Source organism: Desmodus rotundus, chromosome 2 (assembly GCF_022682495.2).
Source record: "Desmodus rotundus isolate HL8 chromosome 2, HLdesRot8A.1, whole genome shotgun sequence".
NCBI classification, from domain to species: domain Eukaryota; kingdom Metazoa; phylum Chordata; class Mammalia; order Chiroptera; family Phyllostomidae; genus Desmodus; species Desmodus rotundus.
This window is the reverse complement of record NC_071388.1, coordinates 176202759-176491116: the sequence shown is the minus strand read 5'-3', so window position 1 is coordinate 176491116 and position 288358 is coordinate 176202759. Positions and strand designations below refer to the sequence as shown.

Sequence of the window (288358 nt, the reverse complement as noted above, 5' to 3'; positions counted from 1 at the left end):
AAATGGGAGTTTCAGAAAGATAAATTAAGCATAGAAATTGATCCACAATAGATTGCTTCTTGAAAAGAATAGATTGCAGATAGGAATTTTTTGATCTTCCCATTACTTTTTTCGACCCTCTTGTTTTAGGACATTCAATTCTTTTCTTTTGGCTTTAAGCAATGCAAATAGAATAATTTGTTTCTAGAGGGGCTGGCCAAGCATAGTTTCCTGTCATCTGACAATAAATGTGAAAATTTAACAAATCTAACTTGAGCTAATTAGGGTACTTTCCCAGTGTGTGTGTGTGTGTGTGTGTGTGTATACATGTATATATATGTGCACATATGGCAGATGTGAGTCCTTGTACAGTCTATAAGATGGGGACCCATGGGGATGGAACACAGAGCATGATGCCTTGAGAGGCCCGTGTTTGTGTTTTAGATATCACAGAAATTAATAATAAAGAAAAAAAAAAGTAAAGAAAGAAAGCATTAGTAATGAAGAAAAGTAGTTGCTTGGTGGTAGGGGTCAGGTCCTAAATACAGTTGAAAAAGAATATTTTTTCATGATCAGTCTGGGAAACATTTTCTGTATCTTACATGATCCAGAATTTGAGCTCCTGTTTAACTAAGCATGGGAGGGGAATCTAAAGCACTAAATACAAGTTAGTATAGTTAGTGTTGACTTGGTAAGAGGAATTTGGGAATAAGATAAAATTTGGAAACGAAGTAAATTTATTATATGAAATAAAATTGCTTACCATTACTATTACAGTGAAATCTTACTATTTTAGTCATTGTGATTGAATGCTAAATATTTACATATCTATTTGAATAGCTTTTCTGATGTAATACCACTCAAATTAAAAAAAAATTGTTGTTTTGGATTGTCAGAGTTTTTGCTGTTGACTTGAAATTGTTTTATTAAGGAAATTTTCAAACATATACTAAAGTAGATAAAAATAACACAGTGAACCTCATGTATTCACCAGCTAACTTCAGTAATGATGGCTCATTTCGTTCTGTGTTTAACTCTACCAGCTTCTGCTGTTCCCAACTGCACAATTTTGAAGCAATTCTCAGCACACCTATTCTTTACCTCTAAGTGGTTGCTGAAATGCCCTAAGCAATGACGTGACCATAGCAATGAGCAACCTCCCGCCCACTCAATGAATCTAGAACACCTGGGGGTAATTGATTCTAGGGCTGGGACAGAGCTTAAAAATTCATTTTTCATAAGTTAAGAGCTAAAATGAAACAGAAACAAAATAATAAGAGAGGGTCATGCCTAAAGAGCCCAGGAGGACCTGCCCCCACCAAATTTAGGCTATTAACATAAGGAAACCAATCATTCATACTTCATTAAATAAAATAGACTTCATATGGCCAAATTGGTAAAGCAAACATACATACAAAGTAAAAGAGCTTCCTCACAGTAGGGTGCCCACTCATTGATATAAAAATAATTATGAGGACAGAAAAATCAGATCTTTTCTGTTATTGTAGTAATAATTAATTCAGGTAAGAATCTTCAATGGATACCAAAACTAATAAGAAACAGATTATTTACAAACATTCAAAACGTATCCATACAAATTATTTATAATTACAATGAAGAAAAAGAAGTAATCTCAGAGTGATGAAACCTATCAGACACCATCTTGATCAGGCAATCACACTACCACCAATATCAGTCAACATTATGTGCCTCCTATTATGGTGATATGAGAATGATATAGTATTATTTATATTGTATTTCTACCAAAAATGAACAACCTGAATGAAATCATGAGGAAACATCAGAAATACCCAAGTGGGTGGAAATTTTATAAGCAAAGTGGTTAAGCAATTTCTAAGCATCACATGGTGGCAGTCATTACTTTGGCTTAACACACTTCCCAAGATTCAGCTGTTAAGAAATTGAGTCCAAATGGATTTCCATAGTTTATTACTTACAGAAATAGTTTATTGGTGCTAGTAATCTAAGACCAATTCCCAAGGACCAGATTTTGCCTGCTCATATAGTGGAAATATGTTTCAAAAGAGACATCCAGAAATTAAAAGACCCTAATCTTATACAAGGGCTGCAGGCATGTTTGTCTCCGTACTAAACAAATGCCAGACACTTGCATTATATGTTACAGATAGACTCAAATAATTTTGACTAATCACTAACTGATAACCTTGAAACACACTTGACTTGTCTTTAGGTTGATATGTTGCACTTCTTTGTTTTAAAATATAATTATTTGTCAAATATTAAAGAAAAACAATCTCTGTGAAGATAAATTCCTAGGAGATGAACCAAATTCTAAAAAAAATGAGTGATTTATTCAAATTCAAAGATCTTTTTCTTTAAAAAATTGATTTTAGTGAGACAGAAAAGAAGAGAGAGGGGGAGAGAGAAAGACATTGCTTTGTTGTCCCACTTGTTTATGCATTCATTGGTTGATTCTTATAATGCCCTGACAGGGGATTGAATCCGCAGCCCTGGTGTATGGGGATGATGCTCCAACCAGCTGAGCCACCCAGCAAGGGCAAAGTTATCTTCCTTAAAAATAAATGCATTTTCATTATATAGTTCACTTTCCTCAGCACCTTTGGGCATGCAGGAATTAACATTTGCGGTAGTGACTTTTTGTTGTAGTTAATATAAGTGATTTATATGTTTCACTCCACAAGAGGAATGGTTTTGTTCAAATTTGCAATAAAAAATTATTCATTTGAAGAAGAATTATAGTGAAATAAAAAAATCTTGGAAGAAGCATGCGTTTTCCTGAGACTCACAAATAGTCTTTATGTCATTATCCATTTATTAAATTGGCCTATAAGTACATTCTCAAAGTTCAGATGAATGATCTGCTTGCAGTATTAATCCCCCCTGAATATGTTTAGACCAAAGCTTTATGACCTCTATTTATTATGGCAGACAGTGCTACCAGAAAATATCCGCTTTTAAAATCTTATTACTGTCAAATTCTTTATCTAGACCAGTGACTTGACATTCTTGCATGAGTGAGCATTAAAGCTTTTGCCTTTTTAACCTCATGATCTGGGAGCATAAATCATTTATAACAGATTCAATTCTCTGTGTCTTTTCAGTGTTATTGGAGTCTTATCTTCTATTCAGGCCTGTTTTCAGTTTAATGTATTCTAAGCTTACATCTTCCTTCCTTCCTTCCTTCCTTCCTTCCTTCCTTCCTTCCTTCCTTCCTTCCTTCCTTCCTTCCTTCCTTCCTTCCTTCCTCCCTCCTTCCCTTCTTCTTTCTCTCTCTTTTAAACAGAGTAATGGTTTTAATGTCTGGTGAAATACATTATATGCAATATTTGTATTTCTTTGGTATATATTTTATTTTAAAAGGATACTGAGTTAGTGTCCATGCTTCTTTTGTTTGTGTTACCACAGGAAAAATAAATGAAAGATTTTACTTTTAGTGCCATACAAATTCCCTTTCAACCTTGTATAAGGTTGTATAAATAGGCAACCTTACACAAAAGAAAATATAAAACACGATGAGCCATAACATTTTTCAAACTGAATGGTTAGTTCTTAAGTAGAAAACTTTGACACACTCAATTAGACTTTCATGTAAAAAATAGGTTTTGTCAAAGAAAATGACTATATATGGATGATTTAAATACAATGACTAGAAAGCATACATACTGAGAGACTATATTTTATGTCTTTGTTTAATATCAAAATGTAATAAAAGTATAAATTAAATAAATAAATATATACTATTAATAAAGAGTGTATTAACAAAGAGAATTAATATACACTATTAATATGTATTAAAGAGAATACACTATTAGACATCAATATAATATATTTCTATATTCTATATGATTACACTCCATCCTGCTTTAATATAACCTGGCAAAAATGAACTTATTTTCTGATAACTTAACATGTGACCCACATTGTTCAGAATAGCAACTATCTTGTGTTTTCAAACGAGACTTCCTTTGCCCTTGCCATTTCTTCCTCCTACACTCCACGGGGAGACAGAGACGTGTTGGTTCTTTATCTTACATTTCCATCCTGTCCCCTATTATCCTGTTGTTTCTTGTCCACAGATGCATTTTTACAGTGTTTCTCCCGCAAGCAGGCTCAACAGCTGCACATTGATTTCACGAAGATAAGAAATTTAGACAGTGATTTTTATAAAGTTATTACAGAATATATCTGCTCCAGTTTTACTTTCAGGTGGGGTGAGGTCTGTAGAGAAGAGTGGTAAAGCAATTGAAATGCTTTCTTTTCAAACATTTCTCAAAGGGTCTGTATAAAATCCTTCTCATAATCCGACATGAACAAAATTATTCAAAGAAATGTAATGTTTTATATAATCAACATTTCTCTTGATAGATTCTTCCGGGGTAAGAAGCATTATTCATTTCATCAATATTGTAGATATTTGATCTCATAAACAATTTTGAAAAATATTATTTGAATAAGAAAATAAGCTCTAAGTGTTCATTTGAAATTATTGTGATGTCGTGCGCATAAGATAAATAGCACTTAATACTGTCCAAAAGCAGAAATTACAATTAGTCCAGTACAATTAGTACAATTGTAATTAGTACAATTATTTACAAGAGTCTTTCACTATGAGTTGATGAATTCAAAATTTATTTTTCTGGGCCAAATATTTATATCAAAGTCTGGACGAATATTCTTATGTCTATAGGATAGATACAGTTGGTTTTTGTCATTACCTAAATTTACCACAATTCCATGAATAGATTCATTCATTCGTCGTCCGATATTATTTTGACACTTTGATAAGTGGCGAGGTGACGGTCCCCTGCGCGCTCTCGCTGCTGAAAGTCTCGTGGGCCACACCTCTCTGGGAGGCAGAAGGACATGTAAGGGACAGGCACCGCGGGTGTGGTTTCAGAAGGCAGACTTCTGACTTAAAGTCGGAGTCGTCATCAAGTGATAATTATTTCTGCTCTCCTATCAGCTTTGCATTTTAATTTCCTTCTGTGATTATTTTTAGTGTGTATTCCTAATATTATCAATTGTATATGCTCAACCCCACCCCCCACACTGGCCTTGAAGAAAATTGTTATATTTATTAACCATTTCAAATGCAAGATTTTGGTTTTGTTTCTATTTTGTTATTTCCAGCTATTAACTATTTACTATTGTATAGCTTCTGTAGTTGAAAGTCTAATGATTTTTATATTATTTCTATTTTTACATTGTTTACATTTTTAGTAAATGATTTCAAGACTGTATATTGATTTCTATTTCCCAGGTGCTTACTGCTCTTAACATTTATTTTGCTGTTTTTTAAAAAAAATTTCCCTTGTTCTATGATGTTAATATTTATCAGTGATTTAAATGAGATATATTTACTATACTGTTATTCCTCTAGCTACCTTGTCAGACTTCTTTCTTCTTTACGTAAAACATTTGATAATGTTTTTAAACTGTGCATTTTTCAGTTGAAAGAAAATCTTTTTGCAACTTAATGCCGGTGCATTCTCTCGCTCATACACACACATTCACATGCATATACCTACTATCCTAAGCTTACTTTTGTTTTGGAGATTTTTCCCACTCAGCATGTATAAATAAGTCTATTTTTAGGAACCATTGTTTTCTATTGTAGTAAATGCCATAGCAAGTATCTTTCCTCTACTAATTATTTTGACATTTTTGTTACTACAAAAAACAGAGATGAACAACATCATCTATGTATTTACAAATACAAATGGAACTATACACATTGAGCAAATTAGTAGCAGTAAAATTGCCAAATTATCCTATGAAATGTTTCATCAAGTTCTATAGTAATAGCCTTGGCTGTTGTGGTTTAGTGGATTGAGCACCAGCTTGAGAACCACAGGGTCACCAGTTCAATTCTGAGTCAGGGCACAAGCCTAGGTTGTGGGCCAGGTGCCCAGTAGGGGGCATGTGAGAGGCAACCATACATTGATATTTCTCTCATTCTCTTTCCCCCTCCCTTCCCCTCTCTATAAAATCAAAATAAATAGAATCTTAAAAGGATGCCTATCTCCAATCTCACAAGCACTGGAACAGGCAATACAAATAGAACTTTATTATTGTTTGGATTTTGAAATTCATTCATTAAAAGCAGAGTTGATTATATAAATATTTCATGGCTTTTCTATTTTTTCTGGGAACTATTTATAAAATTAATCCTTTGAAGTGACTTTTTCAGAAAAGTTTTGGGAAAATATGCACACTGATTTTTCTTCCCTGTTTTTATTTTTTCAAATATAATACATGTGATAGCTAAGAGAAATCTCTATACCGCTTTTCCATCACATTTTTGTTTATCATGCTTTAAGTTTGTAGTTTGATTTATCTTTAGACTTTTAAAAGACAGAAACATGAAGAAGTGTTTAACCAAGAAAAAGAAAGCCAGAGGTAACAATAATTTTAAATTGTATGTAATCATTGAACAACAATAAAATAATTTAAAAATTGAAAAAAAATTGTATGTAATCATGAAGTAAGATATGATTTTACTGTATTTTACTAATATTAATTACAAACCCATTTGTTTAAAAGATGATATAATTTTAGTAGGCAATTTCCATGCCTTAACTATTAAGCAATTTTGTTTATGATTTTTCTCCCTTGGCTTTTGGATAAACTATTTTTCTGTGACATACCATGTCATACATATCTCATAGGTACCGCAAATATACATATCATGGTATATATGATATGACATGCTTTTGAGTTTATAAAAAAGCTGGTATAGACACAATAGTCAGCAAAATTTTTCAATAAATATGATTCATATGAATAGCTAGAACATTGGAAAAATAGAGGTTTTGACATTTTTCAAGTAGTTATATATTTTTTTAGTCTGAATTATCTGTCCTGATCACTTGAAAGAAGTTTACAGTGATTTTTTAATCATTCAGAAACTTCTGAGCCTAAGAATATAAAACAGAAATACTCCTCAAATAAATTCATTTTTAATTGTTTTTTTTTTTACTTAAAGTAATTTAATTGACTTATGGAATGATTTGAGAATCTGTGAATAAATAGAAATCATTTTTACTGATATATTTTCCAATAAAGGATAAAAGTCTATCACTGTATTAATGAAAAAAATCACAGTTACAGTAGCTCAGTACAGGATTTAAGCTTAAAAAGATCCCTTGTTCTTCTTCAAAGAAAGCCAAGATAGAAAAAATCAAAACAAATATTCTAGAATGCACTCTCACTGATTTTGCTTTGATGGTAAGAAAGTGTATTATTCAGCATCTTTAAAGTGATGAAAAAATATGTTAACTTCCATTTCTATATCTAAGGACAATATTTATTTCTCAAGAATAAAGTGAAGTGTTCATAAGTACCCAACTAGTTGCTCATCAGTGAATGAATAATTAGATGAAATATGGTCAAATAAAACATACAATGGTTAAATAAGATGCACAACAGTTAAAATGTTATATATAATATACTATGTGTAACAATAGTTTAAAATGTTTCATACACATGCATATGCACACGATGGAATGTTATTTAGCCACAAAAACAAAAAAAAATGTGCCATATAATGATAATATGGGTAGTTTGAGTGCATTATGCTAAATGAAATGTCAGAAAAAGAAAGACAAATACTATATGACCTCACTTATATGTGGAGTCTAACAAAAAAGAAATTCATAGAAACAAAAACAAATTCGGTGTCGCTAGAGTTGGGGGGATTAGGAGGTAGGGTAATTGGGTGAAGGTCATCAAAAGGTGCCAACTTCCAGTTGTAAGTCTGGGATGCAAGGCACTAGTCAATGTAGCAACTAGAGTTAACAATACTGTATTGTGTATTTGAAAATTGCTAAGGAAATACATCTCAGAACTTCTTATCGTAAGAAAAACTATATAACTGTGCGTGGATGGTTGTTAACTAAGCATATTGTGGTAGTCATTTTACAATATGTACATATGTGAAATCATTAGATTGTACACTTTAAACATACAATGTTGTATGTCAATTATATCTCAACACAGTAGGAAAAAACTATAACACAGTAGAAAAAGACTATGTCAGTGTGGTTTTGGTGTATGTATAGATACATAGATAAATAGAATGGAATAGAGAATTCAAAAACAGATCCACACTTAGGTGGTCAATTGATTGTTTTTAAAGGTAAGTAAGTTAAATTAATAAAAGATTAGTCTCTTCAACTGGGTGTTAGAGTAACTGGATATCTTTATAGAAAGAAAAAATGGACCTCATCTCTACCAATCATAATCAAATACAAAAATTATATATGCTATATATAATTTATGTATAATTATTTGTATATAAATATGAAAATTAACTAAAGTTGATATAGGTTTAAACCAAATATATAAAACTTTCAGAAAAGCTTTTGTAACATTAGGTTGAACAAAGACTATTTTTATGCAGACAAAATGCATAACCTATGAAAGAAATTTGATGAAATAAAGTTTTTGAAATTAAACTCTTACTCTTTGAAAGACAAAGTTATGAAACAGAAAGAAAATTACCGTATTTTAAAAATCAGGAAATTCCAAAAGTACTAAAGGACATGAGTTTTAGAGAAACGAAAGAATGTTTACTGCAAACGTGTCTCACTGAGAACTTGTATCACTGGCGATGGAGGTCAGGCGTCTGTGCACACGACAAGCTGGACGTGTCAGTACCTTTTAGAAGTAGTCCTTAACCATGGCCTAGTGTGCGGTTAATTGAGAAACGTATCCGCTTTGTACTTCTTGGTTACAACAACTAGGACATATTTTCTCTACTTTTCTCAGAAATTCTCCTGTGTGCTCTAGCTCCGGTTGCCGGCAGCGATAACTGAACTGGAAATAAACCCTCTAGTGACTTCCTCCTTTCTTTGGTGTCACTTGCCCAAACCACAGGCTGTCTTTCCAGAGATAACCATTCAGCTTGTTTGCATATAAATCCTAAGTGACCTTTTTTCACACATGATCTAAGCCGTTGGGTTGGAGGTTAATGGGTAGCCATTTCTGAACTTCTTCCTTTGGGGAAATTGAAATGAAGAGCACTGAATTGGGACTGCCTTTGATAAGCTCTATCATCATAGGCCTCGCACCTTTCATCTACTTCTCCCATTAAATTCTATGAAAAGAATCTATTAGCGAGGAGCTAAGGTTTACAATAGCATTATTTTATTAGCTCTGACATGCAATCAAGGGCATGGTGTAGGAAGGAGAGAGGATTAGTCAGTGGGGGAATGGTGGGAAGAGGAAGAGCAGGTTATCCAAACTTTTATTCTTACTACTAAGATATATTCTTTGCAAAAGAAATACTATATTACACAGTAGTTACTATCCAAGGCAACTGTAATATTTAATAAAGGGAATTTCTTGTAAAAAAACAAAAAATTATTTTGGACCATAACCAGTAATGGCCTCCAAATGGACGGTCACATATTACGTTAACATACACAATCATAGTACAGCGTCTGTGCTTTCAGAGGTGCTGTAAGCCCAGTTGTTGCACATGCTTTTAGCATCTCCCTTATGTCACATTAGGCAGCCTTTTTTAAAAAAGATCTTCCTGGTGCTACGCAATGCATCTCCTTCACTTTAAGTTTCTAGGAGATATGCTTCAGGCGTTTACCTTGACTTCTTTCAAATAATGTTTCAGTATATGTTTATTTTAGGTCAAACTTCTTTGAGTTTAGTATTCCCACTCAGTATCTAATTATAACTGAAAGTCCCCTCAGACCTACCAATACTTCTTATTTATTCACTATAAAATTAATGTAATATCTAGTGTATCCAATCATGTAGTTCTGTTCCTTTGTAAATCAAACATGCAAACACAATGAATAAATAAGCAGTCAGGTAGTAGATTCATGGCAATAAAAGGGGTGTAGAACATTTGTTCAGCTTGACAGGCACAAACATTTCTCTACTGATGATTTATATAAATGTCCAAGGTGTATGCACTTCACTGAGGAAAAATTTTGCCAAAACCATAAAGTGCAAGGGAAAGTGTGTGTTATTAGAAGGTCTGATGTTACATATAAGTTATAACATGAATATTTCAGAGTGACTTTGATAGTCCTACAACTGCAGTTTCTCAAAAAGAGAACCGAGGATAGTCTCTGTTATTATTTAAATACAAGTCCAGTCCAAGGTTGCGATATATTATTTTTATAATTTTCTAGTTTTAGAGATTTAAGTTGAAATATTTCTAAGCCTATCAAATTTCTAAAACCACAGTATAAAGCTTACAGAAATCCATGATATAGGGAAAAAACATATATAATCAGGTACATTGATCACATTCAGGGAAGAGGAAGATTATATTTTCAATACAAAGACTTCTGAAAGGAAATACCCTTCAATAATTGAAGTACTCTTCAATAAAAGTACTAAAAGCACTGAAGAAAAAAATATCGTTTATCAAATGAATGCTTTAATTTGTATTGCTAATAGGATGTCTGGTTTCTATAAAACTAGGAATAAAAAGATTCTTTTAAACATGAAAACAAAGAAAAGTGCACTTTGGTGTGTATTATCTGTGGTTCTGTGGAAAGCACAGCCTGAGCTGAGGGCCTGCAAATCTGAGAGTAGGACACAGAATTGAGGGCAAGGAGGAGAGTGAAACAAGAAAGGAGAGAAGGACAACACTGGGAAGTTGTGTTAAGTTGGTTCCACTGAAACCCCTTCTCCCCACTGTCCCTTCCCCGCTCCCCTCTGGGTATTGTTAGATTGTTCTTAACTTCAGTGTCTCTGGTTATATTTTGTTTGTTTTTTTCTTCTGTTGATTATGTTCCAGTTAAAGGTGAGACCATACGGTATTTCAGGAACTACTATAAAGGACACATGGACAAAACCAAGGGGAGTGTGGAAACAGGGAAGGAAGTTGGGTTTGGTGGGGGTGGGGTAGAGGGGTGGGGAGAAAATGCAGACAACTGTAATTGAACAACAATAAAATAATTAAAAAAAATGTTGGTTCCACTGAGAGCAGCTGATTTTCTTTAAGTCATTATGAGGAATCTTTGAGTACCTCTCAAAAGCCTTTGCCCTTTAAGGCAAAAGATGGAGCCTTTTATCCATTGGCTTCAGTCCCTCCAAAATCAACTGTGGCCCCAAGGACCTCAAATCTCCCATACTTCTGGGTTGTGTACACCTCTGCGATGTGCATACTTCCTCTCTTCTAGGGTAATCTACGTTTGTCTGTGGCTGTAGTGGTTTAGAATAGTGGGAATTAAATATGACGTTTCCTTCACACTTCCTTTCCTCCTTTTTTCTTGGCCTTCTTCTGTGGTCATGAGACAGGGAGAAAGTGTAAGAAAAAAAACAAACAAACCAGTGTGTCTATCCATTTAATTGAATCAAGTTGCAAAATCCTCCTTGGCTGATTCATGCCTATGGGCTAAATATGGGCATAAAAAAAGGCTTATTCCTGTACAATCACCTAGATACTGGTTTTCCCTTGTGATATCTGGCAAACACTTCAGCTGACCCACACCTATCAGTATGCACACAACAGCTCTGTACAATCCACACACCCATACTAATGTTGTTTGAACAAGCTGGATGTCCCCAAGCTGAACAAGCTGGATCTTCAGTTAGTTCTTCAACACTAGAACCCATTATTATCTGTCACTCTCGGATCTGGAGAAGGGCTGGGGTCAGAAGATGGCAATTCTATTCTTTTTCTGCATGGAAGTTCTCAGTCTTGGCAATCTCTTACCAAGATTGAAAGGGTTATAGAAATGCATGTTGCATTATGCTACCCAAATCACCCTCAGGAATGAGGGGCTTATTCCCATAGCTGCTGTATTTCTTGCTGCAGAAAGGCCTCTTGTTTTCAGCTTTGTTAGGAATCCTCTGGTGAATCCCTTGCTCAATGTTGGGTCTCCTCCAGGAGCAGCCTACATTCAGTAACTCTGCAATATAGAGGTCTGGTCCTTCCGCTCAACTCAGGTAAACACTGAAGATTCATCCAATGCTAGAGCTCTACAGAATCTGACCTCAGGAAAATAGCAAAGGACCCTGCACTCTTGATAGAGAAGGGGAGGGAGTGGGGGTAATATTCTTTCTGGGGTGGAGGTCGAGTAGGGGCTAGTGAACTTACTGCCAGTTCTGTATATCGTAAGAAGTCTTACAAAGCAGAGATTGTTTCTCATCTCTAGCATCTTTCTGAACACAGAACTGGGGAGTAATTTTCTCCTTTTGTCATCAGCTTATGGTTATTTCCTGCTACTCGTTAACAGGTAAACTTCTCTCGACATCTGGTTACATTTGGCATTGGCTCTCTTATGCAAGTTTAAGTTTTATCTGGTTTTCTTCTTCAGGACAGCAAAAAATATTCACAAATTATAATTAAGACTACAGTAGCTAATGTTTTATATGTATATACAACACATAATATATTTAAATGTGTTTATGTATTTACTAATATTTATTATCAACACGATTGAATGTTTTAACTTTCCCTAAGCTTAACACTAAATCAATTTGTCGCATTTTCTTTAGTGAACAAACAAAATACACTATTGCTTAAGAGATCATTCAGATTTTCATTATAATACATTACTGCTCTTTGGCTTGTATGTTTAATATTACACTGCTTTGTCTTCATTTACCCTTCAATTACTGAGGTGAAAATTCTGACCTAGACATACTAATTACTTGGCTTATTAGCTTCACATTATATCGGTAATGGGGTGATAGCGAGCATAATTACTAGGACTTGAAAAATTATGCTTTGCTTTTCTATCATGAACTCTGAGATATTCTCAATTTTTTACAACTCTTTTAAGGTTGCTAAATAGAATTTTCATGTTTAACTTTTAAGACAAAAAGCTTTAAGAATATTTTTTCAAGTGAACTTTTAATATTAAAATAAAATCTATACAGAATAATAACAGTAAGGCAACTGGAATTTTAATATCTTTCATTTCTTCCACTCTAAATGATTATTTTGTGTGGATTAGATTTTCTTATTTGACAATTTTTGTATTAAGCTGACTAATTTTTTAAGTTGTTATAAACCCAACTTATTTTAGAAAATAATTCCTAATTCTTGTACCTTAAAAGCCACATATAAAACAATCAGAAAGTGATCCACTAGGAACGTGCTACCAATTGATTTGTAGAATTGACTCACATATGGCTAGTCTCATGTTCAGCGGCAAACCACGTGTGCCCTTCCTGAATCTGCGTGCTTGCTTACTTGAAGGGGATGGGATACGGGGTAAAAGTAAACATCTATGCCCTTCTAGAAACACCAGTACGTTCCTCCATTTTTCGGAGATAATGGAATCATAAATAATAGATAGAAATTTACTGAAAATAAATAATTAACTATTTATACTATGTAAGACTGTTATAATGTTTATTAGCTTCTTAAAGAAAAGTTGAGAAAAAGTCAAGGATTTTATTTTTCTAATTAATTGTTATGTTCAAATCTCCCTAGGGATAGTTATAATTTTTGTTTATTAGAACAGGGTTTCATGCATTTTTGCAGTCATTCTTAGCTTCATCGAGGTTAAGTAGAGTAATTTTAACTATGTGAAAAGTTGACTCTGGATTTGTTCATTTTAGAAGTCATACATTCACAAATTTGATGTCAGAGCTTTGTGAACAAAAGGATAGTTATTTAAAAAAATAATGGACTATATTATTATTTGAACAGTATATTCCACTTTATGACTTTTTGTAGAGGAACAAAATAATGAAATTCCTAAATTCCTTCAGATCCAAAGGCAAAGAAAGACATTCTGTAGGTCTATGTCGTGAATAATGTGTCTCTGGGTTATGTTTATTCAGATAAAATCAAAGAGTAACTAAAGCATTTGAGGGGGATGCTTCAGTGTTAAATAGAGAAGTATTCATTCGCTAGAGAAAGTGAGACATTTCCTTCCCAGAGAGGTTTATATCTTAAAAGACAAAGCAGAGTGCTATGAAGGAAAAATTGAAATTTCAAGGGCATGGTAGATGAAAGTAGAACAGAAATGGATACGCACCCAGTGTTATATTCTTAAAGATGGTGACAGAAGAAGGTGGAATGTTTGGTTGTTGCTAGATCAGGACTAGTGTCTGGTCCTAAGCTGTGAAACGAAACAAAATATCAGAGAGCAGGTAGGTGCCTTGACTGCAATAGAGTGAACTAGATCAAATTCTCTTAAGGTTGAACAAAAAACTTCTTTCTCAAGGAGCAATTAGGTAACAATCCCCAATTAGGTCAGTAGAACTAACTGGGTAACAATCGTGTGATCATCAACCAACAGATACCAATTTCAGCCTAAGGACCAGACACGGTTGCTCAGGGAGATGCTCTGAGTGAGAAGAGCAGAGTTTGCAGACCGGTCCTAAAATCTGGGGGAAGTTTACTGTTTGAGGCACAGGTTTAAATGTTTCACTTTCATTCCTCTGATACAATGACCCTATGAGATGGGTACTACTATCATGCTATTTTTTTAAATCCTCACCTGAAGATATGTTTTTATTGATTTTAGAGAGAGAAAAAGGAGAGAGAGAGAAAGAGAGAGAGAGAGACATCATTCTGTTGTTTTCTATACACCGTATCCTGATCAGGGATTGAACCCACAACATTTTGGTGTTTGGGATGATGCTCCAACTAACTGAGCCACCCAGCCAGGGTTACTATTGTATTGTTTTATAGAGAAATTTAGCAAGTTTCCCAAGTTCACATTGGTAACAAACTTTCAGACTTGCGCATCAGAGTAAGCCAGTCTGACTCTAGAGCACACAGATTCCTACTTCATTATTCTTGAGAAGGACCTTAAGCAGAAGTTTGCTGAATGCTAATGTTTTTAAATTGAAAGGACATGTAATGACTTGATATATGTTGAAGACATAGCATTAAAATCAATTTGTGCAAATTCAAAAGGCAAGTATTATGGGCTCAAAATAGTCTTCTGATAATCAAATTACAAGGATCTGAGATTAAATTATTCTGTTTATGTATTATATAAATAACATTTTTGTGTTAACTTTTCTACATTTTTCTACATTTTACACATGCCAATTTTTTTTGTGAGAATTGTGGATGAAGCTGTAAGATTGCATTATGTAGCAAGATTCAGCAGGAGTGTAAGCCTGTTCATTAAAGCAGTTCTAGGAATTTTAGAAATTAAACAAAAAGGTGGTTATACTGGAATTTTATTATAAAAACTAAGTCTCATGCCCTACATTCTTATTGAAAGGGGCATCTCATGTCTATACAAAGGTGGGATGCCAGAATTTAAGGCTCATCCAGGACTTTCTCCAAACAATGACTTTATATCTGCACAACTACCCAAAATTAAATGGGCCTCCAAAAACCATATAGAGATTATTTTAACTTAACATTTATAAAGGCATTATAGTAATTAAAGCTAGCATGTTTATCCATTTTTATGTTATTTTTGCCTTGAATTTACTGTATAAATGCGCACTGCATTTGTCATAGAAGTGACCTGAACTTAATGCCAAATAACCATCTTTCCCCTCCTTATACTATGTATTCTAACCTATCATTGCCTGTCAAAGTAGTTGTCAGGAACTATATAAATATTCAAATACATAGAATTATGAATATTTATGTGCTAAAGTTGCATTTATTTTTACATGCCTTATAAATAAATAGGCAAAGACTTACCTGCAAAAGGGAACAATTTAGTAATATTAGATGGTCTATGAATAAATTCATCTATGTGTGTGTGATATGGATTCCAAATTAATTCAAAACATAATACTGAATATTTTTATCATGAAAAACTACCTAATTATATTTTAAAATCTAAATTAAAAAAATTTATTGTTATTCAATTACAGTTGTCTGCATTTTCTCCCCATCCCTCCACCCCACCCCAGACAAACCCACCTCCCTCCCCCACCTCCACCCTCCCCCTTGATTTTGTTCATGTGTCCTTTATAGTAGTTCCTGTAAACCCTTTCCCTGACTATCCCCTCCCCACTCCCCTCTGGCTATTGTTAGATTGTTCTTAACTTCAATGTCTCTGGTTATATTTTGTTTGTTTTTTTCTTCTGTTGATTATGTTCCAGTTAAAGGTGAGATCATATGGTATTTGACACTCACCGCCTGGCTTATTTCACTTAGCATAATGCTCTCCAGTTCCATCCATGCTGTAGCAAAGGGTATAAGCTCTTTCTTTCTCTCTGCTGTGTAGAATTCCATTGTGTAAGTGTACCATAGTTTTTTGACTGGTGCAGCCACTGTGGAAAACAGTATGGAATTTCCTCAGAAAACTAAAAATGGAACTCCTTTGACCCAGCAATTCCACTGCTTGGATTATACTCTAAGATCCCTGAAACACCAATCCAAAAGAACCTATGCACCCCAATGTTCATAGCAGCACAATTTACAATAGCCAAGTACTGGAAGCAACCTAAGTGCCCATGAGCAAATCAGTGGATTAAAATTTAAATCTAACAGTGAATTTGATTAAATGAACAGAAAATGGACATTTTAAAATTTATCTTCATGATTTAAGAGAGTACTGCTTGCATTTTTGAAATTAATATAAAAAATTAAATGTTTTGTGTTTTTGTTTTCTTTTATACATATAGTTAAACAGTACTTGGACATATAACCAAATAAATGGAGGTAAGAAGGTAAGGGAATAGCACTTATGTGCAAAGACGTGTGAATCATCATTCCTGTGCTCTCTATTCTAGATAAATTGTCAGATGACACATTCTCTTGTCATGTCATTTGAGTAGAAGATGTTGATGATGATGGCCAATTCTCTAATGCCATTTCTGTGGGGGTGACAAAGATTGGTAAAAAACTAACGTATTTTTAGTAGGAAATTTTAACTTCATTTCTATTAGGATCTTGGCACTCCTTTGGCACAATATATAAAAAATTTTGGCCAAGTGTTGGAAGCAAGCTAAGTGCCCATCAAAAAATGACTGGATCAAAAAATATGGTACACTTACATAATGGAATACTACACAGCAGAAAGAAAGAAGGAGCTCCTACCCTTTGTGACAGCATGGATGGAAATGGAGATTATTATGCTAAGTGAAATAAGCCAGGCTGTGAAAGACAAACACCATATGATCTCACCTATAAGTGGAACCTAATCAACAAAGCAAACAAGCAAGCAAAATAGAACCAGAGACATTGAAATAAAGAACAATCTGACAGTAACCAGAGGGGAGGTGGAAGGGGATAATGGGGGAAAAAGGGAAAGGGCCATCAAGGAACATGTATAAAGGACACATGGACAATGCCAAAGGAGGGTAAGATTGAAGGTGGGAGGTAGGGGTGGCTGGGGTAGGGGGAATGGTGGGGAGGGAAATGGAGACAACCATACTTGAACAACAACAAAAAAAGAAGAGAAAAAAATTGAGTCACTAATTTAAAAGAAAACAAAAATCAATTTGATTTCAGTAACCTAGGATCATCTATTTTCCTTAATAGGTTTGAGTATGAGATGGGAACCAGTCAAGATAACTCAAGTGTTACTCAAAGTTATCATGAAAACTCATGTAGGACATAAATTACTGTGCTCTATACTTTACAATTCAACCTTAATCTGCTTTCAGTCTCATCTGAATGCAAACCACCCACATTATATGACATGGATGGGGCTTGGGGGAAGGACTAATAGGGGATGACAGGACAAACCTTGACATATCTAGACATGGAAATATACATCATTTTTCCAGGGCAGTGCCTTCCTATAACTTCCTTGATATTCTTTGGGTCTTACAGCAGCAATCTATAAACTCTATCAGATTTTATTAGACAGCTCAGCAAGTGTTTTCTCCCTCTGTGCTAATCATTAATCAATTTTCAAATTATATACAAAACTATATAAATATTAGTTGATTTTTTACATAGATAAGTATTTGCGGTTTTGAACATTAGACAAAGATATTTAGGAAGGACATTCCAACAGTACAGAAACAATGTCCAATGTCCAATCTCTGATGTTTTAAGAGAATATCCCCTAACTTTTGTGAAAATAACATGAGCACTAGAGTTTGTAAGCACAATTTTCATCACCAATGGGACTCCTAAAGTTAAAAATATTAATTTTTTGGAATTTTAATTTTTATTGTTTTCAGAAAATAATCTACAAACTTCAATAGATTTTCAAAGGGCATATGAACCACAAAAATTAAGAAACACTAATTAAGATGATGTTCACAACTACATGAACATATGTGGAAAACTAATTTGAAGGCTATTGGTAAAAATTCTACTCTCCAGCCAGCACATTTCCGTTGTCTAGTTTACTGCACATAGTTTAGAATTTGATCAACAGCAATTTATTTCAAATTAATTAAGATGATATGACTTTTACTACAGCATGTAGAATGCCTGCTCAAAACATTTTACTTTGATGATTATACAACCATTCATAGTGGAAAGTAAGAAAACTACCTGTATTTTTATGCTTGCCTAACATTTAGTCCAGAAAACCATTTTGTAAAAGCTGATGAGGTGTCCCGGTAATGATTGTGATGCATTGTATTGCCCAGCTAGTGCCAACATTGCTTCTGAAGGAAACTGCAATTCCTGGTACGAAATAACTAACTTAAATTGAACTTCTTGAAGAGTCAGTCTGCTCGTTGGAAACTGTTTGTTTCCTGTGACTTAAATGGTGTCCTTACAGACAATAAACCACAGGATGTGGACGGTCTTCCCAAAGTGATTGAGAGGGTCACGGAAACCATGTATGAGATAAACGCATCAACTTAAGAAAATGCTTTTCCTTGAGAAATCTGCAACATTTCAAAGTACACATTTTACTTTAGAGCTTAGAGTTACAAAAGTTGCACAAAATGCCTATAATGTATTAATAATGGATTATGCTACACAATATATTTTGAGTGAACAAAATACATTTTTTCAGACATGGAAACTTTTGGATTTATGAGGGTGATCTGTATCAAATATAAGCTAGTATAGTAATGATTCAATTGTATTCTTGGGATTCTTATAACATATGCTAAAATGTCTTATGAAAAAATAATATTCCCAGGTAAACAAGTTGATAAAACTATGATAAACAAAATTAATTAGATAAGCTTTTTGGTCTTTAAAATAATTGTATATATTTTATATACTATATATGTGTTATATGTTATGCATTATATACACAGTTATTATTATAGACAGTGTTGTTTACATATGCAGAATTTCTAACAATGCAGAAACAATTTCTGTTTTCTGATAGTTTAAGAGAATAGCTCCTAATTTGGATGAAAACCACAATAATAATTGAGGACTGGAGCACAATTTCCAGCATCTACCAGCCTCCTAAATTATAAGAGACCATTCTGTATGGTGTGGGCCCAGGTCCCATTCGGAAAGGCCAGTGGAAAGCGAGGTCCACACACAGGACCCACGTCCATGGATAGGTTGTCCCGTGGGGAATCAGGCCTGCATTGTACCTAGGCTGCTTTGAGACTTGCTTTTTACTAAAACTCTCTCACCCTGAATTGAGGCAGCAAACGGTTTACTGCATATCTTTAACATAACATCCTAAAATCTATGCTAAACATTCCAAGGACAAGAGCAACCAGTTCAACCACTTTTCCCTTTACATTTGCAAATATCCTTCCTTTTCCCTTTAAATTAGCAACATCCTCTCCTTTGTTTTCTGTAAAAGGTAACCACCTAAAGGGAACCTGTGCATAGTAAATGAGGACCATCCTCAATGTAATGTGCACAGAAAAGCAATAAAAGCCTGTCAAGGCAAGGGTCTGGACGTTCTCCTTTCGAGAGAGTGGCCGTGCTGTCCCTTTTCCTCCACAGAACTCGGTAGTCTGTGTGAATTTGTCCACTGATGCCACAACATACAGATCCTGAGGGCCAGGATACGCATCACTCTAAGTGTATTTTTAAAATAAATTTCCTTATTTATTTTTTTGGGGGGAAACGATTAAGAGATTTCATCTTTGTAACTAAGTTATCTTTTCTCACAGTGCTTATTATCACTTACTACAACCAGGTGACCTTTAGACCTTATTTGTGAACTCTTACTTGCACCCAAAAGATGTTTTAGACACTTTTTAAAAAAGATTTTATTTATTTTTAGAGAGAAGGGAAAGGAGGGAGAAAGAGAAACATCAATTGGTTGGCTGTGGCAAGGTCCGAAATGAGGACCTGGCCCACAACTCAGGCACATCCCCTGACTAGGAATTGAACTGATGATCTTTTGGTCTGCAGGCCAGTGCTCAATCCACTGAGCCACACCAACCAGGGCTACATTTTGTTGTTGCAGGAAGTGATTACTTAGAAGCATGGGGATGGACATTACACACTTGATCTAACCCAGTATCTTCTCATCATTTACCTGCTGAGAGATAAAGTTATAAAATAATTAGCGAGACTGCAACAGTTTAATTTAGGGAAAGTATAATTTTGAAATTATAATTGATTTATAAACCAATCATTAAAATGACAATCAGTAATAAAATGAGTGGGCAAGAAGGAATATCTTTTGATATTGAGATTATCACTGTCCAATATTATGAACTGTGACAAGGCTGTACAATAATATTATTTTAGAGACCAAGAAACAAAGAGATATCTGAATAGTCATTAAACCTAGCAGGGAATTAAGGAAACCTGCCCAAGGAAAAAGATAATGAGAAATAAATATGAACTGTGTATAAATAGTGTTGTTAATTATCATTTTAATAAGTAGAGCATGATAGCTTATATTTAAATGTATGGTGACATCTTTCTTGAGAGTCTATTAGTCATTATTTTGGACCGAAGTCAAATTAATATTACCTATTGAACAAGTGATGTGGTAGTCAGAAAAGTGTGCATATCATTAGCTTAAGTAGATTTTAAATAATTAACTACTTGTGCATATTAATAAACGATACTTCTCACCTTCAGAAGTGGAGAAGAACTACATATAAGAATGATGACAGGTGTTTTGTTAAGAGTCTTAAGGGTATCCTGGAAATTCAACCTGAGATTACTTTCATCAAAATAACCTATTTAGTTAAATAGTTTATCATCTAGAAAATTAGATCTGAGACTTCCCTGTTAATCCTAGCATCACTAAGACCATGTACTAAGATACTATTCAATTTTTTTTTTTGATAAGTTGGTCTGCCACTTCAGACCTGGTATATAATTCAGACTGAGTACAGCAGTCAACAATAATAGAAGTCACTGAAATTTAAATAGTGACTTGAGAATTTGAGATGTTAGCTTACATTTGTACACCTGGCATCCTCGAACAATAGTCAAGCAATGAAAATACATAAGGAATTGAAAACAGTAATCAAAAGAGAATAAGACTGATAAAAATGACTTATGACTCAAGTTAATGAAAAAAATTAGACTTATTTTTTAAAGTAGTAAAATCCATTCTTGAAGTTATACTATTCATCGTAAAACTGAATAAAACAATTTCAGAGTCAAATGTATTTGTTAAGCTTCAATAAGTCTGAAATTTGATAAAATAAAAAGTTTTCTGGCAAAAACAAAACAGACTATAATAGAGCAAGCATTAATGCCACTGTATTTACACTTGATAAGTTGCCAGGGATATACCTCAATCTTCTTTAAATTTTAGTTTTTATAGCATATTAAATATTGAAATGTTTGTTAAGAGTTGGAGGGATTGAGCAAAACAAAAGGGAAAAAAGAGAGAAAGAACTCATGGACATGGACAACAGTGTGGTGATTGTGGGGGACAGGGTAGTGTGTGGAGGTGGAAGAGGGTGTGGGGGGATAAATGGTGATGGAAAAAAGTAAAATAAAAAAGTAAAATGAAAGTACATATAAGTATGAAATACTTGAAAATTACTTAAGGCTAGATTACATTTTTTTATTTTTGAAAGGTATAGTATAGATAACATTATCTTTTTTTAAATATTGCTTAAACTCTACTACTTTTTGGTTTTTTAAACATCCAGGTGGTGCATCTCATGTCAGATGATGTCATTCGAGGAAATGCTTTCCTAAGTTAATCATTATAACAACTGGACTTAAGGTAAATGCTGCTTACAAAAGATAACCATTGCTATATTGAAAGTGGCTGTGTAAATTTATAAATACCACAGACTAGTTGTGAGGACACCATGAAATGTAGTCATTGAAGAAATTGAAACTAAGAGAAATTGGGTTGCCCTTTGAATTTACTCATAAAATAACTTGTGATAATATTATTCAAAGTCTTCTTAAAAGAGAGAGAGTAGTTGAAACGGAAGAAAACTTGATGTAAATATACAAATAATGTGTTGACTACAAGTGTGCATTCATAAGGAATAACCAAAAGATGATAATTCATAGAGGGCATTTTGGTAGCGCTTCTTTGATTTATAAGTTGTAAGTAACAAAGTTATTTCAAAAGCATGGAGGAGACGGTTTGGTTTAAAGGCCTTAGCTGTGAGGGCAAACTGACTTCTCTTCTCTCTGCAATGACTTCATGCTCCATTCTAACAAATACAACTCCCACTCTTCGTCCTTTCTGCTTACTTTGACACAGAAACTGTTTTATTTTCCTTATAATTTCAATTTCAAAAAGTAATGACATTATTTTACTCCTATTCAAAATCCCGAAAGGGAAAACTGTTTGACTACTTTATTGTTTTGAACCACGACACACACCGCTGTCAGACGTGGCTGGCCAGTGCAGGGATGTTATTTGGAGTCAGGTGCTCACTTTTAGACCAAAATTTCTGAGGCCCCTGGTGGGTGCAGAAACATAACCATTTGACAACGGGTGATGTGGACAAGGCAGATCCTTAAGAGCTATAAAGGCGTCATAGACAGAGATAACATTTTCAGTTCAGTTTTCATCCATGCCCTGTGCAACGGAGAGCGCAGTCTGAGATCTTGTCTCTCTGATCCAAAAGGCAAGAATGGTTCATGGATTTGGAAGTCTGACTCGGTCTTCCTTAGTGTCATGTCATTGAGGCTATAAAACTTAAAACTGATTCTTTTCATTCACACTTCATGCTACTTCTTCAAAATTCTGATTTTAATGTGTGTTCCCATTTAGCTTATCTACGGGGAGAAAATATATTGAAAAGGGAATATGCTGGTCTGGTTTACTGGGCATATGTATCAATTTATATATATATATTTATTTATTATATATAATAAAACTCTTTTATATAATGTTTATTGTTTTGAATCAATGTTCTTAGTACTCTGTCAACTTCAAGAATCTCATAAATTCAGTCTCTGAGCCAGCAAACTGAGCGCCAGGTACTGCAATGAGACAAAGTCACAAAGATAAATGCCAAGGGAAGAGATCTTTTGACAGCCAGGTAGCAAGCTGACCTTCCCTCCTGAGTGACTTTCTTTCAAATGTCTATCAATCACACTTTCCCCGATTTGTTTTTATCGATGTTGATTATACAGACTACACATACATTTCCCAATGCACACAAATTCACACTCATAAATAAATAGAAAAACATTCACTTTGAGGTTTTGTTCTTTATTGCATAAATTAAATTTCAGAAAAAAATATTTATTTTTATAGAAGTTTTATAAAAATATTTATTTTAAAACAAAAAAAGAATAAGTTCAGCTTCTAGGTCATTTATCATTTGCTATGAAGCACACAATCAAACTGACTCATGTCTCTTGCTGTACGATGTTTTGCTATCACTTGGGTGATTCTTCTGAATATTGCACTAATTACTTCTGAAAAATATAATATTTGTTGTAATATTATTGGCAACTTTTTGACCAAGAAAAGCTGGTGTATCTGCTTTTTTTGTGCAATGATATTAAAAATGATATTATCTAATTTGTAATTAGAGTTCTGTCAATGTTATACACCCGGCTGAATTTCTACTGTTAATAGTAGTTAAATCATGTGGAATTGTAAATGTCCAAATTTTATGATGGCAATCTTAAAGTGGCAATTGCATATGATTCAATCTAATAATTCCAAAATGTTATATTTGGTAGGAGAGCATTGTTGGGTCTTCTCACTGGATTGCACTGTGTTTCTTTATGGAAAAATACATTTTAATTAATTGCTTCTCCCAGTTTCTCTGAGGACTGCTTTACATTTCCAACCCTACAGCACCGTGGTTAAGAATATTAAATCTGTAATGAGAACCAGTGCCAAGTCCTACTTATACAACCCAATATCGGTGTGACAAGCTCTCTAAGCCTCAGTTTCCTTACCACAGAATCAGGAGAGTAACTGTGTGAAGGTATAGGACAGTGATGAGGGCCAAATGTGATCACTTTGTAATCACCTACCTTGTATTGAGTAATACTAATTTTACCTAACTGTTCTTTTCTGCTTATTTCTCTTTTTGCGGTGTTGAGAACATTTATGTTCTACTCTCAACAAATTTCAATTATAAATACGTTTCCAACTGCAGCCACTATGTTATGCATTTGATCCTCAGACCTCACTCATCTTAGAGTTGAAAGTTTGTGCCATTCTACCAACGTCTTCTCCCCATTTCCCCCTCCTTTCGGCTCCGGGCAATTACTTTCCTACTCTCTGCTTCTATGAGTTTGACTTTTTTAAAGATTCTATATATAAGTGAGATTATATGGTATTTGTTTTTCCCTGTCTGGCTTATTTTGCTAAACATAATGCCTTCAAGGTGTATTTATTCTGTTTTAAATGAATTTCATTATTTCTCATGGCTGGATAATATTTCATCGTATGTGTGAACATATATATATATATACGTATATATATATATACACACACACATATATCACATCTTTGTTATTATGTTATGTATTATATATAACTCTATAGAATGTAGAAAAGAAAAACGTCTTTATTATTATATTATTGTACATCTTATTTGTTGATGAACACTTAGTTTGTTTCCATATCTTAGGTTTTGTGAGTAACGCTGCAATGAACATGAACGCAGATGTTATTTTGGTATCCTGTGTTCATTTCCTTTGGGTATAAACTCAGAAGTGGGATTGCCGTAACACACGGTACTACTGCTTTTAACTTTGAAAAGCCCCTCCGTAGTGTTAGCTATTATTATTAGTACTAGTTATTTCTAAACCTCACATACCACTTCTTGTCTTTTAAAAAAGACAATAATATAAAAGCATAAGAAATCCGGCTAGGCAGACAAGTTCAAGATAATTTTCAATCTGTAACTTGAGGATTGTTTAATTTTTACCTGACAGATACACTATTCAGATACTTCTGTAGGAAGGTGATAATAAAACAAGTATTGTAATAATCTAAGCAACCTGCTCAATCTAATGTAACACATATTATTGAGACCTTGCTGTGTGTAAATTACTGTTCTAGGTTGTGGAGGTATGAAAAAGAGTGTTATAGGGGTGTCCTAAATGAAGTTGAATGAGTTTGCCTAGGGAGTGTTCAAACTGTAATGAGTACTCAGTTTCTACTATAACCTAAAATCTGTATGAATATGTGATTGAGACCAACGCTGGGAAGGGATTTGGGGATCATTCTCAACAGTCAGTCTAACTGAATGTTCAGTTGACAGTTCTCAGCTGACCGCTCACTGCTGAAGTGACCGAAAGCAAGAATTGGCCAACTGAGCCCAGTCAATCTGTGATACCTGAGATAATGCCGTATTGTTGCTTTAAGGCACTAAGAGTTATTTATTATGAAAAAATAGGTAAGTGGAGCACTAAACAATCATTTTTTTGTTTCTTTGCAGCAGAAAATAAGTGCAAATCAATCATCGTAACTGCAGTATATTAAAAAAGTAGTAATCAAACTTTATATTTGTGTTGAACATAACTGTAATTCCAGCCAATTTTTATTGAAATAAAACCCAATTTTTCAGGAATAAAGTTTTTGTTAAAAGACTAACTTTGGCAGACAATCATGAATTTAACTTTGTCAAGTTCTGTTTTGTTTTCCTATTCATTTCAATTCACTTGCGTGGGGGCAGATTAAAAAAATCTCATTTGGAGGGTTTCTACCTAAGCTGCTGTCTCTCGTGTGTTGCTACAGCCTGGATACTTGCTGTATTAAATGTAGCTTTAAGAATTTTATGAGTATAATTGGAGTTCATGGTCACCCTGAAGGAATTTTTTAGTAACTAGGGCATTTTTTAAACCAAGAAATTGTATTATGTTCTCTAAGGTAACAATGGTCTCTTTCTAGAGCTCCCTTTCTTTTTTTCTCTTTCTCTGTCTGTGTTTGTACACCAGCACCCACACAAACACACTCGTTTTGTGGCATTATCTTACTTGACACATATATTCTTTAAAACATAAAAGAGAGAAAACTTTTGAAACGATTAGACTGATTGCTAATAGAGAATATTTGTCTTTATTATAACTACATATAGGCTCATATTAGTTGACGAAAGCTGACAATTATTTTGTGATATGCATGCAGTATGTTTGAAAAGTCAATAGTGAAATTTGAAATAGTTTTACAAAGAAAAGATAGTTTTGTATGTCTCAAGTTAAACACCTAACACAGTGGAATGAACTTGGGATGGATTTATTCCTTCCATGAACTTTTGGGAATAAATTTTATTCCAAATGGTTCTGTTTCTCTTTCTTAGCTTTTACATTTTATCTTGCATTACTATGGAATGTTAGCCAGTTTTCACATTTTATTATGAAAATTAAATAAGGCACCTATTTTTTTTCATTTCTTCTCACTAAATATATCAGGACTTTCAGGTCAACCCTAAAGGCAACTGTTTGACTGGTGTTCTGAGTAAGGGTAACCTAGTGTCTCTTTTAGTAAAATAAGAAAATACAAATATAAATCCTTTCGAAAAAATACTATATTTTTTTTCTCTCTCTCCTTCCCCGTCCTTCTCCCTTTTTGTCCCCCTCTCTATCTCCCTTTGTAGTAAATAGAGTGCAAGTCTTTCCAGGTAATTTATTTATTTTAATCGTTTATTTATATTATACTTTTCCTACTACCATTTATCCCCTTCATGCCCTCTTCCACCTCCACCCATCCCACCCCCACAATCACCACACTGTTGTCCGTGTCCCTGAGTCCTTTTTCTTTTTGCTTGATCCCTCCCCACCAATCCTGCCCCTGAGACCTGTCAGCTTGCTATTCATGAGTCTGTCTCTATTTTGCCAAATAATTTTTTATACAAAGTAACTATCATGACCAGGTTTCTTAGTATATTAATAAAGTTCTATTTTCTTGAATTAACAATGCCAGATGATTATGGCAAGATCTTTTTCCACAGTGTACTTTAATTTTCTCAGGCTAGAATGAGGAAGAGAAAATCAATTTCTCATAGGATACCGATGTTCTTATCCTCATGTTATTGTCCGCCTACTAGCATCAAGAAAGGTTTAGAACTTATTACAGTGAGAAGAATGAGCATAAAAGTGAAAAGAGCAGAAGATCTTAAATTCAGAATACTGAGATTAAATACCTCATTTTATTTTTCCTTGTGCTATCTCTTTGGGACCATGGACTAAACTAGAACTTCCTACTATTCACACCATCTCTGTGTAGAAATTGACATGTACACAGACAGAAACATAGTGATATATAAAAATAATACACGAAAATTTCTTGGCCAAAAAACTAAATTTTTTTGCAATTTCCCACTGAGCTCAAGAATGAAAAAAACCCATAATCTTGTTTCCTCTAGGGTATATATTGACCAAATCAATAATGAGTTTGGTTTGGGTATTTCAAATTCAGTCCCTACCCAGTTCACGATTTATTCTTCAGCTTCTCTCTCCTTCCTTCTCACCAAGGGCAGTGACAAATGTTGACTCTGTTGTGTGGTATGATCAAGTTTATAGTTTGTCTCTGTGCATGGGTCAGGTAGGGATGCAGGACTTCTTCCCCTAATTTTTACCTTCAGCAAATATTCTGCGTATATTATTGAGCAGATATTGAACCTATGGTCAGTCTATCTTAGCACTTGCCTGGGTAAATTAAGTCCCATAGATGGGCAAATTTAGCTGCCTCACGTTGAGCTCTGCCACAACTCAAGGCTGTCCTCAGAACCCTGAAGCACCGAGTGCTTGTACAGACGTTGCAGGTAACAAACCTGCCGACAGTCAAGGCCAGTCTGCATTCGGGAGCTATTTCCTACCTCCGAGACAGCTTTCCACACCCCAGTTAGCTAAGAAGACAAAGCAAAAATGTCGTTTTAATTTTCTCTTTTCCACTTCTTTAAATTTGTTCTCTTATTTTTCTTGTCTACTTTGGTATCTAGTCTCTCACTGGGAAATTGGGGGGTAGGTATGAAGAAAGATGGTTTGGCTCTGCCTGGGGTTTGCACATATCCTCAAATGCATTTGCAAATGTTGTGAATCTTGTAATTTATTTTCTTGCTTTTCTTGCTCAGTTTTCATCCTCATCAGTTTATATGTGCAGTGTTGTGGGGGTAAGGTGGAGGGAGCCCAGAGAACTTGGAATCAAAAATCTGTGTCCTTTCCATTCCGTATTTCAAGTTAGTGCTCAAAGTAAACATTTTTTACCTCGCTGTGGAGAGTAGGACCAGTAAAATGGCCGTGGGTCAGTCAAGAGAGCATAAAGTACATTACAACAACATGGAGTCATCCGTGTCAACCAAGACAGCTGCCAGTCAGCCATGACACTGGCTCAAGAGCAAAACCACTTAAATCATGCTAGACACATCTGGCAAGGAGACACACCAAAGATATCTGCACATGTGACCAGAACAGCCATGTCTGCAGAGCGGGATCCCCCATGGATAGGCTCCTGGGGAAAGTCCGTACTTGCCATCAGGGATGCCAAGACACATATCAAGAGACCCAGAAGGGTGGAGAGCACCACTCTCAAGGGTGTAACTGAGGCAGGCTCCAGACAGCTGAGCTGCACACACCTGAGTGCTGCTCTATGCCATGCTGATCTCCCTTGGCATTGCCTATTAGAGGCTCTGCCCTGCTGGACTGAGGACTTCATCTGCCTGGCTGCCCACCTGGCTCCGGAGATCTTTCCTTGCAAGACGCTGACAACTCCCATGCCCACCGTGCTGTCTCCTGGACCTGCAGACTGAGATTCTGGGACTCAGGTTCATTATTTCCCATTGATTGCTGTGTGTGTGTTACATTTCTCTTAGATTGGTAGAGTGTGAGTGGGGTATTAATGTATGTTGGTGTTCTACTTTGAGTGAACCTGCATTCAATAAAAGCTGAGTGAATGGCATAGTTACCCTGTGTGACTCTTGTCTATTCTCTGGTGCTGGGCTGGTCAGTAAGCAGCTAGCTGAGCAGGTGGCTTGGCTGACTTATAGGAAAGACTATATTGAGAACATGTGCTTGCGACCCTCATCTATTTACAAAAATATTCTACTAAGGCAATAAATATGCTCTGGTGGCACTCCTGAAAGCAAAATAAGCCGTAGATATTTCAATTCTAGACCACCTATAATTACTAGAGCAAGGTGCACTGTGTTCAGTGTTCTTTCAGATGACTATTTATTGTACTATTTTTAAAAAATAGTTTCCATAGCAACCTTGTCTGCAGATAGTTTCAGAATAGCCTTTTACTGCTTCAGATCATGAATATATTTTATCCACTTAAAAAAGGGAATAGAACTAGTTTTATTATTAATTTATATTCAATATCAAGAAGAACTGTTCCTCCCTAAGCTACTTTTCACACACACAAAATATCATTAAGAATAAAGCTCTCAGTTTGTAAGAGAAAGAGAGAGAGAGATTCTTACAATTTCTCCCAAAAGATGGTAGCTGTTCTCTAATAAGGAATTTGAATTTGTCTACGTCCTAATAGAAACACACAGTATCTGATTGAAGTGTATGTCGAAAAAGATTGTGATGCCTCAAGTAAGTATTCCCAGAATATGTGGACACATCTGGGAGATTCACACTGTATATACTTTCCTTTTGTTTAATGAGCATTTATTAAGTATCTCCTTGTAACAGGCAATGTGTGGGTTTTGAATGTAGAAAGGTGAATGTGACTCTGTTACTGCTCTCTAATAACAAAAAAATTGGGGAGTCAAGTAGGCAGTTTGTAGCAAGGTACGATGACGTGGTAAATGCTGACAAGACAGAATCATGGTGGGAACATAGAGGAGAAATATCAGCCAGTCTGAGTGAGTAGGGAAGGCTTTGTGGGAAGGACAGTACTGTAGCTGACTATTTAAAAATGGTTAAGAATAGTTCATTAATAAGAAAGAGTGTGGGCAGGATGTTTAAATTGAGGGAATAGTATGAGACAAGCTGTGACATAAAGGGGAAGCAAAATGCTGAATGGTGTACTATTACTATAATATGAAGTGTCAATTAATTAGCAAATAGGGGCAGAAGTAAGGTTTTGAAACGGTAGAGGCAAATACCTATTAAAGTACAATAATTGAATACATATAAATACCTTTATTGGTTTTTTGAATTGCTGCTTGTACCAAAAATGTGCTTATATAATTTAAGGAAATGCTGAAGGAGATTCTTCTAGATTGAACTCTTTTTTAAAGACTTTTTTTTATATCAAAACAAAAATATTGATTGTAAGAGTTTGATCCATTAGCTGCAACATCATAAGGAATAGAAACACTACTCTAGCCCCTGGGGCACTCATACAGTTCCAAGGGGAACTCCCGACGTCCTTTCCCTCCAGTAATGTAAGCCACATTCTGCCAACACATGGAATATTGGGGGGCCCTTCAGTTTGCAGCTTCTCCTGCCTCTGCCAGAAGCAAGAGGTAGCAAGAAAAAGAAGCTATGATGTTTTTGCTGAAAAAGCTATGTTATGCGTGTGTTCTTTGACATTATCTCAACAAAAAGGCAAAAATAAAGTGGTACAAAATACGAAGTAAATAAATAAGACTTTTCTGTCCAGCTGTAATCAGGACTGTGAGCTAAAAGACACCTGCCCACCCTCACTAAGACCTCAGCTCCAGCAGAGGGAAGCATGGATTCTTCACCAGGGCGCACTCTTGTGTGACTCAAGTCTCCACCAATTTTCTACATTTGAACTATAGTGTAAAACTTTTTATTTAACAAATAATTATTTGGATCCTATTGGTTTGATTTGGGACTATTCCTTGCCACTTTTAAGGTTCACTAGCTTTGTTTGTGAATGGAGGAATTGAAATGGATAATTTATAAATGACAAGAAAGTGGACTACCTGAAGTTCTTGTCATTCTCAGTAATTTAAATGTTTTCCTAATGCATTCCAATTCTCGAGGCCATTCTCGTTGTGTGCCCCAATTTATTGTTTCTTACAAAAACATTCTGGCCTTTTTGTGGCCTCCATGACAACCCTGTTTTTTCCTACTTTAAGACATCAAGACCCATCAGTGATTTCTCCTTTCCTTTGACTTTTTAATTAGTTCATTGAATCTGTGAAGCGTCTCCCTAGAGCTCAGAAATTTCTGCTTCTCCAATTGAACCTTTCTTTGTCAATTGCTTTGTATATTGCCTTTAGCAGAGCGTCGGTCAGACTTGGGTGCACTGAAAATCTAGTAACGCTCATTATAAAAACAACACATGTTTTCACTAAATTTCACTCCCAGTAACTACACGCGCACTATGTTATTAGGAAACAGAATAGCAAACAAGATAGCAGAAAAATACTGTAAATCAATAACTCAAAATTATCTCTTTGGAAAGTCACTGTGTCACATAATGTCTCTGGCTATTCTAAAAATCAGGAGTTTATACTCATATTGCATGTGTTGACAAAAGTCTAAGATATTTTGTGTGTTGTATATAATAAGTAATCCTTAAAATATTGTTGGTGGTATTAAGTAGATTCTAAGTTTTTCTTTCTTTTTTTTGTTTTATTTTTTAAGTGAATGAGGAAACTGCAATTTGCAGAGATGAAGTAACTTGCCCTATCTTGTACATCCAATACATAGTCAAGCTAAGATTCAAATAAAAATAATTCAGACTCTAAAGCTTAAACTTACACTTTTTTTGCTAGTTTCAGAGCTGAGTTACCACAGTGAGGAAAATTCGCATAAAAATTGGTGGGTTTCTTTTTCTCTTTATGAGATTTTACTTTAATTAATGCCCACATTCTCATTACAAAAATTCAGTCAGACAAACAGCATTTTTTCACACAAGACTCATGCCTTAGGCTCTGACATGATCTGAGGCCACGTGATTCTCCTTCAGGGTCTGGTTCAAGAGCCATTCCCATGATGACATGCTTTGACATACATTAAATTTATTCCATTTTAATGTTATTCCCTGGTAGCTGTTAACATTGCCACTGGTTCTATTTTAATTAATTGTGTTTGGAAATATTCTCAGGGACTCTCTAGCAAAGTGTGCTTCTTCAGAACAAAGTCACATTATTTTCTAGGTCATCAGTGATAAGAATTCAGAAGATATGTGTTCTGGTCCTTGGACGGTAAGTAATTAGCTGTGTGATCTTGACCTAGGGGAAAAAAGAAACTTAACCTCTCTGAAACCTTCTGGCTTCATTTGTAATATAGTGACTAAACATAAAAATGTCTAATTTCCTTTCCAACCCTAGCATTGTGTAAATCTATGATTTTTTCCTTAAACTCAGCCTCCTCTTAATGTCACATAATTCTACGCTCTTGTTCAGTCTTCTGAGCATTTTCCCCTAGAAAGCTCTGTCTTTTTACATCCACATGAGAAAATCCTAGCCTGCTGCTCGTGGCAGTCACGCCATCCCCCTTTTCTCGAAATCTTTCCCCTTTAAAAAGATGAAACACTGCCAGCAGTATGGATACTGGCTCTTCCTCACTCAGCAAAGTGGACTGCACTACAGTGGTTAAATAACTAAGGTTAGACAGATGACCTTTTCTTGACAAAAAGATTTGCTGTTGGGGTTCAGAGGAAAAGTTAGTTAGTGTAAGCCTTTTAGGTGTTCGGAATACTGTTCCTCCCTCTTTTGTTTACTCTTGAAGACAAGCCGCACTTGATTTCCTGCTATTTCCTAAACACGCCAAGTTAACTGTCACATCAGAGCCTTTGCACCTGTCAGTACCTCTCGCAAGGGCATTACCTTCAAATACATATGCAGCTTACTCATTCCTCAGAGAGACATACATCCCTGGGCCATGCTATTTAAGCTATCATTTCTCTCTCCATAAAATCCCATCTTGTTTCCATGTTATTTTTCTTCAAAGAATTTATAAGCACGTTTTTAGTGTATCTGTTCTTCTTCTTTATAACTTAAGTTTCACGAAAGTACCATCTCTTGTGCTTTGCCTGCATTTAGCCTTCATCTTAGCAAACAATAGCTCTACTAAAACCTCCTCAGTACTCATCCGATCTCTGCCAGCATCCCTACAGATGTTGTCTGATATTTCAGTCCTTTCTGGCATAGGATGCCTTTGAATACTTTTAGTCAATTAGTGGAAAAAATTATTAGAATTGCTCAAATACTGAATCCAGGATTTTTGGCAAGTCCATCTATATGGAAAAAAGCAACACTGATTAAAAACTATATCCTTCCCTTCTAGATTAAGCTCCTTCATCATCTCCTGACACATATTTCCTCATATTTGTGCTGACCTAAATTAATAACGCCATTCAATCCTAGTGTGTAACCCTTTGTTTTCAAATTTGAAAGCAGCATCTTGCCTTTGAAATTGCTCACCTCCCAACTGTGGTTTTCCACAAAATGACAAGGGTTTGAATCTGCAAGCAAAACAAAGTGGAGAGAACAAATACCTGTCTACCAAGTACAGGAATTTACAGATTTATAAAATTTGACATCTTATACAGAAGCCGAACGTTTAATTGTTAGATCATCCACATTGGTGGGTGATGAAAGGTAGATCTTTTCCTTTCTCTCCACTCTGAAGGATGGTGCCTGAGGCAGAAGTTTGGGAGGATTGTGTGCTAAATGCCAAATATCTCAGAAGCCAGGGGTGCTGGTACTAACCGAACATCCATTTGACAGATAGAAATAAGTTATCATGCCATAGTAGAATATAGATACATTTTCTGTCCTTAAGAGATATAAGTGCATGGGGGCCCAGGAGGGGGAAGGTAACAAACAGGGTGCACCATAACTGATAGCTATTCTTTCCTTCCTTGCCCCTTCCTTCCTTGGTACTAGCATAAAGATAAATGATGAGAGCAAGAAGAGAAGACACAGGAGAATATTTTAGGAAGACAGAAATAATGAGGAGCAGAGATAAATTATAAGATTTGGGAACTGGAAGAGTAGATGAGCTGCAAAAATATTTAGGAGGTAAAAATTATTAATAGGTCATTAATAGCTGTTTACAATTTTGGCAAACTGTTCTCCATGCATTGGCAGAACACGGGGCACTGATGTTATCTCAGGAACATGCATGGTTACTATTTAAAAATTATGCAAAGCCTTAAAACTGAATGATGGATTTAAAACTTTCTAAAAATGTTCCATCAAAAAAGTATGTAGAGTTATGAAGTTATATTCACCTCTTAGTATGTTTGTAACTTGAGATCAAAACCTCTAAATTATTAAACTAAATTTCTTAAAAGTTCTTCTCTGAGTTTCATTTAAAGTTATAAATTTGAGCTATATATCTTCTGTATTTCTATTTATTTCTATTTTCCTTTTGAGTTAGCATCCAAAGATGCATGTTCATTGGTAAAAATTCTTTAAATGTCTAAATATATCAAAAGTTCAAAGTAACAGAATTGTCTATCTTGTTGGTGAACTCTAAAATATTTTTGAAGTTCCTCCTTTCAATTTTACAATGTCATAATAAACTTTTAAAGTAGTTGCTATTCTAGCATTTAAGGTTAAAATAAATACCCCAAATTAAAAGGTCCCTTATAAATAGACACAAATCAATTTCTCAGTTAGCATATATTTAAACATTTTTCCTGATTATAAGATAATATACACTCATTATGTAAAATTTGGGTGATAGACACATAACTAAAAAATCAAAACATGCATAGGCCTATGTGAAACTTTCTGTTTTAGCTTAGCTTCTTTTAGGCAGAAGATTCCTGTATAACATGATGCTATTGGTACTGCAGCAGGTTAAGCGTGGATTAAAGCAGAGCAAACACAAGGGCAGAAATGATGGAGAGCCTCCGAGAGCCAACTGGTGCAGAGGCGTACGACGCAGACCAAGTATTTAGGGATACCTCTTGGGGATGGTACTTCCACAGAAATATGAAGTGAAATAAAAATGTCAAGTCCTGTCAGCCTCGAATATGATTTATTAAAATCTTGGATGCCAGTCTCAATAAACTGAGTTCCTTTTAATCCACATGCTGGGAGATACTAGGGAAAATTAGCTTCCATACAAAATATTAATTAATTTGTCTAAGAATGGAATAAACTGGGAAGGGAAAAGATGCCAGAACACCTTAGTGTAAGTGGGCATCTTCTGATGAAGTTAAATTTGATTTACTCAGAGATCACCCAGAAATATAACCGTTGATTTCTGCCAAATCTCATTGTCCCCTGAAATTAAAAAAAATAATAATAACGATAACAGTAACCACAAAAATATAATAATAATTGAACTTATATTCTCCCTACCCTGAAACTTCAGTGTCTGGGGAGTTGCTTCCTGCTACCATAGGAACAGACAAGAATTACCCTTCATGTCTTCTGAGAGTGAGTGACCTCAGTTACAGTTAAATATTTTTCTTCTTTAGAACACCCTTTATTAGGAAGACAGACATTATCTGTTTTGTCAAAAACATACATATACCTTTTTCTTTAATACTTTACTGTTCCAAACTCAGTTATTTTTATACTGACTTTTATTAACAGCTTTTCAAACATGCTTAGGTAAAGAATAGTTCTAAATATTGGGCTAGCATGAAAGATGTCACTTTAATTTCTCACACTTGTTCAAATCATGCTCAGATAGGGAAATACAGTATTGATTCTTCTCTACTTAATTAGCTTATTTATGTTTTCAAGTGTACTTTTCTTATAAGTCAATTTATAAATACTTGAGTGTGGCCTAGCCTATTTGAGTATGACTATGGTTAAAAATGATATCTTTTTGATTAATTAAATTGCAATATATATAATTGCCAAAAACATCTAGATATTATAATGTGACTATTATCGAAATGGTATAATCAACTTTGGAGGTTACATTTTGTTTACTAACATATAGGAGCAATAAATCTCTTGGTTGAATATTTTACCTTTTGGTAAATAAATATAAACTAACAAAAGTATACAGCATTTAACAGTAAATTTAAAAATCTTGAAATTATTATAATATTTAGATAAGATAAAAAAGATGTTCATTTAAAAAATATAGAATGAAGGAATGAAGATTCTTTGATTACAAAGAAAATATAAGTGCAATTTCTTTCACATATCTTTTAAGTTGATGAAGCATCATAAGCTTCATAAAAATCATTGCTAAACAGCTCTTTTTTGTTTCACTTTCCAAATGGCACAGAAAATCCAGTGGCTTGTGTATAAAAGATTAGAAAGGTATTTTTCCCCTTCGAATATCTGTGAATGGATGGTACTGTGATTTATCTTCTAAATAATTTCACATAAATGAACAAAAGCATAGAACTTGGGGCCAACTGCCATTATTATGTGTCTTGTTTATAATGAAATCAGGTGACATTGAGCTCCTTAGGCTATTTTAGCTCCATTTGCTAGATAGGAGAGTAACAGTAAATGATAGAGAAGAACCTAATAAGAAAAAGAAGTTAATGCTTCCTGCTGTAATTCATCACCTAGATTGTCCATGTTTTTAATAAAGTCAGTATTTTATACCATTCCCACTAGTTTTGTTTTTATGTGGTTTGGAAATATTTATGATTTCCATCTCCATCCATCAGCCAATATCTTGGCTAAGTGAAAGGTGATTACAATCTCATGATTAGGTTTATTCATTCAGAAGTCTTGACAAAGATTTCAAAGAAAAAAATTAGTTCAGAAGAAATTATTTTTGTAGGAGTCACAGTACCAGAGTATCAGCAATGCAATTACTGTTTTAGTTTCCATCGTAGAAAAGTGTTCCTTTTATGATATATTCACAACAACCTTTAAATCTACACTGTATCATGTTGTCTGAAGTTATTTATAAACTCTAAGGCTTCCTTCTCTTTCTATTTATATATATGAATACTATGTTTCATTTAATGTTAAATAATATACAAGGGGGACCCCTCAAAATGGAATTATCTTCTGGAGGGCAGGCCCCTTGCAGTACAGGCTTCCTTCACTAGTTGAGTGTTCTAGGAACCCATCTTCATCAGTGGACCAGTTGGTGGAGTTGTGGTGGGAGGCTGCATTTGGCCTCAGTGAATTTTTTGAAAGACTCTTTCAACGTGTTTCCCATTTCTTGATGAGGGATTTACGAGTGCACCTGACCACACCAAGCACAGTGTTCAGCAGTTTTTGACCAAAACGACTGAACCCCCATGCCACACCATCCCTATTCACCGGATCACACTCCAGCAAGTTTCTTTTGTTTCCCTGGATGAAAAAAGTCCTCAAAGGAAACAACTTGCTGATGTAGAAGAGGTGAAACAAAAAATGGCAGAAACACTAAAAGGCATCAAATTCAATGAGTTCAAAACCATTTTGAGCAGTGGAAAAACGTCTTGATAGGTGTACTGCATCAAATGCAGAGATCTTTTAAGGTGACCCACGTTTAAACATGTAAGAATCAATACACAATTATAAATAAATTCCATTTTTGTGTCCCCTCATCTACACATATAATGAAGTATATATAGAGATATATATGAACAGAAATATATAAAGTGAAAAATATATATTGTAAAAATTATATTGAAAAGTTCCTAGAAATCATTAGGCTGAGGTGGTAATAATTAATATAGAACATTGGTTAGACATTCACCATTCACATTTACGATTTCATCAGAGTCTTCTGCACACTAAAAACTTAAAGACCAGGCGATGAAAACTCCTAGGAAAGACTCTTTTACGTCTGACAACAGAAGAGTATTTTACAGTGTTGCAGAGAAGTCTATTCAAACTGAAGTTAAAGTACTTGGAAGGGTGCTTGATTAGATTGATGCAGAGTGACCAAGTGGATTATTATTCTGCACTGTATAAGCACTTCAATTAATTTGAGTGTCTTCTTGAACTACTAGCAGCACAAATGCTGGGAGCTAGTTCTTTGGAAGAATTAAATTAAAAAAAAAGAAATAAGTAAAAAATAAATGAAGAGAAGATTTTTGATACTACAGATACAACTGAAAAATCTAATTGGATGGAGAGAAATTGAAACATAAAGGGATAACTGAGGAAAGAATTCACATCAAATTATGGGCAGGTTGTTTTTAACATTTAAATTTAAGATGCTTGACCTTATAAATTTCTTTGATGAACAGACATATGTACCTTTCTCTTGAAATTGGAATTTCCTTCATTATTATTTTATTTTTTTGAAATAAATAAATTTTAAAATGCCTAGCATAACAATAGTATGTCTTTCTAGTTCCATTTTTTTCTCAACCTAAAAGGAAAAACAAATTGATCTGAAAAAGGAAGAAAATCGATTTTTTCCTGAGTTCAGATTCTTATGAAAAAAAATAAATGAAAGTGTTTTTCAGTAGGATCCCTGGTTTGTAGTAAAAAACAATATCAAATAGCAAAGGAAAGGCTTTGAAACATGCAATGTTAACTTTCCCTATTTCTTTAGTAAACATTGACATTTCTACATGTAAGATCTCTGTTTGCTAAAACTGCACAAGCTAAAAACCAAATCATGATTTAAAAATGAAAATAAAATGACTTCAGCAATAATTGAATATCATGGAATCAAATCCAGGGAAGTACTACTGATTTTTTCAAGAGAATTTTAGGTAACTATCTCCAAATAACTTTATAATTTATGAATTGTTAATTATAATCAAATCACTCTAAAACTTATTAAACAAAGATTAATAATAAAATGGAATAACTGATAGCTAAATATATTATTTATAAATATTTTAAATAGCTTGTTCCTCAAGGGAATATTTGCAATTTTTATAGTCATATCTACTAGCATTGAAGAACTCATGAAATTCATCTTAATTTAAAAATATATTTTTATATATAATCTAAAGAAGATAGTACTTATGAGTTTTTGCATAACTTTTGGCTAATATTGAAAATCATATGTAATTAGTTGTGATTTGATATGCAAATTAATGTAATTATACATGCAAGTACATTTACAAATTTGATTTTTTCTTTTAACATATCCTTGCTTTCAAAAAATTATTCCTTGAGCAATATGATGATATATACTTTTTGTCCCTGAGTTTTTGAGTAAAATCTTAAGCTAGTCATTCTGAAAACTGTTTTTATGATTTTCGGCATTATTGCCAATATTTTTTCTATGGATGTAAGTTGCAAATAAGCATACATTGCTTCAAATACATATATGCTAAGGTATGTGTCGTGAATGGATGTGGCACTCACAGAAATTATTACCTGGGTAAGAAGCAGCAGGTTAAGTGGACGAAGTGAGCTGCTGGCGCAGGAGCTAAGTGGCTGCCTCGAAGGGCGTTTCGGCGCAGGGGCTCTCTCCATCCAACTGCTGCAAGGCTCGTCTGCAATAGGCCACGTGGGGACTTTAATCCTCTGCTCTCTGCCCCCACCCTTACTGGGAAATAATAGTTGTGAGTACACCACAGAATCTAAGAAGCGACGCCTTCGGAAATTCGCACTCCAGAATCTACCTGCAAAGATCTCTCAATGCCGAGGAACACTGCACGACGCAGAGGAAACCTGACTGGCAGAAAGTAGGCAAGTGGCGGCCAGACAGGGAAAATAGTTTAGGAAAGTGAATGGAAAAGGTACTCGAGAAACAAAAGAAGAAAATAAAGGAAAAGACAAAGAATTTCAAACAGGGGACACGTTGTGGAAGATATTTAACAGGATGGAGAGAGGATGATGGAGATAAAAAAACATATGGAGTATAATGAAAAATGTAAATTAGAGATAAGAAGAGATGGCTATATTGGAAATGTATGGAAATTATGCACTAGAAATAAGAATTGGTGTAAATTATTCATTTACTTTGTATTGTTTTTTTATTTTTACTTTTCAGTTTAGTTGGTGATTGAGGGGAAATATTTTCAGTGTTAACATGCCACTGTTTTTATCCTGATAAATTGGAAGATTTTTAAATTACTTTCTTAATTTAAGCATAAAAATTGCTTGAACGGCTGAACAGCATAGTGTAGACATATATGCTTCATATGCAATAGCTCAAACATTAATGTATATATTCACCACAATCATTGCATGAAGTAGGTATCATTGTTATTCATGCTTACAGACGAGGAAACTAAGGTCTTGCTTGACCGGCAAAATGAATTTGCCAAATATTACACAATTTGTAAATGTCTACACCAGGGTTTCTCCTGGCAATCTGGCTTCAGAAATAATTTTCTTAACACATATTCCATTGTAACCCCCAAATAACAAGCTGTCTTTAAAAATGCACACTTGTAATTTTCTAATAATTAAGGTACACCTATAATTTTCTTGTCACTGTTTCTACAAAAATATATTTTACACTGTAAATATTACATGGCTAAAATCAGAGAGATATGTAGTACTTTTTACTAAGAAGCATATGCAAAACCTTAAGATTAAAATGTTAAATATTAATATGACATGAATTGGAATAAGCAGATTTTAAATGGACAGTTCAGCTTACTTTCTTATGAAAGTCTGTTGCTAATGATAATTCCCACTGATGATTAACTATTTCTTTAAAAAATATTGTAAAGAACTCTAAATTAAATATCATCTATATCAACAGGTAGTAGATTTTATTTCTTTAAATTTAAACCAATTTTGACTATATTCTAAAGAGAAAATAAACATTTTTTCAAAAAAATTTGGTAGCAATTACCTGAAAAACACATTTTTTATTGTAGCAAGATTTTTCAAAAAATTGCTTGGCTTGTATGGTATATCTGAAATATTTTGTTTTCCTTTTGAAGGAGAAATTTGGAGATAGCACTATGTATCATTTATAAATCTTCATCTTTTTTTATTTTGTAGACTCATTATGATGAAATTGTAAACTTACAGAAAATTTTGCAAGAATGATACCAGAATCCCATTTAATCTTTATCTGGAGTCATGAGTTGTGTAAATTTTGCCCCACTTGCCCAACTGTTTTACATACACATGTGTGTATGCAACACACACATACAACATATAGTACAAATATACCTATGTATACAGTGTATAAATGCATATGTTGTACACTGGCATACAACTTTCCAAACTTTTTAAAAGAAAGGTGGAAATATATCCCCTTACCATTAAAATGTTTGGCATAGATTTCCTAAATAAAATGATATTATTTTACCTAGCTACAGTATAGTTATCAAAATGCGACACTTTAACAAGGATATATACTACTTTCAAATTCAAAGTTATATGCAGAATTTATCAAGTTTTCCAGCTCGGTATGGTATCCAAACCAAAATCAAACTCTTCACTGAGTTTTCATACCTTTTTTGTTTAATCAGAAACAATCTTTCAAGTTAAAAAAATTTTTTTGATAATAACTTCTTTGAAAAGAACAAGTCAGTTATATTGTAGAATAGTTTGGAGTTATTCTGCTGTTTATTCATGGTTAGAATTACATCATGTGTTTTTGCAAGACTATCACTGAAAGGACGCTGCGTCTTCAGTGAACCTTTGCAGGAGGTTCTCTTGACACAGGTTTGTCCAAGCATCGATGATGTTAGCTTGGGTCATTCACGTTGTTTAAGTGTCCCCCAGGTTTCAGCATTCTAAACTTTTTATTTCAATAATAAGTGTTTTGTCTGGAAATACTTTGAGACTGTGCATAGGTACTGTTCCTTATCAATCTTTTACTCCCAGCTTTAGTATTCATTCATTCATACATCCGTCCATCCATCCATCCATTCATCCATTCATTCTTCTATATTTATTAGGTGGAATTGTGTCTTAAGGGAGGGCTTTCTTTTCTGTCCTATTAATTCAGATGGATATAAAAATGGATTCTTTTACTCAATGAATTGTAGCCCATTCTTAGCATCATTTATTTTAATGCTCATGTATTAGATTTGGCCAGTGTATGCCCCCTTACTTGGCTTCTGTGTCCAATTCACAGGCCCCTCTGATCCTTTAAACATTCCCTAAATTCCTGGCACAACAAAATACACCTGACTTGCACTTCCCCTGACTCAGCCCTCTAATCATTCATGACCACTGATGACTTTTAGCTGTGAATGGCTTTTAGAAAAAAAAAAAAAAATCTAGGTACCTATAGTGAATATTCCAAGTCTTTATGAAAAGTAGACATTTGACAGTTCCTAAAAGTTTGGATTAATACTATGCTTATAATCAGCTTCCTAAAAATCTTCTACATCACAATTTCTGAAATGAAAAAAAGTAAAAATAATAAAATAAAGCTAACTTTGACCAGTAATTTCTTTTTTTTAATTACTTTATTTTTGTTCAATTACAGTTATCTGCATTTCCCCCCCACCACACCCCCCACCCCAGGCAAATTGACCAGTAATTTCTAAAAAAACTTAAAGTCTTTCAAAATTGATGTTGAAACAATAAAGTAGGGTTATCAAAGTAGCTATTGTAAATGTTAACACTATCAGGCTATAAAAGACCAATTATTATACAGAGGAAAGAAAAATCTTGAAACCAACAGTATCTTCATCTTTATAAACACAAATAGGTTTAATATTCTAAAAAACATTTATTTTCTTCTGGAATGAAATATAATAATTAATCATTAAGGAGAACTTGGGAAATTTGTTTTTAAAAACCTCCTTCCTATCAGATACTCACATCTAACATATAAAATTGTAGTTTACTGGCAAATAAAATGAATTTTTAAGTAATAACTGGATTGATATTTCAACACTACTATTTGCTAGCAATATGGTGTTAGGCTCATTATTTAATCTCTACAAACTATGATTTTATAATATACAAAAATGTTTTATTACTTAATCTCATAATTGTATTAATTAAGAAATTGTTTTTAATATATCATGGAGTATATTTACTCATAGTAATGTTTGATTAAAGACAGCTTAATCATGATACGTATGTATATATAATTATATCCTGGATTTTACTCATTGCCTTAGCAGTCATGGAAATATTTGAAACATGATTTTTAGTGGCTTTGTATTATTTCAGTGTATGTAAGTACTATAATTTACTTAATTTCTGTTATGGGAGATTAAGTTTTTTAATATTATAGTGATTCAATGTACATCCTAGTATATTCATTCTCTCTTTCCACAAATATCTAATGAGTGGCCACGTGTACTAAGCTCGGTGCTAAGTGTACAAAGTAGGTGAAAGGGACAGAGTAACTGCCTTCATGAGGTTTACAGTCTATTGGAGAAGATATACAATAAGCAAAGAAACAAAAATGTAATTACGAAAAGGTAGCACACTATTATGTCACTTCTCTGTAAAGAGTTTTTCAATGTCTCTGTACTGCATACAGCACAAAATATATTCTCTGTAACATAGCCTTCAGCTTAATTCTGACTCTATTTTCTTCATCATCACTATGTATTGAAACATCTAAATAGCCCCATGAAATCAATAACATATATTTGTAGAAAAAAATTAAATTAACTTTCCAAGTGACCCCACCTGATATTTCAAGTACCCACCTGACACCACACACAGCTATGACAATACTCCTGACCAAATTCCCTATGCTGGAGCACTGCCAGAATTTTGAAGGCAGGGGTGCGTGGCCCTTACTAGGTTATCTCCCTGAACTGAAATCTGGCAAACACAGAGAACTGTCTGCCTCAGAGTCTCGCAGAGCTAATCTTAGCCTCGAAGTCCTACACAAGATGCCATAGTCACACCGATGGCAGTGCCTCTTAGTTCCGAGAGGGGAAACTTAATAAAGTAGTATTTTTCTATTTTTTTACTAGTTTTAGAAACCAACATGATTTTTAAGTTATGAAATAGTACAAATTTGTTTTATAAATACAAATGAATTTTAATATATGAATATAACTTTCTGTAAATCAACATTATCAAATAAATCTATCATTATTGATAATGATATGCAAAATAAGGGATGTTGTTTATCCTTTGCCCAAGTAAAAGATAGCGAATTTTTATAAGACCTATAATTACTCAGAATGGATGAATAAAAATGCTGGCATACACTTGAAAACGTCAACACTGTTAACACTTAAATCTGTAAATTCTACAAAATTGCCAGTGCCTCAGCTCTGACATTAAAAAATCAGTTGATGAGATTTTTAAAAACCTGTTTTTTTGTACTGGTTATAATTACATATTTACTTATGAAGATTGTCAATTTCCCCGAGGAACCGTTCTAGTGCTACAGGTTAACAACAGGGTGAAGGTGGTGTTAGTGAATAGAGAAGAGAATAAAAAAACAAACAACATATATTTTCCCTCAAATGTTCTAGACAAAAAAAATAATAAGCAGAATTATTCTGAATCTGGACCACCAGTTACGGTGTTATACAGAAATTGTTTCTCTCTTTTAGAATAAGTGTCAAGGTTTTTCAAATGCAGGATGTATTCAGACCTAGGGAACTCCGAGGTACAATTAGTGTAAAGTCAATTAAAGGTCAAAAGAAGCTCTAACAGGGGTGTCCAACCTGCAGCCTGCCGGCCTCGGGCGGCCCAGGTTGACTGTGAATGTGACCCAACAGAAAATTGTAAATTTACTTAAAACATTATGAGATATTTTGGTGATTATGTGCCACAGTGTATTTAATGCATGGCCCAGGACAACTCTTCTTCTCCCAGTGTGGCACAGAGACGTCTAAAGGTTGGACACCCCTGGCAGAATTTCAGATTTTACTGTCTTTTGAAACCAAAGTGTTGTTCTTAGGAAACATGCTCCAGCATGTGTTGAACCATGTGTGAGTATGGCATAAAAAGCAGCCTGTGTCATACACAGGAAGGGTTTTGCTTTCTTACTGACCTTCTTTTGTACCACACATTCTTACCTCAATTCTGTGTGACACTTTTATGTTATGTGTAAACACCCACAGCATGTGACTTATTTTCAAAGTATGGCATTAGTGCTATCACTCTATATAAATTATTTAATTTTTATAGTTACATAACTATCTTCACAAAGACCATCATCGAAAGAATAGGGGTTCTAACATTTCTGTTTACAGTCCATGCTGTTTGCAGGGTTGACCAAAAAAAATCCCAAAATTATCTTCTAGAGGGTGGGCCCCTTGTAGTACAGGCTTCCCCGCTAGGTGAGTGTAAGTGGCAAAGAATTAAATTGATAAAATGATCTATGCTAAGCCACACTGGTCAAGGCATGTGCTTTTACTGAAGTATTTTATTTTTTATTGTTATTTTATTATGATTGTTCCAATTTCTCTCTTTTTGCCCTCCTCCACCCAGCCCACACCCCACTCCCTCAGTCAATCCTCACGCCATTGTACATGTTCATGGGTCATTCATGCATGTTCTTTGACTAATCCCTTTTCTTTCTCTCTTTCTCTTTCTTCCTTTCGTCCTTCCTTCCTTCCCTCCCTCCCTCCCCCCTCCCTCCCTCCCTCCCTCCCTCCTTCCTTCCTTCCTTCCTTCCTTCCTTCCTTCCTTCCTTCCTTCCTTCCTTCCTTCCTTCCTTCCTCCCTTTCTCTCTCTCTCTTTATTTCTTTTTTATTGTTGTTGAAGTAGAGTTGTCTTAATTTTTCCTCCACAACTCCCCCTGCCCCACCCATCTCCACCTCCCACCCTTGATCCTACACCCCTTTGGCTTTGTCCCTGTTCTTGGACATGTTCTTTGACAACCCTTCCTCTTTTTCCCCTGTTATTCCCTCCCCCATCCGCTCTGGTTACTGCCAGTTTGTTCTTTATTTCAATGTCTCTGGTTCTATTTTGCTTGCTTGTTTGTTTTGTTGATTAGGTTCCATTTATAGGTGAAATCATATGGTATCTTTCTTTCACCACCTGGCTTATTTCACATAGCATAATGCTCTCCAGTTCCATCCATGGTGCCATGAAGGGTAGGAGCTCCTGCTTTCTTTCTGCTGCATGGTATTCCATCATGTAAATGTAACATAGTTTTTTGATTGACTCATTTACCAATGGGCACTTAGGTTGCTTCCAATACTTGGCTATTATAAATAGTGCTGCTATGAACATTGGGGTGTATAGGTTCTTTTGAATTGGTGTTTCACGATCCTTAGGGTATAATCCCAGCAGTGGTATTGGTGGGTCAAAAGGCAGTTCCATTTTTAGTTATCTGAGGAAATTCCACACTGTTTTCCACAGTGGCTGCCCCAGTCTGCATTCCCACCAATAGTGCACTGGGGTTCCCTTTTCTCCACATCCTCTCCAGTACTTGTTTGTTGATTTGTTTATGATGGGCATTCTGACAGGTGTGAAGTGGTATCTTATTGTGGTTTTAATTTGCATCTCTTTGATGGCTAGTGACGCTGAGCATCTTTTCATATGTTTCTGGGCCCTCTGTGTGTCCTCCCTGGAGAAGTGTCTATTCATATCCTTTGTTCATTTTTTAATTGGGTTGTTTGTCATATTTTCCCATATGGTTGGTTCTCTTTTCATTTTAATGCTGTTTTCTTTGGTTGTGCAGAAGCTTTTTATTTTGATGAAATCCCATTTGTTTATTCTTTCTTTTATGTCCCTTGCTCTAGGGGACATATCAGTGAAAATACTGCTGTGTAGAATATCTGATATTTTCCTGCCTATGTTCTCCTCTAGGACTTTTTTTTTTCCTAACTGGTTGCTTGCTTGCTTATTTATTTATTTATTTATTTATTTATTTATTTATTTATATTTAATTATTGTTCAAGTACAGTTGTTTTTATTCTACCCCCTCCATTACCCCCACCCCAGCCATCCCCACTCCCCTAGAACTTTTATGGTGTCACAATTTATATTTAAATCTTTTATCCATCTTGAGTTTATTTTTGTGTATGGTGTAAGTTGGTGGTCTACTTTCATTTTTTTGCATGTATCTTTCCATATCACTCAACACCATTTGTTGAAGAGGCTATTTTTACTCCATTTTATGCTTCTGCCCCGTTTGTCAAATATTAATTGACAAGACATGGGCTTATTTCTGGTCTCTCTATTCTGTTCCATTGATTTATGTGTCTGTGTTTATGCCAGTATGAGACTGTTTTGATTACCATGGCCTTGTAATATAGTTTGAAAGTATTTTAAAATAAATTACATTTATTAAAAAATTATCTGAGACATAAATAATTCAATTGGCATCTGAACAAAAAAAGGTTACTTTCCAAAATAACCACTATGTCATTATTGCACCTAAGAAAATAATTAATTCTCTAATGATATAAAAATATGGTCCTAGTTGCATTTATTTACCCAGTTGTTCAACAAATATTTTTTAGGCTGATTACATTTATTCAGCATTGAACACAAACCATGCATTTCATTTGGTTGCTATATTGTTTAATTTGCTTCAATAAAATACAACACCCACACAAAAACACACACATCTCCACACACACCCTTCGTCCTGCATTGCATTGACCTTTTTTTCTTTTTCTTAATTTGTTTTCCCCTAAAAGGCCAGGGAGGAGAGGAATCAGATTGAGTGTGGCATGAAGTGGGTTTGGAGAAGTAGGCAGGAACTAGGTCACACAATACCTTATTGGTTGTCTCAAGCATTTTGTACTGAATTCTAAGGACAATGAATAATTTTTCAAGGTGTTTTAAATCTTAAAGAGACATGATAGAGTCTGTGTTTTACCGGATCTCTGGTCTATAAAGAAAAAACTTGATGGGGATAGTGAAGAGGGCAGCTGTGAAGATAATGCAGTAGTCCAAGTGAAATTGGATGGTGGTTTCAACTAAGATTCAAGGAACAATGTGAGAGGATGTTCAGAGCTGACTTGTTGAAGATCTCCTAGAAAGGCCCACCTTCTGAATTTGTTTTATTGTTCTCACATGAATTGTTCATTCAGAAACTGAATTACTCTAATGGGAAAATTAGGTCTAAGATTGGATACAGATTCAGGTTAAATATTCTTTTGCAAAACCTGTCAGAGGTGGAGCTATGAACTTCACATCGGAAGACATTAGGGGGTATGTAATATCTGGTTGAGTGATAGTAAGACTGATCACTGAGGTAAAATAGTGAAAGTTGCTATTATCCATTATGAACAAGTAATCCATGGAGTGATACTTTGATACAAAACAAATACATAGTATCCTAACAATCTTCCAACTCATGGCTCTAGCATCAGTGGTGATCATTGTCTGAATCAATATTTCATTAGGGATTTCATTCCTTTGCTGTGCAAAAACTTTTTAGTTTGATATAGTTCCATTTATTTACTTTTTCTTTTGTTTCCCTTGCCCGGAGACATATATGCAATAAAATATTGCTCCAAGCAATGTCTTAGATTTTGCTGCCTATGTTTTCTTCTATGATTTTTATGGTTTCACATCTAACATTTAAGTCTTTGGTCTATTTTGAATTTATTCTTGTGTATGGTGCAAGAAGGTGGCCTAATTTCATTTTTTCTGCACATACTTAATTTTCCAAACACTGTTTATTGAATAAACTGTCTTTAGCCCATTGTATTTGCTTGTTTCCTTGGTCAAATTTTAATTGACTACAAAGGTGTGGCTTATTTCTGGGCTCTCTCTTCTGTTCCACTGATCTCTGTGACTGTTTTTATGCCAGTACCATGCTGTGTTGATTACTATGGCCTTGTAGTATAGTTTGATAGTAGGTAGGGTGATTCCTCCAACTTTGTTTTTTTCTCAATATTGTTGTTGCTATGTGGGCCCTTTTGTGGTGCAATATGAATTTTTGAAATATTTGTTCTAGTTCTGTGAAATAAGTCATTGGAATCTTGATAGGAATTGCATTGAATCTATGGATTGCTTTGGGAATTATGGACATTTTAATGATGTGACTTTCCCTGTGTATGTCACTGATTTCTAGATATTAATTTTGTATCCTGCTACTTTACTTAATTCATTTATCAGTTCTAGTAGCTTCTTGGTGGAATCCTTGGGTTCTCTATATAAAGTATCATGTCATCTGCAAATAATGACAGTTTTACTTCACACAAAGACATGGAAGCTAAATAACCTGTTATTACACAATGTGTGGGTCAACAAGGAGATAAAGGAAGAAATTAAAAGATACCTTGAAACAAATTAAAAAGAGGATACAGTAATTCAAAATTTGTGGGACACTGGGAAAGCAATCCTAGGAAGGAAATTCATAGCATTACACACCTATCTGAAAACAAAAAAGAAAGAAAAAGCTCAAATAAGCAATGTAACTTCACACTTAAAGGATCTTAAAAAAGAACAACAAGTAAAGCCCAAAGTGAGAAGGACAGAAATAATAAAGATCAATGCAGAAATGAGGAAATAGAGTCTAAAAAATGATACAAAAGATCAAAGAATCCAAGAGTTGGTTCTTTGAAAAGATAAACAAGATTGACAAACATTTAACCAGACTCACCAAGAAAAAAAGACAAAGGGACCAAATAAATAAAATCAGAAATGAAAGAAGAGAAATAACAATTGACACCAAAGAAATACAAAGGATTGTAAGAAAATATTATGAACAACCATATGCCAACAAACTGGACAACCTGGATGAAATGGATCAACTGCTAGAAACATACAATCTTCCGAAACTAAATCAGGGAGAATTAGAGAATTTGAATATAGCAGCTTACCTCTGTGAAATTGAAGCAGTAATAAAAAAAACCTCCCAACAAACAAAAGCCCTGGACTAGATGGTTTCACAGATGAATTTTACCTAACATTCTGATAAGAACTAACGCCTCTCCTTCTCATAGTATTTCATACAATTCAAGAGGCAGAAAGACTCCCAAACCCATTTTCCAAGGCCAGCATTGCCTTAATTCCAAAATCAGATAAAGGCACTACAAAGAAAGAAAATCATAGGCCAGTCTCCCTGATGAAGATAGGCACAAAAATCCTCAGTAAAATACCGGCAAACTGAATATGGCAATGCATCAAACAGGTCACACACCACGATCAAGTGGGATTTATTCTGTGAATGCAAAGTTGGTAAATTTGCAAATCAATAAATATGATTCACCACCTAAACAAAGTGAAGGATAAAGACCACATGGTCATATCAATAGGTACAGAAAAAGCATTTGATAAAATCCAGTACCCATTTATGATAAAAACTTAGCAAAATAGGATTAGAAGGAACATACCTAAACATAATAAGCATAATAAAGGCCATCTATGAGAAACCCACTGCCAGCATCATACTCAAGTGACAAAAACTGTAAGCCTTCCCCTTAAGATTTAGAACAAGACAGGGATGTCCACTTAATTTTTTTACTGAATTTATTCAGATGATACTGGTTACCAAATCGTACAGGTTTCAGGTGCACAATGTCATAGCACATCATCTGTGCACTGTATTGTGTGTTCACAACCCCAAGTCAAGTCCCCTTCCATCATCATTCCTCCATCTTTTACACTCATCCTCTGCCCCCAACCTCCCCCCTGCCAGTGACCACTCTGTAGTTTGTGTTCATGAGCTTTTTCTTTGTTTTCTTTTCTGCTCAATCCCTATACCCCAATCCCTGACTCAGACCCCCTGACAACTTTCGGCCTGTTCTCTGTCTGTCTCTGTTTAGCTTGCTAGTTCCTTTTGTTCATTAGATTCCACGTATGATTGAAATCACATGGTACTTGTCATAATACTTAGCATAATGCCCTTCAGGAGGTCTTCCCATGCTGTCGAAAAGGGTCGGATTTCTTTCTTTCTTTTTTCTTTTTATGGCCGAGTAGTACTCCATTGTGTAAATGCACCACAGCTTTTTTATCCACTCGTCTCCTGACAGGCACTTAAGCCTGTTTCCAAATCTTGACTATTTTAGAAAATACTGCAATGAAGATAGGGGTGCATGTATTCTTTCAAATTAGTGTTTCGGGTTTATTCATACATATTCCCAGAAGTGAAATTGCTATTCTTCTTCTTTGTTAGCTTTTAGTTTTTATTCTTTGTGTGTAATTTATACAGTCTTTTATCTTTATTATTCTGGAAATTTCAGCAGCATTAGAAGTGCCTGCACCTTCAAAATGGGATTTTGAGACTCAGTTGTTAATATTTTTGAAGATTATATAGGTAACTTGTGAAGGAAGATCAGGTACTGGTAATCTGTGGCAGAAGGTGGCGTTATATTCAACAGTAACAAAGGCTGTGGCTTGCGATGCTGGTTTTGAAGACCCTTGAGAGTATACGCAAGTAAGTAGTCAGACTGAATACCTTGACGGCACAACTCAGCACACTTGGTATAAAATTGGAAAGCCTCTAAGCCAGCTTTTGACCGAATCTTTTCTTTTCTAGAACTGTAGGGAAGATATTTTAGAATCGAGGCCAGGGTCTGACTGCAAAGGTTGAGGAGCACTAAACAGGTCTGTACTACAGCTTAATTTCTTATACTGAGTTAAGGGAAGATGTGGAAGTGCTCAAGCATAGGTTGGGAATATTTGGGCTTATAGAAACTAAGGTAGGAATGTGAATCTATAAATCCTGCTGCAGCTGAATGGCACAGCTAGCTTCCCTGCCTGCTGAAGCTCTCAAACTTCTATATAAAAACCTTTCAGTGATTACCACTTGCCTTTCAAAAAGGTGATTTTATGCTCAAAATAAAATCACCACTCTCCCAGCCCCATTTCTCATTCCCCCTAGAGTCTGAGAGCATGAGGAGAGATTGATCTCGAAATAGCCACCGTAGTACTAGGCTACATGAATAGACTGTGACTTAGAAAGGGAAGCTGTGGAGATTATATAAATATTTGCATTAGCAGGAATCTGGGAGTATATAAGTTTGTGAGTAGTTGCAGCCTAAAGGGGAATGAAATATAAGGCTTAATTAGTCTGAGTTTACTAATGGATATCACACACCCAGCACTCAGGTTTCAACACGTTGCCTTGATCCTAATTCAGTGGTGTTTGTGTTGGTGAATTGAAGCCTTGACTCACAGCTGACGTATATTCAATGAGGATGCAACACTTGCATTTCCTTAAAAGTTGTTAAAGGAATCCAAGACCAGGGAGCTGGGGATGTTGGATATCTAATTAGCAATCGAGTTACGTACTTCCTAATCACATTCTTCACAAAGTCCATTAAAAATAAATTATGAGAAGCATCAGAATTATTGCAAAATTCTTAGGAGGGCAGAGACGATCAAGGGAGAGGTTGTGATAGAACTGTTTTTTCTCATTCAATAGGAGCAGTGGAGTTCCTATTTGTAGGCCCTAAGCAGAGCGAAAATGTTCAAACAGTGGGAAAAAAATACCTTTAGTAGTACTAAAATGTAAAACATTTAGTTTTGCTTTCACACTCTCTCTCAACTTGTCATAGGGTTTTTACTGGCTATTTAATGTCATTACAGGTTAAAAAGTAAATATAAATAATTAGCAAATGGATTTTAATGTTCAATTTTATATCGTGTGATAGAATTTTAAATGAAAATTTAAGAACATTGAACTCATAGAATCACAAAAAAAGGACAAGAAGTATGTTTTTGATAGCTTGTATATGAAAAAGTATGAAAAGGTGTGTTTTTCATAGCTTGTATATTAATATGTATTTTGTTCTGACCAGAAGAGTGGGAATGTTGCATAAAACTAACTTAACTGTTTTTATTTTATTTGGTATGGGCACATTCTAGCAACACTCTCTACCTTTGGCTTAATAATGAATAAAGAAGAACTGAAAGGTGAAGGAGTCATGGTAACTGTTTCTTTCACCCTCTATTTATCATTTCCAACATAAATAGATGGTGAATAGATGGAAGTGCAGTAACATGAGTAAGATGATAGGGTTCCGAGGTCTTTCGTGTTTCCTATAACTCCATTGCCTTCTTTCTGCACTTGAAGCGAACTCTGGTCCAATGGAGAGCGTGGCAACTTGTCAGTGCTGCCACTGCTCAGTAGTAGACACAGCACGCTGACCTTGTACTTCCATTGAATCTCATTGCACTCCCACGTAAAATGAATCCCAGAATTCTGCCCTCATGGGGCAATGGAAATATGATAGGCACACGAAACGAAAAGAAGCAGTGATAAACATGCATGTTATATACATCTCCTCTGCTCAGAGTGTCTCATCAGACACACAAAATACAACTTAAGTGTTAAGATTATTCAAATTTCAAGACAGCAAAAGCAAAACGTTAGGTGTGGGACCCTTCCTTACCATTTTATGCTCCCATGCCACTGACTCCTCAGAAAAAAGAAGTTATTCTACTGGCGTAGGTAGCTGATCCCAACTGTTGCTACACCTTAACTACAAGGAATTTTTACTTTTTCCAGCCTCACTGAGGTTTAACTGATGTATAACATTGTGTTAGTTTGGGGTGTATACAGTTTGATGGCACAATATAGTTATATTTACAAAATGATTAGCACAATAAGGTTAGTTAACCCCCCCCAACTCTCATAATTATCTCGTGTGTGTGCATATGTGTGTGTTGGTATGATGGAACACTTAAGATCTACTCTTGGGGGAACTTTCAAGAACATAACACAGTATTGTTAACTGTATTTACCACACTTTACATTAGATCCTAAGAAATTATTCATCTTATAACTGGAGTTTTGTGTTCTTTGACCAAGATCTCTCCATTTCTCCCAGCCTCCAGCTCCTGGAAACCAATGTTCTATTTTTTTCCTGTGAGTTTGTTTATTTTTAGATTTCACATGTAAATGACATTGAGGGTCCAGGGTAATTCACTAGAGAACCTCTGAGTGCTCCCTAACCTACTAGCCCTGGGTAGTGGAAGATCATAGCAATTCCATAAAGGTCAGGACCACCAAGAATCCAGATCTTATAGAATTGAAAGTTTGGATCACTTAACCAAGTCAACCTTTCTTCCAACTAAGGTGCTAGAAGGAGGTAAGGAAAAAATTGAAATGTGTGCTAGAAGAAAAATACTATGATAATTATCCGTATAATTAGCTTTAGCATCAGAAAACACACTTAGCTATGTTTTGTGTAGATTTCTGTTTGTTTTTAAACCCTACATACTTTTCCTTCACATATAAAGAGCAATACAGGTGGGTAACATTTTAGGTTTCAAGTGGAATGGTGTTTGGGTTCACAACAGCCCATGGAGACCAATCATTGTGCTGTACAAAAGAGAATAATAGACGCTGAGAATGAAAAAGGGTGGACTTTTCCGGATGTTCTCCTTGGCGTTTCCAGATCTACTTGCTGCCATTCTGCACACTGCTCTTTGACACAAAAGGCTATTCTGTAGGGACTCTATCAAGTAAGTCACTCTTTCTATGTCTCTTCATTGGACTTGGCTAATGTGATCACTGGAAGGAGAACAAGAAGATGAGTGCAGAGTGATCTGGCTTATTTGTTCCACTCTGCCAAAGGCCTTAGTGCCCTTTGGGTACAGCTTCCTATTAATAAAGATATTACCTCTTGGCGACTGTAACCATTTCCTCCCCTTGTCCACCCAGTTTGTAAGAGTAGTAGGTTTCACTGCTCTTCTTGGCCCTTGGCACCACCTTTGAAAACAGTCCCTTCATGAAATTATTATCAATTTTTGAATGTTTCATGTGCCAAAATCCCCACTGATTTTCAAAGCTATTGTATTCAAAGGTAAATTTGTTATATAGCACAATTTTATAAAACCATTATTTTTTATTTAAAGAGCAATAATGTCACAAAAATAAATAGCATGTACTAACCATTTTTTAAATATTTTATTTATTTATTTTTAGACAGAGGGTAAAGGAGGGAGAAAGAGAGGAAGAGAAACCAATGTGTGGTTGCTTCTCACGTGCCCCCTACTGGGGACCTGGTCTGCAACTCAGGCATGTGCCCTGACTGGGAATTGAACTGGCAACCCTTTGGTTCACAGGCCCTGGCTCAATCCACTGAGCTACACCAGCCCAGGCTATGTATACTAACCATTTAAACACACTTGGAATATATTTTAATTTTAAAAAAGTCTTAAAAAGAGTGATGCTTCTAGCAAAATTCCAAAGACAAAATTGGCACAAAACATTACTTTGTGTATTATAAAGAACACAAGAATAAGCTCTGTGTTTCACATGCTCACAACGGTAAAGCTACTTTTGCCCCACCCTGTAAAGTAACAAAGAAAAAAATCCCAAGGTCATATTTACAGAGAACAGACTGGGGGGGGTCAGGTGGGAGGTAGAGGGATGGGAGAAATGAATTGTTCTTTGTTTTTGTTTGTAGTTTAAATAAATAAAATATATATTTTAATAAAGTTAAAAAATTAAAATATCTATGAGTATTAAAAATGAAATAACAATATGATTATGCTCTAATGAACTTTATTTTACATTTAGAAATAAAACACATTTAGAATATTTCTTACTCTGAAGGAATAACGACAGCTTGTTTTATTTCTCATACATTTCTTTCTAACTTTAAATAATACATGTATATATAAGAAAGTGACTATTTACAAAGTAATAATATGTTAATCGTATAAACTACCCAGTTTTTTCAAAACATCTATCTTTAAAATATTATTTAAAGTTTGAATTCAAGTTTTTAAAAAGTATTTTGATCGTCAAAGCACAAGCTAACACCTCATTTCTTCCTCCCTTTGAAGAATAGCAAGAACAATTAGGCTGTTATCTTTTTATTGGTATAATTTGAGTTATGTATTGGTATAACTCCCCAATAGGCAGTACTAGGATTCCCACATGCCCCACCCCCGAGCGCAGTTTATCTGAAAGAGACACAGGTCACACGATTTGCCCCAATAGAATTATTAATAGCATAATTTCAATATGATCAGTTTCGATGATAATTTATATTTCTCAAGACAGTTCTACAAACAAGTTTTAGTTTCCTGTCTTTGTTCTTCATTTTTCATATTAAAAGATTTACTTTTTACTATTACCTTTTAGTTTATTAATGGTTTATTTTTTAAAACCATTTAGTATTTGGAGAAAAATCAAATAAAGTTCTTGCAACCCCCCCCAATGACTCACTGTTTTTCTCTGACTTTCACAGGAATTAGTTTAGCCCTTATAATTATTTGATCATGATTTCCTGAGGAATTAGTATGAAGCATTAATTAGATAAAGCTGAATGGTAAGCATACCCTGAAAGGTAAAATACAGGGGAAAGAAAAGGTCATTATTTTCTGGCAGGTTTAAAAAGAATGTATTCTAAAAGATCTAGTTTGTATTTATGTGATCTAAAGCTGTTTTTAGCCACAATATTTTAAAATAACAATAATTAATAAATAGAAGTAGATGAATTTTTAATAATGTAAACTAAAACTTGAAAGAAAATTATACCTGCAGGAGATGAAAAAATGACAAAGTAAAACCAAGCAAACCAACTAACACACTTTACCCATATTTTTCTTCCTACACATACTCTCAAGCAGGTTTTTAATGCCAGTTCAAGTCTGAAATGCATGCTTACATTCAATTAATCAATTTTCCCTTCAGGAAGATACCTGTTTAAATAATCTTTATATAAAGGTATATGCTATTTAACTGTATTCAACACAGTTATTATATTCTTTATTTAAATTTTGGTTTTTATCTTTAATTTACTCAATAAGTATTAACTGTGTACCTACTATATCACATCCTAATCTCTCAGAACATTGGAAAAGGAAGTGTTATAAATTTCATCAAATTAAAGTACAGATACACACTGACCAGACTAGTGAATTATATAAGCTGTTTAATATTTTGTAATCATAATATCAAAAATATGCTTCAATGTGTGCCAATGGTGTATGAATTCACTCTTATGTCAATGAGACGAATAAGGAAGAATGGTGAAAACCTTTGGCTTTCATCAGCTCTTTCCCTACAAGGGAGAGACCTTATCTAATGCGAAATTTACTGTTTACCAGTATCTGACTTACCTTTAGTAGTTTCTTAGCCCATACTGTAAATGTCCCTGTTTTTAGGGACTAGTGAAGAGTATAAAATTAGTAATGAGATTTCATAATTTAGCTGGCAAATTTGTCAATCCCAATCTACCATATTGATGACAATTTAAATCAGAACTACTTAACTTTTTAGGACATAACATTATGAATTAGATCCTAGGTAATTCATATTGTTTAGTTGCTAGGTAATGTTCTGAAACTTTCAGTAGTGTTAGGTTCAAATATAGCAAGTGAATCATGCTAATAATTCCTAGGCACTAATTACACATGAATATTTACATACATGGATACATTAATCATATGAATGCTATCATAGAAATGTGTATTAAGATAACATTTAAAATTTTGAGTTAGTAATTATTTAGTTTGATGGAACATTATTGAAGCCATGTGTAAAATATGATAAATTATATATCACAAGATAAAAGGAATAAATCAATACAATTTTTTAAAGTAGAATATTTTATTTAGTATAGCCCCAAATACCATAATTTCATAATAAAAAATGAAATACTGATATAATAAAAATCTATGTATGTATTGAAGAGACAGTTTGCCATCCCAAATATGCCTTTCAGGATATTTATTTTTAGCTGTTTGTTAAGGTGCAAAAGACTCAGGAAGTCTTTGACCTTTTCCTTAACTGCCTAAAGAATTTAGACAGAGAACATGCTTCAAGAAAGGAGATATCATCATAGATAACAACAGTTTAATATAAGTTACTGTGAGAGAAAAACCCAGCAAGGCCCATTTATTCGCAGTCCCCCCTCCCATTGTTCAAGATGGCCCAGCAAACATTAATTTACCAAATGTATGATTTTGCACCTCTATGTGCTTTGTCTTCCTGCCTGTTTAATTCTCAAAACACATGCCCTTCTCCCCTCTCCCACTCTTCTCCTTAGCTCCAGAATAGCATGTATACCTCAACTGCTCAATGTGTCTTTGGGTCTCTTATTTTTATGGCACTCCAAATGTATACTTGTAATACATTTTGAATATTTTCTCAGGTTAATTTGATTATTAGCCCAGACAGAAGAATTTAGAAAGGTGGAAAGAAAACTACTTTTTTAAGCCCCCACACTGTTTATCTCAAGTATGTTTAATATAGTTAAAATATAGCCAAAGGCAATTCAGTAGGTAAAAATTCAAAATATCCATGGAAGTTCAAAGCACATTTTTAAAAAAGGGTGGAGGGAAAAGCCTGAATTTGCAACAAATCCTAGCAATCATAACACTTTACCTATAAATACTTCAATATGTAGCTTATGCATCAGATAAGGACTTCAGTAAATAATGATAACTAGCAAGTCATTCATGTTTATCCAGATTAATAAAAGGAACAAAATAAAAACAGAGGCAGGGATACATGAAGCAGAGTGACAGCTTTCATGAGGGAGAGGGAAAGTGAGGACTGGATGAAAGAGGAGGAAGGGATGAGCCAAAGATCATACATGCGTAATCCACAGACACAGACCCCAGTGTGGTGATGGCCAAGGGAAGGGGGGCCAAGTCACTGGTGGAGGTGGGCAAAGGGAAAGAAAGGGGGACATCTGTAATAGTGTCAACAATTTCATTTTGGCCAAGATTAACCTTAAAAACAAAATAATTATTTTACATTAACTTGAAAACAGCAAACTAAGAGGAAGATAAGCTCAAAATTCTGTTACTGAAATGTAAGTTCCATATAGTAAGAGCTTTTAAATTTCATTATTTGATGTATTAACAGCATCTGCTTGGTTTTAATAGTTGCTCAGTAACTATTTCCTGAGTAAGCAAATGGCTTTACGTAATTGCATTTAAAGTGACCTGACAGTGAAGGCGATCAGGGAGTTTTATTTACTCACGAAGAAGGCATTTAACCATATGAACCACACCCAGGATTGCCTGGATGTTTGCTGAGCCCAAAGTTACTTAGTTTCAAAGAAATAAGTGGGAGATATAATGTTCATGTATTAAGATATGAGTATTTTTATTCAGAATTATTATAATAATTTGATAAATTTTAATTTGTCTTAGTACTTGGTGCTATTCTAAAATAATGTTACATTCAGATTAGTGGTTTTCTACTTTAAATGCAGGAAAAGCTTATAAAATTTTATTTGTATTCAACTTTAAACGGTATTTAATTCTCTGTAAGGTGTACTGCCAATTGGCTAGTCTTTGACATTGGGTAGGAAATCTTCAGGCTTAAACATGAATATCTAATATTAACCTTCTCTAACCATTAATTCTCAATTTCATGTTTCTGAAGTAGTTAAATGTCTTACAATTTCCTATGTGAAAAGGCTGCTTACATTTAAGAGGTATAGCTTTATTCTGCATATGGAAGAATGGCATGCTTTTTACTCTTTATATTGCACATGTTTTATTGTTAAAATGTTTATGTTTTGTTTTGTTTAAGCAAAAGACAACCTCTTACCCTTAGACAAATATACCAGTGAACTAAAAAACTAAGGAGAAAATATTTGGCAACTTAAGTATATATTTACTTAGGATTTATTTCTAGAAGTAAAAACTTTATATGTACACACATATGTTGTAAAACTTCTTTAGCAAAGACATTAATGACATAAATATGACAAACTATGCCTTCAATGTGTATATTTGGAGGTTCTCTGAAAGCTTTACTTTACAAATGCCCCACACATTTTCAAAGGCCAGTCACAGAGAAAGCATTTAGTAGTAGAGATTCCATTAAGTACAGCTCCATATATTAAAGTGAAATAGCCAGATATACATTAAAAAAAAACAAACTATTTTAAGTACTAAGAGAAAATAATTGTGGTTTTAGGGGATTACTAGGGGGTTTAATAATGATGATAGTTATTATTGTGCACTTATTTGCCAAGCACTTTATAAGCATTCCATTTGAGTTGTTTTTGTCAATCCTCAAAACGATTACATTAAATAGTAACTTTTATCCCCACTTTACAGGTTCAGTATCTAAGGATGAGTTAAATTAAATGATATTCTTATGATCCTAAACATGTACAGTGATAAAAGCATACTCTGCGTTTCCATAGAATTTTGGATTTCTGAACAGTGATTGTTGTATGTGTAAGAGACTATTCATCAAAATCACAATAAGATACCATCACACACCTGTCAGGATGCCTATTATCAAGAAAAACAAATGACGAGTGTTGGTGAGGATGTAGAATAACTGAAACCCTTGAATACTGTTGGTGGGAGTACAAAATGTTGTAGTCACTATGGAAAAGCAGTATAGGGCTGCCTCAAAAATTAAAACTAGAACTATAATATATTCCATTAATCCCAATATTATTCAAATCATGATCTCAGAGAGGTGTTACCACTCCTGTGTTCATTACAGCAATATTCACAATAGCCAAAGTGGACAGGCCACCTGAATATTCACCAACAGATGAAAGGATAAAGCAAATATGGTACATACAAAAAAAAGAAATACTATTTGATCTTATACAAGAAAAATATTTTTCAATATGTGAAAACATGGGTGAATCTTGAGGACATTCTGCTAAGTGAAACAAGGCAGTCAGGGAAAAAGAAACACTGCATCGTTTCACTTCTGTAAGATACCTGAAATAGTCACATTGACAGAATCAAACAGTGGAATGGTGGTCACAGGGAGCTGGAGAGAGGAGGAAATGTGAAGCTACCAATCAAAAGTATAAAGTTTAAGTCAGCAATATGAGCAAGTTCTACAGATCAGCTATAGCTACATACCATTGTGCCTACAGTCAACAGTAATATATTGTACCCTTAAAGTTTTATCAGAGTACATCTCACATTATGTGTTCACACCACAAAAAATATAAAATAAAGCATAGAATATTTAAAGATTGACTTTGTTTTTAATATTAAGATTTAAATTATTAAAGTTACAGCAAAAATATTTTAAGTCTTTAGGTTCAGCCTACATATTTTACCTCCTTGTTGATACATTTAGCAAGAATTAATAATTACTTTTTGTTGGCTTTGAGTGATGTCTGATCCCATTTACAAACTCAATTAAACATCTTCAAATATTTTAACTGCATTTTAAAATTTAATATATTTGACTCCCTTAATAAGTGCTTCAATTTTCTGACTGATCAAACAAAAGTTTTCTGAATAATAAATAATTCTTAATGTTTAACAAGCTATACATGTAAACAGGGCGGAATTAAAATTATCTTAAATGCTCTAATACTGTACAAACTTTGTAGGATTTCACCTGAAATTAAAAGTACAAGTCACTTATCACACTGAAGTTATAAGGCTGTCACTCCGACAGACAGTGTTCACTGCACAGAAGATACCGCTAATTGCTCTTGACATAAAACATTAATATCATGCCACCGATATTTTAAACTAAACTCTTTACTGAATTTTAAATATTCCTCAGATTAAAATAGTGTTAAAGAAAAGATTGCCATCTTCATTACATGAGATTACTAAATACTAGGTATTGTTTGCCTGTGTGAAACTTGGACCTGCAGCCATCGAAAGCAGCATTTCTCACTGCCAATCCAGAAAGCCAGTACACCTTCCCAAGTCATTTTGGGAGTGACTTTATGCATGAAGATAGCACAGACCAAGGATCAAGGATGTTGGCTGGGATGCCTACCAAATTTGTATAGGTGACATTGGTGGTTCACATAAATCCTATTTATAGAGTTCCTTGTTAATGATTCCATAACACAGAGGAGAGACTCATGTAGCCCAACTCCGGAGATTCTGAATATATATATCACCTTTTCTTTTTCTACTTCTAGACTCTCCCACTCCTACCAGATTTGATTATTACACTGGGATTTGAAATTCTCTAGCTAAGATATAGAATACTTGTTCTTTTTTTATGTTCAAAAACATTTGGACTAGATGTTATTCTGATATATGTGTATATATTTTTCCAGTGATATTTTAAACTTTATGTGCTTTCGCATTATTTCATGGTAATTAGGTGCAACTTTTGCAAATATTTAAAGCATAATATGTTTGAATTTTGTTAATCATGGATTTGTCAACTAGTTGCCCAGTTTGTAAAGGCAGTACTAATAATGCAAGCGGCAATCATTTCTATATATTATCCAAAATTTAAAATTCCCACTCAATTTCAGAATATCGTTTGATGCGAAATCATGGTTTCTTGTGCTTAAGGCTGTGCCTGTTTCTAGACAATATTTCCTACAGTTCACTGTGAGTTCATATGCATTGTCTTCTAAGTGTGTAACAATAACTTACACTTTAGAATTTTCTCTACATTGAACTGATTGGAAACGGTATATGTGTTCCTCCATTGGATTCCTGTACCATAATAATTCTCCAACTGCAAGAACTCTTTTAGACCTGGGTATAAAATATCTTGAGATAAATCATAGAAACTTATAATAGAAAAGAAGAGCCAGAGGACTAAAGAGGAAAGTTGAAGGAATAGACATTTTGAAAAATAATATCCTCGTATGTCATGCACTAAACTAGATACTTGATAAGTTTATCTCATTTAATTGTCATGGCAATGTTTCATGGAGGATACTATGATGTGGATGGTACAGATGAAAATACTGAGTTAGGTTTTTGCCGGAGCAAATGTGCTTCCCCGTGGAGTCAGGCCACCGCGGCGCCACTTTAGAGATGATCCGTAGAAAATAGAGGGCTCCGCTTCGTCCTAGAGCGGTAAAGGGCCTCACCAATCCATTCATTGTCAGCAGCACACTCTGCTTTCTCAGGCTCGGATTATGCGTTCGCTTTCTATCGCCCTGACCCTGTCACCCACTGAACAGATTTTTCCTCGGTATTAAACTTTTACAAGCATTTACATGTTAGAAGTTTCTGTTTTGATAAATCAATCAGCGTGTATTAAACCATTCCTTAAGCAAGCAATCTCACTAAATAAGAAAGCCTGTTATTGAAAAATAGTAGCTTCCCCGATAATCTGAAAAATAATTGCTACAATTGTCTTAACTTGGTGTAGACATAAACAAATACCAGCTATCTTTCATGAACATAGCAGGGAACTGTGGAGGGAAACCTCTATTAATAGGGTACTCCACATTAAATAAATTCTGCAATGAGAATATGGAATGAAGGTTTATCTTGGAAGATGTTCTTTTAGATGTGGTATCTTGATATTTAAATTGTTTTCTCTAAAACATGTGAAATAAAAATGATATCAATGAACATTTTTAAAGGCATCTATTTTTTATTAAAGACTGCCTAGTTAAGTATGCCCTAAAGTTGTACCTACCAGTAAATAAAATTAAATGCATTTAAAAGTAGTAACTTTTTATAAAATGAACATAATGATGGCCTGTGGTTTAGTCTAGTTAGTACTAAAAATTCTGAGTCATTTGAACTTCTAATAGTACATTTAATGAAATTGCGGTTGTTCATTTAATCTTCTTAAAAATCAGAAGTTCCTGACACTCAGAAGGGAGGGCCAACTGTGTGAGCTGGTTTGTGTAAAGATGACGTTATTAGATGCCATCCACTGGAAACAGCTGAAATGGACATGAGGGCACGTTCTCACAGTGTACAGGTACACTTTTAGTAGCGTAATTCAAAACACACCTCGCAGAAAGGATCTTCTCAAGTCTCTAAGATGTTCATTTGTCTTTCACTTTTTTGTTTGTTTTGTTTTAATATAAAAAGGATCTTCAACAACAATATTCCAGAGCACCTTTTTAGGATTAACATTTTTTTTTAAGAAAGGGAATTTGTTCCAAGCATTTTATTCGATGATGAAAAAAACACTGCCACTGTCTGCATTCTAAGTCTCCAGCGGGTGACAATGCAATTACTTATGTACATGTAGGACAGTGTGTGAGTTCGAGTATCTAAATTCTTTATATCCCTTATAAAGTTTTATTACTTATGAGTACTAAAATGTTACTGGGAAATCATTGAACATTGCTGAGCTGTCACTTGATTAACCTGAACTGAGTAATACTGTAAAAGAAGCATAAAATAGCAATAGTAAAATCTACAGTGCGAGATATTAAGTGTATTGAGTTGCATGAGTTTCTGACAGATAATAAACCAATGATAGATGGGATCTCCAAAATTGCATGTGTGTCGTGTGTTGAGCCCTTCGTCTAATATAAGGTCATTGGATTTTACAGGCTCATAAGCTTCCGGGACTTTGTCTGGCACATCAAAACAATTGCTTAACGTGGAATAAATTCTGCAGCTAGCCATCTGTTTACCCTCTTGACCTTTCAAATTTTATAAAAACCCAAGCCCATAATTACTCACTTCATAAACTGCCAGATTTTTGGAATATGCTGTATTTCAGGGTTACTTTATCTTTTTATGCAACCAAAGAGGTTTAATATATTGAACAATATTTGGCAGCAACATGCTTTTCCCATTGAAATGATTATGAAAGCAATCACTAGAGTTAGTAAGATTTAGGCTATTTCTACCCACTCTGTGGTTCGGTATGCTTATTTAAACATACATGTTCAAACAGTGGGAATTCTTCAACTAAAGAGCAATATAAACTACTATCAGTAACAACTCCAAAAATAGGTAATAAACCAGAAAAATTATTCTAAAAATAGATATTTTACTGATGACATATAATTTTATATTTGCACGCATAAGACATTTTATTTACATTTGTGGTTTAGTTCATGAACAATTTTCTTAGTCATGTGCTGGCGAATTTCTCTTTGAAAAGGCATAACAATATATTATGCACTTTAGAGAAAAGTTTATTAAACAACACTGGTTATGAGACTGTTAACTCTTAGGGCCAGAGGGTTAGATATCTGAAACAAAAGATCATGTAACCTGCTCCAGTTCCCACAGCTAGTTAGTAGCAGAGCTGGGGATGACCCCCGAGCTCCTAATCCCTCATTCAAAACTCCTACTATGAATATGACCCAGCTCAGCATTCTAGTCGATGGGGAGTGAGCAGACAAATGTTTAATTAACAGAAATTTAGATGCTAAAGGACCTTTAACCTTTAGTCATTTCACCAAGAATCATTAAGACACTCACGCCTATCATATTTTGATAGGTATGTGGGGGTTCTGGCGGCATCAGAAAACAGTGAGGCCTTGCCCATGCCAGACACAACTCCTGCCCAACGTCTTTCTCCCTTCTCTCTCATCCTTCGTCCAGAACAGTCGTGGCACCTCTCCCTGCACCTGGAGCAATGCAGTTCTCTCATAATCGGGTCCTCTCAGAAATTAACTTTTTCTTTTTGTAAGCTTATGAGAAATTTCTTCTGAATAAATATATATTTGGTTCTAAGGAAATGCCAGGGAAGTGATTAAATCTGAGGGATTTGAAATGAGACAGTGGGTTCAAATCCCAGTTTTACCAGTTATTAGCTATGTAATAAAAGAACTCCTCTATAATGGCTTGCCTTTACACTCTGTAAAACATTGATAATAATAGTTCATAACCTTATATTAAAAATCTCAAAACTTCCTATTTTCCTGCTGCCTTAACATCCCCACAGATAGCTTCTGAGCAACCTTCCCAGGTGACCAGGTGCACCAGTGTGCTAAGGCTGGTCCCTGTCACAACTTTACCTCTGTGCCCTCAGCTGACTGTGCCCTGGTGACATTCAATTCACCAAAAAAATCCCCCCAAATACTTTTTGCGTGTGTATTCTACCATTACCCCAACAAAGGCACTTGTTCGTGGTGTTGAAGCACACTCCCCTGGTGCTTCCCTTAGGTGACTCCCTCGTGATAGTGTTGACTCTGTCTTTCTAGGGTCTGCGGACGGAATAAACTGTTTTCCTACATTTCTCATGTGCCCCCTCTTGTGGCCACACCTGAATGACCATTTTATGAGTGAATACAGAGCAAACTTCATAAGGACTTTGTGAAATATTATATTATTTAATATGTACATATAAAGTATATAGTTATTAAATCTTTTCAAATCCATAAAGCTGATATTTCATTATTAGAGACATTTTAATTTATTTTTATTAAAGAATATTAGTGGGAACACTCTCTACAGACTAAAAAACAAATGATTTTTCTCAATTCAAAGAATGCCAGATAAAATAGATAAATATCATTTTTTGAATGCCTACTCTATGTTTTACAACATAATTTATGTAAATTATTTCATTTAATTTCACAACCTGTAAAGTGTTGTTTTGTGACATTTTGCAAGTACTACTGCCTTGTCACCAATGAATTACATATATCAACTACCAGGCCGACTTTTATGACATCTCTATATTATTAGTTCTGGTTTTGGAGATCAAAGGTAAATACTGAGGTTGGTAATCAAGGAGCATCTGCAAACTCTTCTAAGCTAATGCACGAAGGCCTGGCAAGAGATAACCAATCGATTTTTCAGCCGCTGCGTTATGATCGATCCATATCCTGCATTGGAAAGTCTGCAGTGAGGTTTACAGAGGCGCCGCCGTGCCTCAGCCCATCCCACGTGGAGAACTGCGTGCGGTGCTTCCTGTCTTTCTTCTCTTTCTTCCTCTTTCTTCCTCTTCTTTGCTCTCTCCCTGCCTGTTTTAATCAAAATTGCTTTTCCCAAGAAAAGCCTTCAACAAATTTTGGGAAATTGGGATCATAATTTTTTTTTCTACTTCTTGAGCAATTCTAATTCCATCAATCCCTGCACTTATTTTAAAAATTTAAAAGAAAATTCATTCAGCACTTAGTAAGTATAAAAAGTAAACAATCTCCAGGGAACTCCACATACTTAATCTATTATCATAAGATAGTTTCTCATAGAATTGTAAGATCTGACACCTGTTCTGAGTGCATAGGATATGTTTTTATCTTTTGAAGAAAAATGTCTTCTTTACAAATTTATGCATCAATTTAGTTGGTTCTTGCCTCTAAAAATTATATACATATTATAATCTGTATATAATTTCTATATTATATATATAATTTCAAAACACTTGCAAAGATTTTGAATGATTTTTTACAGTAGAGGGAAGCAATATTTAATTGAGGCAGTGGAGCAAAACTGAGAAAATCATTCAGATTTCAACACCTGAAGAACTGGGTTAAATTAGTGCTCATTACCACTTTCCGGCTAACAGTTCTCCCTCCCCCTGCCCACACACACAGACAACACACCTAGACACGAAGCCCAGTACTGCCTTCTGTTTTTGTTAAAATTATGATCCAAAGAATAAAGAACTGAATATTATTGGGAAATGCGTTTGGAGAAATACTATATGTTGTGTTACTATTTTCAGGTTTGAATTATTTTTTTCATTTGTTAAGGATCCCCACTAGTTTTCTTGTAATATACAAGAGGACTGACAGAAATACCAAACCATTTATTCCTGACAGGATTCGCAGTGACCAGGAGAGGCATCTGGGCCAGGCATGCCAGATATCAAGCTGGAACTTAGAGAACTCGCCATCTTTTGGGAAAATGGAGTTCTGGGCTGTGATACAGTATCTAGTTGTGTTCACAGAAACTCAGAAATCATCACTAAAAATAGTTTCACTTCATCTTCATGTAAATGAACATGTTCTTCCTCTGATTACTTTAATATTCCACCATTAAGCAAAGCCACAGAGAGAAGGCACTGCGGTGGCCTCTAACCAGGCATAAAATAATTCATTTTCCAATCAAGTTATACAAGACAGGAAAGTAGGAGGAGGTAAACACACATTCTTTTATTGTTTTGTGCTGTATCGGGTGAGGAAGAAAATAAAAGATAAATCCATTTGCAAATAAATAAGCCAGATTTATTCAAAACATCCTTCAAATGCAGAAATGAAGCCTGAATATCAGAAATACTGTTTTTCTTTAGCATGCCATCATACTAATAAGCATTACATTTTGTCACCACATGGTAAAACAGTAACATTATAAATAATTCCCTTTTATAAGACAAACCTGTCTAAATGTTTGAACTCAATATTACAATTTACTGGAATTCGCTACACTAAACTTTTGCTTTGACATTTTATACCTTCCTAATGGCTTTTAAAAAAGTGAATATTTGTTTCTGTCCCTCTTAATACTAAAGATATTTGAGGTATTCAATATCTGTTACTTTCAATCATTCATCTATCCTTTTATTAGAATGCCCATATTAATTATGTATGGGGAAGAGCAAGAACTTTTTAAAGCAACTTAAATGTGATTTTAAATTGCTTTTGGTCTTTCTGTTGTTTTGAACAACCTCATCCAGGGTCCTTAAATTCATAAACGTGACAGTATTGGCATTTCCGTCAAATTTAAAGTTTACATGAGAACATAACAAAAGGAAGAAAACAGAATATTATATGTGGAATAACACACCATGTGATTTCAATATATTATCTGACATAAACATGTCAGAAACTCAGTAATTAGAGTTTCCATGTTTAAATCAAGAAAGTCAATCACCAAAATTTAATTTGCTTTGCTGTCACTGTTTCAGGCATTGTTGCTCCTTGACTACAAAGGACCAAGGTATGCCTCCGGGGAGGGGGGGAGGGAGGGGTCTCTGAATACATTACTCCCACAGATTAGAGCTCTCTTCCTCCAGGCCACCCTAGGTGTGTGCTCTCCCTTCTTAGGTCTGAGGAAACGTTCTTTCTGATCATCCTATCAGAAAGAGCCTTCTTTATGTTCAATGTCACATTATCATTTTAACTATTTCTTCACAGAACTTGTCACTATGTTAAATTAAAATAAATGCCTGTTTTGTTGGTACTCTCGGTCTTTCACAAGTGGATAAGTTAGAATGATCTTTTTTTCTCAAGGCTCTCCAATGACTTGAATAGGATAGAGCATATTGAAGTGCAAAATTCATATTAATTATTTGTTGAATAAATGAACAAAGAGATAAATCTGTACTTTGACTGAATAAAGATAACAAATAAAGCCTTTAAGAATTAAAAAAAAAACAACAACTCTATACAGGTAGTGGAATTTCAGGAGATGCACAGACTCCTTTTGCATGTCCTACTCTTTCTAAAGATGCATGGAGGCTTCTTTCTCCCTGTTTGGGACTTTAAATTCCTGTTAGAGAAAAGCTGGTTAGCTGAATCACACACCTGAATTATACCACTGCAGCTAGGGTGGCAATCACACAACATAGGTTCCATTTCTAAGAGTACACGTTTGAATTTTGTTTCCACTTGGAGATGAGAGAAAGCTGTGAGACCAATAGACAACTAAAGACGAAACTCTCCTTTAATTATAATCATAAGAAATAAATTGTCCTTTAAAATTCCTCTGTTTACAGTAGTTCTTATGTTTCAGGGATGGAATATTTTATTTTCAACTACATATTAACTTAACAATTTTCTCGACCAGTGTATCTTTATTCTAGACCATTTGGAGATCAGTCATTTCTTGCTTAGTGAAAATTAAGTCGGATTCTCTTATTACATCAAAAATTTAAGGGAAGTGAATATTATTAAAAAAAGAATTGAATGTACATTTTGTTGTTTATAAAAAGTCAGAAAGAAACTTTAGATAATATGAGGTAATATAAGAAATTCAACATCAAATAATGTTTCATGAGGTAGAAGGGATACGTGAGGACTTTTTCTTGTTTTTAAATTTATTCAACCAAAATAGTTCACACATACCTGACGCCAATGTTTGAGATTATTAGTTTTTCCATATCTAATCCTGCCTGACTATGTACAGCTTAACATAGAGTGGAAGAAAATTACTTACTTTGAATTTTGCCGTAGCTCAACTTGTTAAGTTTTGTTGTATGGTTAAAACTCTATTTTTATTGTAAAATCACATATATTTAAAATGACTATTGAAATATTAATGAAAATTCCCAAAGGCAGCAGACAGTATTTTGTTACAACGGGTAATGGCGTGGGATGAAGTCGGACAGAAACGAGTGTGAATCTCTGCCCGATCTGTGCGAGATTGGGCGTGAAAAGGCCTAGCCCCATAACCAGGCATTACTTAATTCTCTGAGTTTTGAAGTATTTATGTATAAAATGAGATAATAATTAGTTTACAGTGACATTTGAAATTCATGTTTGATAATATATTGAAAATATCACAAAATTGTTGTACAATACTGTTTAAATAAATTACAAACAAAATAAATTATAGCACTTATATGTAACTTATATTAACTAAATATCTTGCAACTACTAAAAAGAATACAGTAAGAATGTAGTAAGTCTTTATGAACTGATAAATATGTATTATAAGTATATATAATATATATATTAGTCAGTACAAAATTATCTTTGAAAAGATACATGAGAGACTGATATTGCCTGTAATCTCTGGGAAGAACTGAGTGAATTTTCTAAGAGTGATAAAAGTAATTTTTTGTGTATCTTTGTGTACTCTTTTAATTACGAACCACAGAAATGTATCGCCAATACAAAGATGAATAAATGACATTCAAAGTTAAGTGCAATGTCCACTTCTCTATCTGTTCTGATTCTTTTAAGAGGACAAAGATAAAGGAAATTTAACATAATGTTTAAAAATTATTAGAAGCTAAGTTTTTTTATTTTTAAAAATAGTTAAGTATTGAATAAAGATAATTATTTTAGATTATAAAAATAGTTTTTGAAGTCTTCCATTTAGTCCTTTTTATTTTGGTTTAGGATTCTAATATTAAGATTGATTGTTACTAAAAATCATGCTCAATTGATAATTGTCTATTTTTTTACTTTTAATATGTTAGCATACCTAAAAAATAAAAGTGGTACAAAACCTTTTTGAACTATATAAAATGTATTTACCACATAAATATACATAATACTTGTGTTTAAGTTATTTTTATTTAATTTTATTATTAAAGATGTGTATTATTAGCACATATGTTCATTTAGGTTTTTTCTAACAATTCATGAAATTAGAAAAAAACAAGTATTAAGGATGTTCTGATTTATTCACCGACAAATACACCTGTTAAACATCTTACCCTGTAGTAGTGGCCATCCTTTTGAAAGGCAGAAGTGCCAAGTACTCGCGTTAGTTTTTGCATGTTAAATAACATGTTCGTACTTCATATGTCAAATAATTAAAAAATGATTATTCAGAGTGGTGATTCGTGGGAACTTATTTCAGGGTATTGTTAACTGAGGCATGGTGATTTTAGCTACAATAGAAGCAACCGAAGTGCCCATCAGCAAACGAGTGGATCCAAAAACTATGGTATATTTACACAATGGAATTCTACGCAGCAGAGAGAAAGAAGGAGCTTATACCCTTTGCAACAGCATGGATGAAACTGGAGAGCATTATGCTAAGTGAAATAAGCCAGGAAGTGAGGGACAAGTACCATATGATCTCACCTCTAACTGGAACATAAGCAATAGAAGAAAAAAGCAAACAAAATATAACCAGAGACATTGAAGTTAAGAACAATCTAACAATAGCCAGGGCGGGGGTGGGGGGGTGGGGGCGGGGATAGTGGGAAGAGGGTATTACAGGAACTACTATAAAGGACACATGGACAAAACCAAGGGGGAGGGTGGAGAGGGGGGAGGGAGGTGGGTTCACCTGGGGTGGGGTAGAGGGATGGGGAGAAAAGGCATACAACTGTAATTGCATAACAATAAAAAAAAATAAAATAAAAATTTAAAAAAAAAACAAAAAAAAAAAACAATAACAGCTCGCGCTTGTATAGTGCTTTACACTGTCGCACGCACCATCTCATTTGACTCGAGCCCTTTTGTAAGGGGTAGGGATCTGCAACAAAAGCACTAGTGATCCATTTCTCACCGTTGCTGAATATGGCAAAGGATGATTTTTTTAACATTAACAAAAATGTAATCCAGCAGGATACTGAGTTTAAAATACATCTTTTATATATTTTTTCCATTGAAAATCAAACCTGCCACAGACTTCATAAGGCCCCAAGGGTAGTACAGAAATGCTGTCTCTGCAGAGTGAAAAATCACGGTCTCTGTTTTGCTGGCACTTATGTCCAAGTACAGTTGTCTTATTACATTTTAAAACCAGGAAGATTTTGTTGTGACAGATGGACAAAAGCAGTAAATGCCAACTCTCGGTGTTGCATGAGTAGGAGGCCCAGAGAACAAAAATGTTCTGGAATTCATCTATTCTGCAATTAAAAATAGAGCCTTTGTGCACTCTTCAGTTAAGTTGTGTGACACTTACGATCACCAGTTACTCACACCGTTGCCCTTGTGGCAATTACAGATAACAGCAATAAAAAAGTTGCATTGATGTGAGGAGTCCAGGGATGAAACGACAAGCTTCCGAATATAAAGGGTATTGCAGAAGAGAAGCTGGAAGCAAACGGAAAGACAGCCTGAGAAAGGGACAAAAGCATTAACGGTCTAGTTGGAGACCCTGGACTTAACAGGCTTATTCAACCTTGACATTCATAATGTCTATATTACATTTGTCTTCTGTGGTTTTATAGGCACAGAATTAGAGCGAAATGGTATGTATATAGAATCCCTAAAATTATTTGGCATTCTAAAGCCACAAATGGGAATTTCCACATATTCTAGACTCTTATTCAAAAAATAGGCATACAATGCATTTTTTAAGACATAGGGAGAAATTTCAGGAATTTTTGAAATGGATAAATTAATGCATAAAAATGTTACACATTAAGTTGCGGTAATTGTAGGTGTTTGCATTTTTTTTTTACTAAATTGCAGAAACTATTTCGTTAAGGATAATAAATCAATCCTTTCGGAATCCTGGGTGTATTAGTGTTCTATTTCTGTGGCCGCAGTAACAAATAACTACACACTGAATGGCTAATTTAAAATAACAGAAATTTATTATCTGCAGGTTGAAGTTGCACACAGATCTCATTGGGCTAAAATTAAAGTATTGGCAGAGCAGCACTCTTTCCTGGGATCTCGAGGGAAGAATTCATTTCCTTGCTTTTTCCAGCTTCTAGAGATTGCCAGGATTAGTTGGTTTACAGCTCCTTCCTCTGTCTTCAAAGCCAGCAACTTTGTATGACTCTAATTGTTCCTGTAAAGTCACGTCTCTCCCAGATTTTCTTCTTCTGCCAACTTCTTAGAGTTTTAAGTGTCCTATGATTACACTGACTCTCCCTAGATAATCCAGGAAAATGTGTGTAATTTGAAGTTAGCTGATGAGCAAACTTAAGTCCATCTTCAACCTAATTCCTCTTTACTATGTACATGCTAAATGTTCACAGGTGCCATGAATTAATACATGAACATTTTTTAAGAGGTAGGGGCACTGTTGTACCTCTCACAATGTGTCCTCTAAGATCCAAAATTTCCATCCATCCCATATGAAAAATAAATTCACGTGTCCCCAAGTCTTCAGAAAGTCTCAACTCATTACAGAATCAACACAAAGTCCAGTATCTCATCTTAGTCTCACTAGCTAAAAAGTCCCAAATGTCATCATCTAAATCATCTCAATCATCTAAGTTAGATTTGGGTACCATGCATCCTGGAGCAAAATGCTTTCAACAGGCGGACCCAGGAAACAAGAAAACAAGCTATCTGTTCCTAAAATAAAATGGTGAGAAAGGAACAGGAGTAGTGGTAGGTGTATCCAAAAAGGGAGTAAATGGAAGAAAGAAGGATCGTCGGTTTCAAACACTGCTGAAATCAGGCTTGGAAAACTTCACTTGGGTTCAAGTGGTGCAGCTCTGCCCGCTGGGCCCATGGCTCCAGTCCTACTCGTCCTTCACTTGTCATGAGAGGCAGTCCCTTGCTTACAGCTGAGTACTTTTATCACACTTGCTGGCCTCAGATGAGAAAATTCCTAGGCACCTGTGCTAAGACCTCTTTAATGGAGATTTGGACCGTGGCACTTTCCACTCAATACGATTTCCCTCCTCACCCTTCCCTCTCTCTCCACTTCCTAGCCCTGGGTTCATAAATAGACCGAGGCCTTCTGTTATGGGCTCTTCAGTGAGGTGATTCGCTTTGTCCTGTGTTCACTTCACTCTCTCCTGTGCTGTTCCATGGGGGAAAATGGAGCATTAATGAACCACTGCCTCCTTTTCCTCTTGTTTTCACTGTCACAGTGAATAAATAAAGCTTTGTTGCTACTTTCAGTGCCGCTTGTCCTAGTTGACTACCTCAACTCCTAATCCCTCAACAGGTTGTACCACCACACCCTCAGCCTTCTCTCCTGAGAGTGAACATCTTAATCTTAACGTCCTTTGCTATCTGGGAAGGCTGACGTTTCCCCAAATCATCATATTTTGCTCCATTAATCCATCTGTTTCCTCTCTCTTTTTAAGATGAGCAGAAGGAGGAAACTAGGTTATACCATTAACACTTTGCTTGAAATAAATGTCTTTTAGATAAATGTCTAACAAGCATACCTTCTTCAAGCAACATCACTTTCCAATTTCCTTCTGAGTCTTAAAAGCACTGTTTTTTAAAAAAAATATTTTTATTTGTTTATTTTTAGAACAAAGAGAAGGGAAGGAGAAAAACAAAATGTGTTGTTGCCTCTTGCATGCCCCCTACTGGGGACCTGACTTGGCTTGCAACCCAGGTGTGTGCCCTGACTGGGAATTAAACCTGCGACCCTTTGATTTGCAGGCTGGTGTTCAATCCACTGAGCCACATCAGCCAGGGCAAAAGCAGTCTTTTTAATGTTTATACTTCTATAGCTATTCAGAATGGGTTAGCTTTTTCTACAGTAATATATTTTCACTACCATATTCTTCACTTTGTTTTGAGTCTTCCCTAGGTGAGTTGTTAGCATCTACAGTACACGGCCTGTTGAAGGCAATCTAGACATTTCCTATCAAGATCTTCCAAGTTTTTCCAGCTTCTTCCTACTGCTCAGTCAGTTCTACATTTTTAGGTACTTATCACAGTAACACCCCACCTCCAGGTTCCAAAATCTGTAATAGTTTTCCATAACTTTATAACAGATTATCATAAATGTAGTGGCTTAAAACAGCACATATTTATCACCTCACCATTCTGTAGGTCAGAAGTCTGATGTGGTTCTCACTGGACTAAATTGAAAGTGTCAGAAGGACTGCATTCTTTCTAAAGGCTTGGGGAGAGGGGGGAGGCATTTTCTTATCTTCTCCAACTTTCACAGCACACCTGCATCTATTAGAGCCCGGCCCCTCCCTCCAGCTTCAAAGCACACAATGTCACATTTCTCTGACCAGTCTTGCATAACCGTATCTCCTTCTGATTCTCTTCTTCTGCCTCCCACATACACTTTTAAGGACTTTTGTGATTACATTGGGCTCACCTAGACAACTATGCTTCATATACACCCCCCTTTTAACTATAGCAACATCTTAAATTAATTGTTGTGTCAATTTATGAGATCTAACAGCATTCAAGCTCAGGAACATAGATTGAAATTCACGACTTTAATACTTTCTTAAATTAAATGAGTCATGGAGTTTGTTCACCTGCATATTTTTTACTCAGTCCATGTGCTTCCTGGAATCATGTGACAGTATGACATCAAATGCTATTTTCTTTCTATTATTAAGTTCTATGGCCAAATACATTATACACATATAAATATTTTTTTAACACAAATGCATTTACATCCAGATGAAAGAAGAAGAAACCCATATTAGAAATAAGTTAAACTACAAAACTAGCATATAACTTTTGCTAATATTAACTTAATCCATAATTATATATTTAGAGATTTACCAGGAGCTATAGAGACAGAAATGTTACCAAATAAGCAAGAAAGCCAGCAAACTAGTTTTCCCCAATAGATTCTCTGATTAATATAGAGAGTATTTGTGGGTGCTGATGGCTTGTACTATCCACCTCTTTTCCTGGGTTAACATTTGAAATGATGTTTTCCCCAAAGGAAAGAAGTGCCAAACAGCATTAAACGTTCAAATTCAATCTTGGTAAATAGTGTCACCAAACATGGAGAGGATAAGATCCCTTTAAATTTTTTCCCAAGGCCAAATATGGTGTGAAATTCGAAACAGCAATATTATAATATATTTCAGTATAATACTATTTACTTTTAGGTTTATATTATTCACAGACATTGAAGCCTCTGTTGAAAAGCGGCATGAATACTAACATATCATCGTTGTTATTTCTTTAATATTAGTGGAAAGATCTAGACAGGATTGTGTGCAGAGGGATAAAATGTCTTCCAAGGCTTCTGAGTCACACTGCAGAGAGCAGCTCAGGCAGTTCAACACCATGTCTGTTAAAGGACCTTGAAGCCTTGCCTAACAGAGAAAAGAGGATAATTAATCATATAATCAAATTTTATAATAGCGCACACAAAAAACCTTTAAAAGTTATTAAAAGTAATTGGTTTCTTCAAAACTTCTCTTCAAGCATCACAGGACTAAAACATAAGAGAGAATGAACTTTGTTTGAACTCTGCAGACTAACATTTTTTACAACTGTTAATATGTTTCACTTAAATTAACAGGTCTCTATGAGTTCCCTCTTGTGGCTAATGTATCTATAAAATATAAAAAAACCTCACTTTCTTCATTTACCTATGATGGCTCTGCATTAGGGAGATAAGGCTTTGAAACTGCCAGCTGTATGAGAGATTTGTATTTCAAATTCTTTTCTGGAGTAGTTTCTTAAGTCTGATGGTGATTAAAATACATATTGTATGGAACTCTATAGAAAGAAATATATTTTTACAAATTATTTACAAACATATCAGAAGAATTATAAACCAAATTATAACTCAAATACTGTCATAGAAAGTAGTAAAACGTTTCCTATAGATGCATAGTATAGAACCACATGAAACAAAGTTTTGTCCCTGTGGGGAAATGCTGTAATAACTTTTTTTGTCTTCCATGATATTTTGGGGACTTAGTTTGTTCTCTGTGCTTCAGAGTCATGTCCTTGGGTGACCTCGCCCCACCAGTCTCTTAGCTCTGACATTTACCTGGCATGATGTCCTGTCTTAGTGTACAGCCATGTAGGTTCATGTTTAGGTTCAGAGAACATGAACAAAGTATAAATAATTAACACAGTGGTTAAGGTACAGGCTAGAGTCCACTCTTGGCTTATCATTATAAGTATGTGTGACCTCAAGTGGTTACTTTCCTCTATAAGGTTCTGATTCATTATTTGTAAAATGGGAATTATATTGTAAACTGTAATGTGTAGCTAACTAGGATTAAGGAGTTAACCTAGAAAGATACTTTGCAATATAGAGTAAGTGCTTATTATGTATTAACTATATTATTTTATTTAAATAGATTGGCTAGATAGTTGGGAGGATTATTTAATTGACCAACAAACATTTCTGTAATCTGACTAATTATCTTGCCCTGGGCCATAATTCTAGATTACTGCCACTTCTTTTTTGTATTAGAGATCATTATATTTTCTCCTTGCCATTTATCTGCCTTAACTCACAGATTCTTCTAAGGGAAATGGGACCAAAGTCCCATTCTTTGGCTTTGCTCATGTTGTAAAGTTGTGTCCTAAGAGTTTACTCTCTAGATAGTTATATCTAGTTATAGTATATATATATCTAGTTATAGTATATATAACTGGAATGACCAATGATTTGAAAGCAATTAAGCTACCATTTTTGTTGTTGTCATTGTTAAAAGGCAAGTTAGACTTATCAATCTCTCTTAATGTCTGTTTGTCTCTTTGTGTGTGTGTCTTTCTCTCTCTCACTCTCTCTCCCTCTGAAATCCAGTCTAAGAAGGAATAGGTAGTTCGCTTAATCCTGGGAACTAAAGCTGAAAGATATATCAGTGGAAAGAACCCATGAGGTACATTGAGAGACACAAATAGATAGTAATGGCATAAAAACAGAAGCTACGTACAAAAATAAATTAAGGTATAGAATATATGTAGGGTATAAAAACAATTATCCAACAATTTAAAAAGAGGAGACACTGAATAAAATGGTGTACTAGAGACCATTTACTATTGCCTTTCTACTGAGCTTTGTAAAGTTGCCCATCTTCTCCAGTCTTTATAAGACTTCCCTGTATTACTGTTCCAGCTCGTGATGCCAGGAGATTTTGACACTTTACTGCTGGATGTTTACCTGTACAGTTATGAAGATAACTTCCTTCTCTTGCTGAAATTAGTCGAAGGGACTTTCTATTCCTTAAAAACAAAAAGACCTAGCTAGAACACCATCATCCAAACTGCAGCCAGACCCACCTATTGGGAACTGCCCTGCATGGTTTCAGAAGCTGTAACCCCCCATGGCTAAGGCTGAGTGAGAGACCTTGGGACCATAAGCCACTAAGGAGACAAAGCTTATCTCCCTGGCAGGGGCGCTGCCTCTGCCCACTTTCCTTCACCTTGCTTGGCCCTTAGTGCATGACCAGTTAGCCAATGATGGGTAAGATTCCTCAAGGGAGGGACGTCCTAAGACAGGCACAGTCACAAAAAGGCCCTCAGGGAAGGACTTGGGGGGCTACAGAAAAAGGGGGTGATGGACCCTTGCTCCTCAGCTTTGACATAGCCTGAGTCTTCATTCTGTCTGCAAGAAGTCTCCTAATCTCTTGTCTGCCTTACTTTCGATACCTGATTTAAGCCTGAAACAACGCCGGAGGTGGGTGTGGCCCTGTGCTGGAAAGGGCAGATTCCCTGGGGAGATTAGGCCTAAGAAAGAATGCATAAAATCCTGTGAAACCTACTTTGCTAATACCCTCAATTTAAATGATAAAGGTCCATGCCTGAAAGGAGCTTGTTTCCCCAAAGTTTTATGGCCCTTTAGCTGTCTGACCCTGACTCTAAATAAGCCCTGATAGTTCTTTGAATGTTATCTATTGTTTGATCATTACTGCCTGACAATGATTGAGCTTTATGTATATGCCCTGTATTCCTTTGCAAATTAAACCCAATGCAGGCCCATTGAGGAAAAGGCTCCTCGCCTTTCTCTTTTGAGAGATTGGCCACCTTTCCTCCCCAAGCAGATCATGTCTTGGTAGACTTATTCTCATCCATGGCAGCCGGAGGGGGTGGTGCCCTGCTGGTGGAGCCCCCCACACCTACCGTTTTTTAATACTACCAATCTCATCATCATTCATGTTACCACAACACAGTTCACAAGCATTTATGATATGACATGAACTGAACATCAGACTGCACTTAACATTGTCACTCTATGCTATACCAACACCAAACTGCCTCAGGACCATTTCTTATCTGTTATGTTCTTATCCATCAGGTATCAAATTATGTGATATCATCTTTGGATAATTCTACTCATTTCATGACAAAACTGTGGGCTGTGTGCTTTGTTCCCCTTTTTATTAAATTTATTGGGGTGACACTGGCTAACGAAATGTACAGGTTTCAGGTGCACGATTCTGCAACACATCATCTGTACACTGTCTTATGTGTTCTCCACCCCAAGTCAAGGCTTCTTCCACCACCATTTACCCCCCATACCTTCCTCCACCTCCCCCTCCCCACCCGACAGTCACCACACTGTTGTCAGTATCCATGAAATTCTTTCTCTCTTTGCTTTTGCTCAGTATATTTATATACGTTCCTGTGCTTTCCTCTTAAAATTAGTTACTTTTTAATTTTAATCTGCTGTTTACTTGTCTGTATAAGGATTTGCAGAGCTGTATACAGGAAAATTCTACTAGGGATGTTCCTTAGACTCCAGCACAAGGTGTAATCAGAGCTGACATTGCACTTTCTTGGAGGGTATGTGAGCAGGCAGCCCTTGTCTCAGGATGGGGATTTGGGAAAGGAAGAGAGTAAATAAAGCAGAAGAAAAAGAAGCGTTAAAGACACCATGGGATTCAGGGGTCTGTGTGAAGATAACTGGGAAAAGGTTAGCAGCTGCTAAAACATTATATTTACATTTTTGGTAAATAATTGTGAAATTTTAATAATGACAAAATTTAGTTTCTTCTCTGTGTACTACTTTTCTAGAATGGTTACTAAATTGTTAGAAGATAAATCCTGATGAAATTGTTTGTACTTATCTACTTAATACAGTGTGGCTTCTGTGTATTACTTTTAGGAGCACTAGGAGAAAATCTTTCTCAGACACTAAGGATAACATGAAATAAGTAGTTTAAAACTGTTTTTATCTGCTTTAAAGGCTCCAGGAACTTAGTCTTATTTTGCTTCCATCTACCTTGGCTTCCGCATTTCCACCTCTTTATTTATTTATTTTTTTAATCTCTACTTTACCTCATTTTATTGTATTTACAAGCATTTATTCCTTCTTTTATTTGGCAAGGTACAGAACATTCGACAGCTTGAGCCTCCATCTTTTGAGAGATCTTTGCCACTTGTCTTACTTGCTTTACCATCCAAATCTCTTCCAAAGTGGCCTCATTGAAACTCTGGATTATGTTGCAATAAAATGTACCAGAAAGATTAAATACAATAAATGCAAAACTCTATTAAATTCAACATAAAGAACAATGATTTTTACTCTAGGACTCTGTGTTTAGCCACACTAAGTTTCAGTTTCAATTTTGCTGCTACAAAATGTTTATTTCTCAAAAGAAGGTAAAAGAGGGGTGGGGGGTGGGGAGTGGAGAGAATATACCAGTCTGGTTATTTATTTAGTAAAAGTTCAAATAATTAACAAATTACAACTGATTTTTCTAAACAGCACTTATTTAAAAAGCATGTACATTTTATTGAACCATTTTAATGAGTCCACTTAAGTACAATCTCACTCTTTGTTCATCTATTTTATGATCTAGGTCATGCCACACACCCTGGAACATATTTTCTGAATTAATTTACGTTGTCTTCCAATTTTCTTAGCCTTACTTGATTTTCTGTGTCATAGACTTCCAATCTGTATGTTTTATTGAATGTGGTTCATGCTATAATTGCCTAACTTTTCCGTAAACCATGATTTCACATGCAAAAATTAAATTTAATATAAATTTATTTACAATTATTAAACCATATATAACATTACTGATACTTCTTGGAAACAGGCCTGAATTAAAAAGATCTTCTAAAGCATTTCTTCCATGTAACATTAATCTTTTTCAAAGCAATATGCTGACAATGTTGTTATAATAATGAAAGCATCTCCATGTGAATTTAGGCAATAGGATTCCTAAGACTATCTTTAAGTCACCAAAATGATGACTGATTTCTTATGTGTAAAATGTTATATATTAATTACTCTCACAGTAATCTACTATTTCTATAAAAAAGATGTAATTTCCTTGATGACAATTTTTGGTTTAAATATATAGAAGATATATGATTCAAATAGAAAGATGTGAAAAATTATCCATGTAATTCACAGAAAATCAATTCTATTTAATGGATTCCTTTTGGTTGAAGTTAGACTTTATACTTAATTTAATGTGTTACTAAATTCGAATGTCAACATTTAAAAAAGACACTCAGTTGTAAAATATGTTCTTGTTAATTTTGACCTGAGATATCCTAAAGCAGTTTACTATAACACTTAATACCCATTTAAAAAATAATAGTTTCCATAATAGTATGGCTAACATATTTATAAAATGTATTAAAGGGAGCATAAGAAGCATAAACCATTTCTCGTCACCAAGCATCTGGAGAAAACCTGCAGCCATACCCGCAGCATCACACCGTGACCAGAGCAACGAGAAGCCCTGATTCGACCACGCGTAATATCGTGCTTCCACAGACTATTCTTCTATTTACATGCAGAGCTGACAGTTCTGTGCTCTTTTCCTTCCTCTTCAAACCCTCACTAAACTATCCTCAATTTTCACTGTTTCAAACAATAAACTGGCTTTCTATCTCATTGAGAAAATTGAAGCCATCATGTAACGTAGATGTGTTATTTATCTAGTACAATACTAGATACTAGTAGTGAAAGCAGGTATCATTGTATTGTCCCTAAACTCAGGGAAATAATTTAGCTCTTCACCATGAAGTGTGGAATTTTCATTGATAAAATAATGGAAATCAGTTTTATCATATTTGAAAATTATTTCATAAGATGTCCAACCCATATTTTTCATGTTGGATATTGCTTTTGTTTTGCACTAACTTTTGTGGGAGGGGGGGTGAATTTTCACCAGCTGAGTTTTTTTTAAATCATGCATTTTACAATTCCAATTCAACATCCAAGCTTCATTCTAGGCTTTTACCTTTCCTTATTTGTAACTTTTTTTCTAGTCATTAAAAGCCTGGTTCTCATTTGTAACATATTTACTAGCTTGTTTAACTCTAGTATACATACTAACCCATGTATGAGAAATATCAGACACTGACACACAGCCCAGGCTGGTGTATTTGGCAGGCAGAGAAAGGCAAATAAGGCAAGAACACAATGAGCGTGGCAGGGAGATGTAAAAGTTGAGCTTAGAACATTAGTCTGGGCCCAGATTCAACCGTGAACAGCAAGCCCCGTTCAAAATATGGTAAAGGAATCAACCAGGTTTTGCTCATCCAGTAGTGGAGCTGTTATGAACAAAAGCATGAATAGTTAGAACTCCATACTGTATTTGCTTTAAAGTAATATCTATCTTGATTATGATTTAGTGCCACTCAGGAAAAAGGAGATCCAAAACGTGGTTAGGCTCTGTTCTTCGGAGTCAGACTTGCCATTCACTTCCTTCACATATTTATGTGGCAGAGTTTCTGAAGTCATTTCCAGATAGCATAGTTTTCTTTTTGTTTTGTTTTTGTTTTTGAAGGTCTATACAAATAGTTAAATTATATTAAGAAAATATTTAACTTATATTCAGAATAGTTGGGCAGATTCTATGCCAATAAGAAATTGAATATTTATTATAACCCTTTTTCAATGGATAAGAAATATGACAAATACTGTTGACATCATTGGGAAAAACCTTCTTAAGTGGGCTTAGGGTAGATGGGCTACATTCCCCAGTAAAATTTTTCTTTAATGAGGAAATATAAACTCAGAGTTTGGAGAAAGTGGTCTCTCAAATCTAAAAGCCAGCTTTTATAAGGGTATTCATTTTTCTAAACCAGGCAAAATGTTTCCAAATATGGAATTCATCAGGAATAGTCTAAGTTCTGAATCTTCCCAATGAATCAAAGTTACCAAAGCAACTGCATTAAATAACTTGCTTATACAGATAGAGAAGATTTGAAACACATTACTTGACTGCTTTTCTTCCCCCAGAATTTTAAAGCTAAAATAAGAGGTAGCATTGTGAAATCTGTAAAACTTCCTTCATGAAAAAACAAGAGCTATAATTTTAAAAAGAATATCAAATAGATTATGAAAACAAAATGGGAATTTTGATTTCATCAGTCCAGCTTTTCTGCCCACTGCTCTACTGATTTCAAACACTAAAATACTTTATTTTAGTAATTTTTATGTTGAAGAACTATGGTTAATACAATGAATTGTTGTATGGTAGGAGCACACTTCAAAGTTGCATTATTTTTGTATGCAAATATTAAACGACTTTCTATGACTTGTTAATGTATTCACCAATTGATTGTCTGTAGAATATTCTATATAAATTTAGACCTATGTAGATTCAAAGGGAGTATGTAAGTAAATCATGCTTGCTCAATTATTTTCATAGAGAAGAATAGTCATATCTCTGTATTGAAAAGAGAGGCTTAGTAATTGTCCACATAAATTGAATTTGAGAGAGAACAAGAGAAAGAGATTGATAGAGATTGTTCAGTATGCCAAGGTACTGCATAGCACTGTGATATTTCTTGATGAACACAGAAGCACATGACTTCTAGCCACATACCATTGCTTCATACATCTTGAGAAACTCCTGCTTGAACCATATACAGCAACAATTCAAAATCTGATGTAAGCATTAGTAAGAGTTAATGAAATTTCAATATTTACTTCTTGCTTGCTTTCATTGAGTTCATATGATTAAATGAGCACAAAGGCCAGCAATTAGTATAAATATACAACTGCATAAATATTCATAGAGTTAGAGTCTTCTTCTGTTTAATAAAAATCCCCCTTAAGGAGAGTGTATGTGTGCGGGTTTGAACATGCATGTACACAGATCTTGGGTTTTGCAGGGAAAGAAACAGACCTGAGGTTTGAATCTTCACTTTCCCATTCTAGCTGCAGGCACTTGGTGAATTCACTAAAATGTGAGACCACACTTGCCACACCTTTTAAAAATGATGATAACTGACACCTCAAAGTGTTGCGGAACATCCTCCCAACCCGTATATTTTTGTGTTGGAGCCAGCTCACACTGGCATGCAAAATCCGAAAGGACGCATCTCTTTTCAACTCCCATTCAGTAGCATCACATTAGCATCTGGAAAGCAGCCCTGGTATGAGTACTTACACCATGAAAACCAACAAGACATATATCGCCCATCCACCCTCCGCCCTAAAGCCACTTTAGTAACACCCACTGAATGGCACATTTCACACACACACACACACACACACACACAATGAATAGTAGTTCTAGAATGACTATTAATTCACTTAAATAGTAGATGTGTCTGGACTCAGTTGTAAATTATGCATCTATGTAAACATCTAAGACACTTTGAATAAACAAACTAATTTATGAAGATCAGTAATATATAACAACAGAATTTTTGAAATCCTAATTTTCTAAATTAAGTGGTCTTCCGTGGCTCTCTCATTATACAAATTTACATAGAATTAGACACTTTTTCTAGAGTTCTGTGATTAATATAATTTACTGCATTGTTGCCATCATTCCATATTATTTACCTTATGAGTTTATGTTTTCTATTGGGGTTCAGAAAGCTCTTCATGCTTTTATGTTTCCATGTTCATTTTGTTAGGTATTCTCCTCTTCCCTTGCAGTCTCTGATTTTATGCTATCCTCAAGATAAAATTCTCTAAATTATTAAAACACAAAACAAAATGTATCTTAATATCATATTAGAGTATTTTTTTCTGAGTGAAAATACAAAGTGAATCATTTTCCATAGTTGCCACTGGCAGGGCTATACCTTAGTTTCCCAGTAAGTCCAATCCTGTAATGGTGGTAAGAATTTTTTAGCTGTGCTTTGCATCATGCTGTGAATTTCAATACAAGTACTGGTTCTGACGTTTCTTAATGGATTCTTTTTTACAGCAAGTGCATTAGTTATGAGTGGGTAACTCTATGTACTAGCATTCAAAAGTATAAGATATTGTAGATTATTGTTATTTCAATGAAGAATTTTGTGAATTGCTTTTGGAGGCAGAATTAGGACTGCAGGGGAGGTACACAAAAGAAAAACTAAGTCAAGTAAAATATATAGGACTGTGCAAAGTCAAGTCCACCCTCATGAACGGAAAATGCATGCATTTCACCAGCAGTCTTTTCTCTGTTAAAAAGTAAGTTGCTGATATCCACATATGCTTGCCTTAAAATGTCTTTCTTTGGGCACTTTTTTGATTCTTCATAATCTCCATGGAGTGTGGATCAATTATTAGCTTTAAATGGAAAGTGTACAATTGCAATCCTAATTTTTTTTATCTTGATACATGAGAGCTTGGATCTGAAATAAAAATTGCTGTTACTGCCAATAAGTGGTTGTGACGTAAGGAATGTTTTCACCCAAAAAATAATTTAAAAGTATTTGGAAAACATTTTAAATTGTATTTTCATAATCATGCTTGACCTTCTGATAATAAAGTTTTAGAGAATAATACCACTATGTCCTTGTTCTCTGCTAAAGTAAAGACCTCTTCTGAGGGAAGGGAACCAGTACGTGCTTTCAGTGAGTAGGCCGAATCTAAGAGGCATAAGGACAGAGCCGAGCTGGGTGGGCATGCCTGTTCTCCTGTTGCCAGATTTACAAACCACACAATCCACGGCACAGCTTCCTCAAACACAACTAAGAAAGGGAGAGGAAAGAAGTTGGAAAGATGTTGCATCATCAGCTACATCAACATGAAGGAAAGTACCGACAATAAGTGGTAAGTGCTACCTATCTGTTTGAATGGATTTTCCAAAAGGTCTACCATTTAATTGCCACTGAAAATTGGAGCATTTTTAATTACCAAAATATTTTGAAACACAATAATTAGTATTAGACATTAGCTGAATAACCCAGAACAGATTACCATACTCAATTTGTGTTTATGCAAGAAAAATACTCTCAAAACATTTCTGAATATATGTAATTCAAATAAAGTGCTATAAACATTATCTAAAAATATGGATGTCAATTACAGACACTTTATTTTTCCATGAAATATTCCAAAGAAGATATACATGTTGTGTCAGTGAAATGTGTTTCAAACAAATTTCTACTGGGAGTTTTTCTAACAGTTCTTCTGTCAATAGAGTTCACTCTGAGAGTAACCGTTTCAGCATATTAATCAGTAAAGTGTCTGTGGCATTTTGACGAGATTTAATCTGTAGTGGAATGTGCATAATATCAGAAATATTCCCACCACAGACACTCAAATGTATAGCAAATAAAAATTTTAGTTTACCTATGTTGATAAATAGTGGGGCATTAATATGTAACTTCTCTGGAAACCTGAGGTGAATATTGAAAGAATAGTAGAGAAACATCAGGGAAACCTTTGTCCAGACAAAAGAATCTTAGCATGAAAATAGTATGAAACACTGAACTAAAGAGAAAACCATAGGTTCCAAAGACTAACACAGAATCCTCAAGGGTCGCCTTTTGCATAATACCGGTAACTGGCGTTTGCCCTCTTGTCTCTGTCTTCTGTTTTCCACAGTGGCACAGTGACTGTTCTCTGAAACACTCAGTCCCACAGAATGTCCAATGCTCTATGTTTTTCCAGTGTCACCATTCATTTTCAGGGATGATATTTAACTATGTCAAGGGTCAAACTAAGCACACAAAAAAAGGCATGTCTGTTTCATTGAAAATAATTGGAATAGAAAAAAGATAGTAATGGAAATGAACCAAGTGTTCAAAACTGATAAGACTAAATGGGAAACACAATAAAAATTGTAGAGAACAAAGAAAGTAAATGTGCTCTTTTAAAATGTTAGGCATGAAAAGGCAGCTTGTGAATTATTTAAGGATAAAGTTGAGTAGGTTAAAGTATGCTGAACCTGATATCCAAGGTACTTGAATTAATCTCTGACTTTATTAGTCAATTGTGAAAAATAAAGAATCCTGCAATTAACTTTATTGCCATAACACTATACATACACACACACACATATATACACACACACACCCCTATAGAAATATCTAATTATGTTTAATTATATTTTATTAACTGTTGCTATTAGTTGAAGGAGAATAAATTCTTAATATTTCCTCACTATTTTATAAAATATTAAATTTTAAATATACAGCAATAACATAATATTGTTGTAATGTGATATCTTTCTAAGTGATCTGCTAAAATTGTTGTAAATTTGAAAAAGGCTCCATTTTAACAATATTTTAATGCATTTAATTTATTTCCCTTAGGATGTCAACTGAAATTAGATATTGTAGCACTATCCACTGTTCCCTTTGGCTGCATAGTGTAGACTGAGCAAAAGGTGTTCAGTCATTTCTTTTGCTTTTGCAGGCAACTTTAAGTATACTGTTATATTCTGAAGCAAGACAGAAGTGGCTGAGGCAGAATTGGTTTGATTTGATTACTTACATTTGAAACAATGAGTGTGTGGGACCTCAGTGTGGATGACACAGGGGGGGCCCCTGTGAAGGCTCTGATTATAATTTGAAATAGCCATCCTCACATTGAGATTAGGTTCTCGGCAGACGAATGGCAAACTGATGTACAATGTATTGATTTTCAGACTTTTAAAGCCATATAATACATTGAATTGTTATTCATTTAAATATAAATTCAGTTTTGCCAATTTGGCCATTATATTTTGCTTAATCAAGTCCAAATAATCATATATAAATTATTAATAATATAATACTTATAAGTACTTGTACGTATATAATAATATAAGTACTTGTTAAGGACTGAATTGTGTTCTTCCAAAATTTAGATGTTGGATCCCTAAACCTCAACATAATTGTATTTGGAGATAGGGCCTTTAAAGAAGTACTTCTGATTAAATTGGGTCATAAAGGTGAGGTCTGAAACCAACATGATTGGTGTCCTTATTGGAGGAGGAAGAGACACCCTGATGCACAGAACAGAGGACAGGCCATGTGAAAACACAGCAAGAAGACGGTCATCTTCTACCGAGGAGAGAGGCCTCAGGAGAAACCAAATCTGCTGACACGTGGGCCTTGAACTTCCAACCTCCAGAACTGTGAGAAAGTAATTTTTTATTGTTTAAGCCTCACAGTTTGTGGAATTTTGTTTTGTCAGCCCTAGCAAACTAATACAATACTAAGATTAGGTGCATTTAGCTAGATTAATTGATTTAATCTTCACTACTCCGTATAAACGGATGTACTAAAATTAAGCCTCTTTATTGTATACATGTTTTAAAAAGTCCAGTAAACTCCCTAGTACACATGGCTAGCACAAGACTTATCTAGTAATTAAATTCAGAGAGCTGGACTTCAGAACCCTTGAGATTGGCACTAACGCTTCTCTTTGAATCTTGCAATCTAGGCATTTATGATACCCATTCATTCATTCATGTATATAATAATTTTTTATCTGCATATTCAAAACATTTCTAGATTTTTGTTTTGGAATATTTGTGTATTAAAACTTCATGTCATGTAAAAATAGGTAATAATCAACAATGCATTTTTTTGAGAGGGAACTATGCCAAATTGTTAAAAATCCATTGAAATTTTTTACACTTACATGGTGTTTTTAGGTGGTATGTAATATTTGCACAATCAGAAGTTCATTTTTTGAAACCTATTAATTGAAAAGGCCCTGCAAACAGACATGGGACAGGGAACAGCAATGTGTTCCCAATGATTCAAGGGAGTGAAATCCTGAAAGAAGTTACTCTGACGAAGGTTTACATGATCATTCAGTTATATTCTTGCTATTTAACTCCTGATGGGTTATGCAAATTATTTTTGAGCCTTATTTGATAACATGTGCTCCAAATACTCTGACTGGCATCCGCTATGCTACACTTGAGTCATTCTGCTGAATCTTGAAAATAATTATCTAGACAAGTTTGTACTTGTTCAATAACTATCCACTGATTCATTTAAATAGATATCATCTGTTGACCATTTTAAAATGTGAATCTTCAAAATAACAATTCCAAGATTAAATTTATGTCGATGTCCAATATTCAACTAGAATTAGAGTATCACCAATTGATTATAAAATAGTGCAAAATGTGAATATTGTTTAAGATCTTCTAAATCTTGTGATTGTTCTGAATATTTTACACATGATTAAATTTGAAAAAAATCAGTAAATTTGGACTGAGATATATAAATTGACTGTTTAGCTATCAATATGCATTAAAATATGTATATTCTGCATTTCAATAACATTCAACACGATACGAAAATGAATCATGTGACCTATTTACACTTAAATTAACCACAAAAATATATATTGAAATGAAAAGACTCCTATTATTTATTATTATTATTAGCATAAATAGCTAAATATTAATAAAAGAGAGGGGAGAAAAACTAAGCTTAATTAGGTTGAAAGCGACAGCTTCACACACTCCAGGGGACAGCCACATGGCCCCATCCAGGGGATTAAGACTCTTCTTTCTCCTCATGTAGGGAGGAAGGATCACCCTGGGGAACGGTTGGTCCATTCATCCAGACTATGGTGATAAAGTTAAGCACATGAGCAGTAGAAACCAGATGATATAGAAGAACTCTGGGACATGTGTAATAGAAGCCAAGATGGCAACCGTAAAGAGGAGGTGTCTAATCTGGGAAAAAGACAGGACTGATTAGGGGGAAGGCCCATCACATGCCCATGAAGGATTGGGAAAAAGATTGCTTAGTTTGAGAGAATGCCTGGTCTTTCCCAAGCCTGAGGTAATATGATCAAAGTTTAGGAAAGGCCTCCTTTGATAGCATGTGTTAGATTGTGTGCTAGCCCATGCCTCTGCTTGTCCTTTCTCCATAGCAGCAGCATGGGCCCTCTGAGAATGGGCCCAATGTAGGCCTGAGTACGGCAACACAGCATTGGCTGGTGTGTAGCTGGGAACACAGACAAAGCTGGCAGAATGGGGAAAGAAACCGAGCTAGACAAAGTTTTGACATTGAACTGATGACAGAAAAATTTTGGACCCTTGTCCTTTTTGGTGAAGACGAAGCCAAACTTCTTCCACAGTGGAATGTAGCTGAACCACCTGGCCATGGATGAGACACAGACTCCAGGTACCTGACAACAGTCCTTAGTAGTTTTTCCAGCTTCAATAAATCTTACCACTATACCTCATCTTCCCATGAGTAGTCCCCTAAGTGTTTTTTTCATAATTTTTTGGAAGAGCCCTGTAGGTCTGTGATTTTTACTTGATTGTCATTGCTTCTGGCATCCCTCAGAAGGCACAACCAGAAAATAAGACTTCATGAACTTTTCCTTTTTTGTGTGTCCAAAATATAAAGTGAATTTGTCTTGTTACTCTTTCATTTCAACCACTTTTTCTTCTTCACATTTTATTTATTTCTTTTTTCAAATATCCCTGCTTTTCTCAAAAGCTCTTTTTATAAGTTTTCATTTCAATCCTTTCTTCCTGGACATCTTGTGTTCATTCCTGATTCAGATAAGACAAAGCATCACCTGGATGCCCAGGTGTATTTGTGAAAGCTTAGAACATGAAGAAATTATGATCCCTTCATGATCAACAGGGGATGAGTTTAACCCAGGTGTTGTGATGCATAGTTCAATAATGTCTCAGTGTGTTTAAAGAAAGGCATTCCAAAACTCAGTCACTGTTATGGGTTGAGTAATAAAAACATATGGAGTCCTAAACCCTAGTACCTGTGAATGTGGCCTTATTGAAGAAATAGGGTCTTTGCAGATGATCAAGTTAAAGTGTGTTCATTAGCTTGAGCTATAACCCAACATGATTATGCCTTTTCAAAAAATGAAGAAATTTGGACATAGAGATAGACAGACACACACACACAAACACACCACATACAAAACTCCATGTGAAGATGAAAGCAGACACAGAAAAGAAGACAAATTATAGACCAGTATCTGTAATGAATGTAGATCCTAAAGTCCTCAATAAAATATTAGTAAACCTGAAACAGCAATACATTAAAAAGATCATACACCATGATCAAGTGGGATTTATCCAAGGGATCAAACTTAGTATATTTGCAAATCAATAAATGTGATATATCACATAAAGAAAATGAAAGATAAAAGTCACCTGATCAAATCAATAGATGCAGAAAAAGCAGTTGGTAAAATCCAGCACCCATTTATGATAAAAACTCTCAGTAAAGTGGGAAAAGAGGGATCATCCCTTAACATAATAAAGGTCATATACATATGAAAAACCTACAGCTAACAACATACTCAATGAGCAAAAAATGAAAACATTTCCCTTAAGCTCACAAATAGGACAGGGATGTCTGCATTCAACACTTTTACTCAACATACTACTGAAAGCCCTAGCCACAGTGATCAGACAAGGAGAAATAAAAGGCATCCAAATTAAAAAGGAGGAAGCAAAACTCTCATTGTTTGCAGATGACATGATAGTATCCATAGAAAACCCAGAGACTCCATCAAAAATCTAGTAGAACTGATAAATGACTTTGGCAAAGTAGCAGGACACAAAATCAATACTCAGAAGTTGGTGGCATTTTTATACACCAGTAATAAATGTCAGAAAGAGAAACAAACAAAGAAACAAAACACAATCCCATGTACTATTGCAACAAAAAATATGGTACCTAGGAATAAATTTAGTCATAGAGGTAAAAGACCTATACTTGAAAAACTGTAGAAATAGTAGAAAAACTGAAGAAAGAAATGGAGGAAGATACACATAAGTGGAAGCATATACTGTGTTCATGGATGAAAGAATTAACATCACTAAAATGTTCATACTACCCAAAGCAATCTATAGATTCAAGGCAATTCCTATTAAAATACCAATGGCATATTTCATAGATCTAGAAAAAATATTCTAAAATGTATATGAAACAAGCAAACAAAAAAGACTCTGAATAACCTCAGCAAACTTGAGAAAAAAGAACAAAATTGCCTGTTGTCGAACTATACTACAATGCCATAGTAATCAAAATAGCATAGCACTGGCATAAGAACAGGCATGTAGGTCAGGAACAAAACAGAAAGGCCAGAAATAAATCCATGCCTTTATCATCAATTAATATTTGAAAAATGAGGCAAAAGCATACAATGGAGAAAAAATAGTTTCTTCAATAAATGGTGTTGAGAAAACTGGACTGGTATATTCCAAAGAATGAAACTAGACCACCAACCTATACCATACACAAGAATAAACTTAAAAGTGATTAAAAACTTATATATAAATTGTGATGGCATAAAAATCCTACAAGAAAACATAAGCATTAAATCTCAAATATCTCCTAGGGCAAGGGAAACAAAGGCAAAAATAAACAAATGGGACTACACTCAAATTAAATCTGCACAGCTAAAGAAACCTTCAGCAAAGTGAAAAGAGAGCTTAATGTATGGAAGAACGTATTTTCCAATGATACATCTGATAAGTGTTTAATGTCTAATATATACAAAGAACTTATGCAACTCAACACCAAGAAGACAAATAATCCAATTAAAAAATGGGCAAAAGACCTGAACAGGTACTTCTCCAAAGAGGACATACACATGGCCCAGATATACATGAAAAAATGCTCAACATCACTAAGCATCAGAGAGACGCAAATTAAAACCACAATGAGATACCATCTCACACCTGTCAGAATGGCCATCATCAATAAATTAAAAAAGAAACCCACAAAAGGTGCTGGTGAGGATGTGGAGAAAGGGGAACCCTTTTGCACTGTTGGTGGGAATGCAGACTGGTGCAGCCACTGTGGAAAACAGGATAGTGTTACCTAAAAAAATAAAAAATGGAACTACCTTTTGTTTTTAAAGATTTTATGTATTTATTTCTATACAGATGGGGAAGGGAGGTAGAAGGAGAGGGAGAGAAACATCAGTGTGGGGTTGCCTGTCATGTGCCCCCACCAGGCACCTGGCCCACAACCCAGGAATGCACCCTGACTGGGAATCAAACTGGCAACCCTTAGGTTCGCAGGCCATCCGCTGAGCTACACCAGCCAGGGTTGGAACTACCCTTTGACCCAGCAATTCCACTTCTGGGAATTTGTCCAGAGAAACTCGAAACACTAATTTGAAAGAATATATGCACCTATGTTCATTCCAACATTATTTATAAGAGCAGGAATATGAAACAACTTAAGTGCCTATCAGTGGATGAGTGGATGAAAAAGCTGCGGTGCATTTATTCAATGGAGTACTACGCCACAGTAAAAAAGAAGGAAATCTAACTCTTTCCGACAGCTTGGATGGACCTGGAGGGTATTATGCTAAGTGAAATAAGCCATTCAGTGAAAAACAAATACCATATAATCTACTTTTATGTGGATTCTAATGAACAAAATAAAATAAACTAATTAACAAAATAGAAACAGAAGCATAGATACATGGAACTGACTGACAGCTGTCGGGAGAACGGGGAGTACTGGGTGAAAAAAGGTGAAGGGATTAGCCAAAGGATATATATGCCAAAACCATGGACACGGACAACACTATGGGGATTGCAAGAGGGAAGTTTGGTGGGCTGGCTGAGGGTGGGAAAAGGGAGAAAAAGTGGGGGACAACTGTAATAGCACAAACAATAATGTACAATAAAAAATAAATACGAGGTTTTTAAAAAAGGTGAAAGCAGAGGTCAATGTGATGCAGGTACAGGCCAGAGCGCACCAAAGAATGCCTGGAAGGCAGAAAGTAAGAAGCAACACAAAATAGATTTCCCCCACAACTCTCAGTAGGCACTAACCCTGCCAACACCTCGACTTGGGATTTCTAGCCTCCTGAAATGTGGGGCAATAGCTTCTGTACACATTTTATGATACCTCATTATGGCAGCCCAGTAAATTAACAGATCCACAACAGTAGACTGTTATCAGATTTCTATATTATGCTACATATCTGTATAGGTCCAAAACAGTGTTAACTTTTTTCTTTCTACTAAAATCATTTGAGCTATCGGGAAAAAATGATGTAATTCAGTATGTACTTAATGGTGCTGATATTTAAAATATCAACAATTAATACCATATATAAAACCAAAGTGCATCATAAACTAAATAAGAAATTAAAATAATAGGTCATTATTAAAAAAACAACATATTGTACTTGGGTAAAGATAACCATATCCGGACTGAACAACTTCTGTTAAGTAAAGAAGAAAGTTTTTAATTATGTAATGTAAATGCTTGTCTAACTAATGGGATAAACTTGGCAAGCAAAGAGATTGGAGAAAAATGCACATCGCATTATTTTGAAAGTATTTCTAAATTTATTTTATAATTTAATTTGGTTTAATGAAACAAAATAACTCTTGGCTCTCTGGGAATACAGGTGGGAATCAATGAAAGCTGTTTATCTTTTGGTTCTATGCATAAAATTTTCATGGTAAGGTTTCTTCTATACTTTAAATACGAACAATAAAAGTAGAAACGGCTGTACTGTATTAAAGGGGAATAAAATGTTCTTTAATTTTGTAGGGAATTTCTTTCCTATTATTTTATTTTTTTTCAGCTTTAATAAAAGATAACAGCTTTTCTCCCAGAATTTCTTTTTGTTTTTAAAGATTTTATTTATTTTATTTATCTATTTTAGAGAGGGGAAGGGAGGGAGAAAGGGACCCAGGCACGCACCCTAGACTGGGAATTAAAATGCAGCCCTTTGGTTCACAGGCTTGCACTCAATCCACTGAGCCACACCAGCCACGGATATCTCCCTAAATTTAAATCAAAGTTTTTATACTGAAAATAAGGAATCTTTCATTAAATTTACTTATAAAAACTAACCTTTGTAAATTTATTGAGATCACAGGAATCCTAAAGTACTGATACATTTGCTGAAAAACGGAAAGATGTGATACATTTATTCAGTAAAATTTCTCTCAGCATCATTCTAAATCATTTAACTTTAGTTAAAATAAGGCTTAGAAGGATTTAATATTTTATAACAAAATTAACCTAAAGTTATTAAGCCATTTTATGCCATTTTTAGGAGAGTAACCTAACCATATATAAAGTGGCGAATATAAAATTCTGCTATGAATTGTGATGTGGTTTATAAACATAAGCCATGTAATTATTTTAGCTTAACTAAAGCTTCCAGAAAACTCCTCGATGTCACCTAAGAACAAGTGTGAGTTGGTAGTTTCTGGTGTAGTGAATGATTTGCAGAGCATCAAATTTATCACTTCCTATTAGACCTCATGCTTCCCTGCCTTCTATCCTGTTACTCAAGGCTAAATTCTTCTTTTTCTTAATTACTTACCAAATATCTATTATTTTATTTTATGCAGCTCTCATTTTACTCCTTTTTGAAACTTTCTTGGTTACTTTTTCTCCCACCTCCTCCAGCAGAGCAAAAGAGTTGAGCTGTTAATCTCTTGAGTGCTTACTGTATCCTGCCTGTACGTCGTTTGTGATGTTTGTGTCATAACCATCTGCGCACTTGTCTTTCTCCATCAAGGAATGGATGTTACTTTATTGTAAGAAACTTTATTTTGATCACCTGTTGTTCGTGATGATCTACAGAAGGAAGTTTACCTAGTTGGATTAATAAAGTCGTGTTTTGTTACATACTAGCCAAAGCTCACAAGTCATTGTATGAACTTTAACTACCCTTACGTAGTTAAATTCCTAACGGTGAGTCATTTGAGGGCCTTGGGATTCCCAGGACAGTCATAGTTTATGCTTATTATCCTGACTGCCTGACTGGCTTAGGCTTTTCCCAGATTCACTAATTTTTAAATTAATTACTTTTATTAAGGTTACTTCTAAATAAGTTAAATAAATTGGTTGAACTTTGAATTTTTATTTCCAATGGAAGCCATGGTTTCATTCAGTTTAAGCCATTAACCTATCCAGTAGCATCTGAAACATATTGCAGTGAAGAGTGTTCTCACTTTAAGTGGTCGTTAAATCTGAAAGAGGAGCAGCAATAACTCATTTCTCTCCATCTTCTCCTAGACAAAACAACCAACACTTGATGCCATTGTTGGATGCCATTGCTCCTGCTGGTTGCTTGGTTTACCAGTGTGGTTCATTATACAGTGGCCTCTCATGGCGGGCAGTTGATTGGCTGAAAGTTCCATGGATAGGAGTGAGTGCTGATCAGGCTTAATGCAGGGGCCTGAACGATATTTTAGGTCTTGGGGTTTCTCTCTGACCTTAACTTTACTTTGTTCCCAGTAAATTAGAAAAATTACCCTCAGATTCTCTTTCTGGTAGAAGGATGACTGCAGTTCCTACATTTCTAGTTCTGGGAAAGAAAAATATTTCATGTAAACACCATGCATGTATGAGATTCGTTCTGGGTAAGCAGGCACGGACGGGACTTCCACCACTCAGTATGTTGTTTGACTTGGGTCGTGCAGACATCTGCTCCAGAAGAATCCAGGGCAGATCCAGAAGAGCCCGTGGAGACTTCATACACTGACCGTAAATAATATCTAAAGAGAGAATGAGTATCAGGTAGTAAATAAAAATATCTATGATGCTGAGGCCCTTAATAGTATTAGATATTCTCTAATGTTTAGGGGTTTTTCCTTTCATAAGCAAGGCAAATTGTGTAGGTCTGATCCCAAATCTCTTACCAAAATCAGTTTTAATATTTCTTATTGAGCTAGTTATACAGGTCAAATTTTCAGAACAATTTAATCCCATGCCTAAAACCAGGGGTGTTCTATTCATTATAGCTAACGCCCAGCTGTCCATAATCCTTCCGAGTTTCCACAGGAGTTGTGGTTTAAAACAACAATGTACTACTGCGAACATTTTGAAAAAGAATAGTGTATTTTTAACATGGCTTTTCAAAGTTTATTAAAAGAATCTGTGGTCTAATTTGTCATCTAGTAAATAAATATTACATATTGAGAGATGATAATTTGTTAACAAATTAAATTGGGCTAATTATTTGATAAAAAAGGAAATAAAAATAATAAATTATTAAGGAATATTTCACCCAAGAAAGGCAGTTAAAAGTTTGAAAAAATAGTGGAAGAAGCTTATTACTTACAGTGGTGTTGCCCTTCTGGAAAGAGGTTTGACTGAGAATGATAACCTCAGGAGGACGGTCTGCTGACCTTTACTCCTGGCCTGACTCTGCTGCAAGGTACAGAAAACAAGAGGGTTCGCAGGGAAACAATAGTTATTGTTTCCACTAGGGTTCCTTTTTGTATACTTCTTTTTTTTAATCTTTGGAAAAACATTTGTAGTCTTGCTGCCGGTAAAAGTGATGTTTGAATGTATTCTGCAAAAGTTGCAAAGCTAGTAACTTATCAAATATTCCTGAGGTTGGCAAGTTTCACAAGATAAAAGGTTCACGCAGCTCTCACAAGTAACTGAAAGGGAGCCGGGCGTAGTGAGCACGAGCACAGCGGGGGAAAGCCCCATGCTGAATTCTGGACTGCAGCTCGCGGTCTCATCGGGAACTCCCAAAAGAAGACGTCCCTGCTGCGGTTATCCTTCACTGGTTTGTTTACACCTAATCTACGCGGCTGCAAAATAATTGAAAATACGAACAAAAAAGCTATTTATACCTTCCTTTTTTTCCTTAAAAGGAGATTCAAATTTTACTCTGAAGAGGATTTTTACGTTTATACTTAGCTGCTTTTGATCTAGCTTGAAAACAGGTCTCGAGGTTCTGCCAGCCTTTGTAACCAAGGAGAATGATTTTCACCTGTCACTGATTGGTCGCAGTTAAAACCTGCACGGATTGGCTTCCAGGCCTAGCTGATCTGCGTGCTGTAATCTTGGTTCACATCTGCAAGATGCCATTAGAGACCAATGATGTCTGTTTTACCTGACAGAATAGCTAACAAGTGTGATTAATGCCAATGTATAATTGGTGTTTGTGGGGAAAATCTCTATACATATATAAAATAGATTAGCATTATTGTCTATAAGGTTTATTTCTACAAGTATATGTATGTTTTTTAAAACATTGGTTATAAACACATTTTAGCCCCCTAATGGACCTGCTGTTGAGAATTCTGCTTTCTATTCTTAATTTGCAAAGCAACTTTGCAGTAGTGTCTTAAGTATGGACAGGATGTATGTGAAGGAACAAAACCCAACCTCCTATATAACGAATATGCATCAGGATTTATAACATAACAGAACAACAAGAAAAAATGGGAAAAAATAAAAATACAGATAATTATAAGCTCTTTTGGATAATACATAAAATATTAATTAATTAATTAAATTGACTATGCTTTTACTTAAGATACAGAAGCTATCTGAATAAGAGTTTACATAAACAATCTTTGAAATTAACTGAAGCTTTCAATTTCCTTTTGAAAATGCACTGACTGAACTCACATGGCTAGTAAGCAATTCTCTTCTCCACACCTGTATTCCGTAATTTGTGATGAAACCATGCTACATACTTCAGAGGAGGCCTTAGGATTTATTTTCTATACAAATGTGGAGCACAAATCAACAAACTAAGTCTCAGAAGTAGGCTTTGTCCTACTGTATCATAGGGTGCCTGCATATATGTTAATGTGAAATAAATTTTGAAGGTAGTTACACATTCTTTTGTTCCTGCTTTAATGTACTTTTCAATTAACAAGCCAAAAACTCTATCCCAATCAAGTAAGATAAGATGGTTTCTATTATAGAAATGTGAATTTAGCATAAAACAGATATCTTTTAAAAATTTATTGGATTTATTAGGGTGACATTGACTAATAAAATTGTATAAATTTTAGGTTTTCAAGTCTATAATACATCATCTGTACATTGTATTGTATTCACTACCCCAAATAGTCTCCTTCCATCATCATTTATCTCCCCTTTGCCCTCTTCTCCCTCCGCTGTCCCCATTCCCTCTGATAATCACTATACTGAAGTCTGTGTCTAGGAGTTTTTTAATCCCTTTACCTTCTTCACCCAGCCCCTTAATCCCCCTCCTGTCCGACAGCTGTCAATCTGTTCTTCGTATCTATGAGTCTGTTTCTATTTTATTAGTTTATTTTGTTCATTAGTTTCCACATATAAATGAAATGATATGGTACTTTTCTTTATCTGATTGTCTTAGTTCACTTAGTATAATACTCTCCAAGTCTATCCCTGCTGTCACAAAAGGTAAGAGTTCTTTTTTTTTTTTTTACAGCCCAGTAGTATTCCATTGTGTAAATACACCAGGGCTTGTTTATCCACTCATCTACTGATGGACACTTGGGCTGCTTCCAAATCTTGGCTATTGTTGATAATGCAGCAGTGAACATACAGTTGCATACGTACTTTTGAATTAATCCCTCAGGATTCTTTGGATATATTTCCAAAAGGGGCATCACTGGGTCATAAAGCAGTTCCATTTTTCAATTTTTGGGTAATTGCATACTGTTTACCACAGTGGAGGCACCAGTCTGCATTCCCACCAACAGTGCACAAGGGAGGGTTCCCGTTTCTCCACATCCTCACCTGCACTTACTGTTTGTTGATTTATTGATGAGAACCGTTTTGACAGGTGTGAATTGATATCTCATTGTGCTTTAAGTTGTATTTCTCTGATCGTTAGTGACATTGAGCATCTTTTCTTTTGTCTGTTGGCCATCTGTACATCTTCTTTGGAGCAGTGCCTATTCAGATACTTTGCCTGTTGTTTTTTTTTTTAATTGAATACTTTGTTTTTTGGGTGTTAAGCTCTTTCAACTATGTTGAATAAGAGTGGTGAAAGAAGACATACCTGTCTTGTTCTTGGTCTTCAGGGCAATGCTTTTAGTTTTTGTCCATTGAGTATGATGTTGGCTGTGGATTTGTCGTATATGGCCTTTATTACTTTTAGGTGTGTTCCCTCTATTTGCACTTTGCTGAGAGTTTTTATCATAAATGGGTGCTGCATTTTATCAAATGCTTTTGCAGCATCTTCTGATATGATCATGTGATTTTCATCTTCCATTTTGTTTATGTCATGCATCACATTTATTGATTTGCAAATATTGTACTAACTTTGCATCCCTGAAATAAATTTCACTTTATCATGGTGTATGATCTCTTTAATGCATTGCTAATATTTTTTGAAGATTTTAGCATCTAGGTTTATCAGGTATATTGGCTTATAATTTTCGTTCTTTGTAGCATCTTTATCTGGTTTTGGAATTAGAATAATGCTGGCCTTGTAAAATTAGCATGGGGATCTTCCCTCCTCTGGAATGTGTTGGAATAGTAGGTTTTAGTTTTTTGAATGGTTGGTAAGATTCACCTGTGAGGCCATGTGGTCCAGGACTTTTATTTTGGGGGAGTTTTTGATTACTACTTCAGTTTCATTAGTTGTAATCTATCTATTAATATTTTCTGATTTTTTCCTGCTTCAATTTTCAAAGATTGTATGTTTCTACAAATTTATCCATTTCATGTCGATTGTCCAATTTGTTGGCATATAGTTGTTTGTAATATTTTCTTACTATGCCTTGTAATTCTTTGGTGTTGGCTTTTACTTCTTTTCTCTCATTTCTGATTATATTTGTTTGGGTCCTCTCTCTCTTTTTTTCAAGGTTTGTCAATCTTGTTATCATATCGAAGAATCATTTCTTGGTTTCATTGATCTTTTGTGTTGTTGTATAGACTCCATTTCATTTATATCTGCTCTGATATTTTTATTTCCTTTCTTCTACTCACTTTGGACTTTGTTTGTTGTTGTTTTTCTAGTTCCTTCCATTGTAAAGTTAGATTATTTATTTGAGATTTCTCTCACTTCTTGACATGAGCTTGTAATGTCATGAATTTCCTTCTTCAGGCTGCTTTCACAGCATTTCACAAATTTAGGGTTGTTGTGGTCTTTTTATTTGTTTTAAGGTGTCTTTAGGTGTCTTCTTTGATCTCGTTGTTAACCCATTCATTGTTTAGTAACATGTTATTAACCTCCATGTCTTTGTGTGTTTTTCAGGTTTTTTCTTGTGATTAAATTCTAGTTTCATAGCATTGTGGTGAGAGAAGATGCTTGATATAATTTCAATTTTCTTAAATTATTGAAACTTGTTTCATATCCTGACATGTGGTCTATCTTAGAAAATGTTTTGTGTGCACTTGAAAAGAATCTATATTCTGCTTTCAGAATGCTCTGAAAATATCAATGAAATACATCTGATCTAGTGTTTCATCTAAGGCCACAATTTCCTTGTTGATTTTCTGCCCAGAAGATCTATCCATTGTTGTCAAAGAGGTGTTAAAATTCCTTATTATGACTATATTAGTGTTGACCTCCCCCTTTATGTACATCAGGATTTGTTTTACATATTTAGGTGTACATATTTATACCCTATGTTGGGGAGTGTACTTCTTTGTCTGTTACAGTGTTTAAGCCTATTTTCTCAGATATAAGTACTGCTACCCCAGCTTTTTTTTTTCATTTCCATTTGCATGAAATATCTTTTGCCATCTTTTTACTTTTAGTTTGTTTGTATCTTTCATTTTCAGGTGGGTCTTCTGTAGACAGCATACGAGGTCTGTCCAGATAGTATCCAGCCATGCACTATGAAAAATAGAGACATTGATTGAAGAAGATACAAGAAATAACATACATAGGACAATGATACCTCAGTCCCCTTCCTAGTAGTCACCTTGGGACCTGACAGTTTTCCCAGTCACCATCAGCTGCCTGTTGTAGTTTCCGGAATCTCACTGAAATCTCTTCCCTTTTCAAAGGTGATTTTAGTTTTGGGCAAATCCAGAAGTCTCAGGGCCCCATATCTGGGCTGAGTCACCTGGATGATTTGATGTTTCACCAAAAAACACTGCACGAGATGTGATGCATGAACAGGTGCATTGTCATGATGAAGCTGCCAATCACCAGTTATCCATCACTGAGGCCTTCTGAATAATCCAAATAGTTTTTGCAGAGGAATGTTTAAGCTTAATGCAAAATCTGCTGCAGATTCATTGCTCTACTTGCTCAGTCATTTTGAATGTGATGGCCTCACAGTACACATTTTCATTCAATGTGAGTCTACAGCCCCAAATGAATAGTACAGTGAAGTTGTCATTGTTCACACATGTGCATTCCAGTCCACTCTCCTTGGTTGCCAGGTAACATCAACGTCACACAAACTGTTTTTGTTATATTGACAATGGTTGAAATTTTTCTGGACAGACTTCATACATATGGGTCTTATTTTCTTATCCATTCAGCTCCCCTGTGTCCCCCTGAGTCTTTTGTTTGGAGTATTTAAGCTGTTTACATGTTAAATGATTATTGATAGATATGTATTTACTTCATTTTATTCTTTTTCTTGTTATGGTTGTTTTACTACTTCTTTCTTTTAAAGATTGTATTTATTTATTTTTAGAGAGAGAGGAAAGGAGGGAGAAAGAAGGAGAGAAACATCAATGTGTTGTTGCCTCTAGCGTTCCCCTGTTGTGGACCTGGCCCCCAATCCAGGCATGTGCCCTGACTGGGAATTGAACCAGTGACCCTTTGATTCACAGGCCAGCTCTCAATCCACTGAGCCACACCAGCCAGTGCTGTTTTTCTTGTTCTTAAAGAAGACACTTTAACTTTTCTTGTCATACTGTTTTGGTGGTAACAAACTCCTTTAGCTTATTTTGTCTGGAAAATTCTTTATTTCTTCTTCAATTTTAAATGATAGTGTTTCTGGGTGAAGTAGTCTTAGTTGTAAGTCCTTGCTTTTCATTACCTTGATTATTTTATGCCAATCCCTTCTGGCCTGAAATGTTTCTACTGAGAATCAGCTGTCTTATTGGAGATCCCCTGTAGGTAACTAATTCTCTTTCTACTTTTATGTTTCTGTCTTTGCCTTTAACCATTGTCATGTTGATGTGACTTGTTGTGAGCCTTTGGGTTCATTTTGTTTGGGACTCTCTGCACTTCCTGGACCTGTGTCTTTTTTTTTTTTTTAAACAAGGTTAAGGAAGTTTTCCATCCTTATTTCTTCAAATAGGTTCTTGATCTCTTGCTCTTTGTGATTTGATTGTTGTTATGCTTCATGTTTTCCCAAAGGTCCCATAAATTATCCTTTATTTTTTTTTTCTTTTTGATGCTCTCATTGGGTGTTTTCTGCTACCTTGTCTTTCACATCATTGGTTTGACCCTCTGCTTTTTCCAGCCTACTGTTTATTCCTTCTAATGAATTCTTCATTTTAGATATTATACATTTTTTTTATTTCTGATTGGTTCTTTTTCTATAGTTTTCATGCCCTTTTTTTATGCTGTTATTATTTTCACTAAGTTCCTTGGGCATCTTTGTCATCATTATTATTTTTTTCAACTCTTTATCTGGTAAATTACTAGGTTCCATTCCCCTTAATTCTTTTTCTGGAGATTTCTCCTGTTCTTTTATTTAGGGCATGTTTCTTTGTCTCCCCATTTTGGCTACCTGTTTGTGTTTGTTTCTAGGCATTAGGTAGATCTGCTATGACTTTCAGGTCTCGGTAGGGTGACCTTATGTGTAGGTGTCCTGTGGGACCCAGTGGTATAGTCTCCTCAATGTCCTGAGCTGGCTGCTCCAGGAATATTTTTTGTGTGAATTATGTATCTGTCTGGCTGTAATTGAGTCTTGATTGCTGTTGACTTGTTCATGCATGAGGTAGACTCTAAGGCTGGCTGACTGTGAGATCAGTTCCAACCACAGTGAACAAACTATGTGCAAGTGCTGACCACACAAAGTGGAATTCACCTAAGCAGGGTCTGGTGCCTGTCAAGGTCTCCTTTTGGGTATGCTGCCTGTGTAGCTAATTGGATCCTACTCTGATATTGTCTGGGTGTGTTGGTTCTGGGGCTTTTTGGGAGAGATTCTGGTGCAGACTAATGTCAGACACTGCCTGTGACTGGCCCTGGGCCACCTGTTATTAGCTATGAAATGATCCACAATTTGTGACTGCCTTTGCTGAGCTTGGGTATGCATCAAAAAGACCAACCTGCATGCCAAGGCTGGCTTTCACCAGCACCAGGTCCAGATATAGTTCAGCAAAAGCTGCAATGCACCTTGAGATGCCCCTCTGCCTGCCTCAGCTTGTCAGCTGCCTTTTAGACCTAGTCACTGAAAGCTCCTCTGGTGGTACTCAAGTTGCGTGAGGTAGGTCCTCAGTGAGTCACCAGGTGAGGGCAAATAGTGTTTACTAGTTTGATACAAGTTCAAACTCATTGTCAGTGCTAGGTCTGAGGTGACTCAGCAAATGCCATAGGTGTACCAAGTCTAGCTGTCATTGTTGGGTGGTCATACACATTTATGGTCGGGCACAGTCTCAGGGAGCCATCAGGGTGAGGCTAGCAGAGTGTATCAGGCCCAGATAGACCAAGATTCAGGCATTTGAAAGTAGAGCTCTGCACCAGCCATGCATGCAAGGAAAAAATGGCTCCTATCCTAGACCTACGCAATTCAGTCTGTCCCATATTCTACCAGGGGCCTGATCTCAGCAGGGCAGGGCTACAAGGAGTGGAGAAGAGGGTGCTAGTGTATCTCCCATCGAGGGTTGGGGTTGTTCAGACTTAGGGGAAGGTGGGTAGAGTGGCCCCCTTCTCAAAGACATACAACTCAGTCAATGACATCCCCTGAGTCTGCCCAGACTTCTACACCCCAGCTCAGACAGCTGCCTTCTCAGCAGGGCACCAGCTTTGCAGGATGGGACTGTTGAATTCTCCCAGCCTGGTGCTGTATGGAGGGGAGTGCTCCACCCAAGAAAGAGGGTGTCTGTGGTGTTAGAGAGTAACTTAGCACAAGTATCATGGCAGCTGTTTCTTCAGCTCTCTCCCCACAATCAAAGTTACCTGTCTTTCCTCATTCATGTCTAGTCCACTCTGCCCTCCCTCTGCTGGAGCCCAGGGTAAGTGGCTGTGAATAAGATTTTTTGCATTGACCTTTTGAGAGGGTGCCTGAATTTCCCTCTTAGAAATGCTTTTGCTGTGTCCCATAGATTTTGGGTTGCTGTGTTCTTCTTTCCATTTTTTTTTTTTTAAGGAGGGAATGTAGGGTGGGATGAGATAGAAATGGGTAAAGGGGGCTTAAATGGCAATGGAAGGAGACTAGACTTGGAGTGGTAAACACACAATACAAACACAGGTGATGTATTGTAGAAGTATATATCTAAAACCTATAAATGTATTAACCAACATAGATACGGTTATGCTATATGTATGTCTTCCATTTGTCTATTCTTGAGTTGCATTTTTTACAACAAACTGTCAAATAATTATTTAGTGGCTGCATACTTGGTAAGGCATGTTAGTTTGCATGTGGATATCTCAAGAGACCTTATCTTTTACTGTTAATAGGACTTGTGGTTCTGGTTTTCCATCCATTGTGAATGGATATCAAGAAATTTGTATTAAAAATGCTGAAATTGTCTTGTGTTGGGGAGCCAAGAACATGAGCCAGACTCCCTTCTGTGTCAGGAACATGTGTATTAGAAACAAGTTTGGATTAGATCTCAAGCTGGAAGATTCTTTGTGAGCAGCATTAACAGCTCAGCATGTTCAATTCCCCATGGGAATTACTGCAGAGAATTTTGCTGCAAAATATAAAATAAACAGAGAAGAATGTAACAAATATGCCCTGTAGTCACAACAGAGGTGTAAAGATGTTAATGAAGCTGGTTACTTTAATAATGAAATGGTATCAACTATGGTGATGACAAAGAAGAAAATTGGCAATGAAAATAGATGAGATGCTTGTCACAAACTAGCCTGGAACAGTTAAATAAACTTCCTCCAGTGCTGAAGAAAGAAGAGACTGTCACTGCAAAGAATGTGCCAGGAATATCTGATGCTTTCATAGCTAGTGAAGATCCTGTTATAAAACATAAGTTCACAGCATTGACAAGAATTATGGGCTATCCTATGTCTGGATATAATCCCTCTAACATGGCTATTGGTTTTGTCCCTGCTTTCAATGGGGGGAAAAAAACTAGACTGAATCTTAAGGGCATGGATTTGATGGAGATGAATTAAGGTTTTGCTCCCCAGTACCTGGCAGCTAAGAAGAGCTTGGATCTTGACCCAAGTAAAATCAATGTGAATGTAAGAACCATTACTTTGAATCAGTCATTGAAAGGATCTGGATCAATAATTATCTGGTTCATGAATTAAGCTGTCAAGGTGGAAAATATGCTGTTGGATCAGCTTGCATTGGTAGTGGCCAAGGTATCACACTCATCATTCCAAGCACAGCTTCAGAAAAGCAAGGAGCTTACTATGGCCCTCTGTTACTTTGCTTGATCAGTCAGTACACATTAAAATAGGTAGAGGGGTATTTATTATTAATAAGAGCTCAAGCCAGAAATAACTTATTTCAAATTTGTACCAAATATACATCTGATATATTTCTGAAATTAAATTAATTATAAAAAGGCCTCAAAACAAATAGCGTCCTTGTCAATAATGACCACACATACCTTAAATAATAACATCATTGCAAGGAAATTGAGAAAATGTTGCCTTAACTTCCAAAAATAAGTACATATATAAATAAATCCATGATGGTTATCTCTATAGGGAATTCTTGGGTTTCTTCTAATTTTGTTTTACATTTTATACTTTACATTCTATTAACAATCTTCAATAGAAACAAGTGAGAAAGAGCAAGCACCTGACAAATTACGCTTGGCTGGTACTTTCAGTTAGGCCTTGGTGTTGGCTGGAAGCTTACCTGGCCCTCCTCACAGCTGGGCTTTGGGGTCTCCTGTTGAACCTTTTTTTACATAATCTCAAAATTAGAGAGACCATTTCATGACAATGAGGGATAAAGACAAGACCAGTTATATACTCGTGTCCGAGCCCAAAATATTGCCCAAGCCACAAAAACCAAGTATAACCTTCTCTTGACTAATGTGAGCAAGTTCTATTCCGGAATTAATTACATTCACCTCCTTACAGCCTCTCTCCACACAGATAAGGTATTTGGAGATACCCTGATGTTAAACAAGCCAGGGGAAAATCCTGCTTCTTTTAATCCTGCCCCAAATAACTCAGCATAGGCTTTAAAAAAAAAAAATCTCTGTGATGGCTAGTTTTATATTTTAGTCATTTGGGGTAAGGGATGCCCAGATAGCTAATAAAACACCATTTCTGTGTGTGCCCATTAAGGGTGTTTCTGGCAGAGATTAGCATTCGAATTGGTGAACTGAGTAAAGCAGATAGATGATGGTCTCCAACCAGACTGGCATCACCCAATCTCTTGAGGGCCTGAACAGAGCAAAAAGACAGAGGAAGGATAAATTTCCTTTCCCTTTTGAGCCAGGACATCTTCTCCTGCCCTTAGTCATTGGGAATTCCTTCTTCTCAGGCCTTCAGACTTGGACCGAATTATATCACTGGCTTTTCGGGTTCTCCAACTTGCAGATGCCAGATTGTGGGACTACTTGGTTTCAATAATTATGTGGGCCCATCCTGTCTCTTTCTCTCACCTCTATGCAGAATCTCATTTGGCTCTGTTTCTCTGAAGAACACTGGCTAATACAACTTCTTACCAAAACACTGCATATGGACTTTCTTGCTGCAAACAAGAGTAAACCCAGGCATTCTGGTGGTCTTTGGCTTTAGGGCACTACCACAAGAAAGAGAAAACAGAAGTGTTTAAAGATTTGCTTAGAATGGAAATATATTACCTAAGTCCTAGAGAAATGCAGTGCAGAAAGATGGAAATACTGAGCAAAGTTCACATTTCTCTGCTTCTAGAATTTCAGATGGTATCACACTACAGAGTATTGTGACTTATTGATTAAATTATTCAATTCAATAAAAGTATGGTGAATAGATGCAGGAAAACTGTTTCTGTATGCTCTGTTTAAATTACAATTAAGTTTCCAGCTGGAGATATCTAAAACACAGTAGCACCCTCGCAGGGATGGTATTTGCTTTGTTCTATTTTCGTATTTTTTAGCAACATCACCTTATAGTAACAGCTGTTCAGAGTGCTGGGTTGGGTATGAATTTTTCTTCTACTGCTGGCAAGTTCAAAAGCTGTAAAGTATTTTCAGTTCATCTCAGGTTCAGGTATCCCTAGGAGCAATTGTCTTGATGCAATCAAAGGGAAGGAGCTAAGATTGTAAAACAGACTAAATGTAAACTGCTGTTGGTTGGAAACTCCGACTGGGACTTTATTGCCAAACACCAGACATTAGAAGATCAGTAGCTGAATTAGCCAGAGTAAACATCCTGAGGTGCAAAACTAGTGCCAGCTCACTGAGCAAACAATAATACACTTGGGTTGACAGTAGGGGTGGGGAAACACTAAATAAATATGGATACATGCACTACCTGTGTCTCTATTGAAGGAATGATTTGAAAGAATACCTATCAGAAAAATAAATTCAGCTAGAAGATGTAGAATAAAAGCTTTGGAAGGTTTCTGCTTTTAATGAGAATATAAATATCAATACTAAGATTTATGTATTATGTAACTTGAGTGGTAGCTAATATAAAATCTCAATAAAATCATCGTTAAGGTAATTTTAGTAATCTTAATTTAATAATTATGTATGGAAAATTTAGATCTGCCATGGCATTATTTGGTACAATGAGCACATGCTAATATGTATTCCTTCCCCTCTTTTTTCTCTTTACTGTACTTTTTTCTTTTTCTTAAATACACAATTAAAAAAATTTACTGTTATGATGTACATACCAAAAAATGCAAAATCATAATTTTACACATGATGACCACTCCCAAACCAAACTGACCTGTGTAACTAGCACTCAATCAAAAGGTAAAACATTGCCAGCACCATAGCTTCCTCTCTAGTAGCTATTTTAATATCTACAATCTAATTATATTTTTACAGAAATGGATGCCCCACCAATACCAAGATAGATAACTATAATTGTTCCTGTATCTGCTATTATTATTATTATTATTATTATTATTATTATTATTATTATTATTTTATTTGTAGTAGCAGTAGTATCGGAAAATGAAACAATCTCTGTTTAGTGGTTACATAAGAATATGAGGTTTATAAGAGAACTGAAATCTCAGGCATCTGAATTTTAATTTTTAAAGAACTGTTTTGAATTTTTTTAAAATTATGGGCTGTGATAATGAGTTTAAACCTTATCCCACAACAAAGGAAAGACACTAACAAATTTCTACAACAGTGCATTGGTGCATTAAAAAAAAAGACTTTCAGGATTTTGAATTATGAATTAATAAGAATCAAGTGGGTTGGAGTCCAGAAAAGCCATTTGGAAAGTAAGGGATTAATCCAGTAGATAATTAAAATAAAATTTTGAACTGCGAGTGTCTCAATCAGGTTGAGTATAAAGAAAGTATGTAGCAATAAATGAAGAGAAGAATCATCATGCTAAGCGACTGATTTAAAGAGGAACATCTGGGAGAAAACGTCTGAATCTCAAGTCTGGCTTGGTTAATGTCCATATGATTAATGACAAAAATATAGAGGGAGAAGTAATAGTAAAGACACATTTTATTTTATTATTTCATTGTAAAATAAAATTCCACTTACATTTTTCATTCTCCCTTTAATTTCTTTTTTTTAAAAAATAAAATTTACATGATGGTCACATTGCAAAATTCTGCACAACAGAAGTTTCTTATCAGGAAAATGTGATTGAGACCCAAGCTTTAGCTCTTTAAATCATCAAGCTATTCAAGAGTCTGTTCCTTATAAAACACTCATTTTTTCTTTTAAAAAAATTATTTTATTGTTGTTCAGTTACACTTGTCTGCATTTTCTCCCCACCCCTCTACCCCACCCCAGCCAAAACCAGTTATGTTCGTTCCATAATACAATAAGTCAGTTGTTTCCCAGATATGTAGGACTGAATTTTATAAGACAACTTTTGGTTCTCTCAGCATAATAATCTGTATTTCTTTTTTCTTTTACTGTTGCTCATTTTCTTCCATTATGTTTCTATATTTGCTACTTTTTCTTCTGCTGATTTTTAGCCATTTGTTACCACAGAAAAGGGATTTTTAACTTCCCTTATTGCTTTTGTTTAGAGAGAAGAGAATGTTCATTTAATCTGCATCACATTCAGCATCATTTTCATACACTTACTAATAATCAGGACCACTCCTTCCTCTTCGATTGGAGTCAGCTGCATGGCAGATTCTCTTGGTCACAATCGCATGAGCTGGAATGACATGTGCTTGTCATATCTCCTCTGTAAACAACACGGCTCCTCAGACTTCGTCTTTATTGACCTTACTGTTTTTTGAGAAGGAGAGACCAGTTATGTGTAGAATACCTCTCAATATGTGCTAATCTTATAATTTTTTCATCAGACTCCCTTTATATATTTGTGGAAGAAATGCTCTATGAGTGACATTTTTTTTTCTCAGTAAATGAGATGGAGAGAAAAATAATTCTGGTTTGTCTCAGTGTTTTGACACTAAGTTTGATCAAATGGCTGAGGGGTGTCTACGAGGTTTCTCCACTATAGTTACTGTATTTTACTACCTGGTCTATTAATAATTAGTAGAGAGATATTTTGAAACTATGTAAGTATATTTATACTCATTAACCTTTTAACCACAAGTATTATCAATCATTGATGATTTTCTAATTTATATATAACATATATTTACATATATTTAATAGCATATGCTTTATTTTATATTACTTATATTTATATAATTAGTTACTGTTATTTAAATCATTGTAATTATGTATTATATATACAGAGACCATAATATATGTAAATTAGCTTGTAAAGAAGACCTGTCTATGCTTATTTGTTTATATCATCATGAATTCATAAATTGTTTTATTCATTCAGTTGAAAGCAATTACTCCACTTACTTTACATTCAAATTATTCATTTGATATTTCTATCTGTCCATAATGATGTGTCTATCTAGACCCACTCTCCCTTGGAAACAGAAATCAGAACGTTTTGAATTTCAGAAAGGTATATATTGCATATATAGTATACATATTAAGGAATATGAATGAACACATATTCAACAGTAAGATATATGAATATTCAAACTAAATGTGATTAATAAAGACTACATGCACAGCATTGTAGTCAATTCAAAGCAGATTTTTGTCCATGAAATAAACTAGGAAACACTTGTTTTTCAAAGAGTTTGGGATTTCAGAATCTGAAATTCAAATGAGGTGTAAAATCTAGAATTTGATATGAGTATGAGATTCCCTTAGGATTTAGAAAAATTAGATTAATCTAGGTTTATATAGTTAAAAGGTATTTAGAGTAAAAAGATTAAGAAAAATCTGTTGGTAAAGTCTAAGGAATATTTAAGATAATATCTATGGAAGTCCAATAAGTTTATTTTTATGTTTGTGTCCATTAAAAAGGTTCATTTACATTTACATGTTGTCTAATAAGTTGTGATATGATATGATACTAATATCCTGGGAAATTTGTTATTTATATAACAAATGTATATAAGAATACAGAAACTTGTAAAGCTTTGCATATTAATCTACTAAAAGTTATCTGAAAGTTTGTTCTGGTAGCAAAGAAAGCAAATTTAGAATTAAGAATTTAGAATTTTAGATTAAAACTTACTCTAAAAAAATTCTGTCTCCACAAATTTTGTAACAGAAAACATAATGCCACCACCATCACCACCACCATCATCATCATCACCACTACCATCAAGATATACAGCCTACCTCTATATATCTTGATATACATCTATCTATCTATCTATCTATCTATCTATCTATCTATCTATATACATCAAGTCATATAGAGGTAGGCTATCTGAAACTAATCGCAGGACCCTTGAAAGTAGGTTACTCTCTAATTCAAAGTAACACATGATAGCTCCTCCTCTTACTGCCCTGCTTTTCAGTGAAGTGAGAGGACTTTGAATGACACCATTGAAACTGCAAGATAAATGGACACTTGTAGTAGCCAGGGAAATCTCTACTAGTTGTTACATAGCCCCCATGCTTTTCTTCCCCCTCAAAACAGCAGTTCCTTGGTGCTGGAAGAAAAAGTTTTAGGGTAAAATGCATCCACACAATGGGAATATATATCATATAAAATATCAGCTTTGTAAATCAATACAGTACTATTTTATAGTCTCTAGTAATATATGAAATAACTGTTATTAAAAAGAAAAAAATTGATCCTTTATTTTTGAGTATATCACTTAATGTTATGTGCCCTCAAGACTTCCATTAAATGTGTAACGTCTTAAATCTATAAATTCTAAACTGATGTGATTTATAACTGCTCTATTTTTAGTTCCCTACTATGCCAATGCATTGGTTGTAATAGTTTCATTACTTTTAATTTATTCCCAGAAAAAAAGAACACCTATAACGGTTTGTCTAAAAGTATTTTCCCCAGGGATTAAAAGGATTGACATTTTTACATGCTGACCTGAAGGGCAAAGGGATAAAAATGAGAACTATTTTCATTTTCCAAACATGGCCTTTGAAAGTCTTCAAAGTGAACCTTGGTGGAGAATATGGCCAGAGAGAAATGCAACCACCACTTTGACCTCAGAAAGAAAAAAAATATCAAAACAGAAATTTCTCACAGTGATTCCCTTTTTGGAGGACTGGTCATTAAACCATCATGCTGTTTGACATACTTTATAGACAGGTGGCATTACTTCTATTGGAGATTAATTTGGGGAATTACCTTTTCTTTGAAAAAAATTAATTCTACACTTTAGAAAGAGTGAAATAAAAATATTCTTCCCATCATGAAGAGTTCCCTCTGTACATCTAAAAGGGTCATTTTCTCTTAGACCCCAGTGGACTGAATCTGGATTTGGGACCCCGGGGGAGCTATGCACTGGATGGCAGTGGCTTGGCCTCTGATAGAATTGCTTTTGCTGAATTGCACTTGGGCATTTTACCACCAGCTATATTTGGACATTTTAAAAAAGTCATAAGAAAATTGTTAGTTTTCCTTTCATGTCAGTTTTATTGAGGCCATCAGTCAATGTATGAACAACTCCCTCTTCCTAAAAGAGAAATTTCTCTCAGACCTCAATTGCTAAAAGGTGTGTATCTCTTTGGGCACTGACTACTTTTTCTTCCTACTTCCTTAATTTTGTAGATACCATGTTTCTTAACTTTGTCCTGATTTGTTTTGATCACCGGGAAGTTAAGATTCCACATTTTGGTCCAGGTCTGCACTACATCTCTACTCTGGACTTAGTGAAGCATTTCTATCTGCTCATCTTAACCCTGAATTCATTATTTCTTTCTCATGAGATTCTTTCTTCTGTTACTAAACTGTTTTCTGTCTTTTTTATATTGTATGCATTTTAAATATAAAATACATAAAACAATTGAGTGAGATAGGGTGTTTAAAATATGTTTCGGTTTATTGTAGGTAACTGAAACTCAAGTGCCTTCTCTGTAATCAATGGCTACTTGAAAAAATACTTAATGAGTTCAACATTTTCCCTATTATAGACCGGGTTAAGAACAGGGGCTGTGGAGCATGGTGGCAATAGTGAACTGTGTTCATTCTTTGTCTATTATTTTCATTGAGATATAATTGGCATATAGTATTACATTGGTTTCAGGTGTACAACATAATGATTTAATCTATGTACTGAAGGCTGACTTTAGACTCTTCTATAGCTTTGTGTGTTTTTAATCTCCTTTCTCCTTAACGTGTGTCCTCATCTTAGTGGTTTCATGTTCTTCTCAAGTTACACTTTTCATTATTCCTACAAGTACCTCTAAATGTCTTCTTGTGTCATTTAAACTTCAGGGTTTGAATACTAAACTGCCAAAATTTAATTAAGCTAAACAAACTAATTGGATATGGTGATAAGTGAGTCTCTGCGATGGGTTGTATCCCTGAGTCTAGGGGCATGAGCAGTACACTGCTGACATTAACACAGAACCACCACTGGAAAAATTTCCATCAGGTGTTATTTCAGCACATTTTTAATGCATAAGGGAGAGCCTCAAAGTCATCTTCATACAACAGTGTGATTAGTGGCACATATAAAATGAGAACAAATGAAGAAAATTAAGGCATTTAGAAGGTGCTGACATTTTTTGAATATTTACTATATGCCAGGTGCTAATTTGTCATATTTGGATTTTTAAATAGAACTTTCTCAACCTTTGAAGAGCAATAAAACATTGCCCTACTTCTATAATGTTCCCTATTTTAACAGACATAAAAATTATCTATGGGAAATTAGTGAGGCAGGTGTCTATGAAGTGTTACTTATAGAAAAAAGAGCCAAAACTAGAGCAGAAATGTTCTTATTTATTTTTATTGTCCTATTGTGAGAAGTATAGAACCTAAATCTTTCTATTTATATGCTTTTTGGAAACTCAAATCTTTGTTTTATGTCCAACTTGGTTATTTTACCTCAGGTACCTAGGGTTGCTGTATTATTTACAACCCTAAACTTTTTATTATTTTTTAAATCTCTCTTTCTTTAAAAATTAGACCTGTATTAATCATTGAGTCAAGGAGGGAGGCAAAGTAATTATAAAATTTGCTTTTTGTTCATTGTTTATTTATTTACTTATTTGTCTGTTTTAGGGTTTACATGAAAAAGCACACTGTGAGGAGATTATCAGTGGCTGTGGCTGTGGGATATTATTACTGTTGACAAAGTGGAACAGAACACTCTGTTTCCCAATCCTGTGTCTTTTGTTGCTTCAGTTGTTTAGGATATGTCTTGACTACCCTATCATATTTTCCTGTTGTCTTCCTTCTTCAAAAAGAGTTCATGGTACTTGTGAAGGAACAGGTTTCCTAGAGCAAAAATGGTGGCTTCCTTGTCAGAGTGGAATAGGAGTAATAAGCCTCACTGAAAAGAGACATAAACATGTATGGTTTGACAGAAAGCTTAAGTGTTGAATTAATAAAATAAATTTAATGAAGAACCTCAATTTTTATACTCTACATACATGTGTCATGATTTAGAGGTTTCATTTCTGTAAGTTATTAGCTATCAATAGTGATCACATTTGAACATACATTGTACATGATCTTCAGGTCCTCGCATCAGCCTTTGTCTCTGCTTGGATTGTTTGTTTTCTCACTTCTTCCCAATTTTTCCTCAAATGTGATCATCCTGTAGAGATCTATTGATTACTAAACTGTGCTTTTCCCTCAGCCTTGATCTCCTTTATGCTGCTCTATCATTTCCGTCATGTTTATTACTTTCTAAGGATATGTTTTTGCTTATTATATCTCTCTCTCCATTAAGAGGTAAGCTCCATGTGTTATTTTATCCATTACTTATCACAGAGCCTTACTGAGCTTAGCATAAAGTAGGTTCTCAAAAATATGTCTTTGTCGATTTAACACATTTCTTTACAGGGAGTAGGATATAGCCAAGTGCTGGACACAGACTAAGTGCCCATCAGTAAATGAATGGATCAAAAACTGTGGTTCATTTACATAATGGAATAATACATAGCAGAAAGAAAAAAAGAGCTCCTACCCTTCATAACAGCATGGATGGAACTGGAGAGCATTATGCTAAGTGAAATAAACCAGGCAGTGAAAGACAAATACCACATGATCTCACCTGTAAGTGGAACCTAATCAATGAAACAAACAACCAAGAAAAACAGAACCACAGAGATGGAAATGAAGAACAAACTGATAGTGATTGGGGAGGAGGGAGGAGGAGGATAATGGGGGAAAGATAGGGATGGGGAAGTCAAGGAACATGAACAGAGGACTTACAGGCAGGAACAATAGAGTGGGGATTGACTGTGGGAGGGGTGTCGGAGAGAACAACAAGGAAAAGGATGGGACAACTATAACTGAACTACTATAATAACAATAATAATAATAATTGATAATGTGGATAGTCAAGTCTATGGTAAAAAGGAGATTTTGCATGAAAATTTAAACCAAACAGTTTGATAAAAAGGTAGACAGTATTCTGAACAGTGAAAAACCCAAGTATGGGCGAAAAGGTTTTTAAAGATTTTATTTATTTATTTTTAGAGAGAGGGGAAAGGAGGGAGAAAGAGGGAGAGAAACATCAATGTGTGGTTGCCTCTCACGTGCCCCCTACTGGGGACCTGGCCCCCAATCCAGGTATGTGCCCTGACTGGGAATTGTACCAGCGAACTTTTGCAGGCCGGTGCTCAATCCACTGAGCCACACAAGCCAGGGCTGAAATTTTTTACATTTAAATAAATAAAAGTGACTTGGTGTTGAAATTGTGGAAGATTAAGGAAAAAGAGCTAAAGAATAACTCAAGATACTATTTTTTTATTGTTGTTGTTGTTTGCCTTCATTTTGGCTTAATTTGACCAGTGGGTATGTAGGTACATTAGAAAATTTCATAAATGGAAAACATATTATAAAAGCTATGAAACACTTTTTTTTTTTTGCATTGTTAGACTTCATTTGGCAATGAATTGATTTATAACATTAAATAAGTTGTGAAATGTGAGAGTGCCCATCTGGTTATCCATGCAGCATGTAATCTAGACTTCCTCTGAATTAACAGGTAGTTACATATTTTTTGGTCAAGCTCTGAACCCTTTTGTAAAAATGTATGTGCATAACTCGAACAAGTGATGATCTTTATGACTCTTCTGTGCCTAAATAATCTATACATTCCCCAATTGGCCTGCATGTGTGTTTCATCCTGAAATACTTGTTAAGATATATATAGTTACAACTCAAGGCTTAGGACTATACTTTTTGAAAATAAAACCACATTTTCCTTTACAAAGAGGAAACTTTTTTCCAGAAGGACTTCTTATAGACAAAATTTTTAGGAGCCTACAGTATCAATTGTAATCTTAATAGAGTCAAGAAGATAAAGATACAAGATAACTTAGCCCTTTTTATTATCTATTTGGGTATGGTTCAAAACTATGGTAGTATACTCCAAAGCATGTTCTTGTACTCATGGAATTATACTGAGATTATGTTTCTAAATACATGACATTATGCATGATAACCTTTTAATGAGGAAACTTTTCATTTATTTATGTTACCTTACATAGTCTGGACATTTTTCGCTACTAGTAGAATTTATCACAGACCATGTCACATAAATAGATGAAAACCCTACTTTATGACAAAATTCTCTTGACTTAAAGGTGGAAAATATTAACTACCAAATCCCAATACCATGACTAAGCAAATACGTTCATTGGGTGCTGTCCATCACAGTGGCCAGGCATGCCAAGAGAAGACATCTTCTTGAGTTTACTTCCTCCTCTTTATTGTAGGACTAATTATCTGTGATACTTCTACACTGTGAAGTACTTTAAGTTATGAAGCTGATACTATTCTCATATTATTAATGAGACTATATATTTATTAAAGAAAAATCAAACCTTAAAGGTGAGAAACAAGTAGGAGAGAACAGATATTTGATGCATATATAATATGTGCAAACACATTACTAGGCAATTTATATATATATATATATATATATATATATATATACATATATGTAATATTTGGACCCTAAGAAGAGATATATTTTCATACTTTATAAGTAAAACATTCTGAGACTCAGAAAAAATGGCTTTCAAGAGGGTACACACTTATTAAATGGCAGATCCATGATTCAAAGTATTGGTATTAAAGTTCAAAACTAATTTCTTTTCTACTGCACCAAACTTGACAAGAATCATCTGAACCTCTCACTGAAATCACTATCCCAACACTTGGCTTTTGAGAATATATTCTGGTTGCCCAGGGTACTTTCCAGTAATCTGCATTTTTACAAAAGGCTTCACATAATTTTTATCATTAAGTCATTTTAGGAAACACTGCTCTACAACCTACTATTTTCTCTGCAGTTGAAAACATGTTTCTAAGGAACAGACAATTCCAAGTGGCTCTATGGATGCATAACTTTTTTATTCTTATGCCGTTCCTATACTGCAAGTAAGGACTAGAGTCTTTGGAACCATTTGAAAATTCAGAGAATTTACCAGAAGATGTGATAGAAGCCCAGGGTTCTGATGAGAGTGCCCAACAAAATATTTAGTCAAATTTAATTTTAAAATGTTTTTTTCTAAAGCATTATACTTAGTAGATCACAAACCACTTTGTACAGATGACACATTTTCTTACATCCGGAATGATCCCAAAAGTATCACCTGTGGGAAGACCTTGTTGTTTCCATTGTGCTCTTATATTAGGCAGTGTGGTTTTCGGGCAGCAGAGTTAAATTACATTTCTCAGTAACTTCAAGGCTCTATAACTGTAATTAGTGGCTTCTGTTCTTTATTATATTGATCTATTCATCACCACAGTCTCAGTTAATGATTCTTGCTGATGATTTTTATGGTATAAGGAATCTACAGGACCCTGGTGAAGATATTTTATGTTGAGATTATTGGAAGGCATGGCACCATAGTGAGCTGAAGACCTGTTGCAGGGATATTATCATGAGAGGCAGTTACTTTCTATCACATATGTTTTAAATGAGAAGTTAAAGAAAATGAAATACAATGTAATTTTGCATTTATAAGATTATATTATTCCAGGTGTGCAAGATGGTGGGGAAGGAGTCAACCAGAACACAAACAGAAAACTAAACTTTCTCTGAATGTCTGAGCCAGTGGTAATGCTAAATGGCAGGTCTGTCTGGTAATTACACTGAATATGCTTTAAAAAAATTTATTTATTTTTATAGACAGAGGGGAAGGGAAGGAGAAAGAGAGGGAAAGAAACATCAATGTATGATTACTTCTTGGGTGCCCCCTACTGGGGACCTGGCCTGCAACTCAGGCATGTGCCCTGACTGGGAATGGAACTGGTGACCCTTTGGTTTATGCCATCACTCAATCCACTAAGCTACACCAGCCAGGGCAAATATGTTTCTTTTTTGATACAGTTAAATTACTACTTCATGATGAATTTAAATTTTTAAATATCTGATGTAGAGAAAATAAGATTACATTATAATTTTTCTATTCTTTTGGACTACCACTTGGAATTCTAGAATAAGTATAGGTCTCCAGTAGTTATAACATTAATATTTAAGAACTTTTCTAAACACATAATTGTTAAACTTGCCTAAAGATACTTAATTTTAGAAAGTGATTCAAAAATGTTTTACCCTAGAAAAGCATAGAGTCTCATTTCTCAAAATTTGAAGAATCATTTTAATCTTAAAAAAGACATAATAAAACAATTCAGTGTAACCTCACCCAGCAGAATTTCCCCTCACAACTGTACAGATATTTTATTTTTTAAAAATTATATCATCTATCTATCTTTTATCTATTTTTCTAATCTATCATCCATCTTTCCATGGCTTCTGGTTATAAAGAGAGGGGAAATTTTGAAAAAAAGTGGCCAGAAAAGACAGACCTAGAAGTTTCCAGAAGGTGATGTGCTTCCTCCCCTCAGTCCTACCCTCATCTCTTATGAAGAATATTGGGACAATGAACGTTAAGGATTTCCCTCATTAATAACATATCATTAACATCTCTACAATATCTCAAGCTCTCTGGCTATTTCTAACCTAGAAATATCTCAGAGCCCTGGATCGGGCAGTCAGGTAGTTCTGGACACATGACCCGACTGGAACAAGCTGACTGTGGACAAATCACTTAACTTCTCTGGGACTCATTTTCCTTAGATGTAAAATAGGCAAAATAACACACATGTCAAAGGTTTTCGTAAAGATAAACTGAACCCAACCAGATAACGATTACGTGATAAGGAAAAGATACAAGGATTGATTTTCATTCACTAACTCACCACTTTAATATCTAGTTGACATATCTTTCTCATTTTTCTTACCACCTTTTATTTCTTTTTTTCATTGAATTCCTTGCAAATTAAGAACATGAGTCACATACTACATGTACTGCATTTGTCTTTTCTATGTCATTCATCTTTTGGTTTTGTTATGACAGACTTTATCTTAGAGGATTTAACAATATGTAACATATTGACTTTCATATATTTTTTTGATTTTGGTCTTGTTCAGTAAAAGTTTTTGCTTAATTTAAGATTATAATTTTGGGGAATAAGAAGGAAGTGAAGAGATTGTATACTCAGTATATTCAATAACACGAATGGAGGTGGGAAGACCTCAAAAGATAAAATCAATTGTCTGTACATGAGAAGACTATGGCCTAATATGTGGCAGGAGTACTAACGATGAAGAGGAAACCAGTTTGAACATATATTTAAGCAAAACTAACAGACTCTGTTTTGATGATATAGGTCAGAAAGTAGTGACTAGTTCAAACTGAGACAATAATTACTTTGTGACCTGTGACAATTCACTTAACATCTCTAGATTTTAGTTTTCCTATCTATAATATAAAAATGGTAAATTCAATTATCTCTGAAGCCCCTTCTGTGCCTGAAGTACTAAAACTTCAAAACCAGTCTCTGGATACTCAAAGTAATAAATCTATCCCTGTCTATTAAAAGAAAAAAAATTACAAACAAATGGGCGTACACGTAAAAAAGTGCACATACATAAATAACTAGACATTACTTGAAAATTTGGCTCCCTGTAATACAGATAAAAATTATAACTGAAATAAAAATAAATCTTAGTAACCAAAATATGTATTCTAATATATATTGCATTCCACCCATAGTGGATAGTAAATAGTTAGTTTAAGATGAGGTGTTTCCTGTGGGTCAAAAGCTTTTCATTTCAGCTGTATTTCAGCTGTGTTTGGCTTGAAATGTAAAGTCAAGGTTTGAATTTCTGAGAAGTGAGGTTACCTCCATTATTATGTTGCTCAGGAGCTAGTTTTTCCAGGAATAAATTAGAGCTTCCCAGTGAATAAAAGAGTCATCTCCCATTCAACAAATAGTGACAGACAGTATGCCAAGGAAAGAGATGCAAAAATTTTCCCCCTGCCATATACTTATATTTATTCATCTATCTATAATTCTCTATTTTATACTTTAATGATTGTTTCCTTTCAATAGGTATATTGAAGTGAGATGCTGAATTAATCCATTTCTTTCATTGCTTTACCCTAACATTCAAATCATGAATATGTAACTGATTTTAGAATGGGTTCTCTATAGATACTCCAATGAAACCTAATATGCATGAAAATAGATATGAAGTATTTCCTAAAAATAAAATTAGTCTGTTGATGTCACCACAAAATGGGAGATAAATTCTTGTATTTTGTACTGTGATTAAGCTGGGAATGTGAAAGCCAGCATTTATTGTGTGCTTTTCACTATTTGGAGGGTGTGCTAAGTACCTCACATGCATTATCGCATGTTACTTGCATGGAAATTTGATAAAACAATACATTGGTTTAGTAATACCAATTTAGAGATGGTGGAATAGTCTATATAATGGGACAAAGAACTCAACTCCAACGTAACCACTTTTATGTATTCATAGGTGGGAGATAGTTCTCAAGAACTAGATTCTCTATAAAACAAAACTAAGGAAATTTCCACAATGGCAATGCTTTCATTTTACTTTTTTAAAACAATGTTTTATCTTGACACAAATCTGCAAACTCATGTGAACATTAAAGTAACCTGACCAAATGTCATGCTTATAAAATAAAAAAGAATCTATATAATATCTGGAACCCAAATTTCTCCACTTCTGAAACATTCATTTAATTGTGACCATATATCTATTTTTGTCAGAGAAATATTTGAAGTCTCATTTTTGCCAAAAAAATATTTTTATTGTCACATATCTCATCAAAAATATTCAAATGAATGTTACTCTTTATCTTTTTGATATGTGAATACCTATTTTCCAAACATCTCATTTGGTTTCATAAAGAATAGAGTAGATGAACACATATATTTTATAAAAGTATGTTTTTTCATGAAATAATGGTCTCAATCATGCCTAGTAAAAATTCATACTTTATGATAACTTTAAACTACTGAGGGATATCTGCTAAGCCCATGATGAAATGTACTAAATACAATACAAAATTAAACATTTTACTTTTCTTCAGTATTTATAATTTGCAGCAGTGTAAAAATGAAATGGAATATATTTTTATTAAATATTAACTTTTTATTGTTTTGGGTTATTTCATGCAAGGATTTCACTTTCCCTAAACATTATAGTATTTTATTTTAGTGCACCATAACTTACAAAATTCTAAGTGGCAGAAACCTATATGAAAGGGTGCATTTCCAGGCATTCCCTGAAAATTTAAAAATTAAAAAGTCAATATACACAGATATTTTAAAGAAAATCTTTCTTAGTTGTGTTAATTCATTCTAAATTGTGAAAATAATAGACTTCGAACACATGTATGTCAAGAAGTATATAACAGTGTATGTTTTTAAAACTTTATATGTCAACCAACGTATAACCATACTTTTCAGACTCTAAGACGCCCGGGACCATAAGACACACCTAGGTTTTAGAGGAGGAAAATAGGAAAAAAGGCCCCACTCCAACACCCCCAACCACCCCCCCACCCCGAGCCAGGTAAGCTACATTCGGACTATAAGACGCGCCCCCATTTTCCTCCCAAATTTGGGGGGAGGGAGGGAATGCCTCTTATAGACCAGAAAATACAGTAAGTGTCTTAAAAGGCTATCAGTAAATAATTCACTTGAAACAAAAGTCACTAACTGTTTCGATGACCTTTAGATAGAGATTACCTATCTATTCAAATGAGTGTAATAAGAAAATTATTGGTAAACATCAGTGTTTACCAATAAAAATATAATGTGAATCACATATTGATTTTCTACTAGTTGCATTAGAAAAGTAAAATTTAATACCTTTTATTTTAACCTAATATATGCAATATGTTTCATTTGAATATTTATTCAATATTAAAGTTAATGATATATTTATATTATTATTGGGGACTAACTCTTGAAATCCAAAGAATATATTACACTTATAACACATCTTTTTTTAAAAGATTTTATTTATTTATTTTTAGAGAGAGGGAAAGGGAAGGAGAGAGGGAGAGAAATATCAATATGTGGTTGCCTCTCATGCGCCCCCTACTGGGGACCTGGTCTGCAACTCAGGCATGTGCCCTGGACTGGGAATCACACTGGCGACCCTTTGGTTCGCAGGCCTGCACTGAATCCAGTGAGCTACACCAGCCAGGGCTCACAACACATCTTTTGTTCAAACTAGCCACATTTCAAGAGCTCAGTGGTCAGTCACATGTGGCTAGTGGCTACTGTAAAGACTGTTTAGTTCTAGAAAATAGTCTGAAGAATAAAAAAAAAATGCTTATTTGCTTTTCTTTTGAGTAACAACATTATTTATACTAATATTTTTCTTAAAATTCTGCTTTATCATTAAGCCATATTCCAGTAGCTTAATGCAACAAAATTACCCTCAGAGTGACATTAAAAGTAAAATGAATGAGATGTGTATTCTATTAGGGAGGTGCTATGGTGAAAGAGAGCAGGAGATTTTAAAAGAGAAGGGGTTGATAATAGAGCTGGAAGACAACACAGAAAAGTAATTTTCAATTTATTTTTTGAAGATTATTCAATTTTATACAATACAAGATGGAGGAAAGAATATCAGTTATATTCATAAATTTTATACTTAAGGAGATTTATTTCAGGCTATTATTTCCTATTTCATGAAGAAATCATTTACTGGGGATAAAATTTGTATTTTATTATGATTACTAGTAGTAGTTATCATCACATCATACAAATTAAAATTGTACTGCTGCTCATATAGCCTAAGTGGTGGTTAGTCACTCTATCTTTTCAGTTTGTTCAAAGTTTTCAAATCAATTTGTTCAGACATTTAGTTTGACCGGGGTCTGAAGTTAACTGGACCAGTTCAGTAAATTTGTATTTTTACTTTTAATAGACAGGGATAGCATTTATCACTTTGAACACCCAGAGACATTTTTTTCTCCAAATACTTGTAGACTCTCAGACACGGAGTGAATTTGAGAGATAATTGAATCAAATGCTTCTATTTTATACAGAAGAAAACTGAGTTACAGAGAGGTTAAGTGACTTGCCATAGGTCACAAAACTAATTAGGGACTCAGTTTAAACTAGTTTCTATCTTCTGTCTTACAGCCTAATGCACTTCTCTGCTCCTTACATTCCTGCAAAGAGCTCACTAAACCACAGTAAATCATAACGTCTTTCAAACAGTACCCTTGCATGATCTGTAGAGAGGAACTTTTCTAATATAGATTAATTTCTTTTCTGGATTACTGTATTTTACCCTATTCCTCTCTGTCACATCTTGATTAAAATATGGCCTGTTCATCTAGCTAGGGTAATTATATTTAAATAAGAAGTGATCTGTAAGAAAAATAGTCTTTAATTAGAAACTTGAGAATAAGATATTTAAAAATGAAAGGTCATTGTTAGAATAAGTAGAAAACATATTCAGTTATCCTCCAATAATATTTTTCTCTTACTTCTTGCCACCACCACTGTTCAGGTATGGCTTGCGAAAGTCATAGGTCGCATGTATGTACAGACACAGAAGAACATAACATGGTAAAACAACACATACATCTTGTTGAGAGTGTGTGTGCTATTTTCTGGGAAATATACAATATTTTTAAGTGATGCAGACATTTGTTCTTTGATTTTGGCTGACATTGTATCTTTTGAGTTATCCATCCTTTCATTGCTTTCCTCATTTAACAAAGTTTGAGGGTTTACTATGGACTGCACAAATGCATGGTGGCCTGAAGCCAAAATTGTAGTTACTGAAATGAAACATAAACTACTAGATATCTAATCACCTGAGCAGGAAGAGTTAGGATTATGGAGGGAAAGACACACATTAAATAATTTAAAGAGTGTGGTCTTCTGTAAAAGTTGAACAGATGCACAAAGGCAGTGTGGGAGCTTACCACGCAGAACCAGGGTCCTGACTAGGGAACATGCTTTCCGTGCTCAAGGAAGCAGAAGGCCAGTGGGGCAGAAATACATTAAGTATAATGGAAACTGAAGGAATGTCAGGTCAGATACACCAAAACGTCTGAGGGCTCAGGTGTCACACATTCTTATTTGTGTTTCAAAAGAATTATTTTGCCACCATGCAGAGATATACCTGGGACAGGACAAGAGAGGAAGCAGAAAGTTCTGGTAGTATGCTAATGACTAGTGCAGATTAGGGATGATGGAGGCTTGTCTAGGGCGGTATCGGAGATGGAGATGAGAAGTGGTTAGGTTTGGCATACATTTAGGAAGTTAAAGATTACTCTGAAATTATGGCTTCAGTAATTAGGGGCAGTGAAATTCTTTACAGAGAATGCAACTTCTTGAAATAGATTATGTTCAGGGAAAAAATAAGTTAAGAATTAAACCTTAAATGTTATAAGCTTTAAAGGTTTAGACTTGAAAGGGGAGATGAAGAATTGGCAGTTAGGTATATAAACGTGCAGCTCATATAAGAAATTAAAGATTTAAATTTTACAGTCTTAGTAAAATAATTTCTAAAGACATGGGATATGATGATATGACTTAGAAAGAAAATATGCATATATATACACATATATATGTATGTATGTGTATATATATGTATATATATATATGACAGAGAAGGGAAAGGGTGAAAATGAAACACTAGTTTACTTCAATAATTACACATTAGAAAGATTACAAATAGTGAGAGACGGAAAACTGGCTAGTGTGTGGTAGGCAGCAAATTAAAGGATAGTTTTATCCTAGAGACAAAGTAAAAAAACAGCATGCAATCAATGACATCAAGTACTACTCGTAGCTTCAGTATGGTTAAGTCTTATCTTTGAGTATTTTACTTGGTTATGTGGGGATCCATGCTCAAAACCTGATTGAATAGATTGAGAAGAGCATGGGATATGAGGACATAGAGACAATGAAAATAACCATTACTTAACAGATTTATTTCCAACTGGAAAAGACTAATAATGCAGTAATTATTGCAATTTTCAAGTTAAAGAAATATTTTTAGAGTTGGGAAATACATATCATGTTTGTATACTGAGAAGAAAGATTTATTTTCAGACAGACGTTCAGTGAGCACATAGTATGTGGTCTCTCATTTTTTTAATGCACTTAGTATAAAACACAGTATTTTTTTAAAAAAAGGTCTCTCCTCTCTAAGACCTTACCCATTATGTTCTAATGGGGAGAGGCATGCAATGTGTAGATATATGTACAATTCATCAGGTGACAGTGAGTGCTGTTCAGTAAAATAAAGGAAGGGCAGAGATATAGGGAGTGATGGGAGGTCTGAAGAAGTATTTTATATATGATGGCCAAAGAAGGCAAAGGACTTACTACTTGGAGAAAACAGTATCTGCAATGACCTGAGGCTGGAGGAAGAACAATTGTTTGGTCTGTTTAAGGAACAGCAAGAAGGTAGAGCAGTGACTCAATATGGGAACAAGGAGGAAGATGCTAGGCATTGAGGTCATGCAAGTAACAGCTCATAGTCGCAGAAGCTTCATAGGGCATGGTTAGAAGCTTGAAGTTAAACCCAGTGAAGTGAAAAGTTTATTGGGGTTCTGAGCAGAGGGATATGATAATCCTATTTACATTTAAAGGGGTCATTTTTGTTGTTGTGTTGAGAAGCCTAAGAAGTGATACAAATGAAAGCAGGAGATCAGTAAAATCACTTGACTAGTGTAGCTCAGTGGATTGAGAAAACCAGAGGATCACTGGTTTGATTCCCAGTCAGGGCACGTGCCTGGGTTGCAGGCCAGGTCCCCAGTAGGGGGCACGTGAGAGGCAACTGCACATTGATATTTCTCTCCCTCTCTTTCTCCTTCCCTTCCCTTCTCTCTAAAAAATAAATAAATAAATAAAATCTTTAAAAAAATGAAAGCAGGAGATCAGTAAAATGGAAAAAGTCTTATAAAATGTGATGGTAACTTGGTTCAGGATAACAGCAATGAAGGTGGTAAACAATAATCATAGAGTAGACACATTTTAGAGGAAGAACTTAAATGCCTTGCAAAGGTATTATATGTTGGTTTTGATATTCAATGAAGTAGGATGACTATGGGAAGAGTATGTTTTGTGAGTCAAATACGAGTTTGATTTTAGGTGTTCTCTTGGATTATTACTAAAATTCAACTAGTTATGTTGAGCAGGCAATTAAATGTGAGAGATAAAAAGTGTCAGTTTTATAAAACGTAGGTGTCATTGAGTTGTACATGGTACTGAAATGCTCTAACACCCATATATTTATCACCCATGAGATTTAAATTGCAGCAAGGTAGATTTTGCATAGGAAAGCAATTTAATCAGCATAAAATATCTGCTTATTTATGCTGCATCATTTTTGAATTTTGCTGTACAAGTAATTGAAAGAAAATGAAACATTCTAATCTAATGCAACATTGAAATATTGTATTACAACACTGTTGTATTACTTTTAGCTAGTCTTGATTAGGAAAGGTTAAAAGATACATAGTGCACCAAAATGATCTCCAAAGGAAACATCTCAAATGTAGTAGGGTTGTTTTAAAATATATACATTCTTTTAAATTTATTATCAAGGTCAAGGATGTGTCAAGTGAATATTATTGCAGTGCCACTCTACATACCAATGTAATTTTACTAGTCAAAGCCAAGTACAACTTAACATTTTTAGTCATCTTCTAAATTCTCAGAAAAGAAATTTTTGAGTTAGAAAAGCTATCACAGAACAACATTTTTGTTTTTAATTTATTTTTTGTAGAGAGAGGGAAAGGGCGTATGCAAGAGAAGGAGGGAAGTATCAATGTGAGAAAGAAACATTAATCAGTTGCCTCTTGCATGTGCCCTGACTGGGGACCAGACCTGCAACCCAGGCATATGCCTATATCACATGACCAGGAGTCGAACTGATGACCTTTCCCCTCACAGGACAACACCCAACCAAATGAGCCACACCTGTCAGAGCCAGAACAACTTTATTGCCAAGATTTTCATTTCCACCCTCAAGTCCAATCTTGGTTCCTCTCTTGGCATTCTTTTATTGTAAATAATTTATCATAAAAATTATAGCTAAATATCAGAATACCTGATCAAATAACCGAATCACTAGAAGGAAAAATATTGGCATTATTGGAGTAATTCCTTTACTATTTTACTTTTACCTTCACTCAGAAATCAACATGTGAACTCTTTTAAGATCTCGGGGCCATGAAATCTTGTGTGTAAGGGTACAGTCAAAGATCTAAAGGACTGCAGACGCTGGCAGAGAGTCGCTGCTATGGAAAAGCAAATGCCACTCCCCACTACCCCTCGCACACGAATTCATCCTTTGTCGCTCACTACCACTCTTGCCGTCAAGCTCACCGGAGCTCTCACCGAGATGCAGACACAGTGGGGCAGTGGGGCAGATGCAGTGGGGCAGATGCAGCCACTACCAAACAGCACAGCTGGTGACAAAAAAGATAATTAAAACAAACAGTTGCAATGTGGCTTTTTATTTCACAGGTTTAAAGAAAGGAGCACTTTCAAAAACCTTCCAAAGATTAAGCAAATGAAAGCTTTCTTCAGTTGCTACCCATTATGTTAAGGGAAATTCTTATAGTATTTAAACTCACGTACATGAGTTTATGAAGGGACCTTTTTGGAGAACAGAAGGCAAAAGTTAAAATTATTCTCTAAAAACACTAGTATTTTAAGAGTGAGGACTGATATTAGAAATTCTATTAAAATTTTGTTTGATGTACTTTTCCTGTCATCTAAACATGCAAGAGGTCTTGCTCTAGGTATTAGATTATTTTGTATGCATGAAGGTCAAATTTAATTTGTGACAGAGGCTAGCATAATTTCTCTAAATATGTGTGCACTCAGGTTCTGCCTCACACTGGCGTTTTCTCTAGAATCTGTGCAATTGGAAGCCATGCCACCAATCTTGAAGAACTGGTGATAGAGCAGAATGGGTGTCTTGATTTTCTAGCTAGTGATTTACATCTTAATCATAAGTGCTCTGAATGCAAATGACAAGGCAAGGAAAGACAACCACAAAATAAGCTGCAATTCATTGTCCAGGACCAAGCTCCAATTATTCATCAGTTCTGATTGGTTTTATAGATTTTGAATTAGTTATATTTTTCTATTAGGGGATACTAAATTATCCTATGTTTTTCTTTTACATTCTGAGTTGTCAGCATTTATATGAAACTCTATTTCCCCATATATTCTATATGGTTTAGTGTTTTAAAATAAGGGTTTATAACAAATTGCTCTGAAACATTATATATGTATTCTTTAGAGTGCTATTTGGAAATCATGCATACATTATGAATAAGTCATATAAATTACTATAACTTTTTCTTTTATTCAGCCAATCATTTTTCTTATTAGTTTTGTTTAGACTTAGATAATGATTTAACATTACATATATGTATATCTTTATAAAATGTACTACACATATATCTTAATGATATAGCATCTTATTTTTCTTCCCATTAACTCTCTCATTTTCCACCTTTTTATTTTTTCCCACTCCTCCTTAAATCCTTCCACCATACACACATTCACTACAAGACACACTTCCTGAATACTAATCAGAGGGGTGAATTACAATTTTGACAAATATTTATATCATTCCCATTTAACTACGAGTCATGGTAGCCCACTTTGGTTTTATCAGACAGAACCTCCAGAGGAAAGAGCTACACGGGAGGTATGGGGACTATCTGAAGGCATTGGAGGGTAAGCAAGGTAAGAAACGTGGCAGGAAATGGCACTTAAAAGTGCAGGAACTGGGTGAGTTTCCTGTTTTCATGGTTTCTGGCCTGAGAGCAAGCCACGGTTTGTCCAGGCCCAGCAGTTAAATCTCTGATAGAAAACCTAAGGTCTTGATGCTCCAAAGGTTACTAGGACATGGTTTAGGACAATCATAAATGATAGAAAATGAGGGGCAGTATCTATGAAAGGAGAAAACCAGAGAAAGGTAATCCAAATTTGTGTGTAAACTAACCCAGAACCATGAATATGGGACATGTATGGGGAAGTCTTCAAGAGGCTAAGAGAAAAAGAATTCAATTGATATTTAAGGTGCGTGTTCAGCAAGCAGGTATAATACAAAGACAATGACATCTAGACACATTTGGCTGAAATCCAAATATATACAGAAAATTTTAGGCAGTCAGAGAAAAATAGAGGGTACATCACATGCAGAACAATAATTGCAATGAATGCTGAATACTCATCAGACACAATGGGTGCCAGGGAATAATGAAAAAAATATGGAAAACATTGAAAGAAATTAAAAAAAACCTGTCGTGCCAGGACTCTTTATTGAGAAAATATATTCCTCAAGAATTCAGTACAATAAAGACATTTTCGAATAATCAGAACTAAGAGAGTTTGTCTCCCGTAGATTTCCACTGCTGCAAATGTTACAGGAAATTCTTCAAGGTGAAAGAAAATGAAACCCAAATGGAAAGTCAGATCAGAAAGAAATGAAGTGCATCGAAGTTGAAACTATTTGGCTAAATACAATTTTCAAAATCCTCTTATTCTTTTATAAAAATATGTGATCTTTCAAAGCAAAAATTACATATTGTGGAATATAAGCAAAATTTATATTCTGTATGAAATTAGAATTGACCGATTTTTGTTAGAGAACTAGGAGACTCACAGACTTCTTTGCTGTTGTGTCAGAGTGTCCCTCTTTACTTCCTTTCCAGAGGTCTTCATATTCATGTTACTGTTGAAGTATTTTTAGAGTATATTAACACACCATTTTTAGCTTGTCATGTAATTAGTACACTTCAGAGTCTTGCATGAAACATTAGAATGAGTTTTAGAGTTGTTAAAAATATGTTATGAAAACTTCAAAAATACCTTCTCTTTTAACAAATAACTATGTGAACCACCATTAGAGAACAAGGTGGAAGTAAACAAAAACAAATGGTGACTTGATTTCTGAGAAACAAAATGTTTAAAATTTATATCTGAAACTAAAACTAATGCCAATATTAAGTGGGTCAATTTCTTAACCTTTATTAGGCATTTAAGCCAGCTGATTTCTACAGAATGGTTGTATTATTTTAGTGATTTAAATACTGGTTTATATAAAGCAGATCTAGAACTCAAGGTCTCTTGGCAACAATTACTTTTCAAATATGTTTTGCTGACATGGTCGTGCAAATAAATGGTACCACACTCATTGGAGAGTAGCACATATTTATGTAATCAATAAACATTTTCTTAGTACGCTTACTTTCCTGAGAATACTCTCAGGTTGTTTTATTTTTACACCGTGGCAAGGAGATAAATCCTAAATTATTATAATTTTGGGAGAGAAATTCTCATGAGCTAAATGTTTTAGACCAGGTGTTACAAACTAATTTTGTTTACACTGTCTCAACATGCAAAAGCTAAAAGAAGCCACCTTTATAAATAGAAAATTGGCAAACAATTTGTACAGGATAGAATCATAACAGCTAGAAAACAATAATGAACACCATATTTTCTAACCTGGTATTGTCTGCAGAATAAAACAAAAGCTTTCTATACTGTTTTGTTGTTCATTAATCTAGCAAAAATGTTTAAAAGTAATAAGAATACTCAGAAAAGTATCTCTATTCATATATTAGATCTTCATCATAAGATACATAGCTTAAATTGTAAGATATGTCAACTAAAGGTCATTGTTGTCACTGCTGTACCAACAAGAATCCCCAATTTGTAGCAGGCTGAAGAAAGAAGCAGTGCAAATAGCTCAGTTAAGATCCAGCATGGCTAGGAATACAGTACAGCTGTTAGGAGGCCCTGGGGCGAGATGGCCCTTGCTCTGGCCAAGTCCCTACTCAGCTGAACAGCTTTGTTCCTTGCCGCTTTACTCTGCTCTGGTCTGCTCCACTTGGACCTGACAAGACATCTACGGTCTTTCAGCTCCAGCTGGAGAAACAGTTTTTAGTCTTCAGTGGAACAGCAAAGTGTGCTCTGAGAGCCAGAGGAAAGATGACTTATATAGACAGACACCTCCACCTCTGGTCCCTGATTGCTTTGTCCTCAGGCAAATGAGAACTCCAGAGTCTTGCAGTTTGTAGGCTCTGTTTTGTTTTGTTATGTTTTGTTTTTAACTTGAACCCATACAGCCAACAGGAGGCCTTTTTAGCAGCTATGCACAGCTATAGAGTTTAAGTTATAAAATGTAATTATTTTAAAATAACAATGAAGGTAGTCAAATAATAGATTACTTACATGTTAAAGAAAAGTCTTAGAGTTATTGTTGTGGTCACATTTCTACCCATCATATGATGTTGATTTACCCTTCTGTGCATATGAATTAACATGATATACTACTTAAACAAAAGGAGGGATATAAATCATGTGGTCATATAAATAGACGCAGAAAGGGATTTGACAAAATCCAGCACCTATTTATTATAAAAATTCTCAGCAAAGGGGAGATAAAGGGAAAATACCACAACATAATGAAGGCCATTTATGACAAACCCACAGCTAACATCATACTCAACAGAGAAAAAATAATGTTTCTTGTAAGATAAAGAACAAGGCAAAGATGTCTGTTTTCATCACTCCTATTCAACCCAGTACTGGAAGTCCTAGCCACAGCAATCATACAAGAAGGAGAAATAAAAGGCATCCAAATTGGAAAGGAGGGAGTAAAAATGTCATTATCTACAGATGACAAAATATTGTATATAGAGAAACCTAAAGATTCCACCAAAAATATTGTAGAACTGAGAAATGAATTGAGAAAAGTAGCAAATACAAAGTAAACATTTAGAAATTGATTGTATTTGTATACAGCAATAATGAACTATCAGAAAGAAAAACTAAGAAAACACTCCCATTTACAGTTTCATAAAAAAGTAAATAAAATAAAGCCTAAGAATAAAGTTAACCAAGGAGATAAAAGACCTGTCTTGGAGATTTACAAGATGAGACTGAAGAAAGAAATTGAAGAAGATTAGGGATTAAAATAAGTGTTCAATTAGGGGTTATTATTCAAAAGTTATAAAGAACCTTACAAATAAACATACACATAAAAATACAAACAATGCAATTGAAAGTAGGCAGAGGACATACAGAGGGCCAATAGACATATGAAAAGATACTCAATGTCACTAATCATCAGAGGGATGCAAATTAAAACCACAAGGAGATACATCTATCAGAATGGCTATCATCAATACATCAACAAATAAGTGTTGGAGAGGATGTGGAGAAAAGGGCACCCTTGTGCACTGTTGGTGGGAATTCAGATGTGCAGCCACTGTTAAGCAGTATGGCGGTTCCTCAAAAAATTAAAGATAAATTATCACATATCAAGCAATTCCAAGCCTGGGTATTTATCAAAAAGAAATGAGCCTTGGCTGGTGTGGCTCAGTGGCTTGAGTGCCAGCCTGTGAACCAAAGGGTTGCAGGTTCAATTCCCAGTCTAGGGCACATGTCTGGGTTCCAGGCCAGGTTCCCATTAGGGGAAGCATGAGAGGAAACCACACATTGATGTTTCTCTCCTGCTCTTTCTCCCTCCTTTCCCCTGTCACTAAAAACAAACAAACAAACAAACAAATAAATAATAAATAAGGAAATGCAAACACTAATTCCAAAAATATATATTTTGAGTTCATTTCGGCATTGCTTACAATAGACATGATATAGGGGCAATCTCAGTGTCCATCAATAGAGAGATGATAAATAAATAGATAAAGAAAATGTATATGTTTATGACAAAATATTTTTCAGCTAAAAAAGGGAGAGTGTGCTGTTTATAACAACATGGATGGACCCTGAAGATTGTGATAAGTGAAATAAGTCAGACACAGAAGGACAAATAGTAGTATATAGTATCACTTATATGTGGAATCTAAAGAACAGAATAAATAAACAAACATGTTACAAACAGGCTTGATATGGAGAACAGACTGGTAGTACCAGAGGGGAATAAGGTTAGGGGACTGAGTAAAAGAGATGCAGGTATTAAGAAGTACAAATTGACAGTAACAAGTCATAGGGATGTAAGCACGGCACAGGGAACATAGTCAATAATATTGAAATTCCTATGTATGGTGGCAGGTGAGTACTGGAAATATTAGGAGGAACTTTGTAAAGTATATGGTTGCCTGAAACTAATACAAAATAATATTCAATGTAAACTATTATTTAAAAATAGACTTTAATTAAAAAAGAAAAATTTAAAAATTTGATTGAAATTAATATTCAAATATCATCTCTTGTAATAAACCAATAGTTTCCATTTAGAGTTTACTTTGGTTGGTAGACTAAAATTTTCAAAAGTATTTATCACTAGGAAATCATAAATGATTACTAACCAATTATCTACCAACAGTTTACTTCCTATCAGTTCAAATTCACAAAGCTGTCTTAGGAATATAAATTTAATAAATATGTAACTCTTTAGGGCTTATTTATAAAAGAAAAAGCATTAAAGTATGATCATTGGTGAATATCAACAAATCAGTCAATAACACAAACTAAATAACAACAGAAAATCAAATCAATAAAACAGTCTTTATACTAGACACCAAATATGAAAGCTCTCAATTCTTTTATAATGAAAAATAGGAAGTAAAAAAAAGAAAGGAATGAGGGAAGGAAGGAAGGCAGGAGAGAAGGAAGGGAAAGGAAACTAAATGTAATAAAAATTACAAAGAAAATATTTCCAGCATGAGGAATGATTTAAAAAATAATTAGGAAGTTTTGTATCATGGGTACGAACCAGTCAAATCAGTTGCTGGCTATAAGCAAATAATAGGGCATACTTGTAGTACCAGATATTTTTCATCTGATACTCCCATGGAAAGTAGAACAACTGAATGTTCAACTTATATTTTATTTCAAAATTTGAACATAATATAGATATTAAATACTAATTTGAATAAAGCCTAACAATCACATTAATGGCTTATGGGCTTTTAATTGACTGTTTTATAATCTAAAATTTAAACAATCTATAGTTATCATATTCAATTCTCAAAACCAATTTTGGTATTGATGGAATTTTCTGTATTCTATGTTCATTTAACGTATACCTCTTTATAAAAGCAAATATTTATTTTCACTTAAACTATAAATTATGAGAAAAATCTCACAAGTTTCTTCCTTTCCCTTCTGGAGATCATTGCTTTGATTTAAATTTTATTAGGTTGAAATCATTTATTGAGATATGTTCTCAGAAATTATCCATATTTTCTGAGAACTTGCATAAAAAAATAAAAACTTTTAGTTGCCTTTATCTGATTCTCCAGAAATAGAATTTTTGGTTTTCAGACTCTTATTTCAAAGAATTTTAAAGGTGTTTCCATTGTCTTCTAGCATTCATTTTATAGCTAAAATATGATTTTACAAAAAACAGTTCACTTCCACTTTTTTAAGGAATTGATTTTCTCAATTTGATTGCTAGTGACATTTTTTTGGTCTTCATCTTAGCAAATTTCTTACATTGTGTTCATATTTCTATATTCCTTTCTTCTCTCTCTCTCTCTCTCCCTCTCACTCTAGCTATAGTACTTTCTCCCTTTCTAATAATTTGCCTTGCCAGGATCCTGGGACTAGTATTGGGGTAATGTCTCCCATGAAAAACCACACTTCCAGCTGTGAGGTTGTTAGTTAGTCTGAAGCTTTTTAAAAAGCAAACATTAACACTTCAGTTTTTACATGAGCTTGCTATTTCTATTACTTTATGATTAGGCATTTTTACAATCTATGCCATTGTCTCCTTGGTATCTCCTATTATTTGTATGTGACACTCTTTGCTTTAGTCTCAATGACATTCTTTTATACTTAAAACTGATCTTTGTTTTTGTTTTTATTAGGTTATACTTTCTCCATTAAATACTCCAGATCATGAATGTGTTTTCCTTTATTTTTTTATTGTTGTTCAAGTAAAGTTTTCAACATTCCCACCCCCCACTGCCCCCCAACCCCAGTCATTGCCACCTCCTTCGCCTGATCCCACCCACTCTTGATTTTGTCCATGTGTCCTTTATGATCTCACCTTTAAGTGGAACCCAATCAACAAATGAATGTGTTTTTCAACAGTATCCTATTTTCAGTTTCCCTATTTAATTTTAAATTATAATTTATAATTCTAACTTTATTCTGTAATCAGTAATTGCAATTATCTTTTGCCTAATTGAGTTCCTTTGCATTTCATTTTTTCTCTTCCAGTTTGCTCTCTCTTCACTAAGCTGCTGAGTGATCTTCCACTGCCCACAGAATTCAGTTATTACGAATTTCCCCAGCTGTCATATAACTCAGGCCACTGGGGGCTAGTGGGAATTGTGGAATGATAGTCAATGAGAGGCCATTAAAGGTGAAGCCAAAGAAAACAGACTGGCAGACTGTGAGTCCAGAGTTTTGACAGTGAAGTCTCCCTTTGATTTCTTAGGATTCTGCAGAGGTGGTGAGCAGGGCAGAGTGGGGTAAATTGGCTCCTACAGCTGAACTAGGTCAGCTGTCTCTGTGGCAGATTCTACCAGAGACGCTGTGCCCCTCTGGGCTTCTGAGTTCACTGCTGTCTCTCCTCCTTTCCATAGTCGTCCCAAGCATTACGGATGCATGGTGCACTGCAGGCAGTCCATCGGTAATGTATTATTTACTTTAGTTTTGAAAATGATAACTTTCTTTTTTTTTAGAAAATTAAAAACTTTTCTTACTGAAAAGTGTTAAGCAATAACTAAAGCTCAAAAAATGAAATGTTTAAAACATTCCTCTATCACTTAGAAATATTAATCAGCATTTGAAGATCATCATTTTGTTCAGGCTTTGTTTGTGTATGTGTATGTATGTGTATTTACACACATATATGTACATAATATACATACATATTGCATATATGCATGTACGTTATGGTATGCATGTAAGTATGTCATGGTAACCAGCAAATCAAGAATCCTGGGTTATTTCTTAAGCTTTACCACCAAAACCGGGTTGATTGAACCCCTTAGGCTTAGTTTGAAACCTGGGTTGATAGATCTGAAATTCTTCCACTTCCTAATTAAAGAAAAAAAGTATTAAAAGGTCACCATTCATTTTTAAAATTTCATCATTTTTGCAATTAATACAAATATATATATGTATATATATTCCAGCAAATTCTAATAGGGTATGTAAACACATTAAATAAAATGTTATTCTCTGGAGCTCCTGGCATTGTTTTTCTCTCTTTGAAAGAGGCTTCTTGGTTCTTGTTCTTGCTATTGTTGATGATCAAAATGAGATGTTGAGTGAAGATGTCAAATAATAAATGTTAATTAATATATACTGGGTGGTATTATTCACATATTCAGCCATCTTGAAATACATTGTTATTTGTGGAAGAGGTAAAATGGATGTTACTATGGCCTTTCATTTAAAATATAAAAATAAAATTCACATTGCAAGAGAATTCTTTACCCCATGGTTAAGTTATTAGATCAATGGAAAGTATATTCTGAAAAAAAACTACAACAAGCTTAATAGTTTATATAATTTGAATGTATTAGAATATATTTGAATGATATAACCTACTCATCTTTTTCTGATTTCATAAACAAACTTCACAGAATAACTATTTTTCTGGCAGTTTTTATGTTTTATTTTATTTTTTTACTGACACAAATTATTTTCACCAGAAGTTTCAGCAACTTCACTGTTAAATTTCACATTGTGACATAAAAATAATCTGGCACATTATTTCATATAATGATCTATTTGAGTTATGTAGTTTGAGAGCATTTCAAAGAGCCCTTTATTTGGTTAACAAAAAAAAAGTTTGTGATAATGCAAAGCCAAAATATTGACTTTAAGTGATATCAAAAGTTGTTGTAAAAATTGACTTTGCTGAATAGTTTCCTTGTTTTATGCAATTCCCTTAAATTCCTGACAATGAGAAGTAGATACTTAAAAACAATTATTGATATACTGATGAATTATTAGTGTGGTAGTAAGAAATTTCATTAAAATACATGGATTAGGGATTCTCTTACAATATGCATAATTGTTCACCATCATTCTTTCTTTCCATTTAGATATAACAGACAAATAACATTATACTAGTTTCAGGCATACAACATAGCGGTTCCATATTCATTATCTTGTATGTGGAAGAGAAACTAAAGTTTTGGTTGTAAGAATGTCATAAACTCATTTACACTATGAGCAATAAAATGGCAACTGAGATGCAGTACTATATTCTTAATTTTCTTTTTTCTTTCTTTTATTGTTGTTCCAGTACAGTTGTCTTCATTGTCTCCCCGCTACCCCAAATACACATCAACTAATAAAAATGAACATCATCTACATTTTATTGCATTATAAACTAGGTAATGTCAGTAATTTAACAATAGTATTTAATAGATTTCTGAAAGGTATTATTTAACAAAAACAATACAGGGCATTAATGACTTCATTTTTTTGCCCCCAAATATTATCAAAATACAAATCTTAGTGTCATTTTTTTAAGGTATGTTGGTCAAAAAACATCTTTTGTTTTGCTTTGTTCATAACAGACCTTTGGGCTGTATATTTTACAATCTCAGCAATCTCTTTCTGTCTGACTTCTATAGTGTAATTCTGCTAGATTGACAATCTCTTCATATAAAGATCCCAAGAGCTCTTTCCTCTCTTTTTTTAAAGCTATTTTGGGTAATATAAACCAGATTTGTAGTTGCTGATTATTTGCTATTTTGTCTGAATTAACAAACTGATTTACCTTATTATATGAAATCTGCATATACTTCCTTACCTAATAAAACACTTCCTTTTGCTACTTCTGCCTTTCAACTTTTCTGAGAAAATATTTTAATTGCAAAAATTCTCTTGCAAAAGAATACATACGTTAACAAGATTGAATGGTTATGGTACTACTGATATAAATTTGCCAACTTGTGTTCAGTGTCTAAAGGCAGAATTTAACATGAATGACTTTCCTTTTTACAACCTCAGTTTTAAACGCATGCATTTTATTGTGTGTGAAAAATAATTTTAACAACAATTAGCCAGCTGTCCATCATTTTACAGCAAGCAAGGCTCACTGAACCTGCAATTATCCAATTTCAAAAACAATTATATTGCTTGCAATTGTAAACAGAAAAATAAATTCAGGCGGATTTTTTATTCTGAAGGATTAATATGTCAATGGGTTTTCAGTCCCGGATATAGCACACCATGTCTTTGTTGTTGTTGTTCATTTGTTATTGTCTACAGTAATGACTTTATAAAATAATTACCAGTTTTGTCACTATGGTTTTCTTTTAAGTTGCATATATAATAAGTTTTAGTGTTTTCTTTTTTGTTGTTTTTCAGAGTGAAAGTTTATTTGTCCTCCAACTCTAACTATGTGAAATAAAGATGCTATTTGTAAAAATATTCAATTTTTAGTTGATTAATATGTGTACAATAACAATTCCTTAATTTAAGAGATCTTAAAAGGGATGTACACATATAAATATATATACATATATATATATTTCAAATATTTTTATTTCTTATTGAGTACATCAGATGTGAAATTAAACAGTTATCTTTAGCTTTAGATCAGAGAGCCAATTTGTTATAAACTTAAAATATTATCCGCACTTTTAGACACACACCATGAAGTAGGATAGATAGATCTTATTGTAGTTCCATCTTTAATTTTTTTTGAGAAACTTCCTAGTGTTTTCCATAGCAGATGCACTGTTCTATATTCCCATCAACAGTGTACAAGAATTTCAATTTCTCCACAACACCGCCAACACATTATCATTTGCTTTTTTTGTTTTATAATACTAATTTTAATGGGTGTGAGGTGATATCTCATTGTGCTTTTTAAAAATTGTGGAATTTATTGGGTTGACATCAGTTAATAAAATTATATAGGTTTCATATGCACAATTCTATAATACCTCATCTGTACACGGTATTGTGTGCTCACCGCTCAAAGTCAAGTCTCCTTCCGGTCACTGCGGTTTTGATTTGCATTTCCCTACTGATTACTGATGCTGAGTATCTTTTGATATACTTCTTGAATATTTATATGTCTTCTTTGGAGAGATGTCTATTAGAGTCTTTTGTCCTTTGATTTATTGGTTATTTGTATAGGAAATTTTTTACTATTGAGTTATAGGAGTTTAAATATTTTGGATATTAACTCTTATTATATGTGCGAGCAATCCCACTCTGGGTATATATCCAAAGAGTTGAAATTAAGATCTCAAAGAGACACTTCATTCCATGTGCATTACAGAATTATTCACAATAGCCAAAATATGGAAACAACCCAAAAGGCTTTCAACAGATGATTGGATAAATAAAACATGGCACGCACACACACACACACACACGATGGAATGTTATTCAGCCTTAAAAAGAATAAAATTCTGTTATTTTCAACAATATGGATGAACCTGGCGGACATTATGTAAGTGAAATAAGCTGCACACAAAACAACAAGAACTCCATATTCTACAGTATGTAAGGTACCTAAAATAGATTCGTAGGAGTAGGGAATAGAATGGTGATCGGTACAGACTAGAGGAAGGTGGAAGGGGGAGTTATTACCCAATGAGAGAAGTTTCAGTTATGCAAAATGAATAGGGTCCAGAGATCTGCTGCACAGCATAGTTACAGTTAACAATACTGCACTGTGCCTGAAAACATTGGTTAAGAGGGCAGATTCCATACTAAGTGTTCATAGTATAAAGAACCAAAGAAAAGTCTCATACAAACCAGAGCCACAAGGAAATTTTGGGAGGTGATGGATATGTCTGTAATGTTGATTGTGGTGCTGGTTTCATGGGTGTATGCATATGTCTGAACACTTCAAATTGTACACATTGAATATGTGTTGTTTGTTTGTATATTAGTTATACCCCAATAAGCTGTTTTTAAAATTTATCCGACTGAACTGTATCACCACCTATCTCAGTTCTGTCCCCATCTCCTTCTAATCTGCAGACACAAAGTTCATATGCAGTTTTTGCAGGATTACAAAATCCCATTGCAATTTAAGAATGCTGTGTATATTCAAGACAAAGAAAACTCTGCTGGAGAGTATAAATTTTCCTTCATGAAAATAATTCTCACCTTTCCATATTATAATATGCTTTCTAAAATGTTATAAAATTTAAGTTAGATCCACTGTTTTTAATACCTCACTCTACCTGTGCTATGTATAATTGGACAGGTCAGTTTCTTACTGCCTTCAGCATTTTGCTATCTTTCATAAGTGTTAAATCCATTTTAATAAAAGAACAGCTGGCATTACACAAATCCATTGATATGAGAATAACTAATATGAAGAGTAAGTTGCATATTTATAGCACCTACACATTTTATTTCTATGGGGAAATCATCAAACTTATATTAAACCTATTAAAAATACAAGCAAATAGCAATAGAGAATATAGGTTATTATTTTAATATTATTGTCCCCTGATACTGTAACCTCTATTCTCTATTATTAAAAAAATAAAGTTTAAACATTTATCTAGATTTCCCAGATAAATTACTGACATAAAATTTTAAATATAGATACATTTTTGTTTTATCTACATTTTATAGATAAAATTGCATATTGTTCAGAGAAACATGTATTGGATATCAATGTTTGAGACTATTTTGAAATGTGCTAAGCCAAGTTAATTTCCCTCTGGGTTTTTTACTAATCACAGGTGCAAAATATACTAAAGGCAGGGAAGTACTTCACTCTATGCTCAATAATTTCTTTACATATAAACTGTAAAAACCTTATTTGCTTTGTCTTATTAATATTTTAAAATACATACATTTATTTTTTTTTTGTAAAAAAATGCAATATTTAAATCAAATAACCAGGATGTATTTCTTCTCAATAAGTGTCTTAGAAAAGATGCTTGGGAATATAAATCACATAGACATTAATTAAATATTACTTAATATAATGTACTATATTGACCACTGATAATATGTGTGTTATTCATAGTATTACGTTTTCATTGTTAATTAGTTTTAACAACATAAAAGTTACATTGTTTAAGTTATACATTAGAAATATACAATAAAGTTAAAATTGTATTTGGCTTCTTGGACACTGTTTCACAGTGTATAAAAGTTAGTTGAGTTTCATTTGGTAAATTAGAGGAGAAGAAACTGGAGAGGGACAAAGAAAACAATAATTAATAAATACAAAACCATGCATTAAAATGTCTCAATTCATATTCAATTAAAATGTCAAAGAAGACTAACATGTAGTAAACGGAGTGCAGAAATTGGGGCCTAGAAACTAAAAGAAACTGTCCAAATGATTGTCTTCTCATTTAGTAAGTTAGTCCTGATAATCTCTGACCCTTGATAAAGTTCTTAAGTCAAAAAACTATGGTAAATTTACACGATGGAATACTATGCAGCAGAAAGAAAGAAGGAGCTCCTGCCCTTTGTGACAGCATGGATGGAACTGGAGAGCATTATGCTGAGTGAAATAAGCCAGGCGGTGAAAGACAAATACCATATGATCTCACCTATAAATGGAACCTTATCAACAAAACAAACAAGCAAGCAAAATGGAACCAAAGACATGGAAATAAAAAACAAACTGACAGTGACCAGAAGGGAGCAGGAGGGGGACATCAAGGGAAGTAGGGGAAGGGTTGTGAAACATGCATAAAGGACCCATGAATAAAGACAGCCGGGTGGGGGATTGAATGTGGGAGGTGGGGGGCAATTAGGCAAGGGAGAGTAACAGGGGGAAAACGGGGATAACTGTAACTGAACAACAATAAAAAATAAGTTTTTTAAAAAGTCCCAAATAAAAACCCCTAGAAAAGAAGGATGACATCTTTTAATGAAGTAATCCATTTTGAAGAAATATTTAACTTTTCAGTTATCAGTATACATTTACCTTTTCAATATATTATATATAGCTTATGTATTTAATCATTGACATTCTTTTTAATATTTACTTAATTTCTTGTGAATAAATTTATATTCATATAATTTTAATTTCATTTCAGAAAAATTCTAATAGTTTTGTAATGTCTAATTTATTTTAGCCTTAAGACAGTTTTGAAGAAAAATATAATAAGGAACTCAACATGTATCGAGCTCTCAAAGGAGCCACTCCTAGTGAAGCTAATTTAGACCTTAGAACTCTGCCCACCAAGCGACCCCTCACTCAGTAATGGTCCCTGAAGTGCCCTTAAAGAAATTAAAGCATATGAGAATCAGTGTTATACTCCATACACATTTCTTACTGTAGATAGTTAGCTAATTATTAATAAAGGAAGCAAAAAGAACCAGACAGTGAGTCTAATAAACTGGGGAACATACGGCTGCTTGCTTAGCCAGAAAGCTATAGCATGTGCAGGCTCACACACGCACTCCATAGGATGACAGTCAAGGACATTTAATCCTAGAAGCACAGGAAGCCTCCCCCAAGGATTACCTTCTCTCCAGTACCGATTGTTGAGAAGAACAGGTGGAGGTGTTTGATCATAGAGGCCTGTCAGTCTAACTAGGGGTGGACTTATCCAAAGCCCACAAAAGCTGGGAAGTGATTGATTATTTTGAAAAAATCACCTGGTCTGTCCCAAATACAAGCTAACATAACCCCAGGGGAACAAAGAAGCCCTCTTGCTCAGTGACCTGCATTTGCCCCATTGGTTTATGCGTTCTCTCTCGCCCGGGAGCACAGGGCCATGTAGGTCTAGCAGCTACCAGGGCTGCTGTAGATTGGGTGGCCAGCAAAGGACTAAGCTTTAATGTGAAGCAGACACACTGGCCTTTGTTTTGGCCTTGTTGAGGACATGTTGGACTTTTACAAGGCAGGATGGGGGGAGATAGTATACTGAAAATCCAGGGGGCAGCTTCTATTTCTACTTGAATGAATCCTCTTGCCACATCACAATCCCTCGCGTGGGGATCCTTGGAGTGTTGTCCTTGCAATCCCATGGGAGGGCTTGATTTCTGCCTGTGAAATTCGCTGAGCCAGCTGGAGGAGGGAGGAGATCTGGATGTGGGTCCTGATGAGATGCTGCCTTCTTGGGCTGGAAGTTCTGTTTTTAATTTTTCTTTCTGTCCCTTCTACTGGTGCCTGCGTAGGCTTTTTGCTTCTTTTTTCCTGCCCTCTGTCGCCTCTGTTACTGCTACTTGAGACTCAGATCCAGGACCTACTGTGTGAGTATTAGCTGAATAACCTCTGCCCCGGCTGCAGCCACCACCCATGGGCCAGCATGCACTGAGAGAAGATTTTCTTCAGCCCATCCCAAGATCCTTTCCACCGCTGCTGCCAAGAGAAGCAAAGTGGCCACACTTTGTTCCCGGTGCCACCGCTGCAGTCAACCCAAGGGTTTTCAGCCCCAGAGGGCTGGATACTGCTTGTGGGCAGGGAGCACAGAGTATGGGAGGGGGGTGCATGCGGGGTGCCGATTCTGTGGGGTTTTGCTCCTAGTGCATGAATCCTGGGGTGAGCCACAGGTTCCCTTCCACATTTGCAGCTTCTGTGCACCCAGCTGGCTCACAGAACGGGGGGCCTTTCTCAACTGTGGTGCCCTCCTGTGGGGTAACTGGGGACATGGTTCCTGTACAACTTCAGAGAACAATGGCTACCTGGCCGGCAGCCTAAGGAATGAGGAAAACAGTCTGCATTTGGATGTCCCAGCCCTCTCAAAGTTCCTGTGTCTAAGGCTCTTGGGTTTATTACAAACCTGTAGCACTTTCACAAGCTACTGCTGCTCCCTCCCTCTATTGTCCGGAATCCCTCTGTAATCTTGTAAGAAGCACCCAGGCTGGCAGAAGGGTGTGGTCTCTCTCACCTGATATACCGCCAGCAGTGCATCCCCCTGTAGTGTGAATAATAAACATCGTGTCTACAACATGTCCACATCTGCTGGTCCTCCAGGTGGTTCTTTCAGAATATCATGAACACTTCAGCAGCTCTCTGGCTTGGAGCTCCTGGGTACAATTGGTGTAGCTGGCAGGATATTCCCCCAAATACCCCTGTAGCATCAAATGTGTGTGGAAGGGGGAGCCTTGGAGGAGGGATCCTGAGGATAGCAGAGGGGATCCCAGGAATGGTGGGGTGAATCCCAGGAATTGTGGGGGGGAACGCTTGGGGTGGTGCACCAGCTCAGTATGGTATGAGGTGGCAAGTTCATCGTAGGGACACCCCCAATGTTCCCATGGGCCTTGTAGAACTTTTAAAGGCAGCAGTACACCTGCACAGGAAAAAGGAGGTAGCAGCTGAAGAGAAACTAGGGCAGTTAGAAGGTATGCTTAAGTTAGAAAGAAAAATGAGGAGATGAGTTCTAAGGTTATTCCTAGTCCCTCCTTTTAGAGGATTGAATTTGAGAGTACTCATCTGTTTAAGCTTTGTCTTTGCTGTAGATACTGTTCTTGTTTCTGTTTTAAAACCAACAACTTGGTCTCAATCTCAATTGTTAATATGCAAGCTTTCATTTTGTTACATCATAAGGATTCAGATATGATTTAAATTAATGGTTTAAAGAGGGGGAAAAAAACGCACTCCCCTCTTAGACAGTGAAACTTAGCAAGAAAAGGAAAAAAATAAGTCTTTTAAACACTTTGAATTCTCCTTCTGAAGGAAAAAGCTCAGGGCTGATATCTCCCTCACCCCTTGTTCAGCCTCTTTAAAATTTGTCAAGGACACTAGGTAATGAAATAGCTCACTTTTGAGCACACTAAAAAATGCACAAATCCCCCAGAATAAAAAAAGTGTGGGTATTTTCCAATGTAGTGATACTGTTTTTTAAAACTATGGAATATATTCATAATTTGGTCAACCTAAAGGCTGCTAATTACTTACTTTTATTGTCAATAAAAATTGAAAATGTTAAGGGTAAACTAAAAGGGACTAAGAAAGTCGTAGAAAGGTTATGTAGAGGGAACAAGGAATAAGATAAGCAAATGAGAAAATCTTGTGCTTTCTTTACTCAAATTAGTAATTCAATTTATGTGTATGGTCTTTATGTGTTCGATCTTCATGTGTTTGGTCTTTATGTGATGCGTGTTCATCTGTGTATTGCATGTGGTATGTTTTCTGCCTCTGATTGGCATAACTAAGATGTAATATTTTATTGGCCTAAATAATGTAAACACATCTAAGTTAAGCAGGATCCTGTGGTCTGGGCATATTATTTGATATGAAAACTGGTTTTATGTTTAATTACTGTTTTTTCAAGTTATTACCATAAAAATGTGTAGCTTTACAAAAAGTTTGTTATACTTTTATGGTTATGTTTGTTTGATACCTTCCCAACGTTCAAATTTTAAAAGAATTTTTAACTGAGACATGACTTCGGGGTTATTCCAAAGGTCCTTGTATACATCAAGGATTTATTCTTCCTTTTTTATAAAAGAAATTTTTGAAATAATTAGGTTTGTTTAATATCCTTAATGTACATGGGAAAATTTGTCAAATAAAGGAATAATAAGCATGTTCCATTTGTATATATTTAGAGATTATATAAAAATCTCCAAGATTCTGCAAAGTTCTGATATACATTCATTTGTAATGGTAGTTATCTTAAAATGTTTCAGGAAAGCAAATTCCTTCATCAATTGCATTATACTCAAATCTGTAACCACAGAATTTTAAGAATTCTGTTATGAATTTTGTCATTCATAAGCAGTCGTTTTACTCTGATGCATTTTCAACAATATATTATTTTTTTGGAGAGGTTTATGGAGAGGTCTCTGACTTGTTTTGGAGAGCATATTTCTGAGAATGGATTTTTGCATCATACCTCTGAGTGGACCTCTGGAGCTCTGTAAAATAACTGCACTTATAGAAGTGCTTGCAGATGAGCAGGATGGACTGAAGTTGATTCTAGGATGTAGTAAACTAAAGATAATTTTGGCTAAGTTTTAATCTTTTGTTTTTCAGTCATAAGAAAACATCTTTTTCCTTAAAGCAACTTGTAAATTATACTTTCATAAGCAACATTGAAACATATGTATTTTTTCCCTATCTTATCCTTCTTGGATTTAGAAGCTCTTAATGAGTGGGTACTATGGTTTCTGTGGCAATATGTTTGTTTTCATAAGTCCAATGGGATTCTGATTTCTTCATAATGAGAAACATAAAACCAGTTTCCAATTGTGGTTTTATTAACCAAGCCTTTGTCTCGAACGTCAGAATCAAAGACTCACGCCTGGACTCGATGTCACAAAATAGCCTGAATGAGGTGAGATTGATTTTCAAAGCTAATGAAAGCCCACTGCAAAAACAGCCTGGTATCCTTTATAGTAGCTCCTATAGACGCCTCTCCCCACTATCCCCTCCCCACTCCCCTGTGGCTATTGTTACAATGTTCTTAATTGCAATGTCTCTGGTTATATTTTGTTTGCTTTTTTCTTTTGTTGATTATGTTCCAGTTAAAGGTGAAAATCAAGGGGGAGGGTAGGGGTGGGGGAGGGAGATGGGACTGGCTGGGGTGGGGTGGAAGGAAGGGGAGAAAATGCAGACAATTGTAACTGAATAAAAATAAATAAATTAATTTAAAAAACTTCAAAATATTCAAGGGCAGGCACTATGTTTTCTCGTTCACTATGGTATTCAAATGTTCTAATGAATGTGTATTATCTAACAGATATTTGCTGGGTTGTAGGGCACAGCAGTGAATAAAAAGTAAAAAAATAAAAAAAAACCTCACAAAAAAACAGCCTGGTACAGCACTTGGTCGTGTGGTTCACGGCAGTATTTCCAGGAAAGGAACAAAGGTTACTTCCCTGAAATATGGCAAGGAAAGAATCTCAAGACATTTTGGGGACCTTGAGAACTGGAGAAACTCACCCAAATCTGAAGGTACTGCAGGAAGAGCCTTGTGGCAAGAGTGTGGCTTGGCTTCTTGGCCCTGAGGAGCTAATTAAAACTCAATCTAAAAATTCCTTGTAATGTTCCACCAAAGTAGATTTAAGAAAACCTATGTGGTCAATTGCTACTCCTGTTGTGTTTATACAAATAATCAGGCCAAATTAAAACTGGACTTAATGCAATAAATAAATTGGTCTTGATTTGGCTCTTTGGTAAAAATGAAGGGGATCTTAGAAGAAAAATTATTTTTCAATAAAATCAGTGATATGCAATTATGGAAATTAGGTTCTAATTCAGTGAATTGTCTGTAAAAATTTATTTCTCACCTATGAGCCAGACTGGATCCTAAATTTTTCTAATTTTCTTTCAAATTAATGTTCCATTTTTCTTTCATCCTTTGGCTTGGAGTTATTGAGAACTTCTGATGCAGGGTCAACCACACAGGATCTCCCTGAGAATCTGATGACATCACCAGAAGAGGTTTAAACTACAGATAAAGAGGATCCATCAGACCCTCTGTCAGAGGACTGGCACTGCTTGATTTCATTCCAGCAAAAGCCTTGCATTTGGAAATCTCACTTGACAATCTTGCAGACTCTGAAGCTGGTTTATGATTTGCTGTGTTCATTAACCTCTGGACTCTTTCTGTTTTCATTCCTGGTTTCTTGTTTACACAGTATAGTCGTCACTTTGGAAGCCCATTTTCATTGTCACCTCCTGATATGAGACTCAGTGGTTTGGCCGAACAGACTTCAGAACTAGATGATTGAATTAGATACAACAATTCCATATCAAGAGGATGATGCTTCAGGGATTCCATCCTACCCCTACTATGGGAGAATCAGCTGCCGGCCCTCTGTACCAGTCTCAGATCCCATCCCCTTGTCTCCTTTAGATCAGGCAGGAAGACACTTCCATACCCTATTCAGGCAGAGACCTGGTTTCTCTGTCAAAATCTTGGGGGTTGTCCAGTCGGGTAAGACAAACCACGTCTCCCTTGGCATTCTTGGCCTCTGCCTTCTTCTCCTCCTCTTGGGGTATAGCCTATATTGTATTTATGGTCTATAGATGCAATGTGCCAGTGCTCTCACCACCCGGAGAGCGCTCCATCCAGGAGAACAAGCATGAAGTTTGTGAGGTGGAGGAGCAATGTCGGGGTGGAATGTGAGGTCACTCAGGACATGACCCCTTCACATCCTCAGAGGACAGATGGCTACCTGGTCAGCAGCCATAAGGAATGAGGAAAACAGTCTATATCTGATGTCCCAGCCCTTTCAAGGCCCCTGTGTGTAAGGCCCCTGCGTTTGTCACAAACCTGTAGCACTTTCACACGCTACTGCTGCTCCCTCCCTCTGCTGCCCCTCCCTCTGCTGCCCCTCCTCACTCCCTAACACTGTAAGTGGCATAAAGGCTGCCTGTCTATTTAAAAGTGCCACCAGAACATCACGATTGGGTTAATATGTTTTAATACAGTTGTTTTTAAACATATGTTCTGGTCTTATATTACCAAATATTTATATTCTGTTTAAAAATTTAAAAAATAAGTTCATTTGGATAGAAGAAAATGATGAGAAAAAACTATAAATCAACTTGGACAGGTAGATAAATAGATAAATAAATTCAATTTTCTGAATAATTTGGTTGGACTTAAAAGCAAAATGTGGTATTTCCCATAATTGAATAACAGCAAATAAATCAAATAAATAGAGATAATCTCTAATCAAATATTAAATATAGTGACTAGAACTTGTCTTTGGTTACTAACTATATTATTCAAATTTTCCTTTTGATTCTTCTTAATACTGCTCACATCATTTACTAAAGATGATGTATTGGAGTAAAGCTTCTTTAGTGGCTAAAATATAGGAAGTTTTATAGTCAAATATCTGAAAAAATTTTTCAGACTCTTCCAGGAAATAATATGGCCTTAAACAATATTATATATAAATGTAAGCCATACATAAATCATCAAGACAAGCATTTTTTAGCTTCTTTTTTTTGTCAGCAACTACTATCTTATTATTCAATTGAAGTTCACTGCACATGAAACATAACATCAGTGACAAGACTTTAAAGCTTCAATGTCACACCAGGGAAGAAAAGTAGTGTTTCAATTCTAGAAAATAAAAAAAAAATTCAATGATTAGTATAGTACTAAAAATTCTGTTACCAAACATTATATCATCAAAACCAGTAAGTAAAGATATAAATATAGTCCTTGTACTTTACTTAAAATACTAATAAATGACTTGCAACCTACCTTTTAAATACATTTTCTTACTACAGTATAACATTAAATAATGATAAAATAAAAAATTTAAAAATATTTTTCTGCATATTTTTTCTTAATATTCTATCTAAATACTTTGCAGTCTTGAAAAATCTATCTTCGACTTCCCACTTTCTGAAAAATCAGCACATTCTATCTTTTAACTTTCTTTTGCTATATATATTTTGTCCTTTCAACTGGAATTTACATTCTTATATGATGATGGTTTGTACTTCTTTTGTATAATTCATATAAAATATGTAATATAACTTTTAAAAAGTGTATTATAAATTTAATACACTTTTAATGTGTATTAAATGATTTTTTCTATGTGCATAGGTTTCTTAATACTTTTATCGGTCCCAATAACATTAAGGTTCTGACATTCATTATTTTTTAGCTGTTCCGTAAGTTAAGAGAACAAGTTACAAGGGTAGACATTTATTTGGAAAATAAATAAATAAAGTGGTGTATGTGGCTATTAATCACTGTATCAATTTATACAAAACTAAGCACAAATAAAGACAGACTGAAAATTCACAATATTGGCATTTGAAATTTGCATTATCAGAATTGGGTCCAAATATTCACTAAACACAAACCATTTAAGACATCAGGTACAATAATTCAATACATCCAAGAGCAGTCATATAAAGGCATTCCCACAGGGGGGGAAATGATAAAATTAAATACCTGAAAAAGCCAGTCACAGTGATTTAATCTTCAGCCACTCTGCTCTGTGGCTACGCAACACAAAGTCACTCTAAGCACAAAAAAATTGAGTTTAATTTCCACTGTGTGGGCTGTTTATGAGGAAGCTAGGTGCGATACCAGCCCTTCAGATGGCCCGCGATGATCCCTTTGGACTAGTGTTCACATCCAAGTACAGTCTCCTCTCCTAGTGAGTGTAAGCTCACCAATGTAAACCATAGGGTACTGCAGAATTTACCATGAGCTTCTTCCCAGTGTAGATGCTAAAAGACATTGCTACCTCCATCTTGCCCTCACTTGGATCTCTCACTAATGGGGACACCAAGAAGTAATTTGGAAACTCCAGCAGCTCTATGGATGGATCCATATGTCAAAGAACTGAGACCTCCAGCCAATAGACAACATGGGGTAATGTGAGTGAATTTTTAGTCATGTGGTGACTCAATCTGGAACTGGACCCTTCAGACCCATTAAGCTTTGAAAGGCCAGCATACCTAGCTAACGTCTTGGTTACAAACTTGGCTACAAACTTAATACCGAGCAACAAACTAAGCCTCTATCAAATTCCTGAACCACAGAAATTGTGTAAGATAAATGTTTGTTATGGTTTAAGTGTCTATGTTTGGGGTGACTTTTACACAATAGAAGACAACTAGTAAACTGAGGTATCTCTCACCTCACTCTCCCAAGTAGTAAATGTCTTTATTTTCATTATCCATCACAAAGAAAATGAGATATGAAATGGGAGAACGGTAGTGGATGCGTATGAATGGGGAAGTGATTTACAGGCTATATTTATCAAACAGTTTAGGTAAAGTGCATGGACTTTAAGGTCCATGATACCTTTACATGATGAAGAATGGAAATGTACTGCATTTTATCAGTTGAAATAGTGAGTGTGGTAGAAAAAAAAAGGTTCTGCTTTAGCTGAGGAGGACCACATGAGATTCACACCTATTAAACACAATAAGTTGTTGGGCTACAAATAATGTTTTTCAGCTATAGGTCTAAGAAATGTCTTAGTGGACAAGACCACCACATAGCCTATCCATTTTAAAAATATGGACAGGGATCTCCAGCTGGTGTGGCTCAGTGGATTGAGTGCCAGCCTGTGAATCAAAGGGTCACAGGTTCGATTCCCAGTCTAGGGCACATACCAGGCATGTGGGCCAAATCTGAAAATATTTGTTAATTACAGAACAAAAATTAGATTTTTTATACAATTACTCAATGATACTAAATGTTAGAAGATAATTGGACACTATTTACACTATTTTTGAAAGGATTATAGAGGGGCCACAAATATATACTTAATTATATTGTCATTCACTTTGGAAAAGTCAGAAAAATATATGTATGTCTGTAGAGATTCAGAAATAATTCAGATCACCTTGTTGAAGTCAATAAAGACATACACTAGTACAGCGATTTTCAACCATTTTCATCTCATGGAACATAAAGTAATTACTAAAATTCTGTGGCACATCAAAAAATATTTTTTGCTGACTTGAACAAAAATAGGTATGATTTCAATTCATTCACACTGAATGGCTATTGTTGTGTTGGTTGTTGTCATTTCTTTATTTGACAATCTAAGGGGAAAGGAGTCTGCGCGCATGTCTAGTCGGGTATAGTTTTTGCATGTTTTAAAAACTGTTGTGGCACACGACCATGCCTGCTGTGGCGAACAAGGGAAAATTGCTGTACTAGTAAATGAGCATGAAGACCACTTAAGAATTAAAAAGTTGTGACATAAAAGGTCAGGAAATGAGCATTATATTCACAGAAATGAAAGTTAGTTTAAATTGTAATTGAAAATGTAGTGACAGACTGGCTGGTGTGGCTCAGTGGACTGGGCATATGCTGCAAACCAAAGGGTCACCGGTTCTAATCCCAGTCAGGGCACATGCCTGGGTTGAGGGCCAGGTCCCTAGTATGAGGGACCGAAACAACCACACATTGATGTTTCTCTCCCTCTCTTTTTCCCTCACTTCTCCTCTGTCTAAAATTAAATAAATAAAATCTTTTTAAGAAATGTAGTGACAAAATGATAATATGTCACTATTAACCATTCTTTAAAAGGGTAAAGTATGGTGAAAAATAATTTTTAAAAATCTGTCTTTAAGTCATTTACTTACAAAATTGATACATTTGATACATGACTAACTGGTTTACCTGGAAAACTGAGAGGTAGAAAAAAAGTAAAATTGATTAAATGTTTGTACATTGCATGTAACTTTAACTAACCCTTATTTTTATTGTAGTCTCATATTGGGAGATTGTGGTAGAAGAATATTTATAATCCCAATTCTCTCTAATTGAAGAAGCTAGAAATATGTAACAATGTAGGTACCAAATTTTGAACAGCCAAATTAGTTTAGATCATTACTTAAAATTGGCCTTGATATTATTTTTAAATATGTTAGGTACCAAATTGAACAAATATCTGTTTTAGGGATAAATTGATGTATTACCTGTCTCAAAAAACTTCATGTTTGAAATTATCTGGGTGCAGTAATATGTGGTCACAGTCCTGTATTCACTTTGCGTTGTGAATGAATGATATTCTTTTTTTAGTGATTCATTCTTTAGTGTTAAAAAATTATTCTTTACAGTATTAATACTGTAAATTCAGGCAATGAGCCTTTCACACCTAAGTGTTAAGGTAACTAAATAAAATCAATGTTCTCCCAATTGCTGGCTGGAAGAATAGGCATTTTAATTAAATGAGAATAAGGAAGTACTATGAAGCGCATATTACAAATTTGGAAAAGTAGACATTATTAGTGATATTATAGAACCAAATAAAAACATACCACAACTACATACTTTACCAGACTGGCAACACCTCAACATTATCCATTGATGTTTTATTTTTATTTTATTTTAATTAATTTATATTTTTTTCAATGACAGTGTACCTTCAATATTATTTTGTATTAGTTTCCGTTGTACGGCATAGTGGTTAGACAACCACAAAGTGTTCCCCCTGATATTTCTGGGATCCAGCTGCCACCACACATTGTTATTACACTATTATTGACTAAATTTTCTGTGCTGTGGTTTACATCCCCGTGACAATTTTTAAATTGCCATCTGTAATTCTCAATCCCTCCATGTTTCTCATCCAGTCCCTCACCCCTCCTATTCTCTGGAAACCATCAGTCTGTTCGCTATGTCTATGAGTCTGTTTCTGGTTTTGTTGTTGTTCATTTATATTGTTTTTTCTTTGATATGTTTCTAGCAGAGAGCACAGCCATACCATACTGGAGATGTTAAGTGTATATAATTCTAGAGTTCTTGGCTGCATAGGTGGAAATTATTGGAAAACAAGTTTGAAGACGGAAGACTCAGAAACCTGAAAAATGGGATGGTCAAAGATATTCCTTATAAACCTTATTATTTTGCCATTTTAGTATGTTGGGGCATATTGAAATTAAGCCTCAGAAAATTATTATTTATAGGATTGTGAGCAGGCATATTTTCACTTAGAGCTTTGTTTTGACAGTAACCATTAAAATTCACTTCACGATAAAAATGTATGCAGGAAAAGCTTTTAATGTAGATGCATTTATCAGCTTAGATGTTAAGTAACATTGGCTTTGTGTAAATCTTTATGACAGATTTACAAATAGTGTGAAATAAGGAAGCACAATTTCAGTCACAGAGATAAACACTCTGTATGAGAAGTTAGTTTACAAACAGAACCTGCACAATATTTCCTTCCTTTTTCTATCCCTGAATCCACCCTCTCAATCTGTTTACTTCCTACTTCATTGCTCTAGTGTTTCTCATGGCAGGAGATGTGAAATTTCTAGTTTGCATGAGTTTATATATGCAAACTTGTTGAAAGTGAAGCTGAAGAGTTGCACTGAAATTTCATTTTTCAATTAAGAGAATTATTTTATCTAAATATTCACATATATAGAAAATCCAAACTACAGTTGTTAGAGGTGAGGGAAGGGAAACTCTTATAAGTATCATACTTGTTATAAACTTGTCATATATAATATATAGTTATGTATAATTTATTATATACTATACAGTATATTATATATAACATCATGTATTTATATAGTAAAATCCTATTTATAATAACACATTTAAAAAATATTGGATCTCTAAATTACTTGTAGGCTATCTAGTCCAGATTTCTCAATCTGTAGATATTAGAGAAAACTAATAGTTACATGGGGTTATGGCACATGTTTCAATTTCTATTTCTAGGAAAAAAAGCAATAGTTAAAATTATATAACTATAAATTTTAAGTTATAATTATAATTAATTATTGTTATAATTACAATTAATTATTGTTATAATTATAATTAATTTTTGTTATAACTTAAGTTATAAGTTATAATTATAATTAATGAGTATATTGGTAGTTATTGATTAATTTATTTATGTAGTTGCTATATTCATCAGTGGAAACTAGCAGCTTTGGTGGTTTTGAATGGAATACAATTTTGAAGTGTGTCTATTTATAGTCATATGTTTTTTGTAAAAACATTATTAAAGACTGGAAGCTTAAATAATATTAATTAGAAAAGAAAAACATTTAGACTTTAGGTTTCCATCAGGATATAACAATTTTTACTGAAGGAACACTATCTTTAAAAGCATCTTAAAAAATAGTAAAGCTTCTGGCGATGAAGGAGTTAGTGCCATAGAATTTATCAATCTGACTTAAGTACTTGGAACACTGGACCACATATATAAAACAACTATTTTCAGACATTGGAACAATAAACTGTGCAGGATTGTGGTCTCAGAGAAGTAAAACAAATCAGAGAGTCTACTAATTATTCTGACTTTTGTCCTGAAGCAAATTTTTGGATTATGAAAATGGGAAAGGAAGTCAAGGATAAAATGGAGGTCTCTGAGTTAAGAAGCCAGAGGGCAAGGTGGAGAAGTTTGTGGAGAGGAGGGAGGCACATAGAAACACACAAACCACCACCACCACCAATAAAACAAAACTTCAGAAATTTGCAGACAAGCACTCTTGAGTCTTTGTGACTTAATATATTATGGGTTAAATGAAATTATATGGGTGAGTAAAGACCAAGTCCCAGGAGCTATAGATTAAACAATTCTTGGAATATAGACAGAGATTAATGATGTTCAATTTCTATCCCGTTTGAGAAACCTTGATAAACCATTGAGTGATCCTTGGAGACCAAAATGGTCACATTTTAGTCATGACTGTATATTACTATTGATGTGTCCCATCATAAAAAAGCATAAAACAAATATCAAGTGATCAAATTGATCAGAAAGTAACTTGTATCTGTGTCAAATACAAGCATCAAATTTCTTAAAGATATATAGCAATATCTAAACATGCTAAAATGTAATACACAAAGCCCACCATCTGATCCAAAAGTACTACACACCTGAAAAAGCACAGTGCAGGAGAGCTGAACATCATGAAGGGGCAGATGGAAAAGTAACCCAGATATTTATAACCATCATAACAATTTTCAAAAGCTGAGGTGTAATAAAGATATTTAAGAAAAGTAAAAGATGAGCTGTAGGTGGTGTGGTTCAATGGATTGAGTACCGGCCTAGAACCGAAGAGTCACAGGTTCTATTCCCAGTCAGGGCACATGCCTAGGTTGTGGGCCAAAGTCCCCATAAGGGGCATTTGAGAGGTAACCACACATTGATGTTTCTCTCCCTCTTTTTCCTTTCCTTTCTCTCTAAAAATAAATACATAAAATCTGTGAAAAAAAAGAAAAGTAAAAGATGAGAAAGTCATTGCTAGAAGACATTCTCAATAAGCAATGGTAATGGAAGTACCTCAAATTAAAGATAAAAATAAAAATTCATGAAATTTCAAAGTGAATTAACTTCCTAAAATTTCAAGAAATAATGGAGTGTCTGAATTGCTACATATTTTGATATACATCAAAATATTTTCTTGATTTTTAATATTATCAAACATAATTGTTTAAAATAAACAATAACAATGTATTGAGTTTAAAATGCATAACAGTAAGATGTTTGACAAAAATACAAGAAACATGGAAGTTATTTGTATTTCTATCTTATGCATGAGATGGTTAAATATTATTTTAATGGAGATGTGGTAAGCTGAAGATGTAAAATTAAGAACAATGGTACCCATGCGTGCCCACATACCAAAAAGTTTTAGCTAATACTTTAATAAGATAAAATCAAATTTCTAGAATGAACAGTATCTTATTTTAAGTGAGGATAGGACCAAAAGAAGCATAGATGAGTCAAATAGGAAACAAATGTCATGATGATAGAATAATCTCAACTAAATCAATAATTATATTAAACATCAATTGATCAAAACATCCCATTAAGAAGATAGATAATGTCAGATAGAAGGAAAAGCAAATAAAACAAAATCCAACTAAATAACATGCAGAGGAAATATGAGTTCGTACGACATCAAAAGTATAGACAACAAAAAACAAATCTAAGCCAATGAGATTATATCAAACTACACAGCTTCTTCACAGCAAAGAATCTGAACATTAAAATGAAAAGGCAACCTGTGGAATGGAAGAAAATATTTGCAAACCATTCGTCTGGTAACAGGTTAATGTCTAAAGTATGTAGGAAACACATAACTCAATGACAAAAAATCTGATTTAAAAATGAACAGAAGATCTGAACAGACATTTTCCCAAACGAGACACACAGATGGCCAACAGGTACCTGAAAAGAGGCTCAACATCACTAGTCAGCAGGGACATACAAATAAAAACCACAATGAGATACCAGCTCTCACCTGTTAGAATGTCTTCTATCAAAAAGGCAAGAATTAAATATTGGTGAGAATGTGGAGGAAAACGACCCTTTGAATACTGGAGGTAAGAATGTAAATTATACAGCCATTATGGAAATCAGTGTAGAGATTCCTCAAAAAATTAAATATAGAAATAACATATGATCCAGCAATCCCACCTCTGGGCATACACCCAAAGGAAATTAAAACAGGATGTGAAAGTGATACTGCACTTCAGTCACTTCAGTGTTCACTGTAGTTATTTACAAGAGCCAAGGAATGGAAACAACCAAAGAATTCATCAATGGATGAATGGATAAAGAAGATGTGGTGTGTACACATGTATATAATGGGATATTATTCAGCCATGAGAAAGAAGGAAGTCCTGTCATTTCCTCCAAAATTATCATGAAAGAAATTAGTTTAAACAAAATAAGGCAGAACAGATAAAAATTGTATGGTCTCACTCATCTGTGTAATCTATAAAAACTGAACTCATAGAAATAGAGTAGATGGGTGGTTGCTAGGGGCAAAGGTGTGGGGAGATATTAAAAGGTAGAGGCTTCAATTATAAGATGAAGTTTTGGGGCTCTAATGTACAACATGGTGACTATAGTTAATAATATTGCACTGTATACTTAAAATTTGCTAAGGGAGTAGGTCTTAAGCCTTTCACCACACACACAAACAACAGTGATAAGTGTGTGATGTAACAGATGGATCAATTAATATAACTATGATAATCATTGATAATCATTTCATGATGTATGTGCACCATCGAGTCATCGTATTGTCTACTTTAAATATTAACAATTTTATTTATCAGTTATACTTCAGTAAAGCTAGAAAAATAAAAGGATAAAGAGGTATGGAAATCACATGCATTATGTGACTCTTGATTGGATCCTGGCTCAAACAAACAAATGTATGTCATATGTTAGTGAGCAATTGGGAAAATATAAATATGGGCAGAATATTGGTTAATATTATTAATTAATCTTACTTTTCTCATATGTGATAATGACATTGTGGTTAAGTAAGAAACTTCCATGCCTATTATAAATTCATGATTACCTAAATCACATACTCTTATGCTTATTATGTTCTTTTTATCTTTTAAGACAGTTCACATGACTCCTAGACACATTTTCTCATACCCAGCCAGGCTAGGTCAGGGAATCTTGCTTAAGCTCTTATCACATCATTCTAGTTTCAGATTAGTTTTGCAATTTTAATTACATATTTTACTCCCCTCTTAAGCACTCAAAATAGATCTCTGCACTAAGATATAAGCTCTAAAATGAAAGATAACTTAAATTTTATTCATCACTATGTCCCAAGAAAATACATCACTTACATAGTGTAGATACTCAAAATATTCTTAATAGACAAAGAAAGGGAAAACATTATTATAAAGTGTAATTTTCTAAAAAAAATAATTTTCCCTAGATGTTTCAGTTCATATTATTGATAAATACACAGGTTGCTTTCAAGTTTAACTTCAAAACAATTAAGTAGAAGGTTTCCTATCCTTTGTAGAGTCACTGAGAATTATAACATTGCAGAGTTTGGGATAGAAAAGCAATCAATTGTAAATCCTCAAATGAGGCAAGCATCCAATACAGGATTGTTCCAACTGGTAAAATTCTGATGTGTTTGTTTATCTTCTTAATACCTTTAAACATACAATGCTAAGGTCTGTTGATTGTATTGATCACAGAGCATCCTGTGGAGTTTTGTGTTAGCTCATACCAAATAATAGGCTCACCTTGAAAATGTAAAGGTCAAGACATGGTAAAGGTTAAAACTTCTTGATTGACAATCATTTATTTCTTTCATGAGATTAAGGTCCCATGAAGACTTTTTCACTGATTTTATTTTGCTGAAAGCTATAAACCTTGCCTCAAAACCTTAGCAATTGAATGGAAATAAGGGATGGAAATAAATCAAACCAAATCATAAGAGAATTGCCAAAGTAATCGGACTTGTGCTTAAGGAATATTGCATCTTATGTTTGTTTTAAGAATTTTTCCATCAGATATTCATATTTTCAAACATACAAAATGTAATTATTAAATTGAATTAGATTTTTTAACATATAAATTGCAATTATTATTAGACTGGCTTTTGTATAGTGACATAAAGTCATATAAAAACAAAGAGTATTTTAAACATTGATCATCTCAGTTAATTTCTCAAAAAACATTTCAGAATATCATTGTGAGATAACTTTAGGCATCATGTGGAAGATTAAAATGGATTTGTATCATATGCATTTAAAAAAAACTTAACTAGATATCTCTTTTATCTCTATCTTGAAGCTGCTATTAAGAATAAGTTAAATAGCCCTGGCTGGTGTGGCTCAGTGGATTGAGTGCTGGTTCGAATCCCAGTCAGGGAACATGCCTGGGTTGCAGGCTAGGTCCCCAGGAGGGGGTGTGTGAGAGGCAACCACACATTGATGGTTCTCTCCCTCTCTTTTTCCCTCCCTTCCCCTCTGTCTAAAAATAAATAAAACCTTTTTAAAAAGAAGTAATTCAGATGATGAGTTGAGCATGTAACTTTACTCTTAGCCAAAGGCTAGGAACAAATTCAGAACAGATAAAATAAAAATAATGTACATATATGACAAATTCATAAGGAGTATGGGGGTAAACAGCATGATTCAACAGACCTTAACTTGAAACCATCTCTACTATTTTAATAGCCATGTCATCTTGGACATGATCCTTAACTTCTCTAACCCAAATTTTCCAAGTTAAAAATGGAATTTGAAGCACTTTTATTACTGGGCTGTTTCAAGATTTCAAATTGATTATGGAGGCAGAAAATAAAATAGAGCGTAGTACCTGGTACATATTTATTAGCATGTCTGTAGTAGATGATGGATCAGAGTAAGGATAATGTTGCTGAGGATAATTAACTGACCAGAAAATTTTAAGAGTATCTGGAAAATAGGAACAGAAATAGAGACAAATTCAAAGCAGCATAAGAGGGGAGTCATGACAAATGGATCAGATACTTTTTCAGTCAGAACCCAGGACAACTCTTAATTTTAGAGCAGCAGGTACTTGTGTCTCAAATACGAATAGAGACTTGTCAAGTAGAAAAAGGACATTTCAATATAGGCAATTCTTTTTAGCTAAAGCAGTCAAAACAAGAGCAATAAGTGCCTTTTTATGTGAGATTGTTATGAATTTGATGCACGAATGCAACATTATTTTTGCTAATATTCCCCAGAGAATAAAAATGGAGTGATCATAATTTGAATCACTGATTGCATGCTATATTTTGCTGCATGATTGACTCAGAGTTGTTATTTGGTACCAAGTTAAAAATCAAACAATAAAAGGGATTACATATTTTTTGCTAGTTTTTAACTTTCAAAAATTTATTGTTTCTTGCTAAACCATTTACCTAAAATATTATTGCTCATAGGAAGCTAGGGTGAAATAGTATACAATTTACTTTTTGTCTCTCTTTTACTTGTTTTATGGCATAGATAATTATATTTTTCTTGAAAAGGCCTTAGGATGGAAATCAGTCAATGAAATGTGGGATTAAAGACAATGGTAGATACAATGCAAATCTTGCATATGTAGAAAATAGGACCTAAAGATTATTCTTAAATTGGTATTACGTTTACTAATACACAGGGATTATATAATATAGGTTATGCAAAAATAAACTAAAAGCATTTAATAGAAATTATTAAAACTCCTTTTAACTATATGAAATTAAAAAGTATTTAAGGAAAAATATGAAGAGTGTTAATAAAGAACCCACACATCATGAAAAATATAAATGATGCACTGTGTTTGCAAAGTTATATATAAACATTTTGTTATTTATCACAATGAGTGAGCAATGTTATATGCTAAGGGACAGATATTAATAATGTATGGCCTATATCACCAAGATATACAGAATATGATGACTTCATGTCACCTGAATTTATAGGTGCTCTCTGGGCAGTTTTCTCCTCAATTCATTTTAGTCCACACTTGCACAAATTGGAAGGTGACTTAGGACCGGCAGGAAGTGAAGCCATTAGCGCTCCAAGTAGTCTCTTGGCTCACCGCTTTTCTTCTCATAACTGGAAGTTTATTGGAGTATTCAGCTAAGCTAGAACTCACCGTTTTCTTTTCACACAATGCCAGCTGACCCTAAAGGAAACATTAAAATAAATACCAAACCTGAAAGTACTCAAACTTATGTTAAAATAAATCTTAAGTTAGTAGGAAAAAAAAAAAAAAACAACACCACATTTTACCATTGGGAAGGAATAAGTTTTTATGTATTGTTCTTTTACACTAGTTAACATATGCATTTTAGCACTCACATGGGGCTGTTAGCATAATTATAATAATGTTAACAATAATAATAGTCTAACTTTATTTTAGTGTTCAATATCTTTTAGGTACTTAGTAAATTAAATTGCATTCGTTATGCTCAATGATTTACAACGAACTATGGGTCAAGCATATTTGTTGTAACTGGTGAATGAAACATGGTATTCACTAGGGTGAGAATCCAAACCCTCTACTCTTTCCAAATTGACTCACTGTCCTCTTAATCTAAGTCAGGCACTTCTCTACCTCTGACAAAAATTATTCCTTTCTCTTTGGTTATCCTAGAAATTTGCTTTGCAGAGAGAGGCAGTGCAGCAGATAGGGGGGTATTTTAGTCCTGCCTCACTCATATATCTGACTAAGCATTTCTGGGTTGTTAATGACACTCAGACTGCCTAGTGAACTTAATTCCTGAAAAAAAAGAAAAAGAAAGAAAATAGCTACTCTCTATTGGATTGAATTAGGCTGAAATTTCTGTGACCTACCAAACAAAAGACAATTGCTTGCTTACACTCTGTGTCCTACACGAACAAGTGAAGAGGTAGTTGTGGGGAGGGCTAATGAGAGCATCCAACTGGAGCTGCCTCACAGGTACATCTGATCTCCTGATTGCCGTGGCAGGAGGAGAGAGAATGGGGGAGTCACCATGATGTTTTCGCCTCGCAGAAGTGATGGAAGTCCCATTTCCTCATATTTCATTGGTGAAATGTGGGAGAGCTCTGTCCTGTGGAGCTCCCCCACTGCCGCAGATGAGAAATAAGTCATCCCGGATGTCGGGGGGCTTTAACGCAGCCCCCCAGGTCCGCCACAGATGAAGAAAAAGACTACCAAGACATGATCTGCTTGGGGAGGAAAGGTGGCCGCTTCTCTCAAGGGGAGAAGGGCCCAGAGCCTCTCTCTCCAGGGGCTTTTATTAGGTTCATTCGCATAGGAAAACGGATAAAGCTCATCAATCATTGTCAGCCAGTAAGGGTTAAACAATACATGATTTACAGAGAACTCTGAGGGCTTATTCTGAGTTACAGCCAATTAGTTAGAGGGCCATAAAACTTTAGGTGCCAGACTCATCTCAGGTCTGGACCCTTATCTCTTAAACTGAGGGTACAAATTAAGTAGGTTTCACAGGAATCTATGTATTTTTGTTAGGCCTGATTCCCCAGGGAATCCGCCCCTCCCAGCACAGGACTGCACCGCCCTCTGTTATTGCTTCAGGCTTAAGTCAGGCAAGGGAAGTAAGGCAGCCAAGAGATTAGGAGACTTCTTGCAGACAGAATGAGGACTCAGGCTATTTCAAAGCCCAGGGACGAGGGTCCATCACCCCCTTTTTCTACAGCCCCCCGAGTCTTTCCCTGCGGGCCTCTTCTGTGACCATGCCTGTCTTAGGTGGATCCTCCCTTGAGGATTCTTACCCGTCATTGGCTAACTGGCCAAGCTCAGGGCCAAGCAGGGTGAAGTGGGCAGAGGTAGCACACCTGCCAGGGAGACAAGCTTTGTCTCCTTAGTGGCTTATGGTCCCAACTCTCACTCAGCCTTAACCATGAGGGGTTACAGCCTCTGAAACCAGGCAGGGCGGTTCCCAACATCTGGACACAATCTTGTTGTTCCGGCAGGAAAGGGAGTGGTGATTCCTTGTAGTGGGGAATGTCCTGAGCCCTTTTCCCAAACAGCTTTTATTGGGAATGGTATGTGTATGGGTATACAGCATACATGTATAGTTCATCAATCAATGTCAAAAGGCTACAGTAATACAGAAACAGGTATTATCTATACATAACAATTGAAGGAACACAGAGATTTGTCATAGGTCAGGTCAGTTAGTTATGCTGATGCTGGATGGTCTTTAAGACGAGTTTCGTGAGATGAGGAGTTTACTCCTTATGCCTTGAACTTAAACATCCGGTTTATATCAACAGGGCTATCGCTAGGCAGAGCAAGCTTCAAAGGAAACAATGTATGTTTGAGGCATGATTCCCAGGGGTACCCTCGGTGTTAGAGTCGGGTCATGCTTGCCACCTGTGTTACCTAGTTTTCCAGGGAAACTTCCTAGCCCCTTGCAGAGCCTGCTCTTGCAGGGCTACAATCTCCGAAACCACATGGAGTGGCCCAACAGAGAAAACTACTCCTTAGTTTTCTAAACCACCCTCATATTCAAGTGGCCTGAAAGTATAGTCTTCCTTGCTATGTAAAGAGAATGAGAACTGAATTCAGGTGAACGCTGGTTGTGTCTACCTGATCATCTCAAAAAAGGTAGGTGTAGTGGTTCCTAACATTAGACTTCACGAGAGTCCATCCCAGGAAGGCCAACAAAGGGAGACTTCAGGAAGAAGGTACAAGGTGCAAAAGGGTTTTGATTGATGTGATGAGGGCCAACATAAGAAGTTATACAAATTTTACACAATTTAAGGTTGTCTCCCCAAAGACAGAAAACAGTACCTCTCATCCTCAAACTGCAGATTGAAGAGAAAAAATGATATAATTTACCACTCCTAAGGATAAAACAAGAAACCTAGAAGATTGAAAGGCTCTTAAACATAACCATTTGGCAGCATAGTAACTTAAAACAGTTCATGGCTTTTATAATTGTTTCTAACTGTGCCTGGGAAGATCAGAGGAGTGTAGGGAGAGAAAACAAAGGCAGCAGTAGGAGTCAGCAGTGACGGGCTCCCCACTGAGCATCAGGAACTCCATTACCTTCTGCCACAGCAGCTCCTCAGTCAGAGGGAAATAGCACTCTGGAAGCAGGGGATGGCGGGAAAATAAAACATATGCAGACTGCCCAAATTATAGCACAAATGACTACTGAAGATACAGTTAAAGAATAACAGAAAAAAGCAGTCATTTTCCTCAAACTTCTTTCTTAAATGCTAACAAAAATTGTATCCATTTATTGTGTTCCGTGAGATAGACTATGTTCTCTGAATAATCAGAGATGACGTTTTCATTCATAATGTATTTCAGACTGCTTTGGCTGTATTACAAACAAAAGTGTATCATACTCATCCCTGCAAAACATGAGTCATAGTTTGTTTTTCAAAAATATTAACATAAAGTTTGCTGATGCATATTTTAACTTTAGAGTATATATTTATAAATGAGAGAGTTAATATGTTTCTTTTCTTTTTTTAAGATTTTATTTATTTATTTAGAGAGAAGGGAAGGGAAGGGAAGGAGAGAGGGAGAGAAATATCAATGTGTGGTTGCCCTTCATATGTCCTCAACTGGGGACCTGGCCCGCAACCCAGGCAGGTGCCCTGACTGGGAATCAAACCAGCAGCCTTTTGGTTTGCAGGCCCACGCTCAACCCACTGAGCTACACCAGCCAGGGCAGGACTAATACGTTTCAATAGGATGAATGTAAGGATAAATGCTTTTCTATTTCTTGTATAAATACCCTTTATCTAAAATTTACATTTTCAGTAAGCTATATATGTGTCTGTTTTCTTAGGTCTTCACCAAGATCGTAGAGGGAAACCAGTTTTGTATCCACCAAACACGTCAATGAATAATGAAGCAAAATAAAAGAAAAAAATTGCAAAATTCTTATGTAGCATGGAAACATTTTAATGTAATTTATTAATAAACTGTGCTTTTTGAATCATAAGAAGAATGAAGGATTTTTTATTTTATGTATCAGTTAAACTAATGCTCTTTATGAGTTGCAGAATCTGTGCAATAAACTGGGCTGCTCTGCACTGATGACTGTTCTGACTGAATGAATGAGCTAACTTCCTGTAATGAAAGGAATGAGAAATATATATGTACACATTCCAGTGCTTCCTTTAAACATTTCTTTCTTTCTTAGTGTCCATAATTGACCCAGGTACTACTAATAACACTCATTTCAGGTAACATGTGTTTTAATTGCATCATTGCCTTTGAAGTGTGCCAATATAAGAAGAAAAAACTTTTATATTATAAATTCAAATAGAAATATCAACTAAATATCTAATACCAGAAAAACAGAATGATCAAAAAGTAGTCATCACTTTGAACTGATTCTAATAGCATTTCAGTTTTCATTAATGTTCTATCAATTTCGTATTGAAACAATATATCTACGTTCTGTGTAAGTTCTGCATTGCGGACCTCACAATTAAGTTGATATATGAATTGCACTGCCAATTAACCCCTGATTACAGCCCTACACATAGAACTGATGCTACTGAGCATTTATAAGACTAGTTTGTCAGTTTGAAAGGTTGGTCCAATATTTTTAGAGAGGACTTTACTGATTTTTTTTGATTTCTTGTGAATAATCTTGAATTATGGGAACAATTATTATTGTGTTAAAGATTTCATATCATTGGGGATATTTCTGGGTCTCTATAAAGAAAATAGACCTTCAGAGCATTATGTTAGGTGAAATAAGCCAGTCAGAGAAAGACAAATATCATATGATCTCACTGCTATGTGGAACTTACTGACCAAAATAAACTAATGAGCAAAATAAAAACAGAGGCAAGGTTACAAAGAACAGACAGACATACCTCAGAGGGGAGGAGGAGGGAGTGAGTGGATGAAAGAAGGTGGAGGGATTAGCCAAAGCACATACCTGCAGACCCCACAGAAAGACACCAGTGTGGTGCTGGCCAGAGGTGGTAGATGGGTAGAGGCAGGAAAAACGGAGGAAATGGGGGCATCTGTAATAGTGTCGACAGTTTTTAAGAAGTAAAAAAAAGAAAGTAGTAAATGCTTTGTAATTAAAACCAGTGACTGAAATGAATCAGGTTTTGTGACATTACAGAGTCATTACAGAGAGTTCGGTAATTGAATAGATCTGAAAAAAACTCCTTTATTCAAATTTCAAATAACTTTCAAGTTGTGAAAATAAAGCTGTGAACACAATATTAATAATTCACTTAACCCTCACTATTTCCTACCTCTACATGCATACTGCTATACTTATTTTCCAAATGAGGAAATGGATAAACAGAGGGGCCAAGTGAATTAAGATTTTTCAGCTCAGTAGTTCAGCGCTGTGATTTAATCTCTGCTAGTCTGGCTTCAGAGCCTGAACCTCTAATTAGAATTATAAAATGTCAGTTTTATTCACAACCTCCTAATTTTACTCAAGTTTTATTCATTTTATTTTCTCTTATCTACAGAACTTTGGAGTTAAGAAAACTTACATTTTAATATTTATGGTCTTACAAAAAATAAACAAAAATATACCGGGACATGATTTCTACTTTGACCGGGATATGCAATCTAGTGCAAAGAAGAATATTAACATGCTTGCCTGCTCATTAAAGAAGATGCCTTTGGTCTCTGAAATGTTTATGTTGCAGCCAAGACTGCTTTTCTCTTGGTAACGCTAGAATGTGACACAGGAAACAGTCTATGCCCAGATGGTGCTCCTGGTGTCTGGAGTCACAGACTGAAAGCCTTTCCCAGGCTTTCTTGTTTCAGTTTGTTAACATGTAACTCAGTGTCTCCCGTTCCGTTCCAATCCTTCCTAATCTTCACAGAGTTCATTTATTTACTCGTCTCATTAGCTAACCAGTGTAATTCTGTAAATGTTACAAACTGAGAAGCTACAGAATGTTTCTCAAGGAAATGAAAATCTCTATCTCTTCTAAATCTATTAGAAAGCAATGTGACAAGGTGAAAAAGAAAGAATTATACACTAGTGAATTCCCATAATGAATCCATGTTTCCATTTAGATTTGGTGATAGTGTCTTCTTCAACAAACATTATTACTCTTCTACTTGTGGAGAATAATTTCTAACTCTGCATACAAACACCTAATTTATACACAATATTGGAAAAAATTTGAACTAGATATATGAAAATCAGTGATATTGCTTGGAAAAATATATGGCATATTTAAGCTATAATTAAACATTATCAAATGGTGCTATTGTGGGTACTACTGATGATGTTATTGTCCTATGTCTTTTTCATGGTCTCAGTTAATCTGTTAACAAAATAAAGCTTATCTGATTTACTTAAGCAATCATTGCAGAAGGTAACGCCAAAGTGAATCAATTTGATTTAAGGACATCACCTCTTCATTACGAACTTATAAACTTTATTTCATAAATAAATACCAATGTGAGCAAGTGTAAAGGACAATATTATTCTCACTTGGCATAAAAAGTCCACATCTTATTTGAAATCACCACCCTAGACCCCTTATAGCAATGCAATTGGCTACTGCAACACATTTCAAGAGAAGAGGAATGCAAGGTCACACATTTGTCCAGGACATGTGCCAAAACAAAGTGACTAAGAGAGAGACTTCGATTTTATTTGATTGTGTCTGCTAGTGTTTTTCCCATTCGATCTCTTTCTAGGAGTTCTAGAGAACGCAGGCAAAACTGTGGTAACTTAAATATGAGTCCCATTTGAATATTTTAGATATAATAGGTAAGGACTGTAAATTCTTTTCTTTGGTAAAGTTCATTTAGTTTGTGTGTGTGTGTGTGTGTTTGTTTATTGGAGTTCAAGTACAGTTGTCTCCATTTTCACCCCACCTCAGTCCCCGACCCCCCCTGTAGTTTTGATTAGAACCGCTATTAAGAAGTAAGCTGAACGGGGGAATGCAAATATGATTAACTTGTTTTGAAAACATTTAAATGTAAGTGGACAAGATAAATTTTTACTGTATGATTAAAACTAGTAAGTGCAGAAAAAAATATTTTCTTAAAAGTAAATGAAGACAAGTATATGGAACAAAAAATGTAAAAACTTTAAGTTGAAATTTCATTCTATAATGAACTGTTATTCTTCAAGTGCACAGAGCTATACACCTTTATCTCAAATTCCACATATTTTTATACATTGGAATTTATTTTTTGGCTTCTCTTTTCAAATATGCTTTTTCCATTTTATTCTTAAATCTCCTACCATATCCAATTTTACGTATCATTGAACACTGAAGTAATGAATTAGCTGCTTAGTTGCCTTTTTACCCTGGATTCCCTACTTGGCTCAGTTTACTCCATTCACCAACTGTTCTTTCTGATACGCTGATGTTGTGTCTGTTAATCAGTTCTATAGAGAGCATCAGTTTTTTTCTTTCTCAAGTTCTCAAAGAATCAGAAAATCAGACTAAGACATAAAGCAAATTGGAGAACAGAATATCAATATACTGATAAAAGCAATGTTGGAAAAACTAGTTAATATTCAAGCCGAATGTGCCTGACACCTGACCTCAAGAATGTGACAGACTCCCCGACCTAGACAGAGACAAGGGTAGGCTGGTGCAGACCACCCTGTAGCAGCTTCATCCAGAGGAGAGAGGAAAATACAGTTAGTCCAAATGCCAAGAGAGAATATGTTCTTTTAACTCCTCACTCAGATAAACTCTAACACTTCTGGGGCAAAGATGCAGAGGGGCAGGAAGAAATTATCTCACATAGGAAAAAAAACACATCAGAAGTGAGGAAAAGGTATTCCTATTGACAATTTGTTTCATGAGTTTCTGCCACTTAACAATTTATAATGTATCCTTTTGGCCTTTTATATCAGACCCCAAATTCTCTGCAGTTGGTTATTCTGTTGTCAGTGGAAGTGGGGTCCTTGCAATATCTACAGGAAAAGATTTTGTGAGAGCTGCATGGGAAGATGTGGCTCTGTGGCCCGGTTCATCAAGGATATAAAATTAAAGGGGTCCCACTGCTGACTTCCCAATGTCCCATCTCTATCTGTCTCACCATGGAAGAAGGCCAGTCTCGTTCTCAGTAGGGCTAGGATGAGGCCACTGCCCAGAGTTTTATGCTCCATATTCAAGGACAGACCAGTCCAGCATCCAGCCAGCTTAGCGTGTGTCTCCAGCTGCAGTCCATGTCAGCCTCCCTCCTGGAGCCTGCATGTGCAGTCACATGGCCATGGGCTGCCAGGGCCACATGACCACGGAGAGGACAGGCAAGTGCGCCATGTGAGTGCAGGTCACGAGCAGTAGAGAGAGTTTCTTTGTTCCCCTGGCATTATAAAAGCAACATCTTGAGATGGGCCAGGTGCAATCTCGAAATGGCCAATCAACTTTTCAAGTTCTCCTGGGCTTCAGATGAGTTTACAACCCCTAGTTAGGCTGATAGGCCTCTATGGTCTGGCACAGCCCCCTGCTCCCCCATCGATCTGACACCTGAGAAGGGGAGGGAGGAGTATCAATCCCTTTGATGGAGCAATGCTGTAATTTCCTGGGGTGTGAAGCCGTAGCTTCCTGGTAGCAAGCAGGCTGCTGCTTCCCAGTTTATTAAGCTCAATATCTAGTCTTTTTTATTCCCATTGTCAATATCGAGCTGAACACCAATGGTAATAGTACCTAATAAACTTCCCCCTTCTTAGTTAGACAACACAATTCCTCAATTCCTCTGCATTCTTCCATTAGTTTTGACAATTAAAGGTACCGACTTTCTCTCACATGTGTCAAATAATTTCTTTTATAAAGTCCCTTTCTCATTCTACCCTTATGAATCATAATTCACAATCCAACTGAAGCCCTATAATATTTTCCAAATAAGCATCTTAATCCCTTAAAGCTCTCTCACTAAAGTTCTTGTACTACTTAAACATTGAGTAGTTAAATTTTGTTAGGCTCTCGAGGTTACTGATAATATAACACCTAATACATAATTGAGATGGAATATCTGCTTGTAAAGGTTGCACTATTAAAATATAAAATAGATTAAAATTTTCAATATTTTCAGATGTTCAAAGACTTAAATATTTTGATCATTTTATTATTGGATTGTATGCAAATTTAAAGTATAACACATTGATGATAGAATGAGACATACAGTGAATTATGTAAATGAGCTTACTCCTATAATTCTGTGGCATTTCTCATCAACTGATTGAAAATAAATTATGTGTAAGGCAGAAATTGGAGACATGAAATATGTATCTTCTCACATGCATATACACTTAAGTGTGTGGGGCTGGGCGGGCATTGACAAATTCTAAGTGGTTGAGTCTAACAGAGTTTGTTAAATTCAGAACTGGTGCTCTGGCTTTTGTCATGGAACTTCCCTGAAGAGCAAAGTTCTGTGACTGAGAGTTGGAGAAAAGTTTGTCTTTCCCCCTCCGTATGATATCAGATAAAATATTGGGGATAGGTATGCAGGAAAACACTCCAGTGAGACTTGGGAACTGGTTATGAATTGAAAGAATCGGCAGCCACCCATCCCTGGGAGTGTTCTGTGTGAACCACAGACACGCCATACTACTGTTGTCGGGTCCTGAGAAGAGGAGAGCGGAGTGGGTATGTAGGACAGCTAGGGGCAGCTGCGAAATATTTAACAAACAACTCTGGGGGCGAGGGAAGAGGACTTCCATATGTTGCATTTGCTAAAATTTCCTCAGCATACATATTTCCACTGTGGTGGATTTCAAACTACCAGTATGAAGTCACTGAACAGGGAGATGGGAAGAGTTGCACAAAATTGGCCATTGGAAGCCGGTGAGAGCAGCTCCAGGAATCAATGGCTAGATGATTTCATGATGATCCCAGTTCTGAGCTTCCGATGTGCTAATAAACGTACCAGGTGTCTAAACTTCCCTAAAATCTCCATGCACATATGTCAAGCCATTTGTCCTATACTTCCTGATACCATGGAAATACAAACACATATGAATCCTGTTAAAACCGAAAGGGAACTAATACACAGGGAGGCAAATATGTCTGAATAAAGATTGAGGGTGTTCTGATATTGTCTGAGATATTATACATGAATTTAATTGAATATTAACCTAAAAGATATATTATTTTAGTCGGAATGAATTAAAATGTCTTAAAACTTTTCTCTCTTGCAAAATGAAAATGGGACACATAAATTAGATTTAGTATAAAGACTGTGTTATTGTATATTATCTGATCTCTGACTGTGTAGAGTTTGCATATTATACAAATTATGTAGAACTAAACTTCCCACCTGAAATCATTATAATCATAAGGGGAAAAATTTCATTCCCTTTATGCTTATATCCTTTCATTATTTTCTCTCCCAAGCTCCAATCAGTCCCAAATCTGGTAAAATCTTTCCCCATTTCTTTCACCAATCCATTCATTTTTCATATCAGTTCCCAACATTAGTTTATCCGTCTCTAACCTTTGACCTGTTTCTTATGTAATTTCCACATTTCCATTCTCACTGTGTGCTATTATGCTATGGTCTACCTCATATTACATCAGATAATTTTTACAAATGTAACCCTTCCTTCACTGAGTTCACACAACTGTAACTGGTGCTGTAGCTTCATTGTCTGCCCCCTTTGCAAGGTGCTCAACACTGAGTCACACTCCAGGGCTCTCAGTTTCCCCAATGATAGCTATCTTTTACATCTTCTTAACTTTCACTGGGCTGTTTCCTCTTCCTTCCAAACTCTCCCTGCAGCTAATCTCTGGAACACATCTTCAATCTTATTTCATTATAAAGTGACCTGACTTAATCAGATGGATTTAATTATGTCCTATATTCTGTGCACTCTTTTTGTGATGCTAATTAGGAATTGTAATGCTCTTCCATAGACATCTGCCTTTTGGAGGATGAGTGTTTACAGCAGGGAGGAAGTATATTCATCTTTGTGTTTCTAACACCTATTCCTGGAGTAGAAAATGTAGCTATTGAGTAAATGTAAGTGAAACTGGCTTAAGGGGAATATATGGTTGTTGAAATCATGTCATTGCTGACTGTGATGTTTTTCACAGTAACTCTAAGGGAAGCTAAATGGGGCTGATTTTTTAAGACATTTAAAGAGTTATCCTAAGAAATTATATGAAAGGTGAATGAAAAGAGGTGTCGTAATGCTCAAAATGTAGAATAGTCATTTCCCACAAGTGATAGCTGCCACTGTACATAAAAGGCAATGGCACATGTTATCCTGCCAATGCCTGTTACAATAATGCAGTTGGTACTTTCAAGAACACATTATCTGGTTACTAGGTAAATGTCTGCCGTGTTTAGGGAGACTTTCTGGGAATTGTAAAAGGTGTAATTTTTATAAAAATCAATTTCAATTTATTTAATGTATATGAGAACTATGCATAGCAGCAAAATGTTAGAATTAGTGCACACAATATTTTATTATATATCAGTTAAATTGCAGTTAATATCAGTAAAACAACATAATTGTGTGCAAGACAATGCCTCCCATGTTTTACAGGGGTTATATTATTTTGCAAAATGTTATCCTTGTTTTGTAAATGAGGAAGTGAAGGCACAGAAAGTTGAGGTGACTTTATTGTGTATATTCACTATAAAAATTGTTTTTAAATTCTTGCACTTTTACTTCAAAGAATAGGTGGTCACTTGAAGGTATTACCTCTTTAGTGAGTATTGATTAAGAACTTCAGCTTTTAAAAGAAATCTGCTTTTAAGAATTTCTGACTAAGAAAGTAGAAATATTTTTTTCTTTTTTACTTGTGCTTGTGTGGGTGACATTTGTTCTCAAAACCATACAGGTTTCAAGTGTACAGCTCAACAAACCTCACCTGCACACTGCATCGTGCACCCATCACTCAAAGCAAATTCTCTTTCCACCCCATTCTCCTCCCCCTTTCCACACCCACCTCCCTCTCAACTCCCTTTCCCTTTGGTTATCACCACACTATTATCTGTGTCTATGTGATATATATGTTTTTGGTTAATCCCTTCACCTTCTTTCACCCAGTTCCCCAAGGCCCCTGCTCTCTGCCAGCTGTCAGTCTGTTCCATGTATCCATGCCTATTTCTATTTTGTTAGTCAGTTTATTTTGTTCTTTAAATTTCCCACATAAGTGAAACCATGTGGTATTTGCTGTTCTCTGACTGGCATGTTTTACTTAGCAGAACGTAAAAATCTTGATGTCATACACATGCTAAGATATGTTTTCACTCACAGTTTCTAAAAGGTTCCAATAGTTACTTGTGTACTCCAGAAAACATATTTTTATGCAATAGCTGTGCATGCAGAGGGCTCCATAAGAAGACTTCAAACTTATGGGAGGAATTGACAAAATTGGATACCATGTCAATTTTCTGAGTTGCCCAGCACACCAAAAACATATACTCATTCCAGTTCCACTTCACTGAGGATTAACATTCTAAAATCTTCAACTAGAGGTTTTAACTATGTTGACAGCTATACAATCTGAGCAATTAGAAACAGGGGAGGAAGCATGTTCCATTTACATTTTAGATGGGTGTCAAGAATGTTACTAGGAATTTTGTGCTGTCTGTCTCCCATTCAAATGGAATGAAGATTATTCAGAACTTTGCAAGTTACAAACGTTTCCTGAGTGAGGAGAACCTGCAAAACCTCTAAGCAAAGAAGTACATACCTGCCAGCTGTGCCCATCAGACTAACATCATCAGGTCAGGGACACATTTGATCTGGTTCACCATTATTTTTACCATTCTGAGCACAGTTTCAGACCAGACTGGGCATATAGTGAATCTTGACAGGAACAACTTATTAATTATTCATAATGGTGAGGGAAGTAGACACTGCCTGGAAGTTCAGGTGAGGAATGTGTCTCATGTTTGTTCTTATCAGGTTCATAGTAGATCCTTATAAAGAAATGAGAGCCAGATTCTCAAACTTGGAAAACTGCAGTTCCACAGTGAAGGCTAGAAAAGAATTATTTGCTGGGAGTGACTCGTGCTAGCATTTTCTATAGTGAACTGGAAAGGCAGTGTTCCTTCAGGAAGGATGAACAAAACGTTCCGAAAGAATGGCTTGTCTTGGAAGGAAATAAATATTAGACATCTTGACAGCGATTATGACAATTATAGTAGTGAACAGGGCAAATTTGCACATTCTTAATAATTTTGAATGATATTCTGAAACAATTTGAGTCCCTTATCTTTAGAGATCTTTTGAGGAGGATAATGTAATAGTAAAGAGAAAAGGATAAACTGGAGTTCAAATGTGTTAGTGGGGAGTTGTCACAAAATTCCCATTCTGTCACCTCTTTCCTCCCCAAGCATGGAGTCCTGGGGGACTTGTTATTATGTTATGCAGTACAACAGTTTCATATTATGAGTTTCATATTAATTAAGCCTCTTCCAGCTGTTCAGATGAAAAAAAAGAGGAAAGAGTTATTTTTAAAAAGGATTTTATTCATCTGAGAACTATGATAAAAATTTGCATATTGTTTTTAGTAGCTTGAAGATATCTCTTCTTCACTGTTGTTTATGGAGTTGGAGGAATGCATTATAAATTAAACCAGAAAGCGTATTGGAGTTATTATATTCAACTTTAATTTCAAGGCTTAAGTCAAATTCTAAATAAGCATTATGCATACTATATTAGCACATAGTTTTAAATTTTAGGGAGCTGATAGTGTTTCTTTTTTTTCTAATCAGTGGATATTTAAAAACATATTACGTTTATGTTTCTTGATTAAATACATTATTCAGGTAGTCAAGTCTTTACCAATATGTCACATGCATACTAAATATTAGGCAGTAGCATATATATATATATATATAGCCTTGGAAAGTGATTTTATTCAGTTCTATTTATTATTTTCATTATAAAAATGAAATATTTCATTTGTTTTTTATATAGTATTTTCTCATTGCTTATCAGATTTTATTTTTAAAGCAGCATTACATACCAAGTGATTCCTTTAAAACCAAGGCAAGTAATACCTGGGACTCACATACTCCAGGCTCTGAAACACTTTATAAAGAGTACCTGCAGGAAAAATACTCAAGTTTACAATTTATGTGTACATTTTTCTCGTAAGTTAAAATAGATAATGTAAAGATTCAATGTAGATTCAAGAGTGTGTATGTGTGTGAGTTATGTGTAGGTGTTGTTTTTCTGTTGTAGCCCCAATGAGTACTATGTATATATATGTACATGGACATGCACACACAAGATGGCTAAGAAAACTTTGTTGAATAAGCAAAGGGAGCTTCAGTGTTATTATGGAAAGTTTCAAATAGAGTAATGATTTGGATCCTGGCCTGTGGGATCCGTGTGTTGTGGCTGCAATGGACAAATACACACGGACTACAGAAATCCTGTGGAGAAAAAGGGACGGCATGGCTGCTCTCTAAGAGAGAGAGAGGGCGAGAGGGCCAGAGAGCCCAACCCCTGCCTGGACAGGCTTTTATTGCTTTTCTGGGTATATTACATCGAGGATGGTCCTCATTTACTATGCACAGGTTCACCACAGGTGATTACCTTTTGCAGATAACAAAGGAAACAATGTTGCTAATTACTTCAAAGAGAAGGATGTTACAGATCAAGGGGAAAAGTTGTTGAACTGGTTACACTCCATGCTTGGGAGGTTTAGCTCAGACTTTAGAAAATTAAACATACTCAGTAAACATTTGCTGCCTTAATCCAGGGTAAGGGAGTTTTAGCAAAAACAAGTCTCATAGCAGCCTAGGTACAATGCAGGCCCGATTCCCCATGGGAGAACCTGTTTGTGGGCGTGGGTCCTGTGTGCCGGACATTGCTCCCCACTGGCTTTTCTGAGTGGGGGCTGGGCTACATTTCCCACACTTCCCTATAGAGTAATGAAGATAATCTGCCAGAATTCAATACTTAGCTAAAACATTTTCTAGAAAAGTGATCATGAGCAAGTGAACTAAGTGCTCTGTCTTCATTTCTTTATCACAAAATACTAAACATAGGGGTATAATAAGGTCTGAATGAGATAATCTACATAGTAAGTATTCAATAAATATAAACCATAATTGTTAGCTTTTAAAATACAAGTACTAAAATTAAAGAGAATGTGACAGTGATTTGTGATGTTAGTGAAGGCTATACACCAAATAATTTAGTACTTTATTCAGTTAGTTAAGTCTTTTAAGTGATATTACCTATGACATTTAAATATCAAAAAGAACCATTTTATAGATATCTTATACCTGCAAGAGCTGCTTAGTAATTCCATTTTTTAATTATGGAAGATATTCAAGTATTTCTAAATCATAAGCACAATTTAAAAAGAATTAATTAATAAAGAATATTTTGGTGGGAAAATGGAGACAACTGTATTTGAACATTAATAAAAATAATAAAAATGAAAAAATAAAAAATAAAGCAAATCTCAAGGCAATATGGTAAATAAATATTTGAGACAACTGTACTTGAACAACAATAAAAAAAGAGAGAGGAAAAAATAAAAATAAAATAAAATGATCCAGAGAAAGTAAAAAAAAAAAAACCTTAGGGGAAAAAAAAAAACAATTACTTGTGCTCATCAAAGTAGTCTTGTTTTTTAAAAATTTCTATTTATTTTTAAATTAGATTTAGTAGGTCACATTGATTAATACAATTATACAGGTTTAAAGTGTACAATTTTATGATAAGTCATCTGTATATGGTATTGTATGCCCACCACCCAAAGTCAAATCTTTTTTCATCACCATACATTTGACCCCCTTTACCCTTTACTACCCACTACCTCCCATTCCAGTGGTAGCCACCAAACTATTGTTTGTTTGTTTATCTTGTTTATTTATTGGTTGTTTCAGTTTTACATCCACATGAATGAAGTCATATGGATCTTGACATTTTCTGACTTATTTTGCTTAGCATGGTGTGTCAAGATCCATCTATGTTGTCATAACTGGAAGTATTTCATCTTCTCTTCTGGCTGAGGAGTATTCCATATCATTCATACACACACACACACACACACACACACACATCTTCTTTACCCAATCATCTCTCAAAGGACAGTTTGGTTGTTTCCTTGTCTTGGCCACCATGAACAATACTGCAATGAACACAGGGGTGTATATATCTTGACAAACAAATGTTTTCAAATTTTGGGGGTAGACACCCAGCAGAGTGGCTGCTGGGCACATGGTCACTCTGTTCTTAGTTTTTGGAGGAGTGGTCCTACTGTTTTTCACAGTGCCTGTACCACATGGGAAAGCCACGGGCAAGAGAATGAAACTGGACTGCTGTTCGTACCCATAGACAAAAATGACCCCAAAATGTTTTTTATTATCTTTGAGCTTTTTCATAATTTGTTCAATTTTGATTAAGGGATTATTTTTGTGTTGAGCTTATCATCTTCTGAGAACTATGGTTACCAAATACATGAGAAATCTGAATATTAATGAATCTTTTTTCAAACTGAATTAATTTTATTTTTTCTACTAGAATTCAATTAGAAAAATTTCTCATTGCAAGACCTTTTAAGAAAACAATCCAAGAACTTGTTTCAAATGCTAAAATTCAGGGTGCTTTCAGGAATTCTGCCATATCTAACAGTCTCTAAAGTGCCGTCCATGGCTGTGCGGTATTGTTGCCATCAGTTACATGTAAATAGTAAGACACTAAAATATTGTAAGTGCAATGAAGGAACTGAATGCTTAAATTTTGTTTAATCCTAACTGATTGAATTTAAATTTAAATAGCCACATATGGCTAGTAGCATTTGCAAAGCAACCTGCAAATGGTAAATTCCACGTGACAAGCTGCAAATGTGATTTCACACAAACTACTACTGTACATAAGAAGTAAACCAATCTGATTTATATTTTAAAACATAATATTAGAACATGGCAGGGATTTTGGAAGGATTCATCTAATAGGAAGTAATAACTTTAAGGATAATCTTGCTCTGGTGTAGAAGAACTAGAAAAAGGGTGAAAGCTCTAAAAATGGTTCAGGTTTTAATCACAGTTCAAGATTGCTAAACTGTAATAACCTGCACTTGTTAGGCTATTTCTTTGAGCTCTATCTTTCTTACTTTGCCTCCTCATCACCTAAAATCTAACTCCCAACAGCAAGCAGTCCTTGGAGGCGGCTGCAGAACTTGGTCCTATTCCAGAAGAAAGAATAGCACTGCATGTTTGGTAAGGGCAGGCCACCATCCTCCCCAGAGTACAAGTGAGTACCTGTTTGCACAGTGTTGTAGCAGGAGACCTGGGGCTGGAGAGTGGGCACACTGAGACTGTGACTTAAGGTTTTACTTGTTTCCTTAACATCTAAATTATTAGGTTGCTTTTCTTTCTTAATTCATTTGTATGAAACAATTTTAGTTATTTTTAAATATGCAGATGAGTGTGATAGTCTGTAATTTAGACTGTTACAGAAAGCATTCCACACACTGTTTTCAAAAAGAGACAAATCGTGTGTGTGCGCACACGCGTATGTCTTTAAGTGGTAAATTACTAAGTGAGATGGTCTGTGACAGATTGGGCTGTGGGGAAAGGGAATGGCACTCTTAGGGAGGATCACAAAGAAGTTTATGAGAGTTCAACATTAAATTAAATATTTTGGGAGGTTTGAGGTTATAGCATAGTAAGGAAGGATGTAGATCAGTGAGTACTTTGACTCTCATAAGGAATTGGACTTTATTATAATGGCAAGAAGCACCCCTTGGACATTTTGAGAATCATGTTGTCATGATGGGATCTAGCTATGTCTGGAAAACAACTCTGATAGCAATGGGTGGGACGACATGTAGAGAAAAGAGGATGAAAGTAGGTGAGAAGTTAGAAAGTGTTCGTAATTGAATTAGGGAGTCCGAGGTCCTGAACTAGAAAAATATAGGGGGCAAATCCTGTTCATTACAGTAGAACCTGGAGTAGAGAAAAATATGAGAGGTACACTGATAGTGAAAGGTATTTCTTAAAGCTTTTACAATTCTGACTGAGAATATGATAGGACAATTAATCAATATAAGAAACAGAGACACCATTTTGATAAGCAAGGTAATTAGCTGTGTTTTAGATTAGTAGTATCATCCCTAATAGATTCAGAAAATAAGTGTCTTGTTTGAGTAGAATAAATAAGAACAATATATAGGTTTTAGAATTTCTAACATGAAGCTCATAGTTAAAGATATTATGATGGACAATGTTCATTTGGAAGAAATCTTAACATACAAAGGTGCGTTTAAAATCTTGAAAGTTGAAGTAGTTCTGAATGATGATCAGGTTCAATTCGTGTATATTAATTAGGGTTGTTAAGACTGAAAAATTGACTATAATGTTACTTATTTGGGAATGTTGTAAAGGCCATCAATACTAGCATTGAAGTGTTAACCTAAAAATTAAAAAAAAAAAGTCAAATTGCAAGGTAATCAGCATTTATTTGGGATCAAATAGAATCGCAGTCATGAAAGCACAGGTTCAGGCAGACACACAAATGGTATCCCTATTGCAGGGTGAAGGCAAGAGTTTCTGTGAGAGAAGAAAGGGAAATCACAGGAGTAGAAAGAAGCTCCTACTGTTGCTAACTACTGGTGCGTTACAAGTAACAAGATGCGTTACTCTGTTGCTCTACCTGGCTGCTTAATAATTCTGTCTTTAGAAAGAGAGTTCATAATCAACAGTGCTTGTTGTCAGGACGCCTGCTTCCCTGTTAGCTTTTTAAACAGTTGTTTCTAAGACAATGTTGGTTTGACCTGGTCCAAAGGTTATGATTTCCAGTTCAAACACCCCAAAGTTTCAAGAAGCAAGACCTTTCTCTGGAATGGCTGCTCTGGCTCCATTTTAAGTGGTTCTACTTATGTAAACTTTTCAAAGTAACTAGAGTATAAACATGGTGAGGGAAAGTGTCATCTAGGAGCCAAAGTCCTGTCTTAGAGATCAGATGATGGCTGTGATATTGAAGATTCTATTAAATGGTGGCAGTGGGCTAAACAGAAAAATCTTGCCTTGTGGTCCTTGGATAAAAAGTACATAAAGTATCAGTCACTTGAGAAGGAATTTTTAAAGTGTGAGCCCTTAAAAGATTATAGCAACTGATATTATAGGTTTATCTCATAATTATAGACGTATGAATGAGAAAGTAGAGTATTTTGTGACAATATTTCCATTACACCATATTAGAAAGCTCAAAACAATTGTGTGATTCCCTGGTGTCGATATAAAGGAGTCATGATTAAACAAAAGAATGAGAACCATAAAAATTTTATGATAATTATTGCAAGAAGATAAAAAATATATATATATATTAGAAGTGCCCGGAGAAATGTAAAGGTTTTACATTGACCGAGTTTGTCTCTGCCATCCGAATGAAATGGGATTCCAAATTGAAATAACACAGTACATTGACAATTAAATAATATTCTGTCTCTTTAATTTCTGTCTTTGTAGATTGAGATTTATGCCCTATGTATTAAACATATGTGTTTTCAAGAGACTTCTCATGAAGCACATTTCTAATTATCTCTCAGTAACTATACTAAGTGGTAAATTAACTACTAAAAACATGCTGCTGGTTTCCCCTGCTTTCGTCTATTTGATTAAATAACTACTTCACTTTCTCTTCTATTCTTAATGGTTTTGAGCTCAAAGATGAATTCATTAGGTGGAAATAAATTATTATAAGGGTCATATTTCTTTTTCAGCCTTAATTAAATTGATGTTGAATCCAGAGGCAGTAAGTTTCAACTAGCTGTAAGTAACAAAAATCTTGAGAAAAAAGTTAAATAAAGCTATTGAGAAGAACTTTTACACTGCAGTGATATGGTATCTCTTTTCCTTTATTTAGAGAAAACAAATTCAGATGAGTAAATATTTAGATACATGTTTTCAGAAAATTTAAGTTAGAGATACAGTTGCTCTAAATCTTGTCTTCATAACATTGAATTTTGGTCTAGGCTGTGTCATGAGAATGACATAGCTTTTTGGTATAATTCTTTTTGTTGAAAAGCTAATACTTAAAATGTTTGTAATGTGAAATTATATTTATAAAAATATTTGTGCTATAGTATTTTGTTCACTTAAAATGAGACTATAATTGTGAAAGGAAATTACATTTGAAAATACTCATCAATCATGGATATTTAGCTCACTAATTTTCACTTGATTCAACTTATAATAATTTTTTTAAAATGAGTAAAAACCTTGTTCATATTTTCTTGATATGAGGGAGAAAATTATTTCTCAACTTATATAAACTGCATAGATAAAATTATATAGTGCTTATAGTGAAAAATTATCAAACAAACATAATGTAGAAAGTCCAGTTATATTTTATAACTTTCTGGAAAGGAAGTATTTAAGTTACTCATAAAGATGCTTTAAAATAGCAGGTCAGCATAACTTCTGTCATATTCTATATTTTTAATTATTCAAACTACATGACTAGGCAACAGAGAACTATCAAAAGTTTTTCTTCTTCTTTGTATTTTGCTCTTTTTCTGGTAAGGATTTATAAAAAGGTTCTGATGATTAATCATCTCTATTCTCAGTGAAAATCAAATCAGCCATTTTATTCAAAATGTTTTAAACTTGAATATTTCTCAACACCCTTTCACACTGCTACTCTACTAAAAATACTACTATCTCTCATTTGCTTTATTATTTTTTAATATTAGCCTCCTAACTTGTTTCCTTGTTTTTACTTATTCTTCCCTTTAATTTTATTTTCTACACAGAAGGTGAGTGGCCCTTTAAAATATTGTTCAAAATCCTCCAAAATCTTTACTTATCATGAAAACAAAATTTTTATTATGATTTGAAGACCCGATTTAATTCACTCCCCAACTGCCCCTTGCATATATACTATGTTTGTGTGTGTATATATGGTAACAATTTTTAAATAGTCTCTTGTAGTCCTAAAAAAATACCATTTATTTTATTTACATAATCCTTAAATAGCCTTGATGTTTAAACATATCTAAAGGTATGAATATTAAAATTGCATCCACCTCTGTGTGAGATTCCAGTATTAATGTTTATATTGTCCCTTCCCTGTAAACAATCATCTGTTGTGTGTAGAAAAGTCTGCAAGTTGTACTTTTTGTGACATTGTAAAGTTTTCTGGCCTAACTGAGGCAGTTCTATGATTAGATCTTTCAGTAGGTGATCAGTGATCGGAAGTTCAGGTAACAAAAAGCAACTAGACCTCTAATTTTTATTCAGAGAATCTGAGGCCTTACTAGAAGGCAGACTGGCTGAAACAGAAAGACTGTGTTCTTGTCTTCCAAGTAAAGATTCTCTAGTCCACACATATACTCTGAATTAGCATTCTAATCAAGTGGTCTAGGGGTCTTTTTCCTCCCAGATGTTCTCTGTCTTTGCTGCTGGAAATATGGCCTCTAAATGAGCAGCATCAGCCTCACTTGGGAATTTTTCAGAAGTTCAAAATTCTAACCTACACTGTAGACCTACTCTGTCAGAATTTACATCACAACGAGATCTGTGCATGTTGCCTTTGGAGAAGCAGCACTTGAGGTGATTTTGATGCCAAGCCAGATGTAGAAAACAACGGATCCAGCAGCTCCACAGTGCAGCGTCAGGGACTGTGGACTGAGGGCAACAATGGCTGGAAGGGATGTTTCACAAAAATAGTTTTGAAAGCCAGTGGTTGAAATCTGTTCCTTGTAAGCTAACAGAGCTCTCTGCTCTATCTCATCCCAAAGGATTTATCAAAGTAAAATAAAGCACGTAAAGCTCTAAAACCACGAATTGTTGTCTGAGATCAACAGTCCTAAAGTGTAAGCTCTTAATAGACATGATCTGTCCATTTCCGCTTCTTAAAACTCTTACTATATTACTTTAGCAGTATTTAAGTTATTTAATCTAACAATAATAATATATTCCTGTTCACTATACTTCATCACAGGTTTTAATAAATTTTAACAATCAAATTACTTGATTCATTATTAATGGTTCTGCAATATATCAAGCATTTATCTTTCTTTAAAGAAAAAAATTAATTGTAATATAAAAACACTTATAGAATGTATACAGAAAATGTAATTCTTCAATGCTATATGTATTTATTAAGAATGCTTTATTTGCCTTCTATTGTTATGATGATGCCACCCAAATATATTGTAAATGATGAGTTATACTTTATAACACATGTATCACTGATTTTCAACAATCATTGGTTTAATAATAATTAGTTTAAGACTGTATCATCATATCAGTATTCCGGAATGTCCATTTCCGTACAGGTAGCGTAGTAGAATTTACAGTATAATTGCAATGGTTCTGCAATATATCAAGCCTTTGTCTCTTTTAAGAATTAGATGATTAGGAATTTTCATGAAAGTAGACTTTCCAATGCCCTACATTAAATTATTAGTATTAAGATCTTTCTCTACCCAGTAACATTTTCACATGTGAACATGCACACAAACACCAAATATTCACCTTTCTACCTTCTTTTCCTGGAATGACAGAGATTTTAACTCATGTAAAACTTGCTACATCACACTAAATTAATTCACTAAATAATTCATTTGACAATATGGCATTATTCTTAGAAGAACAGTACATGTTTTTGTTATGTTTTGTTTTGTTTTCTTATCAATCTCTAAAGAAATTGTTTATTCTTTTGTAATTTCTAGCTTTCATTTTATGCTAAGTGAAATAAGCCAGTCGGTGACAGACAAATACCATATGATCTCAGTTATACGAGGAATCTAATGAACAAAACAAGCTAACGAGCAAAATAGAAACAGAGACGTGGAAACCAAGAACAGACTGACAGCTGCCAGAGGGGTGGGGGAGCCATCATGGTGGAAAGAAGGGGAAGGGATCAGTCAAAGAACGTGCATGAATGACCCATGGACCTGAGCAACGGTGTGGGGACTGACTATGGGAGTGGGGATGGGGGTAGTCTGGGCTGAGGAGGGCAAAGGGGAAAAAATTGGGGCAACTATCATAAAATAATAATAATAATAATAATAATAAATGCATACTTATTTTATTGCACACAGGAAAACAGCTGCTATTTTAGTAGTTGCTAGAGAGAGAAAGAAGTGAGACGTGTGTGGGAAATCAGGACATCAATATTAAGCATCTAGGAAAATACCTGTGTCAAAACTTATTCAGACAGGTCATGGAGAGATGTAGACGGCAGTCTCCAGGGGCTTAACTGAGGAGAGTCTAGTGAAGGTTCTATTTGCAGAGGTGTGGACAGAGTGAAAGAGGGTGCGTGAGGGCTGGCGAACTGTCAGCAGCAGAGGGAAGCTGATGCCTCCACCTGAACTGAAGGGAGAGGGAAAGGACAGTGTTACAGGAGTCTGGAGAGACTGCATGGCCTAGGAAAAGCCTGCACCCAGCAACTGCACCCACAAACTCAATGTTGTGGTGTCTCTGGCAGGATAGAGGAGGAGTGAATGCAGGGAGGGAGGGAGGAAGTGTCACCTATAACCACCCCAGGGGCGTGGGAATACAATATCATATGTGTTCTCTCCCTGCTTTTCCTAATGTCCTTATAAGTGTAAATGTTTTAATTCCATGAATTTAGGTAACAATGTAGATACATTCAGGAAGAAAAGAAAAAAAGACAAAACCATGTTGGATCAGTGAGGAAACAGGAAGGAAATTTATCTGTCTTGTTTCTGGATAGTGACAGGGATTTTTAAGAAAACTTCATACATAAAAAATGATAGAGGCTCTTTATTCTTTTATTTGTTGGTAGTGTCTTCTCTATATCACATGCTAGCATTTGTGTGCATGTGTGTTTGTATCTTAAGATACAAACATTTATTCATTCACTAAACAATTATTCAATGAGCTCCTATTCCTAACCAAGGAACTGTGGTGGATGCCTTGGAATATTGGAATATTCCTGAGAATATTCAGATTTTTGGTCCTTTTTATTCTTTTTCTGTTTATATAAGGATATAAATGAATGTGGCCTTTTATTCTTTTTGTTTATGTTTACTGGCTTTTACTACCATAATTTAAGAAGTGCATCATAAACATGTGTTTATTAGAGCAAAACAATGGGGATAGTTGGGTAACATGATTTTTGGAGGTAAGCGTATTTACATTCCAGAGGTAAGAATATTTGAGCTGATATTATTAGTTTCTTTAAGTATTAGAATAGTTTTGATGTAGACTAATGATGGAAGTTCCTCAGAGGCAGAAGACAACTCTTCTTTTTTTAAACAAAGCTATTTAGGGTTTACTATCACTTACAGAGGAACTTAATCTTAGGTGATCAGAGGGTCTAAAACTCCTTAATCCTTTTTTTAAAATAAATTACACTTTGCAACAGAAAAAAGCGTGAAAAAAATTCTAAATTTAATTTCCTTTCTAGCAAAGAATGAAATGTTTTATCATTAGTTTTAAAAATTTAACTTTAAGTATCATATTTTATATATTATATTTTAGTCCTTTGCACAGCAGTTGTATCATTGGCTCCTTATTCTGAAGAGTAACTTAATTATTTTTTCTTTTTCTAAGCACATTCATTTTCCAACTTTTACCCTAACATAGATGACCTATTTATGTGATTCCTATCTGTCAATTCAGTTATGCGAAACAAAAGCACAATTGTTGATTAAAATAAAATCATTATGTTCTGAAGTTCTTATACAAACAATGCTTGATTATTATAAAATTTACTTTGATACATAACATAACGCTTGTTCTACTATTGGGGTATTTTGGATGTAAAATTAAAACATGTTTTTATTCTATTTGTACTAAAATGAGAAAAAATTCAAGCACTTGCATTAAAACTGGATTTTAAATAGTGGAAACACTCTATGTGCAGTTGCTACTTATTTTCCTGTAATGTTTTACAAGTTTTTATAACCCAAATCTAAATTTGATCTAACATTAGGTGATTACTAATAAATTATAAAACAGATCATTGCATTAAAAATCTTCATATTTTCATTACTGTTCCTTTTTCACTCATTTGGCAGCCATTTTGTTCTTTTGATTTGTTTTCTTTAGTGTTTATAATACAATAATATATGTGGTTTTTATGATACTAAAATGATCAAATAATATAAAATTAATTTTAGAAACCAGTCTGATCAAAATATTTCATTTATAATTTTATCTACTTTTTCTTCTTCAAGCCGTTTTATTTCCTGTATAGATTAGAATCTTGTACTCCTTTAGTCAATTTTTGGGAACGATATAAAGCAATACAGACTCTGGATGGGTAGTTCAGTTGTTAACCTATCAGTCAAAACCCTAGTTACACTCAACTATAGTATCAGATTCGTGTATAACAAACTTTCCTGTCAATCAAATTCTTTTTTACAAAGCTTTATATATTTCCTCAGATTCAGTGATGAGGACTCTGGCAGTTGAGGCACATATAGTTTGGGGCAAAATATATTACAATGAGGTAATATATTAATTAATATAAAATTATATTAATGTTTTTTTTTAAATTAATATTCTGATATGGCCATGATTTCAGTGGTTATTACTGGATTCCTCAGAGGTACTTGCAGTAATTGCAATATGCAATGTTTACAATTTCCTCAAAATTTAAGAACAAATAATGAAGTCGTAATTGCAAGCATATATGTGCTAAGTAGCCCAAACAGGTTGCTTTCGGAGGAGCCCTGTTACCAAAGAAGCCTGCTATAGCTGTACAGGCAGTCCTTGCCTAGTTTCACTACTGCTGTTAGACAGCCACATACAGAGTATATATGTAGGCATTTTAAATTTTTAATGGAAATTTTAAGTAATAAAAGAAATTAGCTCTTTGTACATGTGACATTGACTAGAAGTAAAGTTGCAAATTGAGTTCATGAATGTTAAAGAATTTTTATTTTTGCTTGCATTGGCTCGCATTCACTTAATGTCTTCCTGTTATAAATTATTTTACATTAAAATTCTAAGGATGTTTTTGTGAAATATCTTCTTACTATCTTAGTTTGATGTGTCTAACTTCTAGCCCTGGGCTGTCGCCCATGCTCTCGCTTAGTATTAACTATGTATCTAATTGTATGCCCTGTCATTATAAGAGAGAGTTTCCTCCTATTATTTCAATAAAAAACATTTTTTATGAATCTGCTATGAGACAAGTGGTGTGGTAAGCACAAAAACTACAAAAATATATTTCATAACACTCATTCTCCTTGTTTCACAGCCTGCACTCCATGTATGGACGGTGGCAGCTCCATCTGCTTATTCTCCTAAAATGCACTAATCTTAGGGTTAGAAAAAAGCCAATAGGAGATTACTTTTCATCTTGAGGTAGAAACAAACAAATCAAAAATAACATATCCCTGAATATGTAGTAGCAGTCTACAAAATTATTGAAGCTCTTTTTTTTGCATATACATTTTTTATTTTTTAATTATTTTTTTTTATTGTTCAAGTACAGTTGTCTCCATTTCCTCCCAAAACTCCTCCCCGCCCCACCCACCCTCACCTCCCACCCTCAGTCCTACCCCAACCTGTTGGTTTTGTCCATGGGTCCTTTATATATGTTCCTTGATGACCCTTCCCCTTCTTTCCCCCATTATCCCTCTCTCCCCTCCCCTCTGGTTACTGTCAGTTTGTTCTTTATTTCAATGTCTCTGGTTATATTTTACTTGCTTGTTTGTTTTGTTGATTGGGTTCCACTTATAGGTGAGATCATATTGTATTTGTCTTTCACCCCCTGGCTTATCTCACTTAGCATGATCCTCTCTAGATCCATGTATGCTGTCAGGAAGGGCAGGAAGGAGCTCCTTTTTATTTTCGGCTGCATAGTATTCCATTGTGTAAATGTACCAGTCTTTTGATCCACTTGTTCACTGATGGGCACTTAGGTTGCTTCCAGCACTTGGCTATCGTAAATAGTGCTGCTATGAACATTGGAGTGCATAGGTTCTTCTATGATGGTATTTGGAGGTGGGCCTTTGGGAGGTGATATGGCACTTAATAAAGTCTAGAGTCATTATGTTGTCATAAAATTCTAAGTTTTCCACTCTACATCTGACACTCTAGAGTCAGGATACCAAATATTTCGGCCCCAGAATAATAAAATCAAATACAGTCTGTGACACAGATTGTGAATTGAAATCTCCGTGTACATTCTTCCCTCAATCTTTTGTATCAGAACCTAAATGTTTTTATTAAAACATTTTTTATTTTATTGTTGTTCAAGTACAGTTGTCCATATTTTCCCCCACCACTCCCCCTGATCCCAGGCATCCCCACCTCCCTCCCCTGATTCCAACCCCCCCTTGGTTTTGTCCATATGTCCTTTGTAGTTGTTCCTGTAATCCCTTCCTCCCTTTCCCCCCATTATCCCTTCCCACCTCCCCTCCTCTACTGTCAGATTGTTGTTAATTTCAGTGCCTTCAGTGTCTATATTTTGCTTGCTTGTTTGTGTTGTTGATTAGGCAGGATCTCAATTTTTATTTTTGCACATTCCCTAAGAATCTTTGAAACTCGGTGTGATAATGAAATTATATTCTGACCTGTAAAAAGTTAGGGAAAATGCCAACTTGTACATACAGGCAATCTTGTTAAAGAGGAGAGGGGATATACTCTTCATCTTCTTTTGGTCTGAAAATCTGGTCAGTTAGTCCTGTGTCAGCTTCTTATTCAAGCACACAGTGACCTTAAGAAACAATGGAAGCGATATACTGAGGATAGTTCAGGTAGAAGTAAGCTTGGGTCCTCCATGACACTGGACAGCTGCCATACTACCCACGATGGCCCACATCTGAACTTTTTGCATGCAAAGTAATTTACATTTAACTTGTTTAAGCTAGACTTTTTATTTTGCTTGAAGCTAATCAAATCCACACTCGTGTGGTACTAAAGTAGAAAGTTCATGCAGTTGAAACTTTGTTTATACAGGAAGCGCTGTGTAATGCAAGCTACTGCTTGGATAATTTCAGCGTGACTATTGCATGCGTGGTTAATGGTCATGATTACGTGGAAAATAGGAAACTGAAAAACGCAGTTGCACTCAGAACAGTTCAGAGGCATTTGGGAATTATCCTTATTTTAAAGATAATGGATAATGAAACTGCACTAAGGGCTTTGGTTTCACTTTATGTTTTCCTATAAAAATATGCACATCTGTTAATTTTTTTATTATCTTTGATTTTCACTCTTTAATTTCCACATCAATTTTACTGATTATTTCTTTCCTGCAATGTTTTACATTTGAAATTATTTTCTTTAGAGTCTTCTTTTATTGGCACCTGCAGCATTTAATTTTTTTTCTAAACCTCATAGTCTCAATTAAGGCTAATTTACTCCATTGCTTGTAAACAAAGCATCAATTCCTTATGAATTCAAAATTAAAATGATCTGGCTATTCAGAAAATATAGCCTAGGTCCACTAAAATGCTTTTATTATAGCAGATGCCAGAATTCAAGTGTATTCATGTGCTGCCACATAATTTTGATTTGTTGCTTTCCATTTAAGTTTCAGATTGTGTATACATAAAGCAGAATCTTTAAGTACACACAAAATCCTGGTTGAATATTTTGAAGACAGCACAAACTCATCAAAGATGATTGAGCTGGAGAAAACTGCATAGATGTTGGTTTTCCACAGATGCACTGAGAATCATTAGTACTAAGTTATGATGAGCTCAAAAACATTTCAACTTCTCAAAATATAAACATCACTAGTAATGGTATGCAAATTACAGTAATGGCGGTGAAAAGTTTTAGCACCATCATAATATTCCATTTTCAATTGAAAACATCTGTGAAATGCAGTAATTCATTTTCATCAACTGGCATTGCAGAGAGTATTTCTTTTTCCATAGGAACATCTATTTTGTAACGAGCAACAGCTAAAAAGCAAATAAAATGAATGATATCATATTCTACATTCCTTGTTTCAGAGTTGTAACCATTTCATTTTGTTTCTTCAATTTCCCCTTTATAAGCAAAGGAACATTTTTCATATCACAATTACATACCTAGCTTAAGATGGAGCCTGAAGAAGAAGAGACAAGAGTCACCTCAGCACACTTTTGTCCTGGGCAACTTAGGGTTTCCTTACTTGGAAAAAACAGCACTTGGGGCTGACAGGGGTCAGCTCAGCTCACTAGAGTCATGGGTTTGACTTCAGAATTTTAAAACAGAACCATCTTTAAATGTAGAATGATCATTTTCCCAGGATATCCTCTCCTATAATTGTCCTTCCAAATATGTATCTGCAGAGTCTTGGATAGTCTGCGTCCTATACTTCTGGTCTATGATAACATTGGTCAGAATGACTAGTTAAATAAAGGATACAATTATCTGCCATCATTAGTCTACATGATATTAATCAGATTTTTATATACGGGTAATTCCACCAATATATTGCAAATTCAGCACTTTGTCTTACTTCTGACACCCAATGAAAGAGCCTATTTTGACCATTTTACTTTGGCTTTTTCTGCTGGCATATATAAACAAAACCACGTGGAAGACATGTTTACCTATTCCACAAAATGCAAGAACTGCACAGAGTTAATCTAAAAAAGGTTACAAGTGAGATTATTTTGTGTAGGATTGTGGGTTTTTTTTCATGAACTGTGGTCTTATTGCATATATATTGTGTGTGTCTCTTTCCCCAAAATTTGGGAGCCACTTTTGAAATAATAAGGAATTCCATCCACACGCATTGTGGACTTGCGAATGGATTTCTTTAGCCTGTGTGAGGAGGAGGACAATGTGGGGCAGTTCAGTGTTTCCTGAATCTTGACAAAGAAAACTGTCTGTGAGCCATCAGTGCGGGGTACCTTCATTACCAGACAGACAGACATAGCTTAGTGGGTGAGAACACTAGTCACGGAATTTACATTTTAGAAACACAGGGATGGAAACAGTCGTTCCTGCTTGAGAAGCAAAGAGAGCCTTCCTTCCTGGAGCGCTGTCCTGGCAGGGGTTATACACTTCACCTGAGCGTGTGTTGTCTCTAATCTTCTGGGCAGGCTGCCACAAAGACACTTCCATGAGAATCTGACAAGCAGGGAGACCCTGCTGCCCTCTTTCTTGGATATAAAGATAAAAGTGATAACAATACGGTATTAGAAGAAATTTTTTGCAGTCTGGTTTCCCAGAAACTTTTAGAGATCGTGTTGAACTTTTAAATGTACCATGTCTAGCAATATAGTGTCTCAACATTTCTTCCTTGTACATGAGGAGACAGAGGCTTTCACCTCTGCTAGGGTGTAATAGGTTACATTCAATTGTGCAACAAGTTCATAACATTAGATCTTATATTTGGAGTGGTCGTTACTAGGGTTGGGAAGGGAACACGAAACAGGGAGCTATTAGTCAAAGGGTACAAACTTCTAGTTGTAAAATTAACAGGATATAGGGATTTAATATTCAGCATGGTGATTATAGTTAAAATATTATATTACATACTTTAAAGTTGCTAAGAGAGTAGATATTAAACGTTCTCACCACAATAGAAGAAATGGTAATTACGTGACAGGATAGAGGTGTTAGCTAATGTGATTGTAGTAGTCATTTTGCAACATATGTATGTCAAATCAACGGGCTGTACACTTAACGCTTACAATAATAACAGTTAAGGAGCTGGTTTCAGGTTAAATTCTTTGAGGCTGCTAAGGTACTAAGGTCTGAATGTTTGTTCTCCACCCTGCCACACCTGCTAGATTTATGTGTTGAAATCCTACCCCTCAGTGTGATAGCATTGGGAGGTGGAACCTTTGGGAAGTGATGAGGTCTGAAGGGCAAAAACCTCATTAATGAGATTGGTGCCTGTGTAAAAAGAGAGCAGAGAGAAATCTCGTGTGACCTGAGGTTGCAGCGATCAGAAGACAGCCTTCTTAGGGAGGGCTCTCCAGGGTCCCGAATCCGCTGCATCCGCAGGCCCCGCGATGTTGACCTCCCAGCGTCCTGCACTGTGGAAATAAATGTTTGCTGTTTATAAGCCACCCAGTTTATATTTTTGTCAGAGCAATCTGAACAGACTAAGACAGGGCACATTATTTAGATAGAACACAGACGATCTTAGATGGTAAAATTACCACGCCTTATCAAAACCTTAGACATGTAAAGGCTGCCCACATGCACAAACTACAAAAAAATCTCAATATTAATTGACACGACATATTTTTAAAAATCTTTCATTTCTAAATGATTTTTTGTATGCCATCCAGACATAGAGACATATATTATAAGACTGGGCAATTTCTAGACACACAAACACTTGCAATTTCCCTTATGTCCCTGTGTGCAAAAATAATTTTGAGAGAATATAAGCAGACTGACTAAAGTATTAAGAAAACTGTCTACATGGGCTCTGTTAGTCATTTATTATGGTGAGTTTAAGCAAATTACAGCAAAAGGTGTTAATTAAAAATATTTACTTACTATAAATAAAAGTGATGAAACACTCTCTGGTAAAATATCACACAGTACTTAATTTTATTCAAATATTTTTGTAAAGTTTGGTTTCATGTTGTCTTCCTTATTTGGCTTGTTAGGTTAATTTTTAATTAAAAAAATAATCTTTATGTCTGAATAAACCACTTGTTAGAAATCGACGCGTTAGATAGATATAACTTCTGCTTCTCCCCGTGAACAATGAACTACTGCAGGAGTTCGAACCCCTTCCAGTAAACAAATAGCATCTAGATAAAATATATGCAATGGTGATTATACTATTTTAGACCAAAAAAAAAAAAAAAGAGAGCCATTACAAGAGAATGAAGCCTGAGAAAAGAGAAAACAAATAAAGTGGACAGTATTCTTGTTCGATTCCAATTTATTGCCTGGAGGTGGTTTCTGGGAGAAGTAAAACGCAGACCTGCAGTCTCGCCAGGGTTGAGGAGAAAAAGATCAGACTTCAGGGACGCTGAGATTTTACATGGCGAAGTAGTAAAAAAGTGCTGCACAGTGAAAGAGCTCTAGAAATCTTCTGGAGGGGTTTCTGAAGGTATTGGCTGAGTACTGATGTGAATGTGTGAGAAGAAACCCTCCCACCTGAGCAGAGAACCACTAGGAAGAAATAAGATGAGCCATTGTCAGCAATTAAGCAAGGCTGGGAGTTTATTCACAGAATGGAGAGACCTTGAGATACGTGGGGCACATTGCAGAGTTCTCAGGAACATGACTTCAGAAGGGAGTTAAATTACACCCAGAATAATAGTTGCTCTGGAATCAGTACTAAGATAAAAACCAAAAAAATAAAAGTAAGTTTCAGGAGATTAAATCTGTGTAAGTACCTGAACTGTGTATTAGAATAAAATGCAGTATTATTTAAAGGGGTACAACAAATAACTGCAGCCAAAATGAAAATCCAATATTTGAAACCCAATACAAAATTCTCAATATGTAGAGAAACAAGAAAAGATGACTTATGATCAGTAATGAAAATAATAGCAATAAATGGAAGTAACCCAGAAATGGTGAGGATGATGGGATGAGTAGACATAACTTCATAAATAGTTTAAAGATGAAAAGAAAATGCATGCATAATTAGGAAAGAAATGGAAGACATTAAAAAGACCAAATTGAGCTTTTTGTCATCTTCCAGAGCACTTTTGTCAAAATCCCATCATCACAAGAGCCCTTGTAGCATTATGGTGTTGGTGGGCGTGTCACCTTGTCCTACAAAGTTGACTGCATGGGATTTCCACAGATTTGCACTTCAAACATATGTGAAAAATAAAATACATAATATTTAGCTTTATAATTTCCCCAATTCATCGTTTGATCTTTAAAATAATTACTGCTACCTCTGCCCAATAAATTAAGCAGCCTGGAGTCACTAAACAAGTATCAGCCAAATGACACCCACTTCCTGAACGAGTTCTGGGGGAGGCACTTGAGACAGTCAAATCATCATAGGAACCAACATGGATTAAAACTAGCATATTCCTCACAGTGAGGTGAGATAAAAAGATAAAATCTGAAATGAGAAATACATTATATGATATTAAAATATTAGATACTGCAAAAGGAAAAAATAAAAACAATGAACCTAGATAGATAGCAATAGAATGTGTGTGAAATTAAGCATGAAAAGAAAAAGACTATGTACAGGTGAAAATAGCTTTTCTGACCAGTGGATGATCAGGCATGTGGAAAAATAGCATGTGCAGTATACATGTAACTGGACTACTAGAAGAAGTAAAGGTAGACATGAATTACTTAAAGAATGGTCAGAAATGTTCAAAATATGTTAAAATCTATATCCCACAGATGTAAGCCAATTAAATCCAAGTACAAAATAAACCACATCAAGGCATATCATGATTAAACTTCTAAAAAAATGGAGATAAAACACAATCTTAAAAATAACCAAGAGAGAAGAAATGGAGAACTCCAAAGACATAAAAATGTGTGGGTAAATATAACAAGCATATTTTATTTTTAAATCTCTTTTTTAAAAAGTAATTGAGTAAATAACAATAAAATGTAGGTTTTATAACATATAGGATGAAAATGTGTGAAAACCATTTATAAAATACTTGGAGAGGAAAATGTAAATACATGCTGTGTTTCTAATACTATACATGAAGTTGTGAAGAGACTATAAAAAAGCTAAAGATGTGTATTATAAACCCTAGTGCAAACCCTGAAAAATATCTAAAAGGGCCATAGTGATTATGAATTTGATTGTTTTTTTTTAAAAAAACCTCAATTTATTCAAAACAAGTCAAGGAGAGAGGTAAGAAGGAGGAAAATACATTGAACAAGTAGAAAACAAATAGCAAGATTGTACGTTAAACCTAATCATACAATAATTACATTGAATTGGATTATGTAAACATGCAAATGAGAAAGTAAAAATTGTTAGAAAAATAGGTTGAAAGTGCAATACCCAATTCTATCATCTACACAAAAGTTGTCATTTTATAAAATGACAAAAATGAATTAAAGGAATGGAAAATATTAAATTAATCCTAGTCCAAGGATAGTTGGGGTTAATACATTAATATCAGAGAAAGTAATTTTTCAAACATGGAATATTATTAATAGGGATGAAGAAGGACATTTCACAATGAAAAAGGGGTTAAGTTATCAAGAACACAATTTTAAATACATATATGAAGGAAAACCTGATAGAACTGAAAGGAAGATTAAGTAATATACGTAAAGTTATGAGCACTCCTCTCATTGATTGGTGAGACAAGTAAACCAAAAAAATCAGTGAGACAGTGAAGAACAATGAACACCGAGTAGGCCCGTTGACATTTAGGGTACTTGGATGTATAGACCCCACTTGACTTTCTTTTCAAGCATATGTGGAACTACCACGAACATGAAGCATATTATGGGCCATAAAATAAGCCTCAATATACTTCAAAGGATTTAAATTATAGAGAACATTTTTCCTGATCACAATGGAATTAAACTACATATCAATAATTAGAAGTCATCTGGAAAATTCCCATGATACCTAAAATTAAGAAATGCACTTTTCAATAACACAAATAAAAAGAATTGTAAGAGAAATTAGAGATAGAATTAGATCAATTAATATAAAAATCATATCAAAATTTATGAAACACAGCTACAGAATTGATTTAAAAATATATAAAGATAACTAGGGCATGAATTGCTTAAATTAGGAAAGCAGAAATACTTGAAATCAATTACCTAAGTTTTCTCTTATGAATATAAGAAAAAACAAAAACAATAAAATAAACAACATAGTATTGATTGTAACACAACATACAAAATGTATGAGTCCATCTGATATAAATAAATGATTGAATGCATGAATAAAGAGAAGGAAGATTTTCAAATAACATGTGTAAGTAATTTCTTCTCCATGAGATGGAGCTTTGTCACCCACTCACTTCCCACCTCACCTGAATGTAGGTCAGACTTAGTGATTCACTTCCAAAGCATAGTGTATGGAAAAGGAAATACAACTTTAGCATGAATATACCTGGCAGACATATCTTAACACCACTTTAACTATGTAAAAAGTTTGACGTCACTGGTGATGTTAGATCACCTCTGTGATCTTGTTCTCCCAAACCTATAGCCACTATCTAAACATAAAAAAAAATCATCCGAGAAACACAACTGAGAGATATTTTACAAAGTAATGGGCTAAACTGCCTTCGAAACAGTCAAGATAATGAAAAACAGGGAAAGACTAAGGAACTGTTACAGACTTGAGGAAGCGAGGAGATATGACTAAATACAATGTGTATCCTGGACTGGATCTAGAATAGAGAAATGACATTACCTATAAAACTGGTAAATCCACATTTCTTCAGAGTTTAGTTAATAGTAATGAACTAGTGGCGATTACTCAGTTTTGGCAAATGTATAATAGTAATGTAAGATCTAGACATTAGAGGAAGTTGAAATGAAGATTATAAAGGAAAAGTCTGCACTGTCTTTGACACTTTTTTGTAATTCTAAAATTATTTCAATTAAAAAAATTAAAAATAAGAAAGCTATATGATATATTATTATAAGACACAGGTAATTAGGCCAAAGAATACTACTGTAGATAATTACCTCATTTCTTATTTATAAATGAGACATTTTACTGATAGAAATAACAATGTTAAGTGTTCTTGCAATTAGTAACAGAATTCAAAATACTTGGAGAAAAACCTGTTAGAACTGAAAGGAGGAATAGAAATTTGCAATTATATTCAAACATTTAATATTTATAGCTTAATAATTGATAGAACAACTAGACAGAAAATCAGTAAGTATATAAAAGATTTGAATAAGTATCACACAAATTTACCAATGAATAAACCACTTTTGATAATCTTAGACCAATACCCTACACCTTGATGGAAAAACAGAAAAAGCTAAAGATGCAGAGGTTAGCTTCTTAAACAATAGTTGTTAAAGTGCTGTGGCATTTGGCTTCACAAGAAGTCCAGAGAAAATTTGATATAGTTCCCATGAAATTTAGGTTACATGGGAACCTCTAAAAAGTATTCAGTCAAGAGCATGCTGAAGTGGCCTCGGTAGTGCTGGAATAAGAGGGTGACATCATTCCTGCAGACTAGAAGTAGGTCCTGCAGATAGAGATCAGGCTGGGTTAATTAATTTATTAGTTTTTAATTCATCTTTAATTTTTGAATTACAGTTGACATACAATATTGCATGTCAGGTATACAATAATATTGTAGTTTCAGAATATAATCTAGTGATTAGACACTTATATAACTTATAAAGTGGTCACTCTGATGAATCTAGTTACCCATCTGGCATATTATGACTTTATTCCCCTCTGCTGTGTACTTTACATCCCCATGACTATTCTGTAACTACCAATTTGTGCTTCTTAATTGCTTCACCTTTTCTACTCAGCCCCCCAACCTATCTCCCCTCTGGCAACTGTCATGTTCACTGTATCTATAAACAATACCTATACCAGGCAAAATCAGCTGGGTTTCTTTAAAATAATCCTATCCAAGAGTGAGAGGTGACATCAGAAGGAAGAAGCTGGAAATTCCTACTGTGTATGGAATCTGAGGTGGCAATGGTCTGAACTAGGCAGCTAGATGGAAAGAAAACTGAAAGGACACTGTATTTGGAGACCTTTCCAGTGGAGGAAATGCTTGGAAGTATATAAGAATACCCATACTGTTTCACAACCTCAAGAGCTTCCTGGGTGAAATCTGACCCGGGTTCATGAATGCAAGGAGACCAAATCAAAAAGCAAACCACTCAGGACTGGTTCATAGCAGGTTTAGTGAGAGAACTTACATAGGAGAATTTTCTTGGGCTACTGGAAGATAAGTAGATCTGTGTACCTGCCTGCCAGTATCTTGAGTTTATTTAGGGGCCTTATGGGAGTTTAGTCATGTATTCAGTCCAGATGGTCTCATCAACACGCTACTTTCTCAAGACTGCATTTTTGCAATGGTTCTGGCTATGGGAATAGTGGGCAGACCATTCACTCCAAGGACAGGGGAGGGAATGAGGGCCTTCAATTGCCAGGTGCAGCCCTGTCACTGCCCTCCTCTAACAACCCCCCATTAGAAAGCATTAGCTTTAAACACCATCCATACTTGGAGCTGGTCAGTGAAGGAAATTGTTCTTGCCTCTTAGTTCTTCACCGACAACCCATCTTTTTTCTCATCAAAAAATTATTTCTTTCTTCATTCATTTTGCCACTCTTGACACCAGAAATCAAGAAACGTTATACGAATTTTGAACAAGACTCTGATATCACCACTGCCCCCAATATCAACACCTAACTCTGTGTTTTTTATGTTTACAAGAATAAATGAGCTTCTCTTAAAAAGATTTTATTTATTTATTTTTAGAGAGAGGAGGAGAGAGAGAAAGAGAGGGAGAGAAACATCAGATTCTAACATGGCCCAACTAGGCCTGCAACCAAGGCATGTGCTGACTGGGAATTGAACTTGTGACCTTTCGGTTGGCAGGCTGAGACTCAATCCACTGAGCCACACCAGCCATGGTTCAAAACTAAAGGAGCTCTGATGAACTTTGAAAAATACTATTCAGTCTTCTGAGGAATAAAAACATGCTGAAAAAAAAATGAAACTATAAAATCAAGAAAGTGCCTAAACCATCTCTCAAGACCAAAGGGAATGGACTGTGATAACTGTAAACGAAGGTGATGAAGCTTTAGGTTTAGGGACCTTATTTGGATATGAGTTACTCCAAAGGCTAGTTCTATTATCTTTTACAGATATCAGGAGAAAGCAGAAGCTACACACAGGTGTCAGAGTTTTCTGGTTTTCTAGAACAAAGAAAGAGGCTGGTAGACTCTTTGAATTACTTCAGTATTTGCCTGGTTCTCAACAGCCACGCCTCTGCCTCCTGTTAACCACCTTTCCAACTCCACATCCAGTGGGACAGGCTAAGTGGCCCAGGTGGTGTGGGTGGTGAGAACCTAGCCCCACTGACCCAGCTTCTTCAAAGGCAGATTTGTACGCGATGCTAAAAAAATACAATCTGATAAAAACTGGAAGAGTAAGTTAAGAATATAGCTTTGCAAAAAAGCAAATCATGATGCTGTTCTTTTTTTTTTTTTCCTAAAGTGTCCTTAAGAAAAAGATACTCAACAAAGCTAAAAGAAAAAGGTTGAATGATTTTCTCTTTTCTCAATAGAATGTGATATTTCAAAATTGTTGACATGGGAAGAGGCAACCAAAATGGACACAGCCAAAAATTTTAGGATAAAAATACTCTAAGTTTGTATTGGCTTAACAAATTATCATACTGTTAATGTATTTTGTGTTTTGATGATGCTAAATTTTTCCCAGCTATGACAAAGGTGTGTAATTTGGTTTTAATTTATTTTTTATTTAAAAATATTCACTCATGTAGTTAATTTTCTTCATAATTCCTTATTATTTCTCTTCAAGAGTTTCTCACGTTATATAGTCTTATGGTCACATATATCTAGACACTAATAGAATGAAGGATGAATAAGGTGAAGTTGCTCTATACTTAGTAAAAAGGAGTCCATCATTACTAGAATTGTACAAATTAGCACCTGATAGAAGTAACATTTATATTTGGGTATTTTCATTACAAAAGATCACCTGAATGAACAGGTAAAATTCATCAAATACTTGTGTAATCATATAGCAAACTTGTCCAAGATGAGCCTCCATAGTTGCACTGTAGAGTGCATTTATAATAAGCACATCCTTGGTCATGGTTGTAATGAAGGGTATGTCTTAGAGTATTTGTCCCACAGCCGTGCATCAGAGATTTTCAGAGAAGCATGTTATGTACGTATGTGCATGTACTGCAGCAATATTCTTCTTTTGCTCATGAATCCGTCCAAGCTTGTTTCTACTTCAGGACCTTTGCTCTTTTGCTCTTGCTTTTTACTCCCATGGCTCCTTCTTATTATTGAGATATGAAGTCCCTTCATATCTTTCAGAGAGGATTTTCTCATTATACAATCAAAAGGCAGTGCCTTCTACCCCAATCATTGTCCATCCTTTTTCGCTGCTCTATTTTGCTCACAGAACTCCTTATCTGAAAATACCTTTTTCCTTTTTTCTCTCTTTACTTATTACCTATCTCTCACCTTCTATATGTGGATGGTCCTATATATAGATAGACATTAACTACTTGTGGTTATTTAAATTTAAATAAATATTAAATACAATTTAAAATAGAATACTTTGGTCACATTACCCACACTAAATAGAAATTTAGGACTCTTCTGCCTCAATATTCAAATGAGACTAGTGGGTACCATATTAGACTAACAGACGATTTCTATCACTGCAGGAGGTTCTGTCGGAGAATGCTGTTCTATCATGTAAGCTTCAAAGCATAAAACCTTTGTCATTAATTCACTGTCATGTGCATACAACCTAGAAGAGTTTTAGGAACACAGAAAATGTTCCATTAGTTTTTGTTGAGTACATTGTTGAGTAAAATCCAGAACATTCTAGCATCTTTCAAAACAAGAAACTGAACTAATTTGCAAAGAAGCAAACAGCAAAAAAGCACAATAACTATTAAAAATACAAAAGATACTACAAATCCTAGGTAAATATTTCCATTTCAGAAAATCAATCTCTCATTATCTTGACCTCTGACCCTCTTTTTTTCTTAAATAAACATGTATAAGGAAACAGGAGGCAAGTATAGAAAATTCCCATTTTATATTTTCTAAAAGATATAAAAGATGCTGCATCTATAAAAATAGAAAGAGCACATATGGAGCAAAATCAGTTTAAGATAAAGAGTAATTGCATGTAAATGGAAGGCTTGATTGGTAGATGCAAGTCCTTGATTGAAGCAGTAAACAGTAGACTGATTAGTACTGAAAAGCAAAGAACAAAAGTAGAACACACTTGCCTAGGACTGACTTGTATAAGTGAAGAACATTTCTAGGAGATCCTATCTATATATAATAAAAACAATAATTGAATAGAAAAGAGGTGACAAATTAAAATGCTAAATAAAAATAGACGGAAACTATATTAATGTGAAGAAAGTGTTGTCTTCAGATAGAGTTCCAGATAAAAACTAATTAAGGAGATACACAAGTTGCAAAAGAAAAAAAATGAATTTCAAAGAAAAATGTCAAAAATACCCTAAAGTTTACACTTCCTATACTCGGACACAGCGCATCTAAAATAAGACTTCTTATACAAAAAATTAAGATTTTTCTGCCATAATAAATAAATGAACAAATAGAGAAATATCTACAGAAGCTTACTTTTTGGTTGGAGGAATGCAGAGGAGGTGAATGAAGACAATTGTGAAAAAGAATTCTCTAACCACACAATTATACTCATTTAAAATGACAAATTAAGGTTAGCTTTGGCCTCTACCCAGTCTGAGACTTCTAGGCAACGTGAGTTGTCTATTCTGTTAAAAATATAAGAAAATCCACAATCAGTGGCAATAGCACAGATTCCATTCTTAGAGTGATGATGTTTGGGTGGACGCATATGGGGAACTATGTCTCCAATTTCTGTCAGATTTCCAGTTTCTGAAGTAGGGCAAGGAAATTAAGTCCTTTGATTATTGTATCAAGAAGAATTCTCCTGAAATCTTTTTAGAACTGGTTTTAATGTGTCTTAGCTCTCAACTTGTATATAAGAAGGTTGGGGATACGTAACCTGCAAGATAGCTGCCATAGTCAATGAACTGCGGAATTAGACCCTAGGGGTGAAGTTTCCAATATTTTAGAATTTATACTACCTTATAACCTTCATGAAAGAAAGTTTTTACAGACCAGGGCATCTGAAGAGCAAGATCAATTTTCTCATCTCCCAATTAGACAATAGGCAAGACAGAAAGAGGAAGATAAAAAACAACAGACTCTTTCCTACTGCCTCTTTTATCATTTAAGGAAAATGTGGAACTATCTTCCTTACGGAGACATCCAGAGAAGGGGTAATTCCTTCAGAAGTCTTTAACCTGGATCCGTGATCCTGTACTCCTGCGACTGTCAGCTTTGACTGCCGGCTGGCCTCTCCTATTGTACTAAAACTTCTCCCCCAGTTTCTGGCATCATTTATTGACACATTAGCATTCACTGAAGGTAAAGAGACTATACCCTTCTGTGTGGGTCCCTTTATATGAGTCTGGAAGCCTTTTCCAGAAGTACCTCAGAAGTGTCCTCTTTAATCTAATTGATTGGAATTGCATAACTTTCTAATTGATGAAGCAGTCATTAGCAAAGGAAATGAGATCACCAGAATTGACCTGAACCTCTGAGTTGGAAATAGAATGACTCAAACGTGGCTTTTTACCTGTAAAAGTCTGTGACTTAATTAAAAAGAAACGGAAAGGAAGTAGGAGTTTTTAATAGGCAACTAACAATGTTGCTATACTACCTAAACCCTGAAACTAGTTTACAATAATAATACCTCTAGCAAAAAAAGCTGTATTGACCAATGGATTGTGCTGAAAATCTCATGTATTTTTGTACAGTGATGGCTGGTTCAGTCTCCTCCCTGCCATTTGGGTGTTGATGAACAATAGCTGGGATTTCATTGTTTTGTCCTTTTCTAAGTGTAACAGCATATGGCAGCACCACAGGGCGTGGAGGACAGGAAATTGGTATTTATAGACTCAAGTAGAGAGAGAGGTAGTAATGCCAAGAACTGGTAGGTCTTTGGATTTGAGGGAACTTCCATGTTTTAACAGATGACACCTTACAGGGCAGAATTAACCTGTTATTCCCAGGAGACTTAACTCTAGCTAGGCTAGATGCCATAGTGAACTTTGAAATGGAGATGAATAAGGGTTTGGAAAGCAGAATTCACATTTCAAAGACAATCTACAATTTCCCTAACAAAATGATGGTTGAATTATATAAGAGAAAAATTGTAGTGAACGTTTTTCTTGTTACAAGAACAAGTCAATAACAGTATTGACTAAAATATTACGTATGTGTATATGTATGTATGTATGTATGCATGAATGTTTACACATAGGAATATATGTCTATATACATATATCTTTTATGAGACTGAAGATCACTTCAAGGTCATCAAGTCTTTGAGTTTGGTGTCTATAAACTCTAGTGCCGTTTTGTAGCTGCAGGCCTAATTAATGATACACTCCAGTGTGCAGAAAACCAACATGTGACTTTCTTTCGAGACAGTTATTTACCTGGAGTCATCTCGTGCAACATTTTATACGTACAGTACAAAAGAAAGTTATACTTATTTAAAGACATTGTAGACTACAAAGTTTTACATTTTAGTTTGCTTTAGAATCTGCCAAAATATTTTTAAAAATAAAATTTAGTTGAATTTAAGAGTATACTATAAAATAACAATCCCTCTCAATTTAGAAAACAAAAGGCTAAATTGTTAGAAAGTTTTGCTTGCTTTCAAAAACAACTTAATTCAAGTAATGTTGTACCTATTTTGTTTTATAAAGATGAAATGAAAGCTTAATTTTTACACTTTAATTCTATTTTGTTCCCTAATATCCAACAATAATAAGAGAGTAACTACGAGTGTCAAAAATGTGCTTTTTATTTCTGTTCATCATGTTTCTTTTTCTTGTTCATATACAAAAGAGTAAAATAGTTAGATGTTATTTGTCACCTTTACCCTTGGACACTTTATGCATCTTTCAAAGGTATTGTGGATGTATGAAGTCACTTGGGAATGACCTGAGACCTTTGATTACCACCATAAGTAGAAAATATCAAATGGTTATTTTGAGTCATTTATTTATATTCCACTAAGAGACTTAAAAGAATAGAAAAGATCACAATCTACAGAAAAACGTTACACTCTTCAGTGTGTGTGTGTGTGTACTAAATACATAGAAGTCATTTGGCAAAATGTCACTTAAGTAACTGAAGCTTTATTAATATTAATTTCTTGTAAATGGAAAAATATTAAAAATTCGTCAGCAGAACATGTAGGAACAATAAAAAATAAATTCATCTGAAATGCTACAAATAATCTTATTATAATATATGTCTAAATATTATATTTATTGTAGTATATTCAAATTTATAATAATTTAGGTATTTTGTGTAGCAAAAACAATTCACATCACTATTTCTAAAGAATAAAAACAACTAAAAATGTTGTGAAAAGTAAATTGAATATGCAGATTATTATTTGGTCCATTGTATTGGTTCATGCAAGCAGTTACTTTCTATTTTATAACAACTACTAAATACTAAATACCAGTATTGCTAAGAGTTCTGTTGAAATAGTCATTTGATCCATATTTTTTTATTATGCTCTGTATATTTTTTAAATCACCTTTTGGCTCTACTGAACTTTTCAACCGCAGAAGATTTGTCCAAACGCCGTGAGACTGGATTATAATTGAGGCATAATAATGGTGAAAAACCTTCTTATTAATGTATGTTCCTAAAAATGTGCTTAATGTAAGTTTTTAAATGTGAGTTTCTAAATTAGTAAAATTATACTAGAAATATTTTTATGCCAACTCAATATTTTTAACTTTTGTAATAAGTGAAACATTTATTAAATGCAGTGCGTTCAGCACAAAACTTTGAATACATAGTCAGTATAATTTGTACCATAAATGGTTAAAATTGGAACTATACAACTCATTCACTCCTTTCATCTGGAGGAGCGAGAGCGGTGTTTCTGGAAAAGGAAGAATTCCGAAGACCAGGCTTATCTTCTTATAAACATACTAATGGCAGATCATCCAGCCCTTCTCCCCAAAATTCCTAATCTATGGACTGCTGGAATCTATGGTTTACGGTGTATGGTTTCCTGAAAAAATCACACAAATTATGTAAATGTCTAAGTATAAAATGGAGAAGTTCATGACCTAAATAGCTCTTTTACATGAATGAGGTTGACCGCACATCTCTCTTAAAACCTCAACTTGAGCCTAATGCATCTGATGCGAAAAAAGGAACTTGGGGGACCAATCTGAGCATCCTGGACTTCTCCCTGGCTCTTGATTTAAGTATTAGTAGTTTGATAAGAAATCTGATTGTCCAGATTTTATCAACTTTTGTATTATATTGTGTGGCTCTCAGACATAAGGGATTCGAATGTAAGTTCAGATAAATAGAAGGCACACTGTAAAATACTTGGCCCAGTAGAGTAACTCATCTTTACTTTTTTTATCAAGAGTATCACACAGACATAGATCTTCTTCCACAGATCCAGCATTGCCACTAATATACCAAATTTAAAATATCCTGTTGTATGTCCAGGAATGACCAATCTCAATATTGAAGTTTTACATCCAATCACATGTTAAGATTTAGCCTTCTTTATCTTAGATAATAAGGCTGATGAGTCACCATACCAATATCTCTTCTGTTCATGTCCAGCACTTTGTCAGAGAGTCTCAGCCAGAAAGGGTTCAGGCTCTTTGTCTCTTCACATCTGCAATTAACCAGTGCATCGAAAGTATGAAAAAAAAGCCAGCCATGGATAAACTTTGACTGAAAGTGAAGCTGCACACATCATTTGGTGACCAGTGCTTACTTATCTAAAGAATATAGAGGAGAGTGAGTGCATTTACTGTTCAGAGCATGAAGTTGAGTATTACCCTGTGAGGGGGTAAAACTTCTTAGCAGCAGTGGTAAACCCTCAGTCATGGAGTTGATAATTATAATGTTTTGATTTGAGGGTCATATTTAAATATCTGCAAACATAATTTGTCTTCTTCCATGTCAGGACTGTTGGAACAGTGCCTATGAACCTGGTTTGAGATACATATGGGAGTGCAGTAAAGTGCCGTGAGAACATTGCATGGTGTGGCAGTAGGCATTCAAAAGCTAAGAAGAACCACCACATAGCATGAGAAAAAGGCCTTAGGTCCTTTTATTTCATCCCTCTTTCCTAATTATAACTGTAAAAGAAGAAATTTCAGTAAGGGGAGACGATAGGAAGGAAGGACTGAAAGAATACTGGAGCCCACAGTGAGGAAGGAAGCAAAACAAGAGAGATGGAAGAACAAACCTCAACTCACTGCACCACCACTGGTTTTCAGGATTCTCCAGGGAGATTAGAAAGCTGGTGATCATGACTAGTCATGGAAATGGAATAATATTTTGATTTTGAGTCTTCATATTCAGCTTTAGGGATTAAAATGAGACAACTTATGGGTTCTGTTCCAAATGTCTGCCATGTTTCTGGTAGGAAGATGTAATAAAAAAAGGGAAAGGCTAAGGGAATACAAATTAAAATCATTTCCTATTTGTGACCTGTCAAGTACATTACAGCCCATTAAATAAACCAGTAAAAAGTATCCTTTTACTTTATGTACATTGTTGGTAATATCCTTTGCCAATTTATCTATTGAGATCCTCGATGCATGAAATACAAAACAAAACATTCCATACATATATTCAGTAGTTACAATAGCTTAGATCCTGTAGAACTAAAAAAATATTTATATTTGTTAAGCTTTTAAAAATCTCAGGAATTTAAGAATATTCAACAAAAATTAAAGTTTTCACCTAAGTGTATTATAATAATTAAAAATAAAATGCCAATTTTACCAGATTTTTGTATGAATTTGGAGTTTCTTTGCATTATTTTAAAAGATTAAAATTTTCTATTCTCTTTTTAATAAAATTACTTAAATTAGCTAAAAAATTAAAGGTAGTTGACTTGTAGAGGGGTTATATAGTATTAAAAAGTATCTAACTAAATTTAAAATTGCTTCACCGCACATTTCCTGAAGGACAATTTAAGCATGAAGAGTTACACTGACAAAACTTGAATTTGAGAGTTTCTAGTACACTATCAGCTTCTTGATTCCTCATAGAATACATATTTGACAGGTTTCATAGGAGAAAAAGAAAAACATAACTGGTTTAGAGTACTACTAGGACAGAACTGTCCGCATGATCCCAACATGTTTTGACATTCTGTGGTTTGGCTCACTATTTCCGAGTGACATTAGGCACTTGGAAAACAGCACAAACGGGTGAAAATCATTCCTCCCTAAGAATGCTCTGTCCCTGTACACTAAAAGTGCCTGTTATAAGGGAATGTTTGACTGCTGCAGTTGAAGCCAGAGAATTATAGTTCATTGATATATGGTGGATGTTTTGAGAAGTCAATGATCATAATTACTGACTTAAAATAATTTCTGAGATGGATATAAAAAATATATATAAGTATGTGTGTATATATATATATGTATATACACATATATCCGGGGAAAAGTCCAACCATTGTTAATGTAACGAGATTGGTTTGTGCAACATCAATGTAACCTGGCAGCCAAGGAGAGTGGACTGTACTGTGCAGGGTGAACAGTGATGACATCACTGTACTAGTCAGTGGGGGTGGTGGGCACTGTTGAGGGAGCATATCTACTATGTGGCTGTCACATTCAAAATGACTGAGCAAATAGAGCAATTGATCTACATCAAATTTTGCATTAAGCTTGAACATTCCTCCGTGGAAACTGTTGGGATGACTCAGAATGCTGCAGCTATGGGCAGCTTCATCACAACAATATTCCCTCTCATGCATCATGTCTCATGCAGAGTTTTTTAGTGAAACAACAAATCACCCAGGTGACTCAGTCCCCCCACAGGCCAGATTTGATGCCCAGTAACTTCTGGCTTTTCCCAAAACTAAAATCACCTTTGAAAAGAAAGAGATTTCAGGCTGTCAATGAGATTCAAGAAAATACAATGGAGCAGCTGATCGTGATTGGGAGAATTGTGTGAGGTCTAATACGGCCAAGGTGCCTGCTCTGAAGGGAACTGAGCCATCATTGTCTTATGTATAATGTTTCTTTTGTCTTGTATCTTCCTCAATAAATATTTTTCATATTACATGGCTGGGTACCTTCTGGACAGACCTTGTATATACGCTGGCCAAACCATTTTGTTGTAAGTAATGGTACATTCTTCTTAAAATTAATTCATTTCAATATCGCCATCTAAATTGTGACTGAGGGAATTAAGAAGAGAATGAAATATTAATCACAGGTCTTTTATGTACCAGAAAGTGTTGAATAACATTAATAGGCTACAAAGTCTCATGGACTGTTATTTATATAAATTCTAAAACTCCATCTGGTTTCACACATTTGTAGCATTCGGAGCACCCTGTATGCCTACAAAAAGCAATGGTGTTTCACCAGCCAACTCAATTTAACATGATTACCATTTCTATACATTTAAAAATATTAATGTATAGCTTATTTGTCTCTCAAAAAGTCAATAGAATTTTTGCCATGATTTCAATATAACTTTAGCTCTGATTTCCAAATCAACTTTGCTCAGTTATTTAATACATCATTTCTCCAAACTAATATATATATAATATATAATTTATATATGACTATTAACCTGTGTCATCTTTCACAAATATATTTTATTCCCATAAATTAAAGCACTACTTTAATTTCATTTTAACCAGGTATTTTGCAAAGATAAGACTTGTGGCTTGCAAATCCTGTTTTTTGTTATTCTTCATTTCTCCGAATGCATGTATCTTATTTTTCAGTTTTAAATGCTAAACCAAATTAATTATTACAGTGCAGAGGCTATGTTGGTGTATCATTAAGCATTACTTCATGTCACATAGTCAAATGGGAATTCTTCACATGCTTTATCTATAAGTACCATGAAACCAAAAGGGAAAGAAAAAGACCTATTTTAAACAAGTACAGAACAAATAAAGCTATCATAATTGAGTACTAAATGAATACTCCAAGGAAGATGATAATTTGCAATAATGCTGCTTATAGTTTGTGTCTTAGAAAAGCCACCGTAGAGGAGGTAGCATGTATGAGGGATCCAAGTGAGGGGAGAAAAGAAACTAAGAAAAAAAAAACAGTCTCTTGGAAATGAGTGGGCATCTGAAAGAGCAGTGCTTATTAAAGCAACTGCAATTAGTTTCACATTACTGGAGTTTAATACGGCAAGAGAAGGGCATAGCAACAAAGATAAAGCGGCACATGAGGGTCGTGAGATAAATCTTTATTTTCCAAACTGTATCAGTAAATACACTGAACCTCAGTTTCAGTTACAGACTGTACCTAATTGACAATTTTTTAGAGGTTTCCTTTGCCTCATACTGATCCCTGAGGGAGAGTCCATGGCCAAATGGTCAAACTAAAACTTTCAACACCAGTTGGGTAGGCCAATTGCCAGGAATCATTTAAAATAAAACTGACATAATGCAGAAGCTATTTCTGTTGAAACTTGTTCTGTATAATCCTTATGTAGCACTAAAGAAAATCGTCACTAAATGTTCCAACTGCCTTTGCTCATGTGATCACTTATGTTAGAATCTTCTCTCTGATTATTGCCCATTTTAGCTTATTAAATGTGCATTCGCATAGTGGGCTTCCTTGAGAGGACAGGAATTTTTGTGTCAGTCCTGCGTCCTGCATTTCACTTTATTTTACATTTTTTAAACTTATAATCTAATTTTGTAGTCAGGGAGCCACATCAGAAGGCTTTTATATTTCAATTAGAAACATTTGTTATATCGGCAAGTTCTTCACTATTCATTGGTATTAAATTAAAACTTTTTATTGATACATACATATCGCCATTACCAAACATTGTGTAGCCTGTTTCATGGAGTGATCTACAACGGGAACTGGGTAAATGAATTTAATTCCTCTATGATGGTGGTTCTGAAAGTTTAACGGGCATGGCACAAGGGTCTGGAGGAACTCTGTAAACTCGCATATAGTTGACCCCTGAACAACTAGAGTTTTGGGGTGTTGAACCCCTTACACTCAAATGTCCACATAAAACTTTTGACCTTTCCAATAGTTAACTACAGCTGGCCTGGTGCATCTGTGGACTCAGACAAATGCTCAAGGAAAATACTGTTTCTGAGCAGTGGTTGGGAATGTACTATGGGGAGCCACCCTGGGAAACTGTGATTGGGAACTCGAAAATGCTGCTATCAACCACAGTCGGTTGAAACGGAGGATGTGAAAGCCACGGATAGGAAGGGTAGGTTGTATTCATTGAAAGTGGACCGGTACAGTTCAAACCTGTATCGTTCAAAGGCCATCTGTATTCCTGAAGCCTACTTCTAGGTACTCTGATTAATTCTATATAAGATTAGGCCCAGGAATCTGTCATTTTACCAAGCACTTCAACTGACTCTGTTTTATGAGGTCTTTTGCAGGCCATATCTTCAGAAAGCTATGTATTTTGGGTAATGATGTTTTAGAAAGAAAACAGACATATGTTCTTTAAAATGTTGTTTTATTTATTTTTAGAAATCATTATATGATTGGTTAATTGCTAAATAATACAAATAAAAAAGAATTGTCTATAAGAAAATAGATTTTACATTTGGTAATTTATAAAATACAAATTGATACAGTGTTTTTAGAAGTGGTAAATAGCTCTTTGCTGTTCTGGTGACAATACATATTTATGAATGAATAATGTTTGTATAAGTGTGTTTGTACTGAGGAAAAATTGAAAATAATTAGCTTTAATTAGAAACTGAATTAGAAACTGATTTAGGTAGGGGAATGACACTTTAGGCTATGTGTAGTTTTATTGTCATTGCTATTTTTGAACTTCAGAAACTTCCAGATGGGGATGTAATAACTGCATATTGTCATGGTTATTATTATCATTGTTATTTTAGATGAAATGATATCTAAGATAAACTGAACTGTGATCCCAGAAACATGGATTCACTCTACATTTTTCTCTTCTAAAATATAGTGCATTCATTTACTAAAATGGCACATAAATTAAGACTAATCATATGATAGTTAAGGAAACTATGAGACACAAATCACTATTTTACAATAAGAATTGACTTGTTTTACAGCTTAAGACACATCTGACTATCTCCTACTACTTTCTCACAGCAATATCCACATTTGTCCTTCAGGGGGCTTTGTATCCATCAGGGTTTGGACACAAAACCAGAAACAACTTTATATTTTTAAAAGAGAGAAAATGTATGCAGGGAATTGGTTTCACATGTCACAGAAAAGCTGAGACCACGCTGAGAGTAGCAAAAGCAGGAAGCGGCTGCTATTTCCAGAGTTTTGAACGCAGGGTAAGAAGGACACTGCTGCTAGAGTTGAGGGTCCGAGTCCCTTGGGGAGGAAGAAACCACGGGGCACTCGTTTTTATGGCCAGACCCTGGAGAGACACTGCCCAAATCAGAGAGGAGCGGGGAGAAGAACCATGGCTTTTGCCTAGTTTCCATCCTCTAATTTCACTCAAAGCTTTTGTTGAAGGTAACCAGACAGAACCTGAGCCAAGGGCCAGCTTCCCTAAGATACAGAACTGAATCTGAGCACAACAGGGCCCAGGCTGGGCACAAAGTTCCAGGGCACGTGACTTTCCCTCTCTGTTGACACCTGTGATTCTGCTCTGACCTTTTGTAGAGAAGACAGCAGGCTTAGAGTGACATGAAAGTAAAGTTTTTCTCAACTTGGAGACAATATTTTCCAGTAGTCAGTGTTGTTTCCTTAATGATGTAGTGGTGAGCAGAATTGTTGCATCATTTAAACACAAAAGCTCAGGTGATCTAATTACACTCACAAGACATATCTATTCTGTTGCCTAAAAATAATAGAGGGGAATAATAAGTTTTCTTAAAGCCATCAGAGAAATTAAGAAAAAAAAATGAAGTTTTCTTGAATTCTCTTTGGTATTCCCATGTAAAAGACCAACAGAGCTGGGCACTAAAGTAGTAAGGATACGTTTTTTCCACCACTCATGCAATAGCGAAGAGGGTCCAGCATGAGCATAAATCGGTCTCATGGAAACAAAAGGCGAGAGTCTTTTTAAAGGGTGAGGTGTGCTAAGGGAAAGGCTCTGAGGGATGCCAAGGGGGTTGCTCTGTGTGACTAGACCACCTCCGCTTGTTAATCGGCACTTACCTGAAGGAAGGCAAACTTCTACCTTTATGGCAGGAAGCAGTGGTGTACAGAAGAAAGCACCTATCAATTTAGGTCCTTATCCTCCACAGGGATTGGGAGGGGACAGCTGTCTCCATGCATGGTTCCTTTCAAAGAGAAGGCTCTCAAATCCTTGGAGAAACAGCTTTTGGTGGTAGATTTACCTCTCTAAGAGCAGAGAAAGGATTTATAATTACAGCTTTCTAAAGTGACTGAGTAATTGCTCTAAGAAGGGAGCCTATCTGCCAACGATCAGGTTTTGTCTGGAACAAACAGTAAATCCTTCTGGCAGGCATTTTAAAGGGGGCTGGGTCAGTCACTGGGTATGCCTGTGAGCTGGTACAAACCATGCGAGCGTCTGGTCCAGTCTCTGTGCAGTTGTTTGAACAGAGTTGTATGTGTCGACAGTTCTGCAGTTCTCACAATTACTGATTTTGGTAAAAGTCTATAGGCTCTTTTGAAAGTAACTTTTTCTTGGTTGCAGTTTTACAAACAACCATGCATTTAACAAAACAACATGTAACGGCTTATGGTACAAAATCCACGATGTTAATGACATGGTTTAAGAAAGAGTCTTATTGTTGAAGGAGGTCACAAGCTACAGGTGAGCAAGGGAGGGCACTGGTCCCGCCAGCCTTCCATAAGCCTGCAAGAGGCACACTGTGGCCTGGGGTCGGCACTCCACAGGAGAGACTGCCCTGCAATTCCTGCCGTTTTATATCAAATTGTAACATGTACCTTTTACTTGGAGAACTATTTGAGAACTGTGAAGTTTAGTTCAGATACGTGCTATTTGAATGACTTAGTGTCTATAGTGCCTGGAAAAATTGGGATCTTCAATAAATTGTGGTGTCCTCTTATAGAGGTGAGGAAGCTACCTTGACATATGCGAGATGAGTTCAGCTGCAGTGCCCTTCTGCTAGGGGAACGAGGAAGCTCCAGTCCCATCTAGCATATTGTCCCGGAAATCCAGACTGAGCAACTGGGGACCCTTTTGGACCAGTAAAAGAGAAGCCTGGAAATACTACCTAAATATGATACTTGCTTCCATTTACTCACAGTTTCAGACTCTTCCAGCTTCTGTGGGTGGGTGTGCCTTTTCCTTATCAGGGTTACCATGAGTAATAGGAAAGTGGGACAAAGAGAAAACTGAGAAAGCTTACGATTTTGCTATTAGGTGGAAACAAACTAAAAAGAGGCACATGTCACTGGTTATCTTCCTAGTGATAAGTGAGTTTCAAGATTGCATTATAAAACGTGAGGAATAAATGTTTCTGTAGGAAATTGATGTTTCTATGTGTTTCTTACCTTAGAAATAATTAGGTGGTCATTTTATCATATTTTAACAAAAATCCATGGATATTTTAAAAAATTATAGTGATACAATAATTTATAAGTATATTTATAATGCATGTGCTACAAACATCTAAAAATAATTGAAATAAGATTCAGCAAATTTTTGTGATAATTGTCCTTGGCTAAGGAATTATATATCTGATTATTTTACTTGGCTGTTATATTGATGACTTGCAATGTGTTTTGAGAAAATGTATAAAATTTGTGAGAAAGAAAACTTTAAAAGTCTATAGAATGAAATACTTCAGTTTTACACAAAGATTTTTAAAGGCATCGCTAATATTTTAGCCTGTGCAAAAAAAGTTGTAATATAACTATTTTCTGTCACAAATACAGAATTTGTTTCTTATATTGACAAATTGAGTCTAAAACTATATTGAGGTTACTTGCACTCTCTATAAATTAAATTTAACTAACTATAAAGAATGGATACTTAATAGTGTGATAGTTCTAGTTAGTGCTTTGCTAACGAACAAGACAGTGGTTGGCGCAATGACACATACATATCTCACCATGCGAGATAATAATTACCTAGTCCGTCATCTAATTATTTTGGGAAATACTTGTAACATTCTGAGAAAAATTAATGTGTTAATTCCCAGTACCAATAAAGAGGCAGACTATTGCTTTTTAAAAGTTCACAAATGCACAAATGTCTTTTAGCAGTAAAATGCAACTAAGACAAAATTTTTATCAGTATGTTAGAACTTTGTAAAATTTCATGAATGAGCATTTTCAGAGACTCTTTGAGATACCTTGGTAGAATTAATGCCAGAATGATCAATTCAACTGATTCTGTAATTACTAACAAGAAATCAAAGCAGTAAAATGCATGTGTTGTTTCTCTCCTTCAAATTGCTACCATGCAAACCAAGTGAAAGCAATGGTAATTTAACTGATTTATCATAAAATTTCCATCCTATTTAAATTTAAATGCAAAATGCAAAACATTTAAATGAGTACATAAATCTATGTAGCTATAGAATATAATTAACATTAGAAATTTTAATATTTTACAGAAGGATAAAATGAAGACTGATCTACATCAAAATCCAGTGCTCTCACTGTGCAGGTTGTCAAAGGAAAGCCAGCCAGGGGCTCATCCACAGTGCCTTGAAGAGTTAGCAAGTTTCTCTTTAAAATCTTATTTGTTTGGGTGCTGTAGCTCTTATTTGGTGTTAGTAATTTGAGACAACTCCTTCAAAATTTTTTAAAAAATCTGCCCACAGGGCTCAACATACATAATAAATTTAGTTTATAGTTATACTTATTTAATAGGATAAATAAAACAAGGTGATATTTGAATTGAGCATGTCACAATAATACATTTTACCCCATTACTAACATTCATGCTAACCATTCTCAGAGTATTGAACTGATCTTTAAGTCCTACAGCACAGATCCTTATGCGACAGGCCCAAAATACATGATTTCTGAGTGATATGGGCTTAAAATATGCTGAAATGGAGATCTAAGCTAAATATAACTTCCATCTGTTATAAAACTGTACTGCAGAGTTGGATCAATAACATAAACAATGTTGGGGCCTTAAAAACATGTATTTGTTTGGTTGTTTTATAGTCAGTGGTGGTCTAAACATTTAAAAAAATAGGGAAATTGATTGAAATTTGGTTGAATTCACCCTAAAGATGTAAAAGATCAAGTCCTGTATCAAGTTTCGATGTTCAACGGGAACCAAAAATTAAAATGACGATCTATTTTTTTCCTAGTTAGTAGAGTTTGTTTAATAAGAAAGCAAGACTCAATATCTTATCTTACTGTCAAAGATACAGAAATCAGTACTATTTTTGCTCCTCCTTTTTTAAAGCACTTTTATACTACTATTAATGAGTCAAGTGCACCATGAACGTTTATTAAAATTAATAAACATATATTTGAAAATAAGCACTCCTGGGGTATAATTCATTGAAATGCATTATCAAATAATTAAAAGGTGTGTTGTGTTAGCTTTCAAATGTATTTCTCTTATGAAAAATGTGCTTCCTTTTGTTTACCTTTTAAAAATGTTCTTTTTACTAGTACATTTGTCTGTGGCTATACATGTCCCTATACAATTTCCAACAAATTTAGAAGCCTCTTTGGTTTTCTGTTTATAAGCCTTCACATATACATACAGCAGAGAGGAATGCAAGAGGATTATCAAACTCATTGAGTTAGTTAGGACTTTTTGATTTGGCCTAGGGAATTCTTAAGAGACAATTGTGACTTAAAGTTTTTTCCTTAAACTGGAGCACTTTTATGTCTTCGAAGAATTGGGATATATAATGATTTTTAAGCATTATAAATAAAATATATTTAATTTCTACAATGGAAAAGAAGAAAGATGAAAAGTAAGCAAACACTGTGTGTTTGTGTGTGTGTGTACCATATATATAGTCCAACAAAATAATAACCCTTTTAGGTTACAAATTTTTTAACTACAAAATCATAAGCATGCGATTCTTTAACATAACCATATCACACTCAAGCACACCATATGACATTTTAGAAGAAATACTCAAATTAAAATTATAAATTATTTCACCCGTATTATTACCCTATCAACCACACTCAAGCATGCATTACTTCTGCTGGACCCTGTGTATGCTCAAACATAAGATAAGGTATTTAATCGATGTGTAGCTTACTTTTCATGACCTCATGCATATTTTGCTACTTCCACCCATATATTCTCCTAGTATAGTATACATTTATAAAAATGAACACATACATACTGTTTTATTACATTAAAGAAAGTTTTTATTATGCAATTTTACCCCTCTATTCCTATTGAATTAATCATTGAATTGGGACCTTATCTTGAAAAAAAAATTATAATTAAAAGCATAAAACAGTCGATATTTTGGTAAAATCTTAAACTTGTTAAATAAGAGTTTTATATCTAAGAAGGCATGATCGAGCATACAGTTAGTTACTGTCGTGTGAACACTAAATGTTTTTATCCTTTTAAAAATTTTTTTAAAATTTTTATTGTTATTCAGTTACAGTTGTATGCCTTTTCTCCCCATCCCTCCACCCCACCCCAGCTGAACCCACCTCCCTCCCCCTCTCCCCCCCCGATTTTGTCCATGTGTCCTTTATAATAGTTCCTGCAATCCCCTCTTCCCACTGTCCCCACCCCACTCCCCCCTGGCCACTGCTAGACTGTTCCCATATGATCTCACCCTTAACTGGAACATAATCAATAGAAGAAAGAAGCAAACAAAATACAACCAGAGACATTGAGGTTGGGAACAGTTTTTATCCTTTTAATACAAATTGAAATGTCTAAACCCACAACTCCTATATTTTTATTATAGGTAGTCATCTGCTTATTATTTAAACTAACAAAAGATTAATTTGATAAGTAAGAAAATTGAAAACCTTCACTAATATGTGAAGTTTGCATAATGATCTGTACTTACTATTTTTATGTTTTTGAATCACAGTATGGTTCTGCTGTTAAAATAAGCACTCTGCTTCTATATTCATGATGTTTTCTTTCAATGGGGCTTCCTTTTACCTAATATTTCTTCCTTTTTTGCCTGTAATGTTGAGAAATTTGCTATTTGTTTCTGTGAAGATTAATATTTAAATATAGGCAAATTGTATTGGATTTTCTGCCACAAACACTCAGAATGAACAAATCAATTTAAATTCAAATACTTGAAGTGCTCAGGCTAAAAAAAAATAAAGAGCACAAAGAGTATAAAGATTTTCAATCTATACTAATTTAAAATAACTCTTTCCCTGTGGAAATTCTCAGAGCTGTCACACCTTAACATGTCAGATTTGCTTTACTAGTAACTTCTATTTCTTTATAGCAGCATAGATTTTTGGTAAATGCATAAATAACAATGATTTTCAGGGATCTGATTCTGTTTGCTTTAAGGCAGTTCCAGACAGTAATGAAAGGCTCACTAGAGTGCATTAGGGTTGTTCAGAATGTTTTGGAAAATGATATCCGAAGTACAGACCGCTATCAGCTTACTGTAAAGTGATATAAACACCCTGATGCCCTTTTCCCACAAGGAGAACCCTACAGGGAGTGTAGAGCTTGCCTTCCTCTTATGCTCCTTCACAGCCTTCAGGTCTCACTTATGGAAACGTTAGCTCAGTCATAGCCCTGGTAGATTGCTGTTTCTGAGCAAATATATTAATTTTGGACTAAAAAGAAACAGTGAACAGTGGCAGCTTGCTGGTTTTATTCTATTCTTTCTGGAGTTTGGATTTGTGAGCCAATAACTAGCTGTTATTATTGTTGCCTAAAAAAACTTACACCTCTAATTACTGTAAATAAAATTCATACTATCATCAAATTAAGAGAAGATTGGATATTTTCAAATTAATTACCTGTTATTTTCTTAAACCAGCTTAAAAAGACAATTGTTTTGTCTTTTCTGTAGGACTGTGGCCATTTCACCACAAACATCATTTAAAAATACTCGATAAATTATCCATACATTTTTTTTTACTAGGAGAAGAGGGTTAACAAAAGTATTCATAAAAACTTCTAAGTATTTTTTCCCAAATAAAGGATAGATTTAGCAGAAGTAAAAAAAGTTCTAAACGTAACTTAGGTCTGACCTGGGAAATATTGTGACCTGCCACAGGTAGACTGATGAATTCCTCGGATTAAGGGGAGAAATTCAAAATTTAGACTGGAGCATGACCTTTTCATTTCCTTTTGATTCTAAGAGTCTAAAAAGTTCTGTGTGAAGCTTGACACTGAAGGGTGGTTGAGAACAAACTATGGTAGGTGATCTTATCACAGACTCTTCAAGTTCTGGAGCCCGTTGTGAGGCTATGGAGTATGTAAAGTAAGAAGGTGGAGGGATTAGCCAAAGAACATAGATGTACATAGTCTGTAGACACAGGCAATGGTGTGGTGATGGCCAGAGAAAAGGGGGGTGAAGATTGGGTAGAGGCAGGAAAGGGAGGGGATGGAAATACCTGTAATAGTGTCAACAATAAAAATAAAGAAAAAAAAATAAGCAACACATACATACAAAAAGAAAGAAAATAGTAGGCCAGCTGACAACCAGTGGGTCCTTCAAAGCTGCTGTCTTGTTCGCAGAGTGCAAGTGGTAGCGTGAGGTGAGTCCAGGCCTGGACAGGGGGCACTACCCTTTCCACAGTGTTCTGTTGGCTAAAATATGTCGCAGGCGAGCCCAGCTCACGAGGTGGAGAAAAGGTTGTTGGGTGAAACTGCCAAATCACACTGAAAGGGGTATTACTACAGGAAGGGGTAAAGGAAGGGTAAAGAAAAACATTCTACTAAATCAACACAACATTTATGTTTGACAATATACTTTATTAAGATTATTAATTCTCTCGCCATGTTTCACTGATTCTTTTGGATTCACATCCTTATAATTTCCTTGACAGAGTTCAAGAAGGCAGTTAGAGTTTTTTATAAACTTTAAAAGATTTCATATTACAAATTATATTTTACCTAAGTTTACAATATTTTAAAAATATTTTAAACATTTCAAAATCAATCTGTCCTGTGATTTCTGTAATGTAGCATTTCTGTTAAATCTGTTATCAGCCCAAATTTTGTTGTTTTGTTGTTCACCTGCTCTTTTATTCTACATTTGGTATTTTTACTTTTAATGTTTGAGATTTCTATTGTGGGATTTTGTTGTTTTTTTCTTATTTATTTATCTTCTTTTGACTTTCTTAACCCATCAGTCTGACACTTTATATCTTTCTGTAATTTTAGGTGACAACCAAACATTATTTCAAGTATTTCTCCTCATTAATTTTTTCCTCTTCATCTGGAACTCAGGTAGGTTTTGAACAATATTTTTGTCTCCGTGGATGTTAACACTTTGTTCTATGTTTTCCAATCTTTGTCAATTTTTGGTGGCTTTTGAATGACTGGAGCCTTTGCCAGTTTTTGGTTCTTTAATGAATTTCTTGGGTTTTGTCACTTGTTGTTGAATCCAAACAGTGTTTTACGTCACTCTCTATAATGGCTTCCTTTCAAGTTTCCACAACTTTTTTCCCCTCTAAAGACATTCATTATGCATATTTTGAGTTTTGTTCTAAATGATTCATTTCCTCTAGTGTCTCTCTTTTAAGTTATTTAGTTTATTGTGAAATTTTGTTTTGTTATACTGCTTGCATTCCTCACAGATTTCATGCATTTTCTGTTAGTTCATGTCACCTGAGAATTATTAGCTACTATGATGAATATATGAAGTTTCCACTTATCTGGTAAATTAAGAAGAATAAAACCCTCCCATCTAGATAAACTTTCATGTTGCAATCTGGGTTTATTTCTTCTGACTTTAGGAGACTCCCCAATACTTCACCCACATTCTGGTCTTTTGCGAAAGTTGCCTACTCCTAATTGAGCTACTCCACACTTTGGAGGTAGAAAGAGAAACTTCGGGGTCTGGCAAACTGAACTGCTCTTGTTCAAATACTTCTCAACCCAGCAGCCACAGCCCATCTCCCCCAATGTCGCAGTGTCTTCAGAGTCTGTGGCTGTTACTGTTCCTGCACTGGTGGAACTGGGCCAGGTGATCATAACCTAGGGCAGGAGCGAGAGAAAGAAACACAGCTGGAAAGCTGGCAGGATCCCTCCATCCCTTTATGGTGCTTGGTCCTCTTCCTCGCTAGGCTTTTCAGTTACCCCTCCCTCACTAGAACCTCGTTACATTCTGCGTTCTTGAGGGTTCCCTCAAGTTTTGTTATTGTTGGTGGTGGTGCATGCATTTTGTGGTAGTTGCTGGGCTCTGTGGTCTATCACTCTGCCTCTTACCCCGATGCTGCCTCCCAAAGTTAGCATCGACAGCAGCCAGCCAGGAGCTCTTTGTTCTGTGACATGCTGCTTGGAGGCAACTTCTACGTTACTATTTCTTCGCTTTGACTCTGACTTAAAATCAAGGGCACTTTCTACCCATGGTTACAAGTTCCTTTCTCAGTATTGGCACTGTATTCCCTGTAAATGTCTCTTGCTTATGATAAAAATAATGTTTATTGGTTTTTTCAAAGATTGTTGAAGAGCAGTCTCAGAGTGTGGTCCAATTTCTCAAACTTTAGTGTTAAGAATTTACTTCCTCAGGCTTTGAATCAGGCACAAGGGTATACAATTTTTAAAATTAGCCTGGATGATTCTTAATTGCTTGGTTCACAGACTATACTGTAAAATAATTGCTAAGGGTGATGTCAACTCAGTAAATAAAGCACAAGGAAGCCAGTGGAAATCTGTTAGGCATCTCCTTTCCCCCTTAAAGAAAATAGCCTAACTTCTTCAGAAATTGTATGCCCCATGGACAAAGGTGAATAGCTTGTTTCAGCATGCTACTTTTCAAATAAATTTTGTAGACTTATTTATTTCATTGATTTCACATATTACTGATTCTTTATGTTAAATATACTACCCCAAAACCAGTACAAAACAGGTCCTGAAGGGTTTTGTGTCTTGCATGTAGTTTGGCTTCAGCCATAAATCCAAGTGGGGGCTGGTTGAGTTTCTCAGTGGAGACATTTTCCTCCTTTACTCAGAAACTAGACAGGAGCAAATTCATTTCTTCACTGTCTACTTTTGTGTGGTTGACTTTCATAGACCCTTTGGTCACTGAGCGTGTAGCCCTTTCAGGCATGTGGGCTTATGCAGAGTCTCCCGTCTGACTATCCCCCTGGCATATTCCAAGCCTTTGCATCAGTTATGGGAGATGGGATTGGAATTGTAGCTTGAATCACAGGAACTTTCAGAACATTGAACACAGTGTGAATATCATAATTTGTGTTTATGCTTTAGAGTTTCTTCTTCTTTTTTTTTTTTGTCTTTGAGGATGTCCCTTACTTTTGAGGAGTTGTTTTGCTTTTGGATTATTCTGTTTCAATTTTGGAGTTTTGAGTTATGCATTTTGAGCTATAAATTTTCTATGGATACTTCCCAGACATCAGTTTCTGCCTTCTCAATGCTCACCTGCAACCCCATAGGACCATAATCCCATATGCATAATCTTATCTAATAACCATTAGCATGTTATGCTTCACCCATTTGTTTTTAGATTCATATTGTACTGACTGAGGGAAATAATTTTCTCTTACTCATTCATTCACTCTAATACTCTAGCAAAGTAGCTAATATAGCTTTGGTTCTCAGTAGGGTGTGTTGAATAAGAATGAAAGATTGAGACAAAACCTTTTCAATAGAATTCCTTTCTTCATGGTGCAGTCTTTGTAATATAATTAGAATCTGGTAATACCCAGACACCTTTAGAAAATGTATAACAAATCAAACAAAAAAGAAAAAAATATATTTTAGTGAAATCTATTATCTAGGTTCATACATATTTTCATCATTTTGTTATTTAAATATAGTACACATATATTTTTATGTGTACTATACATTACATATATATGTACTCATCTATAAATACATACTGGTATACATATATGTTGATGCGTAGAGCTAACCCTTTATTTATGTACAGAATATACTATAGCACCATGCATATAAAGATGATCTATTAATAAATAGAGTATAGGTCAATGTATTAAGGGACTCTCTCTTCTACCTGTATTATATATATACATAAATAAGGTATATAATAATAATATTATATATAATAATAAGGTATATATATGTATAGATCATTTATTATACTTTCTATGTATGTGTCTTACAACTTTTTCCCAACACCATCAGGGCTCTCTTTTCCTGAAAATCCCATTTAATTTTTATTCTCTCCCTCAAAAATATGTGAGAGAATAAACAACAATAACAAAATCCCCACTCACATGGAGTTTATAAAGCTGGAAAATACACTAAACTTTGTTTCTCTTTGTATTTGCCTTATGATCTAGGTGTGCAGTTACTCCAGATAGCTAGTCTCAGCAGCACTAAATAGAATGTTGGCTCAAATCAAATTGTCAAGGAATCAGGAGCTGTTATAAACACATTCCTCAGCTCTGCATAATGAAGTTGTGATAAGTAAAATAAGTTTGAATTCTAAAGCTACAACACTCTGACTTCTTAGCCTCTCAAAAGGATCTGATTATGATAATACATTTTATATTCAGAGAAGGATACATGACAGAGACTACTAAATAATTTTACCTAAAACTATTTATAACTGTTTGCACACAGCAGATGGGCAGGAGTCATTAAATAGTCCTGCCAACTCATCCATGCCAACATATTAGCCAATTCAACCCTATTAACTGCCATATTTGGAATTATTTTACTTCTGCTTCTGGCCACCAAAATTAAAATGTTTCCTTCCTCTAGTACCCATTTAGAAAAAATCAAATTTATCTAAGTATATTACACATATGAGTGCACTATTTTTTAGAGATCTTTTCCCTCCCTTCTTCCTATTTTCCTCTTTATTTACAGACTTATTCTCGACACCTGTCCACACCTTTGTATCAGCACATTTACCATGCAGTAGTTTTTGCCTCTAGATGTCATTCAAGAATGTTAGATTAACTTTTCTCTATATAAAGGAGACATTTATCTGGTTAGTCAGGTTTAAAGACATTTTATTTCTCATATGTAGTGGAAAAAATTTCTAAATAGTATGGAAAAATAATGGTGATCTTTCTTACTATTTCCATTTCCTTTTTCCCATTTTCTATTCTTCCCCAACCTCCAATATAGTAAGAGATGATTCTTGTTTCAAGACAGTCAGATGGGCAGCAAATATTCTCTGTTTCCTCAAAGTTGGGCAATTAACCACTGCCTTTTTTCTGTCTTTCATCATGTATTGTATCCTTTTTCTCCTAGAAGATTAGGCAGTCATGATTTAAAAGATCTACTCTTGTGGGAGACTCGAAGGAACCATCTTTGTAGTTTCTTCTCTCTTCTCTACTGAACATTGGAGACTAGACTTTACTTGCCTTTTCTGGCTAGCTCTGTATCTCCTAGAAAATAGTCTTTCTTGATTATAAGATGCATCCATCCTATTTTTCCTCCTTTGGTCAGGGGTGTCCAATCTGCAGCCCAGGATGGCTATGAATGCAGCTCAACACAAAATCATAAATTATGCATGGACCTTTTTTTTGCTCATTGGTTTTCATTAGTGTTTGTGTATTTAATGCATGGCCCAAGACAACTCTTCTTCCAGTGTGGCCCAAAGATGCCTAAAGGTTGGACACCACTTTCTCAAAGCAGAGTAATAAAAGTCAAAGTTTTGACTTGATTTTGGTGGGGTGGGAGGCATGTTTTGAGTGCTTTGATTCAAGTTTTTAGAGCATCACTTGCATAGGGCAAAGGACAAAAATACTTTGTTATAGTTTTACACATGGGCTAGTGTACAATCTAATTTATTAATAAATTTTATTTAAGTTTACATGGGTGTACAGGGTGGGGAAAATTAATTTTACAGTTGTGAGTATGTGAAACATAGAATTTATTCTTGTATTATCATTACTTGTATTTATTACTTATTGTATTATTTTCCATACAAACAGCTGTAAGCCTACTTTTTCCCCACTGTGTATATATATTCTTTCAGAGACTTGTTAGGGTTTTCTGGGGTAGAATTTGAGTAGACTTAGTCAAAATATTCATATAATTTCATGTTATTATCACTTCTTGTGGGATGTTAACATTTAATTAGAGAAATAACAAAGGACTTCCTAAATTTACCATGGAGGGGATGGGGTGAGGAGATGTGAAGATGGGGAACTTGAACTTCCCATACACTCCAGTACAGGCAAGTGACCTGATCCTTCATCATGATCTCTCAAAAAGACTATGGGTACTTTATGGAAGAGTCTGTATCAATCATTCAATTTTTCCTATCTTAATCATTTAGCATGATATGCAGTGACCAATATATATGCCAAGTAAATTGTGCTGATGTATGTCCAACTTAAACATTTCTGCACAGATGCTTGGTTTATAAGCCCAGATTTGAAATGATCACTGCTTACCTTTCTATCCTCAGTTCTCAGTTTCTATTATTCTTACCATTATTTATCACTTTTAAGCCACATTAGCCTTCTAGAAAAAAAACCATGCTTCCTACTAGATTCTTTGCATCTTGTACTTCTTCTTCTTGCAATGCATTGTCAATGAATCTTCACATGCTTCTCAACATATATACCTCAGCTAAGCAACCCTTCATCAAAACCCAGTCACTCTAGCTCATCCATTACTTAGTTTTATTTTTTAAATCTCACACCAATATCTAAAATTATTTTATTTAAACATTTGTTTATGACTGCACTAGGGCAGATATATTTTATTTATCGCCCAAATGTTATCCTAGAGATGGTGTGTAACATACAGAAGGTCCTCAATAAGCACGTCTTCAGTTTTTAAGTGAATGGGTAAGTGTCGTTTTGTATGTTATGTGTGTGTTTGTGTATACCAGATTAATCTGGTAAGCATTTTACAACTGACTTTCTGGGAAATAAAGCCCTCATTTTGTAAACTTGCTGATTTTCATGGGATGGGCAAATATTCCCATGACAGCCAAGTTCAAACTACTAATGTGATCTCACTGAACTTGGCACTGGGAAGATATGTACATAATCGCCCTTTTCATCCTCTGAAAATTGACTTGAACTGGCTTCAACACATCAAATCTATTTTCCTTCCATCAAATAAGTGTTTATAATAGACATTAGGATGCATAGCGTGAAGTAGGGCCCAGAGCTACATTTTCCAAACTACATGCTGTCAGTTTACTAGACCAGCTGAGTCACATGCGCTCATTTGGTTGTTAAAGTGCCCTTTGCAGGTTCTTTCCTCCTCTCTCCAGCAAATGTCTACTAATACTGTAAAGTAAAACTTAAAAGTAACTTTAAAAGTAACTTCAAAAGCATTTTGTAGTTTCTACTGAAAATTATATTTGATATAATCCCTAAACTATTTTATTTACCTATGTTTTTCCACTAACCATTCAGTGATGCATTATATTGTCATATGTGTGGTTTTCCCTCATGGAACTGAACCTTGCTCTGGGGAGAGAACATATTATCTTCATCTCTATATATTAGCATATAGGAGGATATATAACAAAATCAAAATATAAAGAAATCAAAGAAATATAAATAAATCAAAATATTTATTTAATTTAATGGATTTTTAATAATTTAGAGGATTTCCAGTAAGATTTAAATTTGGTTCTTAAAAATGAAAATAATACAAGTGCAGGCCCCTTCTGAACAAGAAAACATTTTGTTTTTATCATCTTATGTTTTTCTGGCGAGTAGTGAACTGTGATTTACAGCTCCCCAATAAGTGTGAGAGATTTTTCCTCCCTTAAGAGTTAGATTAGAGGTGGTGAGTCATCAGCAAAACATAAAGGAAGACTAAGGGAAAGAAGCATGCACACTTCTATCTTGCAAATCTTTTATTTAAGCAACCCAAAATAATTCTGAAATTCAGCATTTGAAAAATGGTTGGTCATAATCAAAATATGTGTTTGTAAAGTCAGCATTAGTTATGAAATACAACTCATAGTTTTCCTTAAAAATAACCCTTCATTCTCAAAATATCCCAGCCCATTATCAGGAAGTTTGTTCAGGTTTCTGCAAACAAAACCAGATTTAATGAGAACTCATAATCTTTGTTTGCACTGAAACATTATATAGAGTAATACATGTATTCTATATCAGGATTCCATTATTTTAGGTTAGCTGACTAAACATCATCATAGCACAATCCCAGTGAACCATATTATCATGATTTCCACAGATAGAGATAAAAAAATGTTTTACATGACTTTTAAGAGAACTAAAAATCAATTCTTGTGTAAATACCATCATAGGCAAGTCAGTAATGTACTTAATGCAAAATTTATGGGAAATACAAACAACAAATTTTATTAATTAATGTTGGTTTACACTGAAATGAGTAATTATAACTTTCCAAGTAATAAAATTTTACAAAAAGCACTGTTTATGAGTTTTTAAAGTATATGATTATTTATAAGAACTATGTTCGTATTACAATGTCCCCTGAATTAGCTTTTCATTGCTATATAACAGATTTGCCATAAAGTTAGTAGCTTAAACAACACATTTTTATCTCACAGTTTCTGTGGTCAGCATCCCGATGATGGTTTATTTAAGTCTTCTGATCTTGCTTTCCTAAGGCAGAAATCAAGGTGTTGGTCAGACTGTGTTCTCATTTGCAGATTGTACCAGGAAAGAACATACTTTTGAGCTCATTCCATTAGCAAAGTTCATATCCTTTTGGTCATATGACCAAGGGCCCATCTTCTTACTGTCAGATGGAGGCCACTCTGATCTCCTAGTGGCCTTCGGTAGTTATTCCCTGCCATACATATTGCTCACTTCTTAAGGCCCACAACATAGCAGTTTGTTTTGTCAAGACCAGCAGGGGAGCATCCTTACTGTTTATATATATATAAAGCTATACCTATAGCTATATCATCTATACCTATCTATATCATCTATATCTATGCCTATATCTATCTATCTATATGAATATATCAACACCAACTTCAGCATGCAATGTAATCTAATAAAAACAGTAATATACCTACAATTTTGTCATATTCTATTGGCTACAAGCTAGTTAAAAGAGCCACACTCAAAAAGGAATTACACAAGGTCATCAGTCACCAGGAGTCAGCCTGTGATGCTTGTGCCACACCCTCAGAGTACTGTAACAGTCCGTTTCCCCTAACGTGGAGAGAGTGAGTACTGAATGATGGTAGATGAAAGCCTTTTCCATAACAAAACTATTTTCATAGTGTATTAGCTCTAAATTATCTCAAAATTCTTTGCTTAACAAAATGCCCAAGTAATAATTCACTTTATTAACTGCTTTTTTTGGTTGATATTTATTTTAATTTCAATACTTATGTGAGGTACAGAAGTGAGAAAAAGAACACACATGTGGTAACACTTCTTCAACCAACCACACATAGAGAAATTCAGGACAATTGAAATAGATAGATAGATAAAATAAAGCAATTAAACTTTTATTTCTTTTTTAAAAATTTAGCTCCTGGCACTCAACTAATGCAAATTTACATGAAGATGAGGTAGGATAGGGCCTTGGATAAAGAAGACTGGGGAAGCTTGACAACAGTAAAATAAATATCTAGTTTTATTTTTGTTTGACCTTCAGCCGAGAGACCAAATATTAAAATCAAAACAAACCCTAAGGTTTGTACATGCCAGTATCCGATGTCCTCAACGAAGCAGCCACGGGCATTATTATTATTGAGTAAACAGCCTCTTGCCCAATGGAGAAAATAAAACAAAAACTCAAAACAAATTCTGTCCAAGGCTGAAGTACAAACTTTTATGGTAGAGCAACAACAAAATAAAATTAAAACTAACAAAGAAGGAAAGAAACTAAGCTACTTTTGTTTGTGAGGGTAAATCCTAAACATATTAAGATTTATGTATGGATTTTGATTTTACAATTGTATAAACCAAGAGAATGCTTTTTAAAATTAATTTAATTATGCAGTATTTATATGAAATTACATGAAACTGTCTTCACATAATATTTTTTGGTACAACAGTCATTATTCTTTTTTTTCTGTGGTGTCAGCAAATGAACATTCTTTCCATTAATGTTATCACAATATCAACCCAAAATATTGAGATCCATTATAGATTTGCATAAATCCAAAAATGGTTATGATCATAAAAATCACATAGAAATTCCATCTCTATTCAGAATAACTGTCCTTATTTATTTTATTGTTGTTCAAGTACACCTGTCTCCATTTACCTGCCATCACTTTTCCTGGCCCCACTCACCCCCACCTCCCACCCTCAATGCTTCCCTCCTTTGGCTTTGTCCAAAGGTCCTTTATACATGTTCCCTGATGACCCTTCACTGTCTGTTCCCCATTATCCCCCTCTCCCCTTCCCTCTGGTTACTGTCAGTTTGTTCTTTATTTCAGTATCTCTGTTTGTATTTTGCTTGCTTGTTTGTTTTGTTAATTAGGTTCCACTTATCAGCGGGATAATATGGTATTTGTCTTTCACCGCCTGGATAACTTCACTTAGCAAAATGTTCTCCATAAAGACTGTAACTAGATGAACACCATCCTTTTGATTTGTGAAATTAATAGGAAATTAATTTAATTTGAAGAAAATACACATTATATTATTGGTTGGGCAAAGTTAATATTCCAAAGTTTAGGATATTAAATTGACAAAAAAATACAAAAAGAATGAAATGTAACAACAATTGAAGTGTGAAGCAATTTATTTTAGAAAAACAGACAAGCAATAAAAACAAGGTCCAATTAACTTCTCAAATTTAACTTGAATTTATGGTCTTATCCTCTAACTGTGATCCTCCCCTCATGCTCCCATCACAGTAAATGACATTTCCATTTTTTTTGTTGCTCCGACTATGAAATCTGGGGTGACCACTGACATCTGCCTTACACACAGTGCCAGGGTCTAACCTATCTCCAAATTGTGTAGTTTTCTTTTATTCTGCTTGCATGTCAAGTCATGCTATTTCCCCCATGTCACTGCTATCGCAGTAGTTCTAGAAGCTATCATTTCTTACCTCTACTACTTCGCTAGCCTGACAATACCTCTTTTAATATGTATTCTTACTTTCCTGAGACATTTTGTGTTATAACTGGAATAATTAAAAAATTGGATCGCATTATTCTTGGCTTGAAAATCCTCAGATACCTTTGTAATAAATTAAGGATGATATTAAAAATCCTGAACATGACAGATTTCTTCCTCACATTCTTGCTCCTGAACATTTCCCCACCCTTTTGACATCACGTTCATTTTATTCTGCTTCGGTCACGACAACACTGCCACACGTGTCTTACTCCCCACTGCTCTCTCTCTTCCCACCCTCTTCACCTGCCATATTCTTACCCACCTTCTGATCAAATGCCGGACCAAATGTTGCTTTATTCTTGATCTCATTATACTTTACTTTCTATTAAGACTTTGCATGTTATGTTATTCAGAGTAATATTAATTTATATTATTTTCAATTTGGTGTTATTATGTGATTATCAGCTTCCACTGGATTTTAAGAAATAAAAACCCTGAAAATTTATTTGTTCCTTGCTATTGATATATCCCCAACTTCTGGCAATGAGCTGGTTCCCAATAGGCAAAGAAAATTATTGTTGCATAAATAAGAGAAGAAGCATTGTCATATGCTATAAAGTTTTGAAATTCAAAAATGTTGCAATTCTCTGGTATCATTTATTTTGGAGAAAAATCAAGGAACTATGGGAATTTAAATTTGGAGTAAATCTTAAAGTCCCGTATGTCATACTTTTGTTACCAACCAAGTCTCAGGGAAAATAAGAGTCTCCTTAGATATCATGGCATTAAAATCAGAGTAAGGATGAATGGTGAGGTCTTCCAGCTCACAGTCTGGATCCTGTACTATTGGTATTTCAGGTCTTATTAACATGACTACATAAATTTCTTTAACTCTGTTCTCAATATGTGGGTATCACTTTTGTATCTGTAGGTCTTTGTAGTTATTCACTTATTCGTGCAGAAAACCACTCTTTGATTACCAAAATAACAGTAAAAGTTTATTTTTTTCTACATCTCTGACCACTCTGATTTCTCTACTTGGCTTCAATGTGGCTCTTGCTCAAGGTTCTGTTTATTCTCCCAAACCATTCAGGATAATTCCATAAAAAGTGGATGGTTTGGTCTCACAAACCATTCAGGATGATTGCATATACAGTGGTAATTCGGTACTCATTGTTAATTTGTGTCAGGACTCAGGATGAGTGCTGAAACCGACAAGTATGCAACATTGAAGCATGTTCTCTTGTGCGGCGATGTCGTGACTCCCACAAGTTCTAGTAAGTGCTACGAGTCCTGAGCAAGCACAAGTGCTGGAACATTTTTCCTCGTTAAAATGAGAGCAGTGCAGGGTTGGACGAGTTCTGAAGCCCACGAGTACTAAGGTATGACTCCATCGCATTCTCTGTCATTCTCACTCTTCGCTCACTGCACTCAACGTGTCACCCACTTTTGTGAACTCTCTGAAACATTTTCAGGCTCTGCTGCCTCTTCTCTTCCTCTGTTGTTACTGCTTTCTTTCTGTTGCCGTGCTCTCTCAACTACATTTATTGTTGCATCAGCTTTATCTAGCAACTAGTTATGTCCTCTTCCAGCTACACTGCATGGTGTATCCAGACTCCTTTATAAAATAAAATTTATCATGGTGTTCTGAATCACACCCTTTACCAGCAAATGTTTCACCTATCTTTAACCTAAAATGCAAATGTTTTCTTTTATTACCACAGATTCTTGGTCACTGTGACAAAACCACACTCAAATTAGTTTGAGGGGGGAAAAAAAAAGAAGAATGTATTGTCTCCTGGAATCTAAGGAGGGAGTGAAGCAGCTATCAGAAAGACAGATAAAGCTGGGCATCAGATATAACTGGACATGGAGACTCAAACGCCACTGAGATACACTCTCTTTGCTTTCTGTTTCCCCAAACATTAGTGTGCTTCTCTTTCACGCTGTACTCTCTCTTTTGCAATGAGGGAGAATATTAGCTATAGATAGGACCTCAGATTTACATGAAATAATACATTTTATTCAAATTGTATTATTTTGAATATATAATGAGAGTATGACAATGTTTAGTTTTATAAGATACATTTTTTTTCATTTAAATAATCATGGAAAGGGAGATAATTAGTGCCAAAGCAAAGGAATACTAGAAAAAAAATATCTACAAAATTACTGAACTTCAACTATAAATCCAAAGTCGCTAAGTAAGGAGTTAAGCAATTTAACCAATTTAGGCTTCTTTAGTTATATTACAAAATTTGAACTTTATTTTCTCTTTAATAATGTAAATTGCTTGTAGAAAAAGCTGCAAACATGTTTCAGTGATAGAAAATGAATTGTGGTTTCAGAAAATATTTACAGTCCATCTATCTTTCCTGCAGTTTTGTTGAAAACTTAACTGTGTTTCTGTTGTTCGAGATTTGAAGCCAGCTCTCTCCTACCGCTGTTTTGTAAGCAGAGTCCTGCAGCTGACAATGGATGCAAAAGGAAGTAGCATTTCTCAATACTCCTTAATTTCCATATGTAGCCACAGAACTTAGCACAGTATGCATTTGAATCTAATTTGCTTCCTTTCTTATTCATGCATAAAATATATGGTTTCTAAATTGGTTTAATGGAAGCAAGTATCAGAACAATATTCACTGGAAGTGCTGTGTACGAATAAATACATAAAAACAGAGAATGTATTTCCAGAATGACTTGTATAGCCATTTAAGCTCGAGAAGTAAGCAGAGCAGTACTATGTGACTGAACAGCATTCTTACTCGTCTATCATGAATTCAATGTGTTCCATTAGATCTAAACCCCTTAAAAATCACCGGGATTTTGTTTTGTTTAATGCTAAATTCCCATTGCTGCAAAAAATAAACATTTGTGTGTGTATTGTTTCATGAATATGTACTTACTATATTCATACTTCTAACTTTATTGCCTTTTAAACCACTAAAACCCGTGTCTAGAGAGTTACGATCCTGTAACTTTTATCGTTAGTCCCTACTGCATGGAGAACTTACAAAAGGAGGACTCTTCTTTTCCATATATCAAATAAAACTTCGGGAACATAAAAGAATTTGTTTTTGACCTAGGAATTTAAAAGACAGGAAGAGCCAACTGTCCAGACAAAGTAGGTCATATTCGAAACACATGCATCATACAGCCTCTGGGTCCAAGGGGTCTGTGTTTCCCCGTAATTGCCGAGTGCCTAGAAAAGAGAGGATAGCTAGTTCTTGGGTTTCAGTTCTACTCACTCCAGTTACACCAGTTGCTCCCAAGTGTACAGAATATTTACTCTCTCTTTTCATGTCAAAATTATAACTTCATTTCTCCTCTTTAAACTTGAATCTCATAGTCCATCACGTTACAGAGTAAAGCAATCATACTAAAATTTTGTTCTAAAAGGATAAGAATAGAGACATTTATAGTACTTCTCAAGAAAAAAATATATGCAGGGTTTACTGAGAAATAAAAGCCCCCCAAAACTTTTCTCTTTTTGGAAATACGAATTAAAGGAACAGGGGAAAGAGGATTGATAAAGTATCAGTAGAAGGTAGGTAGAGGGACCCACATGTGCAATCCCACTTGATCACGCATTTGTGAAATAATAGGAATATATTTCCAACCAATACTTCACAAAGTTAGAGCCATCATGGAATTTTATATGAATTCACATAAAAACTCAAAATTCAAGTTACTGCTCATGAGCTTGTATGAATAAACATACAAGGAGAAAGGAAATATTTTCTCAAAAAATGATTTTAAACAAAATGTGGAAAACTTCAGAAGCTCAAGAGAAATAACAAATATTTCAGAATAAAAGTTAATTGGAAATATAAGAGGATGTAGTTTTGAAAAGTACTATACAACTTTAAGTACTTGTTAAATAATTGAGTACAAACAAGTAATGATAAAAATGTAATATAAAGTTGCCCCTGTATTTCTCCATTGGCTAAAAACTCTATAGTAAAGGTCAAAATTATTTTAGCCTTTCATTGAATAGTGCAGTTTGTTAGTATGAAAATCTGAAAACAGACAGAAATTTTTCATGCTCTTTATAAATCATCTGACAATTTGTTTTACTCTTTCCTGAAAGTGATTGGGCTAGAGACACTACCTGTTTGTTCTCAATGGGAAAACTTTAAAAGTTGTAGGCCAAAGTCAACCTGCAGGAGGCAAACACTGGTTAATTAGTTTTTGTGTATAATCCACAGAGAGGCTAATGATTGAGGATAATCAAACACAACAAAATATTTATTAAATAAAAACTATTATTTGTCTTCTCCCTTGTACGCCCACATTCTTTATTAAACAATACAGTACTCAGATAGATAATCCAAACAGTCAGGATCAATCACAGTTCAACAGCAAAATGCCCTTTGTTGTAATTTCTCTTATTATGGATCCATTCACATAGATATTTTCTAGAAAGTACTTAATTCTTCTTGCATTTTTTCTTTCAATTAGATGTTACATTTCCCTAATTTGTACAAATCTTTGTGTTTTTTATTTTATCGTTGACACTATTACAAATGTCTCCATTTATACTTTTAATGATCTCAAATGTACAGTACCACCGAATCCCTGGTTTCTGAACAGGAAGTAATTGCCTAGTCATCAATCTCCTTAAAATGTTTGTGGTGTATATACCACCTATTACATTATATTTGCTTATAATAACTTGTATATTGCTGTGTAATCTCCATTAATAGATTTTAAGCTCTCAAAACAATCATGTTTTTTCCCATTCACACCAAAAAAGGGTGCCTTAAACATTGAGATCTTTTGAAAAAAAATTTTAGAATAAGTATTCCAACCACATAAAGTGACAGAGTAACACATACTTTTATTAAATTTTAAAAATACACACCAAAAATGTCAAGAGCTTTTTATTGAAGTTCCTAATTGATTAATTATCAATTAGAAAAATTTAAAAGTAATTTCATTACATAATTGTCATGTTCAGTCACTTTTCATTTATACTATGAATTCATGTCAAAGAATGACATTTCAGAATTTGGGATCAGTCATTAGGGAAGTCATTATAATAGTTAACAGGGTATTTCTCATAAAATATGTTTGACTATTGGCAGCATTTTTTATGTAATCAAACCAAATTATGATACTTAACATTTAATCAAAATCACTTATCAAGAGCAAGTTATTTCGTACAAGTTTTCTATGCATTTATAGTCACCTAATGCTTATAAGGTTGTTAGCATTCTGAAAAATTCTATGCTTATTATTTTATTTTAATTATATATCAAACAATATTTTATTTTCAACAATATTTTAGATTGACACAAAAGTTATTTTACTGATTAAATTATTGTAGAAACTTATTCAGTGACATATAAAATATAATTCCATCTCTAGGTGGTAACAATAATTTTAATAATTTTTTATAAAATAAGAATTCTGTTTTTGTCCAGTAATGGAATATATTCTAGATATGTATATTGTCAATATAAATAAAGAAAAAAACTTAAACAAAATCAATCTTTTTATATGTATGTCTTATCATATTTGAAATATTTTATGATTTCTATCATTTATATCTTTTTGAAATATAAGTGTTAATTAATGATGTTCTGTAAATGAGTAAAATTTTCTTCAAATTCCACTACTTAAACAAAAGATTTCGTTACCAGGACCCTATTTAAAATAATTTTAACTTAATTTTAACTTAATTTTGTTCTTAGGTTATATATCTGATTTCCCAATGATGTAAAGAGATATTTATTTTAAAAAATAGGCATGGTTTTAATTAAATTTTCTTTTAAATTAATAATAAAGACAAAAGAAAATAAAATAAAAAAATAGAAATTTATATGCCAGAAAATAGGGATATACTCTATGTAGAGTTTTTGTAATTTTTGTATTTTAACAATTATAAACAAAAATTAATGTAAAAGAGTATATAATCAGGACAAACAGAATCACAAAAAGAATGGTAAAATAATGAAATATATTCAAACTCATTTTCAATAAAAAGATGTATTTGAGAGCAGAATTGTTCAAACTTGCTTTAACAATAATATATGTCAAAAACTACTAGCTTCACTAATCCTATCGCCTCTCTTACCTGAAAACATATGTAGATCACATAGACAACTATCTTTTCCTAATCTCATATAGAACATTTTTATATTTTACTAAAAAATATGATATCTAGATATCAATTTTATAATATTTTTGTGCATGCCCTTTTTCATATTAAGATAGTTTGATAAAATTATTTATCATAGTTGTTTCTAGTTTTTCCAAATCATGTCTACAGTTACATAAATTTCTTACCTATTTTCATAAGTTTATCTGCAATATGTTTTAAAAGGTCTTAGCATAATTTTGGTTTTATCAATTATTTTCTACTAGACAATTCAATATTTGCATTTTATTTTTCACTGATTAAAACATGCTGAATTGTTGACATACCCTTTTAATGACTATCTGAAGATATTTCAAAATTCTACTCATGATGGTAATTAAATTTAATATTAGAAATGTTTTGAAATTTGCATTTCTTTAAAATGCTTGTGATTTTTTTTGTTTTTAAGTGTAAAACTTTTTTCTAATACTGCACTTAAATAATAATTTTTAAGTAAGCTATATATTTGCATTCCAGAAGTTTTGTTACTTAAGATAGTTTTATCATTCTGTTAAAATTGGTCACGTTTTTCTTTAGCCCATATGTAATTTGGACATATATTTCAAATTTCCAAAAATATTGGGGTTTTCAAATGATCTGTTCTTAAATTTTTCTTGGTTACCCAATATAATATTAATCTTTGAAATCTGTTGAGACACATGTATGGTTGAATATTTGAAGAGGTGTTTGAAAACTATCTGATATGTTTGAAAAGATTCAGTTTCCTCTAATGGGTGAGAGTTCTTTATATTTCCTAATCTTGTCTGCTCTTATATGATCATTTGGAGATTTTCATTAATTTGTTAAGGAATATGTGTTAAATGGACTAAGAATAATGTGTTTTATCAATTATTTTCTAATAGACAATTCAATATTTGATTTTTATTTTTGAAGGCCATGTTAGTAAAAGATGCATAATAATTTAGAATTGTTTAGGATTCTTCCTAGTAAATTAACTTTATTCGTGATGAAATATGCCTCTTTATCTCCAATGATACTTTTTCTCTTGATGTTTACTTTAATATTAATAGAGGTGTGCCATTGTTTTTGTTAATATTTTCAGTTTATATCTTTCCTAAATTTTCTTTTTTGTCTATTAATTTAGATGAATATCTTGTGTGCAGAAGATAGTTAAATTATATTTGTATTATAATCCAGTTTTTCTGTATTAGTGTTTTAACTGGAATGTTTTTACAGACATATTTAATGTAATTAATAACATCATTTTTAAATCTATCAAATTACTCTATACTTTATTAGTCTGGTTTTCATGTGATTTTTTCTCTCTCACTTTTGCTTTACTTTTATTATCTAGATATTTCATAATATCATGTTTTTCTCTGTTACTTTAAAATATACATTTTTATGATTTTAATGTTATTCTTAGGCTAGCTTATAGCCTGTATCATTTACTTGTGAATATCTAATATATAATACTAATAGCACATTTAAATCTCCCCAAATGATAAAATGATATTAAAGCACTTAACTCCATTACTGAACATTTTGGCCATGTACGTCCTTTCATTTTTCATTTTTTAAATGTTCTATATATTTCAAATTTCCCAATACAGTATTTTACTTTATTATAGTCAATATTTTTTAAAGATTAATCCACAGAATTTACCTTTTTTATTACTTTTTAATATTGTATCTTTTTTCATAAAAATTTATATTCAGGAACAATGTATTATAACAGGGAATGGATTTACATCCTGTGTAAACAATAAAAATGGACAAATATATGAAACAATGGTTTTCAAGTTTGGCCATCAGTCAATGAAGGACAGTGCTCTCTGAGAGGTGGGCAATTCATGAGATAAATCCTACACTAGCTTCAGCTCACTACATTGAAAGATTTTCTGGGACATGGGGCCACAAAAGACAGCCCAAGCAGAAAATTCTCAGGGAAGAACACTGGAGAGGGAGAGCTGTCCTGTACAGCACCCAGAGACCTGCAGATCTCCCTCTTGGAATACTCAGGAGAGAACTGATGAGAGCAAGTGTGAGAGCAAATGACTATGGCTGGGGAAAGTGTAAATAAAAGGCTTAAGAAAAACATTACAGAGGGTCAAACAAAGTCAGGAATAGATGTACTCCCATCATTGTGTCTGGAAAACCTCATAATTCACAAATCATTGGGTAGAATACTCAAAACAGTTTTGTTCAATAGGTAAGATTAATATGCTTTGGAGAAAATACTGCTTTAGTCTAGACTGAAAAATAAGAAAAACAATGATGTAACTACTTCCATGTAGTGGAAATGCATCCCAGCCCAAGGCTCAGAGTATGTAATGTAACAAAAAATAACCAATGCCCAAAAGAATAAAACTCACAATGTCTGGTATCCCATCAAATATTGAAGTTTACCCAGCATGCAAAAACTAAAAACAAAACAAAACAAAAAAACAGGAACTACCAAAAAATGAGAAGAAAAATTAATTAATTAAAACCAATGACAAACTAAGCAGAAGTTAGAATGAGTAGAAAGAAACATAAAAAATATACAGTGTTGTATTAGTCCAAAAACTTAGATGAAATATTCAACATTTATGGAGATATATAGAAGACAAAAAAAAGACACAAATCAAATTTCAAGAGGTGGAAACCACAATGATGAGATGAAAATATCACCAGAGGGAACTGATGATAGATTAGGCATTGCAGAGGAAAAGATTAGCAAATCTGAAGACAGCAATAGAAAATATGCAAAATGAATCTCAGGGAGAATAATGACTCAAGTGATAGAATATATAGAGAACCAGTAAGTTTTAGGACAACTTTAAGAGCTCTAATACATGTGTAATTGTTGTCAATGAAGGAAATAGGAAAGACAGTAAAAATTATTTGAAGAAATTGTTGCTAAGACATCCAAGAGAAAATCATTGTAATATATTTTAATAATTTGATATTTCAGGGAAAAAATGAAGTCAACATGGGAACCTTAAATACTCTTGCATTTATTATGGCTGATATTTTCATTTTGAATTGCATATGGTAAGAGCACTATAATCATTTTAGTGCTTTTGTCTTTAAAATTATCATTTAATCAGGCTGCCCTGTTGAATCCTCAGGTTGCAGCAGGTTTTTAGCCAGACAGAATGGGTTCTATTACTTGTTTCCAAACTCAAAAATCTGTTCTTTTCTCTCAGATACATAAATTCACACTGAAAACTCTAAAGAATAATCCGCTCCTTTATTTTTAAATTTGGAGAAGACATCATCAACAGACTTGATTACTCCTTTCCTTTCTTTCCCTTCCTTCCTTCCTTCCATTTCTCTCTCTCTCTCTCATTTGTTCTCCTAGAGAGAAGCACTTTGCACACATTTTATTATATATGGTCCTTTAAGTTTGTGATTCTCAAATCTGGCTGACCAGCAGATACCATTTGCATTTCTGCCAACTTATATTCTTATCCTTAGTCAAGCCCCATTAAATCAGTCAGAAGTATGAGAGAGAGGAGCAGGAATCTTCAATTTAATGGTTGTAATTTAACTCCTATAATCACCTAGTTTTAATACTGGGTCCTAAGTTATGAAGATATAATTCATTTTGAAAGTACAACCCATTATATTTCAAAAGAGAAAGCACTCCAGTTAAATTTCTAGCTATAGTTCCTTGATCACTGAAGGAACAGGGGAATTGATTATACAAATTTTCAGATAAGGTACCTAGAAATAACATTTTAACACTGTCACAAAAGTAGAACTAAAACCCAGCAATCTATAAATTAGTTTTTTATATATCATGTCAAGTATGATATAGTATTTAAATTGGAAATGGAAAAATCCTCTAAGTTACATTGATAGATATTATATTCACTACTTATAAAAATGAATAATCTATAAAAATGCTTGATATTTTAGGTTTTATAGATCATCAATTATTTTTATATATAGCATTCTATGGTATTGATTTGTCAACAATAAGAAAATCTACAAAATGCATCATGCTCCATTACTTATCTGGAATATCATATTATTTCTTCATCTCAATCAACCATTTAAAGGAATAGAGATAAATATATATTTGTGTTTCTACTAAAACCATAAAAATAAGTTCATAAAAGAAATTTAATATATTTTTGACTAGGTATTTGCTTTCATCTGCTTTTCACCTCTACCAGGAAAAGCACCTGTACAACCACATACAAGTTGTGGTGGGCAGAGTTACTCTCAGTCAGCCAGCCAGAGGGAAGGATCCACCAAAGAATGACCCAATAACAACCAAAACCCAATTACAACCAGAGAGCTCACATAAACATCATAAAGGGACATCAAGTTCAGGATATCAAGGAGATTACATGACTTAGTTCCACAGGTCTCCTACCACAGAAGGCTACACCACAAAGACAAGAGGTCAAAGTAGATAAATCTAAGAAACAGAAACAAACAAGAAGAGTCACTTAAAATGGGTAGACAAAGAAACAACCTTCAATCAAAAGGAAAGGAGAAAACCTCCAAAAGATTGCTAAATGAAATTGAGGCAAGCAAACTATCAGACATTGAGTTCAAAATAATGGTTATAAGGATTCTCAATGAGCTCAGTGAGAACTACAAAGAACTCCAGGAAAGCTACAAGGAATTTACTGTGACCTATATCAGCATTGAAAAGGATATAGAAACTGTCAATAAAAGTGAGGAAGAAATGAAGAATATAATATCTCAAATAAAGAACACAGCAGAATGAATGAAAAGCAGGCTGAATGAAGAATAGGATCGAATGAGAGACAGCAGGATGACAAGGTAGAAAAAAAATTTCCAGATAGAACAACAAAACAAAAAAGGCTCAGAAAGAATGAAGAGGGCTTAAGGGAGCTTCAGGACAACATGGAATGTAAAAAAAATATCTATATCCAGGAATATTAGAAGGAGAAAAAGAGCAAGAGACAGAAAACTTGTTTGAAAAGGTTATGACAAAAAACTTCCATAACTTGTTGAGAGAAAAAGTCACACAAGCCTAGGAAGCACAGAGGGTCCCTATCAAGATGAAGCCAAAGAGGCCCACTCCAAGACACATCATAATTAAAAGGCAAAATTTAAAGAAAAAGAGAAAATTGTAAAAGTGGCAATGGAGAAACAGCTAGTAACATACAAGCCAGCTCTGATAAGACTAGCAGCTGATTACTCAACAGAAACACTACAAACCAGAAGGGATTGGCAAGAAAGATTCCAAGTAATGAAAAGCAAAGTCCTGAAAACAAGACTGCTCTACCCAGCAGGGCTCGTATTTAAAATGGAATGGGAAATAAGGAGTTTCCAAGAAAAAACAGAGGTTAAAAGTCACACCTCCACCAAATTAGCATTGCAAGATATGCTAACAGGAATGCTTTAAGAAGATGAAGGAAAAGACAGAGAGAAAGAGAGAGAAGAATGGCGGTGCAAAGGGAAAACATGGCAATGAATAAGTATCAATAATAACCTTAAATAGAAATGGGTTGAATGATCCAATCAAAAGACATAGGATAGCTGAATGGATAAGAAAGAGACACCCACATATATGCTGTCTACAAGAGACCCACCTTAGAACAAAAGGTCTACATAGACTGAAAGTAAAGGGATGAAAAAATATGCAAAGCTGACAGAAATGAAAAGGAAGCTGGGATAACAATACTTATATCAGATGAAATGGATTTCAAAACAAAAGCCTTAAAAAGAGACAAAGAAAGACACTTCATAACACTTAATAATACATCAAGAAGATATAATCCATATAAACATATATGCACCCAACATAAGAGCACCCAAGTACGTAAGGAAATCTTGGAGGACTTCAAGAAAGATACCAATAGCAACACACTTCACAGTAGGGGATTTTAACACCCCACTGTCAACAATGCATATGTCTTCTAAGCAAAGAATCAACAAGGGTATTATGGCACTGAACAACATTAGAGATCCAATTGACTTAATTGTTACATACATATTTTGTTTCTTTTCACCCCAAAGAAAAATATACAATCTTTACAAATTCACATGGAACATTTTCAAAGATAGACCACATGATAGGATACAAAACAATCCTCAACAAATTCAAGAGAATTGAACTCATATCAAGCATCTTCTCAGATCATAATGACTTGAAACTAGAAACCAACCTCAAGGAAAAAACTCAAAAAAATTCATTCAAATTCATGAAGACCAAAACATGTTATTAAACAATGAATGGGTTAATGATAAGACTGAAGAAGAAATCAGAAAGTTTCTGGAAAAAAATGAAAATGAATACATAACAGCCCAAACTATGGGGCATAGTGAAGGCAGTCCTGAGAGCGAAGTTTATAGCAATACAGACTTACCTGAAAAAGATAGAAAAATGTCAAATAAACAACCTAATCTAACATCTACAAAAACTAGAGGAACAACAACATACAAATCCCAGAACAAGTAGAAGGAAAGAAATAATTAAGATCAGAGAAGAATTGAATGACATAGAGACTAAGAGAACAATTCAAAGGATTAATAAATCCAGGAGCTGATTCTTTAAAAAGATAAACAAAATCAACAAACCTTTAATGAGACTTATCAAGAAAAAAGAGAGAAGACCCATACAAATAAAATCAAAAACTTTAGAGTAGAAATGACAACTGATACCACAGAAATACAAAAGATAGTAAGAGTTTACTATGAACAACAATGTGCCAAGAAATTTGAAAACCTGGGTGAAATGGACAAATTTCTAGAAACATACAATCTTCCAAAACTGAATCAAGAAGAAGCGAAAGTGTGGATAGACTGATAACAAGTAGTGAAATTGAAGCAGTAATCAAAAAACTCCTGGCACACAAAAGCCCTGGACTGGAGGGCTTCACAGGCAAATTTTACCAAACACTTAGGGAAGAGCTAACTCCTACTCTCTTCAAACTATTCCAAAAAGTCCAAGAAGAGGAAAGACTCCCAAAATCTTTTTAGGAGGCCAGCATCATCCTAATCCCAAAACCAGATAAAGACACAAGAAAGAAAAAAAATTACCGGCCAATATTGCTGATGGACATAGAGGCTAAAATCCTCAACAAAATACTGGCAAACCACACACAGCAATACATTTAAAAGATCATGCACCATGATCAAGTGGGATTCATCCCAGGGATGCAAGAATGGTATAATATTCACAAATTAATAAACATACACCACATAAACAAAATACACCACATAAACAAAAAAAGCACACGATCATATCAATAGATGTAGAAAAATCATTTGGTATGGTATATCACCCAATTATGATTAAAATCCTCAGCAAAGTGCAAATAGAGGGAGCACACCTCAACAGAATAAAGGCCATATATGAGAAACCTTTTGCCCACTGAGTAGGAGAAACATCATACTCAATGGGCAAAAACTAAAAGTTTCCCCTCTAAGATTAGGCAAAAGACATGTGTGTCTGCTTTCACCACTTCTATTCAACATAGTAATGGAAGTTCTAGCCACAGAGATCAGACAAGAGAAATAAAATAAAATAAAAGGCATCCAAATTGGAAAGGAGGAAGTAAAACTGTTATTGTTTGTAGATGACATGATAGTGTACATAGAAAACCATATATACTTTATCAAAAAAACTACTCAATCATATAAATGAATTTGGCAAAACAGGGGGATACAAAGTCAATAATCAGAAATTGAAGACATATTTGCACACTAACAATGAAATATCAGAATGAGAAATAAGGAAAATAATCCCATTTGCTATAGCCATAAGAAATATAAAGTGCCTGGAATAAATCTAAACAAGGAGGCAAAAGACCTCCAAAAAAGTGTCCTCAGAACACTACACAACACTGAAGAAATTAAGGAAGACACAAATAAATGGAAGCATATATTGTAGTCATGGATTGGAAGAGTTAACTTCATTGAAGAGTCCATGCTACTCAAAGCAATCTACAGTTTAAACACAAGCTCTATTAAAATACCAAAGACGTACTGCACAGATTTAGAACAAATATTTCAAAAATTTATATGGAACTAAAAATGACCCTGAATACCCTCAGCAATCTTCAGGAAGAACAAAGTAGGAGGGATCACAATACCTGATATCAAACTATATTACAACCACTTTAATCAAAAAAGTCAGGTAATAACCTAAGATGCATAGTAGGCACATGGATTAATAACAGATACATAGATTATTGGAAACAAATAGAGGACCCAGAAATAAACTCATGCCCCTATGGCACAGGTGGCAAACACAAGGCCTGCGGGCCCAATCCAGCTGTCCACCTTGTTTTTTCTGGCCCAGCACCTTGTTTCTACCTTGTGGCAGCACCAAGCTCTCACTTAACTGTTAAAGAGTAGTTACATGTATACAGTCCTAAAATTACATGCAGCCCTTTGAAGGCAACTGTGAGGCTGATGTGGCCCCCAGTGAAAATGAGTTTGATGCTCCTGTTCTATGGTCAATTAATATTTGACAAAGGGGGCAGGAGTATAAAGGGAATAAAAAAAGCCTCTTCAACAAATGGTATTGGGAGAACTGGACTGGAAGATACAAAAAAAATGAAACTAGACCACCAACTTACACCTTGCACCAGAATAAACTAAAAATGGATAAGAGACTTAAATGTAATCCATGCACCACAAAAATCCTAGAAGAAAAACATAAGCAGTAAAATTTTAGACATCCCTCATAGCAATATTTTTCCTGATATATCCTCACTAGGGTAAGGGAAATAAAGACTAAACAAATGGGACTACATCAAATTAAAAAGCTTTTTCACTGCTAAAGGAAACACTATCACAATGGAAAGGGAACCAACAGTATGAAAAAACATATCTGCTAATGATACCTCAGACAAGGGGTTGATCTCCAAAATAATAAAGAACTCATATGACTCAACACCAGGAAAACAAACAATCAAATTAAAAATTGGGCAGAGGCTCTATATAAACACTTCTCCAAGGAGGACATACAGAGGTCCTACAGGCATATGACAGCATGCTTAACATCACTAGCCATTAGAGACATGCAAATCAAAGCCACAAGGAGACACCACCTCACACCAGTCAGAATGGCCATCATTAATAAATCAATAAACAAGTGCTTGTGAGCATGTGGAGAAAAGGGAACCCTAGTGCACTATTGGTGGGAATGTAGACTATGCAGCCACTGTGGAAAACACTAGGAAATTTCCTCAAAAACTAAAAATTGAACTGCCTTTTGCCCCGGCAATTCCACTGCTGGGATTATACCCTAAGAATCCTGAAACACCAGTTCAAAAGAACCTATGCACCCCAATGTTCATAGCAGCACAATTTACAACAGCCAAGAATTGGAAACAGCCTAAGTGCCCATCAGTAAATGAGTGGCTCAAAAAGCTCTAGTACATTTACACAATGGAATACTATGCAGCAGAGAGAAAGAAAGAACTCCTATCCTTTTTGAGAGCATGGATGGAACTGGAGAGCTGAGTGAAATAAGCCAAGGGGCAAAAGACAAATACCATATGATCTCACCTATAAGAGGAACCTAATGAACAAAACAAACAAACTGGCAAAATGGAGCCAGAGGCAGGGAAACAAGGAAGACTGTCAGGGACCAGGGGAGTGGCGGGAGGAGGAAAAGGGAGGAAAGAAAGGGAAGGGTCAAATCAATAAACAGGTACAAGTGACCCATAGACATGCACAACATGTTGGGGCTTGACTGTGGCAGCCAAGGGGTGGGCAGAGCAGGGTGGAGTAAGGGGGGGAAATTGGGACAACCATAATAGAACAACAATTTTTAAAAATGTAATTAATTTAAAGTAAATACTTAGTGGTAAACTCTGTATAATCCCTATATATGCCTCCTAAAGAGAACTACTTTCTTTTGCCCACACTATAAATCTATCAAAGAATCTAAATGTTTATTATAAAACAATGTGATGAGGACAAAAATTTAATATGTTTTTATTTGAGGGTACCTTATGAAATATTTATTTAACAAATTTACTTCAGGTTTTTTTTTTTCAATTCTGATTCTAGCAGTTCTGATATCTTTAAAGCTCTTCTGTCAAAATCTTTTACTGTTATTTTTGTATTTCCACAATCTTGGATACTAATGGAGTAACAGATTATTAGGGTTATGAAAAAAGGGAAACCAATTTTAATACGAGATTTTTGATTCTTAGCTAAGTAGGTTTATTAAAACAATAAAAATTTCTGCCATGGCTGGTGTGGCTCAGTGGATTGAGCACTGGCCTGTGAACCAAAGGGTCGCTGGTTTGATTCCCAGTCAGGGCACATGCCTTGGTTGTGGGCCAGGTTCCCGGTAGGGGACATGCAAGAGACAACCACACATTTATATTTTACTCCCTCCCTTACTCTGTCCCCTTTCCTCTCTCTAAAATAAATAAATAAAATCTTAAATAAACAGTAACAATTTCATTTGTATGGTAACCTCACAATCAAACCTTTAATACAGCAAATATTAAATGTGAAGATTTGTGCAAAGATTTACAAAAATGCAATTTCTAATTTTCAGCAATTAAGAAGGGAAGAGGATACTTGTGTCAGCATTAGTTCTAAGACTGATGGCATTATATAATTTTATAACTGAAATGATTTCCAGAGATCCTGGTGTGAAAATAATTTTAACTATCTACTTATCTATCATTTTATCATTTACCTACAAACTTAGTAAATATGTATTGCATATTCTTTGGATTGTTCCAAGAAGAAAGACACTTTGATACACTGCTGGATGACGTACAGGTTGGTTTAAACTTGCCAGAAGGCAGTATTGAAAGTGGAGTGTGTTTGATTCATGAGTGCAGCATCCAAGAGCCTAGTTTAAGGGGCAAAATGATGGATACATACAAAAACTTAGCTAGAAGAATTTTCACTGAGGCAATGTCGAGAATAAGTAATAAAGCATAACATATTGAAGAACAGGAGCTTCTGTTAGGTTGCCTTATCAACAGAGGCATAGGAACACAGAACTTCTTGTTAATGGGATCTAACTATGCTTTTCTTTGTTACTCACATTGTGGTAGCAGATGTGCCTTTCTGTGTCCAAGAACAAGGCCTGTAATTCTGTCACAGCCCACAGTGAGCTCACTTCTGTCCAGTGAGTGTCTGGCCTGGGAGCTTTCACTTGTCCTGTAAGTTTCCTCAACGTCTTCCTGCTGAGATGTTGATACCAGGCAGGTTTTGTGGCTCTTAATGATTTGCTCCTACTTCTTTGTACTTTGTGTTTTGAAGAGATGCATTGCAGTCTGAGTGTGCTGTTTTTATGTGCAAATTCAGGAAGTTTAAAATTAGGTTTCTACCATAGCCACCAGGTCCCAAGAATCCCTAGGCTCATCATTTTAAACATATAAAAATTTAATATTTTTTGCAAAAGATAGATCAAAAACCCATTATAACACTTTCTAAAAGTAAAACTATTACTAATACTATGGAAAATAAAGAACTTATCACGTGGGTCTGCATTTGAGTATACAAATGATATAAAAAGTAATACAATTTGTTAATTGTCACAACTATTAACATGTGGGTAGGTATTTATTGTAGATGGTCTTTCAAAAAACATTTTTTCCCATTATATCTGACTACTGTGGTGTAGACAGTTTTCTTTTGAAGCTAATTACTCACTGGAATGTGTGTACTTTATAATCAATAAAAATTGAATGACCTTTGCATGAGAGGATGCAAATGTTCCATAAAAGCTGAGTGATAATGAAAAAAGACTTGTAAAATAGCTACTTATAATTATTCCACGGATTTGAGTTAACAACACAAATTTGCATTTATGACTTTGAGCCATATACTTCACTCATAGGTTTAAGTATTTTAAATCTGTAATTCTAATGCTAATAAATTATAGGTTACTATTTAATTTCCTTTGTTTTATTCCTACACTCAGTCTTTCTGATTGACGATAAAGTTCTAGTAAAAATTGGCAATAAACAATTTTCTGGTACTATAATACATCAATTATTAGCTTCAGAAGTCACAAAGAAAATTATAATAACAAGTACATAATAATAAATTATCATTAAAATGAAGATTTTAGAACAGTAAAACCAGTAATACCAGGATTAAGTAAAAAAACTATTAGAGTCAAGATCCTATGATTTTTTTCAAAACTTTTTGTTAATGACTGGTAACAACTTCATTGCCTTTCAATTAGTTGGTTGTAATGATTAGGATTAATATTGTTACAAAGCAGGCGGCAGGGGGTGGTTCACGATAAATTGTTACAGAAAGGATTCCCCCCTTTCTGTCTCTGGAGGTCCCTCCCCCCACACATACCTGGTAGGTTGGAAGTGCCCGCCACCAGAGGAAAGACGTCTCTCAATGCCAGAGACTGGTGAAAAGGAAAGAAATTATTTATATAAAAGTTACACAGACTTAGAGTAATGGCTTAATGTCTTCAATAAGATACTAAAGTCCTTTAGAATACCCACAGATGCACACGTTCCTTCCCTCTCCCCAGTCCGGGATACTGTATCTCAGGAAAAGAAGTAGAAGTCCGTGATTCAGGCTCCTGGCACCATCAGCTGTGTGGCTGCTGCAATCTCCAGTTAATCCAAAAGTATGTGGCACCTTCTCATGGCCCACCAGCAAGAGTCCTTTCTCCCCTTTTCTTCCCGGCAAAGTCTCTCCTGCTGCCTAAGCCTCGTGGCAAAAAGAAGCACCTCAAAGCCACACGGTCCTCTCCTATTCACTCCTTCAGAACCACATGGTCTTCTCCTTTCCCCTCAGAACCGCATTGTCCTTCCTCTTATTCACCTCCAAAACCACACGTGGTCCTCCTCCCCTATGGTTGCCGTGCCTAGGTTTAAATCCCAGTGCCCATCTTCCTTTACAGCCCCATTTCCGACTCCTCCTACAATCAGTTACACCTGCCAGCATCCCCGTATTCTTCCAGCTTTACTGGGCTGCCATAGTAAGTTAGGGCAGGTGTGGCCCCATGGTGTGGAGCCAATCATCTCCAAGCTCTCACGCAGGCCCTGTAACCAGGGGGAGTTGCTTCCCAGTCCCATTTTGGGTGGAATTTGCTCCCATCCCCCTGGCTCAAAGCGTGGTCACAGGTATTTAGCATATCTATGAAACTAGTTAAAGGTTATAGATATGTTAAATGGCCGTGCCAGGGGTTAGCTGCAAAGCTCTTGCTACCCAAAACAGCTCTGAATGGGCCTGTTCCATGTGTCCCATCCCCCCTGGCTCAGGCTTGTGGGGGTGAGGACATCCTATATATATTTTCTAATATTTCCTGGACACCTTGAGTTCTGGATCCCATTGCAAATCCCTTCTTGGGGCCCTCCTCTTGGCTGCACCCTGCTTCAATATCTCTCACCATGTAATGGAATTGAAAGCTTTGTGGTCTTTAATTGTAAATGTCTTACTGTAGCATGGTACAAAGGATTATATTAGTTCTGCAGAATTTTGTACAGAGTGAGAACTTAATACATGCTAACTGCCTATATTTATAACTCAATGGAGGCAAATCCAATCTTGTTATTTCCAGAATTTTCACATACTCTCCTTGTACTCACCATGAGAATGTAGAAAAAACTATGGGTTTGACCACCATTTTTTTTCTTCACAGACAAGATAGGGAAGGGAAAGGGCAAGGTCAAAACCTGGGACCCCTGTATGCTGCACCTTGTGCTGAGCATTATCAAGATTGTGTCATACTTATTTCCTATATCTGCCCCCTTTTCTCTCCCTCTTTCTCCTTTGCTGTCTTCTTTTGGTTCTAAATTATTTTAAAGAAAATCCAATATGTCATTTTATTTCAACATACTTCAGTTTGCCAGGGGCTCACTGTGCCATTCTTTATATTTGTACATCTTTGAAATTTTCATAATATAAAATAAAAGAATGAAAAAGAAGTTAACATTACACATTAAAATCTCCTTCCTCTCCCAAAATAAAACCTGAGACTTAAAAGTCAAGTTTTTTTTGAGGAGGATATGATTTTTAAATCTCAGCTCAAAGGAAAAGTAAGAATTTGTTATTGTTTAAAATATGTAGTGTTGTGTTGGACAGAGATCTCTTGGCATATTTACTAATAAGCATCAATAGAGATTTGGCATTTCACAGGACAAAAGAAAGGTAAATTCCAGTTAAAGATCTAAAATCTAACTTGTCAGTACTGAGAAACTTAGATAGAAGATTTTGAAAAAGAGGGTAACATTTAAAAAATTATATTATATAAAATAAAGTTTTACTTTATCTCACTCTAAAAGTCAAGTTTTTAACATTTTTTATATGAGTGAACTTTTTTTTATTATTGTTGAAGTAAAGTCGTCTCCATTTTTCCACCACCATTTTCCCCCATTCCACCCACTCCCACCTCCCACCCTCAATCCTCCCCTCCAGCTTTGTCTTTGTCCACAGGTCCTTTATACATACATGTTCCTTGATGACCTTTCCCCTCCTTTCTCCCATTATCCTCCTCCCCACACTCCTCTGGTTACTGTCAGTTTGTTCTTTATTTCAATGTCTCTGGTTATACTTTGCTTGCTTGTTTGTTTTGTTGATTAGGTTCCACTTATAAGTGAGGTCATATGGTATTTGTCTTTCATCTCTGGCTTATTTCACTCAGCATAATGCTCTCCAGTTCCAACCATGCTGTCGCAAATGGTAGGAGCTCCTACTTACTTTCTGCTGCATAGTATTCCGTTTTATAAATGTACCAAAGCTTTTTGATCCACTCATTTACTGATGGGCACTTAGGTTGCTTCCAACACTTGGCTGTTGTAAATTGTGCTGCTATGAACATTGGGGTGCATAGGTTCTTTTGAACTTGTGTTTCAGGATTTTTAGGGTATAATCCCAGCAGTGGAATTGCCGGGTCAAAAGGCAGTTCAATTTTTAGTTTTTTGAGGAAATTTCATAGTGTTTTCCACAGTGGCAGCATAGTCTACATTCCCACCAATAGTGTACTAGGGTTCCTTTTTCTCCACAACCTTGCCAGCACTTGCTCTTTGTTGATTTGTTTATGATGGCCATTCTCACAAGTGTGAAATGGTATCTCATTGTGGCTTTGATTTGCATCTCTTGATGGTTAGTGATGCTGAGCATCCTTTCATATGTCTCTGGGCCCTCTGCAAGACCTCCTTGGAGGAGTGTCTGTTTAGGTCCTTTGCCCATTCCTTACTTGGATTGTTTGTCTTTCTGGAGTTGAATTGTGTGAGTTCTTTATATATCTTGGAGATCAAGTCCTTGGCCAAGGTATCATTGGCAAATATATTTTCCCATACAGCTCATTCCCTTTTCATTTTGCTGATGTTTTCTTTAGCCGTGCTGAAGTTTTTTATTTTGATGAAATCCCACTTGTTTATTCTTTTCATTATGCCCCTTGCCCTAGAGAAGATGTATTGGCAAAAATATTGCTGCTTGGATTATCTGAGATTTTCCTGCCTATGTTCTCCTTTAGGACTTTTATGGTGTCACAATTTATATTTAAATCTTTTATCCATCTTGAGTTTATTTTTGTGTATGGTGTAAGTTGGTGGTCGAGTTTTATTTTTTTGCATGTAGCTGTCCAGATCTCCCAACACCATTTGTCAAGTTTTTAAACTATATATCTACTGGGTTACTTAGTATTCTCCTACAGAATATCCCCAAGAGTCTTACTAAGGCTCCACATATATATTTTTTATTAATAGAGTATGCCTTATGTGCTGCTTGCTTAACTCTACTTTATTGCTTTCTTTTTCCAACCTTCTCTCTTATAATTTTGTTCCATTTGTTAAAACAGAAATAGCAATGCTTTCCACTGCATAGCTCACTGTTTTAAATGTATCACACAATGTAAAACAATTTAGCATGCATTATTACATTGTACAAATGAAAAGTAAAATAATGACTCCACTCCCATAAAATAACAAATTTATTCATATAGAAGTTTTTCTTAGATATTTAATCTTATGAATTATTCACTAGTTAAAATTATCAGTATAGTTAGAAAACACAGCACTTTCAGGGGAAAGTGTTGGACAAAACGCATACATAATTAATGGCACATGCCATGTGAACATTGTCATGTTGAGATGGAGGTCACAATTAGTGAATGGCTTAAGTGACAGGACAAATAATGGATATTGGCTCTTTAAAATTGAATGGCAATTTTACATGGGTAATTTATTAGCATTGCTTATGAAGATTACCTTTCACATAAGAATACTTCCGTTTTTTAATAACTCACTTTTTCTATTCAGAATCCTTAAATATCTCTGAATATATCTGGGCACGTAAAAATCTGGGTATATTAGTTCATAGCTGTTTGTATCTTTACTGCATTATTTTGGCGATTAAAATGGGTACTCAACATGCAAAACCATTCCAGGAATAAATTGTTCCTACTATTTTTAGCAGTTAGAAAAGTTCATTTGAAAGTTAATGCTGGTGACTGTCATAGGTGAAACGCTAATGAATTAGCCTCAGGAAGGAACATGGCTTTCTTGGCTGTTTTACCTGAATACTTTATAAATGTGTGTTATGTTCCTTATGCTTATGAATATTATTAGAAAGTTCCAACATTAGAATTCTTTGCCTAAATAAATCAATAGCCATCTACAAAACACTTTTAAAAATCCTTATATTGAAATGTCTTTCTTCCTTATGTTCTTGTATTATTACCTATTTTATTGGCTATAAAACTAAGATTAATTACTACTCACTTTCAAGTGGAGCAGGAAAGGCTAACAAATTTATATGAAATCTTTTTGTGATTTTGAACTTATATGAGGGTCAAACTCAAACGTATTGGCATCAACTGTAGGTTAATGTACATAACCATATGCCATTAAATTTTTATGACATTAGTTTCAAACATATACTATATTCATAGGAAAATTATCATCATAAATACAAATATTGATAGTGTTTGTTTTGATGAAGACAATTTTACAAGGAAGCATTTGAAAGCCTTACTGTAATTCTCCACTAAATTCTCGTGATATATTGATTTTTCTTCTTCTTAATGTATTCATAAAAGTAATTGGGCCCTGACAATCCACTCAGATCTTTTCTGACCTGCTATAACTTTTAGGAATTAGAGTGAGGCAAGGAAAAAACAAATTTCAACCATCATTGATCAAGGGATTGCTTTCTTTAAAAAGCCCAATTATAAAGCATGTGTTTAAATTTACCAGTGCTGTTAGGTGCGTGAAGGTCATAAGGATCCACAATTCTCTTATTTACATTTTCTCATGTGAAGGTAAGCGTGTGGAGAATAACGTGATTGTATAAGTTCTATAAATGTGATAAATGCAATTTAAAAAATAAGATCTCAAACATGTCAAAAATAGTTTCATTCACATTATGAAAGTGAATAGATCAGATATTCTAGTCTGTAAGCCTAAGCCAACTGCAAAATTGTCAAGTCTAATAGTATTGTAGTAACATGAACTACGTGCTTTATATTTCATGGGACTATTCAGTAGTAATATGGGCCTGCCCAGCAAGTGTCCAACTATGTAATATAAAAAATAGAAATATTGCCCTGGCTGGTGTAGCTCAGGGGATTGAGAATGGGCTGTGAACCAAAGGGTCACTAGTTCAATTCCCAGTCAGGGCACATGCCTGGGTTGCAGGCCAGGTTCCCAGTGATCAGCGTATGAGAGGCAACTGCACATTGATGTTTCTCTCCCTCTCTTTCTCCTTCCCTTTCACTCTCTCTAAAAATAAATAAAATCCTTTAAAAAATAGAAATATTTATTGAAGAAGATACAAGACACAAGAAATATTGTACATAGGACAATGATACCGCAGTCCCCTTCAAAGTAGGTGCGTTGAGACCTCACACTGTTCTCCTAATCACCATCAGTTGCTCCGTCATATTTTCCTGAATCTCATGGACAGTCTGAAATCTCTTCCGTTTCAAAGATGATTTTAGTTTTGGGAAATTCAGAAGTCACCGGGTGCCAAATCTGAGCTGTAGGGTGTCTGAGTCATCTCAGTGATTTGATGTTTCGCCAAAAACTCGGCACGAGGCATGATGCATGTATAGATGTGCCGTCATAATGAAGCTGCCCATAGATGCAGAGTTTTGAATCATTCAAATAGTTTCACAGTGGTAATGTTCAAGATTATCGCAAAATTTGATGCAGATTTGTAGCTCTACTTGCTCAGTCATTTTGAATGTGATGGCCATAGTACACCTGCTCACTCAATGGCGTCTACCATCCTCACTGACTAGTACAGTGAAGTCATCCTTATTTCATGCATGCACATTCCAGTCCACTCTCCTTGGCTGCCAGTTTACATTGATGGCATGCAAACCATTTTGGTTATATTAACAATGATGGACCTTTTCTGGACCACCTTAGGAAGTGTAGAAGCACATCATTTTTTTCATGAACTGTGACGATCTTGTAAAATAAAAGGGACATTCTGACATAATTACCTTTCTCATTAAGTTATAACATCCTACTATTATTTCCCTTATTACATGATCTCACCATCTGATTACACCTTCCACCCATAATGTCAAATGTTTATTGCTTCATGAGGGCAAATAAACAAACAGAAAAATCCATTTAAATAAAGGATTTCCCTAGAGGCACAAGCTTATTAACTACAGTACAGCAGTGAAAAGAGACTTAGACTTAGATATGTAGATAATTTATTTTGTATCCTGGTGTGATACATACTGCCTCTATGATGTAGAACATGCCATTGAACTTTTAAACTTTGGTTTCCTCATATTGAAATTTGAGAAAAGATATACTCAGCAAGTAGCAATGTAGTCAAAATTTATACAGTGTTTAGAATACAGTATGTTTTTCCAATAACTTTTATATTTTAGAATAGTTGTAGATTCATAGTACAGTAACTTTCCATGTACACATACCTATTATTTCACTGCTCTTATTGTTAATATCTTACATTAGTAATTAATGAACCAATGTTGACATATTATTCTTAGCTAAAATCAATACTTTATTTAGATTTTTTTGTGTTTTAGCTGACACCTTCAGGGGCCCTTCTATGATGCCATGTTTCATTTAATCACCTTGTCTTCTTAGGTGGCTTCTACAGACAGTAACGGTTTCTCAGATTTTCCTTTTTTTTTTTTTTTAATGACCTAAACTCTTTTGAAGGGTGCTACTCAGGTATTTTGTACAATGACCTTCACTGGGTAATGATTTTCTCATGATTAGCCTGTGGTGAAGTGTTTTTAGGAAACAATTATGGAGATAAAGTGCTACTACCATCATATCACGTCACTGGTGAGACTGAGGTAGTGTTTGTCAAGTTTCTTTATCATAAAGTTCTTCTCCCCCTTGGCCTTCCCATACCATACCCATTGGAAAGGAATTGCTATGCACGACCCACACTTAAGATTTGGAGAGTTATGTTCTACCTTTTGAAATAACAATATCTACATTTTATTTGGAATTCTGCCTGATCTGTGTGGCACTAGATTATTTGTGGAGACAGTGTGAACTCATGTGCAGCATGAATTTTGAATATTCTCTCCTTTTATTTATTTGTTTTGGTCACATATTTACATCAGTGTGGACTCAGGGATTTTATCATTTGATAATAATCCTGTACTACATTATTTTGTTGTTGTTGTTCAAACTGTTCCCTCTTTCCTATTGAAAGTTTTTCAGTTGACACCTTGTTCCTTTGATATGCCTTCACAGATTTATTGTTCTTTCATTTTGTTTTGCTTTTTAGCACTTCCTTGATTCCTGATACTATAAGACGCTCCAGGCTCATCTTGTTCATTCTTTGCCCCAGACCTAGAATCAGCCACTTCCATTTTCTCCAAAGAGACCTGCTTCCTTTATTGGAAAATAGTATTAGAAATCAAGGGCTGGGTGATGGGTTGTTTCTTGCAACCCCAGTGTCCTCACTTCGAAGACCTCTCAACTTATAGAGCAATGAGATATGTGTGCATACTAGCCTGAGCATACACACACATCTATAAATACTTGCACACGCATCCATCTTTCTCTTTATTATGTTTATACCGGTGTCTTCAACTCCTATGTAGCGCTCCATGGATCATGTTATACTTCCCCCTTTGCTTCTCTGTAATCACCACACCCATAATGGGAAACTTGTCTCCCAGCATCTGTTATCCATTTAACTAATTGTTTAATCCCAGAACATAGGAATATCAGGTTCAAGCTATTAACCCACACTCTGATGGTTAAAAACTTTACCAATTAAAATGCAGTGTGTATGCACTATTCCTTTTGCCTTTAGTCTTACAGTCTCTACTCATTTCTAAAATTACTTAGGTCTGCACTTTTCCCCTTAACTTCATTCAGTGAGCTTATAACATCTGTAATACAATTAGATTAGTTTGTCATAGTCTACATTCCTTTCAGGTATCCTTCGACATCTTAAATGATTTTTTAAATTGAATACATTCAGGTTCATTTTTTATGCAGTACAGTGCTATGGGTTTTGATAAATGCAGAGTGTCTGTATTCACAATTATATTATCATTCAGAATAGTTCACTGTCCTAAAAATCCATTCTGGGTCATCTATTCAATCCTCTCTCATCCATAAACTCCTTGCAACTACTGATCTGTTTACCATCTTTTTCAAGAATGTCATATAAATAAAATAATATAATATGTAACCTTTTCAGACTAGTTTCATTTACTAAGTAATTTTGTGGCCTCTATATAACTTCATAGCTGTACCCTGGACTTAATTGCTGAATAACTCCTATTTAGTTTAGTTTTGTTTGTTTTAGATTTTCTTTCCTTTTTTTCTTGTGTCCATGTAATTTTTGTTCCATAACTCATGAACTTGCATTTTTAGTTTAACCCTCCTCTGCTCCTTATATCGTAGAACAATATCTAGCTCTGTATGATAGCTAATAGCAATTTTGTTATTTGCATTGTATTGAGAATGTATTAAATGTTTAATATATTTGCATGATTTTATGCTTCTTTTATTTTACAGTGTTCCTTAGTAATCTTTAGTTTCCCCTTTCGTTTTTGTTTTTCTTTCTTCTATATATATCTATTACTTTTCTTTTGTAGTTAATCTTTAGTCTTTTTTTCTCTTCTCTCTTTTTCCTCATCTCTCATTCCCCTCTCTCTCTTTCCCTTCCTCTCTCTCTCTCTCTCATCATTTTTATTTCTTTTAGAACTGTTTTATCTTAACTATTTAGCTTTTAATTTTCTACTTAAATTTCTCCATCACTGAATTTATCTGCCCCCTCTCCTCTCTAAACAAATGCTCTAATAATCCTTGGATCATCTGATATACTCATAACAATAATATATTCAGAGTGGGTAATATATTTTTTCAGAATTTAATAACAAGACTATTTCTAAACTTGGGTAACAACAAAGATAGGGAGTGACTACAAAAAACTCAAAGAGGGTAACAGTATATAGAAAGGCTGCTTTAATAGCAACTGTGTCATTAGCTAGATACAATAAACTTGTTTGGGAGAAGCAGGGAGAATATATTGGGTTGGCCAAAATATTCTTTTTTATTTTTTTTCTGTAAGATTGTTTCATTAGCACTTAGTTATCTTTAACTTCATTCAAAACAATTTTGTTACATCATATTATGACAGCTGTCATATCAGCATGAATTTAAAGAAATCTTATCAAAATTGGTGAATTTTTGTGTAGCCATTTTAATAGTGAAGATGCAAGAAAATCTGCAACATTTAATCCTCCAAAACTGAGTCAAGAAGAAGCAGAAAGCCTGGAGAGACCTATAACAGTTAGTGAAATTCAAGCATTAACCAAAAACCTCCTGGCCGAAAAAACCCTGGGCCTCACGGCTTCAGAGGAAAATTTTACCAAATGACTAGGGAAAAGCTAACCCCAACTCTTCTTACACTGTTCCAAAAAATCCAAGAAGAGGGAAAACTCCCAAACTGTTTATGAGGTCAGTATTATATTAATTCCAAAACCAGTAAAGACACAACAAAGAAAGAAAACTACAGGCCAATATTGCTGATGAACATAGATGCTAAAATCTTCAAAAAATACTGGCAAACCACATCCAGCAACACATTTAAAAGATCATGCACCATGATCAAGTGGGATTCACCCCAGGGATGCAAGGATGGTATAATATACATAAATCAATAAATGTAATACATCACATAAAAGATATGAAAGACAAAACTATATGATCATATCAATAGATGCTGAAAAAGCATTTGATAAGGTACAACACCCATTTATGATAAAACCCTCAGCAAAGTGTGAATAAAGGGAGCATTCCTCAACCTGATAAAGGTCATATATGAGAAACCTACACCCAACATCATACTCAATGGGCAAAAACTAAAAGATTTCCCCCTATGAGCAGGTACAAGACAAGGGTGCTTGCTTTCACCACTTCTATCCAACATAGTATTGGAAGTTCTAGCCACAGTGATCAAAAGAGAAAAAGAAATAAAAGGTATCCATATTGGAAAGGGGGAAGTAAAATTGTCACTGCAGATGGAATGATAGTGTACATAGAAAGCTCTACAGACTACCAGAAAATTACTCGACCTAATAAAAGGATTTGGAAAAACAGTGGGATACAAAGTTAATATTCAGAAATCAAAGGCATTTTTGTACACCAAAAATTAACTATTGGAAACAGAAATCAGGAAAAAAATCCCATTTGCAATTACCACAAGAAAAATCAAGTACCTAGGAATAAACCTTATCAAAGAGGTGAAAGACCTGTACTCAGAAAACTGCAAAACACTTAAGAAAGAACTCAAGGAAGACAACATAGATGGAAGCATATACTTACTGTATTCATGGATTAGAAGAATTAATTTCACCAAAAGGTCCACAATACCCAAAGCAATTTATAGATTTAATACAATCCCTATCAAAATACCAAAGACATATTTCACAGATATAGAAGAAACATTTCAAAAATTGTTATGGAACCATAAATGATCCTGAATAGCCTCAGCAACTTTGAGAAAAAAGAGCAAAGTAGGAGGGATCACAATACCTGATATCAAACTATATTACAAGGCCACCATGATGAAAATAGCCTGATACTTGCATAAAAACAGACACATAGACCAATGGAACAGAACACTGAGCCCAGAAATAAACCCATGTTAATATGGTCAATTGATATTTGACAAAGAGTGCAGGAACATAAAATGGAATAAAAATAGCTTTTTAAATAAGTGGTGTTAGGAGATCTGGACACGTACATGCAAAAAATAAAATTAGACCACCAACTTACTACATATGCAAAAAATAAAATCAAGATGGATAAAAGACTTAAATATAAGTCATTACACAATAAAAGGCCTAGAGGAGAACATAAGCTGGAAAATTTCAGATATCCCATGCAGCAATTTTTTCACCAATACATCTCTAGAGCAAGGGACATAAAGGAAAAAATTGACAAATGGGTCTACATCAAATTAAAAAGCTTCTGCACGGCTAAAGAAAACATTAGCAAAATGAAAAGGGAACCAACTGTATGGGAAAATATATTTGCCAATGATACCTCGGACAAGAATTTGACCTCCTAAATATATAAAGAACTCACACCACTCCACACCAGAAACATAATCCAATTGAAATTGGGCAGTGGACCTAAACAGAAACCTCTCCAAGGAAGACACACACAGGGCCAAGAGACACATGAAAGGATGTGTCCCTAACCATCACTAACCATCAGAGAGATGAAAATTAAAACCATAATGAGATACCACCTTACATTGGTCAGAATATCCATCATATAGAAATCAACAAACAGCAAGTGCTGGAGAGGATGTGGAGAAAAGGGAACCCTAGTGCACTATTGGTGGGATTGCAGACTGGTGCAACCACTATGGAAAACAGTATGGAATTTCCTCAGAAAACAGAAAACGGGAACTGCCTTTTGACCTGGCAATTCCACTGCTGGGATTATACTCTAAGAACCCTGAAACACCAATTCAAAAGAACCTATGCACCCCAATGTTCATAGCAGCATTATCTCAGTAGACAAGTGCTGGAAATAGCTTAAGTTTTAGGCTATTAGTAAATAGCCCATTAGTAAATGATGTGGATCAAAAAACTTTAGTACCTTTACACAATGGAATACTACACAGCAGAAAGAAAGAAGGACCTACTACCTTTTGCAATAGTATGAATAGAAGTGGAGAGTATTATGCTAAGTGAAATATACCAGGCAGTGAAGGACCAATACCATATGATCTCACCTGTAAGTGGAACCTAATCAACAAAACAAACAAATGAGCAAAATAGAAGCAAAGATATGAAAATAAAGAACAAACTAACAGTGACCAGAGGGGAGGGGAGATGGGGGTAATGGGGGGTAGAAGAGAAAGGGTCTAATCATGAACAGGTATAAATGACCCATGAACAAGGACTACAGGGTGGGAATTGAATGTGAGAGTGGGGGGTGATGAGGCAGGGGAGAGCATTATGGAAAGAGCTGGAATAGCTGTAACTGAACAACAACAATAACAAAAGAAAATAATATAATAAACATTACCACACACAAGGAAATAAAAAGTATTAATAAAATCACCTTTGAAAGGTAAGCAATTTCAGACCATTGATGAGATTTAAAAAATAAGAATGATTTTTTGGATTAAAAAAGAAATACATATACCATCCTTAGTACACTGTCAGTAAATATCAATAAAATATTTATTGAACACTCACTATATTCTAGGCATTCTAGTATGTCCTTTGGACTCACTATCTCACTGAATTCTCAGGCACACATTTCCATAGGCATATTTTCATAGATAAACATGGGGAAATATTATCAGCCACATTTTACATGTGAAACAAAGGTTAATAAGGTAAAATGACACTCAGAATATTTTCTTATGAAAAGTTTAAGAAGTTAAATTCAAATCCGATTGTACCTGGTGAAAACCCGAAAGGGTCAAGGCAAGGGACATGTACAAAGGACACATGGACAAAAACACCTGGGGGAGGACTGAATGTGAGAGGTGGGGATGGGTACAGCAAGGGAGAGTAAGGAGGAAATGGGGACAACTGTAATTGAACAACAACAAAAATCAAGAAAATTTTAAATTAAAAAAACTACTTTATTAAACACTTGCTGTATTGGTGATACTGACAAAAACAAAGTATCATTTTAAAAATTTAAAACAATTTTCTGGTCTGTAATTATAGCATGAAGTTTATGAAAGTCATTCCTATGGTATTTTTATTCTGATTTTGATACCTGGACCATATATGAAATACACTATATATATATATGGTATATATCATATATATATATAAGATTATGATACAAACATGTTGTCCACTACTATTAAGTCCTATATTATTTGTATAAAATTTCATTTTTAAACTTACTAATGTGATTTGAAAATATAAATATGATTTCTGAGCATGGCAATTATATCTATGCAAATATTTCTTTGCTTCCTTTGGTTCTTATGACAAAGGAAGTCTCTGGGAAGTTGCATTAAAATTTATCATTGATCTCAAAAAACTATTATGAATGAATCAATTGCAAAAAACTACTAAGTGATGGTCTCATTTCCATAGAAATTGTCTCATTATGTCTAAATACTGAAAATGTATGAGGACAGTATTGTTTAGAATAAGTCTTGCAGCACTTTCTTTCCCACTAACTCATATAAATATCTTCTCTCATGTTTAAAATCAAATAATTTGAATTCATCATGCACACTCGGAGTCATTCTCAGAGTTTCACTCTGAACTATTAGTTCTATTATTTGTGTAAGGTTTTTTACCCTTATAATGACAGTGAACTGGGTTGAATAAAATACTTTTATCATATTTTTAAATAAAATATGCTTCTTTACAAAGCTATAAGCAACATTTACATTTTTTTCCTTCTTTTGGTTTAACAAGTAAATATGAGAGATGTTTTTATAGTAATCTATAGTAAATAGATTACTTAAAAGGCCTGCCCTTTTTTTTCTGTCCTTTGAGTGACTCTTCAAGTCTAATAAGTTCTGGCAACTCAGACGCCCATAATTAAAGGAATATATACATGTACTATAGAGCCATCTGCAGGTTTACATTTATGTCTAGAGTAATCACTAAGAACACTGTTTTCCCTTCTTCATGTTTTTTAAAGAAAAACATTTTTATAACTTTGTCTGATAGTGTATGACAATCACCAATTCAAGGTGCCTTACCATTAGACAAAAAAAGAAAAAATAGAATTTTTTTTTCAAAATTTGCTTGTTACCTCTAATGTCCTCAATGGCAGATGTAAATATTTAAAAAGCCTACGTAGTAAACAAAGAAGAAATACAAAACATTTGCACAAAGAAAAAGGCATCATCACTTTAATAGTGAAAATCCAGAGAATGATATCATCACCTTAGAGGGGAATACTGATGAAAATAATTGCATATATTTACAATAATTTTCACTTACTCTAGACCTACTATTTTCCATGTATTGCACTGACATTAATATGTAATAAGTCATCCTCACAACAACATATGAGAGTAGTCAACAAATTTGATGAAGGCACGCCACAGCAAGATTGGCTACAAGATCTAGGTTCTAAACTACAGGGTGGTCTCTGACAACTTCGCTTACAACAATACAAGTGAAAACTGAAACTAAAACAAGATGTCTGCTTCAAGGTCGCAAGTTATTGACCACATGTGACTTGTTCATACAAGTTATTTGGTTATTTTACAGTGCTTAAAGGAGAGTTTTAAAAGACAATATAATTGCACATTGCTGTTTGATATAATACAATTATAGCGTAAAACTTTTGTCTTACTGAAGATTGCTTCATTCATTTATGCTAAATGTTTGCGCCTACAAGAAGTTGAATTTTTCTGGGCAACAAAGTAGACAAAAGCTTGTCTGATAAAGCTCCTATAGAATAATCAGAAAAGAGTTTCTCAGATTTCAATTCATATCCTTCTTTGCTTATATTTTACAAACAATTCTAAGAATATGTTCATCAGATTTCTAACTTACATTAAATTAGAAATAATAAGAAGGAGAAAATGTAGGGGCATTTATAGTCAAAATGATCTTAATTTGGAATTGTGATTAGCCTGTATACATACATATGTAATATACATGTAGCATACATATATTTTCATTAACTATATAAAATTCATATGGTTGGTAACCAAGAAGGGATGACAATGAGCAAGGTAAAATTTATGACAGAGAACATTTTACTTGAACTTTTTTTGAAGTGAAAATTTATTTTGTTATTTTCAAGCAGTTGTTATGCAGAGCAAGAATAATATTTATATTTAACTCCTGAAAGAGAAGAATTTATTTATTTATTAGCTTAAAAGATCCCTAATGTTTGAACTATTTAGTCCATCTTATTCTGTCTGACATAACTTTTCTCTCATCAATAATTTGTGTGAAAACATTGAGGTACAATTATGTCCAAAGTTAAAAGAAACAAGTAAAATATCCAATTTCTATCAAATTGATTCTTGCCAGTCTAAACCGATAAAGGGTCTATATTTTAAAATTGTTTAACATACTGCATGACACATATGAAATGCTCAGTACAGTGCCTATATTGTTATCATTATTTTTTAACCACTATAGACAGTGTTGTTATTAAAAGTAGGCTGTATGGGAGTTCCAAAAACAGAGATGTGGGTAAATTGCCTTGTGAATTTATACAGAATGATACCTTGAAAAAAATAAACTTCACTTATTGAAGAATTTGAGAAATCTAATATTTAAACTAAACATCCCTTCAGCAGAAACTGTAGACAAGTCCTCTTTGTATCTACTACCAATTGTTATATTTATAACTTTACAAATAATTGGCTGTGGCAAGAAGATGCGTGTGTCAAAATCAATCACAGAGAACTTCCCAGGTTCTGAATCAGAACACTCTGGGAAAGGTATTGCTTATGAGACGAGCAGCTTGACAGAAGCGTGTGTGCAATTTCCGAATACAAGGAATAAGAAAGCTCTTATTTTTTCCAAAACACCTTCCCCGGATAACAGGAGAGACAATAGGACTAAGGCTCTGGTTATGAGGAAGTGTGGGTTCCTCGGGCCCAGACCCCTGCCAGCTTTGTTGTGTGATTTTACAACACTAACATTGTCCATGCTTCTGAAACCTCCTGGGATCACCCAGCTGTGCTGATGATCTATTATCTTCTAAGACATGACAAAATTCTATTATGTAATGAAGTCAAATAACCATCTTTAGATAAAGTTTATATTTAGTCCACAACACTATCAGGAAACAATCTATAAATCACTTTTAAACATTTTAACTTGTAATATATTTAGCAAGTTGTAGTGTTTGAAGCTAATGCAGCCTGTATAAGATCCATAAGATTCCTATTTGAAAGAAATTTTTAACATTGTATGTACAATTAGTAATGGAATTTGAAAGGAAAAAGAAAAGTCGATCTTCTAGTATGGTTGTTGAAAGTATAGACTCTGGAGCAAAAGACCTTTGCTCCAAAATCTAAGATTTTCCTCTTACTAGATATCACTTAACTTCTCAGGGGCTGGTACCACATCTGCTACTGGGGATGAGCATAGACACCGCATCAAAGGACGGCTAAGAATATGAGATAAGCTAAGTCTTTAAAACGCTTAAAACAGTGTCTGACACATAGTAAGCTCTTCAGAAGTATTTAGCTAGTCACGTATTCCTTACCTTATAAAAATAGTAGCAAAAGTCATAATGAGACATAAAGTTAATTACAATTTGGCTCAAAATATATAAATAGGTGAGTATAGTTTGTCCGTGACAATTACAGCAAAACACGTACTTTTATTTACTCATTTTGCCTTGAAGAACAAACAAATAATTGAGGAATTATTTATCAGACTTTTACTTCTTAAATTTTATTTCATTTGGACCTAAACCAATATAATATATCTCTTCATAGGTAGAGAATAACTGTATTACTAACCCATTTCTTGTTCTTTCTTAACACATAACTCTTCTTCAGTGGCCTTTGTAATCACCAAGAGCCATGTGATTGAGTTTTAGCCAATAAAATGTGAACGTAAATGGCCTTGATCTTAAAAAAGTATCTCCCACTTACAATCCTCCATGTTCTTTCTTCCATTCTACTACTGCAGACAGACTTAGATTTTGAAATTAACAAGTTGAAGATGATGGGGCTACAAGATGGCAGTGGCCTTGATCCCAAAGTCATCACTTGTGACTGAGTAGGAGAGCCACCAAACTGGCCCCCTGTAAGACACAGTGAATGTGACTTTTGCGTTAGTGACAATTACATATCTAACCTTTGTCACTATTTTTTGTTAGATGGTAAGGAACTATTTTAATTAATATATCTCTTCCTTGGTTTCTGATATAGGTAAGAAAAACCAGTGAAAATATAATTTTTGTCTGAACAATGGTAGCTTTGACTTATCAAGTTTGAGAACTTATATGTCCCCCAGTCACACACATTCACCACCAATGACAAATCAAGATGCTGCATTTTCATCAGAGGTAGACCTAGTACCCACTCCCTGTCTTCCACTGATGAAAAGGCCATGGGCAGTTTTTTCCCATCCAGTATAACAGAAGTTATCAAGATTGCATGATTCTAAAATGGCATATCTTGCCCACTCTTTTATGATTCTCTTGAAAGAAAACAAAGCACATTTCAAGACCTTGGGTTTAATTCAGTTTTTGTAGTTTATAGAAGTTTTTTTAGTTTAAAGATTCTTGCTCATTAACATTTAAATAAAACATTGGTTTGCAATAATGAGTCAGTGAGTAACATACTTTAATTAACTACTTGAGGGGAGTAATAAAGTTGTTAATTTAGTCTACTGACTTTCACAGGATAAATGGAAATCACTGAGTGATTTTGTTCTCTTATTCAAAAAAATTAGATTATGCAGAAGTAGTGTGTTTGTGTCCTTTTTATTTAAAATCGTTGCTCATGACATTAATTATTTTTTCAAGTTCTATATCTCTGTTCTTCTATATAAACATTGTTGGATACAATGCCTCAGATTTTGCTTTGCAGAGCTTTAGGGATAATTGTAAATTAAACACAAACTGAAGGTGGTGAATTGGACATGGGGAGATAATGGCTTTCACTTTAGGAAAGAGCAAACACATGTCTGGGAGATTTTATCACGGACATAAAGAAGGGGCTCGTTCTGGCATGTATTTAAAATACGCTTACACTTTCTAAATTTCAGACAATAGAATGGGAAACAGGAGTTTTGTATATATTTGTCTGCTTGCGCTCCTTGTCATTTTATTTTATAGTACAACAAAGATTAAAATAGATATAAAGGTTTGTAAAAGAGGACAGTGTCATTTTATGTATTCAATGCTATCTTAACATGTTTTATTTTCTACTGATATTTTGTGCTCCGCATCAAAAAATATTTTTGAAATGATCAAGTATAAAGGATATTACTAATGCCTGAGTCATATATGCTAGTTATTTATTCATTTACCCTCAGCTCCAAGTTCATTCTTTTAGACTGCTCTGTGAAAATTGACATAATTTTATTTCCTTACACTTGAATTCAAATATGCAAGTATACAAAGTATACGTCATAATTGGCCCATATAATAAATTCTCAAAACACATTAAATTCTTTTGGGGTTAGATCTTATCTTTGTTAAAGAATATAATATAGCAGTAACAAAATGATGGCAAAGATAAAAGTAAAAACAGGGTATATGTAATACAAATTTTTAGAAGTTATAATTATCATCTCTTTATCATCTATCTAATTATCTACCTATCTGTCTACATTTATGTATCCTTCTGTCTCTTTATATATGTTTGGTAGTGATACAGCAGAGTAAGGGCAACTTAAATTTAAGTTTAACTAACTTGAGGTTCTCAGTTAACGTTTTCCGTTTCAAATAATAACATTGTTAATCTTACATGATGTCATGTTTAATAGTGTATATTTGCGTCAAATTACACTAAATTTTTCTTTGTCATCAGATTGATGATTATTTCATGGTAAATGTATTTGCAAATGGACCAGGAAGAATACAACTAAATGAAACAAATAAATACATAGTTAGTGTTATGGTATATTAAGAAATAGAATATTATTGTGGTTGTTTATCCTATTACAGTTGTTTCTCCCTTTTCCCATGTCCATCCAGCCTGACCCCTTCCTCCTCCTTAGTCAACCCCCATATCGTTGTCCATGTCCATTCGTCATGCATAAATGTTCTTTGGTTAATTGCTTTACCAGCTTTCATCCAGTCCCCCAACTCAGGTAGCTGTCAACCAGTTCCATGCATTTATGCTTCTGTTTCTATTTTGTTTGTTACTTTATTGTGTTAATTACATTGCACATATAAGTGAGACCATGTGATATTTGTCTGTCACTGACCGGCTTATTTCACTTAGCATAATAATCTTCAGGTCCAGCCATGCTGTCACAGAAGACGAGAGTTTCTCCTTTTTTACTCCTGCATAGTATTCTGTTGTGTAAGTGTACCACAGCTTTTTTATCCACTCACCTACTAATGGGCACTTAGGCTGTTTCCAGATCTTGGCTATTGTAAATTGCACTGCTACAAACATAGAGGTAGATATATTTTTTCATTGGTGTTTCATGATTCTTAAGATATATTCCCCAAAGTGGAATCACTGGGTCAAAAGGGAGTTCCATTTTTAATTTTTTGAGGTAACTCCTATTGGTTTCCACAGAGGCTGCACCAGTGTGCATTTCCACCAACAATACATTAGGGTTCCCTTTTCTCCACATCCTCACCAACAGTGGTTTGTTGATCTATTGTTGGTAACCACTCTACAGGCGTGAAGCAATATGTCATTGTGGTTTTAATTTGCATGTCTCTCGTGATGGTGATGTTGAGCATGTTTTCATGTATCTATTGGCAACCTGTATGCCCTCTTTAGAGGTGTCTGTTCAGGTCTTTTGCCCATTTTAATTGGATTATTATTCTTCCTGGTGTTGAGCTGTATTAGTTCTTTGTATGTTTTGGAGATTAAACCTTTATCAGATGTATCATTGGCAAAAATGTTGTCCCATACAGCTGGTTTCTTTTTCATCTTGCTGATGGTTTCTTAGGCTGTGCAGAAGTTTTGTTTTTTTAAATTTTATGTAGTCTCATTTGTTTATTTTCACCTTTGTTTCTGTTGCTCTAAGATACATATTGACAAAAATATTGCCATGTGAGATATCTGAGATTTTACTGCCTAAGTTTTCTTCCAGGGTTTTTATGGTTTTGTGACCTACATTTAAGTCATATACATTTTGAGTTTGTTCTTATGTATGGTTTAAGTTAGTATTCTAATTTTTTCTCTTTGTAAGTACCAGTCTGATATTCCCAACACCATTTATCGAAGAGAATCTCTTTGCGCCATTGTACACTCTTTCTTCCTTTATCCAAACTCAATTCACCACAAAGTCACGGTTTTATTTTGGGGTTCTCTGTTCTGTTCCACTGTTCTATATGTCTGTTCTTATGCCAGGCTGTTTGATTATAGTGACTTTATATGTGATTTTGGCAAAGTAGCAAGATATAAAATTAATACCCAGAAATCTATGGTATTTTTATACTCTAATAATGAGCTATCAGAAAGGGAAACTTAAAAAAAATTCACTATTGCACCAAAAAATAAGGCACTAAGGAATGAATTTAACCAAGGAGGTAAAAGACCTGTACTTGGAAAACTATTGGACACTGAAGAACGAAACTGAAGAAGATACAAATAAGTTAGAAGCATATACTGTGTTCATGGATTAGAAGAATTAATATCATTAAAAGGTCCATATTGGGGTGCACAGGCTCTTTTGGATTGGTGTTTTAGGTTTCTTAGGGTATAATCCCAGCAGCGGAATTGCTGGGTCAAAGGGCAGTTCCATTTTTAGTTTTCTGAGGAAATTCCATACCGTTTTCCACAGTGGCCTGACCAGTCTGCATTCCCACCAACAGTGCACTAGGGTTCCCTTTTCTCCGCATCCTCTCCAACATTTGTTTGTGGATTTGTTTATGCTGGCCACTCTGACTGGTGTGAGATGGTACCTCATTGTGGTTTTAATTTGCATCTCTCTGATGGCTAGTGATGCTGAGCATCTTTTCATACATCCAATATTCATAGCAGCACAATTTACAATAGCCAAGTACTGGAAGCAACCGAAGTGCCCATCAGCAAACGAGTGGATCCAAAAACTATGGTATATTTACACAATGGAATTCTACGCAGCAGAGAGAAAGAAGGAGCTTATACCCTTTGCAACAGCATGGATGAAACTGGAGAGCATTATGCTAAGTGAAATAAGCCAGGTGGTGAGGGACAAATACCATATGATCTCACCTTTAACTGGAACATAATCAATAGAAGAAAAAAGCAAACAAAATATAACCAGAGACATTGAAGTTAAGAACAATCTAACAATAGCCAGGGCGGGGGGGGGGCAGGGACAGTGGGAAGAGGGGATTACAGGAACTACTATAAAGGACACATGGACAAAACCAAGGGTGAGGGTGGAGGTGGGGGAGGGAGGTGGGTTCAGCTGGGGTGGGGTGGAGGGATGGGGAGAAAAGGCATACAACTGTAATTGAATAACAATAAAAATTAAAAAAAAAGAAATATTAAAGGGCATGAACATATTTAAAAAAAAAAGTCCATATTACCCAAATCAATCTATACATTCAATGCAATTCCTGTTAAAATAGCAATGACATATTTCACAGAAGTAGAACGAATGTTCCAGAAGTTTATATGGAACTAAAAAAGACCCTGAATAGCCTCAGCAATCTTGAGAAAGAAGAACAAAGATGGAGGTATCACAATACCTGATATCAAAAATAAAATGTTTTTTACAGTGTTGGATAGCCAAAATTTTTGCCACATGCCATGTCAATTTAGACTGAAGTTTTAGCATTTAAAAATATTACCGTCTAAGAATAAATAAATAAATTAAATTATCAGGTAGCAATGTTTAGTAGAGCAAAAATATCCTGGCCACTGGGACGTTAATTTTTAGTCTGTAAGTAGTATTCCAGTGCCTTAGAGAAGTAGACAATAACTTCAGTTTTTTTTTAAGTTTCTTGTCCTTTTATTTTATTTTTATCTTCTCTTTTTTTAAAAAAATATTTTATTGTTGTTCAAATACAGTTTTCTGCATTTTTCCACCACCACTCTCACCCCAACCCCAGGCATCCCCACCTCCCTTCCCTGAAATAAGCTGGTTGGTGAAAGACAAACACTCTATGATCTCACCTAAAGTGGAACCTAATCAACAGAACCAACAAGCAAGCAAAGTACAACCACAGACATGAAATTAAGAACAGTCTGACAGTAACCAGAGGGGAGGTGGGAGAGAATAATGGGGGGGAAATGGGGGAAGGGTTTACAGGAACAAATATAAAGGACACATGGACAAAACCAAGGGGGGGGGTGGAATAATCACTGTTTTATTTGTTATTTAACCAGAGATGTCTGGGGACAAACAGTTTATTTCTCTCTTTTTTTTTCTTCAATTTTTAAATTATTTTATTGTTGTTCAGTTACAGGTGTCTGCATTTTCTCCCCACCTCTCTACCCCACTGCAGGCAAAACCACCTCCCTCCCTTGCTTCCACCCTCCCCCTTCGTTTTCTCCAAGTGTCCTTTATAGTAGTTCCTGGAAACCCTTCTCCCCACTATCCCTTCTCTCCTCCCCTCTGGCTATTGTTAGATTGTTCTTAACTTCAATGTCTCTGGTTATATTTTGTTTGATTTTTTCTTCTGTTGATTATGTTCCAGTTAAAGGTGTGATCATATGGTATTTGTCCCTCACCGCCTGGCTTATTTCACTTAGCATAATGCTCTCCAGTTCCATCCATGCTGTTGCAAAGGGTATAAGCTCCTTCTTTCTCTCTGCTGTGTAGAATTCCATTGTGTAAATATACCATAGTTTTTGGATCCACTCATTTGCTGATGGGCACTTCGGTTGCTCCCAGTACTTGGCTATTGCAAATTGTGCTGCTATGAACATTGGGGTGCATAGGTTCTTTTGGATTGGTATTTCAGGGTTCTTAGGGTATAATCCCAACAGTGGAACTGCTGGGTGAAAAGGCAGTTCCATTTTAGTTTTCTGAGGAAATTCCATACTGTTTTCCACAGTGGCCTCACCAGTCTGCATTCCCACCAACAGTGCACTAGGGTTCCCTTTTCTCCGCATCCTCTCCAACATTTGTTTGTGGATTTGTTTATGTTGGCCACTCTGACTGGTGTGAGATGGTACCTCATTGTGGTTTTAATTTGCATCTCTCTGATGGCTAGTGATGCTGAGCATCTTTTCATATGTCTCTGGGCCCTCTGTATGTCTTCCTTGGAGAAGTGTCTGTTCAAGTCCTTTGTCCATTTTTTAATTGGGTTGTTTGTCTTCCTGGAGTGGAGTCGTGTGAGTTCTTTATATATTTTGGAGATCAGACCCTCGTCTGAGGTATCATTGGCAAATATGTTTTCCCATATTGTTGGTTCTCTTTGTAATTTGGTGCTGTTTTCTTTAGCCATGCAGAAGCTTTTTATTTTGATGAGGTCCCATTTGTTTATTCTTTCCTTTATGTCCCTTGCTTTAGAGGACATGTCTGTGAGGATGTTGCTGCGTGGAGTGTCTGAGATTTTCCTGCCAATGTTTTCCTCTAGGACTTTTGCGGTGTTAAGACTTATATTTAAGTCTTTTATCCACCTTGAATTTATTTCTCTTTAATAGAGTATCAGTGGAGCATCTATGGAAAAAATTAAAAAGTCCTCATCACGTTCTAACTTTTCTTTCCTTGTATTCTGCATTTGCTTAAACAATATGAACAGCTCCTGTATTCCTTTCAAAACTATTCAGCTCATCCTTTCTCATTTCTAATAGGCAAGACTTTCTGTTTTCTTCTGTCATCCCTTTACTGAAGGAAATTTTACTCATTTATTAATTCTAATTTAGCACCATTTCATCATGGAGAACACAGAATTTATGCAAAATATTCTTTATCCAAATGTGTCACTCTGTTGATGGTCTTCATGCTTAAAAATGCATATTCATCCATGGACCACTAAACCAGTTCATGACCTATAACCCTATTTAGAGAGAGAAATATTTATGATTACAGACACCAATTACTAACTTAAGGAAAGTGTTTTTATTTTTTTAAGCATAGGTGGTTCCATAAAATTGTTGTATGTCAGTGTATTGTGATTCTCTGTTGGAATATTTTCTAAATGTTTGTAGTCATTATTTGAAAAAAATTCATTCCATAATTATATAATTTCTAGACCCATCCTTTTGGATGGTCAAACAGCATTTGCTAATACATGTCATAGCACAAAATTTTGTTTCATTAAGCATCTTTTTAAATTTGGTTAATGAACATTTTAGTTATTATTACCCTTTCTTGCAAAATATTATCTACATTTATAAAATAACAATATTAAACTAACATTATTTATTCTACTACATTGGAGGCAAAAAGGTTAATAACTAAGTAAATATTCTGAAAAGAATAAGATTTAATTCTTTCCCTCAAAGAGAATGTAAATTCAGAAATTGATAATCTAATACATATTGTGCTGTATCTAATCTTTTTATTATATAGTCTTTATGGGAATATCGGTTTCCAGGGCCACTTGAAAGCAAAAGATATAGACATTCCCACTTTACTAAGGATAGAATGTCTTTAGCAGCAGTACATTCCATAGGAGGCTCAGAGGCATAAAAAAATGTCACATAGAAATGTACCATCTGTGGACCTGCTATATAAGGCTTTCTTTTAAGATTAATTTTATATCTTTATTAAATAAAAGATGACATAATAGAGATGTGTGTTTTCTCTTCTCCAAAACCATACCCCCAAGGAGTTAGATTAAAAGCATAGATCACACACAAACAGATGAAAATAGGTAAATCATATAGAATATATAATATATCATACCCACAAATAAATTGTTCTAAGACTTACATGAAATGAAAAATATCTGCATGCAATTTTATTGGCCTTTCTATAGGTACAAAGAATTCTAAAATGTCAGGGTTTACAAGACATTTATTTTGTGACACATTGTATGTAAGTGGCTGTGGATCAGCGAATACAGCTTTGCTCTGTGAGTTTTCTCATTCTAAGGCTCAGAATAAGGAGCATCCCTTTTTTAAGACACAGTTTTCATTAAACAGAGGGAAAGTGGGCAGAAGACCACCATTTGGTAGCTCTTAAACTATCTTCTAGGACATGGCTTATGTCATATCTGCTAATAACCTTTTAGCAGAAGCAAATAGCCAAGCCCAAGGAAAATGAGAAGTGGAAGGATACTTCTACATGAAAATCACAGGATCATAGGCAAAATGTATAATGTTCCTGCAAGGGAGGTAAAAGCAAATAATTGAGAATTATAGTACAGTATAACAGAGACGGGGTTAGGAAAGTTTGAATACAGAAATTCATTTTTGAGCTTAGTTTTTATTTGGCCAAGGAAGCTGGGTAAAGTTGTAGGTGAGGAATGGAATGTCAAATATTTTCTTCTCATGGTAAGAAATCAAGAAGCAACAGTTTGAGGTAAAAAAAAAAAGATTATATCAGGTAAAGCAATCAGGTAGGACTAATATTGTTGACCCTGTTAAGTTTACAGTATAACTGGGGACTCAATAAAGCATTTCAATGTTTAATTTGTTCAGAAGTCTGAACTATTCTAAAACTACAATTTGGTAAAACTGTCATTCCTCTACCCACTTCCAAATATACTTTTAATTTATTCAATTTTTATAGTTTTTAATAGAATATTAATATACAGTAGTTTACTGGGGATTTCAAGAGTGAGATAGCATCTATATGATCTCAGGTTTCCCTGTTATGTGGGAGCACCTATTCAGAAGAGCTACGCTCTTAATCTACCTTCTTACTTCTGCACACAATGAAGACTAACATATCTAATTGGTGATATCTTAAAAGCAATGTGCAGGAAAGGTTAAAACCCTCTGGTCTCATGATTTAGTTTAACCTGTAGATGAAGAGGGTTCATTCTAACTTCCTCTTCACTATGAAATGAAAAACTCTATCTCAGAGGAATTTTGTGTTTGTCCAATTGTCCCTGAGACTTAGTAGATGAGTCTTCCTACATCAGCAAATGTTAGCAAATCCTTTGTCTGCAAATCTGTGGCCACATTCTCCAACAAGCTTATCATGACTAATGCTGATATTTTTATCTCTAGCTGACCATCATTTCTTCTACAGGTAACCTATGACCAACAAAATCGCAGCCTTCAGGGAAAGCAGGTTTTCTGAGCCTCAGAGAGGTACATTTTATTATTGATTTTAGTAAAAACATGTTCTAGTATGTTCTAGTCTTTTTCAAAATATTTTATTTACTTATTTTTAGAGAGAGGGCAAAGGAGGGAGAAAAAGAGGGAGAGAAACATTGATGTATGGGAGAAACATTGATTGGTTGCCTCTCACGGGTGCCCCAACCAGGGGTGGGCCCACAACCCAGGCATGTGCCCTTACGTTTTACGTTGCAGGACAATGCCTAACCGACTGAGCCACACCAGTCAGGACTAGTATGTTCTAGTCTTGAATCAATTTCATCTCACTATATGCCTGGCATTTGTAAAATTTCAATATTTTTCAATATAAATAAACAACTAAAATTTAAATAAAAGAATAAAAAATATCAAAAGAAAAGTCTCAAAAACGACCTTGTTGTGCACGTAAAGCATGGCATGCTGGGTGTTATTAATACTAAATATCTCACTGTTAGAAATGGGGTGATGTAGAGGAGGAAAAGGAAATATTGATAACGGATATAGAATCTGATATGAAAAGATACTAGCAATTTAGAGTGTTTTTGTACATACTTTTACTTGGGAAATAAGGATGTATGAAGACCACTCTAAATTGATTTTTGGTTCAAAAACAGTTTCAGTGATGGTCCACCAGATCCAAAGACCACCCTGTGGTCACTTTCCTGGTCCAGAGAACACTATCAGGATGGATTTGTAGAATATTTACATGAGTTTTTGGTCTATAGAACAAAAGCCACCTGCTTAAGAAGGTCAAATGCAAGCTGTGGAAAGTATTCACAATCTCCCTCGCCCATCCCCCAAGAGCTGTTTTGAGTTATGTCATACTGCGTACACCCTGGTTTGGATTGCAGAGATAATCAACACCCTGTTAGGGGCTTTGGCCTTCATAATAGTCCATTCAGGTCACCAGAGTGACCACTGCAAAAAGTAGATGGTAAATGGAGAATGGCATTTGGCTTATGAAAATGTCATCAGGTGGTAAACCCAATCACAGTTGCTGTGTTGATTTAATGTCTACATTGGAACAAATTTTCACAACCTTTTGTACTTAGTATGTGCCTATTGATCTGGTAAATACATTTTGTCAATCCCCATTAGGAAAATTATCAATAGTTTGCATTCATGTGGAAAAGAGAGCAGTTCATATTCTATAGGTTATTCCAGAGTTATGTTAATTCTGTTCTCTATTACAATGTAGTCCAAAGGAATCTTGATTGCCTGGGCATTCTGCATATATCTGCAAACATCACTATATTGATGACATCATGTTTATTGAACCTAATGTGCAGGAAAAAGCAGGGATTTTGTATGTCCTTGTAAGGGAAGTGAATTTAAAACATGAGAAAGATTCAGGAATCTGCAAACTCATGCACTTTTTAAAAGTTCGATGATTTTTGTTATGTCAAAATGCTGCCTCTAAAGTGAGGGCAAACACTATTTTGTGAGCCTCTTTGGATTTTGGAGATACCATATACTGTTACTGGGCAATAGGGATTGGCTGCTGACTGCTGTATACAAGCATAACACAATAATTGGTGGGGAAGGAAAAAGGGTTTTATTAACAGGGTGCCCGATATGGGGAAGTGAGGGCTCCACTGCTCCAAGCCATTCTCTTCTGCAAAACACATAAATTGCCTTGTTCCCCAAAAGAATGAAATCCAGATCTATGCATAGAGAACCTTCATTCTGCCATTTTGGAGTTCGAGCTTGCTATGTGAAAGGGTCTCTCTCTCCAGCTCGAGGCTCTCCCTCTCTGTCTCTCTGGAATGTGCATTTGTGGGGCTGGCATCTCCACTGCCGTGCTGCAGCTTCCTCCCACTCCTGGGGCAGGGTGCACTGCCAGATCACGGCAGCCAGCCGTGGGAGAGCCCCTGTCTGTGGGGCTTCAGCATCCAAGGCTGCAAACGTCCTGGGCACCACCAAGCTTTCCTAGCCCATGCTACTATTTGGTTACTAGGACCAAATAGAGAGAGTAGCTAATTATAAATATCAGGTGATCACGTAATAAAAACTGTCATTTTTTAAATCAGTCTGATTCAAAAGTTCACTAAGTGATGGAAATGGCTAATTCAGGATTTTGCCTAAGCCTGTCCAGAGGGCTTAATTATACAAATAGGTGGTTTTGATATCATGCCATCTACTCTATTGCACTAACACCTTTACTCAGCCCAAAACTATGACTTCATGGAGAATTTTTATATAATATTCTGGTATAAGAAAAAAAATTGGACCCAGTTCATGGATGATTCACATTGATGTAATGCAATGAGTTGAAAATAGCGTTGGCTATCTGCAGTCCACTTCAAGGGTGGATCAAAGCAGCAGTGATGATTATAGTCTGCTTGGAAATTGGCCCGTGGACTGAATATTGTCAAAGATCTGAAAGACATAAAATTAAATAATTAGAAAGAGGAAGATCTGGGGGAAAGACACGCTGTATTGGTTTCCTATTGTTTTCTATCAAATTTCATAGCAGTGGCTTAAAATAACACAAATGTATGTTTTTAGAGGTGAGATGTCTGAAATGAATATCACTCATCTAAAATAAATATGTCCGCAAGGCTACATTCCATTCTGAAGGTTTTAGGGGGAAATTTTCCTAACTTTCCAGGTTCTACATTTCTTTGCTTGTTTTCCCTTCTGTCTTCAAAACCAGCAATGGCCAGGCCAGTTTCTCTCACATCACAGCACTCTGACACTGTCTCTCCTGCCTTCTTCTTCCACTTATGTATGGACCCTGTGATTACATGGGTACACCCACATAAGCCAGGATAACCACCCATCTCAAGGTTAATTGATTACCAAACTGAATTCTACTCTGATCTGTAATCTAATGTGTTCACAAGATCCAGGAATGTGAATGTGGAGCTCTTTGGGGAGGCCATTATTCTTCCCACCACCCATGTGAGGGCCCCTGCAGAACTGGGCACAGAGTGATCAGGTGTCGGAGACTCGTATCAGTGTCCACTAGACACCCTCCACCACAGAGGAGGGAGTTTTGTACTGGACGGCTTGTCCCCTGTCAGTCAGCTGCTATCCTAAGCTACCTAGTGCTTATACAATGTGCCCAGAAGGTCCTCGGCATGTTTAAGCCCATTCGACCTACAGCACGCTCTTCGTTGTCTTTTCTCTATTCTCATTCCCACTTCCCTCCCTTTTTTACAGTCATTTTAGTAGTTACTAGTATTAGCTATGTTGTCAATCACAGAGAACACTTAAAGAAAATAACCCAAACTATCCTAAGTTATTATATTTGCCTGCCTTTTATACTTTTCTATTTTCATTTATTTAAGACACATATTACTAACATAATCAGAAAAATGTCATTAAAACCCTATGTAATAAAAACTTTCTTTATTTTGTTTAGTGGTTCTGACAGCGTTCATGGTTATTGAGTTACAAGCAGCCTTGAAAAAATATGCACTGACAGTATATAATTGCTGTATAAATAATTGTGATGGCCCTGGGGAAACTCACACATAGGACTGGGGTCATGATTGCAGGTGATCCAGGCCAAGACTGAAGTAGTTAGGACAATAACAGATCTGAGTGAAAACAACACAGAAAGTTTAATGTAGTTTTGAAAATATGACTATGGGAGACTGTTGGAAGACTACAGTTTCTAACAATTCAAATGGAAGGTAGTTTAGAGACAATGGATTGCCCTCAACATTATGTGTTATGACATTTACCCCAGTCCTGAGATCTTTATGGTATTTAATGATGCAATTACTAGGTGTAATACTGAGTGCTTTGAATATCAAGCATAAGATGCCATATAAATGACTTGAGAACATAATTTGTGTCAATGGGTTTTGTTAATAAGCTTTGCCCCTCAACTTTGCCCTTGAAGGGCAAATCTGCCAAATCTGATGTGGCCAACACAAGAATTAAGGTTTGGAGTGGAATCCGAATTTAAAAATCTTCAGAGTTAAACAGGAAATAATGGAGAAAAACAGTGGAGTAACTTAATCGTCAGATCTCGTCACGCCAAATGTTGATGGTCAAAGGTCGTTTTAAAAGGTCCAGGACTATGTCTCGACATATAATCCTAGTGCATCCTACAGATTTTACCTCCAAAGCACACTGATAAGCATCCTGTCTCAGATTGAATGTACATTACATCTATTCACACAGGCATAGGTGTATACTCATAGAGACATTGAGCTCCTCTCATTTTGAGCCTGTGTCTCACAGGAATTTTATAGTTTAAGATAGTTTTATTTTCAAAATAGTTCTTATGATGAGTCCTAGATATCGATTACTACTTGCTTCATCAAAATCATTGACTGGGGATATCTTGGGTAGAAAACCAAATACACAAACCTTTAGAGGCCTGAAACATACCAAATATAATCAACACTCTAGTTATTCCACTAAGAAGTTGACTAACTTGATTTTTGAAAATTACTTGATTTGAGGAAGAGCCATCCTGTTATTAACTAAAAGTCCATTCTTCACGATTCTGCATGACCAAGCTAAAGCTTAATCTGTGTATTGACTTTCATAAAAGAGATTTAAGAATCCAACTAACTATTTTATTTACAGATTTTAAGTGGTATAGAGTTTATAAACCAAGAAATCTACTAATTTTCTAACACACTCCTGTCACAGGTCATACTTTCTCAAAAACTGCTTTCTTAAAGGTTTTATTGGCAGGGTTGAGTTTTGTTTTTTGTTTTGTTTTTACAGAACGTCTATAGTATGAGAATTCTCTTAGGTTGAATGAATCTGCTTTCAACCAATAATGGGGTTATATTTATATTTAGTCTTTCGAGTTCTTTCTATAACCCTAGTGATTGTTTCACAGTCTAGATAAACTTGTGAACAAAAACTTTAATCTGCCCTCTATCTCTCACTCATACACAGAGCTGTTTTTTTAAAATTCAGTTAAAAAGATTTAAACAACTCTTTACTGCCATTATCTTTTATATACCACAATTAAAAACAATTAAACTATTATATTTAATTTTTAAAATGTCCAATTTTATTTAGATGACATTCAGGAATTTGCAGATTAAGTAATTGATTGCAAATATCAATATTATTTGACTAGACTCTCTTCTCATAATTTAGCATTTAGAAAGAAACATTTTAAACGTCAAAAAGTATATTCTTTAAAGTCTCCGTAATTTACATGAGATTTTTAAAGTATGGCGTTTTGTGGAAATGGACAGTTTCTGCACTGAAAGACAAAGAAACATACCCAGAAAGATAATTTGTCCTTTTCTAAAAGCCAGTTTGCTCATATGAAAACGGGCATTGTAAAAAATTTTCCCGATGAATCGAGAATAAGAAAGGAACTCTGTATTTAGGTTAAAAATGAGCACAAGCACTTCAGAGCTCTTCCCATCAAAAAGTTCCTTCAGTTTCCCTGCCCTTTGGGTGGAGGGTCGTGACTGCCTGTGGCTAATGGAGAGCAGCAGATGTGCCGTCGTCTCAGGAGTGAGACTTCAGAGGGCCTCAGAGTTTCCTCCGCTGCCCTGACAGATCCATGCACGCCACTGCCACATAAAAATCTGAACGTTTGGTAGGGAAGGCATGCGAGTGAAGGGACAGAGTTTGACCGACAGTAGCAACATCCTGCCTCGTGAGGGACGCTAGTGAGAGTAAGGTCAACTAGCTGCCTGAGCCACCAGAAGGCTGCAGCTGTGTATGTGACTTTGGGGGAGGTAACACCAGAAGCACTCAGCTGCAACTGTAGAAATTTAAACATATTCAGTGTGGTAATTTTAAGTTACTAAGTAGTGTGAGATTAAATACATCAAAATACTTTCAATTAAGAAAAAATATTAATAATAATGTACTATTAATTATTCTTATATTAGTTTTAAAAATATTTTTTCTCTCCACACTGGTCTCTTCCTCCCTTCCTAGTTCTCATAGAAGCAAACATCCTGGGTGTGGACATTAATTAATTTCATTGGCTATAATTACAAAATGAACAATCAGCATATACTTATATATTCTTATTCATATTTTGAAATTGCAAGTGAAGATGCATTCATGGATTGACCCTACTAAAATGTCAACATGCTCTAGACTAGTCCTACTACTTAAATTTTTAACTAAAGAGTCCCCGAAAAGTACAGTGAATGCTGTGAACTTCCCAATTTACTTTTGGGTAAAGTTTTACCCACAGAAAGCCCCATTTAAAAGGCAAGCGAAGCGTGGATCACTAATGTTTTAACTGATATCATCTATAAACATATTAATGTGGTGACTAAAAATCAGAACAATTTATGCAAAAATGTTAAAAACTTTAAGATAGAAATGTGTTGTACTAGAACAGACCAAAATAAGGCATTGCATATGCAAATATATGTCTTTCTCACAATTTGGCCTAGTGATAGCCTTAATTATAAGGATTCATTTGAGCATCATTTATTTTTCCAGTCTAAAAATTAAGTGCAAGCAATACCCTTTCCTCAGTGTGAAACATATAACAGACTACACAAACTTTAAATTAATTTAATTGAATTTTTGTATTTTAAATATATATGTAGTAAAATAAAATTTGTATTATAAACATAGAAAGTTATTTTCAAATTTATGTCATTTGATAGATCTAGAGTTTAAAACTAATTGTATGATATTTGAAACTCTCTCTTAAATACACAGGAGTTTATAAGCTTATGATATAGGAACTCAAATTAGAAATAAGGTAAAAACAATATGCTTCTGAATTATATGTTAGAATAAATGCAAGCAAAACCGATCGTATCCAGATCTTCCTGTATTCAGATTTTCCATTCTAGCTTTACTCCGAAAAATCACTCTAGAGAAAAACAATAAAAACTTAAAATATTTATTTCTGCTTTGCATTACATTCAATTTGCAGAAAAAAAATTCTGGAAAACATTTACAATTTCAGACTTCTTATTCAACATTTGTTGAAGTAGATGACCCAGTTTTCTCCAAGCCCTCATACTTTTCGTCAGGGCTAGCACGCTCAGTCACTGTTAGACCCATGTGGACTGTGTGGACCACACCATGCACGACCCCGCAGGTTCAACGATCACGTGTAGATTTATAGTCAGTCATACTTGAATTTCATTTCTGTTCCTATTATTTTATTATACACTTTTCCTAATTAATTGTGTTCATTTTCAGTTGAAAAAAGGATTTGGACTGGCAGCCACATATTTGAGCAAAGTGTTGCAGTTAGCAAGTAGCCCTAGAATTTCAAAATCTAAATCTGACCCCTAAATATTTTATATCTGTATCCTATGTGGGTGCTAGTGCTTTTGTACTTCATGCATTCACCATATTTCCCTAGTGAGATATCATTTTAAAAAATACGTTCATTAAATTTGAAATACTTTGAGACTCGAGAGAAATCTAAAAAGTATGTACATCAGATTGAACCTTCCTTCACCTTAGGCTCTATAAGAATTTAAAGATATCTCAGCTAGCTAGGGTGGTTGGAGCGCTTCATTTTCAGAAAGCATGTTCAAATCAATTTGACACACAAACAGGGAACAAATGTGCATCTCATATTTCCTCAAGTTTTTTGTCAAATTCATTTACTCAGCAAACAGGCCCTAACGACCACTCTTAATGAGGTTCTAGAATAAAGAGAACAATGTCATGAGTAGTAGGTAGAAAAGGGAGCACCAGGTATTTTATGACGCAGTGGTGCTCTCATTTATCTCCTGCCTGGGTATAGGCTCTTGGAAACTAATTATGACACGATGTGCTGTGGACAATAGAATTATAGTTAATAAACTAAGAGGAATGAGGGGCTCATCCTACCTGAGTACTGGAAGATAAAGAATCAGGACTGAATAAAGAATGCACTCTTCAGAAAGCAAAAGCATGATAGATGCTTGAAATTAATAGCATATTTCATATATGTACCTTTCTCAAAGGTGATAACAGCTAAAATATGCAAATCTATATATGAAGGAGATGGGAGTGAGAGGGTTGGGAAAAAATAATGAAACATCAGATACTGCATCTTAAAATATTCAGGGTTCAGAGAATAGGGCCAAAAATTAAGTCCATGAAGATCTACCCAAAAAAACTGGCTAGTGAGATGTTTTTGTGAGAATAATTTTTACATAAACCTAAGAAATATAATATTTGACTTTTTATGAAACAAAATTGGAACTACCCAGACAGGATTTACATAAATTAAACAAAGCATAAATTCATTCGTCCTCACTCTGCTCTCTTCCGACCCTGGCTCTCTCCCGCACTTCTGCGGCAGTCACTCTTCACTATCCCGCACAAGGCTCCCTCCTGCTCAGCCCTCACACTCCGTGGATGCTCACCTATTTACACAGCCCACGCTCTGTCCGTAGGGCCCCAGGCCTGACTCCTCTCATTATCCACTTATCCTTTAGCACTAATCATTTTGTTTCCTTCTCAGTGTTTGACAGATAATACTTATTTTTATGTTTTATCTTCAGGCATATTGCCTCATTATCTGAGATTATTAGCTCCACAATATCAAGGAGATGGTAAGAAATGAAAAGTAATTGCAATCAATCTTCCTACTCTCGTTCAAACATTATACTATGTTCTAGATGAAGGATGCCTCAGATTCAAATGTCATAACTTGAACTAATTGTCTTTTCTAGTTCCCTGACATAGCACCTGACATGCAGTAGCTTTTTAATAATATTACTTGAATAAAACTTTTCAAGTTGTTTTTGGGAGGTCTCTACTCAATTGAGCTGCTGCTGGTCAGCAAATTCACAAATCTGGTTGCTTTTTAAAATTAATCTGGATTATCCATGGCCTAGCCCTGTGAAAATCCTTTCTTCCCATTATGTTTAAGGTCAGGTGGTTTTAGTATTCTTTTATTACAACAAATGAGGTAATAGATCTGTGACAGTAACGTCACGGTAGTTTTTTGCTCTGTTTCTGATGAGGGAGTTGTATATGCGAGAGTTGAAGTGGATGACAGATCATTTTGAATCAATGAAAAAAGTTGAAACTAAATGTTCCAGCATTTTAGACACATATATAAAATAATAAATTAGTGGGTGATACAGGATGAGGTGCAAGGATGATAAAAACATGAAGAAGTAGGGTATGTTCTAATGTCATGAAGTTATTGTGAAATTAACTAAAACTATACACAATGTGTATCTGTAGAGATGCACTGAAATTGTATTGAAAGTACATATGGTCATATACAGCTAATGAACCTGGAGAACTTTTTCATTGGAAGGGATTTCCACTATTATTATTCAAATCCACAACTTTCCTGAGGCACAGATGATAATCTATTTGCCCAAGTCAAAAAGCTACTTAAAAGCAATTGCAACAGCATGAAAACAAACATCTAATGACCAAGTTTGAGAAATATTGTTGTGTCCAAAGCACAGACAAATTTTGTGAGGATTTTCTTCTACAAAGAAAGAGCTAATAATATATTGCATGCATTCTGCTCTCCCCACCCCAAAGACACAATCAGTCCCTTAGTATTTTGTAGACATTTTATGTCTCAGACACACACGCACACACAAATAAAAACAGTGACACATAGTACTTCACCTAATAACATAAACACATTTAATGTTAAGGTAACTAATGTATTAAGACCCTAAGAACTACTTTGAAGAATAGAGAAGTAACCTTGAATCTCAGGAAAAAGGAAAAAACCTATTAAACATACTCAGTTACACACACAGCCATTTTTCAAGATGGATCAGCTCGATAAAAATTATGACCTTTTTCTGTACCTTATTTTATTTTCTAGAACTAAAAATATTGCCAGTGCCTGAGGCGTAAGTCAGAGTGAACCTCCATTACCACTCCAGAGACTCGGCACTTTCCTCATTAGGTCCCGTAGTATCTGACTGGGTGACCTTGTTTGGTGAGAAGACACAGATGGAGTCTGTCAGTAAATCTTGTTAATGTAACAAGCATTCCTACTGTTAGATGAGTGTTGCACCTGATACTGGCACTTCTTCTCTTAGTAAACAACCCGTAGTCCCTTCCAACATGAGTCTTTTCTCTCATACCGTCAGGGTTTTCAGCATTAGCTTGTTCTGAGGATTGTCTAAAAGAATGTCTCTTACTGTGAAGGAGAGATGCTGTCTCTCTCCGAGGAACAACTCTTGCTGGCTTTTGAAAAATGTGAAGATCACATTAAATATGGCAACACACACCTAAATCAAGTCTACTATCTCCATGCTAGAAAGCCCTCTAGGTGAAAAATAAGATGCATTATCAGGTAACTACTGATGAAATTCATCACTTCTCCCCATTACCTGGTTTTGCAATGTAAAAGACAGAGCTTGAAGAAAGGAGATATTTTCAGTTCAGGGAAACACAGATTCGAGTACACTTTGCTGCACATGATTATAGGAAGCAGTTGAGTGGCAGGTCGTTCCAGCCTTTGGATAGGGCATTTCATTCCTCACAATTTCAGTATCCTTACTGATACAAACTGGTTAGCAATTTTTATCATTGAGAATAGTAATAAGGTTAGTAATTGGTTAGTAATCTGAAAATAACAATGTCTCGGTCCATGAGGGCTACTATAACAAAATACCACCAACTGTGTAGTTTATAACAATGGAAACTTATTTCTTGCACTTTGGGAGGCTGAACGTTTGCGATCAGGATGATGGTGGTCAGCTGAGGGTCCTTGTCTAGGCGGCCAGCTTCTTTCTCTGCCCACACAGGGTGGCAGGGGCAGGGGCATCTCTGGGTTCTCTTCTGCAGGCATTAATCCCTTTTAAGGGGATTCCATTCTCAAGATTTAAACACTCCCAGAGGCCCTACCTACTAACATCATGGCTTTTGGGGATTAGGATTTTAACATACGGTTTGAGAGGACGGCACAAGCATTCAGGCAATAGCAGTAACCATTCGGGTCTAGGAAGAGGATATAGAGAAATGAAATGTTTTGAGATGGACTTGTTATAAATTATAAAACTCTGTACTTACATATACTTATAAATACATAAAAACAAAATAAATCACAAATGTCCAGTTGAGAGCATATTTTGCATCTTAGTGGCTAATTAATATGTAAATATTTTCATTAAAATGATAATATTTTGAAACTAAAAATCAGAAGACATCTGCAAAACATGTCAGACTATAATAATTTTATAAACATTAGTGATAATAAATCATGTGAAAAGTCTAAATTTAAATTTTCATAGAGAATGATTTATATTTTTAAGATCATTTCAGAACTTAAGAAAATAATAGTTTCCATAATGATTCAATAAATGTCCAGTTCTCTGCACTGAATGAAAAGTACGGCACTAAAATAAGCAATGAGAGCTGTTAGGGGCCGTGTGAAGAAAGGTTTCTTGGGAGAATGAGCTTTTCTTTTTTAAGCACCAGCAATGCCCCAGACACTGAAGTGTCTCTCTCGTTCTCTTTCTTGAAACTTCTATTATTATGATATTTGATGTGGTGAACAAATCTTCTATTATTCTTATTATTTCTCCCTGGTTTCTGTCTGGTTTTCTTCCCCTCATAAAATGTGAAATAGAAAAATCACACCAAATGTACAATAAGAGTTTCCTATGAAAAGGAAATTGTACTATAGAAGGAAAGCAAAGAGGCCTCATGTTTATTTGTAATAATGTTTTGTTTTAAAAAATGTTCTCATGCTAAAATTATTTAAGGCTAACATTTTTACTTCAGAGTGGTACCTGCACAGGTTTCTTTTAAGTAATGCTTATTGTACTTTTGTTTTTAAACTCTTTTCAAAATAATAATGATGAACTCTTTTCAAAACCATCATAGTACATAATAATGGGATCGCTGGATATGGTAACTCAGGGCACTCACACAAAGAGGCATCTAAACGAGGGGCCTGTAGGGGCTGAAATCCCATCTACAGAATAGGATTGCATGAACTGGAGAAAAGGCGCACCTCACCCTCCATTAAACACCACCGCCAACACCACCACTACCAATAACAGCAAAGCACTGTTAGAATTTTTCACTCAGAGGAAGCAACTTTTAACAATTTTCATAGAAAGGGCTTTCAGGTAGGTGTCAGCGCTGTCTAACAACCTGGGTAAAAGCAGTTCTAAATCCATACTTAACTATTAAGTGTCAGATTTGGGGAAGATTGCTTGTCATATGGGAACTTACATTTTTCCCCTTTGCCCAGATGTGATAACACTTTCCTCTTCGGTTGTGACAAGAATTACCTTCAAATTGGTCACATTCTTGTTATTATTGTAAAAAAGATTTTTTTAATTTAATACTAATCACCTTTGAGTAACTAGGAAAAATCTCTGGCTTAGTGGAGGTATTCTGTGGCTTCCCGTCTTAGTGTTTGGTAACTTTTCCGGTTGTGCAGGTACTTAGTGATTGCACCTAATACGTTAATGGCGGGCTACACGAAAGAACAAATAAGTTCACTAATTAAACTATTTTTACTTAATATTATTTCTTCTTTCAGCAATTTGTCAGGGATTTAAAATAATAAGTTTAAAATAGTAATACGTTAGTGAGTGTTGGAAGGCTGCAAGTCAGTATTGCTCCTTTGAAGACTATATGCTGATACTGTGGACACCAGGTTTCAATAGACTGTCTGACTGAGCACCCATTTATTTAATTAAAAAAAATGGGTCTATTTGTTTTGGCATATTTTATCTAATCGACATAAAGAAAGAGAAAATGTAATAGGTATTTAGATAAGTAAAGCATGCTTTGCTATTCTCCGAAATGTCAACAAAATTTCCGATAATATCCTTTAAAATTTTAATTATTCTAGTATTAATTTGAATAGCTCATATATAGCTTATCCACATAAGGTTCTGCTTTTTACATTTTAGGCATATATAATTACAATCTATTTTCTCAGTTTAAATTTAAATTTAACTTTTAACTTTATAGTTTATTCAATTGCCTTACTTTTGACAATAATGTAACTAAATACTCTCTCTGGGTAGATAAGAGAAACACATATTTCTCCAGTTAAGATTTCATTTTTTAATTTCTAAAGTAATTTATCCACATTTCATTCTAAATTCAAGACATGGAAGTAGTAGACAACACAGAATCAGAGGTAAAAATATATCCAGCCAGTTATTAAATAGAGTAACATTTCAAAATGTTGCATGTTGCTTGTGGGTACCATACTGCCTTTCATCCAGTGGTGTTCAACATGGTTATCATCAAGGTGATTCAAATAAATCCAAGTTCAGAACTTAAAAATCACTGCTTAATGTGGTTTTGAGACTCCAAGGACATAATCTATGACATGACATGTGTTTTTGGCCATTTAACATCATTATATTTTTATTTATTCATATTTAATATGGACAACTACTGACCCATTTCAAATACAAAGAAGAGGAATAGCTCACAAAGGTGGGTGCTTTGAGAATTTCTTAGACTTCCTAATAGGTGTTTAGATCATTTTACTGAGCTCATATAAGACTTTCATTAATATTATATATTTTATCACCTTTTATTCTGAATGTTTTAATAGAGACTATATTAAAGGTAATACTAAATTAGTAAAATAGTTACCTACAAATTTCAAAACAAAATTCTACATTTTATGTTTATCTAAGAATAAATCTTAATTTAGAACTACTGTTCTAGGAAATCAGAAAACTTTAGGAATTCAGAAAACCTCGTATGAATTACTACATTTCTAAGGTTTGTCTCATTTGGTCTACAGGAAACTATTTTACAAGTGAAGAAATTAAGGTTTCATAGTAACAATAGAACATTAATGCTGGAGGCATACTCAGCATTTTCTAGTTCTACCCAATACACAAATCTCTGTAGTTGGTCATCATGGAAGTTGTGATATTTAAAAAAGTGTTCACTGCCTTTTCTGTGGGAGACTATGCACCCTCCTACCCTCAGCACACACTGATCTTGGGCTTTGCCAGGGAATTGCTTTGCCTAATAGATTGTGGGCAGCAGTACTGTGAATCACTGCTGTTTAGAAACTTGCAGAAGTATTGAGTTGTTCTGCCATGTCTCACTTTTACTCACCACAGGAAAAGAGGCTGCTCCATTAACTGGTTCCAAGAATAAGGGTGATGGGGAACAGAACTGCAGCTCACACATGATGGGCATGTGGACATGTTGTTTCATCAACATGCTACTCAAGAGAATAGGGGGTGGATGGAAGTAGGAGAAGACTATATATTTTCTGTTTTAAACCTCAGAGATTTGTACTGTTTGTTTGTTCATATAGCAAGGTTTAGGCTTAGCTGCTATGTAACTGTAATAACTAAGCTTTGATGCTTTTAATAGTGATCAAAGCTTCTTACCTCATGAGAAATACTGTGATATTTAACTCTAAAGGATATTCTACTTTATCAACTAAAATCCTCTACCCTCTCATTTCCTTCCTTTATCCAGCCTACTTATGTGAGAGCTTAAAACAATAATACCTTTAATATGGCTAGACTTTATTATTTAATTATCATCATTTATCATATAGCTTACAGGTTGTCAACAAACTTTGCTAATCCTCATGAAAGCCCATACCATCTACACAGTTTATTATCTATATTAATATGCTAATCCACTGTCTTTAGCAGTATAACTTTAGTATTCTAGGAAAACCTTTCCTGGGAAAACAAAAGTTGCAAATATCAGTTTGATGTTGATTCTAGTAACTTCAGGAGACCTATCTATTTATCAATATAAGCCACTTAAATGACAGTTCACATGGGAGAATCTTTAATTTCCTGACCTCAAAATTGTAGTCTCACTTAGACACCAATGTTAAATTATCATGATTCCTATCTAATCCTCATCAATCTCCCTACATGTAAATAAACTACCTAAAATCTGACTTTAAAACCTCAATACATTTCTCAACACTGCCCTTTGTCTCTGAGATGCTCCTAAGACTATCACGAACAATAGCCTATTTATGAACAGATTGTTTTGGTGATGTTTGGGGACCAAACTTTCGGCAATAGGACAAAAAAAATACTGCTAAATATGTCTCTAGCTGTTTGAGTCTCTTTTTCTTGCTATCTACCCCTTAACTACCAAGAGGGAATTTAGATGACTTGAAGCCTTAAAAGTTACTCAGTTATAATCCACAAACAGTGTAAATAAGGAAAAATAAAATTATATTTAAATTGTTATGCTATTTTTCTGCTAAATTTCAAAAATTAACATAGTCTTACCCCTCCCGGGTAATGCCCTGGGAGATTCTAGAGGAAGATAAATAACCAAAGGCCAGATTACAAGAGAAGAAAGGAGTAAGAATCAAGAAAAATACATACAAATGAAAGGGTGGAAGGAAACAAAATGATTATATTTCTTAAATAATAGTAGTGGAAAGAGAGATTTAAGATGGGGATGTTGTGTGTGCAAAGTTTATCACCATTGAAACTCAGCCAATGAAAAGCCACAAAGCCACTTGACTCATAACTCCCCTTTTCCTCCTACAGACAGTCTTGCATTAGCTGAGTGGTTGCAGGGAGGAGGAGGAGAAGATTCTCCTTCTCCCCGCCGGCATAGTAGGGTAGAAAGACACGTTCCTGCTGGAGATAAAAAGGGCGTCTCTTCCTGTTTCAGGTGATTGACAATGAGTCATAGGCCATGAGAGCTCCCCTATAGGTCCTTCTAACTCCAATTTAAATGAGCTTTTCTCCCCTCTGGTCACTGCCAGTTTGTTCCTTATTTCCATCTCTCTGGGTCTATCTTGCTCATTTGTTTGTTCATTAGGTTCCACTTTTTGGTGAGAGAAATAAGGGGGGAAGAGGGGAAGGGTATAGTCAAGGAACATGTGTAAAGGACACGTAGACATGGATAACAGGG

At 34.9% G+C, this 288358-nt stretch overlaps 1 pseudogene; it reads left to right on the top strand.

Moving 5' to 3' along the window:
- The first annotated feature begins 104676 nt into the window (after window positions 1–104676).
- Window positions 104677–105779, top strand: LOC112307642 (3-ketoacyl-CoA thiolase, mitochondrial pseudogene; annotated as a pseudogene).
- Window positions 105780–288358: the final 182579 nt, after the last annotated feature.